General features: G+C 32.0%; 26 protein-coding genes, 1 long non-coding RNA gene and 2 other non-coding genes across 63 annotated transcripts; 11 read left to right on the forward strand and 18 right to left on the reverse strand.

Annotated features, from left to right (window-relative positions):
* Positions 1–306: 306 nt before the first annotated feature.
* On the reverse strand, positions 307–9,610 carry LOC137807642 (glucan endo-1,3-beta-glucosidase 8). 3 transcript variants are annotated; one of them, XM_068608372.2, is made up of 5 exons: positions 9,047–9,475; positions 2,512–3,613; positions 2,124–2,342; positions 1,454–1,545; positions 307–1,222 (listed from the first exon to the last, which is right to left on the reverse strand). In XM_068608372.2, exons 1-5 carry the CDS (start codon positions 9,394–9,396, stop codon positions 523–525), a joined length of 2,463 nt encoding a protein of 820 aa, XP_068464473.2. In that variant the 5' UTR covers positions 9,397–9,475; the 3' UTR covers positions 307–522. The 3 variants fall into 3 exon arrangements, with proteins under 3 accessions (XP_068464473.2, XP_090155589.1, XP_068464474.1); XM_090299463.1 differs by lacking the exons at positions 307–1,222; positions 1,454–1,545; positions 2,124–2,342; positions 2,512–3,613 and adding exons at positions 7,251–8,175; positions 8,281–8,523; XM_068608373.1 differs by lacking the exons at positions 307–1,222; positions 1,454–1,545; positions 2,124–2,342; positions 2,512–3,613 and adding an exon at positions 7,251–8,523 and having other exon boundaries at positions 9,047–9,610.
* A 3,375-nt stretch (positions 9,611–12,985) lies between these two features.
* On the reverse strand, positions 12,986–19,048 carry LOC137807644 (S-adenosyl-L-methionine-dependent methyltransferases superfamily protein). 5 transcript variants are annotated; one of them, XM_090299464.1, is made up of 13 exons: positions 18,949–19,040; positions 18,677–18,800; positions 17,399–17,660; positions 17,228–17,325; positions 17,046–17,150; positions 16,661–16,723; positions 16,395–16,468; positions 15,067–15,598; positions 14,872–14,976; positions 14,515–14,673; positions 13,895–14,001; positions 13,604–13,678; positions 12,986–13,474 (listed from the first exon to the last, which is right to left on the reverse strand). In XM_090299464.1, exons 2-13 carry the CDS (start codon positions 18,693–18,695, stop codon positions 13,418–13,420), a joined length of 1,656 nt encoding a protein of 551 aa, XP_090155590.1. In that variant the 5' UTR covers positions 18,696–18,800; positions 18,949–19,040; the 3' UTR covers positions 12,986–13,417. The 5 variants fall into 5 exon arrangements, 4 of the variants coding, with proteins under 4 accessions (XP_090155590.1, XP_068464477.1, XP_090155591.1 ...); XR_016519099.1 differs by lacking the exon at positions 14,872–14,976 and having other exon boundaries at positions 15,053–15,598; positions 18,949–19,048; XM_068608376.2 differs by lacking the exon at positions 14,872–14,976 and having other exon boundaries at positions 18,949–19,039.
* Positions 19,049–23,368: 4,320 nt separating this feature from the next.
* Positions 23,369–32,122, forward strand: HDA15 (histone deacetylase 15). 5 transcript variants are annotated; one of them, XR_016519100.1, is made up of 19 exons: positions 23,369–23,528; positions 23,629–23,702; positions 23,905–24,070; positions 24,190–24,387; positions 24,560–24,671; positions 25,578–25,654; positions 27,437–27,512; positions 27,644–27,708; positions 28,105–28,160; positions 28,610–28,733; positions 28,833–28,958; positions 29,079–29,129; positions 29,297–29,423; positions 29,839–29,947; positions 30,414–30,493; positions 30,742–30,824; positions 30,898–30,943; positions 31,181–31,352; positions 31,598–32,087. XR_016519100.1 is itself a non-coding variant. In XM_068608379.2 (19 exons), the coding sequence occupies exons 3-19, from the start codon at positions 23,930–23,932 to the stop codon at positions 31,708–31,710; spliced, it is 1,698 nt and encodes a 565-aa protein (XP_068464480.1). In that variant the 5' UTR covers positions 23,369–23,528; positions 23,629–23,702; positions 23,905–23,929; the 3' UTR covers positions 31,711–32,122. The 5 variants fall into 5 exon arrangements, 4 of the variants coding, with proteins under 4 accessions (XP_068464480.1, XP_068464482.1, XP_068464483.1 ...); XM_068608379.2 differs by having other exon boundaries at positions 29,297–29,365; positions 31,598–32,122; XM_068608381.2 differs by having other exon boundaries at positions 23,401–23,528; positions 23,893–24,070; positions 29,297–29,365; positions 31,598–32,122.
* A 2,508-nt stretch (positions 32,123–34,630) lies between these two features.
* Positions 34,631–36,445, reverse strand: LOC137807646 (transcription factor MYBS1). The gene is made up of 2 exons (XM_068608383.1): positions 35,694–36,445; positions 34,631–35,463 (listed from the first exon to the last, which is right to left on the reverse strand). Exons 1-2 carry the CDS (start codon positions 36,116–36,118, stop codon positions 34,959–34,961), a joined length of 930 nt encoding a protein of 309 aa, XP_068464484.1. The 5' UTR covers positions 36,119–36,445; the 3' UTR covers positions 34,631–34,958.
* Positions 36,446–39,030: 2,585 nt separating this feature from the next.
* Positions 39,031–43,431, reverse strand: LOC137807647 (uncharacterized). Of its 8 annotated transcripts, XR_011080566.2 has the most exons (6): positions 43,153–43,395; positions 43,023–43,070; positions 40,892–42,648; positions 40,539–40,731; positions 39,435–39,711; positions 39,031–39,337 (listed from the first exon to the last, which is right to left on the reverse strand). XR_011080566.2 is itself a non-coding variant. In XM_068608385.2 (5 exons), the coding sequence occupies exons 3-5, from the start codon at positions 42,502–42,504 to the stop codon at positions 39,553–39,555; spliced, it is 1,965 nt and encodes a 654-aa protein (XP_068464486.1). In that variant the 5' UTR covers positions 42,505–42,648; positions 43,023–43,070; positions 43,153–43,395; the 3' UTR covers positions 39,031–39,552. The 8 variants fall into 8 exon arrangements, 3 of the variants coding, with proteins under 3 accessions (XP_068464486.1, XP_068464485.1, XP_068464487.1); XR_011080568.2 differs by having other exon boundaries at positions 40,539–40,691; positions 43,023–43,431; XR_011080565.2 differs by having other exon boundaries at positions 43,023–43,429.
* Positions 43,432–47,213: 3,782 nt separating this feature from the next.
* LOC137807649 (Transmembrane Fragile-X-F-associated protein) lies at positions 47,214–55,340 on the reverse strand. The gene is made up of 15 exons (XM_068608388.2): positions 55,108–55,340; positions 54,545–54,989; positions 53,315–53,405; positions 52,983–53,067; positions 52,660–52,744; positions 52,260–52,329; positions 51,062–51,131; positions 50,761–50,806; positions 50,401–50,647; positions 50,120–50,325; positions 49,134–49,208; positions 48,526–48,595; positions 48,237–48,317; positions 47,686–47,765; positions 47,214–47,562 (listed from the first exon to the last, which is right to left on the reverse strand). The coding sequence occupies exons 2-15, from the start codon at positions 54,658–54,660 to the stop codon at positions 47,484–47,486; spliced, it is 1,401 nt and encodes a 466-aa protein (XP_068464489.1). The 5' UTR covers positions 54,661–54,989; positions 55,108–55,340; the 3' UTR covers positions 47,214–47,483.
* A 3,315-nt stretch (positions 55,341–58,655) lies between these two features.
* On the reverse strand, positions 58,656–67,797 carry MSH2 (MUTS homolog 2). The gene is made up of 13 exons (XM_068608389.2): positions 67,478–67,797; positions 67,281–67,330; positions 66,676–66,708; positions 64,963–66,036; positions 64,134–64,688; positions 63,857–63,967; positions 63,633–63,722; positions 63,460–63,531; positions 63,145–63,255; positions 62,650–62,776; positions 60,959–61,158; positions 59,495–59,647; positions 58,656–59,143 (listed from the first exon to the last, which is right to left on the reverse strand). Exons 1-13 carry the CDS (start codon positions 67,527–67,529, stop codon positions 58,943–58,945), a joined length of 2,829 nt encoding a protein of 942 aa, XP_068464490.2. The 5' UTR covers positions 67,530–67,797; the 3' UTR covers positions 58,656–58,942.
* A 1,307-nt stretch (positions 67,798–69,104) lies between these two features.
* LOC137805629 (uncharacterized) lies at positions 69,105–72,974 on the reverse strand. The gene is made up of 8 exons (XM_068605569.1): positions 72,939–72,974; positions 71,420–71,638; positions 71,165–71,280; positions 70,767–71,025; positions 69,871–69,967; positions 69,652–69,744; positions 69,388–69,572; positions 69,105–69,265 (listed from the first exon to the last, which is right to left on the reverse strand). Exons 1-7 carry the CDS (start codon positions 72,972–72,974, stop codon positions 69,550–69,552), a joined length of 843 nt encoding a protein of 280 aa, XP_068461670.1. The 3' UTR covers positions 69,105–69,265; positions 69,388–69,549.
* Positions 72,975–77,321: 4,347 nt separating this feature from the next.
* On the forward strand, positions 77,322–91,254 carry LOC150028846 (uncharacterized). Of its 3 annotated transcripts, none has more exons than XR_016519101.1 (3): positions 77,322–77,476; positions 77,584–77,649; positions 90,930–91,254. It is a non-coding gene; the product is annotated as an uncharacterized LOC150028846 (long non-coding RNA). The 3 variants fall into 3 exon arrangements; XR_016519102.1 differs by lacking the exon at positions 90,930–91,254 and adding an exon at positions 90,204–90,484; XR_016519103.1 differs by lacking the exon at positions 90,930–91,254 and adding an exon at positions 82,247–82,630.
* On the reverse strand, positions 86,644–89,062 carry LOC137807651 (uncharacterized). 2 transcript variants are annotated; one of them, XM_090299469.1, is made up of 3 exons: positions 88,607–89,062; positions 87,250–88,507; positions 86,644–86,917 (listed from the first exon to the last, which is right to left on the reverse strand). In XM_090299469.1, exons 2-3 carry the CDS (start codon positions 88,312–88,314, stop codon positions 86,855–86,857), a joined length of 1,128 nt encoding a protein of 375 aa, XP_090155595.1. In that variant the 5' UTR covers positions 88,315–88,507; positions 88,607–89,062; the 3' UTR covers positions 86,644–86,854. The 2 variants fall into 2 exon arrangements, with proteins under 2 accessions (XP_090155595.1, XP_068464491.1); XM_068608390.2 differs by having other exon boundaries at positions 87,250–89,062.
* Positions 91,255–101,140: 9,886 nt separating the features above from the next.
* TAF2 (TBP-associated factor 2) lies at positions 101,141–124,680 on the reverse strand. 5 transcript variants are annotated; one of them, XR_016519104.1, is made up of 25 exons: positions 124,371–124,680; positions 123,886–124,225; positions 122,379–122,524; positions 122,190–122,256; positions 120,516–120,715; positions 120,261–120,414; positions 120,017–120,101; positions 119,809–119,900; positions 114,577–114,702; positions 114,406–114,459; positions 112,405–112,473; positions 111,443–111,540; positions 111,004–111,348; positions 110,835–110,922; positions 109,802–109,927; positions 109,662–109,718; positions 108,921–109,000; positions 108,779–108,834; positions 107,468–107,554; positions 105,110–105,199; positions 104,659–104,717; positions 104,483–104,573; positions 104,238–104,403; positions 103,412–103,595; positions 101,141–102,622 (listed from the first exon to the last, which is right to left on the reverse strand). XR_016519104.1 is itself a non-coding variant. In XM_068608391.2 (25 exons), the coding sequence occupies exons 1-25, from the start codon at positions 124,487–124,489 to the stop codon at positions 101,440–101,442; spliced, it is 4,149 nt and encodes a 1,382-aa protein (XP_068464492.1). In that variant the 5' UTR covers positions 124,490–124,680; the 3' UTR covers positions 101,141–101,439. The 5 variants fall into 5 exon arrangements, 3 of the variants coding, with proteins under 3 accessions (XP_068464492.1, XP_068464493.1, XP_090155596.1); XM_068608391.2 differs by having other exon boundaries at positions 108,792–108,834; XR_016519105.1 differs by lacking the exon at positions 109,662–109,718 and having other exon boundaries at positions 124,371–124,649.
* Positions 121,157–121,229, reverse strand: TRNAF-GAA (transfer RNA phenylalanine (anticodon GAA)). The gene has a single exon. It is a non-coding gene; the product is annotated as a tRNA-Phe (tRNA).
* A 10,239-nt stretch (positions 124,681–134,919) lies between the features above and the next one.
* On the forward strand, positions 134,920–148,315 carry LOC137807653 (uncharacterized). 2 transcript variants are annotated; one of them, XM_068608393.1, is made up of 10 exons: positions 134,920–135,131; positions 135,290–135,412; positions 135,828–135,948; positions 139,440–139,568; positions 139,760–139,869; positions 139,968–140,151; positions 141,523–141,720; positions 143,763–144,002; positions 144,127–144,322; positions 147,976–148,315. In XM_068608393.1, the coding sequence occupies exons 1-10, from the start codon at positions 135,112–135,114 to the stop codon at positions 148,077–148,079; spliced, it is 1,425 nt and encodes a 474-aa protein (XP_068464494.1). In that variant the 5' UTR covers positions 134,920–135,111; the 3' UTR covers positions 148,080–148,315. The 2 variants fall into 2 exon arrangements, with proteins under 2 accessions (XP_068464494.1, XP_068464495.1); XM_068608394.1 differs by having other exon boundaries at positions 147,979–148,315.
* Positions 148,316–150,158: 1,843 nt separating this feature from the next.
* On the forward strand, positions 150,159–150,992 carry LOC150028847 (CLAVATA3/ESR (CLE)-related protein 13-like). Its single transcript, XM_090299471.1, has one exon. It carries the CDS (start codon positions 150,534–150,536, stop codon positions 150,864–150,866), a length of 333 nt encoding a protein of 110 aa, XP_090155597.1. The 5' UTR covers positions 150,159–150,533; the 3' UTR covers positions 150,867–150,992.
* Positions 150,993–162,421: 11,429 nt separating this feature from the next.
* On the forward strand, positions 162,422–163,197 carry LOC137805630 (uncharacterized). Its single transcript, XM_068605571.2, has one exon. The coding sequence runs from the start codon at positions 162,459–162,461 to the stop codon at positions 162,915–162,917; it is 459 nt and encodes a 152-aa protein (XP_068461672.1). The 5' UTR covers positions 162,422–162,458; the 3' UTR covers positions 162,918–163,197.
* Positions 163,198–172,175: 8,978 nt separating this feature from the next.
* On the reverse strand, positions 172,176–173,141 carry LOC137807655 (Oleosin family protein). Its single transcript, XM_068608395.2, has one exon. The coding sequence runs from the start codon at positions 172,972–172,974 to the stop codon at positions 172,492–172,494; it is 483 nt and encodes a 160-aa protein (XP_068464496.1). The 5' UTR covers positions 172,975–173,141; the 3' UTR covers positions 172,176–172,491.
* A 4,928-nt stretch (positions 173,142–178,069) lies between these two features.
* On the forward strand, positions 178,070–182,502 carry LOC137807657 (uncharacterized). The gene is made up of 7 exons (XM_068608398.2): positions 178,070–178,447; positions 178,561–178,689; positions 179,220–179,569; positions 180,126–180,870; positions 180,953–181,049; positions 181,128–181,182; positions 181,997–182,502. Exons 1-7 carry the CDS (start codon positions 178,234–178,236, stop codon positions 182,057–182,059), a joined length of 1,653 nt encoding a protein of 550 aa, XP_068464499.1. The 5' UTR covers positions 178,070–178,233; the 3' UTR covers positions 182,060–182,502.
* Positions 182,503–182,699: 197 nt separating this feature from the next.
* Positions 182,700–187,802, reverse strand: LOC137807656 (BED zinc finger and hAT dimerization domain-containing protein). 5 transcript variants are annotated; one of them, XR_016519106.1, is made up of 6 exons: positions 187,491–187,693; positions 187,314–187,383; positions 186,665–186,886; positions 184,088–185,071; positions 183,729–183,876; positions 182,700–183,658 (listed from the first exon to the last, which is right to left on the reverse strand). XR_016519106.1 is itself a non-coding variant. In XM_090299473.1 (6 exons), exons 2-6 carry the CDS (start codon positions 187,357–187,359, stop codon positions 183,630–183,632), a joined length of 1,317 nt encoding a protein of 438 aa, XP_090155599.1. In that variant the 5' UTR covers positions 187,360–187,387; positions 187,491–187,802; the 3' UTR covers positions 182,700–183,629. The 5 variants fall into 5 exon arrangements, 4 of the variants coding, with proteins under 4 accessions (XP_090155599.1, XP_090155598.1, XP_068464498.1 ...); XM_090299473.1 differs by having other exon boundaries at positions 184,200–185,071; positions 187,314–187,387; positions 187,491–187,802; XM_090299472.1 differs by having other exon boundaries at positions 184,200–185,071.
* A 1,941-nt stretch (positions 187,803–189,743) lies between these two features.
* On the reverse strand, positions 189,744–191,559 carry LOC137805924 (uncharacterized). The gene is made up of 3 exons (XM_068605799.2): positions 191,284–191,559; positions 190,676–191,082; positions 189,744–190,325 (listed from the first exon to the last, which is right to left on the reverse strand). Exons 1-3 carry the CDS (start codon positions 191,446–191,448, stop codon positions 189,887–189,889), a joined length of 1,011 nt encoding a protein of 336 aa, XP_068461900.1. The 5' UTR covers positions 191,449–191,559; the 3' UTR covers positions 189,744–189,886.
* Positions 191,560–193,042: 1,483 nt separating this feature from the next.
* LOC137807658 (arogenate dehydrogenase) lies at positions 193,043–196,544 on the reverse strand. The gene is made up of 3 exons (XM_068608401.1): positions 195,214–196,544; positions 194,687–194,815; positions 193,043–194,200 (listed from the first exon to the last, which is right to left on the reverse strand). Exons 1-3 carry the CDS (start codon positions 196,347–196,349, stop codon positions 193,270–193,272), a joined length of 2,196 nt encoding a protein of 731 aa, XP_068464502.1. The 5' UTR covers positions 196,350–196,544; the 3' UTR covers positions 193,043–193,269.
* A 1,914-nt stretch (positions 196,545–198,458) lies between these two features.
* On the forward strand, positions 198,459–198,531 carry TRNAK-UUU (transfer RNA lysine (anticodon UUU)). Its single transcript has one exon. It is a non-coding gene; the product is annotated as a tRNA-Lys (tRNA).
* Positions 198,532–202,900: 4,369 nt separating this feature from the next.
* Positions 202,901–205,822, reverse strand: LOC137807659 (uncharacterized). Of its 6 annotated transcripts, none has more exons than XM_068608403.2 (5): positions 205,579–205,822; positions 205,051–205,457; positions 204,789–204,961; positions 204,010–204,162; positions 202,901–203,247 (listed from the first exon to the last, which is right to left on the reverse strand). In XM_068608403.2, exons 2-5 carry the CDS (start codon positions 205,270–205,272, stop codon positions 203,151–203,153), a joined length of 645 nt encoding a protein of 214 aa, XP_068464504.1. In that variant the 5' UTR covers positions 205,273–205,457; positions 205,579–205,822; the 3' UTR covers positions 202,901–203,150. The 6 variants fall into 6 exon arrangements, with proteins under 6 accessions (XP_068464504.1, XP_068464506.1, XP_090155602.1 ...); XM_068608405.2 differs by having other exon boundaries at positions 204,789–204,910; positions 205,579–205,713; XM_090299476.1 differs by having other exon boundaries at positions 204,789–204,923; positions 205,579–205,691.
* A 1,292-nt stretch (positions 205,823–207,114) lies between these two features.
* On the reverse strand, positions 207,115–209,595 carry LOC137807660 (Nucleic acid-binding, OB-fold-like protein). The gene is made up of 4 exons (XM_068608406.2): positions 209,267–209,595; positions 208,955–209,181; positions 208,781–208,881; positions 207,115–207,651 (listed from the first exon to the last, which is right to left on the reverse strand). Exons 1-4 carry the CDS (start codon positions 209,513–209,515, stop codon positions 207,569–207,571), a joined length of 660 nt encoding a protein of 219 aa, XP_068464507.1. The 5' UTR covers positions 209,516–209,595; the 3' UTR covers positions 207,115–207,568.
* A 3,893-nt stretch (positions 209,596–213,488) lies between these two features.
* Positions 213,489–215,348, forward strand: LOC137807662 (Cyclophilin-like peptidyl-prolyl cis-trans isomerase family protein). Its single transcript, XM_068608408.2, has 2 exons — positions 213,489–214,908; positions 215,053–215,348. The coding sequence occupies exons 1-2, from the start codon at positions 213,803–213,805 to the stop codon at positions 215,153–215,155; spliced, it is 1,209 nt and encodes a 402-aa protein (XP_068464509.2). The 5' UTR covers positions 213,489–213,802; the 3' UTR covers positions 215,156–215,348.
* LOC137807661 (C3HC zinc finger-like protein) lies at positions 215,242–220,794 on the reverse strand. Its single transcript, XM_068608407.2, has 8 exons — positions 220,441–220,794; positions 219,928–220,141; positions 218,939–219,062; positions 218,519–218,856; positions 216,728–217,531; positions 216,434–216,548; positions 216,064–216,263; positions 215,242–215,630 (listed from the first exon to the last, which is right to left on the reverse strand). Exons 1-8 carry the CDS (start codon positions 220,518–220,520, stop codon positions 215,538–215,540), a joined length of 1,968 nt encoding a protein of 655 aa, XP_068464508.1. The 5' UTR covers positions 220,521–220,794; the 3' UTR covers positions 215,242–215,537.
* Positions 220,795–229,466: 8,672 nt separating this feature from the next.
* LOC150028848 (uncharacterized) lies at positions 229,467–230,453 on the forward strand. The gene has a single exon (XM_090300151.1). The coding sequence runs from the start codon at positions 229,467–229,469 to the stop codon at positions 230,451–230,453; it is 987 nt and encodes a 328-aa protein (XP_090156277.1).
* A 10,188-nt stretch (positions 230,454–240,641) lies between these two features.
* On the forward strand, positions 240,642–242,838 carry LOC137807663 (uncharacterized). Its single transcript, XM_068608409.2, has 2 exons — positions 240,642–241,253; positions 241,458–242,838. The coding sequence occupies exons 1-2, from the start codon at positions 241,041–241,043 to the stop codon at positions 242,667–242,669; spliced, it is 1,425 nt and encodes a 474-aa protein (XP_068464510.1). The 5' UTR covers positions 240,642–241,040; the 3' UTR covers positions 242,670–242,838.
* A 286-nt stretch (positions 242,839–243,124) lies between these two features.
* Positions 243,125–244,349, forward strand: LOC137807664 (early nodulin-like protein 6). The gene is made up of 2 exons (XM_068608410.2): positions 243,125–243,554; positions 243,821–244,349. Exons 1-2 carry the CDS (start codon positions 243,371–243,373, stop codon positions 244,165–244,167), a joined length of 531 nt encoding a protein of 176 aa, XP_068464511.1. The 5' UTR covers positions 243,125–243,370; the 3' UTR covers positions 244,168–244,349.
* A 1,379-nt stretch (positions 244,350–245,728) lies between these two features.
* LOC137807665 (DEAD-box ATP-dependent RNA helicase 27) lies at positions 245,729–250,621 on the reverse strand. Its single transcript, XM_068608412.2, has 12 exons — positions 250,160–250,621; positions 249,850–250,035; positions 249,547–249,732; positions 249,073–249,156; positions 248,583–248,624; positions 248,286–248,357; positions 247,898–248,197; positions 247,364–247,402; positions 247,186–247,290; positions 246,834–246,902; positions 246,620–246,745; positions 245,729–246,116 (listed from the first exon to the last, which is right to left on the reverse strand). The coding sequence occupies exons 1-12, from the start codon at positions 250,511–250,513 to the stop codon at positions 245,943–245,945; spliced, it is 1,737 nt and encodes a 578-aa protein (XP_068464513.1). The 5' UTR covers positions 250,514–250,621; the 3' UTR covers positions 245,729–245,942.
* Between the last annotated feature and the right edge of the window lie 9,547 nt (positions 250,622–260,168).

The raw sequence follows: 260,168 nt of genomic DNA on the forward strand, positions 1-260,168 counted from the left end.
TAACCAGAGAAAAAGAATTTAGTGAAGAAATTAATGAAGATCTCGTCTTTGATGCGTATGCGAATAAAGTCTTCTTAATACACAATAAAGACTAGGAAATAGAAGGGATGAAGAAAATACGAGAATTATGAGAATTATGGTGATTGATACGTATGCGAATAAAGTCTTCTTAATACACAATAAAGACTAGGAAATAGAAGGGATGAAGACTCACTATAAGTGGGAAAGGCGACCAATCAAGAAGGACACACTCTAATTAAACTTATGCTCTAGTTATGAGTCATCTTTCTTGATGAGAACAATATATGTAACAAACAATAATCAAGCTATATGACCTGTTCAATTCTTTTGTAAAATACATTTCAGTCCATTATCTCAGCCACACTGAAATACAATGAAATAATAATAATAAATAATAATAATAATAATTCCCTGAGCATTTGAAAACATTCTTATCTGATGAGGGAAGAAGCATTTCCCGTTTATCGATTTTGAAGTTAAATGGGAAATAAACTCAGAAATTCATGATGAAGCAGAATTGTCAAAAGTCGTTCCTACATGCTGAATGACAAAACCGTAGATCTTTCTCTTCAATTTCTCAATCTTCTCTGTAAGTGAATCATCCCCTTTGGAAACCACACGGTCCAGCCATGCATTCACACGCTTCAAGTGCGACAAAACAACAGCAATGGAGCCACCATCCAGGGGCAATGTTTTTTTCCCATCAGCTGCACACTCTCCAAACACTTTAAATCCTGCATCAAGGGACTCCTCAACAAACCGTAGAAACCACATCTGCATTTCAGATAGCAATTTTGCTCCAAGCTCTACTGTCTCTTTCATTCCACTACCTCTTGTCCACACACTGGCACTCATACTGGATGGTGGTGATGAAGGAACCTTCACATGGTTCTTAGCTGCACCCAGAGAGTGCCTTTTTGACAAGCTTTTCTGCAGTGTTGATGGTGGGTCAGCGGTGGTGCCAGTAAGAAGGGATACTATCTGTAGATCAGTGGCCAAGGCAGCTTCGACCCAGAGAGTGAGTGATTTTGACTGTTCTGTCGGAATGCTGTTGTCATCAGGCGTCTCTGAATAATATCTGTTCGCAACAGCTTCAGCCATCGCAGTTGATTTCAAAACATCATCGTAGATAGTGAAAAATCTGTCTATGGTTGGCAAAGGATTTCTAGCCTGGCACACTGAGCACAGGTCTGAAAACATGCTGATAGGTCGAAGGAACAAAAACAAACGCATCATTTATGTTAGCCATCAAGGAGAAACAAAAACAAACGCATCATATATGCAAAAGGAAAAATATGAATTGAAATCCTTGAAAAGAAAATAGAATTTTAAATTGTAGGTTTAAATATTGAAACTTCCGATAGAATTCAAAAGTTTGGAATATTGTAGGCTCTTTTCAAGTACAAAATTGAGGTAAAAGTGGAATTGTTACCTTAAATTTCTTATAATACATTCAGTAGCATTGGCCTCCTCTAATGCTTCAGCAGCAGCAGCAGAGGCAAGAACCTTTCTTTGCATTGCTTCCTGCATTGGGTTGATAAAAAGGGACTTGGACTTATTATATCAAATCAACCGAGCCTCTTCATCAAAAATATAAAAATTAACTGACTCTGTTCTAGCCCCTTTCCTATCATGAAGAAATATACCTATCTATTCTTTTGGCTTGTTTTTGTTGGATGAAAATATCCTATTGTTGTGGACTAAAAATTATGTTAAGAAACCTGTAGTCTGGATGCTAACACTTGTGAAACAGATTATAATATGCGAAAAGCATAATTCCATATATTAGTATGTGAAAAATATTGCTGCTGCCCTTGGTTTTTGTCGTACTACTCACTGTCACCACACTGCATTTTACTTTAGAAGGGTACAAAATCTATTACTTCTTGGGACAAAATTTAGGTGCAGTTAACTAGATATCTTCAAAAGACTGTTATCTAATTAGTATTGAAAAGTAATCAGTTCAATAGAAGTGTTAGCTGGTTACCAATGGAAGCTCAGAGCTGTGGCAAAAAGCATTAGAGTTTTCTCCTTATTATGTTTAATTCTAGATTATATCATATGATAACGACAACGCAGTAGTAAATTGTCAAAACCCATACCTTTCCGAGTTTTGCAAGGTTCCCAGACACAGCATCTATTGGAACACTTCCATCGGTCCATTTCTTTTCATGAATGGTGATACCCATAGCTGCAAAATTGGATTTGTCTCCAAGGACACAACTCTGAGGAGATAAAGCTTTAGTTTTCTCATTGCTGGAAGAATAATTGCTACCCGGTTTATGACCACTCACATCACTCAAACGCCTTGACATCGCAGCCTGCAAAATTATATCAGTATTAGGGTCAAAACCAAACATATACCAAGTGAGGTTTATTGTTCCTAAAACAAGAAAAACAATTGCAATTGACCTCTTCATAAGCTCGATCACAAGCAATTACGTTCTAAGTTAACACTTTCTACATTTGATTCGTCTCAATTTCATTTACCTGAGTACGCAAAATTGCTTGCGCGTCAACCTTACACTTAGAACCACTCTTTTCTTTGTGTTCAGGTTCAACAGGAGTGACCGGCGGTTGCTCATCCCAATTCTTCCTCGCACTCTTGGACCCGACCAGCGCATCGGAGACCTTCGAGATCCCGGCGACAATGGTGGCCATCTTCTTCTTTGCGGCGGAGTCCACCACCACCGGCGAGACCTTGAGCCCGCCAGACAACCTCCTCCCGGGAGAAAGCGACGCCCGCCGCGGACTAGGTGACGGCTGCTTCCTCCCGTTCGGAGAAGCCTGCCGGTACCTCGACGGCACAACAATCGCCGGCTCCCTGGACACCTTCCGATTATCCTCACGCGCCGAAACGAGGCTGGGAACCACGCACTTGGACGGCACGGGAGACGCGGACCTCTTCCCCTTACCGGCGGGAGAGGGATCCCGCTCAGCCGCAACAACAGCGGTCTTGTTCCTGGACGCCGAATACGACCTCTTGGCAGTGGCCGGGGAGGAGAATCTCTGCGGAGGCAAGTTGTCGCGAGGCGCGAGAGGCTCTCGGGAGACGCGTTCTTTGTCTTTAGGTTTCTGTTCTTTGTGTTTAGGTTCTTCGGGGCTAGGGTTAGTATTTCGGGGTTGGGTGGGGTCGGGGTTGGAGAGGTAGAGGGAGAGCGGGTCGTGGTCGGAGTCAGGGAGGGGTTGGATGAGAAAGTGACGCGTGGTGGGGGAGATGCGAGCGACGAGGGGCTCAGGGGTGCCTAGGAAGGGGTGGCGGCCGGCGAGGGGGCGGATGGCGGAGACGGAGGGGAGGGGGGAGTCGAATTGGAAACGGTCGACGTGGACGAACTGGCCTAGCTGGAGGCGGTTGGAGAGGATGAGGTCGGTGTCGGGGTGGGAGAGGAGGACGTAGGTGGAGTTGAGGGAGTCGGAGAGGTTGAGGTAGAAGCCTTGGTTGGACCAGAGGTCAGAGCCTGCGAGGGCGGGGACAATTCCGATGACCTGGAGGAGCGGGGAACGGTGGTCGCCGGTGACGCGGGTGTTGGTGTTCATGGCCTGAAGCATTTTGAGGAGAATGCCTGGGGTGAGAGAAGCCATTGGTGTTGGTCTGAGAGTGATTGAGATGAAGCCGTTACAGGGTGGTTTTGTATGCGCTGTGTGATGCCTCTTTGAATTCAAATATTTGTCCCGTTACTCGTGATTCTCTTCTCTCTTCTCTACTTACTATTATCACGCCATTCTTTTTTTTTTTAATTAGGATGCCCTACCCCACTCCACTCCTATTCACGTTTCAACGTTTCTTTCACTTTTCAAATTATCTCCTCTATAATTTTATGTGCTTTTTATTCTTAAATTGCGTCGATCTCTACAATTATATATTTTTTTGCTTGTATATATATAAATTGTAATCAAAATAAATGAGCAGTGAAAGATTGAAACTGCACTTTCTGCTGTTATCAATAGTAAGATGAGCTCTATGTTTGGTGCAAATTTAATTTAGCTAATATTGTTGGTAGGATGGACTATGATTCTCTTGAATTTTATAAAAAAAAAATTTGTAATTTTATCTCGAATTTACTAGAGAACGGATGATTTTAAAAAAATAATAAAAATGAGTAAATTGTATTTTAGGGACACAATTTTATTCTTATAAAATCATCATTCAACAAGGACTTTTATGGAAGCAACTAAGTAATACTCTGTCTCATGTTCAAATCTTGAACATGCATTGGTTGTGTGGTTTAAATTTTTTTGGCCATGATGGTCTTCAATCTCTACCATTGCCTTGACCTGAGCATTGGAGAGAACTTCCACATCCATGAAGAGTGGAACAAGTTCCCTGTGGTGCTCATTAGGATGAACCTGATACCATTGCAGCAATAGTGGAGTATGGTAATTTCATTACTGTTGCTACTTATTATAGACATCCTGAACTTATTAACCATTTTGTAAAGGTATTAGGAAGCACAATAATTGGCTCGAATAGAAAATTCTTCTTTTTATATATATACTCTTTTTTTTCTTTGTTGGATAATTGGATTGGATAATTGGATTGTAATATTAAGAAGTTGTCCTAGCTACGAAAGACTTTGTAATTATATTGAAGTTGTTATATATATATATGACTCTTCCTCTTGCAAGAAAAATCGATTATTGGTGAAGTCGTTATGTATTAGGACGATTTTAGTTAATTAACAACATTTTTTAGTTAATCAAAGTCACGCTCAGTGAGAACGATTTTATTAGAATTTTTTTTAACAAAAATCATGACGACTTTAATATTACTCAATAGCTTCCGTCAAAGTTGTCTTATTGAATGTGGACTCTAGAATAGTGAAGTTGTGCCCAGAAATATGAATAACCCAATTTTGTAATATTTTTCAAAACTACTTATTTTCGTAAATTTGATATAAAAATTACACAATTTAGGTAAATTTTCCATGATTCTCCATATGCAAATTATTTCTTTGGGATGTTAACCAAAATAGTGCAATTTTGCACCAATATTATTAAAATGAGTAAAAAATGGACAAGTCGTGATTGAGAAACATGACTTCAATATTCTAAAACCATCATACACGAAGATGACTTCCCTTTCATTTTAAAATTTACACTAAAATCATCATTTGTCCTCAAAAGTTTAATTTAAAAAATGTTGTGAATAAATCATGTTTACTAGATACGACTTTGATTAACCTTAAAATGTTGTTAAGTTTTTTTTTTATAAAAGTGAAGTCATAAGGAATATGACGAATTAAGGATAAAAAAATACACAAAAGTCATGCATGATTGTGTAGACTTTTGTGTATTTATTTTATACTAAAGAACTTTAGTTCAATTGTTTTTATTTAGTCTAAAATGAAAAAAATTCCTTTTAAAAAGTTGGATAAAAAATTATAGAGGCATAAATTATAAATATTTTATTGTTTAACTTATTTAATTAAATGTGAATAATTAAAAAATAAAATGTAGGTTCTGAAATGACATGTAGATTACTCAAAGTTGTGCTTAGTAAGCACAACTTCTTCACAACATTTTTTAAACAAATTTCGTTAAGAGAATTGACAACGGAATGTTTAAAACAAAATAGAAGTGATTTTGCATATGATAACTTTATAAGAATGAACTTGTCCTCCTCAAACACCTTTTTATGTAAGTTTTTTCAAATCTATCCATTTAAAAAAAAATGGTGCACATTTGCACCATTTTTGTAAAATTTCCTACTTCTTTAAGCAGGCCCAATAACCAGCTTAAAGATAATTTGGGGGCAATATTCTTTTGATTTTCACAAATTTTACTTTTGTATATTTTCTTTTGTTAAGTTCAAATATGTCTAACCTGAATGTGTGTAGAGAGTTACATCTTGATTACATTGATATACGTGTAAACTTTCATTTTCAAATTTCCTTTTACAAATAAAGAAAATACATAATTTTTTACTTATCTTATATTTACCTCTTTCCACACATTTTATGGCGTGTTAAGATTGGGGAAATTTTAGTTTCTTTAGCAAGTATTTTTTTTTCGCTTTGTTTTGCTCTTTCTCTTTATTTTATCTTTGTAAGGTTTTAAGATATTGTCTTAAAAATAATATTTTCTATTTTTACATTTGATCTAACTTAGAATTTGTGATTCATAAAAAATAAGACAAAATACAAAAAGGTGAATATATCTTTCAAATACTTCTTTTTATTGGCTTTGTGCTCACTGTATTCATCACGGTTTGACTTGTTCACATGTTTAACCAGCACTTTAGAAGCCAAAAAATGTAATGGGATCCATGTATCACAAGCTATAGGTAATTCAGACTTCACTTTGTAGTTTTCTGCTACCTGTTTTAGCAACCGCACATGAAACACCAGGTGAATCTGAGTAGTCCCTGCACCTTTTCTGAGTCCATTGCCACCCCTTCTTCAGATACAGTGTGTCTAAGGTATTCTGCACTCAAAGATTGAACCTTTTTTTGTTTTCAAACAAGAATGATGACTGGGCTTGAGTATCCATTATCCCATAATTCTTAGACCTGCCTCTCTATTTCATCCTTCTGGCCCTTGACTCTGTAACAAGTTTATACTGTGAGACTTGGCCCATAAAACCTCCTCAAAATTTACCAAGAAGTGTTTCTAATTCTTCCTAAGATACCCAGAATCATGGCATATGCTCAAACTCTTTTAAGGGTTACTTTAAGCCTACATTTTTTTTATGCTAGCCAAATTTGCAGAACATGTAACTAAATAACATGATATGGTAATGTTACAGAAATAAAGGCACAAGTAGAGTCTCATCGTTATCGTTATTGGTTGTCTCAATTTAATTCAGATGTAAAAAACTATGCCAACATGATATAAAACATGGTAGTAAAACTGAACTCTTTTTTTTAAACTTAAAATTTACTGTTTTTATTGCATAGGTAGAAATTGCTTCAAATGTTCTTTTAAGCTAACATTTTTTATCATCCAATATGAATGTGTTCAAGCGGAAAAGAGATATTAGGGTGTGCAACTTTTTTTAAAAGGCACTTTAACCAACTTTTATAAAAGCAATTTTTCTTATTTTTTTTATCAAATTGAAGTTCTTTAATTCTTTAAAAGGTTTTTTCTCTCTCGAATATGGCCAACCCCATTTCTCTTTTTAAGAAGATAAATAAAAAGAATTGATCCAACAGTTGATAAGAAAATCCTATGTTTCTTTCTTTTCAATATAACCATATCACAGAGGTTAACAGCACAGGAGAATCCAAATCCTTTAAAATGAAAATAATATTAATTAAAATGTGCCCAAAATTATCTTACAATCAGATAAACAAATGTATCTAACAAGGAATGCAATTTTTTTTTCAAGAATATACAGTAAAAAAACTGGAGGGGCACATTCTTGAAGTGCTCCTTGGCTTAATGAGTAAACTATAAAAAAATTACAAATAAATATATACTGAAAGCTTTCATCAGGATGGTTGTTAGCCTTCCATGCCGCAGTAAAGAAGAGCCAAAAGAGATCATTATTGGGAACTGACAACCCTTTTCTGATGGATCATCATCTGTTACTGTAGCCAAACCAGTGAAATCACAGTCCCAGTCCTGTTGGCTATTTACTTGATAATACATATTAAAGGCATAAGAAGCATTCCCTAGGAGAGTTAGAGTGTTACAAGAAGAACCATACCCCAAAGCAGTACAATCTGATTGGCTACAAGCATAGTCAATGCTAGCAGCCAATAAGTGTAGATCTTTCACTTCTGGATCCAAGATACACCACCGTTTTTCCATGTATTTTACACCCTCCACTGGGACCAGACCCTTATTCTGTTCAAGTCCTGCCAAATCCAATTCATACTTTGGTTTGCCATCAAACTCAAAAATCCCCCAGTGCCTCTCAAAGTTGCCAGGAGCAATACTTTTGGCATTCTCATCAATCAGGCTGAATAGATAAATGTCAAGTATACCTTTCCTTTTAGGAGTACCATTTCCACTCAGTGCATGCTTAAGCAAACCCATGTTGAACCTTTTTGCATTCTGGACATTGGCATTCTTATCACCATCAGTTGGCCACCCAACTTCTCCAACTATAACATCCATATCAGGAAATCCTGACTTCTCTAAGGCCCAGAGAAGAGTGTCCAAATTTGCATCAAACACATTGGTGTAAACTGAATTGCCATCTATAAGAGGCCTGTTATTTCCGTCAAAAAATGCAAAATCAAAAGGGAAATGATCATTTCCATAGAGACTGAGGAAAGGGTAGATATTGACAGTGAAAGGTGCATTGTTTGCATACAAGAATTGGACTATTTCAATGGTCTGGTCTCGTACTTCAGGCCTGAAGTCACCAGCTGATGGCACTTGGTTTGAGTCTGGGGAGTAGTAAGCATCAGCATTGAAGGGAACAGTGACTTTGATTTGTGAACCAAAGCCCCAACTATTGAGAGCTATCTGTATGTTCTTAAGAGCGGGCAGGGTTGTCTGTAGATAGGAGCCATTATATTCCTTAAGGAAAGGTTCATTACCCACTGCAATATACCTGCATCACAAGCATAGTGCAGAGTAGTGTTAAAATTTGACTTGAACATACACACAGCAGAATCTCATATATTGAACATTACATAATGTCATTTAAACTCCTTAATTGAGGCACTGTAGCATGCTTCTAATTGATCAACTTTCCTTGGAACACTAGTCTTATTCTAATACTTCAATAAGCTAAATAGATAGAGATTATGATATGCATTGGAAGAAGTTTGATAAACTCCTGAAAAGTGAAATCAGTTGCTACATAACTGAGTAATAGCGGCTTCCGTGAAAATTTTGGGATACTATAAAAAATTGGACCAAGAAAATGAAACACTGACCAGTAGCATCTCCAATGAAAGAATAAAAATATAATAAACAAAACCGAAAAAATGCAAGATGCCATGGAAGAATGGAGAAAGGGGCATGGATGAGTCAAATAGTGGAAAATTGGAGAGCAAGAGACTATCGTTTGAGGAAAAGAAACACAAATAATGCAATCATGAATGTTGTATATACTCATAGGACTACTTAACTTGATATTTAGTCCACCAGGGTACATGTAAGTAGTGACATTTTCATAAACCCAAGAATCTGCAACCTGAGGATTCTTACTCATATCCTCCAACATGTTGTTGGGTATTGCCAACATTACTTCAATATCAGTCCCCATCAGAGCTGCCATAATCCACTCTTCAGCATCAAACAGCTTCAGTTTATTAACACCGTTTTCTTGAAGCATCTTGACCACCTTACTTGGTGGAAGCTTGTGAGTAGCCATGGTTCCCCAGTTGACTCCAACCCCTGAGCCACATGAGGCCATGGTTAAGAAGACAAGAAGAAATGCCACCAAGTTCCCAACACATGGTGCCTTTTCTTGTTCCATTTTATGGCTTTTTTTTTTCTATATTCTGGCCTTGAAACTAGCAAAGATTCAAGAAAAGTGACAGAACAGAACCCAAACAAATGGGAGAAAAAGAAAGGGGAAGGTATGAGTCTTTGGTCAGGAATTTATAGACTAGGAGAGGTTTCTTTGTGAGTGCGTGTGGTTCAGTGCCTTCACAGAGAAGGTAAAACAAGGACTAGATCCTTGAGTTTTTTACAATAACATAAAATGGAACAAAGATTCGTTCCTTAATTCAGTAATAATGCCAGCATGTGTTGCATTAGTGTTAAGCCTTAGCTCATCATCGTAATCATAATCATATAATAGTACAAGACTAAAAGGAGTTTTGTTAAAGCCAATCAAGTGGCTCTCCTTAAGCATGCATACGAAATCACTCACATCACAGGGCATTTGGGCCATTAGATAAATTAAATGCTGTTTAGAGGGGCAATATTCTATGAGGTTTACTCTTTCTCTCTAAGGAGAAAATCCAATCATTGATTAGAAAAATAAATCATTAACTTTGAGTTTATGCACACACTCTCAAATCCTACAAAATACATGTGCTTTTTAAGATAACTATTATAAAAAAAATATTAAACTCATCATATATAATAGTTTGGCATTGGATGACAATATCATTATGTGTAACTTCTTTTCTCATTAATATTTATGAATATGAATATATACAATAAATTGTGTGAATATTAAAATTAATCATTTTTTTCATTTAGTATAAAGTTAGGTTGATTTAGTCAAGGAGTTGGAACAAGTGATTAATGTATTGAAACTTAATTCAAGGCATACAAACATAGTGTAAGTTTTTTTATTCTTGAGGGAACTTATCTTGAGTTTCTGATAGAAGTATATAAGTCTGAAGTGAAATCTTTAAGAGACTAATGGTCATATATTCTCAAATAGCAATTTGTTCTCAGAATGAAAAAACGTGTTGGAAATTTTAAAATCTCCATATTCTCAAACTATAAGAAATGTAAAGAATCAAGCTCTGATGCTCTAAAGAAAAGGCAATCAAGAAGTATTCTCTTTGCCATAAAGAAAGTTATATGGAGAATAATCAGATCACAGAGCTATTTTCTTATAATTTAGGAAGTGATTATGTTCAGAATATTCACAGAGCTACTTTCCTATAGTTTAGAAATATTCTAAGAGGTTTACAACATTCTCTCTGGTGTGATGCTCAAGTGACTAACCATAAGGCATGTGGTTTTGGTTTTTGTTGAACAGATGAATACTTATTGACAGAGATGCTTTTATCAAAATGAAGTTTGATAACATTAATAAGGAAAAAGAGATGCTTTTCTCTATGTTTTTTGAGCAGTTTTCTATTTGATATAAGTGTTCTGTAGCGTAGTGAAGTATAGTGTTGTTGGTCATGCAAAATGGGCACAGAAGACACTTTGGTTGTGGACAACGCATTGACTAGTAATTGACTAGAATAGAATAGAGACAGGGTCGTCAATTCTATTACTTTCCACCTTCAATTTACGTGTACTCTTAATCCTATTATCCTTTGGGTGTATCTTTTTAGTAAAGGATGCATAAGCATATCCTTTTGCTTTAACAAAAGGAGAGTACGTCTAAGGACTCCATTTTGTATTACAAAGAGCAACACCACTTCCCAAATCTAGAAAATTAAATAGTCAAAAGTTAACCTCCCATGAGCATTCTAGTTTTCCAAATATTGTTTTATGATTAAGACCTTCAAAATTATGGACATAGCCTTTTTTTTTTTATGATAAAGACCTTCCTCCAAAAATGAGTTATATGATGAAAGAGCCTCTATCTAAAATTGTCAATCCTTCACTTAGGGCGGGAGGGACAGACTCTCTAGTCTAACTTGCTGGCCTGCTTACCCATCTTGCATAATCCGCAGTTCGTGCAAAGTGCACGACGGGCTGACCCGCATAACTTGAAAATCTAGAAAAAAAAATTTCACTCCCATATTTTTTTCATGCAGCTTCATTTCACATTCCATAATTTTTACTTACATCTTATCACGCACGCGTCGTGAGAATAATATTGTGAGATAGTTATCTAATGCATCTAAATAAAAAAAAGAATCAAATTTATTCAAAAATTTTATTTAAATTCTTTTATTAATTTTAAAAAAATGTATTTCTTATGCGCGCTTACTCACAGGCTCGTGGGTCAACCCTTATGCGGGACGAGCTACTAAAATCAGCCCGTATATTCTATGCGGGACGGCCAAATGGGGAATGAGTCAGTCTGTATTGTTGTCTCCTTCACCAGATTATAACTGAAAAGAGAATTTTTTTTTATTGAAATGGAACAATTTTAAAATTATATTAATCAAATCACAGTTATAAACTAGTATCTTTCCTCAATAATAAGTTGTTAATTTAACATTTTCAATTTAAAATCTACCTAAATCAAAATCTACCACTCCTTAATTAACTTAAGTAGATACATCTCTTGTCCTGTCATCAAATAAAGACATATTCGTTGTACATTAATGGCTTTTACATCACTTAGACTGTTGTAATATTACTATTTATCTTGATGCAACCATAACTCATTTGATTATAGCTAGAAAAGTTGTCTACAATTGTAATAAATTGAAATTACATTATGCTATACTTATTCATTATTAAAATAATTTGACTTTCAATATAATAATTATAGAAAATGATAATGTACAGTTATGAATGAATCAATATACAACAACAGATTTCATTAAATAAAAACAAATAGTTAATATTTTCACAACTCTTTATGATGTAACATTGAACAACAACAGCATACAAACTCCTTCGCTAAAACTGTGCATCAGTACACTTTATTGAGTAGCAAATTTTTTTGGACGAACTGATTACAAATAAAAGACATAGTTTATTCTTGTTGGCTAAATGGAAAGCTGATAAGCAAAAGCATGCATTTGACGGAAATCTAGGGAGGGCAATAGTACACTATTTGACAAAAAGTTTTCATAACACAGGATTTTTACTCTTAATATATTTGTTAATGTTAGGCTAAGAGATGATACTTCTTTTCAATGTGACGCAGTATTTGTCAGTTCCAACTTCCAACCAATTAACGATTGTTTGCAGAGGAAGCACCAAATTTGCATTGGAGCTTCATATTAAACAAAATAAGCAGATAAACTGCTCAAAAACTTGTCCACTTGTCCATTGTAATCCACTAAGTTCTTCAACCCTTTTTATCCTTTCTTTTTATCACTTTACTTACCAACCAATCAGAACCACCATTTTCAGGAAACCCTTGACCTTGTTCGAAATCTAATCCACGATTGAAGCAGAGGTTTCTTTTGGAGCTCACTAAAGGATTTTCCTAATCAGTAACAGATTACGAAATATGGGTATCACGAAGTAAATTGACTCCCCAAAATATTTTCTACACATAATTAGTAATCAAAGTGACTGTGCTTGAGGGACCCAGATATATATACCATCGTCGTATTTAATTATATATATTCCTTTTTGCCGAAAGAAGGGGACATGATATCATTTAAGATTTGCATACTCTGGTACCCATCCCCCTTTTTTCGGTTTTCTGATAAAAAGTAATATTAAAAGTAAATTATCAGATATTTCTTATGAGATGAAGACACCCCAAGATCTAGATCGATTGAAACAGTGACGTTCTTAGATGAATACAACTTAGCAAACTGTTATATTTGCATACATTTGTATAGTAGATATTGGTAGAATAATGCACACAATGCATGGTACAATAGTATTACTGCTCATGTGTATAATTCGAAAGAAAGTACCAAACGGCACATTTTGCTTTGAAACCCTAAGTATGGTAATACGATGCATCTCAAGAATAATGAATATCTATCTATAGTTCCAATAAATATGGCTTATTCCTTCCTGTTAAAATTTGTCATATTTCGGTATGCTTGCTTTTTGAGTCAGATAGAACGTCGCACTGAATCCATCAATGCACCTTGTCAAACCCTGAAAACTAAGGTAGTATTCTACAAAGCTATCTCTCTTCAGCATCACCAAGGACCGTGTTATTGACCATCTTTAACGCATCCTCCTGGCAACCTGAAGCTTAAACAAAACATTGCCTGCACAGTAAATAAAAAGCAAAAACCTTAAGTAGGTAACTATACAAGTTCTGGTGTTCTACAAACAAACTACAGGAATGAGTTACAGTTACCCAAACGATCAACAACCTGATATAGAATTATTCATACCTTGTTTGGAGCCACGTCCCTAACCCTATGAAACTTTGAATCTTGTATAGGAGCGTTTAAAGCAGATTCAGCCACCTGAAAGATATAGTTCAATTAACTATCCGAACAGATAAAATACATACATTCTATCATTATTGTCCATATCCAAGTAGCTAACCAAAATCTAGATACATAAGCCATCAAGATGGATGGAGGGTATTTAATACCAAAAAACAGTAAAGTCGTTGATATTCTAACCTTGACATAGAAAAAAGAGGAAAACATGAAATGCTTGTAGCAAAGTGAACTCACAGCTATGATAGTATCCGGAGTTTCAGTCGCTCTAATGAAGCAATAGCAGTGAATCCATGGTAAACATCCTTTCCAATATTTCTTCTGGATTAATCCCCTGAATGCATCTGGCAGGCCATTATCTCAAGTCAGATATCTGTCTATAAATCTTAAAACGGTAATAAATTATGTATAAAAAAGGTCTTGCAAAAGAATCTGCATTTATTCAATCACATAGTAGAGCATAAACAAAAGGCTAAGAAATAATGTCATTAATGAATATTGGTTTAGATTATGATAGCTGGCTCATAAGAAGAATTAAGTTAAGCCTCAGACTGATAGTCAATGGATCCATCCGACACAAAAAAAAAGAATATAAAAAGAACTCTCACTAAAATTGATTGTAAAAATATGCATGTAAAAAAATATCAATCTACATCCACTTAAAACAGTAAATCTGTTCACCAGCCTAGGAGGTGGAAGACAATTTGCCAGTTATTTCAATTTACTAAGCAAAGGAACATGTTTGAATACTCCTAATCCTATTTACATAGAGAAAAATAAGAGTCTCACCTAAGGCAATAAAGGCTACAAGATTTGTACAAAAAGAATAGGCTATATTATATCAAATGATGTTGTACCTAGAAACTGAACAGCAGATGCAGGCAGGTTCATTATTATGTGATCAATGTGTTCCCAAGTTTTTGTGACAGACATTTCAGAGCCTCTCATTCTCTTGTTTGTGCTTCCTTTTCTCCCAACACTTTCAAGCATGCCAGTTTCATGAGCCTCTACATCCCCTGTCAAATGAAAGCAACTGTAATTTTACTTACAAAACTTACAAAGATTATTGTTATCAATACTTTAATTGTTTCCTTAGAAGATGCGGACTATTAAACAAAAAAGGTTGTCTTTTAAATCTTTTACAAGCTAGAAGACGATCAAGTAACAGCTACATTTAGTGACAGCCTGATTTGATACTGCAGTTTGTGGAATACCTTCACGATAACTAGAAGATCTTTTACCAGCAATTACAGATGTAGCAGTGTGCGTAGTTGAACCCTTGACATCCCCTAAACCACTATTACTGTCTTTTGTATCAACTACAATGGGAATATTAGTATTAACTACTACGCAACATGTTTCCATATCATAATTAAGATACTTTTAGTTATTTACCATAAAGATATTACCAGTTGGCAACTCATTTTCAGAATTTGATTCAGCATTGTCTTGTACCCTGCATGTGTGGCAAGTATCCAAAATGGGCACTTCGGATGAGTGTGCTGATGTAACCTCAGTATTTGGCACTTCCATCAACTGGGACACGAACTTTCTAGCATCCATGTTGTAAGCATAAATTCGATCATCAACCTTATTGATTTTGGCATTAATCCTCAGATAGTGAATGCTATCTGGATTTAAATCATTTGCATAGACTATGCATCCTTTCTGTGCTGCAGGAATGGCAAAAGGACCTATACCGGCAAACATGTCACAAATGGTCTCCCCAGCTTGGAACATTGACACTAACCTTTTGTGTTCATGTTCCAATCTCGAATTCCAATAAACCAAACTGTAATCAAGCCTAAAAGTGGCACCATATTGCTTCACCTCTGTGATCATAGTATGGTCTCCTGCTAAAATTTCAAACTCTGGCACACGAAATTCATTTGTAATGGTTCCAACTTTATTGACAATAGTTTTGATTCTAGGATAATTTTTCTGCATAAACAGTGAAAACATAATAATTAATAGGAAGAACAAGTATAATACAGCATGCTTAAATGTAAATCATGAACGAATCTTCAAATGGACATCTTTGTAACAATTGCAAAGGGCGTACTATTGAAACAAATACAGACATCAATGCAATATCTTAGTCTGTAGAATAACATCATTCATTTTTGCTTCAAACATACATGAACCAACACAGAAATATGCATGCCAGAAACATAGTACTAAAATGAGGAAGCTGCATCAAATAGATCCAACAGGAACTCAAATTAGACAGAAGATTGGGAGACCAAGCTCCTTAAAGTAGAGCTAGTCCCCTTTGTTAAGACTGAAAGTGCGGGAATAAAAAAATAGCAAGGGAATTCTAGAGATGCATAGAATAACCTAACCCACCCAAAGCCTCTCCATTCACTTCAATCTAGCCTACCTCACCCAGATCCTTCCTTCCCCTGTTCTCTCAGTCACCTCCTTTTGCCATAATACACCTTGCCAAGTAGGCAAGGTTGTTATAGCACTTTATAGTCCAAATTCCTCTCTGCTCCTTCTGACATTGCCCTAAAAGTAGCAGTGATATGAAGCCATATATGCCACAGCAATAGTTATGTTATATACCAGAACAGACAACGGTCTAATTCTGACTATTCCAACCAAAAATGAATTAAAAAAACAGAATTCAGTAAGACAATCATTGCATCTTCATATCTGACAAATAAACAAGACTATGCAAAAAATATATATTGAAACTGAGACTTGAAGTCTTAAACCTTAGTGTAGTCACACATACATCATAAATAACCTTCGCGATAACATCTTTGTAGGGAAGTAATTCATCGTGTAGGTTTAAATGGGCAATTTGACCTGTATACGTAGAACAGCTGTTAGTTTACCTGGTATCAGTGGCTGATCAAACAAATTCAATTGTGAAAGAAAATGAACACTGCTCCCATCAGAAACATAATTAAGGAATTAACAAAGCATGTGTACTGAGGGGATGAAAAAATGAAAGTTACATTTGTAGCATTTAAAAAGGTCAAACAACTAAATACTTAACTATTGTTTCAAAGGATGAAGGCACCTCCACTCCAGTAGGCAATATCTGCTTCAGCACATGATCTACAAACACAAAATTTGTTGTACAGTTGTAAATGATTTAGGATGGGGGAAAGCACACTATAGGAAATAAAAGAATCATTAAAAAATGTTTCTAACTAATGTAATACCAACGTAGCACAGCAATATCACTTTGTTAAATAATAGGATAGCTATATTTTTCCACTTAATATATTTTTATAAGAATAAAATGTAATTTTTTTATCAAAATTATGATACTCCTGCGTAAAGAGGCATTTTAAACAACTACTCCATCAATATAAAAAATTTCATGATGAAAGGCAGCCTCTGCAGTATGGTTTAACAGCACATTTCACTCACTCACCTGCACTCCAATAAGAATACCCTAGTGTCATCGAATAGGGCACAACTTCAATCTTACACAAGCCATTGAGCTCATCAACCTTTTGTTTTGGAATATCAGATAAATCTGCCCCACAACATTCAAAACAAGTAATAGATAAGAATTTCTGTGGCAAGAATATAGAAGCAAAAGTTCATACACACCTTCATTCTGAACTTTGTCGGAGAATATAAGGTAACGGTTTTTGTCACAGGTAGGGTCCTCAATGATAGGTTTGACTCGGGGCTTGTCAAATAAGTAACTACACAATCAATAAAGAAGAAGTTAAAAACAAAAGCAAATGATAGAAGGAATGGGTAGAGCAAGGTACCAACCCATTGAGGATTCGAGTGGCAACCTTGCAATGTTGGCAAGGAATTCGAAGAGCCCATAATTTGAATTGCACATCAAACTTGCTCTCGTCAAGATGTGATTCTGATAGCTTCTCACAGTCAGCAACTGCATCATTATCACCAGAAAGCAAGTTGTCGTGTAAAGGAGCTCGAGAAGCTACCTTGTCAGGATTGTTCTCAGCTTCCCCATTCTTTACACAATTCATTTTAAGAGCTCCACTGCCCACTAGTCTATTTGCAAAACCTAGAAGTTAAAACATTCATCAGAATAAGACAACATCACCACCAAAATTACACTCTTTTGTGGGTATCACTTCTTATTTAATGAGCCTCGCTCAGGTTTTGTAGTTTCCAATAAATTTAACCAATAGGAAATGGTGTCAGCATTCTAGAAAAATGCATCAATATCAAAAAGGAAAAAATGAAAAAACAATGTATGTTTTAGAAAGGAAGAGAGAGAGATTAACACATCTAAAGATTGATTTAGTTGCAACTTCCACACATTCAATGTGTGCTCAATGAATTCAATCCCTAAACCCTAAAGCATAAACTCTAACTCATAAACCCTAACCTAAATCATAAACTCTAAACCCTAGATTCTAAATCTTAAACCATAAATCCTAAACCCTAAACAATTTAGTCATTTTGCAGGTCAACAGCAGGTGAAATGATGGAAAAAACAAAAATGACAGCCCTAATCATCCTCCAATGGGTTTAAAAGCCCTCACACAGCACAGCCTACCTAAAAACTAAGCTGCTCATATCTGCAAAATGATTATTTAAACTCAACAAAGACTAAATCGTGACAATGAAATTGAAAGATTTTCAGCACACTCCAAGTGGTTTATACATGCCGAGACAGATCCATACCACTTCCTATATTCTCGTATACCCAAAATTAATGAGGCGGCCCCAAAATAATTTCCAACCAAATGAATGCTGTGCCAAGGATCCTTTTCGGTTTCAATGCAAAAGTCGACTTTGTAAAACAATAATCCTATAAAAAGTTATTCATAAAAAATTATTGTATACACTGCCAGCGCCAACAATGTGAAGACTAGCATCGTTCACATCTTGAAATGGACAAGAAACCTATTTATTTAATTTGACATTAAATTCAAAATATACTTTGGTGGATGGTAAGACAATTTCCATTCAATAAGACATATAGCTAAATACTGTATCAACCCATTTACTGCATCTTCTCTCATTCAACCTCAGTCACTGATTCATTCTTTGTCCAGTACCCATAACCAGTACCTTGCAGTTTTTCATCCATAAAGCAGCAACTAAGCAGCACACCAGTTTCAGACCTTACTCGAGGCCATTAGCAATGCAGTCTTCAACCGCAAAAATCCCAACAAAATTTTCGAAAACCTAACAACTATCACAATTCTTACGATGAGACAGAGTCACCACCAAATTTACACAACAACAAAGACAATGGTTATAACTTAATAGACACATTGTAAAAAGAAAAGACATGTACTTTTGCTGTTGTTGGAATAAGCAGAGTGGAGAAGGAGAAGTACCTTGGCAGAGGAAGCAGTTGAAACTGTAAAGCAAGTAGGAATTGAAAGAGAAAAAACTGAAAGGTTAGGGTTTTTATAAAAATATCTAAAAGGGGTAAAAAAAAGTAAATAAAAAATAATTTATGAGTCTTGATCCACTTCACCAGTGTTTTCCTCCCAACCCTATTCACTATATCTCCCTCTGCTTGCATTAACTTTTATTAAATAAATAAAAAAATTATTATTTAATAATAATATTAATTAGTAATTCTACAACTTCTTAGTCTCCTTATTTAAAAAATTATGCAATTTTTAAATGATTGAAAATAGGATATATCACTATCACTTTCTTTTTCTCATCCAATTCTTTCAAAATTGTCCTAAACAATTATCCATTTTAAATTATTTTATAAGTTAATTAATTAAAAAAGTACACTTATTTCTCTTAATATTATCCAACATTGCATTCATATTTTAAAATAAATATTTACCTTTCTTATATTTAAAAAAAAAATTACACTTGGTCTAGTCTTTTAACAGGACACTTTTCTCTTTTATATTTTTAATAAAATGGTGATCTAAAAATATAAGAAATACGGTTATTTATTTTAAAACTAATAATATAAAAATGTGAATTTTTAACCTAAAAGAAAATGTGAATGTCATTTTAAAAAAATTTAAAATGTTAATTGTTTTATAATATCTATTCTTATTGATAAGAAATTTTATAAATATACGAGAAATAAATAGGAAACTCACTTAATAATTTTATTCTATATGAAAAATAAATATGAATTATTTGTATATGGGCATGAATGTCCATCTAAATCGAATATTATAATCTTTAAAAAAAATCACTTTTCTACTCTTACAATTTGTTTACTTTGATTTATTTAATTTATTACAAATTTATAATTCAAACAATTTTTCAACAAAGTTTTACATATTTTTTATCTTGAAATTTAATTATTTTCTGATATATTTTTTACAGACAAATTATTATTTATGACCTCGATATACTTGTCATTAAAATAATCATCATTTACGTTCTTTCTGATGTGTTTATTTTCATAATGTTATCCTTTCTTGTTACATTTTTTTTTCTTCCACTATATTACAATTTTTAGTATATATAATTTAGTCACTTTAGTTTTTATTTTCTCACTGCATGAATGCGTTTATTGTACAAACAGTAAATTAAACAATCTATCTTTTACCTTTTTAATAATATTATTTTGACAATACAAGAAAATACTAACACAACTAGACACGACAGTGACTATATTTTATTTGTTAATTTTTTGTATACATCTTACTTTCAATAGAATAAAATCATCATTTTATTTTACTTTTCTTTACTTGTGAATTGGTGAACTTTTTTTTAAGTGATGACCAAATTTTATCTTATGTTTTTAAATAAAATTACATAATTTGTATGTATGTTGAATTTTGGTTCGGTTGGTTGGTTCACACTTATTTTTTAACCTTTCATACTAGTTTAGCTTACTCTCCCTTTCTTGTTCTCGTTCTTTCACTCCAGTCAAGCTTTCATTTCATAGGTTCTCGGTCGAGAGGACACTTGTCAAAGGTGGTCTAACGCTTAAGTAAGTATTCGGTGTAGGCTCTCGGTCGGGAGGACATCTATAAAAGATGTTCCAACTCTTAAGTAAGGACTCAGTATTAAGTGTTTGATGTAAATAATGCGCGATAATAATGTACATTTTTTCTTAGAAATTATGACTATTTTGTATGCTTATTATGAACCTATTATTATTGGGGCAGATTAAATTTTGGATTGTGATTAATAGGCTATTACCTAACTTTTTTCGTACGGTTTAGGTTTGTTAATATCCTCTCGATCTTAATATATTTTGAACATGTCGGTCGATCGCCAGAATTGGATACCGAAACTTTTAGGTCTCGTTCGGTTCGATTGATACATTATTTTGATATTGATTCTTTTTAGTTAAACTTACTTATGTTATATTTTGATTAGTATGGTTAATATTTTTTTCTCACTTTCTTATCCATGTAGATGAAAGAGTTTCTCTAACTAGTATTGAAAAAAAAAACAATTATAATGAACTTTGGCTAACAGTTTTCTCAATTATTATTAGATAAAAACATTTAATTTTTTAAATTTTATATAATTCAATTACTTTTTTATAATTATATTTTCTATAAATATATTGTTCACGAGCAAGAATTTAAAGGTATAAAACACTTATTTGGATCATGATTTTACACAGAAGATAAAGAAATGATATACTCATGAAAAGTAAATATCATATCCCCTTGAAATAAGGAGAACTTCATGGATGGAAAGTCGATTTACCAATGTGGTTTTTCCAATTTTGTCTTTTTTTTTTTGTTTTGCATGCACTTGGGCACAATGGTTATTTTTAGAGAACCATGCATGATTTCATATTCTTTTGATGCATTTTTCACTTCTTTTTTTTTACATTTTTCATTAATAAAAATTATACTTAATTAAAAATATTAACTATTACATAAATTTAACTAACACAAATATTTGAATAAAATAAAATAATAATATTTAATAAAATTAATAATAAAATGAAATTTTAGTATAAATATATATAGTTATTTACGATAAAAAAAATTATTATTATTATAAATGTAATAATACTATTTACATTCAATACAAAAATATTTTCTAATTATAATTTTAAAATTTATGAATATTTAAATTATTTATTTATATATTTACAATTGTTTACGTATATTCGTAATTTTACATGTAAATATTAGGTATAATTATTTTTTTGGTTTGGGGTAAATACTCAATTTAATATAATGGCTTTTAAAAAAAAAATCAATTTGGTTTCAAGGTTTTTTTAAAATATTCAATTTGCTCTCTCTCATTAAATTTCCACCAACAGTGTTAATTGTTGATGATGTGCGCACAATGACATTGGTCTGCACACGTGGAATAAACAAAGTTTTAGGGTTTGGAAATTGGAAAAAAAATATTGAAGGAGAGGGAGGCAGACACATCGACGACTGTGTTAGTGGAACCAAGGGAGGGGTGTGACTAAGGTCTAAAAGGGCTATAATGTTTTGTTTATTATTAGAATTATTTTGAGTTCAGAAGTAGAATGGTGGTTGCTTATGTATGGTCTTTGGCACTTGTTAAAGAATTGAATACTCCATCTCGTGATTCAAAAAACCTTTATTTTCCTTCACAGTACTCAACTTTCTTCTTCACCCAATGCATGTCTTGCTTATAGAAACATCATTGGTCTTACTGACACAATTCTCAATACACTGTCATGAGATTTCTATTCTCAATACACTGTCTTGAGATTTCTATTCTCAGGACACCTGTTAAAGAATTGAATACTCCATCTCGTGATTCGAAAGACCTTTATTTTCCTTCACAGTACTCAACTTTTTTCTTCACCCAATGCATGTCTTGCTTATGGAAACATCATTGGTCTTGCTGACACAATTCTCAATACACTGTCCTGAGATTTTTATTCTCAATACACTGTCCTGAGATTTATATTCTGAGGACACCTGTTAAAGAATTGAATACTCCATCTTGTGATTCGAAAGACATTTATTTTCCTTCACAGTACTCAACTTTCTTCTTCACCCAATGCATGTCTTGCTTGTGGAAACATCATTGGTTTTACTGACACAATTCTCAATACACTGTCCTGAAATTTCTATTATCACTACTGTAGCTATTTTTCTTGGAAGCATGTTTTGGAACCTTGGCTCCAAAACGTAAGATCAAACAAGATACTTTGACACGTCAATCTCATTTGTTTTTTGTTTCCTCAAACATGAAATTTTCCCATCAATTATTGTACTGAAAAGCAATAAGATATTTTCAATACCGTGGGCTACATGTATGTTGTTGTTCTCCTTCATATTAAGAATTCTAATGCAGTGGCGCCTCCACCTCCCTCAATCTTATTTTCCCAATTTTCAAACCCTAAAATTTCGTTGGTGGAAACTTAACCAAAGAAACCATTTTTTTTTAAAAAAAAACATGGGACCAAATTGATTGTGTTTATAAATCACTATATTAAATTAAATATTACCCCAAATCTATGAAACAAAAATGTAAATTATACATAAATTATTTTTTGTCAAGTAACTTATTTTTTTTTTTAAATTAATTATTCAACTATATTGGAAATAACTTACATAATTTTAATACATCAAAGTTAAAAAAAAATACATCATATTTGTTTATTATTTTGTATAAAAATAAATGATAAATTTGTAATTTTGCATTTTACATGTTTATAAAAAATCAAAATACTCTCATAAACCCTAAACCCTAATCAAAATACTTAAAGACTTTAATAAATTTTATTAAAAAATTCACTTTAAGTCTAAATCAAATTACATCACTTTCTTGGCACTTTTTTTTCTTAAATTCTTACATTCACTCCTCAAATTTCTTACATTTCCCATCCTCAATTCAAACTCAAGTTAAAAACATTTCAAAGATAAGAAAAAAAAACATTTAAATTCACCTTTCATTCCACTCTTGAGAGCAAATCGTGAAACAAAGAGTGAGTCTTGGAGACAGCGAGGCTGTCGAAAGTCCAAACCCGTTACTGGTAAGACTTACCGCCCTCTTTTTCTATGTGCTGTTCTTCCCTCAGTTTCATTTCTTTTATTTTTCTCTCTCCTTTTTTTAAAATCTTTTTACCCGTTTAGATCTCTTTATCAATCCTACCCTTCACAAACCCCTATTTCAATTCTACTCACTCCCAACCGTTTCCATAGCAAAGGTACTTCTCTCTCTCTCCTCTTTTTATTTTGTTTTGTCTTTTCATTTTCTTGTTAAATTTCTTTCTCCTATTTATAGACCCATTTTAACAAGAAATAAAAAAACTGTACTTTTTCACTAATTTGTCTGTGAAGTCATAGGACCATTATCTTTGTTGTGTAATTTTGGTGGTGACGCTGTCTTACTGTAAGGAAATGTGGTAGCTGCTAGGTTTCCGAATAAATTGCAATGGGTAGTGGAGCTCGTGAAACGAATCGTTTAACAAATGGGGAAGCTGAGAACAGTCTTCACAAACAGGTTTCTCCTGCTCCTGCTGCACTCGACAACTCGCTTTCTGATGCCAGTAATGCAGTTACCGACCCTGATGTTGTATGTGTCTGTTCTATTGTGTACCAGTATTTTTATGAAGTTTTTGTTATTGCTTCTTAGGACAGTGTATTTTACATTGAACATCTTGTGCTTTGTGTGACTGACTGTCGTTTGTTTAGCCTGCTAAGAGGGCCAGGCTGCAGAAGGAATTGACCTTTCAGGATATGTATCAAAATGATGGCGTGTTTGACGAGGATGACGAGGATGACAGTGATTGGGAGCCGTTTCAGTTACCCAAGTGTGTGGAATTTGAAATAAAAAAGTGGTGCTGCAGAAATTGTACTATGACTAACTTGGATTGCTATGACTGTTGCGATGTATGTTTACGATTTACCTTTCTTTTGTATCTTATGCCATTCCTTGTCATGAGTTTCTTTCTGATGTGTAGGAATGTGTTTGATTTGATGATAAACTATAAACTAGTCGTCCTATCAATGCTACGGATCACTCTGTCTTGGTGAATAATTTAGTGTTATCTTCTACATGCAGATATGTGGGGAGCACAGGGAGTCTAAAATCCTCAGCCATGGGTTTTTTGCATCTCCTTTAGCTCAAGACGAGGATCTGATTGAAGTCCATGGAGATGTAAAAGGACTGAAAGGTGTATATGCATACTTGGCTAATAAGTCTGTGATGATTATAATTGAATCCAAATGTTGTTTGCTCTATATGTTGCTTTGGTACCATAAATAATGTTGATTTGGCAAGGAATCTTGTCGAGCTGTCCTTTTTCAATTTTGTTTATGATTTCCTTTATGGCCGGTCATTATAAGCTGTCATAGCCAAGTGTTTTATTATTACTTTTGAAACTTCATCTGCTGTCATTATTTGTAATCATTTAGCTTTGGGAACCTTGGGTTAAATCAATAGCACTCGCAAAAAATATATGTTATTAAGAAAAGACTGAATTGATTATAATATTTAAAAAAAACCTTTATATAGGAAGAACCTATAGATCATAGATGAAAACATATGGTTGGTTTCCCTTAGCTATACCTGGCCCTGCCTGTTCAAGGTAATGTGAAGAAAAGGATGCTGAAAGACATAAAATAAAATTAACATAAGACACTAATTGAATTTAAAGTCATAACCTTTTGTTAGTATTATTGAAAACATTAATTCAAGAACAAAATTATAGTTTATGAAAATCTGCACTACAGTTTCTAGTTTAATTCTTTATCTTTTTCGTAGGTTTTAAAAATAGAGATGTGTGTAGGAAACCCAAAGTCCTAGGGAGCTTGGTGTACGAATGGAGTGTCTATGACAAAATAAATTTATACAGGCTGGGTATCAGTATTATAAACTCACAATAAGGGTGATATTTCTAACTAGAACGGTTGTTTCTGTAGATTTACCTAATGGCATGAAGTGGTAGTCTGTCATTCTAATTTATAAGTCCATATTTTGATTCTTATGATATGATTATTTTATATGGTTGTACGAGTTTTCCCAGTCTAATGTGATATTAAGCTCCAAATTTATTTAAGTTTGATCTATATCTCTGTAGATGTTGGCTCACAGGAATCAGTGGCAAATAGTTCTACGGCAATTGGCTTTGATGAGAGAATGTTGTTGCATGCAGAAGTATGGTTCAGCTTATATTTTATTTCCTTTTTTACCCCATTTCAAAATGGATGCTAAGCTTTATTTGTAACCTACTAGCTCATATAGATCGTGTCAATTTGGTTTACTATCCAATAAAAAAGGCATACAAATTATTTTATTTTCAACAAACTCCAGTGCTTCCATGTTTTATGTTCTGAATACGTCAAACTGGAAGAGAGGATTTTCAGTGCTCATCCTACTCTAGGAATGTTATAGACAAATGTATTTGTGTTGTGACACTGCAAACTTACGGTGATACTATGTTGAAGTAGGGCCTTTTTCTTTCCAAGGATCTACTTTCATATTTTGAAAACATTTAATTGCTGTTAATATGTATTTTTAATTATATGTGCAGTATTATTTGTGTCCTTTTTAATGCTGCCTACTGTTTTCCGATTTAGTTAAAAACTTCAAGTACACTCATATGTTCTTCTCATATTACATACAATCTTTTAAATTTGTATATGATCTGTTTCTAGTAAGCTTTTACATGTTTCAAGATTACACTGCTTCCATTTTAGTTTTAATCATTCTGAATTGCTTTGAAAAATGTTTCTACTTCCTTTTCTATTGAAGTGGTATATTGTATTCATATCTTGATAGCTTTAGGGTTTGTCTGGACGAGGTTCTCCATTAGTTCTTCTAGGAGAGAAAAATAAGAAGAAAAAAAATGAAATTAACTTCTCTGTAAGCTAAAATTAGTATGTGCATGAGTTAAAAAAATGAAAGTTTAGATAAACTAAATGAGAGAGTTTCTACTAATTAGCTATGTATAAGCTAGTTTTAGCTTATGAAGAAGTTAATTTTAATTTTTCCTCTTATTTTTCACTTCTAAAAGAAGCTAATGGAGACGTTGGTATAAACAAGCCCTTAGAAAACATTGATTCTAGTGTCTGAATTTATGCTATTAATGTGTTCTATATACAAGTGCGTCATTGATTTCTTATTATGCACATATAATGTCAGGAAAGGGCTCCTCCACTTAGTTTCTATTTTTTCTTTTGGTAATTGATGGACTGCAAATCACTTTGTATATAAGATAAATACGTTGTTGTCAACACATTTGGTGTGCAGCATCTCTTCCTCTCCTTAGTTCTCTGTCTATTCCTGCACTATTCATAATCATCTACTTAGAATTGCAAGGGTTTGTTTATCTATGGCAGGCAACACAAACCATATCTGATTAAGAGTAGGGGAAGTAAGAGGGAAAACAATTTCTGGGACAAATACTCCTATCAGACAATAATTTTGCTTGCTTAATGAAGATTATGCACCCTTCAATGAAAATTCTATTCATCTGCTATTTAAACAATTATCTGAATCTTCATCATGGAAACTGTCGTACTGAAATCTATGGTCTACAGACTGCAATGCCGTGTGCAAAAGTTTCAGCACTGTAGGATTATTATTATTGTATTTTGGCAATACTATTGTGTCTTATTGTTAAAATAGGTATTAAATATAGGTAGAAAGTAGTTGTATTGAAAAACTGCTATATGCTGTACGTATGAGCTGTATTTATTTTTGTACCTAGGACTCTAGTTTTGATCTTTGCTCTTCCCTCTACGCATTATAATTCTATCAATATAAATATATAAATATGAGAACATATGAGGGGAGTGATCAAGCACTCTCAAATATAGTCTCTTTTATTTATCTCAACTCTCTTAATTGTGATGATTGCAGGTGGTTTTTATACTTCGTAATGCGTGTCTGTTTCTGTGATAATATTTTGTTTGGTGTTTTTTGGGTTATTCGTAGGTTGAAAAGAAATCACCTCCACATCCTGAGAGGCCAGATCGTCTTCAAGCCATTGCTGCTAGTCTTGCTAGAGCCGGTATTTATCTATTCTAAATATTTGCTGCAATCATTCATTTTTCTTGATCAACAATATTTACAGTTTAGTACTCCCACTGATTTCATTTCAATTTATTCTTGTATTTGATAGTGTTGTTGATCATCATGCAGGCATATTTCCTGGAAAATGCTATTCAATTCCTTCTAGGGAAATCACACCAGAAGAACTTATTACGGTAATGGATCTTTAATGAATATGTTCATGGGCACATACATTTACTTTTTTAACAAAGAATATGTGACTAGGGCTGCAAACAAATGCTGGTAATGGATTTCTATGTATCTTTGATGAATATGTACATGGGCACATACATGTGTATTGCCTATGCAATTACTTTTTTAATGAAGAATATGTGAGATACACTAGGGCTGCAAACAAATGCTGTTCAATTACTAGACATAATTGTTAATGGTATATGCTTACTATTGTTTGATAGGGTGTATTAATGGATAAACTTTGTATTCAAACATAATATATGGCTCCTTGCCCCTCCATTTCCTTTATCAGTTTATCTAAGAAGTAACTCTTGAATCTTTACCCAATCTTATCCTTTACGGTATTGGAATTGAAGGTTCATTCTTTGGAGCATATTGAGTCTGTGGAGGTTACAACTGAATCACTCTCTAGGTGCATTAATCTCTCTGTTTCTCTCTAATGCATATTTTGTTTCTTTATTTTTTGCTTTGATGTTGATGTCATTTTAGAGTGATAACTAACACTCTGTACTTTTGCTTAAAATTTTTTGTCAACTATAAAATCGTGAGTGAGACTCATTAAATAAGAAGTGGGACCCACAACATTGTGTTCCCTAATAAATTTCAGTGGATAGTAGTATGCTAGAAGACTTTGTTAGCATTTCTCTTTTTTAATACAAGTACTCTAGTTGGTCCTCTTTGGTGATTTTTATCCCTAAGCAGAAATCTCCTCTATCATGTACCATTACTTGGACCCTGTTCCTGTAATTGGAATAATAAATAATTTATGATTCCATTCAATCCTTTAGTGTAAAGATGCTTAATGCTTTTTGAACTATGTTGACAGGATTCATTATGATTAACGTCTCTATGTGATTGCAGTTATTTCACTCCAGACACATATGCCAATCAGCATTCAGCACTTGCTGCTAGGTTGGCCGCTGGATTATGTGCTGATCTGGCATCAGCAATTGTTTCTGGACGTGCCAAAAATGGATTTGCCTTGGTGTGAACCATTGAGTTGCCTCTGATAACTACCGTCATTAGTTGCTATTAAAGGTAGGTATAAATTACTTATTAACTTTATTTTTGTTCTATAAATCAGGTTAGGCCTCCTGGTCATCATGCTGGTGTAAGACAGGCAATGGGGTTCTGCCTTCACAATAATGCTGCTGTGGCAGCATTGGCTGCTCAAGCTGCAGGGGCTAAGAGGGTGCTAATTTTAGATTGGGTAATGTTGCCACTCATGCCTTTATGAAGTTATGTGTTTTTCCAAAATCCGTTTTGAATGGGGCCTAATTGTTATTAAATGAAGAGTTGATTGAGCTTCATGATTATTAATTTACTACAGGACGTTCATCATGGAAATGGAACACAAGAAATATTTGAACAGAACAAATCGGTGAGCTGTTTAATATTAAATTCTGTTTTCTTTTTCCACCACTTTTGTGGATGAAATTTAGCTATGTGCTAATCTTACTCTTTTTCTTTTTTGATCTTTTAAAGGCACTAAGCCAATAACCTTTTCATGATTTTACTGGTGCTAACTAGTTTTTTTCTTACCTGTAGGTCTTGTATATATCATTGCATAGACATGAGGGTGGAAAGTTTTATCCTGGTACTGGAGCTGCTGAAGAGGTACATGACTGCCGGCAAATTTTCAAATTAAACTGATGCTGCTGGCCAACTTAGCCAGGTGCTTTTTGGTCTGGTAGTGGGAATATTTTCTTTCATGGTAAAGAGTTTTTTAATAATAAACCAAAATAGATGAAGATAAGTATTGCATTGAGTGATGTAACTTTGCTAATCTCAATGAAATTAGAATCTAGACTGAGTATTTTGACTTTGTCATGCTCCTGCAGATATATAGATTTGAATTGGTTTTATCGAGTTCAGCATATTTTCCATTGTAAAATTTTTGAAGATCATCTGGGAATGTGCCTTTTCTTTAGTAATGTTGATATTTTATGGATGTTATTGCTGTGTGCTTTTGATCAAGTGGTTTTTTAGCGTGCCTCTGTATTGTTCTGTGCGCTTGGTTGCAGCATATTTTTACTTGGGTGTAAAATGCCTATATAAAATTCCTCATTTAAATCCATTTAAATTTTCAGGTAGGCAGTATGGGCGCTGAAGGGTACTGTGTGAATATTCCATGGAGCCGAGGAGGAGTTGGTGACAATGACTACAATTTTGCATTTCAGCATGTTGTTCTTCCTATAGGTTAGCATACATTGTGTGATATTGGAATTTATTTCATTTGATTTTTGGAATATGGATTGATTAATAATTTCAGAACAGCGCCTCTTAGAATATCTTGGAAAATGGTGGATGACATCAAGTATCAGTTATGTTAATATAATAATAATTAATGTACTGGAACCTATTTGGTAAGCGTTATATCAATATTTGAACTATTTGTTAATAGGTTATATGTGATCAATAATATGCTTTTGGTTATGATCTAATTTGCCTGGTATGCTGCTGTGGAAGATTGATTCTTGTTGGTAACTGGAATGGATTTTAAAGTTACTTAGGAATGAGAATAATATTAGCTTGTAGCATTCGTGTATCTTAAGAAGTGGCATTGTAGAATATGATATTCTAATCTTCCCACCCTCCGGGGTTGTATCTTTTAAAATATACAATATTCTCTAAAACATTAATAATGAATTGCGTTTCTTTTCAGCTTCTGAGTTTAATCCAGATTTTACCATAGTATCTGCTGGATTTGATGCTGCAAGAGGTGATCCCCTAGGATGTTGCGATGTAAGAGTTTTACTAACACAATCTTTATTTTTTATTTTTTAAATTTTATGAATTTATTAACTGGATTAGAATCACTCGCTGGACTGTGCAATAAATTACATAAAATTGCCGTATAAAAAACTTTAAACCTGTTTTACTGTTTGATGATGGGTTAAAAAATTTTCTATACTTAATTAAATTAACCAATTTTGACTATAGTAAATCAGTATTTTATGAGGTATACAATGAAACTTTCATCAATGATGCAGATTACTCCCTCTGGCTATGCACACATGACGCATATGTTGAATGGCCTCTCTGGTGGAAAATTGCTTGTTATTCTTGAGGGGGGGTATGTAGTTCACGCCTTTCATACTTATTGTATTGGGCTCTATTCTAGTTGATTTACATACATTTTACTGCAGCTATAATCTTCGATCTATATCATCTTCTGCAACTGCAGTAATCAAGGTGAATTCTCTTGCCCTTCTTCATGATCTGTAGTGATATCCCTGTTTGGGTTGTGCCTCCTCTTTCATTAATTTTATTGCACCCTTCAGGATGAAGGGTGGTGTATTTGGCTGGTCATTCTTAATTTCTAATGGATGTATTCAATCTGTTGCATGGTTGTGACATGTGAGACTGATATATCATAGCTTATTTCTCCTTGATATATTTTGATTTCTTACTTGGGTTCAACTGGAACAGGTATTACTGGGTGAGAGTCCTGGATGTGAACTGGAAAATAGTTTCCCTTCCAAAGCTGGCCTGGTAACCGTTCTGGAAGTCCTCAAAATTCAGATGAAGTTTTGGCCTTCCCTGGGTCCGATTTTTGTGAATTTGGAGTCACAATGGCGGATGTACTGTTTTGAAAAAAAAAGTAAGGAACTTTCTTTGGTTTATTTATTGAATTTCACAACCTTATTTCTTTTGGATCTTGTTTTATTTTTTTATATATTTGGACTAGTTGGGCATTGATGGGATTTACTTGTGGGGATGGGGGAGTATCTCATTGTCTGCTCTACTAATATACTGTGCGCCCTGGCAGAGTTTAGAATTGAATATTTTTAGAGAAGCATCTATTCTAAATTGGTGATTATTATTATTATTATTAATGTTTTGTAGGAAAACAGATTAAGAAACGACGCCGACTTCTGGTTCCAATGTGGTGGAGGTGGGGACGAAAAAGTTCCTTGTTCTATTTCATGAACGGCCATCTTCATGAAAAATCAAAGTGATTATGCTGAGGTGATGATTTTTGTAAGCACAGGAAATGCGTAGTAGTTATCAGGGTGTTTGTATATTCTATCTTAGTGACATCTTTGATCGAGCAAAGTGCGGAAGGGTGAGATGAATCCCAAAAAAAGAGGGAGAGTGCAAGTGTAGAGGATAAAATTTCCCAGTTCCTTATTTGAACATTGAATTTTGATAGTTACCAAATGGGAATGATGAGAATTAACATTTTCTGATTCAACTAAAAAAACTCATGGTAAAAACTGAAAAACTAACGATAAAAACTGAAATATATGTGGTGGTCGGTCTCATCCTTTATTTTCATTGTCTGTTTAAAATCTTAGAAATTCTGAACTTGTTTGTATGATAGCCAATATTTGCCATTTATGTTTTCGTCCTATGTTTTGTTGGCTTCAATAGAAGTATAGTTGATAACCGGATCTATTTTAACTTGGGTTAATGCTTCAATCTTGAGGCCTTCTATTTTTGGTTATTTATATAGCCATCTAAGTAAAGAGATCTTCATCCAGTGATTCATATTGTCTAGAGAAGCATAACCTTCACTTTGAACGTTTCATTTTTCAACTGGGTTTGGGCTTGAAAATGAATGTTCTGCTTGAAATTTTGGGTTGGGACAATGGGAAATCTGGTTCAATTCGTCTTTTGCACTCTCCTATCTCAGGTGCAATAGGAAAACAAAGGTTCCGGTAGTTGTGACATCTTAGGTGTTAAGTTGTATTGGGTCGTTGTGAACTTGATACTGTTTCGGAACAGCTGCAGTGGAAGCAAACAAATTGTTGTCTATCTTGTTTGACACCTATTTGATGAAGTGAACTTTATTAAGCTGTATATGTGGATCTTGTCCGAAATAATTTGGGATTCCAGTTCAGGATTCCTTGTCTAATTTGCATTGAACAAGAAGATGGAGATGGAATGGAAGTAATAGCAAACATAGACGTAGACATAAAGCCATTAATTCCTCCCTCCCCAGAATTCACATACATTCATTGTGTTTGAGTTATTATGAATTCACATACATTGTACGTGTTAGTTAAATATGTTTTTGGTCTCTGTATTATAATGTGTTAAAAAAATTATTAAAATAAATTCTTGTGAATTGTATTATAAATAGTTTTCTTACAACAGAACTCAAGAGGTCTAGATCTTGAATTAGGGATTAAGTTCTAGATCTTGAATTAGGGACGATAATATCGCGTAATTGTAGAAGGGTGAAAATCATATTTATGAATTTAAATTCTTTTCATAAGGTCAACTCACTTATTTACTTTTAATCAATTTTGTGCTGTGAAGGATTTTTCTTCAAAATTTACTACTTCAGATGTAGTTATGTTTGTGATGTTAGAACTGTTGCTGGGTGAAGATTTTTTGTATATTTAATTAAATTATACACCAGAAATCCGCTTAGAATAAGTGATAAATTGCATGGTTATATTAGAAGTAGAAGAGTTGTTGATATCAATCTGCATGTTTGAGTTGTTTCCACAGTGGCTCTGTATTAGCCTTTCTATTAATCTACAATTGCAATAGTTTAATCATTAAAAAGCAGAATAAATAATAAATTCAAAGCAAACAAAAATAAATGTGATTTCTCTCCTCCACACTTATCTATGTTTAGATGGAGAGAGAAAAAATAATAGGGGAGAGAAGATTTTTTTTCAGAAGTTCGAACTACTTTTTTTGGTTGAGAAAAAAATTTGAGAAGAAAGAGATTTTTAAGAAATATTTCCACCTTTTCTGATAAAGTTAGAACTATCATAATCCTCACCATAAAAAAATCATAACAAACAAGACCTTTTTAAGTCTAATCTACGAAGAAAACTTTCACTAAATGACTTAGTCTAACCATCTTGAAAATGTCTCCAGTTTTAATAAGATTGTCTTTTTGTACCAAGATCAATGATAAATAATAGTTAGCATACTTCTTATAATTATTTGCACTAAAATAAGAAAAAGAAAACAAAAAGAAAAGATAATATGAAATAATACATTTAATTATTGTTCTAAAATTTTAATTTTTGGCTACCATATATCTTTAAATAAATATCACAAATTACATAATTAATTTTTTTTAAATAGTCTTAAAATTAGGATAATTTTAAAGTTCTATTATTGTTTTTAATATTTTTGACTAATGAAAATGGATAATATAAATGGATTTACGTTATAATTTGGATGAACTATATACAAAGAAACGATGTTTGATGAGAGAGAGAGAGAGATGGTATAAGGGGTCCATAATAGGATGAATTTGAATAAAATGGTGGTGAGTAAGTAAAATAAATGGGCAAAAAATATCAAGTTAATACCTTAGAAGCTCAAATACAATCTAAGTAACATTTCATAAAAAATGTTAGAAGTTAGTAACACAAATTACCTTATCAAATAATTATATGATATAGCAAACTTTTAACTTAGTTAAACAGAATAAAAATTAGCTTGTTTTACAGAAGAATTACGGTGCTTCAAATATAATTCAATGGTCTGATAAAGCAAAATATCTTTAATACATAGCAAAGATACAAAATACATTATTAGTAATAGAAACATTAAAAATAAAACCCCCAAATTTAATACTTATTTTTTTTATCAGCAATAACAAATAAATAATTGGAACTTAAATGCTTAATTAAATAACGAATTAGAAGTTTTTATATTTACTTCTGAACTGTGTTAGTGAATTGCATGTTCCTACCAATACTATCACAGTTTGCTCTTTGCCAACACAAATTCCCAGTCACTGTTCCATTCTCATTCATTTTCCTGCGTCTCTACCTTCTCCTTTTCCCTTTCTTTTGTCACCCAAAAACTTGAATAATAAGAAAACTGCCCAAAAATAAGAATTTCAAGGTTACAGAAATCTGTTTAAAGAATTTGTAGGTCACTGAAAGAGGGTGAAGAAGGGTATTGAGAAGCTTAATAACAAAGACAAGTTCATTTACTTCAAGTCCTTGCCTTGGTATTTTAAAGCCACTTCTATCACTGTATACACCACAAGGCAATTCTTAGCATTACATCCACCACCTCACAGGAACAGTGGCAAGATCAACTAACTCTATACTGGCATATAAACTAAGTAGTAAGTAGTAGTACCATTGGATTCATTCAGCAATTTCCTTGCTTAAACTAGAGTAGAACTTAAAAACACAATATTTATGACTTTCCACATAAAGGACTTTAATTCCATACTAAAAAGAGAAAAAAAAACTAACTACAAGTAACAAAAAAAGGGTTGTTATTGATGCATTGGTGGAGGTGCCATTGGGTAAGCAAGAGGAAGAACATAAGGTGGATGAGGATGAGCATGGGGGTGGGGATGGGGATGGGGATGAGGGTGGGGTCCAGGAGGAAGCATGACAGGAGTTCCAACTGCAGAGGCCATATGCCCTGGAGGAGCAGCCACAGGATGACCAACTGGTGTTCCATACATGCCTAAACCAGGTGGTATATGACCCTGGACTCTATGCTTCAGGGATTGTCCTACACCCATTGTACTTGAAGAAACTGTGCTACTATGCTGCCCTGTAATTGGTGCCTGACTACTAGCCACATCTCCATTGTTCACACTAGTTATATCATGGATACTAGACCTCCTTCTGTCCCTATTCATAGAATTCAACCTTATGAAGTACTTCTGTGCATGGCTTGCCACTTGTGTGGGAGTCCTAGATATCACAAAGTTCCTTGAAATGCTTCTCCAATCTCCTTTTCCAAACTTGTCTAGACCAAGTAAAAATAACCTGAAAAACAAAACAACCAGAAAACTTGTTAATTACCTCTTAACTGGATTCCCATATAAGCAAATTTGTACACATAGCTCACTGGAGTGAATTCTGCTTGAATCAGATAGAATTAATTTGACTGAATCAGATAGAATTAATTTGACTGAATCATATATGGAATAGATTAAGTAAGATGAATTAGTTACTATGAGAGTTGAAGAGTTATAGTAAATGTAATTGGAAAGTACCTGTGCTCCTCCTCAGTCCAGGGAATTCCTTTTCTCCTTTCTTGTTCTGATGACCTTGACAAGCCTCCTTTGCCACTACTGTGAGTGGTGGAGTCATGGCCTAATCCAGAAAAACCACTTCCATAATTACAATTTGATCTTTTATCTGAACTTGTGGCCTTGGAAGATCCATGGAAGTCCTTATTTGAAGATGTGGTTTCCTCATAAGCATAGTTGGGGAATGGTACGTGACCTGCCTCTATTGCACTTACATCCTCTACTAGAACCTGGTAATGCTGCTTCACTTCTTCCATGCTCTTGCTGGGAACTGCTGAAGCAATTTTCTCCCATTGCTCTTTTGAGGCTTCCTCAATCCAATGCATAGCTATGGCATTCTCAAATGCTTTTTCTTCCTCATAGCTCCAAAGGGTTCCACTTGATGACATGGTGGCTCTTGGTTGGATTTGCAATTATGGTTCAGCTTTGGAGGATGGGAATGGTGAAATTGGTAGTAGATGGGTGTGTAAGTCATTTTTTGGTGTGTGGATTTTGTCTCTATTGAACAAAGTAGCAGAAGGGGTGCGCAGGATAAGGAGAAGAATCATAATGTGTGTAGGATACGAAGTAAAGTGGTATCAAACAATCCATTTCAAGAGGACCACACTCTGTAATTGAAGGGATGTGTTATTTGTCATCTTCATTCATATAATTTTTTTCCTGTTTGCATATTACTACACAAACAACTCTCTCTCTCTCTCTTTCTCAGTTACAGTGACCACAAAATGTAAGTCAGTATGTGTAATATATTTACACCTTACAAATATTACAATCATTTTTTTTATATCTTTTTGCTTAGTGTGCATATGCAGAAAAAAAGAAAGAATGTTGGAATGATTTTTAATTATCTAAAATGAAAATAGCATAAAAATGGTGTAAATTTTTGAATGTGTAACTGCATTTTTCTGAATAAGTATATAGTAGGCCCAGTAGAATTTTCCGTAATACAACCATAATAAAATGGAATCTCGACCATGCCAATGAATAGACCTCTGGGCATAAAGACAAGTTCATTAAGGTATGGCTTCTTTTTCCCTTGTTATTCAATCATTTAAGCAGAACTTGTGATTTTCCAACACGTCTAAATTTTTCTTGTCACTTGTTCCTATTTAATTACCCTTTTGAATTAAATTAACACTGTTTTTGGTTGGTTTATCTGACACCACTGCATATATTAAAACAATTATAGGAGACAGGAGTATACGTTTCAACCTAGAATTCTCCATCAAAAAGGGTTTTTACCAGAGTTTTGAAATTGAAATAAAATATGATATCATGCTGCCCTAATGGAAGGTTCACAAATACATGACACATGCCAGTACACCCAACAGAATTATAGTATTTGTCTGATTGAAAGAGAGAAAAGAAGAGACGTGGCGAATTTTCAACGTCTGCTGTGGGATAATATGAACCACATTTGTTAGTTTCCTTTTCTCAAAGAGCTATTCATTCATTCACATTATGAGAACTAGAACAATACCATCCACATCCACGCACTCATTTTATAAAGTGAACGCTTTTCACATCAAAATATATCATCTATAGTTTCAAGTTGCAGCTGGGAATAGTACAATACAGCGTCAAGTTGCACCATATCAACCCAAACTTCTACAACACTATTCTCCCCTTATCCCACTTTTCCATAACGGGAATTTTTAATTTTTATAGAATCCTCCTTCATCTTCTATGTGTTTGATTAAAGTTGTCGTTCTATCAATTATCTTGCAATTTTATATAAACATCAAATTAGGGAATTGATGCACATAGAAAAAAAATCAGAGATTTTAGTTTGTAATTTCCCTTTAGCGTGTAACTTAGAAGTGACATCCTTCAGATACGTCTAAAAGGAGCACAATTTTAGGGCAAGCAACAAAACATTTGCTCATGATTAAGACCTGCTGATGTTACCATATAACTACTCACTTAGCATATAAGTATCTCACTTCTCTGGTATAATAAAACTTTTACCACATATTGTTTCCAGAGGCAGAGCTCAGTTAGTTATCTATGAGAATGTTCTAAAAGATTGGTCTTGTATATATTTAATACGTCCATTGTTATCAGTTATCAGTTGAACAATTTTATAATTTCGTACAATTAAGTTCAATCAGTTTCTACGACTTTTTGTTTTTTTTATATTTTTTTTCAATTAGTTTCTACATATATTTAATATTCTCATGTTCAAACTTTTACTTCTTTACTTCAATAAAACATGTTATATTCACATTGTGGATATTATCCAGAGAAAATTCATACTGGATCTGTGTTGAGTATGAAAACTTGTCCCACTAATATCAGTCATGATATCACAAATGAAATTAACTATTAACATTATGGACTGTAGGACAAAAAAATTAGTTGAGTAAAATAGCATATATATTAGAAGTTTAGATTTTCACTCATTTTTATTTCCAGTGAGGTAAACAAATTTTTTTTTTTTTACTTCTAAGGGAAGCACCATTCCCCCTCTAAAATTGGTAGGTTCCACTGAGTTGCGTTTGGTAGAGGGTTGTGATTTTGGTTGGAGCTCGTGACCCTAAAATGGTAAGCATAAACTAAATGCGGTGCAACCAACCTTGACCGATGGACAAAGTGTCCACATCCTAAAAATTTCATGTACCACTGAGCTTCAGCTTTCTTTTCATGAACATATGAATCAGAGTCCTAATCCTTAGTCACGCCATATAATTACAATAGGATGTAGCAAATTCAGCATTGAAGTGACAAGTAGATGCCATGGTTGACACATGTTATAATAATCATAATTAATAATTATGATGATAATAATCATCATAATAAATCATTCTTATCATTATCACTCTATACTGGACTGAAACTCTTATTGGTTCACATTATTTTTTGGACAATCTTTAAAATATAAAATAAAATCAAAGTCAGTTTTTTAATCATTAAAAACAGAAAAAGTGCTCTCAGATTACACAGGCATCAACTTCCAACTTTAGACTCAACTCAGTTTTTTTCTACTACACAGTCCTTGTTCTATTTGATCTAATATTACTATTTATTGTTTCAGACGTACATGGTGAAACTTCATACTTGATAATATGTCTAAGTATGTCCAATGGTTAAGTTTTCAAAGGGGGAGAGTTAGACAGATTCCACCTTGATAAGCTTTTAAAAGTGTCAAAGCATTTCTCAGAAAGTGCCTAATCAGACATAAATTCTGCACATTATACTTGCCGCAGTATTATTAATATCATTGTATCAATATTGTGTTGCTAAATAAATAATGTTGCAAAGTAACTTGCAAATAACAATTTGAAACTGCCAGTGCAAGATACCATCCATGTAAATGAATCTTGACAAGTTTAGAGACAATCCATTGTATATATTTGAGAGTTTTGGAATTGAAGAGAGCGTGGAATAATTTACAGAAGTGAATAACCGAAGGCTACAATGAACTGAATAATTTACAGTATGGTCGTTCATAATTGAAACAATATGAAGCCACAATTATCACCGACAAAGGAAAACATACAACTTGGCAAGTTTCAAATAAATCATTTTCCATTTGTTTGTCAAGAGCCAAGTTCATATGTCTGCTTCTTGAAGGGGATTTGATCAATCAAATTGCGGTAACCGCACAGCTGTTTATTTGAAGAAAAGTGATAATCAGCAAAAATGTTCTATTGAACGATTTGCTTGCTCACAAAGGAATTCGGGATGTCTGCAAAAAAGTCTTACCCTTTGATGTGTCAAAGGTTACAGAAGTTCCCTCAGACAGAGGCAATGACTTCAAGGGTGTCTTTCAGAACCCCAAGAATACATGTCCCCAGCTTTTTCGATGGGATGCCCTGTCAATTCAATTCACAATACGTTGGAGAAGGGATGCCCTTTCTGGATTTGAAAGCATGAGTTGTTGCATGTCTTTTGTAAGCGCATTGAAAACTGCTTGAAGATCTCTCATTAGTTTCTCATAAGTTGCAGTAGAATCAATACCTCCATTTCCAGGTTGCTGCAACTGATAATTGCATTTGATTGAGATATAAAAGCACTTTGTATGTTTGATCTACAGCTAAAACAATCCTATGTTTTACGCATATAATATCCTGCACCACAGTATGCAATAAATAATAATGTGCTTGAGGCTAGTAATGGCGTGCCTAACCTATGAAGAAAAAAAAATGTAAGTTTTCTTGAGTTTTTTGAAGGAAAATACAGGAGAGATCTTTGTACATGGACCACAAGTCAACTGCATAACTGAATTTGACAACACAATCCAAAAACCTTAAGACAATAAGTTTGTTGATTTTTCTTACTTATATAATGTTTAACTTGCCTATTTCTACATAATGTTAGACTCCAAACTCACTTGAACTCTAACAATCTCTCCCTCAAACATGAGGTTTTTTCACATAACGTCGAAACTCATACTCGAACTCCAACAATATTTGATGCATAATATTTTCTTTTTGACAAACTAAATAAGTGACACAAACAACAAACATTGTCGTGGATGACTGCTTCCCCGGAATCTCCAAGATAAAATAAGACATATTTAGTTTTCATAACTTCTGTGTTGAGAATGGTCTTGGTATATTCAATTTGATCATTTACCTCGTTGGATCCAAAACTACAAATAAGTTGCTGGTAGAAAAAGGGTTCAAGTTCTAATAAAACACTACCAAAACTTGTGACATAATACATTAGATTAGATACTTACTCTTTAGCAAATAAAAATATCAATTAAAATAAATGTAGACGTCTATTCATGTGGGGAAAGTACCAAAAGAAAGGAACAGTTGGTTATAAACAAAACTGGAGGACCCTAAGAGGGTAGGTTATCACCTGTAATTCTCTATGTAAAAGTTTCTCTATAACATTGAAGGAATCCACAATTTCCAACTCAGACATTTTAGATACAAGCTGTCTTATATCAGTTTTCATTCTTGCATGCCTCCACAATCTATCTTGTTCCCGTTCAGCTACAGCACGCCTCCTCTGAAACCAAGGCATGAAGTTGGGTCCATTCAGGAACCGCCTGATAAGAACATTCATACGAACCATAGAGACCAAAAATCTAATAAGTGAAGTCTGAGGAACTAACATTTTAGTGGAAGGTCACTCTGTAAAAGACTATTAATACTAAGAGGTAGGTAGAAAAAGATAATAAAAAAAATATTGCAAATAAAATTCATTACTTGTAGAAGTTGAGCCAGTTAGACTTCATTCTCTTCAAAATGAACTTCCCTGGACCTCTGGTTGATAAACTTGAAAGAAATTCATCAGCACTATATCGAGGCAAAGAAGGAGGATCAACATAAGGAGAAGATCCTTCCAATGGAGCTGTAATCCTAAAATATGGACCAAAAGGGGCCAAAAAATTAGTTGTCAGCTCCAAGAAATGTCGCCGTAATATCTCATTGTTAACAACTGACATTGATTCCTCAACTCTTGGTGACATGCCAGCATCTACGAGCCTATTTAAAATAGAGGTGTCGGGCTTTGTTGTGGCAGAATATGTAGTCCAAATGGCTTCTTTATGTTCTGTCAAGAGACAAAGAGGACCATCTTTCCGTAGCTTGATTGCATTCAATAAACTCGAAGGAGAAAACTTCTGTAGGGAGAGTTGTTGAAGCCCACCATCAGGTCTACTAGAAACTCTGCCAGTAGAAGACCTAATTGAAAGGGCAACCCTATTTGAACTAGGATGGAGACTTCCAACTGAAACAATGTGGGGGATGTTACGGAGAGCCTTAAGGAAGAAAAGATTTGTCACCCCCAAAACCATCGGGGGAAAGGTTTCCCCTTCCCGAATCGAGTTCAAGTGTGAAAACTCAGGATTATGAATGGTAAAATAAGGCCTGAAGTCAACACTGCAAAGTAATGGTGCAATCAAACTCACAAGACTGGCAACGGCCTCACAACACTGGGAAGGGGTTGGTGCAATGATAAGAATTGGTTCACCAATGACTAACAACTCCCATAACAACCAAAGCTGCAATAAAATGCCACGGAAAGCACCAAAAATATCTGCATCATGAAAAAGGCCCTGCGGAATAGACTGATTATTAGGAAGTAAAGGTGCCACAGGAGAAGCAGACTCCTCAAAAGATAATCCATTTTCCATGGGCAAGCTGTGTGCAGGTGGCAAGTTTACTTTAAGCATTTCATTCCCAACAGGAAGATCCATTAGCTTCCCAGGAACAGGAGCAGACCATGCTGAAACATAAGCAGCAATATGCTCCAGTGCTATCTTACCAATGTCAAAATACAAGGGACCTATAATTTGTAACAAAGGAATAAACACACTTGAATAAGGACTATGGGACAAAATGACCACAGAATTCTGCTCCCCTCCTCGCTTTAGCCTCTCATCGTGTCTCTGTCTATTAAAGACAAAACCATACATGTATTTAGAAACATTAACACTGCTTGTACTGGATAATTCTTTACCAACATTATTTTTATCTATGGATTTTGGAGAAAAGTCCTTGTCAACTTCAGTTATCTCAGGATGTGTGGCATTGATGGATTGAGATTTGAAGTGCCTACGAAATCGGAAAAAGAAGATACAATCATGAATGCTTGAGCGGTTTTGTTGCTGTGAAATAGAATCTGGAAACGAACTATATGCAATCTCCAGCTCCTCATCATTCGTAAGACAGCCAGGCGGATAACATACTTCTACAAGCTGGCCTTGTTCAAGATCAAACCTAATAGCACAAAAACCAACTATCCATCTCTTTAAAGACTCAGGATCAAGACTGGGAAGAAGCTCTTCTTTGACTTTAAAGGAAGGAGACCTACTCATATCCGATAAAAACACTAATAATGCATACTTTCATTGATCAAAATGCCATTAACACCACCTCTGGCAACTATTTCCAGCTAGAAAACCAGCAGCATCTTCATTGGTCAAAGAAGTTCAATTCAATTTTACAGATAACTCATAAGCCTGACAAACAAATACAAAGACACGCATTAAATTTGCTCATATATATGATTCGGTTTGGGGGATCAACAACAACAAAGAAGTATGAAGTGTGCCTCATCGCATAGAAGAAACCAAAAAAGAAAAATAGCACATAGCAACTATAACACGTGAAAGCTCTCCTCTGGAACACTGCAAATTCAGCAAGTCCAGCTCAAACAACCATGCTCAACTACTTGTGTTACTTTGACTAAGAACCAAACAAGTTTTCAGAACAAAAGCTTAAGCAGGATCTAGAATTACAGTTCCCTTCATTTCCTTGGCAATTAAAACTAGTAATCAAAATCACTGTATGAGTGCCACAACTTCAATTTCAACAAGATCCATCAAATGGGTACCTGAATATAGGAGTCAAGAACCAAAACGCAGTTCTAGCAGGAAACCATCTGGATCAGCAACAAAAGAAAACTAAATTGATCGAAAATCTCTCAGAAAATCAAACAAAGTTGGTAGCTTTAGGCCTCGTACTTGGTCCAAGTAGTAACTATGGCTCCAAATTCAACAACTTTCTGTGCTCACGGCAATGGGTATCCAAATCAATGAACTATGATAGAAAAAAATGAGTTCCTGAAGAGAAAGGAGATATCTGCAACAAATTTTTTATTTGTTGTTAAATATGTGGAAATAGTACTGAAAGTTGTGTACGTATTTGAAATTGAAAATACTCCTTCATCCAAATATCTGATTTTAAGATTAAATTATGAGTGAGAGGTTTCTCTGTTTCTGCGAACCGCAATTTGGAGTTGCAAGTTTGAAAGGCAAAATATAGTTTAAATATAAAAAAAAAACTATATATTGAAAGAAGTTTTTATGCAGTAAATTAATGCAACAGAATCATTTGAAAAGTTTTTAGTACGTTTTTATAATTTATAAGTTATAATTTTATGTTTGAACTTATGAACTATAATTAAGTTAAATTAGTCTATTAGTCTCATAATTATTCCATTTTTCTAATAGTTCTCTTGTGTAGTATTTTTTTTTAAATTGAGTTCTTAGATAAGCAATTTTGTTATGAATTTTTGAAATCCTTAAAATTGTCACATTATATTTTTAATGATTTCAAAACTGCTACAAATTAATCTTTACATTTTTGTTTAAAAATATAATTAAAAACTAATTGAAGAATTTACTAAGTTAAATTTGTTCCGGTTAAAAAGTCTCGTTTAAGATTTAAGAAAACCTAATAATAAGAACATTAATTTGTAAAATTAAATATCCCATTCATCCATAAGCTAGGTAGATAATTAATAGTTGATTCAAGATGGTAATGACATAACACTTACAAAGACTTGTACAATAGTTAAGTCTAAGAGTTTTTTTTTTCTCACTTCCATCAATATAAAATTTTCATTTTCCAATCTTAAAACTTGTCGCATGGAAAAGTTCGAAAGTTAAAATGTGTCTTTTTAGATTATACTTTTTATATTAAAAAAGTTTTTAAATTGTGTAATTTATAAAATATTTTTAATTTTTAAATTATATAATTTAAAAGTCATTTTTACGTGAAAAAAAATTGGATTCAATAATTTAGAAGATTTGTTTATAAAAAAACTTTTAGAATGTGTGATTAGAAGTGTTTTTCAAATTATTTAATTTGAAAGTTATTTCTTTTATTAAAAAATATTTTTAGACTTAGAAAATTATTTTTTGAATTGTATAATCTGAAAGTAATTGTTAAGGATCGGAAGGATTTTCATTAAAATACATTGATTTTTTTTGTATTGTTAAGGATCAGAAGGATCTTCATTAAAATACATTGATTTTTTCTAAGCAGAAAAAGTATGAAAAGTAAAAAAGGTAAAACTAAAAGAAATTATAAGTGAAGAGATTTTTTTTAACAGCAATTACAACTAAAGAGCTAACATTAAAAGAAGATGAAAAAGAATAACATTTTCGTCTTTTACAATATTGCGGAGATGCACGAAGAAATATAAGCAAAATCATCTGCTTCTAAAAAAAATAATTGGAATTGGTTAATAATATAATAGTAGAAGTTTAAATTAATCGTAAAAGCTTTTTTAGACTACTAATTTCAATACATATTTAAACAATAGGTTTGAATTTGAAATTTAAATCATAAACGGATATACTTCAAACAAAAGTTCCTTAAATTTTCTCTTTTTCTTCAATTAAATGAATCAATTTATTCAACTCCTAAACATCATTTAGTTTTTCCCAAATTCAAATATTTTCTTCATTACGAGTTTGATATCTTATTGTAAAATAATAAACATTAATCAATTTTGTACTGAATACTCAAAAACTTTTAAATAACAAATAAAGAAGTTATATGTATAGGTCATGTTATTTTTAACTTAATATATTTATTATTAACATTATAAATTTGTTTCAATATTTAAATTTAACAAATAATAATTTTTTTTTAGATATTTTTCATCAATTACTCTTTTATAGTATTTATTTTTTCATTGTATCATTTTTTTAATTAGTGTTATTATTTACGAGGTTCGAACACTCCTCTTTAATGGTGTGTCCGTGCTGGACACGTATCGAACACCGATACTCGTATGACACTTGTAGGACACGTATGAGTGAAGTGTCCAATTTAAAAATATTTGTTATATTTCTAACAATTCTAGCACGAGTCTAACAAATTTTAAAAAATAAAAATCTATTAATTTTCTAAAAACTCAAAGTTATTGTATAAATTTTTATTATGATTATAAAAATAAAAAATAAATCATTTTGAACCAGCCATGAAAAACATGTTTCTGCTAAAAAAAAGAATGAATCATACTTGTGCACATAAATCTTTATTGTCAATTTATATAATTCATAATTATATAATATATAGATTCATGTCCTACATTTTAAAGATTATACGTATTTCCGTGTCCGTGTTTGTCATATCAATATCCATCTCAATGTCTATGCTACATAGGTTATTATTATTGTTCATTTACAAATTATGCTTTTGATTTTATTAGATTTTTTTTAGATTAATAAATAATAATTTGTAACCTTACCAAAATATCATATCTATTCTCTAATATTTGAATTTAAAAAAATAAAATTTTTAATTTTAAACATTTTTTCTTCAATTGTCCTTTTAAAGTATTTTATTGTTTTATTCTATCATGTTTTTTTTAATTATTATTATTATTACTCATTTATAAATTATGTTATTGGTTTTATTAGAATCTGAAAATTTTATGATGTGTTCACTATCAATTATTAAGATCTCTTCGGATATTTGAATTTAAACAATAAATAAATTTATTTCTAAATATTTTACATCAACTAATATTTTATAATATTTAATTATTTCATCATATCATATTTTTTAATTATTATTATTATATATACTATTAGTTTTTTGCTTGGTTTTAGTTTTCAAAATTGTAATTAACTTTTTTATTTAAATAAATCTCATGTGATAGTTTCTTTTACAGAAAAAAAATAGTTGGAATTTGTTAATAATATAGGGAACAGAAAAGTTTTGTTAACACAACAGTAAATAACAAATATTTGACACTATTTATAATAATATAATAATATTTTTAAATTAAAAAATATAATAAAAATAAATAAAATATTAATTTATCAATATGTGAAATGTATGTTTTTAGGATGTTAATATAATGGGAATGGGTTGGTAGAAGTTTAAATTGTTCGACTAACATATCAAATAACTCCTCAGAAAATAAATTGTGTCACTGCATGGGATCCTGTAGGTTAAATTTTTAAACACTGACAAATTTAAAACAAATATCCTTGAGGGCTTCCAAAAGTGAAAAATTAAATTAAAATAAAATAAACTTATATAGAACTAAAAATCAAATTTTGAATAAACTAATAAAAAAAGTATTGCAAATTAATATATCTCTAATTAATTTCAATTTATGAAATAATTTATTTTCTTTTAAAAGCGTTTATGGAGAAATTTCTCCAAACTAAACTTAATAACATTTTAAATCATTAATTTTCTTCTAATTTTATATTTTAAATTATATCTAACATTATACTTATATTCTTTTTCAAATATTTCATTAGCTTTTGATATTATAGTTTCTCTCGTTGTTAATATAAGATTCATCAATTACTATTATGCGAATAGTGAGTATAAGATTCTCAATGTTTTTACTCAAGACAAATCCAAAACTCTTCAATGTATTTCACTTACTACTTACTACATCCAGAAAAATGCCCATAACCAAAGATGTTTTCTTGTGAAGTTATTAAAAATTCCAAGCCACACTTTTAATTTGGTTCTCAAAAACAGAACAGGAAGAAGTTTCTTTTCTGATTGAAGCAACTAAGAAAAGAAGATTGATGATGAAATATATAACTTTCTACATCATTACAATTCTTTTAGCTTCTGCGAATTAAAGTTACAATCATTTGGAGATATCAATATATTGTTTCATAATAGTTATCATATTACCTTTATTTCTATTTTGAAACGTTTTGAGGCACGAATTTGAGCTTAGAAAATGATTTAAAAGGAAAGAATAGGTAGGTGGTCAGCTTTAACACGCTGACAGACCAAGGAGCCGAAGAGACTATAATTCGACAAGGATCACACTAATTTGTAAAACCTGTAAAAAGCTACAGTATATATATACAAATTACAGAAGGGGTGAAGGCAAAACAAATCAAATTAAAAAGTGTGATGCTCTATTCTTCTTCCTAGCCTTTTGATGTTGTATTAGACAGTCAACAAATTGGCGTCGAATATTATCACCGCCAAAACTGTACTAAGTATTCACTCTGTTAAAACATGTTCTCTAGCCCCTTTCTCTGTGGTCTCATAACACAAAAACTTGATCAAGTTAACTCTAAACATCATATACAGGCAGACGCTCAGCAATTGAGTCACGGCAAATCGGGCACTTCTTACACTTCTTTGAGCAAGTGCTGCAATACATGGAAATCAAGCATAAGGACAAAACTATTTTGACCAAGAAAATAATAGATAAATAAACTATAATGTAATGATGCATTAAGTGGTCTCATTGACCATCACATATTTGATCTCACCTGCAAAGGACGCGATGCCTACATGGGAGCAAGACAACGTTAATCTCTCCCTCAAAACAAATTCTGCATAACACTTTCTCCTGTTGCACACAAGATATGAACATAAAATTGGTTAAATGAAACTTCAATTAATTTAACCATGTCATAGCAATTGGAAACTTCGTTTTAACCAGTTGAATGGACTATAACCCATATTGATAATTGTTGTCACCAAAGCAAAACAATGTGCGAGCTTAGCTATCATATTGGTGCGACTAATACAACCACATAATAGCTGCTCCACTTTTATGACATAGTAATGACAGTATATTGGATTATTACGATCACAGGCTATTCATAGTTCCACTGTATTTAATAGACTAACAGACATTGATTTACAACATCAGAAGTCAGAACAGGGTCCATGCATAAACAATATTCTAACCAAATGATACCCCATTTATCATTGCCCTTGTGGATGGCCTTTACATACATCATATAAGGAACTTTGGGAAATACACAGCATAAGTGCATGACTAACTATATTACTCATTTAAGGTTAGTGCTTTTACATTTTGAAGTCTTTCATACTCCTGTTGGCTGAATTTTGTAATTTCAGTCTGTTCACCAAGAGCTGCCTGGAGTCTCCAAACCTGTCATTCGAAAACTATAAGCCTCCAAATGAAGGAAATCAGAGTTACTGACTTATTGAGAATTTATGTGCCTAATATTGAACATTGAACATAAGGAAGTGAGACCAAAGCAGATTATTTCAATCATTATACACAAGGTCATATTCGTCTATAAACGTAGACCTGAATATACTCCACTATAAATTTATATCTACAGAATTGTCATCACCTCCTCAGCAAGTTCCTTTCTTGGCATTTTCTTAACAATCTCAGGAGGATAACCACAAAACGTATTGTACCTGTTTCAGTATGAAGCCAAATGTAGAAAGATCATTAGAAACAACTACAAGATGAACATATAGCAATAAAATTGATAATCACGAGAAGAGGTAAAAAGGATGTCTTCATATAGTACTTTTGTATTGTAAACAAGCTATAATGTCAAACAGAAACCTACTATTTTGGTACTTAAAGATAAAACATCAGCTCAATTTGATTCCCTTATGTTAATTGAATCACTTGAGCACTTAATTTATTCCTTTTTAAAAATCTGGTCTTTCCATTAGAATTCCATACACCCTGAAAATGAATGCCAGAACTTAAAAAAAATGAATTAAAACAAGAACAAACTCTGACCAATAATACTTCAATGGAAATTGAGAAAATGGGTATGTGCGTATCATTGAAAGACCAAAATGACATCTTTCTGAAAATTAAACATTAAAAAAAAGCAAGCCGCGTGTATTGTGAAGAGACATTGCAGGGAATATGTATGAGACAGCATATAACATTCTTTGATGGTACACACCAAGGTTGTATAAAATGAATGATGCTTACCCAGATGCTCCCTCATGGTATATTCGTGCTTGTTCTTCCCGACTCCCTTCGTCAATTGACCACCAACCTAATAATCTGATTGCATCAATTGTCAGAATTTAGATGAAGTACCAGTACAGTACACACAAATGGTAATTCAACAAGATCACAGCTTCCCTTTTAAAAACTGACTTCAAATTAGATTTCTTACCTCTTACCAAAATAGTGGTAAAAATAATGATACGTATTCAGATTACTCCCTTGAGGTTTGAGATATTATGCTCAGTTTGTGCACTGAACTAACCAGAGCATCTTTATGAAATATTTGAGCCCAATATATATTGGATTCGGCAAAAATAATAATAGATGAAAGGCATACATTCAATCTGTGAACCAAACCAATAAGAACATCTAGTTGGTTTGCAAATTCCACATGAAATGTCCCAAATTAGGAAGTGTAGAACAATATGTTGCTTCTATTGGTTCAGCGCATGCAATATTGTATCTACCTATTAGAGTATTTTTACTCTATCTGTATTTTTTACTGTTTCTATTATGTCCAGCAGTAGTATAGCTTTATCCTTTTATTGTTTTGTTATAACAGATGTGACAGCTGTTCTTATCTTGTGACAGCTCTACTTAACTAATTTTCTGTTATCACTTTGCACAACCTTGGACTCAAAGTGCTTAAAGAATCACTCTTTGAATTTCTTATTGTTAACATATAACTAAGCTTCTTTGATCCAAATTTAACTGAAATAGCTCAGGGATAAGACGTGGTAATCAAGTATTTGTTTAATTTGAGAAAAAGCAGGGGATTAAGGAATTTTGTATCACATGTGCAGTACATTGATTGTTAAAATTAGTTATAAATTGGAAAGAGCTCAGAATTAAGTGATAACAGAATAAAGCTCAGGGGAACAGAATGACAAAAATGAAATCAGAAACAACAGAGTTTTAATCTAATGTTTCCCTAACAATGATAGCAATAAAAGAAAATCAATTACCTGGAACCATGATGCAAGAACCCAAAGCAATCATGAACTCTTGAAGAAAATCTAAAATAAATTCCTCCACCAGCTCCACTTCGTAGGAGAAGCACAAGTTTCTCCGCTAATTTAGATCCAGATAACAGTACTCCAGCTCCTTGAAGTAGGAAAAGGGGAGAGAAAAGAACTGGAAGTGGTATATATGCAGCAGAAGCAGGTGTTCCCTGAAATGGAAAACAGCTCAGAACTCCGAAAAATATTCCTAAGGCTGACCAAGCACACAATTCAGTATCATATACCTCTAGATGCATACAGAGAAGAATCTGGAACACAATAAGTGGTACTTTCATGAAATGCCCCCCTATGTCTTGCACGCTACAGATTCTCCCCTGGAGTAGATTTTCATCTGTAGAAACCACTAAACCACTGTTCCAGTCAAGATATCTAATAGTAGTTGAAGATGAACTACTGGCTTCTCTTGAATTTCTATGAATTACAGGATTGGACCACTTTGTACATACAAGGAAAGAAAAGCATTCGGCAATACTGCAAAACAAGAGATCATAAAACCTTATACAAAACATTCATAGCAGCATTCTAACAAACACCAACTTAATTATCAAAATGCATTTGTTAGCACTCAAGACAAAAAAACTCACGCAAAATTAATAAACAGGTCCCACCAGCCCAGAGCACCTACATCACCTGTATTAGACAAGAAAAAATGAAGCCATATTATTTATTTGTATAACTAGAGTCTATATCGCCATGGAAAGCATTGAAGAAGAAAATAACGAAACATACTGTGCCATATACAGCAGAATAAGTATAAGACAAATTCCAAAAGGAATCATGAGATTAAACATTGATATCATGAGATGAAAAAAATAATAGTGACAATTTATAAACAATAAGTAAAGGGGGCTAGCATATAACAACATTTAGAGGAAAAATAGTTACCACTCAGTTTTAGGAGTGTGAAGACTGTAGCAGCAATGAAGAACACCATAGAAATTGCAACCCAAAAGTGCTACCAAAACAATAACAAAAGTGTAACAAGGCTTTAGCAATTTCAGGTTATAAAATATTTTAATGATAAAAGAGACAATTAAAGATCACAATTGAAGTGACATAACAAACATTACAAGATTTCGCCTTGACTCAAGCATAAATTGCAATGAAAATATTTCCTAATTTTAGTATTCCTTAACTATTTGGTGCATGTCGCAATTAGAGTACTCCACTGAATTTTTGTGGCATGACAAAGATATCCCCACATGTAAACTAAAACATAACAAAACCCTTTCTGCTAAACAAATTTAGAGTGCTAAAAAGTAGGATAACTGCAACAATTTATAACACTCAACTACAAATAAGAAGTTTTTCAAAAAGGCAATAGCAGTTTCTCCACAGCACAATAAAATCAAATATTAATAGGGAAGAGCATGAATACAGGGTTAAACGGTGATGGAATTGATGCTAAATTCACCTCAATTTCACTCTTCAGACAATAATTTGAAAACCCACAACTTTCACACATAGTTTCCTGAATCCTTTCCTGGTGCATTTTTACTGTAGCATGTATACTTAGATGAATCAGAAATACTGTCACTTTCCCCCATATAAATTATCACATAGTCAATGACAAACTGTTGAAAGCTTGAGCAACATTAAGAAGGAACCTTGAAGGCATGAGCACGTTAAGTAGGAAACTCTTTGTTTCCTATTTTTTGAAAACTCTTTTTCTATTTTTTTTATAAAAAAAATGTTTAGCAAGAGTAGTTGTTGAAAATTATTTTAAAAAAATAGAACTCTTTTCAGTTTTTTAAATAAAATAAAAAACAAAATATTTTTAAGTTGTTTTAGTTTTCTGTTTTCAGTTATCTATTACTCGTGTTCTTCCTTGCACTGTTCCCTCTTCTTCCCCCACTTCTACTGTATAAAAATAGTTTCTGAAATTGTGGTGTTAACTGTTTTAAACAAAAAAACATCAAACACAACTTAAGATTCCTTTGATTTGTATTTTTTTTAGTAGTTAGCTACATTAGAGAACCCAACAAAGCACATGAAAAATATACTGATATTTTGGTCATTTAGAAGAAGAAAACACTGCAGCTTATGCCTATTTTTTCTACGAAAAATTTATTTAAATCCTTACAGGAAGAGTTTCCCATATTGCCTCGTCACTCATGTTTTCTTCATCCCCTGGCATTAGAGCCTTACACATCCTGCACATAAAATACAACATAGTTGGTTACAAAGGACAGATGAATAATTGATGAATATGAGACCCCACAATGAACGAATTATGCTGAAGGGGTTCACATTAATCTCACCAGAACAAAGCATACCACATAATAACAAACCCAAATGTGCACATCAATAATTAAGATTTAAAAATTCCAAAGTAAAATAATATAAAGAAATTCATTTAAGTAACTAGTCTACCAGATGTAAAGATTTAAGAAAATTACTCATGTAACCATTGATAAGTCTAAACTTTAGAGAACGACCCAAAAAGAGACTATGGTCTATTGGAGCTACCCTAAAAAAGTTACCTGAAATTGTCAATGAGAATAATGATTTCAAATGTTAGCAAGGGAAGAAACACTATCTTTAGATCAACTGCTGCATAGCCAAGATCTGTGCAAGAACAAATACATAAGTATAATTGAAGATTTTGCATAAATGTCACCACAGAAATTTAAGTTCTCTATTGCAACAAAATTCTTTCATTTACAGACGGTGAAATGCCCACATTCCTATAGTTGGAACTTGTGAGCTCCAAACTAACTGTATGAACAAATTGTAACTGAAATACATATTTATTGAATACATGAAAATAATTGGAAATTCTAGTTAAGCAACAATGAAAGCATACCATATAAGCTCTCAAGATATATACAAAGGAGCAATTCAAATGCAATAAGCAATGGCGTTGCAACGACGGCATGGCACGGTGCCCACTGTCACAAATAAAAATTCAGTATAGCATATACTCATGTTAACATTGTCATGGAAAGAAAACAATAATAGTAGACAAGAAAAGGAAAACAAGGAGCACCTTAGTTTGAGTTTATATCTTTGATAGCAAAAGAATAATACAATATTCATGGTTTCAAAGTCAAATGGCTGAATACTCACCTACTATGAGTAAACTAAAACTGAAACAAGAACTGACTTAAATTTCAGTTAAAAATGGCGATGGCATACATTTCGATTACGTGGAGCAGATGGTGCAGGTAATGAAAACCTTCCTCGAGCCACAACACCATGGAACATCCAAAGAGGTAAAAATATTACCCTGTATATTAAAGGTAAATCAGTCATCAACAGTCACCATCTTCTCAGAACCTTATATACACCACATCTTTACAATCATAAAATTTCCATATTAATAAACTTCCCAGCACACCATGGCATACATTTCAGGACACCCTAACCATTTTTATTCTTTTATTTATATTTTTGCTAAAATATGATGAGTTTTAATGGACTTGCACCAAACCAACAACATAATATGTTCTTACACCACATTTAATAATTTTGGTATTACACAGTAATCATTTTAATGGAATTCCATAATACTTTCCAGATATTATTAATTTTGTGAAGCACAAAATAACCCCATGATATGAAGCCACTTTACGTTTCACAACCTATGGAGTCTTCTAACCACTCAACCTAACGGTGGGGCACCACTTTCATTTGCCAGGTACTCGTTTTGGCAACTTACTAACTAACATGCAGGCATCATCCCAACACCAATTGAAGCAGAAGCTTGCACACTCCCTGATTATCTTGATCTACCAATTGTTATTTCACAATACTGAAAACTACTTATTTCCAGTCTAGGCCATTACTTTAGTTCACAATCATCTTCACCCAATCTCCATTCTACCTGCTTAAACACATTCTACACCAAAATAAATATGGAGAAAGGAAACAAACTAACACTGCCAATAACCCCCAAGCACCACCTTTCAGATAGCAATTATACCATTACAAAAACGGGTTCTACAGCGCTAATTCTTAGCATAAATCTTGCAAACACATTCAATCGTTAAAAAAACTAGAAAAAACTTTACACTACAGAACTTCCTCCCATGTGTAAAACCACATCTTTTCTCCAAATCAGTTAATAGTAATACTACCACCCTATACTCTTAACAAAACATTCAACCATGCAAATTTTAGGTCGATTATCTGAAGGCAAAACCACAATTTAGTAATGATTATCTCAGAACAAACATACAAGGCATTATTGCATTAGAGCCCAAACCTCAAATCTCCAAAAGGAATAATAATAATTACAACAGTAATCATAATAACAATAATAACAGTAATCATAATAATAATAACAATAATAATAATAATATAAGTTGGAAAATCGAAATTGAAGCGAGAATTGAAAGGGTAGAATAGAAGGGGAGAAAAACTAACCACCAAGAACAAGGGAGATTGTGATCGAGCTTGAGAACGAGGAAGAGAGTGAAACACAAGAGGAAGGTGTGCGCAGCCAGGGCCTGTACTGAGTTCAACACCCTGCGCCAGCTCATCTTCCCAAACTCCTTCCCTTTCCTTTTTGATCGGTTGATATCTTAAAACAAAAACCAAATCCCAATCCCAAAACCAACAACAAACAAAACAAACCTCACAGAATTTATGCAAGCACTTGTAACAAAGAAAAGAAAGAGCCCTAGCTTTGTTTGCGATGAAAGGAATTTCGTGAGTGAGTGAGGCACAGTACACTAAAAGGTTGAATTTCTAAGTTGGAAGATGAAAACCAAAAAACCAACCCTTCTTCCTTTGGCTCACGATTACAATAGTAAAGCAACTCTTCATCTTCGATTCAATATTCATTCATTATAACCTTTTTCTTTAATATCTGCACACATTACATTCCATATATAATATTATAATAATATTTACCTTATTTAAATAAATCGTCATTAATACTATGATGACTATAATGAATTAATGAACATAAAGCAAAAACCACTCACTCTCTCTCTTCCTTCTTTTCATTTTGCGCTTCTTTTCTTCCATTTCTTCCATTAGTATTTCCTGATATTTTTTATATATATTCTTATTTTTTAATTATTTAAAATATAATATCTTAAATATAATGATTGTTGATTGATTTATTTTAATAAATTTTGTATCAAAAGTATGATAGGAATGTAAAAACATATTTGAATTGGGAAGAAAATATGAGAGGAGGTGAGTGTGAAGCAATGAGTATTCTGTAATTCCAGAAGGACACGCTAAGTAAAGTATATTATTATAAGAAATGCTTAGGTTTTGTAATTTTCAATAATTATGATGCAAAAGACAAAAGCAGGTTCTGTTCTATCCATCCAAAAACATGATAAAATATTATATCTGACAGAGTGGTTGAAAATGCAATGGAAGAGGTCAAATGAGACAAAATGGTTGGAAATGCAATGGAAGAGGTCAAATGAGACAAAAATTCATGATATCAACAATGTCACAATTTCATGACCCACAACCTTTCCTTCTAATGTTCTTCTTTTTTATTTTTTCTTAATTAATCCATTCATAATCATTGTTAAGATACTAATAGGAATTTGTTCACTCTGTTTCAAATAGTTTTTGTTTTTAATTTTGTATATTTTTATTTTAAAATTATCTGTTTTTTAACTCTTTTATATAAAGTGTATTTTTTTATTCTTGTGTGGCTTCTCTCGTACATATAATAACATGTTTTATTGTAGTTACTTTATACCTAATATCATTGGAAATAGGGTATAAAATGCCTTTGACTAACCCCTTAAGATCATATATATTTTGTAATTTTCTTTATTATAGTATTTTAAAGTTCGTTCAAATTATGGTTTGAAAAAAAAAGAGTCTATTCTTCTATATTTTTTTTCAAATCATAAGTCTACATATTCTAGTTACATTTAGATAATCTGTTTGTTTAATATTATATTTAAAACATGATTAAAAATTCCTTCAAAAAAACATGTAGTACTCACGAAGTTGCATTTTTTAAATTCAAGAACAATAAAATATTATTTTGTTAAAAAAATATGAATTAAACAACACAAAATTTACTTGTCCTGGGTTTTTTAATAAATTGGTAAAGGAAAAAAAGAGTAAGGAAGTGCAAGACAAGAGTATTAACTTTAATATTTATTACATTAAGAAAGAACTTTCTATTCAAGTTGTTATATTAACAAAAAATATTAAAATACAACTACCTTTTATGTTGGATATTATAATAGTGAAATGGTATCACACAACTCAAATTAGAAATAAAAGTAGGAATTAACGTATTCTATATAATGTGAACAACTCCTAAAATATAAAGTGTTGAATTATAATTAATTTAAAGAGAAAAGGACAGACCAATTTACATAATTTGTGATTATTTAAGGTAAAGAAAATTTCGTATACCAAAATTAGGTTTGTGTATAAAATACTTTAACATTTTTTAATGTTAACATAGTGAATTGCGATAAAAAAAAAATTAATAAAATGAGAAAGAATAAGACTAAAGATAGAGGATAGAGAAGAAGAAGAAAAAAGGGAAAAAGGATGACTAGAAAAGACACTCAGAGGACATAAAAAGGAGGTAGCAGATAATTGAGAGAAAAGAAAAATAGACAAAGAAGAGTAAAAAATAAGAGGCAGAATATAATTTATTTTTTTAAGAAAGAGTTTGAAATATGTTAAATAATTAAAATATACACATTTATAGATTTTTTATTTTAAATTTTTCTTTGCAAATAATATATTTTAGCATAAATTATTTTAATTTTCTAAAAAACAATTTAGTTTATCAAAGTTCTTCAACCAAATATTAATAATGGAAATGAAAATTATGTTTATTGAGTGTGTTTAGATTACGAGTTCATTTAACAGAGTGAAAAGAAAAGAAAATGAAAGAAAACAAAAGTGAAAATTGAAGTTATTTAAATTAAGGGAAAGAGAATAAAACTTAAAGTGAACTAAAGGAATAAAGGAAAAGATTGTGAGTGATTTGATGTAATAAATTAAAATTAAATTTTTAATTGATGAAATTTTAATATTGTTATTTTGTCTTTGCGTTAAAAACAAAATTAAAATGAATGTTAATAAATTATTTATAAATATTTATCTACACTTGATTAATGTATTATTCATGTTATGATATAAAAATTCAAATAATTACAAATTACCAAACATCACTAATACATGTAAAAATATAGTCGAATTGAACTAATTGAAATAAAAATAAAATGAATTCCTTTATTTAAGAAACTCTTGGAAATCATAATTTTTTTATTATAAGTCATAATTTGGATGTATCTTCGTGAAACTTCTTTTGACATTAATGTTCAAACTTTTTAATTCCTTCTTAGAAATGTTGAATTCACTCTTTAAAATTGTAATTCCTTCTTAAAAGCATTTAAGCACTGTGGTAGATTGGGGCTCTAGTATAATATCTGCAATATATTAGTGGGTCTTTATTATTAGAATATTGTTCATATTATTTCACATACTATGTTTCCAAACATCATTGACATTAACCACATTCAATTTTTTCAAGGTTTTTTCATTAGAAAAATGTGACCAACCTAAGTGGATAGATGTATAGTTAAGTATACACCATAGTGAGTCATGATGCATGTAATAAGAATAATATATGGAAGAAACACCTTATTATCCTTGCATTTTATCATGGGTTCCTTGATGCATTTTATCATGGGTTCCTTGATGTGATGAGCTCAATTAATCAAAATGCTAAGAAATCTTTAATTTTTATTTTTTAAAACTTTAACTCTTTTTTTCTATTTTTTATTTAAGTTTTAGCGAAAAAAATTAAATAACATAAAGAAAGTGAATATTATTTTATTAAAAATGAGTGATAATAATTTACTAAAAATATGTTTATTTTAAAGTCAAACAAGACGTGAGTGCGGCGATGTAATAAAATATTAATGCATATAGAAATACAACAGGAAACCATAGGGAAGGATTTAGTCCCTCAATGGGAAATGCGTTTAACAGTAATTAATTGGTTTAGCACAATAAACAAGTACCTAAATGATTGTAGCGTTTGGTCATGTGATGACGAAGATCAAGATTTATTATTGTTGAAAATTAACAAATCGCAATCACTCCCCTGTCCCTTTGAACAACCAAGAATAGTGACAAGTGAGTAATGATTTGAGTGTAGATCAAGATAAGAGGCACTTCTATGGAAAATCACAAATAAATATCCACCACGTCTTACCACAGTGGCATATAAGTAGGAACATATATTATTAGGCCACCATGAAAAAGACATACCTGCTCAAAAGCTTTTTATCGCCAGCCATTCTTTCTTTGGTTATTTTGCTTCCAAAATGAATATCTTGACAACAACAAGCAGATTATTTGCTTTAAAAATCAATATAATAATACCTCGAAAACAAGTAGCAGATTTTTTTGGACCGGACAAGAGATATTTTTGTCAAGTTGGAATTTCAAAAGCTGCACTCACCTTATTTCTGACTTCTTTTTCAACCGCAAATGGTAAAATTAGAGACATAGCAAACAAGCATTGAATACGATCAAATAGCTTTTAAATATATAGGCTCCCAAGAAGCAAGTCCATATGGTCTTCAATTTTTTTGAAAACTACCATTAAAAGCAAACTAGATTAGAATATACAGCTCTCCTTTCCGGCAGGGCTATGCCAGAAAATTTAACCTTCCCTACAGTCAGTATATAAATTTACAAAACACCCTGGCACTCTTCTGGTTTTTACCTAACCCATTCAACACATGTACACAGCAAGAAGCTCTTCAAAATTCACAAGATGCATGGGTACCAACTACTTTTCTCGAACTACAAGAATTGTTGCAGCCAATTACAGTTTTCGGCATCCTTCTCCAAAGTATCTGTTAACTTCCTTACTTCTTGCAACGCTTGCATTTTGTCCATGGTCTCTAGTGGCAAAGCAACAAATGCTTCGAGAAATTGCCGAGCCCTTGCAGACCCTCGAGCCATGTCATCGGATTCAAAAACTCTCTTACGTTTAGAACCCACCTGCAAATTATAATTGCATATTTTTAATGCTGGATTCCAATGCCGCAGGTTTACTGTTGCCAATACCGAGGCTACTATTTCTGATTTTCTTTTTTCAAATTCAGACAAGTGTGAAAAAACGTTTCCAACATGTTAAGAATAAAATACAGCAAGAAATTAAAAGTGGCTCAGCAAACAGAGGCACGCACGAGACAGTGATATCCTCGAAGAAGAGGGTTAGAGTTAAGTGCATGTGCAAGTGATATGTTCCCTCCATGGAATTTAAGATAAATCCTTATTTTCCAATCTATTTATTCTGAGAAATAATATGTTCATATCACAGAAAAAAGAAAAAATTGCAATAAGCTATACCTCCTGTGTAGTATCAGTTAAGGACGCTCCAGGGAGAGAAAAATCTTCTAATTCTGCCGCCTTCTCCCTAGCTAGGGTAACAACACTTTCAGGGAAGTTAGCAAACTCGGCAACATGAATACCAAAACTCTGATCACAAGCTCCAGGTTCAACCTAAGAAGTAGAAACGTGTGAAAAAAATGAGTTGATGTAAATGCAGATTCCTATTTGACTACAGTTTCCAAACTTGATGGCCAGACATGTTGAGAAGGAATGTTGTAAGCTCATTGCCACAAAAATGTAATCCAAAAATTGGTTAATAATCAACAAGAACAAGAATCCTGCAAGATTTATGAATGGATGTTGCATTTGGGATAGAGTTCCATAATAAACAATACCAAGGCTTTTCCTGGTAACAGAAAACATAGGTAAATGGTGTGACATTTAATTTCTTCACACTACCTTTTTAGAAAACTGGGTAGGTCTATTTTTTCCTTTCCAGAAGTTCAGGGCTAATGAAAACATGACTCTGGCTGGTTGTTGATTGATTATTCTGATTCCAGAATAATGGTCAATTGTTTGTGCGAAGAAATGTATCACTGGCAAGGGATAAGAGGATTTTTTTCATTATAACCCTAAGTCTACTTATAGTTTAATGTTCCTTATTTCAATATTTTTAGTTTGCGCCTTTAAAGCTTCTTATATCCTTAATTTCTTAGTAATATCACCTTGTAAAGCAAAGTATAAATGAAACCTCATGAAAAGATCGGTGAAATCTAGAAATTAAAATAATTGTAGCAAGAATATCTCTTGTAAGAATTCTTGACTTAATTTTCAATAGAAATTTGAGAAATCTGAAAATCAAACCGTGAAGGTATGATTATATCAACAGTCTTTATTTCATGTTTTAGCGTTTAATTATCGAATTTTCATAAAAAACTTGCTTTCCTCAACCTACTAAAGCAGGATAAAACAATGAAAAGGTGATTATGGTCTTCAGATGATAGCATTACGTAGGCATAGTTCTTCAAAGAAAAATAACACATTTCAATCCAGAAAAAAAGTGCAAGATGAACCCTGTGAGATTTGCTTGAAGCCTCTAATGTCATTGGTTTTTTCTTTTCAATTTGTGATGATTTATAACTAAAATAGAAGCTCTACTACTTACTTAAATAACATCTCCTGAATTATTAGAAATAGTTGAAAAATTAAAATATTAAGGTTTTTGTTGCTTATACCTTTTTATTAAAGAACAAGCACTTTTAAACTAATCATGATTACTTTTTGGATAAGTTTGTCACAAGAAAAGCAAATATACCGTGAAAGAAAGAAAGAAAAAAACAGTTTTAGTTCTTTACTTCTGGGGAGAAAAAACTCCAAATAGGCTTTCATAAAAGTGCTTCCCCCCTATGAGGAACACTAGTCATAAAGCTGACAGGAAAAGGGTAACTTGTTATGTGAAAAGAATGTTTGGAATGTATTTACCTTGTATAGCATAGTTAGCTTTCGAGTTGACGAGTCAATAAGAGCACTAACATGATAGTTTGCCACGCCAACAATTTGCTTCTCTGGATTGTTGTTTACATTTTCAAGGGCTAAAGCAGTCAGTTCGTGAAAGTGGGTGGCAAACAAAGTAGGTGCTTTGATAACTTCAACAATATGCTCACAAATGGCCCAAGCTAGACCTGTATATAAAAAAAACTTGTTTAAACTTTCAATATACTGAAAAGTTTAAGGGCTTTGAATTACCATCCTGGGTTAAACCACTGTTTATTACACTAATGCACACACCACTGAATCCTTTTGCAGAATGAAATTCTCATCAATCCATAACTATTTTTTATCATTATATTTAACAAGCGTATACCAATACCAATGTATGAATTCGTTTCAAATCCACATGAAATGTTGAGGAGAGGATACTTCATTGGATAGAAGCTTTTAATGCAACACTGTATTCTATCAGGAGCCCAATAACGGGGAGATAATAGCCCCAAAGAACTTGATAATGATAGGCTTTAATACTATCTTCGTAAATGGATTTATTTCTAACTTAACCTCATAAAAGCAACTTGTACGGTAAGAATTGCACCCTACTTATATATTATAATATGACCTTATTCCTAGTCGATGTGAGATTTTCAACACTTAATTACGTTTTTAATCCCCAAAATCTAGGATAAATCTAATTTTGACCCCCCAATTTAAATAAGTATATTTTTAGTCTCTCAAATTTTAAAAATATAGTTTTAGTCCCTAGACACTCAATTTGATAACTAAAATGATCTTTTAAGAAATTGTTTTTAGTCCTTGAAATTTAGTATTGAGGGACTCAAATCATATTTTTCAAAATTGAGGGATTAAAATTAACTTCTCTAAATTGGGGGACCAAAATTGGATTTACCCAAAATTTCAGAGACTAAAATCATAAATAAAACAAAAAGGATTTTGTTACAATGTAAAAATGATTGGTTTACTCGAATATCTAACGTGGCTAAGCCATACATAGAAAGTGTCATAAAAAAATACTAAATCCATTTTTTAACCTTTAAGCTGTACTTTTATTCTATATTTGATTACACATACAACTCTGATTAACCTTCAACATTTGAACAGCATAGAACACATGAATAGTCACTTTGTAAAAAGGCAGAATTAACATAGCAAAGATTTAATGAGCTTAATATCTCAGACCATATAAAGGGTGCAGTTCCTTAATTTAAATGCAACTCCGAGAATCCTCGAGAAAACAAAGTTGCAACCATGCTATCAAATATACTTTTTGGTCTAGTCAAGCTTCAGCTAACAAGTTGTATCAGAGTATCCTTGCCATCAGCTATAGCTATTAACTTAGTAGTAAGCACGGACAAGCACATAAAAGACAAGGACTCTATGGCAGCAGAGAATTCCAACGCCAATAAATTTCAAAAAAATGGTTTAACTATATACATTACTAAGCGACTTAACACAGGAAAAAGCAATATTAAGAATTAAGATAGAAGATGAGATTTACAACTTTTTTAATTTTATTTTTCATCTCAGATATAAGAAGCCATAGAACAGGTCACTAAGAAAGCACAACATGAGTAACCTGTTTGTTCAACATATATTTGAAATTACGATTGACATTTAAAGATATTGCAACACCAACATAAATAAGAAAGAGTAAGACAAACCAAATCCATCATTAGTTGATGTCCCACGCCCCAACTCATCAATGATTATCAAGGACTTTTCAGTGGCTCCTTTTAATATTGACGCAGTTTCAAGCATTTCTTGCATGAAGGTAGAAACACCACGTAGCTGGGGAGAATTAAAAGAACTCAGAATTCAAATTAGGGATAACAGTACAATAGATTTACTAAGCATCAAACAGTAACTTAAAAATTGTAGTTTTATATATAAGCCTAAAAAATAACAGAATGCCATTCTAGATGGGCACTGAAAAAAGTGATGATTTTTGGCAGTTGGTAATGTGCCCTTACAGACACCTACAATTTTTACCATGTTTAGGCAACTCCAAATCCCATTAAAGATGTTACTTATTCTAATAACAGAAATTAAAAGCAACAGAAAAAAGGTTTAAGTTTAGTATAAGCTTCATACAGTTTCAGAGATAGGTGTTGGAGATATGCAACTAACAAGGGCAAATAATGCACTATAGGACTCACTTGGCAGTCACCAGCACCCACACGGGCAAAAATACAATCACGAACAGATATGCTAGCTTTGTCACAAGGAACAAATGAACCAACTTGTGCCATCAAAATATTCACACCCACCTATATAGAGAAAAAAACTTTGTTAATCAAATCTCAAACTGTGGGTGGTAGCAAGAATGCTCATGAGTCATTCTGAATTAGGATGTCTACACAAACACCAGTGCAAAAGTAGAAGGATGAGGTCCAACAATAAAATCCACATGACAATTAAATGGTGATTAAATTTTCCATTAAAATGATTAAAATGGTATAGAAGATAAGCACCTGCCGGATGAATGTTGATTTACCACCCATGTTAGGTCCCGTTATTATTTGAAACCAAGTTTTTCCTCTGACCTGGATTGTTACAAAAAGCAAAATAAAAAGAATACACTTACAAGTTCCTAATTTAAATGAAGAAATGCGTATGGCTTTCCATGGATCTCATTAACACTTACAAGCTTACAGTCATTTGGTATAAAATTCACCCAGTCTTGGGCTTCCACACAAGGGTGTCTACAGCCTTCTAAAATTATATCTCCTTCGTCCTATTAAAGTCAAAATGAAAACAGTGATTGTCATTCCGAAAATGATATCTCCAACCTAAACAGGGGATAAATAGAGAAGGGAGGCAAATGCAAGAAAAAAAGAATGTGATTATTGTGAAAACAAAATTAAGTACCGATGTAGTGATATCAGGCCTTGTGTAGGGAGTAGGCGAACTAGAAGCCAAATCAGCAAAGCTTAGTAATACATCCAATTCAGAAATTATTTCCGCTAAAGACTCAAACACCTGCAAAACAAAAATTTCTTCAATTTAGAGCAGAAGAAACAAATACTCTTAAGACATAACAAGTGTGTTTGAATTAGCTTATATTGTATTTAATACAGCTTTATTGAAAGCTTATTGAAGTAGTCTCAAACACAACAAAACTATTTGGTTTTACATATGTACTCACCTCAGAAAAAGTTGTCGCAGTTTGAACTACCTTATCAACTAACTTCTTTTGACAACTTTTGTACTCCTCAAGAATTTGCAGATATTTATCCCCTAGTTTTTTGAGCTTCGTGTTGGTAAATTTCACCCCATCTTTACGGGTTTCCAGTACAATAAACTGGGTATTGAGCTTCTTCCTTATCTTTGGCTCTTCCTTCTTTGTGATTCTGAAAACATGTCCAAATTGTGTGCCCTTGTCTAATTTTAATGCCTTATCTATAGGCAGATCAAGATCATCAGCAGTTTGTCTATGCAAGTTTTGTATTTGGAACTCTAGTAATTCTTGCTGTGCCTTTAGGTTAGCTAGTGTAGAGTCATAGCTTGCAGAAATCATGTATTCCCTGTTCTCCAGTTGATCAAGGTCAACAGAAGCTTCTACAAGCCCAGTGAATTTGTTCAGGTGCTCATCATCAGTCCATAACTCAAGAGGTTCCAAATACCTACTCCTCATCACTGAAGAAAATTGCCCATCATATATTTCCAAAGCACTTTTAATGTAAGGTAGTCTAATACTTGACTGCAATCACAAGATAATAATGGAGTTAACAACAGGCCGTATCATTTGCCATGCAAACAGTTCTATATAATCAACAATATGGTTAGGTGGATGTAATTTCTATGTAGTTAAATGACAACAACAATGACAAAAATAAAAATAAATTTACCAAAAGGGTAAGAACCAAAATTCTTGAGTCACAAAACAAGTACAAGTCCAATAGTAAGATAGTCATAACATATGTAAAATTCCACACTTTATCAAAACCTAACAGTAAATATAGACAATACTCTACCTGATAAAGTTTAACAATATGTTGCAGACCAGCTCGTCGCTTCTGCAGATTGTGTATCAGTCGCTCAATGTCTGATATTCTTTTCAGATGCTGCCTCAGATCATGGCGAAGCACAGTGTCCTCTACAAAAGCTTGTACTATGTCCAGTCTAGTGTTAATTTCTGCCACATCTACTAACGGCTGTTTAAGCCAGATGTGCAATAACCGTTTTCCCATTCCAGCAGTACAAGTCCTATTCAGAAGACCAAACAAACTGAAATTTTTGTTTGCATCAGTTTTGCTTTCTAGGACATTAAGTGCTCTCATGGCTGCAGAATCTAACCTCATATAGCTGTCAAGATTGTACCTACGAAGGGTATAGTTTTCATAATTGCTTTCATCTGCCAGTAACTCTGCATAAGATAGTAATGCCCCCAGAGCACCAGTTGCAAATTCAAATCCAGACACGAAATCTCGAACTGGTTCAATAGGACCTTTAACAAGCCTGCCAAGATCCTGCACCAGATCCCTGGCTTTAAATTCAGATTTCTTTTTCTCAGTTAACATTACACCACATTTAGTCAACATATCACGCAACATTCTGTTTTCAGTAGATTTGGCACACTCTATGGGCAGAAGACACTCTTTACAGCCAAGTGCAACCAATGCTGACTCCACATTTGTGAAGTGACTGTCATCAAGGAAATCAGCCATACCAAGTACTCTCTTAGTTAGATCAACAAATCCTAACCCAATGGTGCAACCATTTTCACGGAAGTTAAGTGACAAAGCAACAATAACAGGGGAATCTTGCATTTCACTGTTAGCAAACAGAACTTCTTCAAAACTACCAATATTACCAGGCGTTCCACTTTTGACCAGCCTCCAATTAGAACCACTACCTTCATAGAGCTCAAGAGAGTGGACTGTTCTATCCAAAAGGAGATCCCGAGCAATTGTTTCAAACATGTTCTTGCTGACACTAACACTGGAAAGAGCATTTGATCCATTGCCCAGTTGTCTCATGGCAGTAGTAGTGTGGTAGTAGGTCTTTGCAATAAAAGTTGCATTGTCGCCATGGGCAGTATAATAGTCCTGAATAATTTTAAAAGCACATTTAATCCAATTATGATCATCATAATGCATAAAAAGAAGAAAATAAAGCTAAAGAAACTTGTTGATATAAGAAAATTATATTTAACAAGAAACCATTTTAAAACTTTATAACAAAAATTGAAGAAACTCTTCAAAAGATGAAAATAAGTTGCAGCAAGATGGTTGGTAAACCAGAAAAAATAGATATTAATTTCCCTAGAAGAAGTAGTTTTGGGTTAATGAGCTTTAAGCATCTTATTTAAACAATCCACAAACAATATCTAACCAATATATCTTTATATTCTAGCACATATTAAACAGTAATTAACAGGACTACGTGAGCCTTAAAACTTAAGACCTATATCTACACAAAGTACTTCAGGATTAAAAATTATAAAAATCTTCTAAAATATTGCTGAGATGAACAAAGTCCTTTTATATAATATTATTCTTCTTTGAGAAACCTATATAAGAGAAAATGTGAAAACTAAAGAGATTATGACATTTCAGAGATCATGAGCTGCTTCTCAAAATATCAACAGGACATGCCTGTATGGAAATTGTACCACTTGGCATCTATGGAGCAGAGTAATTCAAAACTTAATAACGAAAAAGACCAATTTCATCTATAAAACTTACCCTGCGATCAAAAAGCCGTACAGCCCTTGGATCCTGTTACAGAAAAAAAAATGTGAATAAACCTAAACATGGAAATGTAACCATACCAATTTACAACGTGTCAAACCAGCATCAATTAAAGGGACAAAAAATGAATTGCATAGATACACACCCACATAATCGGTTTTAAGAATGAGAAAACAAAAAAAAAAGCTAAACAACGTGTCAAATAATAGTTGTTGAAAACAACAAATGTTAAGTTTGCACTACTACGAAATAAGTTAGGGAAGGATTGACACCACTGTAAAATTTCATAAACTATAAATAACTTGGTGTAGAAAATTATTGTGATGGGTCTAAACATCTTCTGACAAAATACGGTAGCTGCTTCTCTAAATTTAGAAAAAAAACAAACAATAAAAAGTATATGACGAATTAGTTGATATTTAACTTCTTTCAGAAGTGTATAAATCATGCATTACATCTGTAGTCTCTTTAATGCGAGAAAAAACAACAGTAAATGACGCAGTCTTGTAATGCTAATAACACTCTAGCAACAGAGCCAAGTCCGATTCCGAGAAAGACCATGGAACGAAACGAGAAAGGAAAAATGTTAAAATACTTACATCAGGTAGGGTTTTGAAAAATGATAAAAACCCTTGCGCTTGCTTAGGATCTAGCAACAGCGAGGAAAGAAAACGAGGAATGCGGTTAGCAAACTTCAAATAATCACCAATAACAAAAAAAGTATTGGCATATAAATAAAGTTAAGATATTGGAAAGTTTTCTCTTCTTTAAAATGGCGAATTACATTACAGGATACCTAATTTGAGGTCGGGGAGTTTATTGGTTAGGTCGTGGAAGTTTTCAGCCATTGCTGAAAGAGGTTTAGTTTCAGAGAGAAACTGTGTCTGAACCTGTGCTGGGATTTGTGAAGTGGTGGTACGAACTGTGAGAAGGCGCGTGTTTGTACATGAGTGAGGGAGTGGAAGCGTTTCTACTTTCTGTGGTGTTGGTGGCGGGAAATACTCGCGGGCTTTTCTGAGGCCCGCGGTTGAAGTGAAGCCCGTGACTTCAAATCTGGGTAACTATAGCCAAACCCGGTCCAAAAGGTTATTTGAGGTTTATCACACTTTTTTATTTGTCATTTCTTTAGAAAAAATAGTATTTTAATTTATAATTAATTTTGATTCAGTCTATTTTCTAATTCTCTGTTTTTAAAAATTGTCCAATGTTCAATGGGGGTGAAGATAACAAAATGGTCAATGGTCAATTCATCTGATTTGTTCTCTCCTCTCTCTAGGCCACCTATAGTCAAAGACAGTCAGAGATGAGTTTTTCTTTTAATTTTTTTTTAAAAAAATAATATATATGTATATATATTAAAAAAACACATTATGTAAATATTTGTCGAATCTTTAATAAATTAACATTTTAAATAAAATATTACTGTATACTGTATTATTAATTACTTACTTATACATGAAATTAATTTATAAAAGTTCATAATTTAAATAATAATAATACATTTTTATATTTTTAAATAATACAATACAAAAAATTATAATGTTTTATTCTTAATTATAATAAATTTTATAAAATTTTAACTTATCGTCCCACCATATTAGCAAGCTCAAAATATCAATTCATTTTTATATTACTTCAATTTTATTATAGAGAAAACCTGAGGAGAATTTCACGTTTTTGTTTATTTTCTTTTAAAAAAATTATTTTATTTGCACATACAAACTTTAGTTTATTTTCTTTTAAGTCTAACTGTTTTAATAATAATATAATAATAATAATATGTGTAAAGTTTAGGTAACTACCACTACAAGAAAAATTGCTTTTAGAAACTAAATTTTTGGTTTCTAAAATGATAAAAATAGTCACTAACTTAATTAGAGACTAATTTAGAAACTAATAGCACTAAGTGGCTAAAATCATGGTCGCTAATTTTAGATACCAATTTAGAATCTAATTTAGAAACCAATTTAGTTACCATTAAATAAAAACCAACTTAGTGACCAAATATATAGAAACTAATTTAGTGACCAATTATATAGAAACCAAATTAACAACCAATTTCATTGAAACCAATTTAGTGACCAAAATATATAGAAACTCATTTAGTGACCAAATATATAAATACCAAAAAAATGGTCACAATATTGGTTTCTAAATAATGTAATTTATTATAAAATATTATTTTATTTATTTAACTACTTATTCTTTCATATTTTATATTTATTTGTAGATTCAAGTTCACTAATTTTAAAAGTTCATCAACTCAAAGCAATTATTTTCAGAATCAAAATATAGTTATAAATGAGAAAATTTTCAATTTTTTTTTTCAAATTTTACAAAAGAACTTTTTTATGAATTATGAATGTGAACTAAGATTGTGGTAGAAACTAGAAAATAATCACATAAACTCAAGATACTCGCCGTAGTTTAAAATCTACTTTCAACTTTTGTTAATATCCATGAGTTATATGTACAAGAAAGTTTAGTCTATTCCTATCTTGATTGAATTTACATTTTTTGTGCCTACTTGCAGCTCACAAGCTTCTGGGCTGGAACAAATCAAGGACGGTCTTGGAAGCTAGAACTGAAAGATTGTTACAAATCAATAAGAAACAAACGCAAACAATGGATAAAGGAATGAAAGAATGAAAATTGAAACACAAGATGAGTGCAGAATTGTAAATCATTGATTGTTTATTAACTTACCTTCTCAAATGATACTAGCTCAACCTCATAATACAAAGTGGAGTTAGAAGGAACACAACAAGTTCTTGTTGAGACTCTGATGAGCCAAAACCATACTCGGGCGCAACAGTTAACAATGTCACCTCACCCTTCTTCATAATCAAAATAGCTTTGTCAAACCCATCAATTGCTTGTTATGCTCAATCCTAAAACACTCACATTAGCTAGCTTAATAAATAATTTAGTGGGAATCGGAAAAAACATTGAGACATTTTTTCAAGTTACCCTTATCAGTTTTGAATTCAAACAGCTCCCCTTCATCATCATGACCCTTCTTCAAAAACAAAGTACCATCTTGTAGCTTACCAATTACTTTCACTACAAGAATGCAAAAACAGGTAAGGAAACATCAGAACCATGTTTTAAATCCATACAATGACAAGGTTATCATCCACATTAAGAATTACAAGCATTTACACTTAAATTCATCAGCAGACAACTTACATTGAGGCTTCACACTTAAAATCACTTTCTCTCCCTTCTTCATGGTTTTAACGGTGCAAATACTGATGTTATGAGGTTGGGCGAGAACTATGGAAACCTACAAAATGATTTATGTTTGGAAAATAAAAATCAGCACATCATTAAGATTTTATTTGGATAAAGTTCTCCATGAGTACTTATAGGAAGATAAAATAAGAAAGAAAAGCATAATAAGTAAGCAAAAATCAAATTATTCTTAATCTAATTTGTAAAATTTTTCTTGTACTAGCTTCTATAAAAATGATTCAGGCATAAACTAATTTTCTGGAGAAGTTTATCTAAATAGGTCCAAATGATAAAGCAATTTAAACAAAAACTGAATATGAAAGTCCACTTACTTATCCCAAAAGGAATTCTTTGGAAAAATATTTGGGTACTTCTCTACTGGCTACAATTAAATACAGAATTTCAGCAGTTAACCTTCTCAAAAAACCAGAATACTTTCAATTCAAAACATTTCATCTTATAAACATATGATAATTCAAGGTTTTATGCAAGATTTATCTTATACTCCAGATGGCTAAGAATATGAATAGTACCTGAGCCAAATAGCCTCTCAATAAATGGCCAATTATTAAACCAATCACAACATGACTTGTTGTGGAAATGCAGTTCTAAGAATTAACAATGTAAAAGAGTTAGTGATGCTTACAGTTGACAGTCCTAGAGCTTGGTGTTCTTCTCTAAAAAGTTCAATGGCATAGGCTTGTTAAATAAAGTAGTTAGACAAGAAAATGTAGAAATGAAAGTTTGAAAGAGAATGAAGTTATAATCAACACATGCATTCAAAATTTGTATCCAAGTACTGGTGGAAAAAACAAGAAAGTGTGAAATAGTAGGAGTTAAAGATATGATACCCTCACTGGTCCTAGAAAACCATTGAAACATCCGAGAAGAAATCTCGTAAGAATAGCCATCCAAAAACTTTTGCTAAGGCCAAATAGTGTGTTGAAAATGACACTGAAATGAAGTAAGCATTGATAATTATGGGAATCTTCAAAGCTAAGCATGCAGTTCATTGACATGTATACTTGCACTAAAATGATCCCTGCAAGTATTACGGGTTTTCGACCAATGCGATCAACTATAGCTCCCCACAACAAAGATGTCAAACATCTGCCAAGCATGAATACAGAACCTACCACGTTTTTATCAATATGTAATTAGGTATACAGGCAAAGATTTCCCCAATCGAAACTCTAGTATGAGAATCATTAAACTTGCTAAAAATAAAATCAAAATAAAAAAACCATACCTAATTGTGCGAACAACTTGAAGCCTGTGACACTGAAGATCATATTGCGTTTGAGCACCGTCACCGACAATATTCCGAGTCGCAAGCACGAGATATAGAGATTGAGAATGATTTACCTGAGCTTGAGCAAGGAAAGAGACAGTGAGATGAACCAATTGGACGAGATTGAGAACGAGAACGGCAGTGATAAAGAATAACGAAACTGAGAGTGAAGTAGATGAAGGAGACAGTGTGGAGAAGAAGAATGAGACTTACCTGGATTTGAACAAAGAACAAGATAGTGAGACGAACCAATTGAATGAGACTGAGAGTGAAATCAAGAACAAGCAATACTGAGAAAGAGGAACGAGATTGAGATTGAGAGTGAATAAGAAGGAAACAGATAGTGGAGTGAAGGAAGGTTGCAACGGAAGAAGAAGAAGAAGAGAGGAAAAAAATATTTATCAAGTAGAATTTTAGAAAAAGTATTTTTTTCTAAAAAAATATATAAAAAACATTTAAATATATACAAACTTAAATAAACTAAATTTAGTAATAATTTCTTGCAAATTATTATTGAAATAAAATTTATAAATATTTTATAAGAAAAATAATTCTAAATAAATTAGTAAAATGTACTTATTTCTAATAGCGTTAGAAATTCAAACTGCAGAATATTTTCTCATATTTAAAAAAATTAAATAAGTTTTTAAAAATTATGTATATCTATTTAAATTAATTCATAATTTTTTTTAATTTAAAAAATATTTTGAATTTATAATTAATTTAATTTTATGTTTAAATAAAATTAAAAGATTAAAATACTATTTTAAATTAATATTAATTATTTTAATATTATACTAAAAATAATAGTTTAGTAAATTTATTCATATTAATTTAAAATATTTTATAAATTAAAAATTAATAATTAATTTTATAAAATTTAATTATTCTAAAATTAGTATCTAGATTTAAATAATAGTGACTAAAAATTTAAGTATCTAAATTATATGATGATTAGAAACTAAAAAATTAGTTTCTAATTTTATTATTTTTAGAGACCAAAAATTAGTTTCTAAATTAAATTAAAAGTGACTAAAAAAATGGTTTCCAATTACATCTTAACAAGAGACTAAAAAAATAGTCTCTAAAAAATCCTTTATTTTTATTTTTATCATTAGCTACCAAAAATATAGTATTTAATTATATTAAATTTTTATTAATAATAGATACTTTTTAGTAACCAATAATTTTTAGTTTATAAAATAGTATCTAAATTGGTTTCTATAGAAACTATTTTTTTTTAGTTTCTAAATTAGTTACTATTACAACATTTTCTTGTAGTGTACTTTATGGAATTGTGTAAAATTTTGGATTTAACCAAACCATTACTACATTTTATTAACATGTTTTGGTCTCTAATTAATAATCTAGATTATAACATCACTTTCATTGATTGTAATTGTGTAGAGACGCTTTTAAGCAAAGTGATTATATACGAATGTATTTTTAGTCTCGCAAAGTGATTACATATATAATGTTTGTATGGCATTTTGTAATTTAAAAACATGAAAATAACTTTCACTCTTAAAGTGGCTTTAACTATTTCATGATTCTTCTTTTTAAAAATAATGTCATCGTAATCGATCAATCTTTCGTGGCTTTAACTATTTCATTTACATTTTCTCAAACATATATTTTGTTTAAACTTTTTCAATTTTAAATAATCATTCACTCTGAAAGATATATTAATTATCTCTCATAATATTTCAAACTTATTATTTTCTCGATATACATGTTTGTTTTCAAGTTTTGTGGATTTTTCATACATTTTTACATTCTATATTTAATCAAATATAGAATCAATTTATCATATACCTTGACAATTTGTTATTTCACATAATGAGAACAAAATAAAAATTTTATATTTATCTAATATAAAAAGGACAAAATGAATACAAAATTTAACATTAAAACGGAGATGAATATAATCCAATTCACTCCTATGATTATTATCCTATTCGTATTTATTGTTGTGAAGTGCATATAAATGCTACAAATTATTCATAGTAATTTTATCTAGTTTGATTGTTGCATAAGGGAAATATTTATTACCTCAACTTATAAATACTATATATATAGTATTAGTGTATTTTTTATGTATCCAGAAGTTGAGCTTAAACTATATGTATGTATGTATGCAGTTTATATTAAATATTTTAAAAAAATATTGTTTATCATTTTTACATATTCTTCCATTAAATATAATGCATTCCATCTACATAAGTTATAGTATAAAATTCATTTTATAAAATAATATTATAAAATTAAGTTAAACTTAAATTTCGCATTATTATAAGTAATTTTTAATTATTATAAGTAAAAGATGGATTTTATTTTTTATTACATTTGATACGAGAAAGTTGGTATGAATCACATATAAAAAAATAGAAAAAAATAAATGTAATGCAAAATTATTTTTATAGTTTTTTTTTTTGGTATATAAGTCTAACTTTAATTACAAAATGGTTAAATTTAAACCTTAATTAAAAAAAACAAGTTAAAGTAATGTTTGATTATTGTGTTAGTATTGAAAGGACTGATTAATATAATTAACTATAACTGTTTTTTAAGTGTTAATTTTAGAGCTGCTAATTAATTATTTTATAGCTTTTAGTTGATTAGTTTATAATATTTAATACTAGTATACATGCAAATTTAATTTATAACATTAAATTTTATGACAACCTTAAAAAAATGGAAAATATTAGATTGAAGTAAATCACTTGTAATTAATTCACTTCTTTTCTTTTATAGGTATATATTTTGGTGGATCTTTATTTTTGTTTAAAATTACTTATTTTTTTTATTAACAATAAACAATTAAATTAAATCGTTTCATTTAAAAGGTGATATATATCTAAAATCTACGGATTAATCATCTACTTCCTTTCCTAACACTAATAATTGAATAATAAAACAATGCACTACCATTAAATCGAATACATAAATATCAAGAATTTAAGACACTATACAAAAAAACTCACATATTCAACTTTACATGTAATAAGAATTAAGTGAAATTTTGATATTTTTTTGAAAACATGAGATTTAAGTGGAAACTTGATGAGCATGGGTGTATGTGACAGAATTGAGGTTGGTACTTGTGATATGGGATTTGAACCTAGAAAATAATGTATGCATGTGACAGTAGAGTCCACTATGGTATCAGTGTGATGCAGATATGGAGTTTGATAATTTGGGATGATGACAATGATGAGTATAACTACACAGGATTCACGAGTCATAAGGTGACAGTCTATAAGATCCGCTTATTAATTTTGAATCCATGCATGTCTGAAAAAGGAATTCAGCTGTGTTCTTTTTAGCGCCTTTGAAGGGTAAAGAAAGTTTATAGCCTTGTACTAACCTTCTCTCAGTTAGCTACTACCTACATGTCCATGGATATAGCTCCTCATATTCATTCACATCATATATAACAGTACTTCCAGATAAGAACCCTACTACTTGGGTACACAGAACTATACTCTCTCAAGCATTTATTACAGTGGACATGATAGGAAAAAGGTTAGAATGGCAGAAAATGAACATTAGTAGAAATATTTGGAAAAAAAATTGATAAAATTTACTGTACAATTTTTTATATATTTTTGTTTATTTCTTTTGGATCAATTACTTTTAAATTTCACTTTATTGTTTACCCACTTTATTTTTCTTTTCTTTACCTACCAAGGGCAAAGGAAATGTCTCTACGAAATTAAATTGGAAAATATGCCCAGTTTTGTTATTATGGAAAACAAATATGTTTTTATATGCTTTCAGCTAGAGTTGTTTAAAAATAAATTAAGTAAATCCATATCCACAAAGTACGAATTCAAAGTCGTCAAAAATATGAAGTTATATGTAAAAAAAAAATGTTTAATCTAAGAAGGGAGTTTAAAAAGGTGTTTAACAATTATAATTTTGTACCAGAGTGAAAAGAAGGTGGAAAAGACTATATGCATAAGCCCTAATATTTTCATAGGCATTCTATGCTTATTATCTCTCTACCTTTACTCTATTTTATTAACAGCTTAATATTCTCAACACTAGATTTTTAAAGTTTATCTATATTTGTTTATTGTGTTATTACTTCTAACATGTAATATTTTCTTTTTTTTCTATGACCATGTATACTTGGAAATATTTTTGTCCTTTTTGTTAAATTGTACATCATAACTTTAACCTATTTACACATAGGATAAAAAAAAAGGATAAATATAAATGCGCGCCTCCTGTCGTTTTGGGTGGAAGAAAAAGCTAAAAAAAGACAAAAGTAGAGAAAAAAAATGATAAAATGACTAATAATGTGATAAGAATTAATAAAAAAAAGAAATGTACTTATATGAAAAAAATATAGTATCGAAAGTGTTTTGCAAAGGTTAGTATGGTATCCTTTGTCATGATATCCCCTTTAGTTTATCTCAACAGGTTCCTTTTTAGGACATTTATCGTTGTTGTTTTGATAAGTGTGGGTTTTACATCAATGTTACAATAGTTTTATCTTCTTAAGATCATTTTGGTCTTGTTGGTATAGTTTGGAGATTAAGATAGTATATTTATTTTTTATAAGTGTTTAATTTTTTTGATAAGGTTTGGAACACTTTTAAATACTAGAGACTAATTTTATTAATTTTTTTATAAAAATATATATATATTTTTATATTATTAAAAATATTAAATAAAAACTAATTTTAGAGACTAAAAATAATAAGTTGATATGTTGACTTAAAAATTATAATTATTAATAGAATGTTGATAATTTTCTCATCTAAAGGACGGCATATATAAATAAATATGTGTGTTAATTATTATATCAATACTTAATATCATTCTTAATAGTCTTAATTAAACTATGTGTTGTAAATGATTTTATATAAAAACAAGGTTATAATTATTAATCAATATTGATAGGATAAATCTTGATATTTATAGATAATGAGTTTAAATTTAACTTATTTTTTAAAATTGGACTTATAAAATTATAATTACTTCCATTAATATATTATAAATTAATTTTATCAATGTGAGAGATCTTTAATCATATTACTCCTTAAAAATCCTTCCATCTTAGTAGGAGATAGATGAATACAAAAAATGTATTAATTAACTATTCTTTTGCTATAATTGTTATATAATATTTTATTAATTTTTTTTATTAAGTAGATGTATTTAATGAATAGTGTTCTCAAGAGATAATTTTCCATACTTGAATTTCTTTATTTCTTAGAAGCAATTCATCTATTTATTGTGCATAACACCAATAACCCTTTGTTATTTTTAAAAGGGATAGTTTATTTTTTTAGGTCATATCAATAATTTCTTCAATTCAATTTAAAGTTCACTTGTACAAGATTAGGACAATTTCATGACAGAAACAAAAAAAAAAATTATACTTAATTTCATTGTAAGACTTCTGATGGTGCAGCAGAAACAAAAAAAGAAGTGTAGCTGAAACAAGTATTAATTTGTCCTTGAAAAACATGACACAGCTAAAACAGATATGGGAAATTGGTAATGTTAAAGTGTAGATGCTATCTAGAGTAGACCTGTGACTAGCTATCACACTTTCCCTCAATTAGCATGTTTCTGAAGCTGTGCAGCTTAACTCATGCTTAAACGAAAAAAGGTAACAAAACAAAAGATATATATGAACCTGATTGATTAGTCAGCTACCCTACACTGTTACAGACCTATATATATATATATACACATACTTACATACATACCTTTATGTTAGAAGGGACGAGGATGCCATATATATATATATATATATAGATATATCATACACCACACAAACCAAGGTAACTTCATAACACTATAAGATGAAGTAGGACTCTCCATTCTGGTAAATGTGGATTCACAACACTGCACATAACACACTGTTACAAACTGTGTAAGTTGTAGTTGTGTAGACACTAGAGAGTAGAGAGCTCACTGTTCCTTTACGTGCCAAGAACTAGCTTAGCCCCTAATACAGTAATAGGCAAGCTCCTACTTATAAACCCTATTGAATAGTAATCAGTTGGCAACGTAAGCAGGAATTTGGTAACAAGATCGAACAAGTATCACCCTTCATCATCATGCCTATAAATGAAATCTTTCTTCTGACAGATTTGTTCCATTCTTTTTGATTTCACTATCAAAATCTGTAGACATTCAATAATGCTTTCAAATACCTTTTGTTTGTATATATCTACAACTGATATGATCCACCATTTTCTCTTTACTGCTGCTCAGAGATAAAATTTTCCATGGCTCCCTGGATCTCAGGTTAGTTACCTTTCAAAATTTATCTATTCACCAACACAGGAAGAGATTTATGATTTATGTATATGTTGAATGGTAATCTTTATTGCACTACCAATTGCATTTTCCAGACTGCAGAACTAATTGCATTCTGCTGTTGAAAACAAAGAGCCACATATCAGACCTTCATTTTCAAGGTGAGTTGCTGCTGCACTTTTCCCAGCAATCTTATTTGTTTTCCAGTTCCCATTTTTTTTTCTGTTGTTGTGGTTTTATAATAAGTTTGAATTTGAATGCTTTGTATTCGTTATCATATTGGGTGTTAGAAACTGTCATTTTATTATGAAAAAGGTCAAAATAACAGCAGTTTTCATATTTTGATCATTTGAAGCGTGTTATGAGAAATCCTACACCCACAGTGAAAAATATCATTTTTATTTTGACAATAAATGTCCTGATACGTAAAAAATTAGAAAGTATAGTTCATAAATACTTAAGAATCCAACGAACAATAAAATTATCTCCCTCTTTGAAAGTTAAGCAAATACTTTATAGTTGAACTCAGTCTTATCTTTTGTTTGATCTTTACGAAAGGAGAGAATGTGAATAGTGTGCACTATTTATAGTAGGTATGTTAGTGTGATTTATTAATTTATAGGGGCAAGTCAGAAAAAGGTAGTCAAACATGGCGATAACCTTTACTTGTCTGGTTTGAATAAGTCTGAAGGAGGGATTATGGATCTCAAATGCTCATAACTGAGCAATGCAATTTGTGTCATTAGTTTTCAGTTACTTAGTTTATCTGCTAATGATATGGTTTGGTATTCTTGCAGCATGTTTGGTTTAATTCTTATATGGTTTTGACTTAATAATATTTTGTCATTCATATTTCTTATACCATAATACCAACTAAATTATTTTATGCAATATAATTTAGTCCCTTTTGATAAAGTATAATAACTTTATATGATATAATACTTATCCGTAGTATGATGGTAGCAATTTTCTGAAAAAAACATTTATGTAATTCATAATCATCATTATTGATGATGATATTAGAAAAAGAAACACGTAAGAAACAAATTTGACGGAAAGCAGTTGTACGGTTTTGACCAACAAAGAAAAGAATAACAATTTGAGCATTTATTTTGATTAATATAATCCAAAAAACTTTCGTACAAACCATCACAACTTGATGTGTTGCAAAAAAAATAAAATCGTACAAACCCATCAATTAGAGTTAGAGAAGTGGACAAAAATTAAGCTACATTATTTATTTATAACTTTTGTTAAGAAAAATCATATTTTATAACAATTCATTTCAATATTAATACAAATATTGTATCGCAAAACCATTTTATGTCTTCTAACCGAATATCAAAATAATAAATTTATTTTTGTTGCATCTTCGTTTGATTAAAGTTATCTTTCTTTATAAGCAAAAAATACGTAGATATATAAATTAAAATGGCTTTTATAAATTAATTTATGTATAAATCTTTTTTTTTCTTTTATAGAAATAGTTATAGAGATAAAGAAATCCCTGATATCTAAACTTGTATTTTATAACTAATCGTCTTCTGTAATCTCTATTTACAGAGTCAAATATTTTTATGACCATGTTGATTTTTTTTATCGACAGAATATAATAAAATAATTTTTTTTGTAAGTAGATTTTTTCTCTTGCTTTATTCACGTCTTGTAAGTACAATATTTATTGGCTTAATCCAGAATTCACGTCTATAAATTTCTTAAATATACCTTTTTACCATAAAAAAAACACCATTTTTTTTGTAAGCAAGCAGAGCAATTCATGTTAACTGGTATGAAAGGTACCAAAATTATATACAACTAGTAAAATAATAATAATAATTTACTAAGAGTTATTACGTTATATTTAGCTGTTATATGAATAAATTCTACATCAGCAGCACAAAAGTAGACCATAACGGGCCAAAAACACCACACTTTAAGAAGGAACACATTTTAATGTCACTTTATCTATACCAAACTTAATTTGCTATATTACATTTTTTATCAGAGAAAAAAATTATATAATTAGAGCAGCTAGATGTTCCAATCAATTTTCAAGAAAAAAAAAATCTACAAAAGAGATAAAAGAGACAAAGATAATAAACACATTCGTTACCCTAATAATATTTCTAATTGACTTAATTAATAGTGTTATTGTCAAATATTGACGTTTAAATCCTTCTAAATCTATTTGTTAATCTAATACTATAATTTGTACAACGTTATTTTTTTTAATTTTTTTTCACCAAGTTGTCAACGTTATGAACTAGTCTTTATAGGGCACCAAACATTGAGAGTACTCAAATCAAAGAATATGACTTTTTTTTTTCAATAATAATAAAAAAATAATCATAGTTGTGTTATATTTTCATGATTTTTTTAACAAAAATAATTTTTTTAAACAACAAAAATAAATAAATAATTAGAAGATTTTAAGAATATTTATACTTTTATAAAAAAAAAGCGGATTTTAGACCACCTACTTCCCTATAATGTTACAATCCCTCCAAAACCTTTCCTACTTTCATCTTCTTATAAAACAAAACGTGTTTCTACTCGGAAACTAATATATTGAACAATGAACATTTGCAATGAAACACCAACATTCAAAACACCTACAACATTCAAAACATCTGAATGCATTGTCAAAAAAATTTTATCAATAAAAAATAAAATAAAATAATGTAACACATTTAAAGAATGGTCAAAACCTTATATAAAAAAATATATTACTAGCATAACCCACAATCGAATCTTGTAGCCCAATGAATAATAAAATAAGAGCCCATTAATGACAAAACAGTTGTGTATTGTCATAGTAACATGTTTATTCTAAAAAAGTGTCTTATATGTTAATTCAATATATAATTTTGTTTTAAAATTGTTTAATTTCAAGTAAATAAATTAATAAATATAGCATTAAAAAGCACACACGTGGGCAAAATAAAAGAAAGCATCCTAAAACTTTAAAATATTTCAAATCAATATGAAGCATAAAAAAATGAACAGTGTCTTCTGTTCGAATTTTTAAAATGTTACTCTGTTAAATATTCATGATAATAACCATGTCGTGTAATAATAAGTTTTGCTAATGGTTTCTCTTTTTTGTAAAGATCTTGCCGATTACTTTTAATAAAATATTTTATTTAAATCTCATTTTTTCTAAAATACTTGTGTTTTTATGGGATTGGAATATACTATCATTTAGATTTTTTTTATATACTATCATTTAGATTAACAAAGACACGTGATATTAGTAAACTTATTTTTTTACACACAATGTGCATTTAATTAAAAAATGGTCTTATAGTATAAATTTGAATTTCTAATTTGAAGAGTGATTTTTTTTTTCATTTATTTATTTATTTATATTGTTGATGTGTTTTTAATCCGCCTTTGTTTTTAATTTTATTCATTTTTTCTGCAAAAAAAAAACGCAAGAAAAAAAAACATCTGGACACCACTCATCCAAAACTGTTCTTAATTTTTTTAAAAACTTATAATAAAATTTAAATTACAGTCAAATAAAATAAATATTTATCCTCTATGGTACATATGATATATACTATTTTTGTTGAGGTAAAAATTATATCAATAATTGAATCCCTATATACAGTTGAAAAAAGAACTCGCAGAAAATGTTGTTTCGTCTCTGTGCTTAAAATATAGTGAGAAAACAGGTTTCACATGGTGGTAGAAAAGTGAATATAAGAAATGAATGGATATGTATTACAGAGTTAAAGTTTGTTTTTGACATAAGATAAACGTAAGAAGAAAAATGAGTTAGGTTTTGAATTTTACTTTTGTAAAAAATGAAGGGATCTCTCTGAATGGAATGTCTATTCAGTGCTTTGGTTATTGGTGCAGCAATGGAATCACAGTCCATTATTTTGTATTTGTTTCACTTTAATTATGACTAGTGAGATAGGTATTAAATATCATGCACACTAGAAAGAAGGAAAATGGAGAATTAGAAATGAAAGTAGAGGAAGTATATATCTAGGCATGTGACTTTCACTCCCCTTTATGGGGCTTCCCTTGATTTGAAGGTATGGGTATCTTAAGAAGGGCACAAACCAAAAGATGACAGAAAGGGTGATGAGAAGAGACTGAGAGTTAGATAAGGTGCAGAAAATAAAGGCACACTTGTCTGGGACTTGCTGCAATTATTTTGTTGCCCTAATAATAACCTTTAAGCCTAAAAGAAAATGTCATTTTCTGTCACACAAGGACGCACTGCCTGTTACTATTTGAGCCCTTATTTGGTGTTTTCCTTGGGTAATCATTCCAAGCTACTCCATTATCTTCCATTTTCCATAGCCATTAGGGTTTCTCTCTCAGGCCTCAATGTCTTGCACTCACTCTTCAATTTCCCTACCTACCTAGGGCTTCTCATCACAATTCCTATCAGAACAACCATCACTCTCTTCTGCCTCACCATATCTGCAAATCTTAGGGATTTGCTGTTGCTTTGCTATTATACCTCATTTCTGGATCCGGGTATATTCCTCTTCCTTAATTTAGTTATCTTCTTTCTCTCCCTCTCTCAGTCAGATTTGTTCCTTGCAGATAAAATAAACCTTATTAAAGTGATCAAAAAATAAAACCCCAGAAAGGGTTTCAAGGATGCATATATATGGAGTTCAAAACCATACTTTTCTTGTAGAAAAGAAGACAACATTTTGAACATTTCAGTGATTTCTGTGAGATTTTTATACTATTTTTGCTGCTGAAAGAGAACTATTACTTCCACTGCTGTAGCTGAAACAAATGGGTGTATGGATCTGGCAAGAAAGTTGCTGACTTAGCATTTGGAAGAGCTGCAGTATGCTTATCTGTTCTCTAGTCTCTAGGGCTTCTCACAGCCTTCCTTTCTCTTTGCTCGCATGAATCTGTTCTTCTTTTTCTTCTTGATAAAAATAACACAAAACAAAGAAAATGCTCTCATGGGATTCATGATTCTTAACCTCTTATTGATTTTCTTGGGATTCATGACTGAAAGGAAGACATGAACAGAAAATTTTAAGAAGATTATCAGAGAAGACTGGGATTTCTGTCTTCTAATTACCACTCTCCATTGAAAGCTGATAACAGGGAAAATGAAAAAAAAAATTAAATTTGTAATAATATTTTTTGTTTTGCCTAGTTTATTATTTTCAATGGAAAATATTCAAGTTTTGAAACAAAATGTTATAAAAAAGCGTAGTGCATTAAAATTATTATTTTCTAGTTGTTTTTGTTAGAGATAATCTGTTATATATCCGTTTTATATGTTTTGAATTTGAGAGTTTTTCGAGGCAATAAAAACTCCAGTGAACTCTTAACATGATTTTTTTTTTAATTTTTAATTAATATTGAGAAACAATACTTTTTTGTTTGTTTGTTTTAACACAATTTTGCGCGTGCGTAGATTCAATTTTATATGGAGAAGAAAGAACACAACTTATTTAAAAAGTGTATTTTCTTCTGTTTGTTTGGTCTGTTTGTTGTGATAGCTTTATGATGTTGGGTGGTTAGGGACAAGATTTAGTCAAAACTTTATACAATTTTATTTTTTTAATTTCTGATAAAAAAATACAACTTTATTTTTATGTTCAACCAAATGTGTTTTCAAACTGGTCAAAAAATTGAAACTCAAAATACTAGTATTACTATAACCTCAATTAATGGAATGATGGCTTTGAAATGAAATTTTAACGATACGAACTTGAAGAAATAGAGGTAAATTTTCCACTCAATTAAAACAAAGCAGTTTATAAATATTTTTGGGATTATTATAATTATTTAAACATTATTATATCGATCTCTAATTTTTTTTACATAAAAACTTATTGTCAGTTAAGAAATGCAAAATAGAAGTGAACAGGGATTAAATTCAGCAAATTAATTCGAGGACTATACAGCAAAATTTCCGTTAGCAACAGTACTAATAATTGAAACTTTTTAGATTCCTTTTCCATCTTTTAGAAGGAATCAAAGCTACAGAAAACAATAATATATTTTCTGACCTATATATGAGTTTAACTGTTATCACTATGTGCCAAAAAAAATCTATCTTTACTATGGATATTTTATTGATAAATAATCATAAAAATAGATTTTTTTATCGTAAAAAAAAAAAAAGCAATAGAGATATTTTATTCTTATAAAAAATGTGTAAACATGGTGTCTATACATAAATAAAACTACTATTCCTCGTCTCATCATAATCTTTTATATTTTTTAATAGACATCATATAAATCAGAGAAACATGTTGAGTTTAGGGTTTACTATGTCATCTAATATCAAGTATACAATTCTGTCATCAAATTTTTTTCCAAATAATCTATGTGCTTGTTTTTGAATATCTTTTTATTTCTATACTTGCACGCAAGTCTTATAAAACCGGATATTAAGAATTATTTCAAATTGAACTGAAACTTTTCTAAATAAATAAAATTAAGAAGCAACATATATAAATTGAAGTGACACTGTGCTGATATTCTGAGCCAAAAAAGAGTAATTGTTTGGCTTTTTTCTCTGTTCATAAGTATTTTATAAAGAAAACCAACAAATCTGATACTTCTTTTCTTTTTCTCCCTTTGTTGACTGTTTACTTTTGACCATAAGAAATGGAATATTTACACAACTCACCCCATCAAATCTATATTTCTCATATAACACTCTGCACTTTCATCTTCAACCTAAATTTTTATATTATATAGAAAATTTTAAATTTTGAATTCAAGAACAATTCAAAGAAAAAATATACTTATTATTTTTTTTATTGACAAACACAAATAAATCAAATGGAATATTTATGGAATGTTTTTACTTTCTATGTAAAACACAACACTGAACACATGTGTCTCTCTTAAATAACAAAAACACATATCCAGCTAACAGATACTCTTATATTAGAAAATAAAAAAATGTAACATCTATATTGGATGAAAAAGAAAAAGCAACTGTGTAGAAGCATATTCTACATTTATTATTAAAATTCAACTTTTAAGACTTTTCATTCTTTCTGTTCAAGTACAACTCTAACAGTAGAATTTGTATACATTAAATAAGTGTGTTGTGTTCTAGATATATTTTGTATTTTTTCCTTTAAAAAGCTTTAGAATAAATTGTAAACATAGTCGTATTGTGAATAAATGATTCTCAATTATTTTATTTTTAAAACTCTAAATTAAACACTCTTACAAACATAAATATAATATGATATCTGGATCAACACATTCGCTTGCATATACACTGAGAATTTTGCAGTATTGGATATATTGTCATTTTTGGCGTAGTTTTTTTTTTTATTCATTTGGATTTGACCATTTCTTCATCCATAAAGGAAGCACGTATCTAAAAGCAAAACCATTCTGCAAATATTGTTATGTGCTGTAATTATGAAATTCATGAAAATGACTAAACATCGATATCTGCCTTCAAAGTTCCAAAAAGTTATATCATCTACTTTATATATAAATAAATTCTTTAACAATTTTGTCTTCTTTAAGTTTCTTTCTTTCTTTCTTTCGCTTTTAATTTTTAACTTCATATTTCTCTCCTTTTCTTGTCTATCTTTATCTTTGTATCACGAAATTTTACAAATAGAGTTTATCCATTCCAAATGCTTTTAAATTAAGTTAAAAGGGGTTTTAAGCTCAAAAGGGGAGAATAGTTAACGCGTCTCATAATTTAAATTTAATCATAGTTTATGTTTATTGTGTGATAATTTTTTCACTGCCTCTGTGAGAAATTGTGTTTCTTTTTTATTTTATATATTAAAGTTATACTTGAAAATTATTTTATAAACTATGTTTATCAACTTATTTTATATCATTTTAAATTATTCGTGTTATAAATTAGAAATAATAGATATTATAGTCATTCAAAACCATGATATGTCCAATATGGTATTTATATTTTCTCTTTCCTCGAAAATCAGTATAGAAAAATATGCAGTTAGGTTTATTCACCTTTTAAGTTAAAGAAAGTAAATTTCTCCATGAATTTGTTCATTTTGTCAACGTATTCAATTATATTTTTTTTATGGATAATAGTTTGTATATAACTTACGGCTACCAAATAGTTCACGCAATAAATATATATAATAGTCAACATTTGAATCCCTATGATTTTGGCTATTGAATGGCTAGTGCCATTAAAGTCAAGTAGTTGCTTTTTTTTGCATAATACGAGACATCTCACATTTTACTATTCAAAGACCAGTAAGGTGCATAAAAACTAAAATACTTTATGCACTTTAATACTTAAAGTAAACATTTTCTTTTATCTGTAAAAAACAAATAAATAAATAAATATTGAACAGTTGATGGATGCATCAATTCTATTTAAAAAGAAAATCAAACCAAAAACTTCCAACCTAATCTTCAAAATCAAAGACAACTAGATAATTTATGTCTCATGTAACATAATCAACAACGTCCTAAATAAACATATTACTAATTGTGTATGAAAAGACTCTACTCAGATAAGTAAAATATATTTTAATTATTTCTTTACAATTGCTTCATCATATTGCTATAAAAAAATATGAACCTATATACACAATCCAACTTTTGAATTTTCCTTATAAATTTCGTGTATTGTAATTTGTTTTCTTCTACCATCCATTGTAATCTTATCATCCATGTAAAATGTGAAAACTATCTTATCTTTTGGTTGAAATAAGATTATTTAAGACATGCTTGGTTTGGTCTTTGTTTGTGATCCTAAATTTATGTGTTATAATTAATGGATCTAAATAATTATATTGAAAATTAAAATGGATAAGTTAATGAAACTTGTCCTGAAAGTGGATATATAGTGGATCATCACCCAAGTGTCAATTCAGTCACGTCTATAAAGCTATAAGCTGAATTCACAAATTGGAATACACTTAGGAAGTTATCCACAGACAACTACAAACATACATACATCTGAGAACTAACCCTAACACTTTTCCGAGGGATGATTGGACTTTGAAAAAAAACCACCACACCAAATAATATGTCAAAGTAGCATCAACAACGCTATTATATGTAAAATGATATGACAGCAATAGCAGCATAAGTTCTTTTCTTAATGCATATCCAACCAGAGTTAGGAAAAGGATTCAATTAATGAAAACCCCACTGAGACAAATTATGAGATATTAACAAACAAAAACATGGAGTTGGGCACCAAAATGAAAGAAGTCAAATTTTATATATAGAGAAAACATACAAATTAGCATTCACGAAATATTGTTTCCCATATGCTAGTTGACGGAATATACCTTACCACATTACATGCCAAAAGGAAAGTAAAGAAATACACAGCATGATTGTATTTTATTCTGCTGACACAAAACACATGATGGGTGCAATCCAAGATGAACGCAAACACTAGATGTGATCGTTGTAGGCTTCCCAAGGTTTTCCGAAAGACTGAAATTCCGCAAACTGATGCTGCAAACAATTTCATGAATCAAACATCAGCAACATTACCGATACTCTTTGTATAAATAGAAAATGCATGCTTTCATTCAAACAGCAACGTGCTAATGGCTAAACCAAGCATGCACATATGCATATATAAAATATATATTTGTAATCCAATGGTCTTGCCAACACACACTGATTAATATACAGAAAACTCTTGTTTGAAATCACGGTGGAATTGTTGTATCGGTAACATTCTTTTTCAATTCATTTAATTTCTTAACTGGTATTCTACAAATCATGCTATTTTTTGTGTGGATGTGAGGTTAACAACTATGATCGATGAATTTTAAACTTACTTCGTGAAGGATTGCTGAGTTGTTGAGAGAATTGAATACCATGGTTGGGCTCCACTTGTTCATGATCACGAAAGAATTAACTTCATGCGGCGCTATGTCCTCCACGGTGCCCAAATGTTCCTTTGCGTGAGAAGTTGGTTCTTCAGGCTCAGGAAGGTGCACATCCAAGGAGGGGTGGTTCACGCTTTGGCTCTGAGTACCCGGAGAATCTTGAACCGTTTCAAAGGGGTTCCAAGAACTCAAAGGGTTAAGGTTTGAAGCATCTGCAGCAAGTAGTCTCCGACTCCTCATCTTCTCTCTTGTTCTTTCTCTCGCCCTTTCTCTTGCCCTTTCCCTCGATTCCTTATCCGTAGTATTGAATGCAGTCTTTCTACAAACCTTACTTGTTCTTCTCTTCATGTTGGGTGTCTCCCTTTCCTGCTCCTCGTTAACTCCACTCACTGCAACCTCGTCCAAGCTAGACACCCCTTCGCATTCAGAAGTTGATGATGCACCCTTGGCACCACCAGCACTGTTTTTTTCCCTTGCAAGTTGTTTGATTTCAACTTTTGCTTGGTCTAGTAGCCACTCGACGGTTTTGCTGGCCTTGTCAAAGCCTAGCATGTCTTGCAACCCGAAGAACCTCTTTGCAACTTCGAGGGACAACCTCATTCTTCGGTCTCTGAGGCCTCGTGCGGTGTTGATTTTGCTGTGACGATCTCTCTTGCTGGATCTCTTCCTGGCAGTGTGCTCCATAGGGACGTCGAGGAAGGAATTGCCACCTTGTCCAAAGCAAGGAATTGGCGCGATTTCGGCAGCAACGTCGAGGTTTCTGGAGATTCCGGGGTCAGCTAGAGACTGGTGAAGTAAAAGCAGGTCATGGTGGTGTTCGAGAAAGATATTTTCGTCAAAGGACTGGAGAAAGGAGAAAGGAGGAGGAAGAGGAGGAAGGGCGTAATTGGAATTGGATTGGTCTTTTGAGGAATTTGTTGGGTTGCTTTCAAAGGAAAAAGGCCTAAAGCAAAATGGTTGGTTAGGGTACGAGAGTAGGTCATTGCCGTTGAGGGAGGTATTTGAGGAATACATATCTGGAATTAATATTAAGCTATGGGACTGCACCAAAATAACCCTACCCTTCAAGATGGAACTGGTTATTGGTTGGGACTTTCAATGCCTGAGAACGACATCTTTGCTGCCTCTAACTCCCTATTGAAAAAGATAGAGCAGGTGTTAATTCTATCCTTTTCCAACCTCTCATTTTTTTGGTTTGGCTGTTTCCCTGCAAGTAAAGGAAGACATAACATAGTTTGAGAAAGACAACCATGTGAGTATTGCTAATTAATACTTACTACCAAGTACTACTGTTATTTATTTTCACCTAGGGGTGAGTCTGATGAGTGAGAGGGACAAGCCTACGGATTTGATGCACCAACGTATGTGTGTGTTTGTGTTCGTGTTCGTGTGTGTGTCTGTGTTAGTTTGTGTGAGAGTGGTAGCACAGTAGAATTGGCTTGATCAAGCAAAGAGTAGTACAGTGTGAGAATGACAGCACATAGAGGGTTGAATTATGAGAGAGGGTGAGGTTGGGAGAGGTAGAGTAGTGCGAGTACTAAAGAAAATGTGTGAGACAAAGGACCCAACAAGAGCAATTTATTGTAGACAAGGGGCATCCTTTTTCTTAATCGTTTCTTTTGAGCAAAAAGTTATGATCTCTTTAGAACGATAACATTGCAAGAACAAGTGAGTGGATAGGAAAAAAGTTATAGTTTGTGCCACTTCACGTGGTGCGCACAGCACACACGCGAGTTGACAGGAAACTAAAACCAACCTCCTCACTTCCCCCACACCACACCTTTAATTTTTCTCCTCTACCAGCTTCACTTCTGACACTGTTTCTGCTACAATTTTCACTAAATTTATCTATAAAACTATCCACAAAAATAGTCCATATTATCATACAAAACATTAACATGAAAGGGACATGTTTTGTTACGAAATTTATGAGTAAATGGCATATATCAGATAATTAAACTGGTATTGGATAAATGTTGAAGAAGTAATTTGATTGTTGAAATTAAGGGTACTATTTGCGTTGAACGTTGTCCCACAGAGCATGGTGCGTAGGAGTGGGATGTCACATGCCGTGACTTTTTATGGGAAGATTCACATAACTCAAATAATTTCATTTCTTCTTATTATTCCCTTTGTCTTTTTTAACTATAATTTTGATTCACTGTTGGAAACCTACACGTGTCCGTGTGTGTCTAACCCTAAAAGTAGATAATGGGGAAACAAAGTACAATTATTTCCATGGAATGGCTTGTAATGGTAGCCAATGCTCCCTTTGACTGGGGTTGCTCAGGAGGTCACTTTCTCCAAAAAGAGATGCGCTATCATTCTCACACTCACTCACTATCTAACACTATCATCACTCTCTCTCTTCTTGTGTTGTGTTTGTGGTGGATGTCAATGTATGTGTGAGTATCTATCCATCTAGCTATCGATATCAGAGTGTGTTAGGGAATGTTGTTGATGTTGGCTGGTTCTCTTCTCATGCGTGCTGCGTGCTTATCTATCTATCGGTTATGCTTCCTTTGATATATATAGTGAAGTAGGTTCCTCTCTCTCTCTATCTATGTCTGCCTCTGTGTGAAGAAAGAAAGGAAGCAAGATAGAATGGTAGCGCAGTTGTGGTCTTGTGCCTGTACTTGCCACTGGCATGTATGTGTAGAGTATGACACCCTCCAAGCCCTAATAACCAATTGCAACTTGCCATAGATCTAAAAACACCCCATGATCTCTCCCAACTTGGTGTCAAAATGGCAATAGTCCATCAACACTTGAAAGCACTCTATAGTACACCAAAATTTTCTGTTTTTTCTCCCTTTCTCTTTCTGTCTTTCCATTTATACATGCCGTTCTCCCCACCACTTATACGTCCAACCCTCTCACTATCTCTATCTATCTATCTATAGCTATAGCAGTCTCGATCAAGACCACTTTAGATGGCATAATTGCAAGGACCACATGATAGATATATGGCAAAGCAAAGGGTTGGTCTGGGGTTGTTTTCAAGCAGGAGATAACTATGACAACCAAGCACTGGTGAATTTGTGTACTAGTACAAACATGTAGGAGTGCTTGATTGCGAGACCACAATTATCCTCTATAAAGTCTTGCTTAAATTTTCTCATAATGCCATAATTTCATTTCTATGTGGATGGTTTTCCTTTTTTTCTGTCTGTACTATATAAGGAAAAAGGAACAAGATAACATTTGTGGTTGAAATTCTAACCTTTAATTTCAACTCATTTGTTTCAGAACTTTCCCTGTTTCTTTCCTCTCCTTTTTTTCCCTTATTATAGACGCATAAATTTGTGGGCTTTTGGTTGATCAACTGTTTATAAATAAAATGCCTACCCAACCCATTTGCTTTCTACTGTTAATTAAGTAGACAGATAGATAGTTTGCTATATTTATATATATGTACAGACTAAAACAAAACAACTTAAGATGTTGATAGTTAGGCTCAGCTTTCAGCTTTCAGCTTTCTTACCTAAATAAAATGTTTCCTTAGACGCAGAAATTAGTATTGTACAAAGTTTGCGCGAATTCATGTAAAATTCTACTGGATGATGTGCCTATAATTAATGCAATTCTCCTCATGTTGAAAGTATCTGAAGTTCATGATTTCCAACCAGGCATGTGTGATAATTAATGTACATGTGGGACAGAAGTAAAAGGACGGTTGCTAGTCATTAGGGCATTAAATCAAGTAACAAGCTATTCTGCAAACTTTACATGAATAGAGGGCACTATACAGATACTTTACTTTTCATGTTGGAGTATTCCATTGGCCCTTCTCCACAACATCAGAACTTGACTAGGTTGTTTGTGTTCTCTGAAGTTACTAGATACCAAGATAGAATTGTTTGGTTCTTCTTTTGGAGTTTTTTGGTTGAAGCTGTATTCATTATTGAAGTATAGCTTTTGACAGAAAGCAGAAAACATACCCATCTTCGTCCATTATGAGAGCAACTTGTCCTCTACCTAGAGTTTAACCGAAATAAAATCATTAATAACAGCAGTTTCTTCATTGTATTAATTGCATTATCTTTTTTCTGCGATCATTTGGTTAGATGGCCCTAAAGTTTCTTTCACACCATGACCAACTTTCCCAAATCAATGCTAATTTGTAGGACCCCTTGATTTGATGATTAAAATCTACACGCAGTCGTTAGGGTTACCTCCAATGGTAGAATTAAACGTAAGCGACAAAAAAAGGTTTTGATTTTGATTTCTACTGTCGTACTTTGTCGAACGCTTGTATTGATTGGATATCTCTAATTAATTACCAGTACGTAACGTGGTACATTTTATAAAAATCAATACCAAAAACTGTAAATGCATAAGAAATTTATGTTGTGATCACTTAGTTTCAAGATTTTATTTAAAAATCATTTTCGAAGATCAAATTTGGACTTAACATTTATGTCTGAGTGGTAATTATTGGGAAAGTCTTATCCGAAATAATGGATGAGACATTTTGAACCCTAACATAAGGGGTTTTCGGGTAGAATGTGGGTATTTAATTTGAAATAAAAAAGAGAAAGGGTAAAGGTTATTAAAATTAAAAATTTGTAGACTTATCGTAAGGAATTCAGAAAAAAAGATTGTGGAAAACGTTATTGAATGACTCATGTCTTTAAACTTTAGAGGTTTTGCAGTTGTCTATTTTCGTTAGTAAAGTCTTATTGGTAGCTTTTCATCAGCCAAAGAAGATATATATATATATATATATATATATATATATATATATATATATATATATATATATTCTTCATGTTTTGAATGAGGTTATAGACAAAAAATTTCAAAAACTATTACTCGATCTTGACCCAGTCGAGAGTAGTTTAGAACTGTCTTTATATGGGGTCAGAACAAATGTTAGCTTTAATATTAAAAAAATATTAAAATTAAGATTTTAATGTACAGAAGGCCTTTTCATTTATTATTTTAACATTTTTTAAAAGGCTAATTTTGATATTTTAAAAGAAGTCATGTCTTTATATATTAAAATTGAAATATGTATTCTTATTTATTGTTTTTTTGATGGACATAGGATTTGAGGATGAACCCTATACCATGATGAGAATTAGAGAATGAAAATGCAGTTTGGATGGTGTCCAAAATTCTGCATAATGCGTAGAGTGAGCAAAAAGTAGTGAACCAAATTAAAGTAACTAAAGATGTTTAACCTTCATATGATTTCACTAGGACCCTATTATGGTGCAGAAAATTATCTTTGCAATTTGATGGAAAGAGCTATTTCAAAGTCAATTCAAGAATTAAAGTGAGATGACAGAAGGATAACGTCTTACAGTAAAACCAAAGAAATTCTGTGAAGACTGTTGGAGGGATTCACACCAAATGAAAATGAGTAACGTTCCAATTTTAACAATTTTATTATCATCTATTAACACTTATAAAAGACCAATACTTTTTCTGATTATTAATATGTTTAGTCAATAAAAAAATCTGAATCAAAAGTGTTTTACTAGTTAAGGTATCTTTTTTTTTCTTATGATTAAATTGAGTATATTTCGCAATACACTAGAAGAAAATCATTAAATATAAATCAATTTTAAAAATAAAAAATAATTAGTTGATATAATGATTAAATTAGAGACTAAAAAAATTATTGATTTGTAAATTAGTTTATGTTATTGATAAATAGTTTCTAAATTGTTATCTAATTACCTAACTACCAATTATTTTGATTTTAATTTTGGTAGCTAATTAGATACTAATTTAGAAGTTATTTATCAATAATAGAAATCAATTTAGAAACCAATAATTTTTTTAAGTCTCTATAATAATCTTTAATTTAGTCAAAATAACAACTAATTATTTTTTGTTTTTAAAATTAGTTTTTATTTAATGATTTTCTTGTAATGATAAGTCTTTTTTTGGTTGAAATAGATTGCTTTTTTCTACTATTCTTTTAGGTGTTTTTATCGATTTTGAGTTGATCGTTTCTAGTAAGTTTGCAGGATCTTTCTTTTGAGAAGAGATATTATTAATATGTATAAAGATTAGATTACCCTCAATTGGTTCATGTTTATTTATTTATAAACAAAATAAATTTGGGAAACCATGGCACCTTCAACACTATTTCATAGACTCTAAGAAAAATTTGAAGGTTTTATAGTTTTTTTGAGTAGTTGTTAATGTGTTTATAAAATTGTATTTGATTTAGGTGGCAGCCAATATTGACTTTTGATATTGTTTGAAGGTGGTGACTATCATTGTCTGAGTTTAAGTTTGGTCATCTCAACTCCTATCTTTCTTCCTCAAACTTATATCTCTACAATCACTTATATCTCTGCCTACCCTTTCAGAAGTTTTAACAAGTTTTGAACAATCACGTTTGAAATATAAATTTTAACATCTTATTAAAGTACTCGTTACCAAAAAGAAGATAAATAAAATTAAAATTCCTAGTATGCTAAGAAGTAAACTGCTAAAAGAACTGATCTTAGTTATTTTTCAGATTTTCTTAAATAATTTTCACATTCTTTCTATTTGTCAAAATGAAATTTCATTTCCCTTATTCTATTAATTAATAAAACAACGATCAAATCCTTATTTTATTTATATTTAAATTTATCAAAATTATACATAAATACAATAATAAATTAATATTTTTTATAAATATATTTTTTATATTAAAAGAGTGTTTTAAAAAAAATGTAATAATTAAATCGTCTATTTTTTAGTTGGAAAAAAATTCCAAATTTTTTATATTTAAAACTTTATCTTTTAGTTTTTATAATTTTATTATATTTAAATTTTAGTTAATACACTATTTTGAAATGAAATCAGAAAAAATTAATATCTATTTTAAAATTTGAAGATATGTGATGTGCACATTTCTATTTTTCTATTTATCGTTGTCTATACAAGGAAGCGTGACTAAATAAAAAGTGAAATAAAATTCATGCAATAATGATTTGAATTAAACTAACAGTTATATTTCTAAATAAAGAGCAAAAGTAACTAACAGTTAACACCACTTTTTTTTTTACTGTGTATCCATAATTAAGAGTGGTGACACTCTAAACTGTATGTGGAAAGATGGTAAAAGAAAATGGTACATTGTAATCATAGGTACTGATAAAAGACTTCTGTCTTTTCATGTCTTTTACCATTGTACATTCTTGTTTGTTCTGATAAGCAGACAAATTACAGCACGGTTAATTTTTTTTCTTTAGAAAATGAATCACTAACTTAATTACTGGAACCACTTCGACAAGAGTTGCATTGTTAGAGGAACAAAATGCTGAACATGTTGGTTTGGATGGAACTTTCAAATACATTCTAAGCTAAAGTTATTTTCTTTATTTCATTGGATATACTATCAACAACTTGATTGAGATTTCATCTATTATTTGCTATAGAAACTTGGTTTTTGTGGGAAGTGGATCGTTTGGATAAAAACTTGTCTCGAATCCTCGTTGATCTCGGTGGTAATTTATGGTAGCCCTACTCAAGAGTTTAAATCGAGGAAGGGAGGTGACCCGTTAGTGTCATTTCTTTTCTTAATTGTGATAGAAGGATTAGTTGGTGGTAAGGAAAACAATGGAGAAAGAGTTGTTACAGAGTATGATTGTTGGTAAGTTGGTAAAGGTGAATATGATATAGTATGCATATGACACTTTGTTTTTTCTGTAAAGCGAATCCCCAAAACGTGTTTGCAATCAAGGTCATGCTTAAGTGTTTTGAATTGGTATTAGGTCTAAAGGTTAATTATATGAAGAGTCACATAGGAGGGGTGGGATGCAGTCAGTACTTGTTGCAGAGCTGTGCAACTATCTTAAATTGTGAGGTAATGAATGTTAGAGTTAAACAGTGTCTAAGTTCAAGAGGGGAGGGGTGAATTGAGCTTATCAAATTTTCGCAAAAGAAACTGATTTACAGTGTAACAGAGGTAAAAAGAACATATTGATTTTAAAGGAAACAGATTGTTTTTACAAATGACTTTAGCACAAATAGAACTTGATCAACAAGGTTTAGATCAACTAGCAGGAATAGCAGAAACAAATTGATTAACTTTTACAGCTTATAAAGTTTCAGATTGTATCACAAGATTAATCAATTTTACTTAACACAAAGCATCTATAGGAATGAACAAATGTTACAGTTCAGTCAAGGAAAACAATTCACACTTTAGCCATATTACAGATTCACACAGCAGATTGACTTATGTTTGGAAGATTGATTAACAAGCTAAAATGGCAGATTTAATCAGGTCCAGAGTTAACAGATTTAGATTCAGAAGAACAAATTCATTTCTTGACAGATTATGTAAAAACTCATAAATAAGTGCAGGGATGAGAAGAGAAACACAAGAGAATTTTTATACTGGTTCACTCATCAAGAGCTACGTCCATTTCACCTTACTCCAAGATGGAATTCACTAAAACAGATACAATCAATTACAACATACACAACAGTTCTTGAACCCTTCAAGAACTTCAACAAACAAGGCTGAAAAACACTATTTCAGCACACCTTGCACTCCAAGAAACCCTATCAAAGAATGACTCACACTTACACCTATTACAAGAACGAATAAGGGAAATATTACACCTGAAATTGTGTTGCAAGAACATAAACCAGTTGTTCTATTTGCTCCAAGACAGTACCAACACCTTCATCCAGCACAAGGTTCTTTAAGAACAAGCACACATCTATTTTCTATTGAAAACCTTTTCAAAACCTTTCCAATCCTCTTTCTCAAACAAGAAATGTTTTATCTCTGTTAAAATTGTGATTACTCAGCGTCTCTTCATGTGAGAAAATCATTTTATTTTATAGAGAACAGTTCTTAACCACTTTTCAAAAAACAGTTTCAGAGCAGTTATAAGACAACAGATTGATTCTAAAAGCAACAAGTTAAATGTTAACAAAACTACCAGCTCAACTTAACTGAAATAACAGACTGAGCTTTAGCTTTGGTGCCCTAACAGAATTTCGAAAAGTCTTTTAACAGAGCAAAAAATAAACCTATTGTTTCTCAAGAAAACAAATTTATTTTTGTACTGAATCAAACCTTTTAAGAAAACTTTAAAAAGCTTTTCCAAAACCATTTAACCTCATTATGTACTTGATCTTACTACCTTGATTTGGCATCTAGGATGGATCATGCAGCAAAAGACAACCTTGAATACACACAACCCTAAAGTACAAGATCATCTAAGACACATTGCAACCTTCAAAGCAACCTAGCTAAAAACTACATCAAACACACTAAGGCAAGGTAGAGATGAGTTTCATCCATCTTCAACAATGAAGACTCCTTTAAAGTATATGGGGATGCTTGTCGGGGGGTGTCATAAAAGAAGAAGTTTATGGGAAAGGGTGGTGGAGAGCGTGAGGAAAAGATTGGGAAGATGGAAAGGCAAGTTTATCTCTATGGTGAGGAGCTTGTGTCTGATTAAATCAGTGTTATCCTCTTTACCCTTATTCTATTTGTCGTTATATAAAATGACTGTCATGGTAGCCAATGAGGTAGAGAGCTTACATAGGAATTTTTTTATGGTGATGGGGCTCAAAAGGAAGGAAGGTAGCGTGGACATCGTGGAAAAAAGTTTGCAAGTCAAAGGAGAAGGGAGGGTTAGGAACGTTAGAGATAATGAAGTTCAATATTTCTCTTTTAGGAAAGTGGATGTGGTGGTTGGGCACCAAAAAAAAAATTGTGGAAAGAGGTGTTGAAATTGAAGTATAGAGGTTGAAAAATCTCAAGGACTCAAATGAATAGTAGGACAGATTCCTTGTAGTGGAGGACTCGAAGGAGATATAGAAGTTTGACGGCTGGAAGGGAAATTTTGAGGATAACTTTTTCTGGGAGGTTGGGAATGGGAGAGAGATCATGTCGTGGGAGGACAAATGGTTGGGTAATGAGAGCCTAAAAGATAGGTTTTCGAGGCTGTTTTCCATTTGTTATGACAAGGAAGACAAACTGTAGTAGGGAGGAGAGTGGAACAATAACCTCAAGTAGGTATGGAAGATAGAATGGAGGAGGAGCTTGTTTGATTGGGAAAAGCATCAGGAGCAAAAGTTGGTAAGGTTGTTGGAAAGCAAGAATATCAATGTGGAAAAGGAGGATCTATTGGTATGGAAAGAAAGTGATGCATAGAGTTCTCAGTTAAATTTGCGTATAATACTCTAAAAGGAGAAGAACAAGGGGAATGAGTCGTTATGTTTGAGAGATTTTGGAGGATTAAGGCTCAACCATCAGCCCATTTGACAACTTGGAGGGTGCTGGAAGATGAAATAACAACTAAAGTATATTTGGCGAGCAGGAAGATATTTTTGGACAGTATCATTTGTAATATGTGTGGGGAGGAAGCGGAAACAACGTTGCATCTTTTTTATATTTGTAGGATAGTGTGGTTGATTTGGTCAAAATGTTAAGAGTATGGTAGGTTTGGCATCAACGGTTCATCAGGAACAAAAAATGCACTTCTCGCAATTTAGGATGGCATAGGAAAGTGAAATTGTCAATCAAATCTAGCGATGTGTGGATAGTAGTCGTAGGATAATTGTGGAAGCAAAGGAATAAAAAGAATTTTAGAAATAAAAATATTTACCACATTGAAATCTTCACAATGGCACAACTGAAGGTTTAGTAATGGGTAACAACAAAGGTACGTTTATCGTGTTTTTCTTACTCAGATTGGTGTCTCAAACCTCGTTTGTATGAGGTCTATCAAAATTAATAAAGGTTAGGCGTGTGAGTGTCATACCAGCAGAACAACACGGTCTCTCTAGATGAGGTGGTGTAGTCGAGTTTTTTTGTAACTAGAGTGCGAAATTAGATGTAAGAGTCGTGTAGTTTTATGTTGGGTATGGAAGATTAGTTTTCATGTGTGTTTTAGATGTGGTGAAACTTTGTTATTTCTTGTATAAGGATTGATGTATCCTTGAAATACCTTTATTATTTTATTTTGATAAAAAAAAAACTACCAACATATTGATACCCTTTATATTATCTATTTATTTAGTTTCTATACATAGATGTAAAATTCGTGGTGAAATAAATAAAAAAATTCCTCCATCCAAGCCCAAAAAGGGTTCACAATAAATAATGTAAAATAATTTCTTTATGTGTAGTTTTTAATTATTTTTTTTCATTTAATATAATAAATATAAATTTTAATAATTTAAAATTAAAAAAATGATAAATTAATTATGAATGTGAAAAATAATAAATAAATAAATATGTTTTAACAGAAACAAGAGACTTAAAAAGAGAGAGTAGTACAACACGTATTGAAACATTTTCCTTTGACTGATGAAACTAGGTAGATTAGCTAAACGGTCAAACTGGGAGTATTGTCACTTTCAATGTTCCCCTATTGGATTAACATTTTTATGAGTTTTCTGTAAGTAGTGTGCTTAGCCACTGTTTAAAAAATTCAAACAGTATTCAACATTAATGCATTAAAAGATTATAGAACAAAGTACACTTTTATTGTATTGCAATGAAAAACACTCTTAATTTCTCAATCAATTTCTTGAATTAACCTATTTTATATCCTAAATATTTTATTTTAATACAAGATAATAACACATTTCATATAATATATAATTAGATGCAAACTTCATCTTATAAACCGATTTTACAAGATTGAGATACACTTAAAATTCATTTTTCAATGTAATATCATCATTATAGTTATTTAAAATATATCTTAAATAGAGTTGGTTAGGCTTCTGAGACCACATACTATCAAATCCTTATTAGACTATCCATTATATAATTTCACACACGTTGAAAAGATGTGTTGAAGATTTCACCTCAATTAAAAACAATAATATTTTACAATATATAAACGAGTATAAATTTCATCTTATAAATAAATTCTTACGAATATGAACTGATTGTAAAGTTTAATTAGATTTAAAACTCTATGTAAAAATGTTAATAAAAAATTCATTTAAATAATCAAATTTAAATACATATTTTACAACTTTATACAGATTGATTTTGATACGTTATCTCCTTGAATACTTCTACTTTACTATAATTAATTAAATCATTTTCACTGTAATTTTGAAAATATATTATTAAAATAAATAAACTTGAATTATATTACAATTCATGGTTAAATGATATTATAATTGAAAAAAAAGAAGTATATACGCACAAAAAACTACTAATTAAAATAAAATAATGTTGCAGTAGTTAGTTGATGTGTTAGTGATTAAGTAACTAGTTTAAGAAAGATTAACTAACTCTGAACCTTTTTATTGATTGATTGGAGGTATTAAAAGCAATAATAGTAAATGAGTTTTAGGCACATATATGACAGAAGCCATCCACCATGTATCTAGTTTAGAACTGTAAATAAAAAGTGATATGATGATAAAGATTATGCTACATGCATATGCATTAACTTTCTAACAACTGCTTGAGTAGTGATTATGCTGGTGAATGATGAGTGGAAATTATGAGGATTTCTTTATGAACAGAAGAAGAAGGGGGAAAAAACACTAAAGGTATGAGGGGGGCCATGCCAGTAGCACACCATGCTACTGCTAGAAGTGTTTAGTTACTGTGACATTTCAATGCTCATATGAGAAGGTGGTTATGGATCTAGAGCCCTAAAACTCTCGTCTGCATATAATTAATGTGGTGAAGAATTGTAGAAGGGTAATTATACACAGAATGTGCAAAGTTGATGAATCATGTTGTGTGGTTTGCATGCACAAACATAACAGGGTTAAAGGGCTTCCTTTTTTAGTCTTACTTTGTTCTGTTTGTTATAAGAAGTTAAAATAAGTATGCATGTTTTTCTTTTAGAAAAAAATGACCAAATATAAGTTTCTTTAGGGTTTTTATGAAATTTAAATATAATAATTTAAAGAGTCTAAAAAATTATATCATTAATTCGTTTTTTTTTTTTAATTTCAAGGCTCACTCTAAATTTATAACATGAAAGATATGGTTAAGTTAGATGTTTCGGACGTGATTTTAATTATTCCTATTTAGAAAATGTGTCTACTGATTTGATATTGATAGTGAATGTTTTGATTCAAATTTTTGGTGTAGTTATAGTTAGTTAAACATATTTTATCTTCTGGTCTCTTAAATATATAAAAATCATAAAGAAGTGTAGTATTACATTTTCCAATAAAAAGGAATGTGTTTTAATTCTTCAATAAAAAATTCGTTACAGTAGCAGCTAACATTTTCTTGAATTATAAAAAATTAGTTTTACAAAACTCTAATGATATGTTTTGAAGATAGAAAGACAAATAATACATACAGATAACAACGTATAAGTTTACTTTCTTTAGTTGAAGATAAAATGGAAGAAACAAAAGTGGACTTCAAACAATAAATAATTTTTTAATACACTTAGCACATTTCTTTCCATCATTTTAAGTGAAACGGTATCTCTCTTGAGAAAACATCCTTTCCATCCCTTTCTTTCATTAAGAAGCTTTTGTGAAAAATAAATGCTACTCTTCCGAAAAGTTTCATAATAGAAGAAATAGAGAAAAGAAAATGGAGAAGCCGTTTCCTCATATCATGCGTCGCCATTACTGCAGTGAAGAGTGTGGGAGCTAAAAGACTTGATCCAGACATTTTTTACCGACTGGGGAATATTATTAACAGTTGTTCCTCTGCATGACATTTCCCTAAAAGAAACTATCAAGATTACTTGAATTCAGAGAGTCATGAAAAGCCACAACAAAATATGCAACTCACGTACAAGTTACAACCAGCATATTTTGTTGTCCAACACAAGAAGTATATTTTGTACACCTGACAACAAATAATAGTGGAATACTACATTTGCAAAGGATCTGTGCAGCATATAGCCATTGCAAGCGATACTTGACTACAACAAAATTATAAATATACAACACTTCAAGTTACAAATTTACAACAATATCCTAAACAAAATCGTGATAGGCTTCATTTACATCGATAACAAATATTGTATGATTGAAATTGCAATCATATACATCTCTCAAATCATAGTTAAGAACTAACAACGAATGAAGCTCACTGAATCAATATTTGTAAACACCTAATCCGTGTACGCCGGATGAGGAAAGAAAAATACAACCCAGAAAATATGAAGGCGTTGTAAATTTCATTCTAACATCTACAAAATAATATTTTATTCTCTATCACTTGTTGAGCATTCGGTTTTTAATTTTAATTCGAATTTTTGGACCAGTAGATGTGCCTTCAGATGGATCCGGTTTGATATCAATCTTTTTGGTTTCTAATTTAGAATTAAATCCGCTGGGCTCAACAGATTTAACCTGTCTAGCAACGTCCACTAAAGCTTCCTCTTTCTTACTCGACAAGTCTACAGAGGATCTCTTCGCTTCATCACTCTGAAGTTTTGCCATTTCTTTTTCCCGTCGTTTTTTCTCCTTCTTTAATCGTTTTCGCTCCAAATATTCTGGATCATCATGGTCTTTATTACTTTCCCGTTTTCGTTTCTTTTCCTTGCTTTTGTGCTTTTCCTTGCCACGAGCAGAAATTTCTTTACCTAACGATTCTCCATCAGGATCAAATCTTGCAACTGAAAGAGTTTGAAGGCTGGCATATCGTCGTGCATCCGCATCTACATTGTTATCCTGGATAATACTGGACGATGACGGATCTTCAGGCTGAGGTTGTGAATAAACTATACTTGAATCAGCAGTGCACTGAAGTTCTTTGACCAATTCATCACCGTCACTCAAAAATTTAGCACTACCAATGCTAGCAGTCATGCGCGAACCACGATCATGCCAAGAATTAACTTCATCTATATTGTGATTACTGATGCTAAGAGTCTCGGCAAAATTCCTCTGCGGTGCATCTACAGAAACTGAACTGCTAGCTCCATGATCCATTTCATTACGACCACCTAAAGAACGTTCAACCACTTGATTATCAGTATCAGCCCTACTGGTAGCAGAAGATTGTTTGACCTTTATTTTAATGAGCCTCTTTCTTTCATGGCTATTCGATACAGTATCTGCTTCCTTGGAAACTTCAATTGGAACTTCCATTGGTGCTTCCTGTGGAATTTCAGTAAATCCCTCTTCAGCTTTCTCTAGGGTCGCTTCCTTTAGAAGAGCTTCAATGTGCTCCTGCGGTGGAGCTTCAGTAGGTTGGTCCTTAGAAGCTTCGTAAAGTGCATCGCTCAAACCATCCAGGCCAAGATTTGGTGTAGGGTTTTGGGTAGAGCTTGGCAGATCCAAAGGTTTACTATCCGAATCAAGAACAAAAATGTTCTTCTGATAGTTACAAGCTTCTGTAAGACTCATATGCAACGTTCTATTTTCCCTGGGAATCCCATGAAGAGTTGGTGGTCTGCAGACAAAGAACCGAATAGAGTCAATAAAATTTCGTTTTTCAAATACAGACAAAAGCTGAAGTGTAAATATAAACACGTTCAGAACAAAGCGTGTTCAGAATCAGCTAAGCTTGTTAAGAGAATCTTAAATTTTTGCAAAAATAGCAGCAAAGTGAAAATGGTTACTGACCATAAAATATTAAGACTTGATTAAACTGAGAAAATGTTTTGTTTTCATCAATAATTAAAAAAAGTATCACATTATTTTCATTTTACTTCATGTTACCAAAGACGTGAATATCAAATGAAAGAAACAAAAAACCGTTTCACCTTCCCTTGTAAACAGAATAAGTAACATTTCTGTAATTATTTGGTAACATCAAGAAATAAAAACAACATTCTGCAAATAAAACAGGCCATTATATTCTAGATTAGATTCATTTCATACGGAACATTATCAAACTAAACCAGAAATAGTAAACAGCTTACGTAAGTACCTCTCTAATTGCATAAATTTAAATCCTAAAGAATCATAGTTACTCTCAAAACGTTTGCCAGAATTTATACTATATTCAAATTCCATAATTGGACAAAATATACATAGGTAAAAAAGGTAAATAGAGGGACTAAGACCAATAAAGAAGTTCAGTTCCTAATAAATTATTTCCAAAAGCTAAATGAAACAATTGGAGAATTAAAAGTCACAAATGAACTGCTTTTGTTTTAGCACGTAAATGCAATATTCACAGAATACATTAGTTAAAAAATAAGCAAGCTCGCATTTCATTTCAATAAGAAACATATACCTTCTAGCAATTATTTGTAGTATGCAGAACAGATAATGCCGGAGAAAGACATTATTAAATGCAGTACGCCCTTCCAGTAAATTAAGCATAGAGACTAGAGTTTGGCTTGTAATTTCCTCATCTGAATTCAATCCATCCCTCATCTGACATAGCCTCATAACATGGGTGGCTAGCTTTAACTGCCCTGCAATCAAGAAATGAAATTTTATTACATAAAAAGGGGCAAGTAAAGATGGAAAAAGGGGGAAAGTAAATATGAAAATGAAAGGAAAATATAGAGACAGGCTTGATTCTTTCAGAAGGTTGTCCGTCTTAAAAAAAAAAGATAATTATGTGCCGCAAGATGAAACTTGTTTTGGGATTGGGGGATCAAAACTAGTTTGACGAATTTCTCCATAAACCTATCTAAAGGAAAAAAAAAATAAGAAAAAAAATGAATTTGGACTTCTTTGAAAGCTAAAATTTAAGCATAAGTTAAAAATAAAAAATTATAAAGAGTGTTTCTGCAAATTAGTTCATGCATAAGCCAATTTTATTTTTAGTTTGTGGAGAAACTAATTTCTATTTTTTTCTTCCTAGAAGGAACTTACGGAGAATCTCGTCCAAACAGACCCTAGGTTTATTCACTATTTTTTTCTTATTCTTACTATATAGAAACCTTTTAATATCAAGATTTAAACAATAATTATTTTAGACAACTATGTATGTTATAAAACTTGTCCAACTTAATAAACATTTATATAAATATTTTATTTTTAGCATTCTGAACCAATTTCTTGGTTTGCCACGCATCTATAGATCTGCCGCTAGGGAAAAGATTTACAACCTCTTAAGGAATTCTCCTCCTCTAAGTACTTGATAAATAAAAGCAATGCTGAATCCATGCCCTTGCAGTGGAATTCAAGATCAAGGAGTGCTCTACTTGCTTCAATTCGAACTTGCCACAGTGTCTTCAAGTCACGAAAAGGCTTTACAAGTTCATAAACTCGATCCTGAAGTAAAGATGAAGCCATTAGAATCTTTGTGCCAAACTTTGAACGGAAGTTTGATGCTCAATAACAAGGTACTTACAAGAGGAATGAACCCCGAAAGCTTTAAAGCAATCTGGGTCAATGTTCGGATACAACTGATAGTCAGGATTCCATTGTATATTGGCATGAGACTAGCAGAAGAGACATTTCAGAAATGTAAATATAGTTGCAAGTAAAATTGATAAATCCACTAGAGTAAGCAATGCATCATTTCACCTATCAAATTGTAGAAGCCGGTCAATGCGTTTGAGAAGTGATGACAACAGGAGAATACTCTGTCAAAAGTTTGAATCAGAAAGAAGCCTAATACTCAAATCAGTTTGCTAATGGATAAGATTATCTTCAAGGGAGTACCAACCATATTAACAACAAATATTAGTTAACAACTGTTAAATATATATATATATACACACACACTTCAAAACAAGCAACCTTTGCATAGTTGTAATACAAATGGAAATTGCACAAGCTAAAAATCGCACTTTCCACCAACAAATTATCAAATCTCAATACTTCATATTCAACTACTAAAGTTTTAGCTAATAGAAAGGTACTTAAGGAGATTTGGTACAAATGAAAGTAAATAAACTCAGGAAGCTCACAACAGTATATTAAATTATTAATTCAAGTAACCAAGAATATAGGAAGAGAAAAATAGATTATGAACCTGTTGCCCAAACTCAAGCTCACCAACTGATTGGACTAATGCAGAAAGCCAGAAGACATCTGAGTAGGGATTCCCATTGTTGTCATTGTACTGAAAAAATACGAGGATAAAATACATGATCCCCAAAGCTGATTATGCAACCTCTATATAGCTAAAAGCTAGAAAACTTCCCAATAAAAGTAATCCCGCTAGCCAACCAACATATCTTCAATCAATAGAGTAGTGATGTATGGAATGAGCAATAAAAAATAGTGCAATATTACAAGTACATAAAGGAGCTAAAAACATATATAATCTGTTGATTACCCTTGATTTGGCCAGCAAAAATAGCCATAGAATTATGGAAGATGGCATTGTGGCAAATGGTGAAAGCATGACAACCATGTGAAAAGCATTTATAAATAATTGCAGTTAAAAATACAGAACAGAAACAAAAATGAAGGCAAAACAGAATGTAAAAAATAAAAATACTAGAAAGAATCAGAAAGACAGTGATGTTCACTGAAGGTGAAACCTATAGTTTCAGGCTGAGTAAGGTTTCACAGAAGAAAATAATGAGGTTTGGGTTTGAGAGATGGAGCCACTTGACAAATTAGTGATTTTTTAGTATGGTATATCACAAAATTCCAGAAACCCATTTTAATCAGAATAGCGAAAAAACTTGCTATCACTCGTCCATTGTCTCCCAAAACTGCCATGTTCTTTAACTAATTCAATTAAGGTTCTTAAGAAAGTTAAATTTAAACCTAACTCAACCCTACAAAAATGGTTTGGTAAGGTGAGGTTAACATCCACTTATATATTATAGTTTAGTCATATAGTCGATGTAGAATTTCCAATACATTTCCTCACGTTGAAGACTGAACATCTTGAGCATGGGACAAGGGAGGAACCCAATAATGAGTGACATGATATATTCAACAAACTTAACTAGAATAGGCTCTAAATGACTTGCTATTATCTAAAGAGTGTGGGGTTTAAGCCTAGGTCAAGCCTACAAACCCGGTTTTATAAGGTAAGGTTTGCACTCACTTATGTATTTTATGTAAGATTTCCAGCAAAGGTCATTTCATAATATTATTTTCAATTCAACTAAGTATCCTATCCAACAAAAAACTGTTGATAATTACGTAATTTAATTATTAGCCCACTCACCAAGTAGCTCAGGTGCATTGCAACAGAGAAATTGAAATTATTTGCACACAATTTCTCTTGTAGATTTCTTTCTGTAACCATTATCCATGTAATAAGTGTATCTACAAATATTACACTGCTAATTGATCATTTCACTTGCTCTCAAAAGTTTGCTCCTCAAATCTCACGTTTGATATTGGGAGCAAGTTAACCACATCCTGTTGTGCATGTCAGTCCGACCTTCGTTTAGAATAAAATCTAAGTCTCATGTTTATTTCTCCTCAGACTTCACTCTCAAGTCAGAACCTAAATTCTGGTCTTCAAAAAAGCTGGTAAATAACCCCACTGCAAAATATTTATCAGTCCCCTCACCGCAAATCCTCACCTCCTGCATGAGGGCCCAAGGTTTGTTGCTCAAGAGAAGTGATGATTGGTTTGTAAGTTAAACATTTATCATAATCTAAGCTACACCCTCAATGCTGGTTAGGGAGATTCGTTAAGTGTTAAAAAAATTGGAAATTTGGAATGACTAAAGAATGTAGTAAATCAATACAAATTCTATATGCAATTGTTCAATCTATTTATCTCCAATCACGCAGTCTACATGAATGATATTATCAGAACTCAGCAAACAATATTTATACTGGGATTGAAGTTCAACAGATCTTCTTGTCTCTTCAGTCATTAAAAAACCAAAAACAGGGCCTGCAATTGCTATCCCCTACCTAAGTATGTCCTTGTTTACTCTGCTTCCTATACAATCATTGAAAATAGGAAACAAAGTGAAAACAAGGTGAGCTTTTCATAAGTATTTATGAAAACAGGAAATGAAAAATAATGTTTTTTCAAACTAAACATGTCCTTGTATTTACAACAAGCTGCATGCATTAGACAAGAGGAGTTTTGAAAATTACGTTAGTTATTATATAGGAGTTATAACATAAGAAAAGGATAAGAATTATTAGCCCATCATTTGTCTCTTGTAAATTGTCTTCGTAATTATTATACTAAGTAGTGGTGGTATGTAACCAGCCTGTGTATAAAAATTGTTCAGTTGAGTCTGCTTCACTCCGATATTCCCTCCTAAAATCTCAAGTATAACTTGATGAATACAAGACACTATAAATATGTCCTATGAGAATTCACTATTTCCATTTCATGGTTATATCAATGTCACATTAGTTGCTAAGAAAATAATCCATACAGCAGGAAGTAAACAATAACCTTCAATAGCTGTAGAACAAACTCAATAGCTTCTCTTGGGCTTTTCCTGTCAGCGGCTCTAACCATGGCAACAGCATGTGGAATAGCCTACAACAGCCATTTATTTAACCAAAAATGACTTGCCAAGTTTTAGAAGTACATCAATATACAATTATTTGTTATCTATCCAGACGAAGAACATGCATACCAGTTCAGAATTACAATCACACAAGGTAACTTTTAAACATATCATAAACAAGGCACATTCAATATTAACTTGTACCATCGTAAAAGAAAAAAAATGTAAACGATCACAGATAAGGGTCATGTTCATGGATAGCACTATAATTTGTACAAGGGATATTTCATGGATGACATTATAGTTTGTAAAAGGGATATGGGCATCTTAGTTCATGGATGACATTATAATTTACAAAAGGGATATGGGCAGCAAATTTCCTAAGGGTGGAGCAACCACAGTAACAAGCTTCAACATTCCTATAGAGAAAAGACCAAGCAATCACCAGATGATAACACAAACTGTAAGTTTGAACTAATATATATATAGGCCATAATGCACACAAGTTTTAGACACCATAAAACTAGAAGATAGAAGAAATCAAGAGCACACAGAAAGTAGTTTGTAGGAGTGAGGTTAGAAGCATCCTAGGTGTTAAAAGACATATCAGAACCACAACAGCCATTATGAGAAGTTTGTGTCCTTTGCATTGAGACTCAAAATATCACTTCGCATATAATTATACAAGTTCAGAAAATGTTATAATTCCCAAAGCAATCATTTATTCTTTCAGCATATCAGAATGATCATTGTCTCCAAATGAAACCCATCCACTACTGTTTTGTATTTTATTTTCCACAAACCATGGAATCAACATTTTTTAGAAGCTTTAATCATTTGGGTGAACAGGTATAACCAACATAGACATATTCACTCCTACTTAAACCTTTATACAGTATATATCTGGTGCTATTTATTGTATCACGTGATAATTGAGGAAACAAATACCGCCGAGCACACCACACTTACCTCTCTGCTTTCATTTTAACAAGCAATGTACTGCCTACAGAGTAAAGCTACCAAAGTTCAATAACATGGCATGGCATGTACACACTATCATGGAAATCAGACAAATATAGCGCACTAGATCATAAAGGAACATGCATCCATTTACACAAAATTAAACTCCATTAAAAAATTATAAAAAATGAAACGACACTTGATGGAACTCAACAAATATTCAAAACATAATTAATAACAAAAATATTACAAAATCACATCTCATCACATCAGGAGTAACATACACATCCTACCTCCTTGCATTACCTCAAGAACAAAATACTCGGCAAAATCGTGAAAATCATTTGGCCTGGCAATAATAGTACAACAAAAATTGTCACTGGATGTTGCCAAAGTTAAATGAGAAAAGGTGAACAATAATTTTCATAGTCTTACTTTGGGAGTCCAATGTCAGGATCAAACCTCCTACTCTTGTAAAATTTCACCAAATGGAGTAGACCAGAAAAATCAGTTTCCTGTCAAACAATTAAATGATGACATTATTCACATTTCAAAGAATTACACCCATTAACTTCACTGCTACAGTGATACAAATGCAACAAGTAGTAGTCATACATATGGCATCACAGTTATTCATGACAATGAACAACTCTTGAATGGATTTCAAAGTTGTAATGGCAACCAGATGTATGGCATACTTAAAACTTAAAAAGCAATGTTCCCTTTTTTTCTTGAGTACAGATATTTACTACAGCACTGATTGGCAAGTTATTAAAGTCCATCTATTGTATCAAAACCAGATCTAAAATCATTGGTCAAACCTACTTGATTCCCACTATTTAATATGTATCCCACGGGTCTTGAATATAGACAAAAAATAACTAGCTCATACTAATTAAGAAAGTTAATTAGCATCATTTAATAGTACCTATCTCATTTAAAACATAAAGTTCTTTCTTAAACTACCCTTCCTTTGAACTTGATATAAAGAATATAAAAATCATTGGAAATAAAACCTCAACTAAATGAAGGGTATTTTGGGAACAATCTCATAAGATAAACTTTGTTGAGATTTATGTATATTTGGGATAAGTGATTTTTTTTTTATTTGCTTATATTCAACACAGGAGGTATTTCATAAAATTAAATGCAACAAGTAATGTAGCATTTGAATACCTCAGATGCAGAATTTGCCAATGCAAATGCCGCTTCAATCCGTACTCTCCAAAAGGCCTTGAGTTAGAACCAAAAGACTAGAGATATTAATTTCATATTTAAAAGCTACTAATGAAAGCACATTACAGAAAGGAAATCACCTTGGAGTCACTGAGAAAATTGTTTAGGGCATTTACAATTGAAAATGATAGTTGTGGTGATGCCTCAAGGGCTGCAATTGCTTGTGCCTGGGCAATAACATCTTTGTCCTTCTCTAATTGATTGATCTAAATGAAGAAATTAACTATCTATAATCAATAAACATGAATAACAAAATACTATAAATAAAATTATGAAAGATGCAAAATACAAACCACACAAATGAATGAGCATGATTTGTTTCTAAAACAGCCAAGAGAGAGAATGAAGAAGGCTCCAGAGGTGAATGAGTATGATTACAAAACATTGCATCATTGCAAGTTTTATGTAACTGGGTCTTCTAGTTTCCCAATAGAATACAAAATAGTTCAAGAAATAGTTGCATGATATAAAACTGAAAAAGAAACTTCAACAAAGAGAGATGGTTCAGCTAGACACCCAATCTTAATTTTCAAAGAACACTTCATATGAAGTATTCAAACACCACAAATGCTAAAGACCAGAAAAGGAAAGTACTTGCACATTCATTCTAATATAAGACAACAAAGATTAAAAATCTGCAACAGGGTAGGATGTTAAGATCAAATAGCAAGGTATACAACTTGAGCCCCACATCAGAAGAATGACTTCTGGTGTTTGAATTTATAAACTCTTAATTGGACGAAGCTTTTCATATGAGCTGTAAAAGAAGTACCATGAATGGGATAAGGGTTAGTCCACAGCCAGCTTATATAAGCAGTGGAGCATGGTAGGATGCTAGGGTTCAGTTGCAAGGTATGACTAAAGAGTCCCACATTGAAAGTATAGATTCCTAGTGTGGGTTTTGTAGGCTCTTCAATTACAATGGTTAGCTTTTATGATGTGGTTTTCCTAAGATTCTTATCATAGGATAAATAAACTAGTTGTATACACATCACAAATAAAACACAGAAAGAGGACCTAATTAATTGAAACAAGCGGTGCCTCTAACAGCATAGCAAAATTACATCACAATAACCCCAATAAAATCAACTTGATGTAACAATTTATCCTTACCCACATCTGAACTGGTTGGTTAAAATGAACCTCAGCAAGGTACTCCATATCAGGATCTGCTCTGATCCATAATAAAGGCGACTCGGTACTGCCATAACAGAAAAAATGTCAGAAACCAAATCATAACAACGACAAATTAAACCAAAAAAGATATGCAACTGATATATACTTTGACCGCACGTCCATGGAAGGCACGTCACCATTATCATCAGATCCATCATGTTTTAATCCTTTCTTGGGCTTCTGAAAGCGTCTAGCAGCAAGCTTTGAGTGGCATTGTATTTCCAATAGCTGCCATGCTTCTCCAGCCATTGGCAGAATTGGATGGTCATACATACCATCAAGTTCATATACCCTGATGCTCATCATACCAGGCCATCCAGTATCTCCATCTCGATTTTCTGTATCAGGATTAATATCAAGACTGGATGTAGTTGAAGTCTGCAATGCTGTACATCCTCGCAACACAGCCAATTCAACCATATTCTTCCTTTTGTTATAGGAAAACCCCATCCTTAGCAACAGCAAGAGGTAACTCATCAGAATACATGTACAGAAAGCATTCCAAAAATTAAATAAAGAGTAACAAATAAATCCTTGTTTTATACCTTAGAACGGGACATCCACAAGAACCAACCCACCGTGGAAAGAAATCCTTAAGAAATGGACGTTCAAGATTCCCAACCTTATTGGCAAAATGTCGAAACTGTGTATTGAAATTTTTTATCAGTCCCACATATCAAAAACCCATCAAGATACTTCAGCTATTACTGCATTAAAGATTAAACTGCATTTATATAAGGACAAACTTATTTAATCTATCACTGCAATTTAAAGCAAATTTCATCAATTTGCTTGTCCACCTTTTATTCATATTCTTTGACCAAGCAAACGCATAAGATAGAGTGACATTTCAAGGCCTATGATGGGCAGCTCTATTCCAAAATGGAGTTTGCATACAAGCTGACTTATAAAGCATATGTAAAATGGGTAATGCCTAGTTTGCAACTCCCGTTGAGATAGAACAGTTGCTTCTGTAGCAAATAGTTTGTAGTCAACTTTAGGTCCATTACTTATTATTGAACTTAATTACTCTGTATATCCAAGATGTACTGATGCCACAACAATGTCTTTTTCAGATAACAAAGTCTTGGTTGGTTTATAACCGAAATTGTAAAGAGAAGAAAATTGGAATCATATTAATGAAAGTTTAGTAAAATGAAAGATTGATAAAATTGGTTAATAGTAAAGATTGGTAAAATTGGTTAATTGTAAAAATACCCATGGTCGAGTGATATATATATCTGTCCTATTCATGCTAATGCGATTTTATAGATAAACCTAAAAGAAGTGGTTATGACACAATATAACATTTATTGAACAGAACCAACTATGCATAGATAAATTGTCAACGGCTCAGAAGCCTTTAATCATTTCTAAGGGGAGAGAGAGATAACAAACTATTCTGTTAATGAAAAATTGTTCTACAGCTCCTTAACTTAAATATAATTTCAGAGAAGCCTCATGCCCATAATAAGCCACATATTTTACAGAACTAAAAGTACATTACCTCCTTAGTACTTAGAGTCTTCATGGAACGCGTTTTATCTTGAGCCCGTGAAACTATTGTTTGTAAAATCTAAACATTGATAACAAGCAAAAAAATATCATCAAAACCTTCAAGCATATAACCTCCAAGGGAAAATAACAAAAAAGAATAACTTCATAGATAATGGTAAGGATAACAGAAAAGCACAGTAAAAGGATCATGTCAGATGATGAAGAATGGGAAAAGGTGGCCAATGCAAGGAGACCACTAGAAATATCTCCAGGGAAGGGATGCCCTACTATCTAAGTTAATGAATAAGTACAATTTAGAATACTGTCCAAACACTGGTATATTCCACAACTATTCTTTGATATCAGCCACTATCTAAGAACAATCATCTCAACATGCTTCAACATATAGAGTTAAATCATAGACAATTAAATATAACAACCAACCAGAACCCAAGTAACTTGTTCTACCACTTACCCACTTTTCTTATTTTCGTAAAACCACATCAATGTACTCAAAACTTGAATACAATAATTTTAGCTCATACAATAATATTAAGTAAATGGTGAAAAATATATAACCATCTTTCTCCACCTATGATACTCCCACGTCAAATAAGTAATTGTAAAAGGTAAAGCATTTCCTGCTATGATCGTACCATGAGCTGTTTTACCAACCAAACCAACCAATGGGACCGCTAAACCAGTCAGGCAACTGGTTCAGAGAAACCATAAAAGCAGCCTGAGGAATCAACCAAAAAACTAGTTTCTTAAAACCGATTTAATAGTACATTATTTTATTTTATTTTCTTGAAAAAATCAACATCAAATTTGTTATTTTCTTTTTATTCTTCATATAAACTTATTATTAGTAAATACTGATAAATATTATTGAAATTATAATTTAAGTATGGTAACATTTTATTTCATTTGTTATAGTTATTTTAAATGTTAAAAACCTATAAATATATAATATATTATAACATCATAGAACTATTATATCTCAAACCACTTGAACCATGATTGGTTCAATGACCAGTCCCATTTCACAAAACATTGACTCATTATAAGAGTTGTGTGTACCCTTTTGAAAACTGAAGCCATATTTTAAAAACTAGTAGGACAAAGCCTGTAACATTTAGATATAAATTAGGATTCACAAATTCAATTTAACAAAAAACTTTTGTTTAATAAAACAGTTATCTTTCCAGGACAACCATGAGAACCAAGAATCACTTTACTACTCTTGTTTTGAAATTTTCAGTGCTAACAATATCGGATAATGAAATATATCAAGGATCCCAAAAACCCTTTATGAAAATATATCAGAAACCATAACAGGTTTTTATGGCACAAAAGAAAATACACTATATATATATATATATATATATAATTTATATATATATATATATATATAATTTAAAGAAAACACAAAATTATAATTCTAATGCAAAAGTAGTGAAGGACAACCACATGAAGCCATTGCATCTAAACAGAAAAGAAAGAATAAAGAATGGTACAGTTTTTATCGAAGTTGAGGTTAGGTTGATATCGCCAACTGGAAACCTCATTGGAAATGCAGCCAGAAACAGATAAGAGGGAAGTACAGAAGCAGAATGTGGGAGAGAAGGGCTGATTTATGAAAGAAGGGTTACAAATTGTGTTATAGGTTAAAATAGAAAGTTTCGCTTTAACCCTTAATGAAAAAAAAAAACACAAAACCCAAACGACCCTGTTTTCCAGCAGGGAACTGAATCCCTTATGTTAAACCTAGATTGTGTCAGCAGACGCGATCTGTTGCAATTTTGGCCTTGCACACAACAGCCAGAATCCTGAGATGCAAATGCAATCATGCAATTTTTTTGTGCAGGGGGAGCCACTGTGCACCAGCACAATATAGGCTTGAACGCACACTATTGGCAAGAACACACACTATTGATTACCATGGTTAAGACAAGTTCAGTATATCTAGAATGATAAGAGGACATAAAGTGCAAATGTTAAGGACTCTCACTCTACGGAAAGATTCAGGACCCATTTGCTTTTCCAACATCTGAAGAACAGCCACCTGCAAAGGGGTAAAATAATATTCATAAAATTCAATACTAATTAAGGAAACACATTACTATACTGACTCAATGCTATAAGATTACAGGTAGGGGGAGAACAAAAGGGAAATACTTACAGACTTCCAAGATCTTATTTTTCCATACAACCCAATAAACTGAGTTCCATATAAATCTTTGCAGGAAGCTGAACAGCTCAAAGCTGTCGCTCCACCATTATCAACTTTGCAAACAGCACAATTTGCCTGTAGATTGATTTACATTAGCACGCAAAAAATGTAATTACAATGTTAACTGTAGCACTTTCAACTCAGAATACAATGCTCTACAGCCTCAACCTAGACTGACAGATGAACCATGTTTAAATATCAAATGAAATTTTAGAAACAAACTTTGCTACAGTCAATTACACAAAGAAAACCCAAACAAAAAAAGAAAAAAGCCTTGAACATTTGAAATTAAGTAGCTAATGATAGTTAATAATGTAAAAAATATTATTTGATCTTGGTAATAAAGGCAATATGTACAGCTGATATTTAGGGTTATTTTCATTATGAGCCATTATTAGGTTTCCCTGTATTATACTTTGAATAAATATATACAAGGGATTACATGTGTGACCAAACACACAACTTACAACAGATAAACCCTTTATGGTATTCATAGAGCTAGGTTTTCCTCTTCTATTTCCCACAGTGCCCATGTTCAAACGCACTCTTCGTGTGGCCTTTGCCCTCCTAAAATGAATTATTTTGGGCTACTCCAGACTCCAAAAAGGTTATTAATATTTCTCTCCTCAACTACATGAGTATCTAGTCTTTCCTTTAGAGACCAATACTTTCTTTTCTTCCACTACTGAAGATAACCCTCCAGAGGTTCTGCCTGTTGCTCAGTAGTAGCTCCTACTCCACCTTCACTTCTTATATACCATCGACGGACATAGGCACCATCAAAAGTGTCACCCATGATCCTTTAGCACCATCTCCTGCTCCAATTGCTCTTCCACCAACATTGTGTACACTTGAACCTCCCATTGTAATTCGCAAGGGTATTTTGTTCATTCATAATCCTAACCCCTTCATATGTATTTGCCCTAAACAATGACCGTTTATCTCTTCCCTATTTTTCTTTTGTCTCTTCTTTGGACTATGTGTTTGTGCCTAAGTGTAGAGGAGAAGTCACAGTTGACAAACATTAGAATCAAGCCATGCTTGCAGAGATGACTGCTATGGATGCTAGCAACACATCGGAGCTCATTTTGTTGCCTCAAACAAAACCACTATTGGGTGTCATTGAGTCCACACAATAAAGAGTGCACATGATGGTACAACAGATCATTACATAGCTTGTTTGGTGGCAAATGGTTATACTTAAAAAATTACCTAAATTATGGCGAACCTTTCTCCTATGCCCAAAATCATCTTTTCCACCTTTTTCTTGCCATGATAGCACTTGAAAAAGGATATAATCTAAATAAATTAATATTTTATTCAATTGATTGATTTAAAACAGTGCATCAGTAAATATTACCAAGAGATCTATAAAATCTTCTAACAGCTTCTAGTAGTATACTTAATATCCTACTATCAACACTTCCCATCAAGCTGGTGAATGGATGGATATCTATCATTCCCGACTTGAATATTAGATCATGAATTCGTTTGGTGGAAAGAATCTGTAAACAGATATGTTAAATGAAGCTCGGATGGGACATAAGAAGTAGAGATAAGGGAAAGTGTTGATTTATTTTTATGTATTTGGTCCTATCATGTTGAACTAGATTGTGAGCAATGCTAATAGTTGACTTCCTATCACTAAAGATCATTTAGAATAATTCACAGCCATAACTTACATACCCCATGTGCCATAGCTCAAATTTCAGCCTCTGCAGACCTTGCAACAACAATTTTCTTACTTTTCTAAGTCACCAAATTTTCACCCAAGAACATGCAATATCCTGAGATGGATTTCCTATTTGTGGTCGACCCTGCAAAATTCGTATCACTACGAATTATGTGTTTGGGTATGAAATCATGAAACCATTTAGTGGAAAGACCTTTTGTAAACAGATCTGCTGACTGAAGCCCAAAAGGGACATAAGTAGTGAATAAAACGACTATCAAGTTTCTCTCTAATAAAGTGACAATCTATCCCTATGTGTTTGTTCCTATCATGTTGAACTAGATTATGAGCAATGTTAATAATTGACTTACTATAGATTGTTCACATGCTAATAATGTGAGATCATTTAGAATAATTCTCGTCCATAACTTACCCCAAGAACATGCAATATCCTGAGGAATTTTCCTACTTGTGGTAGACCCTGCATAATCTGTATCAATATCAGTGTTAAAAATATCGGATAACGGATCATATCAGAGACCCCAAAATTCCTTTATAGAGTTATATCGGAACCCATAACGGGTTATGGCGGAAGCATGACGATCGAAAAATATAATATATATATATATAAATAACTTCAAAAAAATGCAAAAATAATGAAGGTATAGGTATAGTGGTGGCAGAGAGAAATAACAAGGTATAGGTATAGTGGTTGTGGTGTACTATGATAATAATTATATATGTTTTACTTACTTGGGCCCAAAAGCCTAATGTTAATAGTTGTTTAAATTAGGGTTGTCTTACCAGCCGCACATCAGTTTCAAAACTTTAGGGTTTTTCATTTAAATTTTAAAGTTTTTTATTATTTTAAAGCTGAAATGGGCCTTTGGCCCAAACTTTTGTGTCTTAGAAATTAGGTTTAGGTGTTCTGCAGCCTTCTTCTTCATCAGCCACACACAGCAACTTCAAGCTTCGGTGCGGCCGCTGCCACAATTTTTTCGATATTTTGGATATCTCTGATATTTGTTACCACTCCGCCATGAGAAATTCGATTCGCCACCGCCTTGTTGTGGCGGTGGTCAGGAATTCCACCACCGAAATCTGCCATGGCGACACCATGGCCGATAAGTGATACCACTGATCAATATACAACTCCTTTTTAACTTTTCATTCCTCTTGAACAATAATCCCCTTCCTGGACTTGTCCTCAAATATTGAACAATTTAGCTCATAGCTTGTAAATGTCTCTCCCTTGAATCATGCATGAACGGACTAACTACACTCGCAACATAGGCTATGTTGAGTCTAATGTGAGCTAAGCAAATGAGTTTACCCACAAGTATTTGATAATGGCCTTTATTTAAAGTAGAATTGCCCTTGTCACTTCTAATTCTATGGTTTCGTTCTATAGGAAGCAGTGTTATCACTTCTAATTCCTGACCACTGCCACAACAAGGCGGTGGCGAATCGGATTTCTCATGGCGGCCGCTATTGTCATGGCGGAGAGGTAATGGATATCGGAGATATCCAAAATATCGGAAAAAAATTGTGGCAGCGGCCGCACCGGGGCTTGAAAGAGCTGCGTGTGGCTGATGAAGAAGAAGGGCTGCAACGGCGGATGAAGAAGGTTGCAGAACACCTAAACCTAATTTCTAAGACACAAAAGTTTGGGCCAAAGGCCCATTTCAGCTTTAAAATAATAAAAAACTTTAAAATTTAAATGAAAAACCCTAAAGTTTTAAAATTGATGTGCAGCTGGGAAGACAACCCTAATTTAAACAACTAATAACATTAGGCTTTTGTGCCCAAGTAAAACATATATAACTTGTTATTTCTCTCTACCACCACTATATCTATACCTTCATTATTTTTGCATTTTTTGAAGTTATTTATATGTGTATATACATATATATATATATATCATATTTTTCGACCGTCATGCTTCTGCCATAACCCGTTATGGGTTTCGTTATAACTCTATAAAGGAATTTTGGGGTCTCCGATATGATCCGTTATCCGATATTGATAACACTGATAAGAACTTCAGTGGTCTTGCTCTCAATCTTATGTTTCTTTAAGAAGATCAAGAACATACTTTCTTAGGGATATAAAGATGTCTCTCTTCAATTAAGTTAATTTTATCCCAAGGAAGTACTTTAATTTTCCTAGATCCTTTGTCTCAAACTGAGCAGCAAGCTTTCCTTTCAATATTTGTTTCTCATGTTCATAATCTCCTGCAACAATCATATCATTAAAAGACTAAGGTAGAGTAAATTTACTTTCTAGAGAATGCTTGATGAACAAGGTATGGCCACCTTAACTCTTTCGATACCCCATGAAGACCATAACCTGAGTGAGTCTACCAAATCATGAATGAAGTGACCACTTGAGTCCGTACAAGGTTTTCTTCAAACTGCACAAATTTTTCCTTTCTTAAATAGGCTTAAAACCTAAAGGAATTCCCATGTAGACTTCTTCCTCTAGATGTCCATGCAAGAGTGACAACATCCCTACTATTTTCAAGCTTCAAGTTTTGATATTGGTCCAACTCAATCTATTGACCCTTTAATATTCCATAATATTTTACAATAGAGAGAGTGCCCTACTTGGCACCAAAGATCTTGCTTTCTAACGCATAACATGCAAAAATGTCCTGTCGCATGGAATAAGTATTTACAAGGTCTTCCCAAATCATCATGACCAAGACTAGTATGATTATTTGTCACCCAATGATCATCCTACGAATCCTAATTTGAAGTTTCATTCCAGTTAGGAGGAGCCTTTGACAGACCTTGGAAGATATCGACGTCTAACACAAGTTTAATTACCTAACTATTAATAGACCAGACATCACATGCATTTAGTGTGGTTAGCCAATTCCTAAAGGCCCCGTGCGATAGTCATTGGAATGTTATTGTATGCATCCTTCGATACATCAAGAATCACAGTTTAAATACATCCAGAATGTCATTTTGTAAACAAGCAAATCCCTTAAGAGCTTTGGTTGACCACATTCGTAACAAGCTAGGTTCATATCACATATATGCTCTAGCTTGAGGTGGGTGTAAAAGATGTTTTGATCTTAGTAATTAGGGAAATATATACAGCTAATAAGTAGGGATATTCTCCATTATTAGCCAGTATTATGGTTTCCTTATATTATACTTTGAATGATTATAAATAAAGGATTAACATGTGTGATTAAATACAATTTACAACAGAAAAAACTCTTCAAATAAATCAAAACAAATCTGCAGAGAAGGGAAAATAAAAAAATAAAATAAAAGGGGATAAAAAAAAGTGGTTATAAACAGCACCAGCCTCAAGAATACTTATGAGAATACATGAACACTACTCCAAACTACAAAGCATCCAGACCCCAATAACAAGTTGAACCACAAACTTTTATAGAAACCCATAAGGGGCACACGTTCTTTAATTTTTTACAATATAATGCATGATGTGTTAGCCTTTACATAGACCAGACTAAGCCATAAAGAAACACAAACCTTGTATCTCCGGTACCGTGCCTCATTATTTCCCAAATGTTTCTTGATATAAAAATCTGTCAAGAAGCCAGCAAGTCCATCCAAGAGCCACTCTGCAATGTGCAAAAAACCATTCACCAATCACACCAGAGGAAACACAAAATCTGCTCAATTTACAAAGAATCAACTCAAATTAAAACAGCAACCAAAATATCCTCTGTTAAGTTACCATCATTTGGTGCCTCAGGAGTGATATACACCCCAAACCACTGTCTTGCAAGAGCATATGCAAGTTTTACCCGTGTGTCAATAGTCTGTCAATAAAGACATAGGCTGATCATTAAGCTGGCATAGTAGTGAAATCATAAGCATAAAAACTCTCATGTACATGAGAAGCAGTTTTTTTATTCATTCAGAAAGAGTACAATTAGAAAAAAGAAAATCAACTAAAAGAATTGAAGTAATGAACTGACCTGGTCAATAACCTTGTCATCAAACAAAACTTGTGAACTAAATATACTCACAGAGGCTCCTAAACTCATTGAAGACACAGCCATCTCTGGCTCTATGAAAACTTGCGTATATGAGTCAAATGGGAAGTCTACAGAAAGATAATCCTTATAGCAGCTGCTCACCAATAAAAGTCCAACTATCCAATCATTATACAATTTATGATTAAAAAACAACCTGTTTCAGGCTAGTTAAATTTCAACTGTCAGACATCAAACCTGAAGGCACTATGGAAAAATTCCACTGTATTCCGCATCTTTGATAGATTAGGCATCAAACACATGTGTGATATGAGACTAAATTGGTGATCAGGAAGAATTTCAAATGGGGCAACAGCCAAAGATATCCACCTTGCAGCAACTGGAACATCCAATTTATAGACATATGTTTTCCGAGGAGGATTGTCCTTGCTTAAGACCTGAAAAAAGAAAGGAGGTTCAATCAAAAACAAATTTAACTCTGCAAGGAGTATAACACAAGATAAATTCTTATGTAGAACTATAAACTTAAATAGAGACAGAAGAGAAGCATTACAACAAAGGAAAAGGGACGAGAAATTTTCCTGAAATGAGGGTGGCAGGCAGAACAGGGTATCATACATGATCTATATTCCATTGCATATAGAGAATAGAATCAAGTAAAGGAATGCATCAATAATAATAACAATAATTATGTTTTCCAACTTAGACAGCATTTCTCCTTTATTCTTCTCTTCCACGAAATGGTAGTAAAAGATAAAATGTAACACTACTTCAAAATTTTGTAAAAATTAAATGAACTTTTCAACACAAAGATCTGAACTAAAGTGACAAATTCCTTGGATGAGAACTTTGACTAAACAAATCCATGACCCTGGAGGTGCGGTGAGCATGGATTGAACATGCGACCTTCAGATCTTCAATCTGACGCTCTCCCAACTAAGCTATCACCGCAAATCAAAGATGCCACCAACCAGAAACCAATGTCCAGGCAATAGTGTTGCAGAGTTGCATTAACCCCCCACCCCCTCGCAACAAATTGACAGTGATAACCATATATGGCTGACTGAGATTAAACGCACAAATCATGCATCAGCAACAAATTGAAATCCATGCCATATGTTGGTGTTGTGTCCAAAATGACAAGAAGAGTATTTTACAAATGAATTTTATCATTGAAGAAAAAAAAAACAGGAAACAGGGAAAAGAAAAGGGGAAGGTTGCATCCAATCCAAAGAGGAAGGAGAAAAAACAGAACAGCAAGCTCAATTTTCAAAAGATTCATCAGGCCTCACAGTATGCAAGAACATAACTTCAGGAAAAGCAGATCACAATTCAAAATAGTAGAACATTTTTCCTTTGAGCTATTTCAAGGGTCCAGTGAACGAATTATGAATAAATGGATTAGAATAAACCACAATATGCAGAATATAAAAACAAAGTCAGCGGATAATTCACTATTCTACCAGACATCTCAAGCTTAATTATTTGGCAGCAAAACACTAATCACGGGTAGGAAATCACTATTTCCAATATTAATAGGATAAACAAAAACTTTAACATCGATGTCTTAAGTAGAAAACTAGTGATTTGCAGTTTTCTACAGTTCTATCATAGCAGTCAGTCATTTTCAGCAATGAATACTGTCAAAAAGAATATTCATTGGATTTGAAGCCAATCATCATCTAACACCTGTGGAATATAAGAAGAAAAAAACAAAGTAGGCATACTCCAATTGTCAGGAGAAGGGAAACAAAAGAAATTCCAATTCCCAACCTGAGTTGACTTGAAGAAACATTAAATGTGCTTATCAACAATAGAAACAGCTACAAAATGTTATCAGCTTATGTAAAAATAGTATTGATTGTGCTTTCATAACTTAAACAACAGAATATTATTATCATTCATTGCTACCTGATAAAGCAAGAATCCCGTACTAACAGCCACAAGATTGTGTGATACTGTGAACTCCAGGTCATAGCTGAACATGAACAAAACAACAATAATTAATTCAAGCTCACGATGAACATTAGTAAATACATTTATAATAAAATGTAGGCGTGGATATAGAAACACAAATGGGGAAGTGTTAACAGTCCATACCAGCATCGTTGTGAATTGTCATCTATACAGGGGAACCAACATCTTGCTCTCCTTATCTGATTATCAGTATGAAGAAGATTATTTCTGAAGTGGATTCCTGTCTCTGCCTTTTCTATCCAATAGTCAATACGAACAATTCTCACATTCTGCACCCAACATCAACCTACATGAGAAAACACAAAAAGTAAACCTCACCAAAACTACTCATTCTCACATTTCACCGCCATATTCTCATGGAAGGATGCTGCACTATCTCAGCAATCAAAAACAATAACCTATTTCTTACAATGAGTAGGCCAAAAACATATAGAAATCAAAATGCAAAAATAGGGTGAAAATTTTGAAAGAACACAATAAGATAGAACTTGTGGTGACACCCATCACAAATTCATTCATGCAACATCTAAATAACACACATGAAAAGTCCAAGCAAGCAGAAGACGAAGTTCATAAATAGGTTGATAGTCCTTAGGATGAACTTGGGTCCAAAGTTTCATAAAATGGTCCGCAGCTGCAATTTCACCGGCAATGTCAAGGTTGTCTAACTCAGTGACAGCATCGCAACTGCATTTGTCTGCAATTCCCCACTATGTCAACGATGTGATCTCAACATCAACGCTTTTGGACTCTCCATGACCACAATAGTGGCTGAAATTGTCCACTATTTCCCAGAATATAAAGGATAACCACAGCCACAATTTAAGGACAGGTTGGTCATACAGAACCCAAACACATGGCATTAAGTCTATTAGAAAATGTAAGTATATTATAATTATATATATTATATATAATATATAATGACATGCTAACCAGAGTCCTGAGGGCATTGAATAAGGAATTAAAAGATAAAAGTTTACTACTGCGATGTGAAGAAATGTGCTTCCCTATGATTTTTTAATGTGCTCCAATATGATTTTCAATAAAAAGTTTCTCTTATCAAATCCTTAAACAGTGCCCTTAGGCACTTGTTGTCAAGACCCCCACATAAATAAATAAATATATAAAATTCAAATCAGAAAATACATATATATATAAATAATTATAAAATCCAGTCAGTGCCTAATTACTCTTAATAAAGGATAATTACAGGTATGAAGACCATGTTTACAAGCATATAGACAATTTAGCCCCATTGAGATTTGCTAATCACTGTAACTCTTGTTCCTAGAACTAAAAAAATTCAAAAAACTCTAGAAATCCTCAGATGGTACAAGGCTACTTAAACGTTAAAAACTTGGGTGATAATATTAACATAATATCAAAAGGCCAAAATGTCAGTGTGCGGTAAAATATAGCAGTAGCAGGAATCTCTTTTTTTAATTTCACTAAATCTAAGGACTAAAGTGACAACTAATCACATTTTCAGGGACTAAATTAGTCATTTGCTATATTATTTACAATTCGGTTGCTATGCATAGGGTTTACATTTCTCGTTTAACAGAACTCTCTAAATTGCTCAGAGACAGGGTTAGCACTGAAAGCTAGAGTTCATAGCAGCAACTACAACCTGTTTGGGCTCGGCCGAGGAGTGAAACCCGTTCTCGGGAACTGGTTGCTCCGGCTGCTGTTCACTTTCAGCCTTGGTAGGTTTACAGCAGTTAATGAGTAAATTGGGCACCAGCTCCTTCTCCAGAGAGGACATGTACACTGAGACAGCAGCATCGGCAGCAGAGCTAGGAGAACACACAGAACTAAACCTCTTATCATCTCCCACCTGCTGCTGCTGATGCGGGTAATACTCGAACTCCGTGGGCTCACCATCGACCCAAACACTCTCAATCCCTAAATTCTCCGCATGCAACCCTACGATCCCAATCTCCGGCACCGCAATCTCCAATTCAGTGTACCTACAAGTGAAATCAAATTGTAGATCGATTTTAAATACGCGATCTCGAACACAGTCTCAGCTGTAAGAAAACCTAATTTACAACAGCAGCGTGTGATAGAGATGCTAATTATGGAAGAACGGAAGGGGAAAAGAGAATTGCGAACCCGTGGACTAGGCGTTTGTCGATGTCGATTGAGAGGCATAGCTTTTGGTGGTGAACTAGGGCACCAGAGTTTTCGGGCTTGGGGTCTTCGTTGTTCTTGGGCTTGCGAGGTTTCGCCATAGGGGAAAGAGAAAGAGTGAGAAATGAAAATCGAATTCGAATCAAGGTATCTTTCTCTCTCTTCCAATGTGTCTCCCTCTGTGATAGCTGAAGTGATGCTGTATTTATAGAGAGATAGAGCAGTAGTAGCGTGCTTGAGTCAGGCCTAGACAAGCGATGACGATATAATGCCCTATCTGCAGACAATTCTTTTCAATGTTTTGCCGAAATTCATTTTAGGGGTAAATAAACTCGTACATAACAGTGTCCCCGTCAATACGCAAACTAATGAATAATTTTTTTAAGATATATTAACATAAGTTCTGAAAAATAATAACCTATTATCTTAAATTTCTAAAGAAAATATAAGTAACATAACAAGTAAAATAGGATAACATAATTTATAAATTTTTATTGGAAGATGAAGTTAAATTTTTATATCAAATTAGTAAAGTTGAAATTTTATGTATAATTGTTTAAATTCTTTGTATAAAATTAAAATTATATAATTCTATAAGTTGGTATAATTATATAATTTGGTTTCTGATTTTGAAAGAAAAAATAAAACAAATAAGGTAATACGTCAAAAAAGTTGAATATCTGTTTTTGACATTTACATTTGTGAAACTATCTTCAATAGTTGATTTCTTAAGGAGTTAAAAACATCTTCAACCCATAAAATAAAGGTTAAATTTATTTATTTTTCATTAAAGAATTGTCTTAATTTTGTACTCTTTTGAGAGAACATGATATTATTTTGTTATGAGAAAATATGTAATACGTCAACTTTAGGGTGAGTTAATACACACAAGTTAATTATTTCTATAGTAGTTGTTGCCCCATTCTTAGAATTGAAGTATTTTTATATCTCCATTAATAATAATTTTTTTAATCTCGACAACAATCAAACATCAACAATAACCACTAAATGAATAGAAGTTAGAACTTATTTGTTATCATTAACTAACATATAAAATAATATCATATAAGTTGGATCATAATAAAGAATCTTAACAAAAAAAATAGGAGATTTTTTTTTTCTTAATAAATGTATTTGACATTTTACTAATTTGAACATATTAGGCAGCAAAATGAACTAATGAGTAGAGTTTGAGTGAAAATAAGAGACAACAATAAGTCAAAATCTAATTCATCTATAGATATAGATAGATATGACAATTGTCTTTATTTTGTTGTTATTTGAATTCTTGAAACTATGATGTTCATTACAAAGTTCTAAAATGTGTAAAAAGTAATTTAATTTTGTCCTTTCATTAAATGAGCTACTTAATTTTAATAAAATTGTATATGTTACACACCAATGACTAGACCTTGTCTGGGTACCGACTCGACCTTGTCTCTGGGTGCCGATTCGACTTTGTTCGAATGTCGACTGAACTTGGGCTCTAGCCCTCTCAACTCGACTTGGATTTGTGTTGACTCAACTCGATCTGGCTTGGGTCGTCTTGGGCTCGGTCCGACTCGACTCGACTTGGGCTTGGACTGACTTGATTCGACATGGATTCGGCCCGACTTAACTCAACATGGGTCTGAATTGACTCGGCTCAACCTGAGCTCAGACCAAGTCAAAATCCAACTCAAACTCCAATTTAGATAATCAAAAAATGTATCAAATCCATATCCAATTAAATGAATTGGACTTAAAATCCAAGAAATATTGTTTTTGATTTGAGATAAATTCATTTAGTTTGATTAAAAGTAATATGTATTTGGATAATTATGAATTGGATTTGATAATTTGGATTTTTTGCTCACCCCTATTAATAAGTTTGGTAAAATAATGTTGATTAATATGGTGTTGACACTTATTCCCAATATAGTATGCAAACTAATTGATATGAGTGAAATATTTGTATCTTCCTAAATAAATGAGTGTACTGTTTTGAATGAAGCAAATGATGAAGTTTTGCAAATGGAAGGTTACTAAAGTAATAAAATTAAGTTAACACAACTTTGAGGGTGCATTTGGTAAGGAACCTAAATAGTTTTTTCTTAGTATGCTAAGACAGGCATGGGAAGACAATAGAAAACTATGCATATTTGTTTTAATCTCCAAAAATATACAAAGTATAAAGAGTGTAACGAATTGGGACTTCATGATTAAGGTATTTAACTATTTGGATAATGATATTATAGAGTCACAATTTACAACGTAACATTAATTATAAATTATGTGATTTTTTAAAACAATTACCGTGAGGACGATGATCCAATTTTGTTTATATGCAATTATTGTACGCAATTATACACAATTAATTTGATAATGATAGAATCCCATAATTAGTGGATCACTACATAATTAGTTTGTAATTTAGATAGATGAAGTCTCCATACACTTCTATATATTTTCTATACATGAAGTGTCACACAAGATAATAAGCAATCTCCATTACTATGAGTATTTTTTATTCAATGAGCTCTTCCACATCGCCCCTCAGACTGGGTCTCCGTCGCCACCGCCCTCGCCGTCTCCGCTTTCATCGCCTATAACCCCATCGATGATAGTGACGTTTATCATCGATTTTTCACCAAAATTCTCAAATACCGGCAGCATTTTTCCAACAACGTTCGCTCCAACTTCCCCTATCGTCGGGGCGTCGTCATCCGCCGCTGATTCCCTTCCATTACCTTATTTACCTCTCATTATCAACTATGAGAGTTGCACATTCAAATTATACGTAATTATTGTACCTTATTTTCTACGATTATGAGAGGTACGTAATATATATATATATATATATATATATTTAAAGGTTATGTAATATTTATACTAATGTTTACCTACGGTATAAACCTTAGTTATTTGTTTTTCATGTAAAATCATACAAATTTTGTATTTGCAATAAAAAAATAAAGAAAAATTTGAATAGGGGTAAACAAATTATTTAATATTATACACAATATTGAATTTTTTTGTTTTTAACCATAATAGAATAAAAAATAAAATTATTTATTATCATATAACATTAAACTATATGTAAAAAAATGGTTTAAATTAAAATATATTTTTTTTATGTTCAAATCAAATAACTTGAGGAGTGTAAGAAAGTATATAAGGCAGAGAGGCTAATCTTTTGTATTGGGTTTCATTCTTCCACTTTACTATGGGTAATTTTTTATTCGGAGAGCTCTCACAGGTCGCCTCAAACTAGGCCTTCGTTGTCGCCTATAACCCCATAGATGATAGCGATGTTTATCATTGGTTTTTCACCAAAAGAGATACACCAACCGTTTATACTGGTTCACTCTTAAGCAAAGAGCTACATCGAAAACCTTTGGGTAATCCACTAAGTAATCAAACTAGATTACAACACACAAACCACCAAAGTAATGACTTTTAACCCTTCAAGAAACACACTCCCTTTGGCAAAACACACCGAGAGTATTGATCTTGACCACCTAAAGAGCACACAACACTCCTTGGCAACACAACACACCAGAAATACAGTAGGTTGAGAAGGAATTATACTTTGTTCACAATACAAACTGAAATCAATACAATTGCAATCATATTCCACTCTCTTTGAAAACCCAAAGCTTGATGTGAATGTTCAAATCTTTAGAATCAATTTTTTCACAACTGAAAAACTCAAATTAATGAAGGAGCGTATTCAGTTGAAAATCATTTAAAGCACATTCAACAACCAAAACAGATTTCTGTTAGGATTTTCAAAGAAACAATCGATTGTTTGGTTTGACAGTTAAGTCAACCAAACTAAAACAGTTTTCAACCTTTTCAAATCTTAACCTAAGAGGAAAACAACGGTTGATTCGACAAAACAACAAGTTGTTTTTCACTTAGTTGGAAAAATACTTTATTATTTAAAAGGTTTTAAATCACATCAGTTTTAGATTCAACAAAGAAGTGGATCACGTTCTACTCTACCCAGGTCCCTCCCTAAACACAACAACAACACAAGCCTTGCATCAAACACATAGGATTTGGATTCATCAAAGCACTTGATCACTCTTAATCAACATATATAATATTTATACTAATGTTTAAATATAGTATAAACTTTAGTTATTTGTTTTTCTTATAAAATCATAAACATCTATTGTAAACTTTGTATTTCCAATAAAAAGAAAGAAAAATTTGAATAGGTGCAAACAAATTATTTAATATTATACACAATATTGAAAAAAATCGTTTTTAACTATAATTGAATAGTAAATAAAATTATTTATTATCATATAACATTAAACTATAATGTAAAAAAATGGTTTAAATTAAAATATTTTTTTTATGTTCAAATCAAACGACTTATCATTTTTATATTTGATTTTAAAAAAAAGGAGTGGGGAGTGAGAAAGAGAGTTATCCCACATCGCCTCAGACTTGGCCTCCGTCGCCGGTGCCGCTTTCGTCGCCTATAACCTCATTGATGATAGTGACGTTTATCACGTATTTTTCACCAAAATCATCAAATATCGGCAACATTTCCCCCGACAACAAAGTATGTTCACTATGTCGCCGGATTACAGTGAGAACGGTGATCCGATTTCGCTTATTTGTCGTCTTACACTGCCGTTCGGAAGTTCCCTTCCCCTACCGCCGGGGCGCCATCATCCGCTGCCGATTCCCTCCATTACCTTATCTACCCCTCTCATTATCAACTAGGTATGAGAATTACACATTTGGTATTAAGAAAATAATGTTTATTAAATTATACGTCATTATTGTAACTTATTGTACGCAATTATAGGAGAGGTACGGAAAAATGTTAAAGTAAAAAAATATATATATATATATATATATATAAATCTAAAGGTTATGTAATATTTAAACTATTTAAATACGTAGTTATTTGTTTTTTCTTGTAAAATCATAAACACCTCTAGTAAACTTTGTATTTGCAATAAAAAGAAAGAAAAATTTGAATAGGTGTAAACAAATTATTTAATATTATACACAATATTGAAAAAAATCGTTTTTAACTATAATGGAATAGAAAATAAAATTATTTATTATCATATAACATTAAACTATAATGTAAAAAAATGGTTTAAATTAATTTATTTTTTTTATGTTCAAATCAAATGACTTATAATTTTTATATTTGATTTACAAGAGAAAGGAGTGGTTTACAAGAGAAAGGAGTGGGGTGTGAGAAAGTATACAAGGCAGAGAGGCTAATCTTTTGTATTGGGTTTCAATTCATTTATTTTACTATGGGTATGTTTTATTTGAAGAGCTCTCCCACGTTCCCTCAGACTGGGTCTTCGTCGTCACAGTTGTCGCCTATAACCTCATCGATAATAGTGACGTTTATCAATGGTTTTTCACAAAAATCCCCACTCCCGAATGTCAACAGCATTTTCCCCGGCAACGAAGTATGTTCGCTTCGTCGCTGGATCACCGTCCTTACTGTAATCTGGCGACAGAGCGAATTTGTTAGGAAAATGATGCCGGTATTTGGAAATTTTGGTGAAAAATCGGTGTTAAACGTCATACGTGACGAAGGCAGAGACAGTGAGGGCGACGAGGGAGACCTAGTCTGAGGCGATGTGAAAGAGCTCCCTTAATAAAAAATACCCATAGTATTTGAGATTGCTTATTATATTGTGACACTTCATATACATAAAATATATAGAAGTAAATATATAGAATATATAGAAGTGTATGGACATTTCTCTTTACAAATTACAAGCTAATTATGTAGTGATCAACTAATTATGGAATTCTATTATTATCAAATTAATTAGGTATAATTGCATACAATAATTACATATTCACTCGTTTAATGCATAATATTTTCAATCATTAAAAATACAAAGTCACGTGTGAAGTAATATATACTTAGTTTAAAAATATTGTTCATCGAGTTAGTACAAGATACAATGTGTTTATAGTAGGCTATTAGTAACATGAAGGAAATTTACTCTAGTTTAATGCATATTTTTCAACTATTAAAAATATAAGGTCACATGTGAAGAAATATATAAGTAATGATTTAGCTTTAAAATATTTACGATCAAGTTAGTATACGGTATGCCTGTGTTCACTTGGAAAGGAATGTATACATGATACTTTAGCTTAAAAATATTGGTTATCAAGTTAGTATACAATATAATGTGTTTATATAGACTATTAAAATCATGAAAGAAAATTACACTCCTTTAATACATATTTTTCAATTAAAAATAAAAGTAAAAGATCACATGCAAAAGAATACATATACTAAGAGTACAAAAAAATTGTTTATAGTAGGCTATTAGAATTACAAAGAGAATTTATATCATTTAATGCATAATATTTTTTAACTATTAAGAGTACAAAATCAAGTGTGAATAAATATAGAATAATACTTTAACTTAACTTAAAAATACTGGCTATCAAGTTAGTATATTATAGTAGGCTATTAGAATCACTAAGGAATTTCACAATGATATCTATAATTAGTTGTGAAAACTAAAATTACTCATAAAGGACATGTACACTTTTTTTTATGAAAGGTTTGTAGAAAAAAAACTTAAGTTGTTTGAAACATTTAAAGAAAAATAAAATTTAAAGTAACTAAATTTTAATTAATTTTAAATCTTCTAAATATTCTAAACTCCAACGAAAACAACTCAAGAATAATAATTTATCATTATTTTTTAATCAACAAAATATGTTACACAAACATGCAAAGTTATATTTCGATAAAAAAAAAATTGTAAAAAAAAAGTTTAACTTTTAAATAAATGAAAAAGTAGTGTTGTAATTGATTTATACCAAATAAATAAATAATAGTCAACATTTAAAAGATACGATGACATAAATTTTATCTATATGCCAACTAATTTTAACTTACAAAGATGTTTATTTTGTTTTACTTATTTTACTAGATTCCTTATGAATAAACTTATTTAATTAGGTACACGATCAAACGTCAATAAACCATAAAAAAAAATTCATCCAACATAAAATTAATACTAGTCCAACATGAAGTCAGTTTAGGGTTAATAATACAAAAAAACATTTGTCTAACATAGACCAACAACGCAACACAAGTAAATCGAACTAATAAATACACAAAAATACCACCTTTTACTCTTCATGCATTTTTTTTCTGGACCATTAATGATTAATTATTAAATATCAACACATATAGTGAAACTTTATCTAACATCAAGTACATTTATATAATTGTCGCAACAACCAGTTCTATAAAGTGTCATGTACAACTTAGAAATATTTAAATTTCTCTTGATACATATTTAAGACATATAAATACAGATATTTGTATAAATATGTTTCTAAATAAAATTATAAGACTCATCAGATGTTCATGCACATATATCTTTATCTCTTCATATACATAATACAGTTATTGTAGTCTCAAGATAACAAAAAGCAAGAGTATGCTACTAAAAAGATTTTTTCATAACATATTCAATACATGCAAAATAATCAACCAAATTAGTCAAATTGGTCATTCATAAGAATTCTTTAAATTATAGTCATATAAAATTTCAATATATATCATACCATTCAATATACACCACGGATAAATATGTTTTTAATTGCAATCATTATATTTCATTTCAATCCATATTGCTCAAATTAATCATACTCACTCGACATATATTCATTTGTCTCACAATACCTTGATTTTCTTTCAACCCTCGATACCTTTGATTTCTGACCAATCATAGTGATGACATACGTATCTATAATCTTCTAGAAAGTCTCGAAGATCAATTAGCTTCACAATACCTCGATTTCCTTTCAATCCTCGATACATTTGATTTCATTTCAATCATCGTGACAACATATGGATCCTCTTCTAGAAGTGTCATTAAGTATGACATTACCAAGGGGTAACATCTAATTCACTCCATCACATAAGGGTAAGTTCAAACATCCATACTGTGTGATTACAAGCGATCACGATGTGTATGAACTCCGTCACCAACTTCTCACCCACTGATGCTTTAGTGTATGTGACTTAGATCATTAGTGAAACCAGATGTTCACTGCTTGTAGGCTTTTCACACTTAATGTACCAATATGCAACATCTCATAAATTACCCTAAATGCATGACTTAAGTTCATACAAGGTTTTAGCAATCACACATAACTCATATCATTAACATACAATGTATATCCACATTATTTAATATTTTTAAAAACAATTACTCATATATATCATTTTCGTACATCTTTTATCATTCGCATCAATTCATTTCATTTAGAAATAACACGCTTCAGTTAATCATACAAAAAAATCACAAATCAATTGAAAATACAAGCTAATATAATAAGAATTAGATTCACTTAATTTAAATACTTGCATGAATTGAATCAAATACTCACATTAGAAAGTTGTAATCAAATATCATGATAAGGTTTCAAAATGTTTAATTCAATTTCATGATCTATAAAAACAAAAGGATAGATAAACAAAAATAATAAACAGTCAAAATGGCTTGAGACAATTGAAAAAGGCTCCAGCCCCAAAAAATTGGTTGAAGTCAAAACAAATATGAGATCGAAAATATTCAAAATTTAAAATCTTAAATCCGTTGAGCATATACAATTTGATTAAGGGGATTTAACCAAATTTTACAAACAAAACCACAACTTTTACTTGAAATTCAATCTTTTTAAGGCTCGAATATATTTTTCGTATTTAAAACAATTTAATCAGGACATACAAGCTTCCCTTACTTGGAAATGTTGTCTCCAAATAGATTTCCAAAACAAACAATTGGGTTATTCCAAAACTTTAAAAACTTAGTTTAAAATTTTGATAGGACATATGTGATCCCTAGTTCCTCAGCTACTTTAAAGTACGATCAACTCTAAAAAAAAATATGAGATTTGGAAGAATAAAACAGAGAAGGAAGAAGAATGAGAAAGGGAAGTTTTTACAAATTTTTGAAGAGGGGTTGGCTGGTGAATTTAATGTACATCTAGGAGTTTTGTTTGAAGTTTCAATAGATTTTGATTATAATAAATATGATTATATTAGTTTAGAATATCTTTGACTTAGTTATATCAATTTACTCTTAGTTGATAACCACTCCCTTAATTACTTTTCAACAGTATCATCAATTAATTTAAATGTTACTATTATTACATTATTATTAGTGAAAATACACGAGTCATCAAGTGAGTGTACATTCACAATTCACATTTCAATCATATATCTCATTTAAGTAAGTTACAATTTAATATTATTTGTATTTTAATATTTATTTATTTTTTAAAAATACTTTTTACATGAACTGTTGGATAGGGATGGTAATGTCTTCTTATTCATCCTATCTGAAAAGAAATAGTTGTGGATTTTTTTTTCATCCATGTGTATCCATAGATGTCAAGTGAGTATTTTTTTTTTAGTTTTAAATAAAATTATTTTAAAATAATTCTTTAAAATATAAATTAAGATAAAAAATAATTTCAAAGTACAATTCAAATAAAATACTAATGAAAATAAATTTAGTTTTTCTAAAAAATAAATTTAAATGAGTTGCACTATAAAATATAAGTTTTAAAAACTATTGTTTTAAAACACCTTTAATTTTATAGGTCAAAATAAAAACAAGTAAATATGTGAAATCAAATTCATTATTTTTTTAATGGTTAATACTTTTCTTACTCATAACTTTATTTTGATGACTTAATTTTTAAAAAATACTCAAATAAAATTAAACTAACAAATTGCTAATAATAAGTATATATGGATTGAATATATGATATCCTCCGTAAGAGTAATTAAAATACCTTTATTCATTACTCACGGGTATCTATTAAGAATATCTATTTAGTGTTTTTAACAGATTTTATCTACGAGTATGTTGTCATTTTTAATGTTGGATAATGTCATTATTTTATTTATCTTTAGTTAACAAATAATATAAACAATCAATTTTTTAAATAAAATTTCAAGAAAGTGACAGTTAAAAATTGTATGTAGAAAAAAACAACAACAATTGAGAGTACTTAAAAAGAAAAAAAACATACATCAATTAAAGTAATATCTTATTATTATTATTTTTACTAACACATGTCCACTTTCTTAGGATAATAAAAATAAGAATATAATTAATTTTTTTATTATAATAAAATTAATTTAAAAATATTAAAAAAGTTGTACATAAAATTAATTACAAGAATAATTTTTTTATTAATTTTTATAATGTTATAATTATATGATAAAAATATTTTGTAATTTTTTTATTAAAATAAAAAAGTGAAATCATATAATAAAATAATTTTTTTATTAACTGCTATAGTTAAATAATAAAAATATTTTTAATCTTTATAGATAATATTTTTAAATAATAAAAACTATTTTTTTAATAAATACAGATAGAAAGAGTAAAAAAAATTACATACACTTGGACAATTGCAAATTCCAATTTTATTATTAATTGTCGTAAATTAATTTTCAGTTAGTTTTAGTTTATATTGAAAAGAGGTTATGTAACTACTTCTTAATGGAACCGCCCCTGGTTCCGTTCATTTCTCTATAAATACCAGTGACAGTCCAAGTACTTTCTTGCAGCAATTATTGAAATGTTGGGAGCAGAGATATCTAGACCTCACCTCACTCTAGTCAACTAACTTCACCCACGGTGCTCTCTAGAACCCTAACGACCGTGCTAAAATCCGAAGCCACGTCGAATCGATGATTGAACCCTATAACAAGTAACATTTTCTATCTCTCTCTAGTTCAAGTGCATCGAAATCGCGTTTAGTCAAATAAAAGTATGAATGAAGAAGAATAAGAGGCTTTGAATTGCATGCAATTCTGTTTATGACTATCTTAATTTTGTTTTAATTCGTTGAATGAATCTGTCTCTTAGGCTGGTTAAACTAGCGGCTAGGGCTTTCTACGATGATCTTACGAGCAAAGGAGATAACCAGCTCAAAACAGGAAGGAGTGATAACAGAGGAATTGCTGTAGTGGTTCTTGACGCGCTCACGAGGTTCGAGTTTTCTTCTTGTTTATACTGTTCTGAAGACGTGGTTTGAATTTAGTTAGTTGAGTAGTTAAATTGCGAGTAATTGTGGACAAATGCTGCTGCTGCTGCTGCAATGCTATTTTGTGAGGCTTTAAGAAGCTCAATATTGGGTTGGTTACTGTAATTTAAAACCATGGGACTAATAATACCTGTGTGCAATTATGGAGGAACGAAAACCAGAAGAGAACGAAGTTATTTGAAGTTTCAAGTGCAAAGCAATAGAGAGAACGAGAAAGCCGATAAAATAGAAGGAAAAAAAGGAATGAAATGGCTTAAATGATATGGGTTGAACTTGACTATATGTGTAGTTGGAAAAACGCTGGTCCGTTATTTATTTAAGTTGGTTTTTGACCGTACTCTTTATTAATATTTGTTTCAGACGGCAATGGGTTAGAGAAGAAGACTTGGCAAAGGACCTCAAACTGCATACGAAACAACTTCGTCGGACTCTGCGGTTCTTTGAAGAAGAAAAGATCATTACTCGCGATCATAGGAGAGAGGTAACTATTTGTTCCTGCCCATGCATTAACCACTGAAGTAGATACTTTCTTTTGTCTGATTCATATTTTGACTGTGAGAACACAAATAGCTTAGTATCGGTTTTTTGAATGGACTTAAGAGACTCATTCGATGAATGGTATTAAGTCATAACCCTTGACCAACCGGTCAATTAAATTAAAACTGTTAATTCCATTTAATGCCCATGTGGCATATTAATTGTCATAGCAAAAAATCAGTGGAGGAAGAAGGAAGGAGACACATAATGAGGACAGGTGATTTTAATCCATCCCTTGACATAGCAATTTGATAGATTATTTAGGAGTGTTTTTCATATAAGTTGAAAACTGCAGCATAATTCAATAAATGAGAGAAATAAAACGGTATATTTCATTTGATAATAATATGGTATTTTCTTGATGCTTATCATAACTGTTTTTTTTTTTTTACTATAATTTGATGAAGAATACAAGTTAAGATACTCGAGAGTTTCACTCAATAATGTATAGAACCACCTGCAAGATTATTATCCAAATATCTAGTAAGGTGCAACCAACTTTTAAGGTTTAGTCATGCTGTTTATGTGGGAAAACGCCATAGTTATCATTTTTCAATGCTGTGCTAATGCGGCAAAGTGGCCTTTGGCCACTACAAAGTTTCGATAGTAATGCATTTCATGCCCAAAATAGCAGTTGTAGCAGCACAAGTGAGGCTTTTCGAAAGTCCATCTAGCCTTCAAAACAGTGTCATTTACATGCCAGGTGCCAAGGGGAGGGATAGCGGCAAACTTAAGATTTCCCTCCACATTTTCAGAATTCAAGATATCCCTGTAGGGAGGAGAAGGGACAGTGTCCAGGTGTTATTTTACTTCAGAGTAGTGAACTCAGCTTGCATGGCAGCAAGCCAAGTCTCATCTTTTAAGGCCTGTTTGACATTCTTTGGTTCCGCATGATCAAGAAGCCAAGTGAGATTGAGTCTAGGCATTACAAAAACAGAATTGGATCTGGTCTGCATGGGATGAGTATTGACAGGAAAGGAATTTGGTGGAGAAGATATCAGAGGATGTTTGAAAGGAGGAGGAAATAAACTTGGAATTTGAATGGCTGTGAAGACTCTGAAGAGGAAGATAGAGGGGATAGTTACTTGTGGGGAAACTAGAGGTATTGGGGATGCAGGCAGAGAGGGCGGTGGTGAAGAGATCTTTATAAGGAAAACAATTCATTAAACACCACATCTTTCGATATGAATAATCTGCCATCATGAGAAACAGAATTATGGCATTTATGAGACTGGATTATTCAAGGAATAGGCACTATTGGATTTGAAATCTAATCTGTGTTTATTGTTTGGATGTAAGAAGGGAAAATAAGAGCAATCAGACATGCTGAAAGCTGTAACCTGGTGACTATTTGCACATTGCTTGATATGGAACTTCAAGCTTAAGAGAAAATATAGGAAGGCTATTTACAAGATAATAGAGTATACTTCTATATGTAGATTTCTGACTCAGCTCTTAGTCAGAGTTATTAGCCAACTGTCATTCTGTTATGACAGTTGGCGTTAGTTGGGTTAGTCAGTTGTCATTCTGTTTTGACAGCTGGAGTTCCTTGGGCTTAGGTATAGTTTGTAGCCCAACCTGTTCCTCTGTATAAATAACTGAGCTCAATAGCTCTGTTGGAGTAATCAATTCATTTTTACAGTTTAATAAAATTTCACTTTCCTTTTTCTTTCCCATTTCTATGAATTCCTTACAAGATAAACAGAAGCAACAAATATATGATCCCAGAATTTTAAGGGAAGAGAAGCTTGAGGGAGAGTGAGTCTGAAATCCCTATTCCATTATCTGTCGATGCTTGCGATTCAACTTCTGCATTTTGATGATGTATATGGGGGCATTGACATATTAATCTATAAAAACTTTAATCTTGAAGGAATTTAGTCAAAGGACATAATTGAAGGAATAGCCAATTTGAAGTTCAAACATTTTCTGAATTGTTTAAAAACAGAAAAAATATTAGCCTTGTGTTTGAATAAGTACAGCCATATAAATATGGAGTATGTATCAACGAATGTTAACTTGAGAGGAATCTGAACTCAAAGAAATTGAATAAGAAGTGTTAGATTTTTAGCATGTGTCAAATTGACGGGAAACTAATTCAGAGTAAACTTTTCTATTGCCCTGATTGAGTTATGAGCAAGAAGACTCTGCTACTATCTTTAAAAGTAGATTTATGTTTAACTCAATCTCACAAAATTGACTTGTGAAGGAAGGTTTGCATCCATTCATATATTATAATTTGGCCATATCTTTGGTTAATGTGAGATTTCTAATATATACTTTGGTTAATTATTGATATTCCTGGAATAACTTTTAAATTTTAAAATAATTAAAATAAAAAAGTTGTATTTAGTTAGAAAATAATTTCCCTCAATTTCCATGGTCCTGTAACTTTCTGACCTCCTCAGTATGATAATAAAAACTGTATAGACATGGTAATATAGCTTTTCTTGGAAAAAAATATACCTATAAAAATTTTATGGTTGACCTTTTAACAAATGTGAGAAGAAATATTCTTACTTTCATTTCTCTGGGAATGCAAAGAGATTCTATGAAACAAATGTTCCTTAGAGTTCCCTATGATTCAACACTTCCAATAACTTCAGTGAGAATCCTACTCGTTAGTGTAGATTAAAGCCAAAATAGGGGCAACTGATTTTGTCGCACCCAGGCTAGATACAGCTTTCAATGCACCATTGCTGTGATCTTCTTTGGTGAGAATGTGTGGATTCACAAGATAGGAGGGAAGACTATATAACCTTAAAAAATTGACTCAATCCGTTGACGCCAGAGAAGGAAGTTATCTTCAGTGAGTTCTTCTGAAGTTGTATAGGGGAAGGAAAGTACAACAAAGAGGAAGACAACATAGGATGGTTTAGTGTTGGAACTATAGAGGCTATTGTTGACTGAACTTAGTACAAAGAATGGGAGAATATTGTAAATTGAGTTTCTATTTCTGAATACAAAAACTGGGACTATACGAGAGATGCACAACTGTTACAGTTATCACAGTGAAATCATAGGTAATTAGTGATAACAGAAAACTGAAAACTGTGCAGAAAACTATCAAGCTAAACCAGAGGGAAAAACACTTAGAAAATAACTAGATAACCTGGAGAAGATTACTTTCTGAACTTTTTTTTTCTAAATCATGATGAATGAAGAATAGGTAAGCACTTTTAAGACTATTATTTTAGAAGGTTCCCTCTTTTGGATACATTTCATATTATATCCTCTATCATGTAAAATTTCTTCCATCTATTATGTTAAGTTTAAATTCTGCATAACTAGTTATTTATGTTTCTGGTTTATAAGTCTCATCTGTTGATGTGTGTTTTATAGATTTGTTTTAAGTGTTTTTTATTGTTAGATTTGATTGTATGTGAGAGTTGTGGTTGAATGTATTCAAGTACATCTTTTCTGATTTGACCTCAGACAGCAAAAGGTGCAAAAATTTATAGTGCTGCTGTAGCTGCTACAGCTGATGGTCATCAGGCAGCAAAGGAGGGAGAAGAAAAGGTCAAGCTGCATACACACTCTTACTGTTGTCTAGATTATGCACAGGTCCATCTCCACACTCTAATTCTTCCATAATTGTGGTTTAGGAAGGATATTTGGGTATTTATTTGCAGGGAGAAGGGAAAAACAATGCTATTTTACCCTTTTTATTGACAATTCATTTGAAACGTTACAAATGTACAACCAATTTATGCCCCTTCCACATGTAGAAAGTCTTATGTTAAATTTCATTGCAGATTTATGATGTGATTAGGTACAGACTACATCGTATGAAGCATAAGCTGAAAGATGAGTTAGAGAACAAAAATACACTTCAGGAATATATATGTCCAAACTGTGGAAAAAGGTTTCAATAATTCATTGTAATATAATATCATATTGTCAAATTTATTTTGTATTGATGCATTTCTATTCTATAACACTTGGGTATGTGAATTACGTTAGATACAATGCTTTGGATGCTTTGCGGTTAGTATCGTTTGAAGATGAAGATTTTCACTGTGAAAGTTGTGATGGAAAACTAGAGGTTGAAATTGATAAGATAGCTGCTCAAGATGGGGGAGATGGAGATGACAATGCAAGAAGACGACGACGTGAAAAGTTAAAGGACATGCTTCAGAAGATGGAGGTTCTTATCTGATTTTACTATGCTGTTTATTTATATCTGTGGTGTCATGTGATGGATCATTTTACTTAGTTTCGTTATTGTTGATGATGTTTAGATGGTTATCATTGTTCTTTTCAAGAACTGGGAAACGTAGCAAATTTAGTTTATAGCAATAAATGATTGTGCTGTTATGCTTCATGGTTATTATGTAAGAAATCTTAGAATATGCCAAGTCATATTTTCCCTGAGGATTATGATTGTAGGGTTTGTTTCCGGTTTGCATGTATCATTAATCTCTCTCTCTCCGATTCTTTATCTTATTGTTAAATTAAGCTATTTAATGTGATTCCCACTAGAAGATTCATTTCAAGTATAGGAACTATCATTTGGTGGTAAGGTTAATCTCTACTAATTGATTTTATGCAACATAAAAAAGTCAACTATTTTTATTTGTTTGTTATTTTACAAATTGAAATTTAAGCCAAAAAATTGAAACTATATTCTTAGAAAATGGACTTTAAGCCTACTTCATTCTCACAAAACTTGCCTGTAACTTGAGATTTACATCCACTTGTATACGATAATTTAGCTATATATCTAGTTGATATGGGATTCTCAATATATATAAACCTTGTAAACCTACCTTCCATGTGTTCTAAAGAACAAAAGTACGAGCCCAAATTTAATGAATGTTTGAAACTAATTTTACTAAAATCTTACACTCAATCATAAAATATCATTTTGGAACTAGGTACTGCTAAATTCAACTCGAAGCCACCATTATGAAAAGTAAAAAAGAAAAAACCTCCCATGTGTAAATGTCTGTTAGGTTTCATGCGTTTGCACCTTACTACCATTGTGACTGTAAAATGATGATCACTGCCTGAGATGAAGATAAAAAAACTTATTGTAGCCATGCATGGGGAAGTTGTCAACTACATCAATTTTCAAATAAGAAAGATGCAGAAGGCAGCATCCTTGTTTTCCATTCTTCTATACCAATTAGGACTTGGGAAATGATCAAAATAATGAACTTTTTGCCAGTTCAAGCTTGAATGTAGCATTTTGGTGGCCAAACATCAATGAACACTTGGGTGTCTGATACCATCTTCCAAAGTGAGATTTTAGCCTAACTCAATCTTGCAAAACTGGTTTGTAAGATGATGTGTGCGTTTACTTATATACTATAATTTGATCATTAGTCAATGTGAGATTTCCAACAATATTAAATGACCCACCTTAGTTTAGAAGCGGGGAAAGAGAAGTTGATGATCACATTTGAATTTCGTGATGTATTATTAGAATTTGCTCAATATGGCCTTTATTCTTTTTGTTGCTACTTGTCCACAACTTAATCTTGTGATGACTGTTGTACTTCATGTGCTTGTGCAGGCACAACTCAAGCCTTTAATGGATCAACTCAGTCGGGTAAAAGACTTGCCTGTTCCAGAATTTGGCAATCTTCAAGCATGGGAAGCTCGAGCTAGTGCTGCTGTCCGTGCAGCTGGTGGAGATATCAATGCTGGTGATTCTAAAATGTCGCAGTTAGGATATAATGGAGTGCCATTGCCATACCGTGGAGACACTAAGGTAACATTCTTTTGTTTAAGGGTGTTCTGTTTCTTGCACGTGGAGCAACAGGACAACTATGTACTCCTCCCCCACACCCCAAAGAAAAATAAAAATGATTAGATCTCTCCCTGTTATTTTTTGACATTCATCCTCTTCGTATTGTACACTAAAAGTCATCTGTAGGAGCAGTATTAAATTAATAAATAGTATTATTAGATGGAAGAAAGAAAGAATACAATGGAAAAGGATAGTAGCTAACTTGACAAGGAGTCAAAGACTCTCCAAGAAGAAACAAACAGAAAACATATAAGCATGTTTGTACACTAATATACTAACAAATAAAGTATTTCATTGTCATTGCATCTCTTCTTGCTATTCCCCTTAAAAAACCAATTGGCCAAGCACCTTAGGGAGGCCAAACAATATAGTTGAAGATGAGAAAGAGAAGACTGGTCTTGGGTAAATATTCTTGAGTGTTACATGATCTGTTAAATCTATATATACAGAGAGACAATAAATAGAGTGTAGTTCACAAAAAGGGTAATTAGATTCTACGATGTGCAGTGAACTACAACTAATTGGGAAATTGGATAGTGAAAGATACCATGGAGAAGAAAGATAGAAAATAATATGTAAACCAGGAAATATCATAAATGAGCCAGAATACAATTCTCCTACATGAACCAAAGGCTCCTCTGAGATGCTACTCTCAATCCTGTAAGCTAGTTCTTTCTTCCCTTCCTTCTGTACACAGTTATTTCATAATGTCCTTTCTAACTAACTCAACCACGTCACCAAATCTTTGACAGAAAATTTGTTGTTGTCCTTACCTCCTTCTAGAGTATACTTTCCATATAGGTTACTTGCTATGACCCAAGCCCTATAGTTGATACTCCTCTATGCTTTTTTCATCATTCCACCTCAGGTTTCTATCAGATGGTAATTAAGATAGTAATAATTATTTACAATTCAGATCTGAGGCATGAGAAGATTTTTTAAGTATAAGCATTTTGTGTAAACCAAATACCAAAGAAGATAACACACCATAATTGAACTAAATTATATTTAGTCTTGCTAAAAACATTTAAAGTTAAAAAGAATTTTATCCAAGTAAACGGGACACACAGTGGTCACCAAAATCACCAAATAACTTAGTTGATATTGATCTACTCATAGGGTAATGTGAAAACAAATTATCAGTTGTTTTTGGGACAGAAGCCTAGAACCATAGACATCATCATCTGTTATTATTGAACCTGTCCAAAGATATTGGGGGAAAGTTCAGATTTTTAAGGACAACTTCCTAGTCATAAGGAGTTGATGAATGCATAAAAGTATTTGAATATTCACTACAAGTATTAAGAGTCCTGCTTACCCATTATGCTCCTACCCAGGTAGTTTGTGATTTGGGTAATTTTAAAATTTGTTAAAAGTGAGGATGATTATTTGCATTGAATTATGGTTTGATTTTCCTCTGCCAATATTTAAGAGGTGGAGTTTCTATCTCTGAATTGTATAAGAAAGCCTGCAAAATGTTGGTTAAAAAATTACTTGCTTGATAGATGTATCTCATAATAAAAAGTTTATAGTATTTCTATATTATCTATTATGATTATTTTTTTATAAAGATAGCTTCCTTTATTCAAATATGATTATTATTGAGTTGAATACAACGTGGAAGCTTTTTGAACCTACATTACCTTTTCCCAAAGCAATATAGATTGAAGAGAACTACTGAGACTGAAATGAATGCAAATAGGGTCTTTCTCTGTTTGTGGTGGTAACATGATAGTTTGTATGTCCATGTTTATCATGAAAGTACTTGCTAACTTGCTAATGCTTTCATGCCTGTTTTTCTTTCTCCTCATACTTTGTTTGCTGTTAAAATTGTTTAACCTTTCTTTTTTATCTTAAAACAAGTTACATGTGAATGAATATGGACTAGGTAGCTCTCAAGTTATATTAAAATGAATCTTCTTTGATGTTTTCAATTTTTTGCTTTGAGAATATATTCCTTAAATAGTTTTAACTACTTAATAGTCTATTGATGAATGTGGCAGGTTGTAGTTGACTTCAATAATACTGAAGGCGAAGGAGAGGGCTTTAAGTCTGAAACTGACAGTACAACTTTAAAGGTGTTGCCTCCTTGGATGATTACATCAGGTATGAATCTTACAAAGGAACAACGTGGGGAGGTGAAGGAGGAAACAAAGTTGGATGGGACTTCAACTTCCACTGCAACACAAGACACAGATGACAAGAAGTCAACAATTGCGCATGCCCATAATAAAAATATACAGGTTCGTAAAATAAGATGAATTTTTTGTCCCATTTTGTTTGTTTTCCTTTTCCCTTCCTCCCAAAGGTGTAAGACAATTTTTGTTCACTAAATTTTCTATTTCCTCCTATTTTTTATTTTTATAGGATGAGTATATTAAGGCTTACTATGCTGCTTTACTTAAACAACAACATGAAATGGAAGAAGCTACAAAAAATCAATTGTCAAATGCACTTGTTGCAGCCAATCCTTCTAGCAATACTTCCAATCGTCAGGTTGGCAACAAATCCAAACGTGAGGAAGATGATGATGGTACTGAGTGGGAGGAAGCTCCTATTGCAGGTAACATTGTAGTCTTTTAATGTGATATGATATGACTAAAATTTGGATCCTCAAGATTAAATCCATAATGTTTTGGAATTTTGTGTTTAATACTCCTTCCCAATCTCCTAAAAAATATAAAAGGCAAGGCATAAGACTTTAAACAATAACTTTTGAAATTCATATGATACTTGTGAGTTTGATTATTTCTTGGATTTTTTTGTCTTTATATATTTTTAACACACATGGTCATCACCCTGTATTCACACCTAGAACTTTATTATGATTGTGGTTTTAAGATTATTCGGCACCACAAAGGTGACGTTTACTTGGAATGAATGTTGGGGATACTCACCTTCATATAAAATGTGATTTGGTAAAAACGAACAAATATGGCTAATCTCTTTTTAGTATATATCATCCAAGTAGAACTAGGTTCAAGCCTAATCAAACATTTGAAACATGTCATTTTGTTGCTTGGACAAGATCTATAAGATATAAACCCAATAGATGATTGGGTCATGTGGTCTCTGGCGCCAGAGTGAGGAATGTTACCTTCGAATCCTAAGGAGCAATTACTTGAGTCTGCAAGTTTTGTTAATGTGTCCAGCAACCCCCTTAATTTTAAAATCTCCTCTGTGTTGAACTTTGTGATGGGTTGAATTTTCTGAGTATCAAACATTTTTTAGGTTTGAAGTATGGCAATGCAGATCTAGAAGGAATACAGTGGAAGAAAGGAAGGTGTCTAGCATTCAGCATCTTCCTTGATTGTTTAAAACTCAAGCTGCTTGGAAGATCTTAGCACAAGATGGAAGGGGTTTGTTGTGGCATGTCAAGTTGTAATTATCGTAATGGTTTAAAGCAATTTTGACTGAGTTTGATAACCTCTTCCAAGAGCCAAGGGGTACCTCCTAAGAGAGATCAAGATCCCAAATATGTGCCCTCACCAATACCTTCATTGGCAAAAAAAATGAGAGAAAGGATTATTAGAGAGATGTTACAAGCTGAGATATTAGACCCAGCACTAGCCCTTTTAGCAGTCCTGTCATTTTGGTCAAGAAGAAAGATGGTGTGTAGCCTTTCTGTGTGGATTAAAGGGCACTAAATAGGCTAGCTGTTCTTGATAAATTGTCAATCCTTGTGATTGATGAATTGTTAGTGAGCTTGGAGGTGCTGTAATTTTTTAAAAGTCGGATTTGAAGTCTGGATATAACCTGATTGGGATAAACAAGGAAGAAGAAATATAGGAAGCTCTTGTTAGGCACTTTGAGAAGCCTAAACTCTCCCAGGGTTCCAAATTCCACTAAATTCCAGCCTCCCACCTTCCTACCCTCTTCTGTTATCACAATTTCCCCCCCACTCATCTCCCCATTTTCACCGTTTTGGCTATGATGAGGTGCTTTACACTTTTTTTTCTCAAGGTCAATCAAGGAGCAATAATGGTTTAATTACTTTGCTTAGGCTGGTGGCCAATTGCCATACTGGGATTTTCAATTGCAGTTGCAGTACGTGCTGCAGACATTGCAAGATAATGCAATCTGTACTCATTGTAATATGGTTGTGACTTTTTCTGCAATAAAGGTGTCATGCTGCATCAAGTGATGTGATCTGCTATTTAAATCCATAGTACTTGGATTGTGTTTGACTGGGTGGTGCTAGCTGCACCAGCATAAGAGCCGGCTCCCTTCAATACTGTTTGAAAAATATGAAAGGAATTTCTGGCAAGAAATTGTGTTGGGTGAATGTTATTGCGAACAGGAAGCATTACTTTGTTATTTGATCTGAGGTGGTATATTTGATGTTTCAGTAGCATTCTGGTACTTGTGCTGTGTTTTTCAAATTGAACACTTCATTGGAATTAGAAAATTAAGACTCTTCTTTTCATTGACTACACCTATCCAATTGAGGATCAATTTTGTGATTGTGATAGAACATCAAATTTAATCTGAAAACACTTACTGAAACAATCTGAAATTATACACAATACCAGTGGTATTCTCCGTGCGCTCTCCTGCATACAGTATTCTGACTATTCTCTGGTCTCACACTCAAAACAGAAAGTCACAACTGCTCTTTTGCACTGTTCCGAAATTAAGAAAATACACTACAATTCTTAACACTATTTAAAGGCATAACCACCATTCACTACAAAGCATAACCGCCATTTGACTACAACTCCTGGAATAAACACTCCAAATAGGATATTTTGGACCATGGTCCTGTGCGTCTGAACCAGACGGAGGCCCATTAATATGAGATCCATTATTCAGTTTCCATCAGATTGATTATATGCTATTTGATTGATGGAAATTTTGGTGTGCCCGGAGTATAAACTTTTCAAGAATCTTGATGCATGAATTATTTTTTCCTTTTGGGGCTATTACTATGCTGGTGGCAAATTCCACTTGGGGGCCTGGTGGTGTTTAGTAAGAAACTGCCAGTTGCAACGGTGGCATTGGGTGGCATAGCATCAGTATTGGTAATGAGGAGAGGCAAATCAGACCTTAGTTGATGACGCCAAACATCATACAGTTCGAAGAATAGGATCTGGCTTCCATGAGAATATGCCATTGTATCACAGATCGAAAAAGATATACATGGTGGTTCTATTTATACCAACTATGAGTATTCATAACAAGTAACAAACTATTGCAAACTAAATAAAAGATATTTACTCTCCTAATAACTGGTAGAAATAGGGTAGACAATTGCTGCGGTTGATGTTCAACTGTAATGGTAGAAGGAAGAGGTGAGACAAGTGTTTGTTAGCTTTTTACTGCTCAACATTCAATCTGGAAAATTTTACTAATGTGGGGTCGTACACTAATTTACTGCTTCGTACACTAATTTTGCCCCACTATTAATGGATTAGTCTCAATTTCGTCCTACTTTTTTTATAGTTCTCAATTAGGTCCTTTTTTTTCATTAAGGCGGATCAATGTGGTACTTTTTATCAATTTGAGCGTAACGCTATTGAGTGGGTGGCAGTATGGCAATTTGGTTGATTATGTGCCAAACGATTTGGCAACTGTCACAACTTCTCCCTTTGCATTCCTCTTCGACACAACCTCACCCTGAGTCCTACTCCCGGAGTCTGAAGCAAACCCAACCTCATGAGTTTAGCTTTTCCCTTTGTTCCTTCTTTTCCTTCTTATTTCATTCATGGAGTGGGGTTGAGTAGCCGGAGAAAAGGGATCGAACAGAGAAGCCATCATCTGCAGGTAACTCTAGTGATACACCATCAACTAAATTGCCACCCACTTAAGGGCACAATGCTCAAATTTATGGAAGGACCGCATTAATATGTTTTAAAAAGAGACTTAATTGGGAACTTTTAAAAAGGTGGGACAAAATAGAGACCGATCGAATAATAGTGGGACAAATTAGTATATTAAGCCAATTAATTATAATAGGAAACGTTATCTGAGGACTAGACATTAAAATGTACTTGACGGAGCTATTGAGTCGTAGTCTGTTATTGATCTGAAGGCCTCCCCCCTTCCCGATTTGACTGACACGAGAAATATTAAAATTTAATAAACCTTTTCTTTGTATTAATATTGACTGGGTCCCCTTCTGAAATTTCCTTTTTAGCTGTTACGTTTTTAATTTTTGTTCTTTTGATTGATGATGTTATTGTGTCCACTGATTTATGCACTGGCGGTAATATTTAGCAGGCAATGGAAATGAAGGTTACAAAGTCGGTGATTTAAATGTAGAAGCTGAGAAAGTTCCAGCAGATGACGAGGACGATGATGTTGACTGGGAGGAAGGTTGATGAAAAATTATCTGGTCAGTAGTGTGTAATGGCGTATTCTGATTTTCAAAGGCAAGTGCTCATATAGTAATGCCGCTGCAAATTATGTACAAAACCAAAATTAACTGCTCACATATTCTTGCTTGTGCATCTTATTGTGGTTATGCGTCCGTGGCTTCAGATAAGGTGCGCAGTTGACTTTTTAGTTGTTAATCATATATTGGATGAAAAATACAACTGGAAAACTTTTTATGCTATAGCCGTCCAAAAATACTGTCTCCAACTTTATTTCATTGTGATCACATTACTATTTGCCAATGGATACCTAGATTTATGAGTAACGGGGCCATTCCAGCGTTTTACCTGTAGTGTTGTTGCTCACACCATTGAGGAAAGTGGTGAGCCCTGAATTATATCTCCTCCAGCCATTCCCGACAGGGCCCTCATTTTTCCAAACACATCCAAGTTCTCTATTTGCCGAAAATGTACAAAAGGTGTAATGAGAGATGGGTAGTGTCTTCGTTGCCTTGCCTGGTATCTTCAATTGGAGTCAAAATTGATATCCATGAAATTCGATTTACTAATTTATCATTAGGTATTTTTAATTTTTATAATATTTCTTTTAAAATACTAATCTTGTTTAAAATTTTTGTGAAAAGAATTTGTAGCTGATCGTGACTTTTAATTTTTGTGATCAATTTTTTTGTAGCTTATGTTCGTGATCCTTTTAAGAGAAAAATAATGCATTTAACCCGGATTCCTTTTGTTTTTCGATGTCTTCTATTTTGGGTTACCCTGCCTCGCAACTATTTTGATTGCTACAATTTTGTATTCCTTTGATTTAATAAAAGAATCAAATTGCAAATTTTGGTGCATTTATCTGCGGACTGTAAAGTATGGAGGTCAAAGTATATATGTAGTATTTGGTGATAACATGGTTCCTTAACTCAAAAGTCAGAGAAAGCTAGAAAAGTTTTTAAGACCCACATCCACATGCCCAAGTCCATCAGAAGAGATATATGGGAACATATTTTATCAATTCATTTGTCAGCTTAAATCAAAACAAACAATATATTTGAAAGAGGACGGGAGAAAGAGTCTAGTTGAAGCAAGTGTTTTCAGCTCTTCTATGCAACTTTAGCGTGTTCCAACATATATGTATATATATAATGTAGAGTACAGAAGTGTGAATTGGCATAATATTGTTTACATGATTGTTATAATTATATTTAAATTTTGGTGAAACGTATCCGAATATTTAATGCCAGCTCGTTTACGCTGAAGCTGAGCTAAATGTCAAATACCAATGACATTTTATAATTATAACTATGGTTTAAAAATAGAAAATAAAAGAGGGAATTCAAATTTTGGTATAAGTTTATTTTCTATATTTTAAATCAATTGTCGGTCAATACCTATAAAACAAAAATCTTAGTCAAAATAATCTCACAATTCTATTTTTCTGCCGGTTTCTATACATCATGTTGCCTTTACCTGCGTTAAGACGAAGAATATCTTCAGAACAGATATTTAACCCGGGAAAACAGGAGGGAAGGTATATCGAATTAAATGAATTCATCTTGCATTTACAGTGCTGTGTTTCCATTTTACCCTCTTACCATTTTCGATTGTTCCACTTCTCTTGTACACAAAAGTACTCAACGGAGGTGTCGCTGTTTTTGATACATTAGTGTTAGAAAGCTGAATTTGAAGACTTTAAGAAGCCACCAAATTTTACTAGGCAAAGTACCTTTTCAAGACGTCCCCTAACTCTTTCCGACTCTATCTTTTTAGGCCATAAGCGATTATATATCAGCTTTTTATGAGAAGTGATGGAGCCTCATAATCGCTGATAACAACACTTAAAGATGCTTGTGTTTTAGTAATAAAACAATTGTAATTTTGCATATGTAACAAATAGAATAATCGGTTATTTATCCTTCCACTTTGGCATTTGGTTGGAGAAATGTTGGCACTATATGTGATTATTTAATTATATATATATTTATACCCGTAGCTAAGAGCCCTAGGCTAGTTAGAAATTGATGAGGGTGGTGTGGTGGTAGTGTCAGTATATAATAGAAGGTTTGACAATGTGGTCTTAATGACTCTTTGTTCCTTGAACGCAAAGGAAGCTTCATTGGAAGAAGAATGGTCGACAATTCTGCCCCCTCTCCGCATCTACTGGACCTTCCAACTTAACTCAACCCCTCTTCTTCTCTCTCTCTCTCTCTCTCTGAAAATATAAAAAAATAATAAGCTATAGTCTATAATGGAAGCAAACAGTCCCATGTCAAGCTTCCGTAGCAGCATTTCTTATGCATGCTTACCACCTTCAAGCTGTCAAACCTTCAAAACTCTTACTTCATCATCTTCTTCTTCTAAAACCTCATTATTCTTTCTCCTTCCAAAAACCTCTCTCTCTCTCTCCATGCAATCATTCCGATCTCCTTCTACTTTATCTCACCCATCATCATGTCCCTCATCATCAGACTCCCACATCTACTAAGCTTCATTCTTTGGCTCTTCCTCTTTTCCCTTCTCTTCCATGGCTGGTCTCATTTCAACTCCAACACTCATAACCGACTCCACTTCTCTCTCTCTACAAATAGAAAAATCTTAGCAACTGCCCCAGGATTTGACTTCACCCCATTTCTCCATCACCACCAACACCACCAACACCGCCACCATCAACGCCGTCACCGCCACCGGACTCACATGCCGGACCCAAACCAAACCGAGATTGATCCACGTTACGGTGTTGAGAAACGCCTCGTTCCGACTGGTCCAAACCCATTGCACCATTAATGAGGTTCACATACTTTTGTTTTTTTTTTCTTCTTCTTTTTATTCTTCACCGTTATATAATGTAATTTTATGTATTCATAAAGAATTTGTCTAGTTCTAGTAAAAAAAAAAAGAGTGTTATATATACATATTTTCCTATCATTATTTATATTATATCTTTTTCTGTACATGTGTGCGATGAATATTATTATATCATTCATATATAAATGTACTATACTTCATTGATCCATTCAAGTTTTTAATTTAGAATTTGGTGCATGATTGATCCAAGGAGAAGCACTTAATTTGTATTAAGTGGTTCGAATTATAGAGTTAGGTTTTGATGAAACAGGCGCCAATTTGAATATGGCCCACCAATCAATTGTCCTAAAGCGACATACTAGATACATCGATAAGGAGATGCTTAAATATTATGCGAAAAAAAAAAAATAGTATATTGGTGGGTAGTGGTTGTGACGGCACGGCACATCAAGGAAGAAGAAAACTACAATGTATCCGAAAAGAAATGCATTTTAATATTGGTATTAGTTATATGATAAGAAGGGTCTTTGAAAATACATGTGATCGTGCAGGGATGTTAGAAAAGGGTTGACTTAACTTCTTATGATGCTCACGTAGGTCATTTTACCATTTTCTAATATTTTATTTTGCTTCTTCTAATTTCAACCGGGTGGGTATTAGTTTGAAGAAGTTTAACCACTTCATTTTCATCCCCACAATGCTGAATGGTGGAGTGGAGGCATCCAATGAGTGTTGAACAGTGAAATTAGGCCTCTTTTTGGTCTGTTTGGTGGAGTGCTTAATTGTGGTTTGGGACCTCTTCCTTTCCTTTGTACTTTCACTCACTCACCCTCTCAAAAACCCTTCCAAATATCTCCTTTCTGTCACCTCACTTTTGGTTCATAGAGGGTTTTTATCTTTTTTTCTTCTTACTGTTTTTATGATTTTGTTACTCTCACTTTACCCATTTTCATAGACTGATTACATAGGTTTTTAAGTTATTCAAATTAGTTAAAAAATTTAACCATACTTATTGGCCCAATTCAATGCTCAACCTACACGTAAACATATATAACAAAATATCAATTTTTCAATTATTTAATGTTTTATAAAAAAATAATTGAATGGAGAGATAAGTACATACAGTGTGTTAAAAAATATTTAACTATTTCTTCATTTAATAGATCAATTACCTTAAAAAGATGGAATTAAATAAGTTGGTCTTAGAGTAATTTAAAGAGTGTTGTTTTTCATCCTATAGACATAAATTTTTCTAAAAATCTAATGGTTTTAATGAGTAATTGTTTTATATAGAACTTTAAGATAAATTTATATCTCTAATCATTACAGTGAATGGTATTGGTTGATTTTCTTTATATGTTTTATCACTATTTAAGGTTGATACGAGAGCCTCAAACAATATAATGTGTTTAGGTTATATAAGAAAAGCACCATTTTTTATATTTTGACGATATTTCCCAGTTATACGACTCTTAATGTACTAAACCAACTATTCAATAAATATGATTTACATATTTTTTAATTTCTTAAAATTGTATTTGTCCTACAAATATCTGGGAGTTATACGAGTTGGCTGACACTTGCAACAAAATACAGTATAATTTTTGTATTCATTTATGTAATAACAATTTGCTCAATCTACTAAATAATACCAGTCAATAAAAGTAAAAGAGATATTAAATTTTTAATTTAAGTGATCTTGATAATATAGAATCTCCAGCTAAAATCCATTTAATCCACGAGTTATGAAGCTAGGTATAAAAAAAATTATTAAAAAATTTATCAATGCTAATTCACTCCTTTGTTAATTATCAAATTACTTTTATTTTGGACAAAAAAATTATGATGATTTTGATACTTATATTTTTATTCACTTAATATAAGTATATAATTATCTTACCAACTTTGTTTGTAAGATAGTTATACCAGGTTATGTTTAGTATTTTAGTTTATTTATAAATTTTAAATATGTGAAAGATTATTTATTTTAATTTCTAAAGCGTTGCACCACTATTTAAGATTATGTACAAAGACGTTAGATTTAGCTATTACCGTTCAAATAATTAAGACATAAGAGAATGTTTAATTTCTAGACATCATTTATGTAAAGATTCTTACATTGTTCTGCATTTATTTACAAAAGGTTTTATTAGTTTAACATAATATCCCCTTTCAAGGGATAATAACAAGTCAAACTCATTTCGTTTTTTTAAGTATTAGTTTTTTTAAAAGAAATCAGTAAATAAATAAATAATTTTTTAGTCAAATATTTATAAATTATTTTTATTTCCATATCACTAATATAAAGTAATTAAAAAGTAAATAAAAAGTAAAAAAATATATAAAAAACTATTAAATTGTCTTTAATTTCAAAAATCACCATTAAAAAATATATGATAAAGTATAATTCGATGAACAAATTAACAGAAAAAACTCATGCACGAGCTTATTAAATGTTGGATAACATGTGAATCCATTAATTAATGTATTATAATAACTCGAGTTAACTTTTTCTTTCTCTCAATAAGTGACTAAGTTAAGTTTATTTTCTATTTATATATTATAATTTGGTTGGGTAATTTTTTTTTCTAAAAGTGTGTACAAGAGTTTCAATATTCCCTCTCCCAGAAATTATTTTTCTAGGAGTGTTTGACATATTTCAAAATTAAAATTCAATAGAGTGTTTGAATGCCCTTTTAAAATGAAATTCACTAAAAAAAATGAGTATTAACCTGATTTGTGAATTTTTTTTCAAAAAATTGATTTGAAAGTGATAAAGAATTTTTCTAGAATTAAATTCTCAAAAAGATATATATTACACCATTAAGATTTCCAAAGAAATAATAATATGTTCATGTGGTGTAGAAGCTACAAAGAATGACAATTTTTTTTGTTAGTCAGCAAAGAACAACAGGAAGCCTTCATGCTATTATGATTGGATAATCACTTTTCAATAACGAGCCTTCCAGAGATTACTACGGAAACTACACCTTCATTTTTTTAATTCCAATCTTATTCTTTCTAAGTATATGTTAAAAAAATTCGTAACACACTTTAAAAGGTAATTTTGATGCAGAAATATTTTTTTGGATTGTAGAATCTAAAATTTATTTTAGAATTATATTATGAATTGTACAATTTATAAAGTATTTACCTATTAGATTATATAATCTGAAATGCATATTTTAGTAAAAGGGTATTAGGATAGTATAATCTGATAATTCTTATTGAATTAAATAATATTTTTTGAATTTTATAATTTATACTGTATTTTTTTAAAGAAAAAATATGTATTTCGGTAAATAAAAAATAATATTTTCTGATAATAGAATCCAGAAATATAATTTTATGAATAAAATGGTCTTTTTATCTGATTTATTGGGTGCGTGGAGAACATAAGAAGGTGTAGGAAGAAACAGCCGATTACTGATTCAATTGTTTTAATGGGCTTAACTGAATTTTGAGAGCTGGGTATGAAAATGGGCTATTTCATTCTGCACCTTTATTGTTTTCAAACTGCACTCCCATATGGTGATGAGATGACAATTATACCCTTAATAAAATATTTAATATAAACTTATTTCTCTCGCTTTCTCATTTCATCTTATTCCTTTCGTATACCAGCATCATGCAACTCCTCTCCGCCTTGTAACTTTTTTTTTTATTATAGTTGTTATGCATGTTTATTCTGGATTAAATACTTTACCTTTCAGATTGCATAATACATAATTTATTTTTAATATTTATGTATATTTCAGATTATATAATTTAGAATTTATTTATAAATATGGATATACAATCTCACAATTCACAAATAATTATTAATATTTTTTTTTTTAAAGTACATTTTGGATTGTGCAGCAGTACCTTAAAAAATGCATACAAACACTACAAGGATAAATTTGAAGTATTTAAATTTAAGGGGGTGCAGGTTGAAATCAGGGAGGTAGAGGAAGAAAAGTCCATGAAAATGTTCGAATCCACCATCAATACTAAATGGGAAGTTGCTTTCTGCACTCTCAAAATTTCTTCCTCCACCTTCTTTTATCTTTCGTATTGACCAGTTCGAAGTAAATTTTTTTTAAGGAACTAATCATTTTTAGTTTAATCAATAGCTAATTCAGACTATAATTTACGTTTTGGAATTGATGACTATTGTCTTAGTGAATTAAAAAATAACAAATCCTTCATTAATGTAAGGAGAAATTTTTTAAATACAAAAAGACAACTACCTACTAAATGTCATTTTTAAAAAATATATTTGATTGTGATCCTATTTTTCCAATAAAATAACCAGCCAAGTTCTCTTGAAAAAAAAAAAACACACACTGTCTTATTATAATCTTTTTTAACAAACTACTTAATAGGATTTTCAAAGATACATGCAGGCATTCCAATGGAAATTTATTCAAACTTTATTGTATAATTAACCTTTTGGATTATCAGGTAAAATAATAATGAAAATTAGTTAATAATGGTACAAAGTTGAGTAATACTAGATGAGATGGGTGGAATAAAGAGAGCAAGAAGAAATACAATAGAAGACTGTGTTCTTCCTTATATAGTATTTAGATTTTATGGATTTTCTTGAAAAATAAAGTAGTTTGAAGAATAAAAAAAGAGTAACACGATCCATTGTTTTTGTTAACCTTGAGATAAAAATAAAATTGAAAGAAAAGAAAAAAAAATGTGCAATACATCATTCAATTCATGAAATTCAACAAATTTAATTTCTCTAATAAGATTATTTGTGATTTTGGAGAATCTTTATTAAAAAAAATATGTGGTAGTTCCTTATCTAAAACCCATAAGTTATGACTTTTATTTGAATTTACATAGTGAAGTTATCATTTGAGATGTTGATATCAGAAAAATCAATTTATGATTGTTGAAAGAGAGGCATAAACTTTTAATTTGATGACGATTTAATCCTTACTCGATATTTGTTGTATCTTCTTTATCAAAATTCTATAGGATTTAACTCTTTAAAAAAGATAATTATTCTACAATATTCCCTAGAATATAAATATAATATGCATTGGTCGAATTATTCAAAATGCTTAATTTAAGTGACTAAGTAACAATTACATGATAAAAATAATTGCAAAAAATGTATAAATAAAAGTTGATATGATATTATGTTAACAATTCACCCCAATTAAAAATACATTAAAATGAAAATTTAAGAATAAAAATAAGAATTAGCTACTAATAGGAAAAGAAAAAGTATCTATTTTCCTTACTTCTAAACAGTCAAGAGATATACACTACAAGAAATTGCTTATTTAGCTGCAAAAAAAAATAAGCGAAGGTCTTAGGTCGACACTAAATAGTGTCAAATAAGCCTTCGTTATTCACAAAATTTAAATAAAATGTGAGAAAGCGTGGGTTATACCTACGCAAACTTTTAAAAAAAAAAGTTGCGTGGGTGGAACGACCACTATTAAAAGTATAAAAATAATAAAAATTTAAATGTTTGAAGCACGCTAAATATTTTAAATTAAATTTAAACAAAGAATTAATTTGTATTTATTTGAAAATTCTTAATTGTTAAGGTTTTGAATATTTTGAGAAAATTTTAAACCCTTATTCAGAAAGTGTTGTTATTCTTAATTGTTAAGGTTCATTCATTAGAAGTCTCGAATAGCCTTCAGCTTCAGCTTGAACACTGTCGTTCATAAGCAGCGTGCCAGGGAGAAGTCTCGAATAGCCTTCAGCTTCAGCTTGAGCACTGTCGTTCATAAGCAGCGTGCCAGGGAGAAGTCTCGAATAGCCTTCAGCTTCAACTTGAGCACTGTCGTTCATAAGCAACGTGCCAGGGAGAAGTCTCGAATAGCCTTCAGCTTCATCTTGAGCACTGTCGTTCATAAGCAGCGTGCCAACGGAGTCTTCGCGGTTTTGCCCTAGGTTTTCATCTTGATTCCTTTCTTTCTGTGTTATGTGTAATTTTATTTTTGATTCCTACTCTCAGTTTTGCCCTAACATTGTGTTTTGATTTTCACTGATTCTCTGTGATTTTGTATTTTGTATTCTCAGTGATATTGGATTGACTGGTTGAAGAATGACAGAGGGTTGAAGAAGTGAGGGATGAGATGAAAACGTGGTACTATGTTGTGTCCAAAACTTGATCATTGTATTAGGTAACATATTGCACATAGTCTCTAATTTTTTTAATTATACAGAGGAGATGAGAAAAAAAGCATAGGTAGAGAAGCCGAATTCTGCAAACTAGAATTTCATCTAACCAAAATTGAGGTAGCTCGTTCCAGTTAATTTTTTAAGGCACCTGCATTAAAGTAAAGAATCCAAATGACTTTTAAAAGCTTTTAATCTAGAGAGAGCAATATCCTCACACAGTGTAAAAAAAAAAAAAACTGTTCATTGACCATGCCATCTAGATATGTATCCCAATGAGGATAAATAAGACTTTAACTATTATAAAGGTTACACAGTTTCAAAATCAACATTTAAGTGAAAAGTAGATAATTTCATAAGACTAATCGATGACAAAAATCATAGATGTTTTCAAGTTGTATCTTTATTTTATTATGATTACTAACAACTTTTGTTGAGATGTGCTTGTTATTTGTAGCAATTTTACAAAGGTTGAAATGGGGTAAGAACATGTTGGGTTAAAGAAGGCTTACACATGGTAGGGAAATGTTGAGAAGTGTTGCATACCAATAAGGCATTTGATGAATGATGATGATATTTTGGTGTAATAAATTAAAAAAATAATGTAAAGGCGAATTGCATGGTGAATTAAAAATGATCCCTACAAGTCATGTAAAGATGGCTCTTGGGAATGATTAAAAGGGTAGGTCAGAATCCATGGACCCAATTCAACTTGCGTGTGCAAAGGGCCTTTACTTTCTTCTTCCTTTAAATATTATTTATCACTATTTGATTTCGCAAGTGTTGAACCATCGATGTTGAGATTCTAGTGGACCAACACAAACTTCTCTTTCACCAAATCAATAACTCATCCAAATTCTTTGCAAGTGGAACCTAACCTACTTTAACTAATCTCATAATCCTCTAATACCAAATCAAATTACAACTTCTTTCTCTTACATCAAATAATATTAATACATGGTTACAGAAAATTTCCTTTCATTGTTTATCTTCTTTTCTCAAAAGCAATGAAAAAAAATGTTAGAACTAAGTATGGGTTCTTATTATATAAACTTTTCATGCATAATATTCTTAATCTCTCCTTATCAAAGAATCAAGGGTTTGCAATTTGTATTAAGAGAGTAACTAACTGATTCTCAAAATATATAAATATTAAAATCCAAAGTCAACAACACTGCATCAGTGCCGCTTCCACCCCCCGTTCATTCAACAACTTGCTTTAACTTTCACACACTCAATCACTCCAATGCCGACATGTGCTAAACATAATATAAATCATTCCAGTGTGGTAAAATAGAAATTAATTTTATAAATCAAAATAATTAGTTCTTATTTAATTAAATTAGATACTGTTTTATAAATTAAAAAAAATATTTATATCTAAAATAGTTTATACTATTAATAAAAAATTATAAAATGGTTTCTAAATTGGTATTTAACCATTAGGTACCAATGTTTTTTCTACTTACTATTTTTATATTATACTTTTAGGAACTAATTTAAAATCTAAAATATTAATCGCTAAACCTTAGGTAGTTAATTTAGATACAAATTTAGAAATCATTTTATAATTTTTTATTAATAATAAAAACCACTTTAGATATAAATAATTTTTTAATCTCTAAATTAATATTTAATTTAGTTAATTTAGTGAGTAGTTTTTTTTGTCTCTAAATTTTGTTACTATTTAATTATTTACTTGTAATGTATGAGAATGATTGAAATAAGTTATTTTGTATTGTAGAATTCATTGAATTTGAGATTTCATTTCATCAAGTCATTGGAAGTAGTTAATCTGACCATCCGCTTGCAACAAAACAATAACGAATTTTGAAAAAAAAACTAACAATCTTTGAAAAAACTAATAATCATTTTCATACTACATGTACTTAGATGATCTAAAATTTGAAACAGAGACAAAAAATCAATTTCATAGTATAGTATAGTATAGATGATCTAAAAATTGTTCCAGTTTTTAGATTTTGAAATAAAAATATTTCAATACTGAAATTTTCCAACTAAAAATAACCAAACATAATCTTCATAATTATTTTGCTAATTTATTCGAAACAATTTTTACAAACATTATTTTTGCATTTTTTTCAGTCTTTAATTTGAAAAAAAAATGAGATTCTAGGTAATTTGACGACAGGAAGGATGTTTTTTTAAAAAATTGGATGCAAAGTTGTTTATTATTAGATATATTTGAAAATAATGAAATGTATCAAAATTTAATGTCACCACTTGACTGTTGTTTAAAGAATCAATCTGGTGCTCAAACAATATATACACATAACAATAAACATATGTTCTAAATATACTTTTAAAAACATTCAAACCAATTTTCATAAATTTCAAACCTACTAGCTTAGTTTAAAATAATGAAGTACAATATTGTTTAATAGACATTATAATATTTTCATCAATATATATTGCCTTTGATTTACAAAATCTCCAAAATAACATCAATATCAATACCACATTGAATTCAATCAAATACCCCATATAAATAACTATATATTTTCTATCATCATCAATCTATATTAAGGTGGTGTATATCACTCACAATTATATTCATCTAAAAGTTAGGCTAGCTTCTCCTACTTAAAAGTAACTTGTTAATGAGGAAAAATCTAACTCTCAAATCCAAAAAATAAAAAATAAAATAATTTTCGAGCATACACCTAGAAATAAAAACATTACCACGAGAATAATCTAAGAGAGACTTTATACCCAGCTGATCAAACACGTTGAGCATAAAAAACTTACACATTCTTAGAAATGAGAAAATGAGATATTCAATTATAAAATAATAAGAAATTTACTCAAATCAAAATTTTGATAGGATAAACTTTCACAACAAGAAAATCATTGAATAGAAATCAATTTTAGAGACAAAAAATAATTAGTTGTTATATTGATCAAATTAGATACTATTTGAAATACTAGAAACTTATTGGTTTTTAAATTAGTTTCTATTATTGATAAATAGAGTCTAAATGGATATTTAATTAGCCATCAAGTTTTTGTTACTAAATTTAGAATCTAAATCATTGGTGGTTAAAATCTTGATAGCTAATTAAATACCAATTTAAAAACTATTTATCAATAATAGAAACTAATATAAAAACCAATAATTTTTTTAGTATCTAAAATAGTATCTAATTTAGTCATCTATAACAACTAATTATTTTTTTATCTAAAATTGATTTTTATTCCATGATTTTCTAGTAGTGTTTATCTATTTTACTTCACTTCTATATGTTGTGAAGGTGTAATGATTAGTTAACAACTTATAAAAAAATGAAAATAATTTATATTTTAAATATATATCTAATTCTTCATCTAATTTCAACTAATACTTCCAACTATTTTTAATAAATAAATAAGTCCATTTTTTTACAATAAATAATCAAGTTATATTATCTAATACTATAAAAAATTATTAAATATTAGTTAATTTAAATATAAAAATAATTAGTCAATATATTCACTAAGTTATATACTATTTATAAACTAAAATATTAATATATCTAAATTAATTTTTATTATTAATAAAATTTATAAAATTATTTTAAATTGGTATTTAATATTATTTATAAAGTTTTTAGTTATTACTAACTACTTTAATATTTTTAAAAATAATTTATAAAATAATATTTAACTTAATTAAAATAATGAGTAATTATTTGTTATTTTTAAATTAATTTATATTTAATAATTTATTTTAGTGTAAACATTTTTATAAAATTTCGTTAAAAAATATTTGTTAATTTTTACTAATTGGATATGCTTAGTAGCATTGTTTAAGGATTGACAACTTCAAATTTAAAACAAATAAATATTATCTTTTATTGTTATTATTATTATTATTATTATTATTATTATTATTATTATTATTATTATATATATATATATATATATATATATATATTCTGGAGTCAACAGGATCATATATACAATTTTTTTTTAATTTGAATAAACAAGATATAAAAGTATATCTTAAAAATTAATTTAAGAGTAAGAACTATTTTTCATCATATAATTTAGTAAAAAAATTTAGCAACTAATATAATTACAAAAATTAATAATAATGCATTACATTTTTTATTTATATATTTTATTTTATTCACAAAATAGTATTGAATTTATCATATGTATATATTGATGTAGTTGATAGAAAATTAATTAAGTAATATTTAAAAATATATAATTATGAAAGTTATCTTACTTTGTTGAATATATAATAATTACATATTTTTAATTGTATTCCTCTATTTTCTTTCTGATATCGTTCTTACACATATAGTGTTCAAAGTCGAATAATTCAAAAAAATAACTAAAATCATTCCAGAATATAAGAAACCTATCCAAAAAAATGTAACTTTTTTAATCAAACAAATAGTTTGATTAAAAATAAAAAATAGAAATAAATCAATCATTTATTATATTTAAATATAATGTTATATATTCAAAGTTAATTAACAACTAATAATTATATAAAATTAAATGAAGTATATATTTATATTTATCAGAATAATAAATTTGTATTATAATATTTATTTATATGTTATATAATTTATTTATGAACATGTAAGAAAATAAAAACTATAAATATAATAAGAAGAAGCATATAAAAAGATTCATGCCATATTCTATTCTATTAGACAATTTTTAATTATAAAATGTTTAATAATTTCTCTAAAATTATTTTACAAAATTTATATTGAATCGACTCCGAATCATATTTTCTTTGATATTTTCCTACCAAATGAATATTAAAATAATGGTATCAGACTTATATAATTAATTGTGAAAGTAAAAAAGCATAGAATCTTCTAACATAGCAGTCTTGTCTTTAAAATACCATAACTGATTAATTATCCTTTAATTAAAAGTGGTTTATGATTTATTTTGTAAAGGAAGGTAGTTAAAAAAACTAATTAATTATTCATTAATTAAAAGGCACCAATAAAAAAACAAAATAAATGAAAACTAATTGAAAAGTCCAAACATTTATCAATTTCTTCACATACACGTCTTCAACCTACAAAACAAACCAAATCTGGTCAGCTACGTACATATGTCATTGTCATAATATTAACAGACGAAATCCTATAGCGTGCACTGTGAATCATGCAAAAAAATAAAATAAATATATATATCATTTTTATTTTTGAGATCATTATTCATCAAATAAATAAATTAATTACTACTTCTCACACATCTTTTTACTGTTGAAAAAAAAAAGGTATAAACAAGAATAGGGTTTAACAAAATCCCCGAATAGTATTTAATAAGAATAAGAAGGAATAGAGCGAGTCAACCCAAACAATGGTTGACTCTCTGGTGGTTCCAATTCCACTTCCACACACGCACCTATATATATCACAACTATCCTCGGTTAACCAAAGAGTCTAAGACAAACAAAACGCCATGGTTGAGGAAACTGCAACCTCCGACTCGACCAAGCGCCAAACCCACGGCTTCATCGTAACCATAACGGCGATCCTCGCGCTGTTGACGAAGCGCGCCGCCCGCAAGCTGAAGCGGAGCAAGGACGATGATTGCAGAATGGATCCTAAGTCGCAGAAATCGAGGCCTAAGAAGCTTCTCAGCAACATAAGCAACAAAGCGCTTTTGCCGTTCGCTCCCAACCACAAGAAGTGTAACAGCAAGCAGAGCAGCGTGGCGGAAGAGAACGGAGGGTGGGGAAACGGCGGCGTTTGGCAGAAGGAGATTCTCATGGGTGGCAAGTGCGAGCCGTTAGATTTCTCCGGCGTTATTTACTACGACGGAAACGGGAAACAGCTGAGCGAAATCCCTCTCAGATCGCCACGCGCCAGCCCCTTGCCCGGTTACCTCACGCGCCGCACTCCTCAACATACCCGCTGAATCTTCCTTCACTGTGAACACGCGGCGCGTCTCTCTTGTTTTAGTTTTGATTTTCATATCAGTGTTTGTTAGCGTTGTAGTCGTAGGTGGTTGCTTTGTTTTCGTTGGTAAAAACATTTGTACAGGGTTTTGGTTTTTGCACTTTTGAGCAGCCTCCTTCTGCTTAATCGTCTCAGATCAAATTACAACTTGTTAGGTTTCATTTTACCATATCAAGTAGTCAACAGATGTTATTAGGGTTTTGTTTCATCATATTTACTCAACAGAGTTTTATTCAAAATATTTCTGCACTTCTTTTGAAGATATCTTTGTTGAAAAAAATAACCTTTACTTTCTGTCTAAAGTTCATATATTAAAAAAAAATCTAACGAATTTTACTCCTAATTTTAGTCTTCTAATTTTAAAAAATATGTAATTTTGATCAAATTCTCAATATTTTACATGATTTAACTGAATTATAGACTTTATATATATATATATGGTTGTAAATTAAAATATAGTTTAATTAATTAACAGAAGCAAAAAATATAATTTGGAGATACGATGCAGCTTTATGAGATGATGATGATGATGTAAAAAGAAACAGAGAATGTTTTATGAAATTCCGTTTTCTTTTTCGTTGGTTTTGGCAGCTATGTATAATAATTGACAGGGATGGAAAGAGCAACAAACACATAAAATAGAGATAGACACATATTAATATAATGAAACATAACTTCAAAAGAATGAAGAACAAGATTTTAGTTAATTATAGATTTGGTGATTCCCTTGCGTGTAAGATATGTATAAAAAAATGGAACAGTGTATTTGATTAAGTCTAATCCGAATTCAGTTGGATCACAATGACAATGGAAGATTTTGTCAAATGCCATTCAATAATCTCCATATCTGGAAACAAAATAAAAATAACTAAACCAATTTAATACTGTATCATTTATGTGGATTAAATGCATTATATTGTATAATTTATTTTTAATTTATTAGTTTTATGTTTTATTAATTGTTAATAACTCTCATGACTTTATTTTGTTCATATTATGTCTCTATTCAACTGTTCTAATTAATATTTCCATTCCATGTTTGAATTGTTTTTTTTATTCACTGAATTCTCTATTTTTAATTCATTTCCTTTCTTAGAGCAATAATTATTACTCCATTCAATCATTACATAAATTTATGATTTAGTCTTAATTGACTTGTTTTATTTTTTATTAATTGTATCATATCCCTGATTAATGAATTTCATCTTTTATCTGTTTGAAGTATCTAATCCTTATAATTTTATCAATCATATTCTTAAAAAGTTTGACTAATGTTTTCATTGTTGCCAAAGAAAAAAAAAATATTTTCATTAACTAAGAGTAACATATATTATTCTGTTATTTTTTCCCCACATTAAATAATAACTCAATAAGCCATTACATTTTATAACCATATCCATGTATAGGTTGTGATATTATTTATTTATTTTTGTAATTTTTCAGTAAAAAATTAATTAGCTTATTTTCTAAAATAATTATAAAATAAATTGAACAAAAAAAATTATAAAATGATTCACTAAATGTAATTTACTCTTGCCGCTAAATTGTTCTAGTAATATAAAACAATTACAAACAGGGGAATCTATCTCAAGAAAATATACATATGAATTATACCGATTATTTTATAAAATAATCAAACACATTTATAATACAGATAAAATAACAAAGTATCAAATAAAAAAACTTAAAAACTACACGAATTCTAGAATATATACTATATTCAATTTAAATATCCGAGACTAAAGTTTTTTTCTATATCAAAATATATTTCGTTATCAATTTAAATTTCTTTTTAGTGAATTTTCATCTACAAAAAACTTCCATCAATTTTTTTTTCTACTCTTTAATATTTTCATTTATTTAATTGAGAAGTTATTACAAAAGTCTGAATACCTCATTCATATATTCCATTATTCAATATATACACTATATAAATATACTAAGTACGTATTACCTCACTTCTTCAATGTACTATTCATCAGTTATGAGGAAGCTCAAACACTTCTCTTAAATAAGCGTATCCGTGTCGGACATATACGTATCGGTGTTGACACTCGTAGGACACTTGAAATGTTCAATTCAAAAAATATTTGTTGGATTTTTTAAAATTCTAACACGGTTCTAACACAATTTTAAAAGGTATAAATACAATAATTTTCTAAAAACTCAAATTTATTGTATAAATTTTTATTATGATTATAAAAATAATGAACAAATTCTTTTGAACTAGTCATGAAAAATATCTTTCTGTTCCCAAAAGAATTTGAAACATACTTTTGCACATAAATATTTATTTTCAATTTATATAATTCAAAATTATATAATATAGATTTGTGTCCCCGTGTCCTACATTTTAGAGATTATACGTATGTCCGTGTCCGTATCCGTATCCGTATCGTGTCAGTACTCGTTACCGTATCTATGATACATAGGTCATAGCAATAAAGTCGGTTACATAATAGTAAATAATAATAAAATTATGCTAATTATAACTTCAATTGATATAAAAAAAAAACTTTTTTATATTGGTTAAAGTTATAACTCACATGAACAGTTTCCTAAGATAAAATAGGAGTGTAATATTTTGTGTCGAGATATTTGCATATTTCTTTAATCTCTCATTTAATATTATATTTTTATTTTATTTTATTGTACTCTTACTTTAATGAAAATGATGTTGTTAACTTTATTAGAAAGTGAATTTTAAGTCTAATTCAATATTATAAAATTGATTTATAAGGTGGAGTTATTTATCATTAATGAATATGCGGTTGACAATTTTATTAGAAAGTGAACTTAAATTTTACTCAACTTTATAAAACTGACTCATGAGATGAGATTTACTTAGATAATCTCTAAATGATTATGATACAATATTAAAAAATGAATATTTATAAGTTAAAATTTGCAAACAGTTATGTACTATAAACAAATCTTTATTTCTAATATACATGAGATCTCCAACAAATTTGACGATAATAAATCGCTAATCACTCGTTCACTAAATCTTAACTCTATTTATAACATAATTAGTTCTCATCGAAGAGAACAATTAAAATCATAATATAACATTAAAATAAATATATTTATATAAAATTAAGATAAACTAAAACTTTATAAACCATAATTATTTTATTCGAGAACAATATATTATGTGAAATTTCTTGTAGTGAGAATTCACTATGCTCCATTATAAAAATATAATTAAATTCATTAAATAATTTATATAAAAAATAAAAATTCTCAAAGAAACTTAGAATTTATTTAATCTAGTGATGCTTCAAAAAAAGTATCAACTCATTCCAAAAACTTTTGAAATTATCACCAATTCAAACCAAATTTGACTCAAAATATATGCATATCTTAATTTCTATTCAATGATTAAATGAGACAATTTTTTAGTTAAATTGTATTTTGTTTTACAAAACAATATTAGTTTGAGTTTAATATGGAAATTCTACTTATTATGTTAATAAAAATTTAGAATATAATACAATTTAAACATTTAATATTCACTCCACATCAAAATCTTAGTACTATATCTTTGATTACAACTTGTATTTACATACACAAAATATTATATATCAACAATTTCAATTTATAAACACCACGTCATCAACATATCATATCACTACATTACAGGTACTTCACTGAAACAATATTATATTGTATAAAAGATATTATCACGCTCGAATATATATGTCTTCACTAAATTAGGGAAAACTAACCACTTAAGTTGTAGAACTGTGTGACTCGAGTTACCAATCATATCACTTAAACGAACTAATATTGTTTAAGAGATACTAGTTATGGATTAGAGATAATTGGTTTAACCTCTCCTACTTGAGCATTCTATTATTGCTTGAATGACCAACTTTAAAGGAAAGAGAATTAACAATTGTTCAAGTTTCACTATATGCTCGAACAACATGACTTGGTGTGTGAGCTAAGAAGTTTCAAAACACCACAAAAAGTTCAACTATTTACCAATTGAGTGATCACCTGTCACTTAAACGACGAAAGCTTGAGATGAGAGATAATTACTTCAATACCTCTTTTGCGTGAGCTGCAAATCATAATTTGAGAGACAAAAAAACATTATCATTTAAACCTTGAGCGATAAAGTTAAGTTCATGTATTCCAATCGCTTAAGTAACTCAAACATTTACTTGACACTTAAACAATATATATAAAAAAATAAAAAATAAATTAGCAAATTGCACACAAATATTGTCCCAAAACCAATTTTCATCTTTTTACATATTTATACTTGTATTATAACTTAAATACTACCTAATGGTATGACTAATAAAATCACGATTCTATCATCTATCAAAATATTGTACATCAACTCTTAATTCCAGAAAAAAACTTAACCCAATTCAATCTCTAGAGTTTAATTAAAAAACCATCGTTCATTTAAAAATCAACATACAAATTTAGTTTACTTTAAACAAATATAAATAATTAAATAAGAATTTTTTTATAACATTACCTGACTTTACTTCTTACCAAAAATTTAAAGATAATAAATTTATAGATATTTTTTTACATGTTGTTTAACAACTTTCTCATTTTCATTGGCTTTTGAATTCAAAATAAAAAATAAAAAAATATTACTAACAAGTTTAATTGAGTATAAATCTCTTTGATAATAAATGAAATCATCATTGATAAACAAGTGCAACAAATTTTTTATCTTTCATTGAAATTGAAGTTTACTAAATGTTGTTCTATTTTTACTTAATAATAAAAGTTATAATTGTAATAATTATTTATATAAAAAATGAAAGTTATAAATTATAATATTTTAACTAATTTTATTGTAAGATTACTTTGACTTAATTACTTTTTTTAATAAGATTTCACCTTTAATTTTAAAGAATTAATATATGACCAAAATTTAAATAAAAAATTAATGTTATATTTGTAATCCCAACTTTTAGTATAAATAATAAAGACTAAATTTGTATTTATAAACAAAATTTCTTCTAAATAAATTCGAAAAAAATCATAAAAATTGTACCTTAATGTAAAACTTATTAGAAATTAAAAGAAAAATTGCTACGATTTATACTTTCTATTGTATAACTTTTTCTCAAAAATATAACTTAGAAAAAGTGTTTTTTTATTCTTATTGGCAGTGTATATTTGAATTGGGTGGTGATATTTTGACAATTCAAATAAAATTCATTTGACAATTTAAAATAGTAATATTTTAATTTTATTTATTTATTTACTTAAAATCTTGATATATTATTATAACATTATAATGAATTGTAAGATGGGTATTTTTCGTGTCAAAGTATTAATTTTTATTTGAATTTTAGTTAAAATGTTAAGTTAAAAAAATTATTATAACTTATAATTCAAATCAAATCTTAAGATAAATTTTGCGAAATTGTCAAACATATTTACATAATAATATAATAAATTAAACTATCTATTCTCAGAATAAATGCGCAAACAAAATTGGTTTTATTTTCCAGTTTCAAGTGACGTTGACTTTTAACTTTTACAAATTCAACTCTTCAATATTTTGTTTAAGGATTTTTTTTTTTTTTTGATTGTTTTGTATTCAATGAACTCCTGTTTAAGCTGTAGATCTTCTAATATACAAGGTATTCAATTTATCATTTAATTTGAACCTTACTTTTGAAACTTTAGGTTGAATCGGTCACGTGATTTATAATCATAATATAAAAAACATTAATAAAAATATGAAGTTTAAAACACGGTAGTTGACTTTAACTTGTGTCTGACCCATTCAGCAGTCATAGTCATAGATAAGTCAAATGTTCAAAACTTTGACACTACTGTGTAGTTGTGAATATTGCTTTTAGATTCAGCTAATAATAATAATAATAATATAATATTCTTATGATTACTGTTATTACCAAACATTGCCACGTGTAACCCTTTTAAATATGAAAATGACTGTATTATATTATGTTAATATATACTTCTATTCTTTATCTGTATTTGAATTATTGAATATTTTGATGAAAAAATTGATAACTTTTTTAAAACAGATAAAGAAACGTCATTGACAAGTTTAATTGTTCAAATTTAAAAAAATTTAATTTATATTAGCAATCTAAATCAGATATAAGATTTCATGACTCACGGGAATTAAATGGTCTCAACTCCTTTAAAGCTTATAACTTAGGTTGAGACTTTTCTTTTTTATGCCTGTAATTTTTTAATTGCACTCGCATACTTTTTAAAATTATATTTTTGTAAAAATTATTTATGGATTATTTATTTTGGAAATTTTTTAAAACAAAAAACTTTTTAAATTTTTAGAATATGATTTTTAAATTAAAAAATTGAAATATTATAATAAAAATTTAAAAACATACTTTTCAAAACACATTAAATACACTTTCCAAAATAATTTTTTTAATAAATTTTCCAAAACACACATTATAATTCTAGAACGACTTTTTCAAAACAAATTTTTTAAAACACATAAACTGTGTTCCAAGACCAGCTTTCCAAAATAAAATTTTCAAAATATACATGATAGAACAATACAATGAAAATGGCATAGTGATGACAAGGGTGGCGTGTGTATGGGAGTACAGTTGGTAATAACGGGGTGAATGAAGAAAAAGCCTTAAGTTGACATGTTTCCACACTTCTACATTTAAGTTATAATAGGACAATGGATCCATGTAATTGCATGCGAAAAAAAAACTATATAGAGAGAGAAAATAAAAATGAAAACTTGTTCTATAATATTATTACAAGAAAATTATTGAATAAAAATCAATTTTAAAGACAAAAATAATTAATTATTATAATAATTAAACTAAAAATTATTTTAAAAATTAAAAAAATTATTAATTTTTAAATTAATTTTTATTATTGATAAATATTTTTTAAATTAGTATCTATTAACTATCAAAGTTTTAAATATCAATTACTCAAATTCTAGTAACAAAAACCTTATAGCTAATTAGATACTAATTTATAAATTATTTATCAATAATAAAAATTATTTTAAAAATAAATAATTTTGTTATTTTCTAAAATAATTTTTAATTTAATCATTATAACAACAAATTACTTTTTATCTAAAATTGGTTTTTATTTTTTTAATATATATATATATTCATTTGTATATAGAAATGTTAAGCGGACTAGTTTCATGGCCCACCTAATAAACTTCGGTTTAGTTGGTATAATTAAACCCATATTTATTTAGTCCGACCCAATCTTAAGTTTACGAATCATTTCAATCGATTAAATTTCTTTAAAAAAGTTTAAAAAATGTACTTTTAAAATTTGAATTATATCAATGAAATTATTTTTAATTTTAAATATAATTATTTCATGTATAAGTCATAATACATACATATGATCTAATAAATATTTTTATTAAAATATATAGATTTTTAAAATATAATTAATATTTTATAAATTAGTTGGTATATATGTTTACAAACCAGAGTCCAGCTAATCTTATAAGTTGAAAGATACCAAGATAAAAATAGTTTGCTTCAATTTAAATTATAATTATTTTTCATCCAACTTAAAACTGTTTTAAGAATTATTTTTGTTAATGGAGAAAATCCATTTTGACAGTTTGGTAGGGGTAACTATTTTTATTTATGAAATACAAATGGACACACATGTTTAGTATCCCATATGCATGAAGGCAAATATGACCTCACTCATTCGAAGTCTTAATTTACTTATTTAGTAAAAGTTCCAGGCTTAGACTATTAAAAACACCTATTTAATACACTAAGCCTAAACTAATAAAAACATAATAATCTAAATGGGGTGATTTGTTTATTTATTTAAATATATTAAAATTTATATGTATATTATATTTTGCTAAGTTTACGTTGTAGGACTATATCAACCTAGATTATTAACTTATTTGTATGTTGAAATTGGAAAAGGATTTCTAAATAAATTAATAAATCATGTCAGATTTTTTAAAAGGCCAAATCAGATTAAAAAAAAGAAAAAGCCTCTAAACTAATTAATCAAACTAGACATTAATTTCTTTTTTTAACATACTATATTATGCAAATCTAACCTCTTTTCGTTATTGAGAATGTGTTTCACTCTTACGTATGTGTTTGTTTGTGCTAGTTAATTAAGATTAGGACAAGTTTAAAATATATTTTTATCTGACATTAAAGTTAACACGAGTTTAATGAGTACCATTACGGAATGAGATATAAACACTAACTAAAAATACAAACAAGGTTGTAACAGGTACATTTAAAAACTTATGCACAGTATGTTTCACAAACTCCCAGATACAACAAAGACCCTTTGAAAATGAAATAATTAAAGAATACAAAACTTATCGAATTTTAAAATCCTCAAAGTGCCAATATTGTAGCTTCGAGGTTGAAATGTGCATATGTTTGTGCATAGTGTTTGATAGTGGAAGAAAATAGGGAGATAAAATATATTATTAAAAATAAAATAATAAAAGTAGAAACTACTTGATTGGTAAATATAATATTGAGTTTTTCAGATCGTTTAATTTTGAAAAGTAAGATTTTTTTTTTAGTATTTTAATTACATATTATTATGATCATCAATATGACACATAATTATACAACGTCACCATAATAAGTTATGTGAAATCTTGGCTCCAATGTCATGATTGGGGACACCATCAAAACAGTTTTTATGGGACATTACTAGAACATTTAATTTTACTTGATGTGCAGATTTTTTTATGTGAATATCATCATTTTTTAAAAATATTTTCCTATACTTTCATTCTCTCTCTTCCATTTTCTATTTCTCTTTACCATTCTATAAAATTTTATTATGTATTCTGGATTAAATATTTTTTAGCTCTGATGGAAATAAAAAATTATTGTTAATATTCAAAATTTATTAATGATATGAATATGATATTCTTAATATTAGATGTAATCATCTTACCTCAAATATGAGAGACTATGCTGGTGTAAAAATTGATATGCACATGCCATTAATTAATTCAAAATCTAGTGACATATTAGAAAATATTAATAATATAAAAAACAATGAAAAAGTTTCGAAGGTTGCTTTCAATTCATGCCAATTTATACCACATCTGTTTTCGATAAAATCTGTAATTGATGTTTTTGTTGAATAATGATTAGCTTGAAGTAACTAATAATTATAAATTCCATCAACATATAAAAAGAGAGTTTTATCCTAGCAATGGAAAGAAAACTGTGATCATACACATTCCTTCCAATTAATTTCTATATCTCTTTATTTTCATTGTTTTCAACTTTTCATGAAAGTAAAAGCAACAAGAGACCAAAATTACAAGTTTATAACTAACAACTACATTTTGCATTGAGAATTCTAAAACGGAAGGAAAAGGATAACCGACAATGACAGACGGAAACAGACACGTGGCGGGTGATTCTCACTCAGATGAAGCTAAAGATACACGTGGAGGGAACAAACACATCACAGACAGCACCATAAGAATAGCAAAAGTTAAGATAGTTGAGTTACACAGTTACACACCGTATTCGGATGGTAATCGGGTGGGTCCCTCACGCGCCGGGGGCTGCATCCTTGACCTTGCTCTGCAAATAGCCGCCGTATTCTCTGGCGCAGTCTTTGACGTGGCTGGCGGTGTCGTATATGCGGCTCCGGGCATAGTCGACCTGGTCGGAACCGGGTGGGTGCAGCCCTCTGAAGTAGCGGTACATCCAGGACAAGGCGGCGACAAGTGCAACCACGAATCCACAGGCGGAGAAGAAGCCTGCGGTGATTACGAATAAGAGGATGGAAGCTGGAACCCACACGGGGCTTGAGACGATGATGAGAGGCGTGAAAAAGATGAGGCCGAGAACGGCGCCTGTGAGGGTGAGTCCCGCCAGGAGGAGAAAGACGGAGGCGGTTACGAGAAGGGTGAGGATGCCGCCCAGGTGGGCAGAGTTGGGGGCCCGGTCTTGGAGCTTTCGGAGGAAAGCGGCGGAGAGGGAGGGTGTTTGGGCCTGGGCTTGGGCCGGCCTAGGATATTGGTCCGCCATGCCTGAAGGTTTGGATGTGTTGCGTTGTGTTGTGTGTGTGAGAGAGAAAGAGAGAGAGAAGGGAGTGATTGAGGGAAAAGAGAGGTAATGAAGGAGAGGTGTGGTGTGGGAAAGAGAGAGTTCTATTTTGGTGACATGCAAGAGGATACGTGTAGGATTCAGACTTTTTCTTTTCTATTTTTTCTCTGCAACAACCTACTTCTTTCTAATACTACTATCTTCCTATTTTTTTATTTTCATTTTTAGATTATCCACCGTTTAAAGCTTTTTTTTACACATTAAAACTCTTTTTTTTTATTCAATTCACATTAAAGCTCTTTTTTTATTCAATTCACTATTTTCTGACTTTACTGTCTCTAATATTATTTGTTTTCATGTTGTGATATGTATAATATTTAATTCATTGCTCACCAAATTAAACAACTATATGTTAACAAGGAGAATATAATCATCAAACAATACATACTAGTCAAAATAGGATCATATTTTTTATTTATTTATATAGTTATATTTAATATTAAATATTGAATAAAAATATTATTACTGGCACACTTTCGGTATAAATTTATAATTCATTTTAATAAATATAAATATAAAAAAAAACACAGAAATCTTGTATATCTACCTCTATTCATATATTATGATGAAAATATAACTAACTTAATAGTTATATATATATATATATATATGATAATAACTTAATCATGATTATATATATTTAAAAATTATATTTTAATTTATAATATTAATTAATTATTATAATAACAAAATTTATTATTTAATAATTATAATTATTTAGTAAAATCCAACTACACAATTTATTTATATATTAGTATGTATTATAATTATTTGTTATAAGAACTTATAAAATTGATAATTTATGATTTTTTTTAAAAGAGATGAGCTCATCTGTTATAATTTTTTAATAAAATAATTTTTTTTAAAAATAATTTGAAAAGTTAAAATTCTAAAAAGAATCATTAAATGAATTAATTTTAAGATCTATTTTGTTTTTCTTTTCTTATATATTTCTATCTCTCTTCTATTGTTAAAATTGGATGTTTATACCATATTAATTTTATAAAAAACAAACAAAAAAATTGGATGTGAAATAAAATAATTAGGATTAGATGTACATTTCTTCTCTAAATTATTCAGATGTCACTATTTTTACCATTCAATTTTTTCACACATTTTGCAATCATAATTTTCATTTTTTAAACATTAGTGAGAACGTGAATTTCTAAGGTAGTTAAGTTTGGTTTTTAGATGATAGAAATAGAAAAATAAAAGTGAATATAAAAAAATTACAGGAATGCCAAAAAAATCTCTTATTATATATTTCCAAAATAATAAAATAAAATATTGGTATAAAAATAAAATGGGAAAGTAAATGTGTACAACAAAAAATGGTTACGAGGAGATTGTTCTTTTTTATATAGGTATATAGATACATTTTTTAAAAGATACACTAATATTAAACACATTCTCCATATACTTATTCTAATTCAAGGTACTTTATACATATAACTAACTTTTTTTTAATCCAAGACACTTCATACAAATACTTATCTAAATATGATATATGTATGCTCTTTAGTTTTTCACAACCTAAGATCTTAATATGTATTATAAATCAACATATTTTTAATTATTTAATGAATTTTGTACATTTCTCCACACATATCACTTCAGAGAGGGTACTCGTCACACAACATATAATAAAAGTAAATATATTACGGTATATAATCTCATATATGTATATTTGAACAACCATTTTTCACTTAAGTGAGATGAGACTTACAAGTAGAATTCAATTATGTACTCTCCTCACTCCAATGCCAACTTGTCTCTTGAGTGCTCATCACTTGAGCATCCTGTCAATGCTTAAGTGTTGTACATGTGTTGGTAATCCTCTAACAAGTTTTAAAACATTCGACCACTTCTTCACTGGCAATTGAGTGATCATCCCTCACTTAAGTACCTTAACACATATGCATGAATCTCCAAGTTTTTCATAGAAGAGAGTTGTCTCAACTTCTCTTTCGCTCAACCTACAATCGGTCACTTGAGCCATACCCTCCATCGCTTCATCATCCACACTATGAATTGAATAATGTTAAACGATTAGTATAATTATTACATATCACTTGAGTGTTACCTAAACAATATAATATCGCTTAAACGATACTCAACCCAAAAACAATATTCTTCAATTTAAGATAAAAAAAAACTAAAACAATATTCTTCAATTTAAGATAAAAAAAACTAAAGAAATAACAACCTTATCCTTCCCATTAATTCAAAACACCATTTAAATTTCTTTAAAACAATAATAATATCTAATATAATTAACATATATTCTAATCTATTTTCATATATGTAAATATGTATATATCCTATCTTATATACATATTACACTATAACATTCACACACATTTAACAATCAAATCATTATGTAGATGTCATTATTAACTACCTACATGACTTAAATTTTCTCAGCACTTTCAACAACCAATTGGGAAATCTAAATACGCCAACTACTATATACAAATAACATCTCTCTTTAAAATCCACTCATAGAGGGAAAGAAAAAGAATTAAAAATTTGATAAGGAATAATATATACTTATCAAGATTCAAATTCAATTGATCTACAAAATTCACCATCTCCTTTCTTTTTTTTTACTTTTGATAATGCAACAGCAATAAAAATATCCTATAAATAAAGTTAGAATAAACAAATTGAAAAGGTCAAAATTTTAAAATACATTAAGAAATTAGCTTCTAAATTATCTATTTAATATATAACTAAAATATAATTCATATCACTAATTAATAAATTAACAAATTTCTTAATACCGATCATAACATTGTGATTTTATTTTGTCAAAATAATTAAAAAAAATTGTGAAATTAAGCACTTTTCTTAAAAAATACGCTATTGATATGTTGGATATAGTAGAAATTAATCAAACAAAAACATAATCGCTACGCAAGCATAAACACTTTAATATTTATATATACACTCTTCCTTCACACTTTGCATTTTAATATTCTTCTACTTATTTTTTTTTAATAACTTATTATTATTAATAATAATTATGTTATTATAGTTATCAATTTGATGCGTTATCTTAATGTTAAATCATTTGTATCTTATAGGAAATTATTAACATAATACGCATAACATGTTGATGTTTTTTTTATATTAATATTTACTAATAAATATAATTATTTTTCCATTCCGATATTTATATTAGAGGTGTAAGTGTCTCAATATTGCATAACACAATAAAAAGAAAACAAAGTTTGAAAAAAATTTCATATTTTTATAAATGGAGTTTAATCATTACAAGAAAAAAAACTTTAAAATAAGTTATGCAATGGAGGTTAACGTAACTCTAAGAATTGATTTAATTAACTGAAGTTTTTTAACCTTCATTAAGTTCCAAGTGTTACCTCATTAAATTTCAAAAAGTTTATTTCAAAAAGTCCTTTTAACCTTCGTTAAATTATAAAGGTTTATTCTAAAATCTCAGCAAAATAACATACATTTTTTTAATCTTCATTAAATTCAAAAGGTTTATTTCACTACAAGAAAATCATTAAATAGTAACTAAAGTTAGAGACAAAAAATAATTAGTCACTATATTAACTAAAAAAATATATTAATTTAGAGACTAAAAAATTATTTATATCCAAAGTGGTTTCTATTATTAATGAAAATTTATAAATTTGTTTCTAAATTGGTATCTAACCAAAGGTGTTAGCTACTTACTACTTTATATTCTAAATTAGTCTTTATTAATCTTTTAAAAACTAATTTAGAATCTAAAATATTAGTTGCTAAAACTTAGTATGCTAACTTAGATACAAATTTAGAAATCATTTTATAAATTTGTATTAATAATAAAAATTACTTTAGATATCAATAGTTTTTTTAGTTTATAAAACAGTCTATAATTTAATCAAATAATAACTAATTATTTTGGTCTTCAAGATTAGTTTCTATTGCTGATAAAAAAAAAGATTAGTTTCTATTTAGTAATTTTCATGTAGTGTTCTACAACCTCAACAAATTAACAGAAGTTTTTTTAATATTTGTTAAGTTTCAAAGATTTATTCTAAATATCAACAAAATAACGAAGGTTTTTTTAACCTTTGTTAAATTATAAAGATTTATTGCAAAATATCAATAAAACACTCTAGATTTTTCAAACTTCAGTAAGTAAATATAATTAAATATATTTATTAATAAATAATTAAAATTATATAGTTTTAATATATTTTATAACTAAATTCTCTAAAATTTTGATAGTGTAACTTTACATTACAAATAAGTCTTCTAAAGTTTCAAAAAATTATTTAAAAAACTCAGCAAAATAACCTTGAATAATAAGTATTTCAACAACTAATATTGGATAATAAGTTAGACAATAAGATTAACGAAACAAAATATTAATATATTTAAAAAAATATATAAAAAAAATAATACAAAAGATTAAATAAAAAATTGATATTCCATATAATCTAAAAGTAAAAAAATAAAAAAACTACTATATACTTCACTGTGAAATATCAACTTGCTCACAGTCAAGTAAAAGTCATCCTATATAATATTTTAAAGTTTTATACAAAAATTATTAATCTTAATATATTATAATGTTTTTAAAGTTAATATACTATAAAAATATAAAAAATTTAGAAGCCGTATTTTACTAACATAAAAAGCTTTTATTAAACTAATAGAAGGCTTTTATTATATTTTAAAACAACAATATATTTGCTTTATATTTTTCATCTAATTATAAATTATCATGTATAATAATTTAATTAATTTATATAATGGTTACCTTATGAATTTGAGTAATTTTTTTCATTAATTTATACTAAAAAATATTAAACTCATATTTTGTTTTATAGTAATTTGATCCTTTATTGAGTTTTAAAATTGTAAGAAAAGTTATCTTATTTTACATGTAAAAAAATTAAAACAAAATCATTATATTTATTCTTCTCTTAAGTCTTGTGGGACAGAAGATATTAATTTTAATAATAATAATAAAATAAATAAAATTTGGATTCCCGCCCCTAGGGCAAAGAAATAACGGCCAGAAACAGAACGTCGTCACAACGCAACTTTTGTAAACCAAAAAATCCTTCAATTTCAAATGAACACAAACCCTAATTTCCCCTTCGTGTAACAAACCTCAAATCTTCAGTTAACTGAAACACATATTGGCTCCTTCATCCGCACATGGATGCAACTCGTGTCTCTCACAGCCTTGGCGATCCCAAAATTCGTCGAGTGGGTTTCTTTGTTCCCGAATCCTCCACCACCGACTCTTGCAAGATTCTGTCGCCACGTCATCTTTCCGGGACGCTCCCGGATATGCAGACTTCCGTCGATGGCCAAGTGTCATCTCAGAGCAATGATGCCTCGGAAAACCTAAACCTTGAAACTGGCATTGGTACATACGGAATTCTCATTTTTTTTTTCATTATTACTGTTGTTGTGCATGCATGATTTGTGGATTATACTCTATTTATTGGTTATTGGCTTGCTTTTTCTTTCATGTATTAGAAAAGAGGGAAGAGGGAGAGAAAAAGGTTCTGAAATCGAGGTCAAAGCCGCTGAAAGAAAAAACTACTAAGGCAGAGAGACGAGCCTTGCAGGAAGCACAGAGAGCTGCTAAAGCTGCTGCTTCTAAAGGTTGATTAGTTTTTTTTTTTTTGTGTTAATTGCAATTTATTCTCTCCCTTGACCTTTATAGGTATAATTTATAGGTATAATTGATTAAATCATAGTCCGTAATTTATAGTTCAGATGGTATTTGTTGATTCATTACTTCTCTGGATACGATTTTTTTTTTCTAAACTATAAATTTTAACATATTAGGTTGGACTATTATTATTGTTTTCTTAACAGAATTTGAGTGATGTTGGACTATGAATCCTTTTACGATGAAACTCACATAATTGTAGTAAGTTTTAAGTGTGGTTTCTATTTTTGGTTGCACTTATTTGAGGGTGTCACTTTTGTTTTCTGAAGGTGTCTGATTAAATTCTATAAAATTGTGTTAAGTTTGCATTATGCCCTATGTTTGGCCTTGGCAGTGAAAGAGAGATATGGAATTCTGCGTTATATAGTGCAGTTGCAATAAGCAGGAACCTTAATTATTCCTTTCATATAGTTTGTGTTTGTGTACTTGCACCTATGTTTTTGGTCATTTTTTTGTACAGATGAGGGAAGTAAGGCTGTTGCTGAAACTGGTGGAGCTGCCACGGGTAGAAGTACAAAACAGTCTTCTCAAAAGAAAGTTGGTCCTTCGTTTCCACTGGCTGCTGATAAAAAAGCAGGAGACCGTCCTTTGGATAAAGACAGGAAAAAGGATGCTCCTCCTCCACGAATGCAATTTGATGATGAAAGCCGAATGGAAAAGGCTAGAAGGCGTGCAGTAGTCAATCCAACTGAATCTAGAACCAGAGTTGAATTATTTAAGCATTTGCCTCAATATGAACATGGGACTAAGCTTTCTAATCTTGAATCAAAGTTTTTCCACCTTGGTTTAGTGCACCCTTCTGTATTTGAGGTACTCTTTTGGAATTAATTCACATGAGGTCTACTTGTAGATCAGGACAGTTACAATTGTGTTCTAAAAAATAAATGTTGACGACTGTTTATTCATGATTGTTCAATATTTATGGTTGCATATATTTCATCTGTTGTCCCTTAATTATTTTCATTTCATATTGAATCTCACTACTTTTAATGCCTTGTGGTCTATTTTTTAAGACCTTGATGCTATCGAATATTTAACTTAAACTGTATGTCCTTTGTTTGCATGCTTCAAATATGTATGTTCACTGATCTAAATATGTTCAGTGTGCTGAGCATTCACATTTCTTCATACTCATTCAAACCATTTAATTTAATTTTTTTTTTCTGAGATTCTGTATCCATTGGTTTGGATACTGTCATGACACATTAGTATGTATAAGTCAGATTTGACATGAAATTGTTTTTTGGAGCTTTGAACAACATTGGTAGTTCTTCAATTTAAATGAGCTTTGTACGTATGAAAGTAAACTCAAGACATAAATAGCAATTCAGACATGGTACTCATTTTTGTCTTATTTAATTTTCAGGTAGGACAGCGATATTCGGCAGGGGATATATGGGGGGGTAATGCTCGTTGTGTAGCAATGCTAAGAGCACTTCAAGATGCCATTAGAGATTACTGCACAGATCATGAAAAAGCCCTTGTTAGGGATTTAACTTCAAAAATCAACAGTTATGTTTCATTCTTTACTGAATGCAGACCACTTTCTATGAGCATGGGAAATGCAATTAGGTTTGTAAAGAGTCGTATTGTCAACCTGTCTACGAATCATTCCGAGTTTGAGGCAAAAAGAACCTTGTGTTCAGATATTGACCAGTTTATAAATGAAAAAATAATTCTTGCTGATAAGGTGATTGTCCGACATGCTTTTACAAAGATTAAGGACGGGGATGTGCTTCTCACCTATGGATTGTCGTGTGTTGTTGAGATGATTCTTTTATATGCACATGAACTTGGAAAACATTTCCGTGTTGTTGTGGTAGATTCTCAGCCAAGACTTGAAGGTCAGGTCTTGCTTCGTAGGCTAGTGGCTAAGGGTCTGAGTTGCACATATACTCATATTAATGCTGTTTCTTATATCATGCATGAGGTCACACGAGTTCTTCTGGGAGCTTCTGCAGTTTTGTCTAATGGAACTGTATATTCAAGGGTTGGGACTTCTTGTGTTGCAATGGTGGCTCATGCATTTCGTGTTCCTGTATTGATCTGTTGTGAAGCATATAAATTTAATGAAAGGGTGCTACTGGATTCAATATGTTCTAACGAACTAGGTAAACGTTGGTTTTATACCTGCTCTCATATTTTGGTAAAGGAGTTGGAAGCTTTCTGTTGATAAACTTCAATTGCTTGCAGGTGACCCAGATGCTATTGCCAGGGTTCCTGGACGAATGGATGTCAATTATCTAGATAATTGGGCCAGTGAAGACAATTTGAGGCTTTTGAATTTGATGTAAGCTTGAGATGTTTTGTTTGTGTTAACACTCAATACCCCAAGAAAAGATAACCACTGATTTATTTTTCATGACAGGTATGATGCTACTCCTTCAGATTATGTCACGGTTATTGTAACAGATTATGGTATGGTAAGTTAATTCTTGAACACTGGAAAATTTTGACGGTAGTGTTGGGTGAGACTGGGTCCATCAGTCACTTGGTACATTATATTTAACTTTCTAAATCTATATGCATACTTTGTTAACTGCTTCATACAGATTTTTAAATCAATCAATTTTTAGAATTCTGAGTACTTGTTGGCAAAACTTTTAGAATTCTGTTTACTTTTGCTGAATCTTTTGTCTATATACTTTTGTGAGCTTAAATTCTTTTTTCGTTTGAAAGGGGAATAGAGCCATGCTGGTGTGTTTGAAAAATATGTAGTTTTCTTCTCCTACATACACTTCAAGACTTGTATTATGCTCCTTCTCACTCAAATAAACTCTTGTATTATAAATTTGAGTTCTCGTTCTTAAAATAAGTTGCCATACTCACCCCTTTTTTTTTTTTCTTTTCACTATGCCTTCGCTATTATTTATTACTTTTTATATTTTATAAATCCTCTAATTGTTAATTGCTTTTGTTACCATAAAAGTTAATTGATTTCAAAATTGTCCTTTTAATTTTAGAATTCACTATTTTTCCTCTTAAATTTTGTATTAAAGTTTTTCTTTTTTTTGTTTCATATCTCAACCACTTATTGTATCGAATATGAATTTTTTTCCAAGTTACTTATATTCTATTTATTTGAACTAATTATACGTTTTTTTTTTATATTTAAAATGTTTTAAAAATATTCATACGATGTACACATGATACTTGATATCTTGTATTTTCTTTCCTCTAGATGGACGAAGCTTACCAGTTTCACAATCTTCTATTTACTCTTTTTGTTTGTTACAGCTTCCTCCTTCAAGCGTGCCTGTAATAGTACGTGAATATCGACGAGAGCATTTGTTGATGTAGATATAGAGAAGTCAGAAAATGGTGTTAACAGCCTTGCAATCGGTTTAGATTCATGGAATTTTTTTATATATAATTTTGCTAATGTTTAGGCTTTCCATTCCCCAACAACTTCGGTGATGCATTTATTTTCAATTATATAATTATTTATACTCTGCATTGTATTGATGTTTGTGTCGAAGAGTAACAGGATCCTACGCCAGGCCAATTGTGCATACAGGGTAGAGTGCTATTGGGTCATATTTGTACAAGCCATTAGTTAGTTTCCTATGTTTGTATCAGCACTTGGCAGCATGCCGGAGCTGAGATGATGTATCACTTGTTACCGTGGAAGGTTTATACAAGTCCCTTGAACTTCAAGTCTAAAGAAGGAGATATGACTCGTATGATAACTGCTCATCATTATATTTATTATTATAATAACAAAATGTCACTTTCTAACATAATCTTTGTTTTTCTTACGACTGTCATTTCCCCGTGTAAATATATAGTCTTTTCAGTTATGGTGCTAGTAAATCCAAACAAACGCTAGAATTGTTAAGGGTCCCTTTTTTTTTAGTAAAGTCTTCCAGTAAGTTTAATTGGTTTCAATGGTGTCAGCACAAGTTTATGTTATCTGCGTGGAGTGTGGACACAAGAGGAGTTGGCACAAAGTTCCATCTACTTGATACATATTTGATTTTTCACTGGGTCAGTAATTTCCACAACTGTACATCATAATTATATATTAATATGATACAACGAGAAGTACTTTAAGAACAAAACACCCACCACTTTACTTACACCTTCTAAGTTGAAGTGGCAGTGGGCCAAAGTCAAGATATAATCTAACAGTGACAGTAATGAAGCCCGATTAATTAATCAATTAACATGTAGCCGTTTAGTGCTGCCATCATCTACCATTATTTTTGCTTCTTATCAGAACTTGCAGGACTATTATCTGTTGCAGCAGCTGCAGCTGCCAATTCCATCAACCGCTCATAATCTATCTCAGTTGATTTAAACTTAAACTTGACGCCAACCTGAATCCATGACTTGATACAAAGAATAGCTTGTGTGCTGTCATGTGGCATACAGATTCTTTGCTTGTCAATTTCATCACCCTTGCCACAGAAAAGTTCTTCAGGCACAACTGAAGTTGCCTGCACAGCCAGGAAATCTCTAGCCATAACAGATAGTCGAGGGTAGCGTGTACTGTTGACCTTCCACCACTCTAGAACATCTGTTGGTATTAGAGCTGGAGCCTCTGATAGGTATTGTGTAAGCTCATCAGTGGCAGAGGTCATGGTTGTCCTTCGCTTCTTGCGTGCAATTTCCTCAGCAAAGGAAACACTTCCTCCTTCTTCAATTTCTTGAGCATTGTATCCAGAACTCATGGATGAGAAATGGCTGGTAGAATAATTTCTTATAAAATGGGATTTCGCTTCGACCAAAAAGCTTTCTGAGTTTAAACTGTCAGGGATCAGCTCTCCCTTTATTCGAGGATCTAGAATTGCTGTCATATAAGTAAATATGTTGCAAACCTGATGGATATAATTTCTGGCCTTTTTAGCCATTTCTTCTGCAGCATTTTTTAGCCATTCTGGGCTGTGACGCGATTCTCTGCAGGAAGTAATGGTTTCTGAGATGTGATCCATGAAGAAAAGCACAAGCCCAACAGTTGGCACCTTACTTGTGCAGATGTTGTTTGTGGTTTTGTAGAATGGTTCAAGATATTGATGCATGATGCTAACCACACTTTTGTCAGAAGATCCCAGCAGCATCCTACTGCCCAGCATTTCTTCGTATTTTCGAATAACAGCATCCACTGATTTACCTGCCTGCACCATAAAATATACACATTATTTTACTCTTGTTTCCTTGTTCTGATTTGGTTGGAAATGACATGCATGAGATACATCACAAGACATCTTAATTCCTATTATTCAATTTAGGCGAGAGACGTAACATGCTACATTGTTGCAGTTCACAAATCGAAATATTAACATCAAGACACAGGCTGAATTCATCACCAAACAGAAAAATTCTTACAGTTATTAGACGAGCAAATATGGGTCACTTAATGCACGAAAAGCCATTCCAAACCTAAGTTTTGTCTTGAAAAACATTGGTACTGAAATGCAAGAATTATCTTTTGGTCTACCTTGCGAACAAGATCAAGCATTTGGTAGTTTCCACTCCACCTTGCTGAAATATCAAGAGGAAATTTCCAAATGCCTTCTTGATAAGCAGTAGATATTTGAATAAAATCCTCAGAGATCACTGGTGAGGCATTTAACTCTATTACAAACTCCCGTATCTTAGAAATTACTTGTTTTGCAGATCTCAATCCATCATCTATTATCGCATTCAAAGTTCGAGCAGCACAGGGAATATAACAGAAAGGCCCTATTTTCTGGCCATCTAAGTCCTCTTTCAAAGTATGGCAAGCATGCATGGCACTTGTACTATTATCATGGGTACAGGACAGAATTCTGCTTTCAATATTGTAAAATTTTAGAACTTTTACGAGGGAACGATATATCTCTGTACCCCCACATGGATAGGGTATTCGACAGATATCAATAAGCAACTTCTGGAAGCACCAGTTTTCGTCGATCCATTGACATGTTACACTCATATAGTAAATCTGTTCAAAGGAGGTCCAGAAATCAAGTGTAATGGACAACTTTGAAGAAACCTGTTCCAACAATGCTCTTACATCTTCCCTCATGCTTCTGAAGACTTCATCAAGTACAGTTCTATACTTGTCACTTGGCCAGAGTTGTATACAAGGATTCAAAAACTTATAGGAATTCACAAGCCACTTCTCTTCTAGAATTGAAGGAGGGAGAGCGGCTAGAACAAGCCACCTAACGAGCAACCAATTTAGATGATCATAATCCACCTGGTTTGCTTTTCCTTGAGGCTGTGACTTTTTTACCACAGTAATGGGCCGTGCAGCTGAATTGCTGACAGCGTCCCCTGACTTGTCGTAACCTGGATGGCGATTAGCAAGATGCCTTCCCAAATTGCCTTCAAGAACAAAGGAACTTTAGTGCATATACATGTAAGAACAATTATTTGAAAAAAAAAGTGTAGAAAGTTTAAAATTCATCATCAATGTTCCAATGTCGAGTTTGTTGCTGTCATTAAGGTCATTGCATTCTGAGAAACTGATCATTTTGATGCTCAATGGTTCTGTTAAAGTCTTGTTTTAAAAGGATGTCCTAGTAAACTAAGCAAAGAATTACTCTTTGACCTCAACTCTCACTGGAACAAGCTCCCAAGCTCTTAGCTTGAGAGTGAACGGACTTATAAGATATACTTTTGAACATTTTGGAGTTCTTTTGAACATTTTTCCTACTAAACTTCTAAAAATAACTTTAAAACATGTATAAAGTTATCGTGGCAATTCCACAAATAATTATATTTTACAACTCTTGTACTTCAAAGTATACGCCACGATCAATATTTAATCCACCTTTTGAACTACTATCGATAGAGCTGATATTAATACTAGACTCCTTAGAAAACAATTCTGCCGGCAAAACGTGTCCTTGTTGTTCACAGTACAAACTTTGCCAACTAAGCTATGTGTTGTATCGAATTTGACACAAATGTCCAATACTTTTTACACCATTTTTTTGTTGGCCACATAGCAAACGGTGTACTCACAATTGACCTTGATAATTGGCGTTTGTTAAGATTCAAACTTAAACTCATTTTTCAAACCCACAATTTAAGTCTCGAACTCGACCGTCAAATACTTAAGAAGAAAAAATTCAACCTGACTCACCCCTTTCCCAATCTTTCATTCAAAGAATGCTCAAGATTGCTTTATTAAAACCTTTTCAAGTAAAGCCATTTCAGGAAAGAATGTTGTGTAAGGAAAAGGATTACTATATTTTATAAATAATTCCAACAGTATACAAAATTAATACGCTATTATTTTCATAACACTACTATATTTATTTGAAAAACACCCATTTCAAATCCTTTTAATCGTCTAAGGAGTTTAATGTTCTTAATATAAATGGGACTCGACTTTTCGAAGTGGAGCCCACATAAGTTCAACTTCAACTTGACCTCTTACTTATTTTAGGCTCATGCTTAGCTTTTGAATTGTTTCAGGCTTGTACTCAACCTTTGAATTTCCAATCGACATTATTCTTCTGAATTCAATAAACTTACTTTCATATGTGAAACTTGTCTGCAAATGTTTGCAAAATGTTAAAGATGATTTTTTTGAATCTTTCATACATATAAAATAACACAACCCTACTTATTACTATGTAAAAAGTTTCTTTGACACCTAGCTTTTTCTCAGAATATATTTAGGGTGCTAAAATTTAGTTTTAACCAAACTTTAAACAGAAACTGAAATAAGAAAAATAAAAAGGGCAAAGACGGAAGCTGTTAACTTGATGAAATGACAGCAGCTTATATTAATCTTTACATAACCAACTGGTATGTATTAGTTTAAGGTTTCGTGGGAAAATAACAATAGCTTAGGATGGATTATTATATGCAAACCTAAGTGATGAAAAGATATACACGACCCCATTAGAAAAGAAAAACACAAGGTAAAATAACGAGTTAATAAAAGATGATGCAGAAAGTAGTAACCTGTGGCGGTTGCAATGGAATAGCTCTGTCCACAAAACTTGCATCTGCGAGTCTTGCCATCAACAGCTGTCTCAAAGAACTTCAAATACACTGATGTCATTGTTTTCTTTCTGGGCTTCAGGGAAGTAACGGGACCTGCCTTTTCTGAACAACCCAACCCAATATTTACAGGATCCATGTTTGAAATGAGTGCCACATCCATCACGGACTTTTGGTCGTCGACTAAAAAACAAAAACACAACTCAGTCATAGAATACTTCAAACCAGGTCTACTTCTTTCAACTTTATTTTTATATACTGTTTCTATACCATCAATCACTTAAAAATCAGCAGCAGTATTAGTTTATATGCAGTATAATAAAATCGAATAAATTAACCATCCACAAACGTTAAAAGTTGAATTAGAGAACAAAAATTCTTCACACTGTTTACTCATTTCTTTGATCACACACTATGTTGGAAATACAGTTGACAAGTATCACTTGATTGATTCCTTATTAAAACAAGCACGCAATCAAAGTAGTACACCAGAACCCCAAACAAAGTTAGTTGTCAATAAATTTGCTTCACTTTCAACAGCAATATTACGTGAACAAGTTCAATTTTTTTGACAACCCAGTTGGTTGTAAGAAAGAAACTGTGGATATACCTTTGTAAGCAGTTCTGTAGTGGTTGTTAACGCCAGTCCAGTCCATGTAATTAGCATCACCAACCGTCACCTGTCTGATCAGGAAGAAAGTGAGCATAAGCATGTGATATACATTTATGTGTGCGCAAGTGTTGGGATTATTGGAGACGGTTAAGAGAGAATTGGGATTGAGCATACCCGAGTGGGAGAGTTGATGAGACTCATAATTGAATTTTGGCGGAGAATTGAATTGCAATTGAAATCAGAGAGCGATGATTGAAGCTGATGAAGATCGGCGTGGAGTGGATCGGAGCCGAGAGAGAGGGAAAGAGAAAGAGAGAGCGGCGTGGCTGAGGGTTGCTGAGATCTGCACTCGTTAGCTTTAACACACGGCTTCGCTAAAGCCTAAAACTATTTTTCGCAATTATTATTCATTTATTTATTGTTACTAGAAAGAGGAAAAGAGTAAAAAAAAGAGATAGGAATAGTAATGAACGGAGTTTTGGAGTTGAGTTTGGCGTTTTGAGCCACCAGCCAGCTTTCACCTAAGCCCAACGTCACTCGGCTTCCTCTTTTTTCTCCTTTTCAAATTTGGGTTTGGGCCCTCTTTTGCTTCATCTGTCCATTTCTACTTGGACTGTTTCTTCGCACCTCCATAAGCTTTTGTATTTCCAAAAATATCCTTATATAATATTTTGGATTACGTAATCCAAAAGTCATTTTCAAATTCATAATTAACTTTCGGATTACATAATTTGGAAGTTTTTTTTCAGATGTATGATTAATTTTTGGATTACATAATTTGGAAGTCTTTTCTAATGTGAAATTAACTTCTGAATTATGTAATCCAAAAGTCATTTTTTAAATACGTGTCTGTCCGGATTACATAATTCGGAAGCTACTCTCAAATCGAGACTTTCAGATTATATAATTTAAAATACCATTTTGAATTACATAATCCAAAAATATGGGAGTGAAACAAAAAGAATACAAAAATATTTTTATGTTTTATATATGGGTAACGGAAGAACATATGTAGGTGCACGAAGAAAAAAGTCTTCTACATGAACCCCTCAAATTTCAAATTTTAACAATAACCACTTTCTTTATTTCTTCTTTTATTAATGAGACTCCACTCTGGACACTTGGTTCTCACTTCCAATGTTTCACAACAAACGGAGTTTCTTGGTACTATATTTGGTAAAAAAAAATTCGAATTGAATTTAAAAATATTTCATATCGGGCAACTTGAAATATATTAGGATTATACTTTCTAAAATGTAAATGTGCCCTTTTACAAAGTATAATCCATAGTTCCAATGAAACTAGTTCTAAATTATACAATCTAATAAGAGCACCACGTTAAAATTATTTAGATTATGCATTTTGAATGTTTTTTTAAATTTTGGGTAAAATACTTCCAACAAGTTATTCATGGTGTATGCATTGTATTGTCTGAAAAAGTAATTCTAAGGCATTTTTTTAGATTACTTAGTCTAGAAGTGGGTTTATGACTTTTGGAATAGTCAATTAAAAGTATATTTGACAATTTTGAATTAGGCCATTTAGAAGTATACAATATGTGTTGTATACATATTTATCTTTATGTTGAGCATGAGTAACTTTTGTTTGTTTTTATAAAAAAATGTCATTGAGAAAATGTAAAGATACATGTTTTTTTAAATATATATATATATATATATATATATATATATATTCTGTGTGTTATTAAGTACATGAACTTTTATTATTGAAAGAAGATAGTTGCGTATAAATAACCTAAATTAAAATATTATTTGAGAATTCAATGAAGATTCTTCTACTACTTTATAGTTATTTATATAATGAATTTATCCTAATTTATAACAGAAATAGAATATTAATTTATATTAAACATAATTTATATAATTTTTTTAAAGACATCATATAAACTTGGTTTAATTTATTTAATTAGTCATGATTACGAATGTATGCATGTTATACCTATTATTATAATTTCTTTATTTACTGTAATTATAAGAAAATTAATAAATAAAAATTAATTTTAAATAAAAAAATATTAATTAAACTATATATTGTTTTATATATTAATTTTTTTTTAAATATTGATGATAATTTTTATTATTAATTAGTTTTTAAATTGGTATCTATTTTAAGTTAAAATTACCTAAAATTATAATTAATTATTTTTTATTTTTAAAATTAGTTTATATTTAATTTTATTGTAGTGTGTTTATCCTTTTTTTTTTCTCATCTGTTCTGATCATTGCAGAAAACTTGAAAGACATATCCCCTTTTGGTTGCTTTATTTTTCAATCAATATGAAAGGGATTAACCAATTGGAATTTGCATCCATTGTCATGTTATAGTAGGTTTGCTGAATCCAAAACTGGTAATGTCACATTTTGCATATTATGGCCAATTTAGCCTTTATTTAGACATAACGGTTGTACTCTCAGTATCCTTCTTCTTGCTTAGGTTCTTGCTAGACTGCCATTTCATGATAAACTTTCTTCAAGATATTACACACAAACTATACAAAACAAAACTATAATGAGATCAAATAGGAAAACTACAGACACAGAAGATGCAGTTCAATGTTGCAGCAGCTTCTTAATTCCGGCCTTTTGCTCTGATGTCAACTTTTCTGGGAATTTGATGTTGAATTTGATTCTAAGATTACCTTTCTTTGAAGGGTCTTTTGAAATTGGCATCCCTTCCCTGGGGACCACCTCTTCATAGTTTGGATGAATCACACTGTTAATGGTAATGTTTAGAACCCTGCCATCTAGTGTTGTAAAATGGAGAGTGTAACACGAAAGAGCTTCTGCAAGTGACACTTCTTGTGTTACAACCAAATCGTTACCATCTCTAGTAAACACTGGGTGAGGTTTCTCATCAATAACAAACACAATATCCGAAGCAATCACATTTGGCAGCTCATTTCCTTTCTCTGTGAATGTGATCTTTGTCCCCTTCTTCCACCCTTGTTTAATTTCCAAGGTCAATATTTCCTCCACAGGTAATGTCTTCCTGCAAACAAGAAAAAACTCCATAACATGGTTGCATACAAAAAGTTTACAAAGTATGCATTAAACAAATATAAAATGTAGGATACATAACATGATGTAACTAATAGTCTATTACATGGATGAGTACAAACTTGTGTCAGCTCTACATTGTTTTTGCTTGATTTCTCTTACTTTTAACTGATGTTGTGGTTAAAATATTATCATCATCGCCTTTTTCGCCCTACTACCAAAGAATTCGGTTGACATTTATACATTTAACTGTTTTAATATATACCAGAAACAAAGAACCATATGATAGGTTTGTCACTTATTATTACTACATTTGCAAAGTACATAAAGAAGAGGACTTACCCACTTGCATCAGCAATCTCCCTTGTGATCTTCATTTTTTTGGTAGTGCCCTTATAGAGCTCTTCAAGGGTGCAAGGCAACCTCTTCTCTATAGGAGGTGCCTTGCGTGGACCCTGTTTCATTGGCCTTTCTCCTCCAAATGAACCCAATATATCTTCGTCAAAACCTCCACCGAAGGAACCACCCCTCATGCCACCACCACCACCACCATCACCAAATGGGCTTGAAAACCCGAAAATCTCAGCAAAAATGTCATCTGCGTGTCTTGGATTGAACCTGAATGCTGTTGGACCATCCCCAGTTTGGAAGAACGTTGGCCCACCAGCATCTGCAGGCGGTACTTGCCCTTTCAGCCCTTCTTCTCCATACTGATCATAAATTGCTCTCTTCTTGGGATCACTCAAAACCTTCACCAAACCAATACACCAACTTAAATAGACAAAATCTGACACGTTGCAATAGACAAAAAGGAAAGACGAAGCTATTTATTTTTACAGTACAGAAAGAAAGATTCTCATTTAGAATACTACAAACATTTAACCTGCATAAACAAATTCCAATAACACAAATTGAACAGAGGAAGTTTAAGGAAGGAAAAGATAAGCAACCTCGTAGGCTTCAGACATCTGCTTGAACTTAGTCTCAGCCTCTTCCTTATTGGTTGCATTCTTGTCGGGGTGCCATTTCAAGGCAAGCTTTTTGTAAGCTTTCTTCAAATCTTTCTCCGTGGCATTCTTGTCAACCAGCAAAATCTTATAGTAGTCCACACCCATCTTCCTTCACTGTTGAATCACCCTCAAGACTCAAGCTTCTTGATTATCTTGTTAATGGAATATATGTCAAACTTCGAGACACTGAATTCAATATTGCTTCCTTACTTTAGTGGTATTAGCCCACTTTAATATAAATTTAATATCATCTTATAAAATATTGGGTAGTATTAATCAAATCAATAAATTCTATTATTAGTAAATAATGGATAATTTTTAAAATTTAAAATAATATGTGATAAGGGATTGCATTAAACTTAAAACAGCATAAAGTATTACTCGAACATGTTAAAACATCATGGATCTAATTTTCTCCAATTCATCAAGTTTAGTTTCAGATTATATTAGTAAAAATGGATATTTAAATAAGATTATTTTATTTACATATCATTGATTTTATCTTAAACAATTGTATTAAAGTAGAAAACTTTTCTTTATTAAGTCTTGATATAATTGCATTCTTAATACTAAAACTAGCTAATTAAGTTAGAAAACACTTTCACTATTATCCAACAATGTTCCATTTAAGTTTTAAAATTACAAAATAAAAGACCAAACGTTTTCATAATTTCAGAAAAAAAATATTATAACCTTAAGAAATAATCAACGGGTGTTCTTAATTCTAAGAACTAATTTGATTTATTATTTTCTTAAAATGGCTACGATAATAAATTGTGAATATTCATCTTCTTCAACTTTAACTTACATAAACTAAAATTTAGGTTTTAAAAGTTATATTACTTTTCTTAAATTAATCTAATTATGTGTTTGGGTTGTGCAATTAATTTTTACTTTGGGTAATGATACCTTACCAGTTCCATCCACTTCATAGAAAAAATAATAGAATAATTTATAATAGAAGAACTTAAACTTGGGTGCTGCTGTCATGGACAAGATCAACCCAAGTGGAGACCAACATGGGATTCTGGAGCTCACTGTCAACATCATGCTCATTTGATGTTGAACATAATTCGGATTAAATAACCAACACAGGTCCCACAAATCCCACGTGGTAAAGTGATTCCATAACTAGAATGAAATAGAACAGTGATTCCATAACTAGAATCCTTTTCCACGTGATAACTGAACAAGTCATTAAAGTGCCAAATCCCCAATACACATCAGGTAGAAGATGATGATGACCTTTGATCACAACATTCAAACACACTAAGCTGACTTTGATGACAGATAAATCCAACTTGAATGAGAAGTGCCTGTGACACATTGAGTGATGTTTCCTAGGTTTCCTGTTTCAATTTTCTAAGCTTTTTTGTACAAAGGCATTTAGTATCAGAATTATACATGATCATACTGGTTTAAATGATCTTATCCAACTTGCAGATGAACAACAAAGAAGTAAATATTTGGATTCTTAAATCATTACTAGAGTGACCAAAGTCTCATCTAAAGATTTTATACATTCATCATAACTCAATTGCACTCTTTTAATATCTCTCTCTAGATTCAGAACGTTCAAGTCCACATTCATTACCACAAATATAACAATTGGACACAAATATGCAGATGCAAGGTCCCTTAAGCATCGATGAAGCAAGATAGAAATAAGAACAAAGTAACATATATTCAAAAATCAAAATATTAGAACTAAAGATATATATAAAAAAATTTAAAATCATTTTTGTTTTCATCTCAATGAAGCAGATCAACATAACTCCAAGAAAGCAGGACGTGAACTATACGAATGACAAACTCATCTAAACTAACTAACAAAATGAGAAAGGCCCCGATAACTATGAATGACAGGTAAATCTAGGAAGTTGATTTCATTTAGTGTACACGGTACTAGAAAAAGATGACACTAGATTATTTTTCTTCAGATCCCTTGGGCAACATACGCCTCTCTGACAAATTTTGGAGTTTTTCTTCTTCATGTTCAAACACTTGCTGTCGGTAGAAAGCATGCATACGATCAAAAAGCCGCTTCTTCAATGACTCAAAAGCCAGATCGAATCTTTCTAGTTGCTCCATGGCATTTGCATTATACAAGAACAATCCATAGTACAGATCAAAACTATCTCCAGCAGTATTTTCGACCAAACTCAACAATGTCTCGTAACCCTTTGTGTCAATTGGCGTTGCCTCCAACTTGAGTTTTTCTAAAAATCTTCCTGTAGTATGCGTGATAAATTGTGATCCAGCTGCATGCCAATCATGTTCTGCACATGACATTTCAACCATTCGGCACCCTTCCCTAGAAAAAATGTCCAGAAACCGATCACATCGTGAAGTTCTTGATTCATCTGTTCCTATTCTAACTTTATCATAAACAAAAGCAAGACCGTTCCACCCATTTTTTCCACTCTCTGGCCCAAACATAGGATGCGTGCAGAGAATATCAAAATCATGTGACAAATGTTGAAGAAACAAATTTCTAGGAAATTCTTTGACAGAAAGTACATCAACAAATAAAGTACTTCTTTTCAATCTCTGCACGGGCAATGATTTAAGAACTTTCTCTGTGGAAAGGATTGAAGTGCAAAGTAAAATCACTTCTGGATGTTGTTCAAAAAGATCATCAACATTATTAAAATACGAAGCCCCCATTTCCTCAGCCACACGAGAGTAGTCCGATCTAGAGTATGCCAACACTTTATGACCTTGACGCACAATACTTTTTGCAAGAAACTGACCAAAATTGCCGAAACCAATAATTGCAATCTTCAGCTTTGTGCTGTCTTCAGATTGGCTTGAAATATTTGGCTTGTATTTGTTGAGTTCAGTCACATCAATGAATCTGATAGCATGAAACATAAATATAAATTAGACTTCATAGACCAACCCCAAATAAAACAAAATTGTGACAACTTCAATATTTCCAACAAATGGTCATTATTTATTATCAATTGCATTGCAAAAACATTCTTTAATCATGTTCCATCACGTAAACACTAAGTCCATTCAAAACAAAAAAGAGCAAAACTCATAACAAAGCAAAATTTCCCTTACATCCCAAAAATGAAATTACAAAATCCAAATTCATGTCCCATTAATGTACTAAACAACATTGTGATTCGAGTAAAATAGTTTATACATTGTTTTATTTAATCACACTATCACTCAATAAATTATCATATATAGTAAGTTTGTTAGCTATTTTTCAAGAACCATCATGAAAGTCAACCATGATTTTTATTGATAGACAATACAAAACATTTTAACCTAGCAATGCATATACATTAAAAACGATATTACAATAAGCCTTTAAAAACAAATAATATACCTAAGTTCTTTGGAGACCCGTGATAGTACCGGTGCAAATCCATTTAGAGCATTCATGAGTTTTGAGTTGTCTGCAGACTGGCTTGAATCATTTGTGTTGTATTTGTCAAGTTTAGCAACATCATCGGATCTGAATATTATCACAGAATTTAACTATAAATTAGACTTGATCGGAAAGACCAAAAAATAGTAACAATCTCAAATCCTCCCTACAAATGGTCACTATTTATTATCAATTTCAAAACAAAAAGTATCAGAAATCATAATAAAGCTAACCTGCCCTTAAATCCCTCCAAAAAAAGAACCAAACTCATGTCCCAATAATGTATTAAACAACACCAAACATCATGCAACCACTTTCATACAATTCAATCACACACTATCATATTTGTTAACTTTTACCATAACCATCTTAAAAGTCAAGTCATATATGTCATGATCATCTTAAAATTACCATGCCTTGTGATTGCAAAGCATTGCAAACTAACGATGAAAATTATAGTAAGTCTTTGAAAAACAAACGAACACCTGTGTTCTTTGGAGGGTAGTGACAGCACAGGTGCTGATCCATTTTGAGCCTTCTTGAGCAGCTTATACACATAGTCATCTGGTAAACTCTGCCCCTTTCCAATCCCAGCATTATCAAACAACTGCTGCCTCACAACACCATGCAACCGCCCCATGAGCTGTTTCCGCAAATCCTCGAACGCGAAATCCAACCGCTCCAACATCTCCAGTGAATTCTTATTAAACATAAACAACCCGTAGTAGAGATCAAAACTATCCCCAGCAGTGTTCTCCACCAGATTGAACAAAGACTCGTAACCCTTGGTGTTAATCGGAGTGGACTCCAACATCAGCATCTCCAAAACCCTCCCAACGGTGTGCGTGATGAACTGCGACCCCGCGGCGAACATATCGTGATCGGCGCAACACATCTCCACCATTCGGCACCCTTCCCTCGCGAAGATGTTGAGGAACTTGTCGCACCGCTCGATTCGGCGGTCGTCGTCGCCAATTCGAACCTTCTCGAAGACAAAGGGGAGGCCGGCCCACGCGCGAGGCGCGCTTTGGGGACCGAACATGGGGTGCGTGCATAGGATATCGAAATCGGAGGGGAGAGCATGGAGCAAGAGATTTTTGGGGAACTCCTTGACGGAAAGAACATCGACGAAGAGCGTGCTGCGTTTGAGGCTTTGGAGTGGGAGAGTGAGGAGCACGCGCTGGGTTGAGATGATGGAGGAGCAGAGGAGGATGACTTCGGGGTGCTCCTCGCAGAGGTCGTGCGGGTTGTGGAAAAACGTGACACCGAGTTTGCGGGCCGCGTCGGTGTAGTCGGAGCGGGAATGGGCCAGGACGGTGTGGCCCTGTCGGACGAGGGTTTGGGCCAGAAACTGGCCGTAGTTGCCGAAGCCCACGATGGCGATCTTCAGCCTCTGGGCATCGTGGAACTGTTGGGCCACTCTTGACTCGTAATCGAAGGGCTGGGCCGCGTCGATGGCGCGAATGCGGAGGGGCCTGTGGACGCGAACGCCTGAAGAGAAGGCTTTGGGAGAGGAGAATGGAAGAAAGTTGAGTTTGAGATTTCCGCAAATAATTGTTGAAGACAATGAAGTTGAAGCCTTCGGTAATGACGGCGCCTGAAAGGTTGAAACAGCCACCATTGCTGATGGGAATCGAATCCGCAGGAAGACTCAGTAACCTTAAAGTTTAGTTGAGTGGTTCACCACCACCTTAAAAACTATGTTTTTTTGTTTTTGTTTTTGTTATAATGTTACGTACATGGTGCACATTTGTTTGTTTATGGGAAACAAGCATTAATTTTCATGAGTACTAATTTTGTGGAAAAGGATCATCTCATAGTTTCAGCTGTATCTCCCTTACAAATCCCGTTTACTTTACCATGAGTGTGACTTTAAATTTATTATTTTCAGTTTATTTAAAATGTATAATTATACCAAAAATTTACATCAAAGGTAAATTTTGATAAATTTTACTTTAATATCAGCTTAATGGAACAAAATTGTTTCAAATTTTACTTCTTCATTTCAAGATTTCATATTTTTTTAGTTTTTTTAAAAAAATACTCATCTTTTCTTGTATTTTTAAAATAAAGTGCAGTTAACTTTCTTTACTTTATTTAATAATTACCAAATTCACTGAAATTTAAATCAAATATATTTGTGTATGTATGCTATTAATAATATATTTAATAAACAAAATATGAGAAAAGAGTCCAAGTTAAATACTAAAATGTTATATATTAATAAATATTGTATTATTAAATATTATATTTATACTAACATTATTTTTATTTTAAAATCAATTTATAAAATTTAGATATGTTTCGGTCTTCTTAAAATAAGCAATTATCTTTCGTTATTGCATAAATTTTTATTGATTTATTTATTTTAAAATTAAAGGTTAGTTCTTTTTATCTTGATGATACTTATTAACTATTTATATGTTAAATAATGGTCAAATTATCAATTTAAGAAAGTCTAATAACGTAGGCCTGTAATATATTTTGGAAAAAAAATGTAAAGCACATAAAGTAATTAGCATTTATCTTTTCAAATGAACGTTAAAAAAAATAATTAAAATTTTAAATTTGAAGGGACAAAATTGTTTTTTAGAATTTAAGGATTAGTTGTTTCTCGATCTCCCAACATTGAAGTAATAAAATCGACATTTCTCATTTAAGTAACAAAATTGATATTCTTACAATATCGTTAGACTTGTTAAAGATGATGATGCTCCATTACCGACACACTCACAGTCTAAAGAGTGACTTATCGACTTGTAAACTTGTCAAATATGATCTTTCTGAGTGACTTATCGACTTGTAAACTTGTCAAATATGATCTTTCTGTTGAATTCATTGACACTTAAAAGCTTAAATTTCTCTAACACTTATTTTATATAAGTGTCCCATTCATCATCACGTTCTTGATTAGACATAGATTGACTATCAAATATGATACATTATAATATATATAATTTTTTATTATTAAAAAAATGTTAGAAACTAATTTAATTAATGATTAACTTATAATTTAAAGTAATAAGTAACTGTAGATAATATTATATATAAATTTAAAAATTATTTTATAAATTTATATTGATAATAGAACTAATTTAAATATCAACAATTTTTATTTTATAAAATAATATTTAATTTATGTAATATAACGATTAATTATATTTTGTCTTTAAATTAATTAACATTTAACAAGGAATATAAATTTAATAAGACATAGATAAACAATATAAATTTCAATTTTAATCTTTAACACACTCGTTCATTTAACTAATAGAAATAGATCTTAAAATGTTTTTCCTCAAAACTTTAAGATTCCTTTTTTATTTGGTTTGTATAAGAATTATTAGTGGTTGAATATCTTTTAGTTAATTATACTCCATTAGTAAAACTTGATTAAATTGGAATTAATTTATGAACGGAAAATTTGTTTTTTATTTATTCTTTTAAAAATCCAAGAGAATATAATTTTGGGTTTAATTACTCTTTTAATTTTATATTAAGGGTAAAAAATAAAGTTCACTGAATATGTTTTAACGAAGAGAATTTAATCGAAAAAATACATTAAATTTTTAAAAAATATATAAAAAATTATAATTCAGCCTTTTGAAACTATTTTGAATTTTTTGAGTCTTATACAGAAACTAAAAAAAAAGGTAGTTGAGTGTATAATTTTATTATTATTTAGAGTTATAAATTGTAATAACACATAAACGTATATTAAAAATGTCCGGCCGTCTTAGCTCAGCTGGTAGAGCGCATGGCTTTTAACCATGTGGTCGTGGGTTCGATTCCCACAGACGGCGAATTATAATTTAATTTGAACTTTTTAATTATTAGATAATAAAAATGTACTTAGATTTTTAATATAATAAACTAGTTTACATTTACTAAGGATTGTAGTGTGTTAGAGAAATATATAATGTTAGTATTAGGTTTAATATTTACAGGTTTACCAATATCTATAAGATTTATTATTAGGTACACTACCTCTAAGTAAAGGAGTTAACTGTTATATCTATTTAATATGATATTGGTTAGATGAGTGATTCAAGTTTGAGATGGAAAAAAAATGTTAAAAAGTGTGTTCCTCATTATAAGAAAGGTGAATAAATTAAATTGATAAATTTGGAATGAAATGAATGTAAATCATGCATTAAAAATGGATTCTTATGTGTTATGGTGATGAATTTTGCTTTATTATATTAAGTAAAACTCAAAGGTTAAATCATGATTACAAACAAAAGAAGTTATAGTTAATGGTGATATCATTGATGATTATAGTTAAGTGGTGTGTGTGATTTGATTTGCCAGTGACATAGTTGAGTTAAGTAATGCTTATCTATATTTTTTTTGTATATTTAATATATATTAGGCTATAAACTAGTGTGTGAATTGTATTATTATATACACCAACTAATATAAATTAGAATAATTGACACATTACATAAATGGTTAATATATAAATTAGATTAAATTATCAATGGTAAAATTATTTTGCCATTATTTTTTTTACACATCTATATAAGTCACTAAAAAATTTCACAATTGTTTATTTTTATAAATAATTTGCATTAATTATTTTGTAAAAAAAATGTATTAGTTATTGTTAAATGGATTTTTTTTTTAAACCAATGCAAAATTTCCCTTTATTTTACATTTTATATTTAAAATAACATGCAATAAATTATAATAATATTTGAAATATAGTTTTCTCTAAAAGTTTCTCTTTAACTGTATATAGTGTTATCCTAATTAGGTATATAGGTCAGCTTAAAAAATATACTGATTAATTTTATGATATTGTGGAAATGCTGATAAAAAAAATGATATTGTGGAAATGATTCATTTAGAAAAACAGGTGTTAAATTTTCTTCACATGATAAAACTTATCAAGTCCATAATTATAACATTAAACATATAATTAAGTTTAAAAAATAAATCATAATATTCTAGTTAATTATTGATTGTAATATTATGCATGTTTGTCTTTGTTTAAAATAATAACTTTAAGTTTACAAGCTTAAGTATCTCTTTCAGCCTTATACATTTTATATTTATAGATTTTTTTTTTTTATGTTCGTTTGATAAATTTAATTATTGGAATATTGATTTGAAAGATAAAAGATATAGATACGGGAAAACAAGTTTCATAATTCAAATAGGGTATAATTACCTTATTGATCGTTACATTTATGATCAATATTCAATTTAATATTTGTGTGGCAAAATGATGTAAAATAATTTTGCCAACTAAAAAAGATGTAAAATAATTTTGTATGATTAAATATTGAAAAACAAGAAGTAACTTGTTTAACAATAATTAATTTATAATTTGTTGTGTTAGTTGCAGATTTGTTATGAGAAAATTCTTCTAAAACACCAAAATTTTTAAAAAATAATGAGTTTTTATTTTATAAAAAACCATTCTATTCATGGATTTTTTTCAAAGAAACTATATGATAAAAAATTGAGAGAATAAATATTTTATGTAAAATGATATTAAAAATATAAAAGTTAGACTGTTTGCATGAAAAACATTAAACAACTATTATAAAAAGAATAGAAGAATCTTTTTTTATATTTGTAAGAGTTAAATATTGAATAAATTTGTATTCATATTTATTTTCTTATCAAATTTATTTCATTAATTTAATGTAATTATATTAATAATTTTTCAAGTATTTTTAAAATTAATAATTTTACTTATGAACATATACTTGAAAAATATAAAAAAAATTGAAATAAACCTGTACACAGTTTTAAAATGTAGTATACATGTATTAAAATCTTACCTAAGGAAGTTCTGGAGAGTCAACTTGTATTACAATGTCTTCTCTATCAAACTCAAATTCAAACTTCCATTATTATATATCAGTTGTATCACTATTTAAATAAACTCAATCTCTAAAGTTGACTTTCAGAATCTGAAAGGTACAAAGAAATAGAAAAAATAATAAATAAATGAAAAATGATAAGCTGTTTTGTTATTAAAAATAGAAAATAATTGTGTGAGTTTTTTTAAGTTATTTAATTTATTCATTTATTTATTGTTATTACAACGAAAAAGCGAGAAATATTACAAACTATAGTAGGCAAAAACAACGATAGTTTGTAAAAACAATTTAACTATTTATACTACAAATAATTGATTATGTTGGAATTTCATAATTTTCATTATGTGAAAATTAGACACTTTATCTAAATTAATTTATGTAATACTTAACATGTTAAATAAATATTAACTTATGTAATTAAAACGTGAATAATTGTTTTAAAATTTTAATTAAAAAAGGCATACGTTCATATGTTCCTGTCGCATGTTGACATTAGAACACAAATAATTAGGTTGATTTTAATAAATAATCACTTGATTTTAGTTTATCTACTGAGTGGTTGTCGTGAAACTATGTAATTCCAAACTCAACTAAAAAACAGAGTTGAACCCTATTTTAGTTCCAACATCAATAATTTTACTCCTTTTATGCTCAAATTATATCATTTGCCAGTTCTATAACTAATTAAATTTATTTTAATCTTCTATCTTTATTTTAATTAATTAGTCGAAAGTGCTTTTAACTTTTCAACAAAAAAAAAAAAATAGATCCACGAAATTGTTGGCTGAAAGCCCTGTGTTGAAAAAATATCCTCAATAACTTTATTTATCTAAATATTCATATTCATGTGGGTCAAAGTTAAACAAATAATTATCAAAATTAAAAATGTAAATCATTAAAATTTAAATGAAAAAATAGAAATTACTATCAAGATAAAATTAAAACAAATAAGAAATTAACATGACATAAAATGGTGTTTAAGCAAAAATAAATATACATCATAATAATTAATAAAAATAACAAATAAAGTAAAAAAATTAGAAATGTAAAAAAAAAAAACATCAACACAAAAATGTATAACAATATAAACAAAGATTGAAAAAAAATTGAGAATGAACATAAATAAACATTAAGTAATTGGAGGATTAGTAGAAATTAAGTAAATTTGTTGAGGTTAATGTAAATAAAGCCTTACAGTAATTAAAATAACATAAATGATAAAATGGTCCTTAAATCAAATATTAAGGAATACAACACAAATAAAAAAAGTCAAGAGATATAATAATAAGATTAAGACAATAAATAAACAATGATAGGGTTTTGGCAGCTATGATGGTGAGAGAGACTTAATAAAAACATTAATATATTAGGTTGAGATGCGTACTTATATGAAGACAAATTTTATTTTATTAAATGTTTTTTGTCCGAATCAAAATAAAATATCTTTTTGTGGACTTTTAAATTCTACACGTGTCAATTTTTGTAATCAATGCTCTTCTGATTACAAAATAATTTAATTTGAAATTTTATAATTATCAGATAATCAAAATGATTTCCAAATTTGTAAGATCTCAGTTTTATACAAATAAAATTTCGTGACTAAAGAGTAGAAAATCATTTACATCATAATTTCATCTTTTAAACCCAAACTTTATTAAACTCTAAAATTCTAAGATGATAATTCTATAGTATTATATTTATGCAAAGAGAGTAAGGTGATGATCAATTATGACTTATTAGATTCTTAATATAATTAACTACTTTATTTTCTATTAAGAATTGTATCTATTATCCATTTTCAGTATTTTATAAAGGGAATGATGTTAGTTCCATGTTTGATATTTGAAGGTTTACCAATAGCTAAATAAGATTTGTTAGTAGTTACATTATCTCTAATTAAGGGAGTTAATAATTACATATACTTAATCAATATAATATTTGTTAGATGTTAATAATAGTTAATAATTATTCAAGTTTGATATGTATAATATTTGTGAAAATTTTCATGTTAAAAAGAAGGCTATATTCATGTAATCATGCATTGAAAATGGATTGTTATGTGTTTTTACATATCTATATAAGTCACTAAAAAAAGTTTCACAATTGTTTACTTTTAGAAACAACTTACATTAATTATTTTGCACAAAAAATAATTGTTTTTTTACTTTAAAATTATTGTGAACATAGTCGAGATCATGGTCGCAAAATAAACTACTAAATATCATATTCATTATGTTAATTGTTAAATCTTTTAACCATTACATTTTAAATTACGATCAACATTCATAATTTCTTATACAATATAAGAGTATAAAAGGCAGAAGAGAAATATGATAACTTGAAGAATATAAGGGTTCAATTCATATTTCGTCAAAAAAAAATACAAGTTATAAGGATCAAACTAAGATATTGTTTTAAAGTATTAAAAATTTAACCATGAGTTTAAATTATACATTAGATAGAAATAAATATGTTGAAGAATAAAACAAATATTTACAATTTTTAGAAATCAATTTCTTTAAAAGAAAAATTTATTGTCCAATTAACTGAGTGAGTTTAGAGAGATGCTTGAGGTGTTGACTTTTCATTCATCTTCTTCTTCTTGACCTTCTTAATCGACAAATAATTGCAGTTGGATCAAGACAAATTCGATATTTTTCTTTTGGTTTAGGGGTATCAGGCACTCTGCAATGCAACGTCAGAGATTTCAAACAAAGAGTGATCACAACTAGAGAAAGAAAAAATAAATAAAATATATATATATACATTTTTTTTTAAAATGGAATGATTTTTAAAATAGTGATAATATATTGACAATTATGCACTAAATTAAAACATTAAGAATAATTATTTTACTAAAATGTAAATCTTAGATAGACCTCACTTAAAGAAATGAAACAATTTTAAAATTGTATTATAAAATATTATAATTATCAATTCGAAGATTTCAATCTACAATTATCCAAATAAGATTTTTGTTTTAAAATTGCATTATGATACATCACAATTGTAAACTGGTGGATATGTGGTCAAACTAACTTTTTTTAAACAGTTAGAATTTAAGATTTATGATTTAAAATTTATAATCTCATTTCTTTGTAAATTTCAGACATAAAATAACGAAAATACCATTTCTTTATATCATAAGTTTTTTTGAAACATATATTTAACAACTGCGTATAATATTACAATAATATTTTAAATTAAAAATAAAATAAAAATAAATAAAATATTAATTTATTAAAATTTGAAGTGTATTATGTCTTTTCTATGTTAAGGGTGTTAACACCACCCATAGTATGAAAAAACGAAATTGAGATAAGAGAATGGTTAAAATAGTATTTAATAAAATTTTGTGTGAGAGTGATTAGCAAAAGAAGTGAATTGTAAGTAAAATACGTGGCCTGTGTTGTGGGTGGTGGTTAGCAATTTTTGGAGTAGACTTACTGTAAGTTAGATATGTGAATCTGTGAAAAGTCCATGTTGGTTGAACTGCCTTCCACTCCTATCGTTGGACTCAGTGGGGACGCACCAGGCTCATTGATGGCAAGCACTCTACAGTTAAAGTAGTTACCTATGTTCTTTTCGACCATCGACAACCTGTCAAATATCAACACAAACAGTCAAAAAATTTTGAGTTGTTAGATTCAGTAATAATGCTCTGTACAACGTTAGACAGGAGCAAGTAAAATTCAATGAATCACTTTGATTAAGACACAGAGTAGTGCAATGGTTTCTGTAACTGTAATTCATGATCTTTTTCCTATTCGGATAACATTATAATGTTTTCAAAACATTAAAGTAACTAAAAACATGTTTAAGAAGGTTACAAGGCAAGGATAATTTCTGAACACTTTCATGTTTCAACTTGGGTACTTGTATTGTGGGCAAGGCCAATCAAAAAGTGGAGCCCAAATGCTTTTGGCATTTTTTTATCACCATTAAGGAGGCATGTGCAAGTGCCAATGTTTTCAGTGACCAATTCTGAAGCTCACTGGCAACAGCATGATCCTTTCATGTTCAGCAGAATCCAGATTAGATAATGAACCCAGGTCCCACAAACCTTTCCTTGTGATAACAAAACAAGTAATTAAAGAGGTAATACCTTTGATCACAACCTTCAGAAATTCAATTAACTATTGAATGCAGTAAAAGTTACAATTCCAACTGATAAACCTGGTGGAATTGTGTTGAAAGCTGAAATATTCATCACAGGACTTACTTACCTGTAAAGAAAACTATGATGATGAAGTCCAACCACAAGCATCGAAGCTCCAAGCTCACGCACCGTGGCCACAATTTTCATTCCCTCCCGGTTCTCTTCCGTGACAACAATCTCAACCTTCGTCTGTAACACAATCCTAAGATTATAGCAGATACCCATTTGAACAAGCAAAATCTGTCAAAATAAATGAAACAAAAATGATAGTATATATAGTACTACTAAGAACAAAAGCACAAGAGAAAATAAAAAGAAGGGGTTGTTACATTGGAGAAGTTGCTGCAAATGTCTTGGAAAGAAAGTGCTAACTGGAAGCCCTTTAGGCGAAGAAGACGAGCTTTTTTTTTGCTTTTGGATCTTGTTAAAGGGTAGACATGGAGGAGTGTGATTATGTCACCATAACGAATGATGTTGTGAAGTGCCCATTGAAGTGCAGTTCTAGCTGCATCCACATCTTCCACCACCACAGCGATGTTCCTCACATCCATTCTCTGGTTTTTCTTTTCTCTTTCTTTCTTCTCTTTATTTATATCATCATTAACTCAGGGATAAACTTCTCTGAGATGGTTTCTGTTTGTACAGTTGTAGCCAACGTTTGATTGACTTCAAATTTATTAGCCCGCAACTCCACAAGCCAAAGCACACGTTGGTTTGTCTATGCTACCTTAAGCTTCTGCCATAATAAATGGGGAAAAGAAAAGGAAAGGAGAAAAGATAAAGGTGGGTGCCATATTAATTAGTGTACAGTCAATTTCACAAGAAGAAAATTTATGTCCATATAGACAGACACACACCTAGACGGAAACAACTTGCTTCATGTTTCCATCATGTTTGGTCTCTAATTCATGCTTTAACACCAGCTATAAGACTCACTGAGAGAAACAATGCAGAATTAAGACCCATCTTCATCTCAATTAAAAGAATCTTCCTTGTAAAATATACTGCATTATGTTTTGCAATATAAAAATATTATAAAGTTGGAAGTGGTATTAGGTTGGTTTGAATGGTAAATAAATAAATAATGGTCTTAATTAGTATGTGATATCAAGTATGATGTATGAAAAATATATATGTTTGGGATGGCATTGAGAATTCTTGTGGCGTGGTTGCACAAGTTTTCATCTTCAGTGAAGTCACAGTGATTAACAATTAATAGAGGTGATGTGAGCGTGAGTGTTAATTATGTAACGTAAATGCTTGTTCATGGAATTAAATTGGTTGTCCTTAATCTACCAAAGCATCATTCCCTTGTCCTTTTCTTATATTGTTAAGAGTAACATTTTCTATACAATAAAAAATGACTATCTACATAAGAAAGGGGAATAAAAAAAGGGAGACAAGATAAATCATTTGACAGAAAAAGATACTATAAATGTGTGTAAAAATTAGGAGTTAGATAACTTTCTTTTTTTGTCATCCAACCACTTCAAATTTTAATTTATAGTTTTTGTTCAAATATTTGACAAATTTTATCCGGTTATGAATTTTTAGTTATGAATCTTAAATGAAATCCATTAAATGATAACATGAGAAGGGGAAGTTACATTACATAGTAACCACGTGGCACTATATAAAGGTGTCATGTTGCACATAGCAAAGTTGACATTTGACACCACATGAAACTAAGAAAGAGTCATATGTTAGTCTGTGTTTAGCTAGTATACAGGGTCTTTTTTGTTATTTTAATTTAGGAAATTCTAAAATTCAGTTTTTAGAAAAAAATTAATTTCGTACTTATCAAAAAGCTAAATAATACTGAAAAATATTGTACCACGTGACATCATATTAAATTTGTATTGAGTAACAAGAAATCAAAACTTGTCAACAAAATTTCAAAAAAACTAAAAAATCAAAACGTGAAACAGTTAAGATGAGAAACTCATTTATCCCAATTTATTATATTCTTTGATAAAATAAAGCTATAAAATTAAATATAATTCCGCCTAAATTAGTTCAAAAGCTTATCTTCTCCCTTTTAAATCTATTCAATTTTGAAAGAGCCAAAATTAGGATAAAAGAGAATTTAACTACCCCACCTCTTCCTTCAATAGAAAACTTAAACCAAGTTTGTAAAGTTAATGAAAATCAGTCGTTGAAAATGCTGTGTAAGGGAACCTGCAACCTTGACACTGCACAAGTTCACTCAATTCCATAAACAACAAACACTAACTCCATCCCAACATCACATATATAATCTTATCAGTTAGGCTTCAAATACGTAGGCATAAACGCGAAGCATCTCTAAACCGCAAACGCTTTGGAACCAACTTCTAGTGACTTCCAACAATGGCGTATAAATACCAATTCGAGACAGCATAATGAAAAAAAAGTTGAGAAAATCCTACTCACTTTTATTTCATCAATATATAATCAACAATTATTTGTTCAGAAAAGTTAAGTGAGGCCTTGGAAGAAGGATGTATAAGCTGAGCACAAAAGTTTTACAGAATTGTGAGGACGATCGAGCAAAATGAGAATCTGGTCCCAGAAATAAGCATTCACTTGCCACTCGATTGTAAGAACATAAAGGAACTATTCCTCCGAGATCAAACCAAAGAGAAATTGACATTCTTTATCCCCATGCATAAAAAGGAAGGTTGAGCCTCAATATTCTCCCTGATTCTAAATTGCACACAGAAACTACAAGATCGCCCAAACCACCAAGAGTTTTATGCAGACAAATATGAAAACATATAACTTTGTGGTAAAAAAATCAAGACATAATTACAAAATTGAAAATTCTCCATTTTAACTAAATCCAAGTTCCCATTTCGAGCATCTACGTTAGTAATAGCCAACAGCTTTCAGATTATTTTGCTGTGTATCTTGCTCAGTATCACCGCCTTCACCTAAAAATACAACGCGACCTGAAAGGAAGAGGTATTGCATCAAGCAATCTTGTGTCACATGGCAAACATTATTTTAATCATAAGCTACCTAAAAATCTTTAGCCTCTGACAATCCATGGAGAAAAATGGGAAATATATCATGACAACATCTATGTTCCAATAGGATACAGGGGAAGAACAGATAGATATGGAGAGCAGATCAATCATGGGTATAACAAACTAATGTTAAAACTATAAGATTTATGTAGGGAAGGGGGAAAGGAAGAACTTTTAATCATGAAATATTACATTTATGTAGCATGCAATGATGTTACAAAATACTAACCAAATCGTCATTATTTATACTAATAAATAAGCCAAGGACGAGTATACGCCAAAGGCCACTAATATAACAAGATCATTGACATATTTAAACAAGAAAAAATCTGATATTATAATGAAAACAGGATGGTGGAAACCACTCCCAAGGCTGCGTCCCCAATCAGATGACCAATAGAATTCAATTTCATAATATTCCAAGATATTATTAGATATATTGTGAAGATATACTAAGATATTCTAATTTCTAACAACTAATTCCTCTTGTTTTTTAAATGTGCAAGATCAACAAGGAGTAGGGGACAAAACTTACATATATTGAATCATGAATTTGAGCATCCCTTACTCAATATAAAAAGGTTAAGTAGTACAAGGCTCGATATTCTAATTTGTAGAGCTTAACAAATTCATGATTTTAAGGTAAGACGAAATTGAGTAAAAAACAAGGGATTATGATATATACAAAAACAAAACATTGGAAGCATTTTGAACTTCGAAATTATTCCTAGGCCATTTAGCATCTTATGTTAGAAAGCAACAACTAACCAAGTAACATGACATTATAGTAGAATGCTGGGAAAGCAAGCCTTCTGATGGGCAAGAGTCATGGAGTATAAGGCAGAAGAACACAAGACAACAAGCAACATTCTCACTTCATAAATAATTCAGAAAAAAAAAAAAAGACTTCTGGATCCTAGTTCTTACAAGAAAATTGGATAAAACAATAAAAGCACAGACAAGAGCAAATCCAGAGCTAGAAACAACACCGGCAGAGTCATTCAAACATCCAACAGTACCAATCAAATTAACACATAGAGTGAAGAGTTACCGTTCCGACGAACAGCAATTTCCCGAATTCGCCGGGCAAGTCCAGTGATTGGATCAGTGAAGACTTTGGTCTCGAGGTTCCCCTCCACATAGAGCATTGAACTACAACAACAAGCGCCGTCAGTAATGTGCAGTGATTGGTTGATCAAAAGAGTGGCACGTGGGCGAGACTCACCCGGAAACAACGTGTTTGGCAACAAGAGTTCCTAATCTCTGAGGATAAATGGAGACACGATGCCACTGAATAGCGGAACGATTGGCATAATCCCTAGGGTTCTCGTTCTCGAGAGGCCTCCGATTGTTGCGAATCCCACCGGTGCCGATAGAGAGAAGAGTGACGACGGTGCCACTCTTGAGCGTCTTCTGGAACGGTACCTGCCCCGCCTTCCCAACCAGTATGGCCTACACAAAAAAACAGAACTACAATTGAGATTACATTGAACAATGCGCGGTGCTAATTGTGAAATTGGATTTGAAATAGAAATACTCTGTAGATGCCAATGTCGAGGCCGTTCTCTAGGGGGCGATCGGCGACGATCCTTTCCTCTCCTAGCGCGGCGTCGGGTGCGGGTGAGTCAGGTGGTGAGTCGGGTGGTGAGTCGGGTGGTGAGTCAGCCTCGTCCGAGTCGGAAATGAGATCGGTGGAGAAGTGTTGTGGAAGGTGGTGATACGCGTTAGGGGTTCGGAGAAGAGAGCGATAGAGGGTCCTTGATAGCGTGACCATGGAACTCGACATTTTCTGTGTAGTGGTCACTGCTGCTGCTAGTTTCTAAAACCCTAGCAGCTCCACACCAAACCCTTAGTTATTCTTCTATGTAAGAAGTTTTATTTCAAGAGTAAATATTTTTTTATATTTATCTCTCTTTCACATCATTTATTATGCATTATGGCTATGGTGTAGGATCTAGAAAATTAGTGTTAGGATAGAAGTGATACTTAAGATATACTTAAATATTTTATTATTAAAATAATAAAAATATATAAATAGAAATTTAATTATTTGGGTTTTATTTGAGAAGAATTATAGTCTCTTTAAAAATTTTGTTTTTCTCCGTCTGTTCTTTAAGATTTTGATCTTCTTTCTCGTCAGTTTGACAATCGGAAGCTGTCATCAGACCCCTCACAGTGAATACTATAAGACTGCCCGATTATCATTTTTAATAGAATAAGTTCATTTTTGTTCTTATCTTTGAATCAAATTTTGAACTTATTAGGTTTGTCTCTCTGCATAGGCTTTGCATGTGACTTTTTTAGGTTCAGGGTTAATCTTTGTTAGTTCAGGGTCCTTGTGTTATAGTTAGATTTTTTTTATCAAGATTATCTGGTGTAGGTTAAGATACCTTGAGCTTTTGGTAGATTTAGAGTTCTTATTGAGCATCTGCTAAAGTTTAGGATTTAGGTAAGGGAAACTAGTTTAAATTTTCAATAGAACCCTAGGATAGATGATCTGGATGTGGAGGTGACGTGGTCACCAGTTCCAAATTTTGTTTGCAAGATTGATGGTTTATGAGTAATGCAGAATATTGTTTAAAATAAAATGTGAATATGTTGATTTTGACATGGATGATTTATGGTAGATGCTTTTGTTTAAATTTGAACAATTGGTTGATTTATATAATTGATATAATGTAAATTACTTTAGAAGTGAAATTGTTGTTGATGAAATTAGGCATAATTATGCATATTTTTCTGCATATCTCGCTCAGACGAGTTAATTCTCACTCAAGCGAATAAAATGGAAAATGGGGTGTTCTTGGATCCAATCTCACTAAGGCGAAAAGGAATCTCACTCAGGTGAAAATGGGATAAATTTTGGAGGTGCTATTGGGTTTACTTTCGCTCAAGTAAGAGGATTTTTTTTTCACTCAAGCCAGTATAAAAAAAAATCTTGAAATTTTTATTTTTGTTTTTGAAAGCCTAGTTTATCGTTACTTATTGTTTTTAAGTGAAAATTATAAATTTTATTTAAAGGAACTTAGTTATGTGTTTAAGTGATTTTTTATATATGTTTGGATTGTTTAGAAAAGTTTAAAATATGATGTGATTGAATGATGTATTAATGTGTTACATGAGGTATGAAATGGTGTGAAAGTGTAATCAAGACATAGTGTTTTCAGGAAATAAAACACCGTGTTGAAATTGTTGTTATGGTGCATTGATTTGTTAGGCCCCGTAATGAGACGATATTGACTCTATTGATATAATGGAATGACGTAGATGAAGTTATTCAGTGGGTGAGAGTCGAAGGAGGTTTATATGACTTTGTCTGCGGTTTGAAATATAATCTAGTGGTATTTCATGTCATATGAATTTACCCTGTCATATGAGATGATGAGATGTTTATGCGCATGACTGTGTGGATTCACAACGAGTAGTATGACAGATGCAGGTCTTATGATGATAATTTCAATACACGAGTCTTTCAGAAGTAGAGTAAGTGTTTATGTGTTGTGAGTCACCAGAAGTCTAACATTAAAAAGATGATTTATAAATTTTGATACACATTTGATGGTTATATGAGATTGCATTTGTTTTGTTTTGTGTTTTATTTGTAATCTATAATAATGGTGTATTTGAAACCCTATATAAAAGAGTTATAAACATATAATATGTTTATATATTTATTTTACATAAATTATGGTTATTAATTATAATAAAATAGGATGTTACAATGGACATGAGTAAATATAAAAGAAGTAGGTTATATTGTATGAATTTTTATATGTATATCATTACTTTTTATCATGTTATAAATAATAAATATTTATTCACTCTCTATCTATTAGATATTCCCATTAGTATAGTTTTTCTTCTTCGTTATTTTTTTTAGAAAACTAAATTTTGATAACTTGCTTAAAAAGTTGAACAATATATTAAAAATATTCTACATTTATATATATATATATATATATATATATATACACACGCTGATTGCACGTATGCTAACTAGTATTAATACATAAGTAAGTATTAATATTAGTCCCGAAAATAGGAATACTTTGATTAATAGATTATTAATTATAATTTTATTGTAAATAGATTTTTTTAAATATTTTATTTAAATATATTTTTTTAATAACGAATATAAATAGAAAAGTTTGTGTCTGACAATTAAATATTAAATGTACATAAAAAAACTTATATGCAAATAGATTAACCTTTTAAGGACGCATTTACATAAAAAAATTAATCAAAGAAACGAATGTATATTCTCATATTTTATAGATTAGTTTAGTAATTATTTATTATTAAATATTAATTATATTTAAAATAAAGTAACTATGATAAGATATTATTTTATATTTTAAAAAATGTATTAAGTTGCCAATGTTAAAATCCTATTTAGAAATTGTTGATCATGATAATTTTTTGTTTAATTGGTAATTTTGAGTTCAAGCCTTGAACGTGTAAAATCTAATTGCATCAAATAACAATTAATTATTGTGGGTATATAATTATCTTTATATTTAAATTAATTTTTATTTTATTTAAAGTTTTAAACTATTAAGTATGCTTTGTTAATTCAGCACAAAATTTATTATTTAATTTAAATATTTTTAAGTGGTCAATCAATTATCGATAATGTATATATTAATGAACTAAGGTAATCATGATAAGAAGATTTTCTTTTTATGCTTCTAAAAATATATAAAGTGATCAATGCTAAAATCTGACATAGTATGAATCTTTTATATACATCTTCAATGAATCATTGAGTGGGATCATGATTATATTTGTTTAATTAGTAATCTTGAGTTCACGTCTCAAACGTGCAAGATATAATTACGTTAAATAGCAATTAATTATTGTCAGAATATTACTCTCTTTAATTTTTTTATTTTAAGTTTTAAATTAATAGTTATTCATTGTTAATTAAAAAAATACATGTATTCTTAATTTAATTATAGGAAAAGGGTTTAATTGCTTATTTTATTTTTTTAGTCTCTATATTTTTTTAAAAATAAATAAATATATATATATATATATATATATATATTTATTTATTTATGTTCTCGAACAGAGTTGGAAATAGAGAACGATTTGAACACTCATCAGTTGGTTCTTCCTCAATTCCTCTTGAAACAAACTCCACTCCCTCCTTTCACGGCTCTACCCCTCATCTCCGTGAACTCCAAGCTCGGATGGTACCTGCAAAAGACACTCTGACTCTCAAGTGCGAATTCAGTGTTCAACACTTGGTGCTATTAGTATCGGATGATGACATAACTCATTTTTGGAATTTGTGTCTATTTATATGATTACCATGGATCCTTTGTTAATGGGCAGGATTAGGGAGTTGAGTCATTATTAGGAGTGTCTTACCTAGTACTTGATCGTTAATTAATCTCGTTAATCATGTTTAGAGGTTAGGGTTTTGATTGTGTCGGTCGGACCGAATGCCAAGTCAGAGTGTCGATCTTGCGGACCCGTTCGAGAACAATTGATGTCCACTATGGGACCGAGAGAATTAGTGTAAAGAAGAAAGTAGTTGGTGTCAACCAGAAAAATAATGAACGAGAAGATGTCTTATGCTGATTCTAGTCTTATAAACATGTTATTTTTAATTCCTTTTGTTATTTGATTATATTTTAAGTTATTAATTCTTACTGCTAGAATTAAATATTGGAAAATATGTATAAGAATTCGAATAGAACATTTTAAATCTAAAAGCTGAAAGGTAAAGATTTTGTAAATAAGTAATTGAAAAAATTTAACTGACCATGTTGAAATTTAAGAGATTAAACCTCAATGATATCTAGGAAGCGAAAAGCTAAAATGAATGTGTGCATATTTTGGGTGCCTCTTCAGCATATTTCCTTCTCAATATCAAAAGGGACCCACGTAAATTGGTGTACCTAAAATTATAACACGGAACAAACGAACGGCTGTTATACAATATAGCTATTTGCATCTTCTTATCCATGAAATCTCATCAGTATCCCTTTATCTATCTATTGTTCTTCCTTGCTTCGTTTTTTTTTTCTTAATCCCATGATCTCCCTATAAATGAAATGAACAGCAAATGCAGAATAAACCAATTCTCGAGTATTGCAAATTCAACAACGCAGAAATGCTACAAAGAGTAGTGCGCTATTCCACCCAACCATTCAATCCTCCAACTCGCACGATACCACCATCACTTTCGCCAATTCAATTAATACCCACTTCTCCATCTTTCCCAATCCTTAAACAGCAATGCAGATTATCACGTAGAGAGCTCACAATCTTCAGCAACTCTTGCTTGCTACTTCTCTGGGGTACTCAGGTAGTGAATGGATCCAGCGCAAGAGCAGAAACAGCTGTTGCAAACACAAACAACAGTGATCAACCAGAAGAGAATGTTGTTTTTGCAGAAGAGGATGTTGCTAACACAAGCAGCAGTGCTCGAGCAGAAGAGAATAGGGTTTTAGCAGAAGATGTTGCTAACACAAGTAACAGTAACCAACAGGAAGAAGATTTGAATTTAGCAGAAGAAAATGTTACTAACACAAGCAACAGCGATCAAACAGAAGAGAATCTGACTTCCACTCCTAGCTGCACTGAGAGAAAAACTACCAAACAAGTATTCTTAGACATATCTATTGATGGTGAACCTGCTGGTCGCGTTACTATAGGGCTTTATGGAGACGAGGTCCCTGCAGGAGTTGACAGGTTCAGTAAGGTTGTAAGTGGAGCCGCTGGTATTAGCTACAGAAGAAAAGAGTTTGTCAAAATCATGCCCAATTATGTTCAACATGGCGGCCTTAGATCTTATGGGGTGGATGCTGAATTTTCTTCGAGGACAGGTAGCAACTTAGGACCTAATAGTCTAGTTCAGGAATGGGAGAGGGAGTATGAGAAATGTCCTGGGACTAAAAACGTGACTGGAAGTGTAGGCATTATTGTGAGAAACCCGTCAAAACCACCCCCAAAGATGAAGCTGGTTGCAAAGAAAGGGAAGCTGGAGATTGATCAAGAAGAAGTAGGTATTGATCCTAATGGTACAGAATTTGTCATAGTTACAAAGGACTCACCAGAATTGGATACATCGTCTCTTGTAATTGGAAGAGTGATAGGAGGCATGGAGGTTGTGCAGAGGATCGGTCAGGTTAAAACTGTACAGGAGAATACAGGATCTCCATATTTTAGGTGAGTCAAACAGACAATATTTATCGAATCATGTATGATGACTTGATCTTGAGGCACGCATTCTTTGTTTTCTTCCCTATATCTGCTATATACAGTTGAACATGTACCTATGATAATATTGCAATTATACTTATATTATTACAGGGTGGCAAAGCTGATAGGAGACAAGAGAGCTGTTGTAGCAGAAAGAGGATTCAACCGCCCTTATTCAAAGGTCATTGTTACAAACTGCGGTTTAATGCAGTAAGACAAAATTGTATTATCGATTCCCTTCTTTAGTTGATTTCCAGAGTATATGTAAGAAGAAATGTCACATTCTATAATAATCACCACTGTCATCCAACCCTACGTAATGTCTGTCATTTGTATTACAATATGAGGGGGAAAATATTACAGCAGCTCGGTTCCAAATGACAAACTAATTGTCAATTACAGACAAATCACCTGCTTTTGTTAAGATATATCTTCAGTTAAAAAAAATTAAACCATTGATACAACAATTACAAGGCTTTTAAATAGAATAGCATACCACAAAAAAAAAAATGACAGTATACACCACATCTAGATCTAGGAGGGAGCTGTTCTTGAATTACTAATTCTCTTATGCCCTACGTCATGGGTCCAAGCAATTATGTATTTTGCCCCATATTATGAGTGGACTTCATTCTCTTCGTTGATGGAGACATGAAAAGCTTTCTAATTGAACCCACAGGATCATCCACCTGCATGTACACACATGTTATATGTCAAGACAGTGAATCTCCCTAAGTAACCATTCCACACTCAATTAGGCACAGTCAATTAGGCATATGCAGATGTTTACAGACCACGAAAGGAATAGTTTGATGCAACTTGCAACAGTGTTGGAAAACAAGCCACGGTAAAATAGAGACAATATGAAAGACTACAATTTCATACTTTCAGGCTTTCTGTCTTCTTTACAACAGTATTGGCAATTATCCACACTTCGTACGCTTATATAAATGACTAATTTGAGATACAGGTTGAATAATTTAAATCCAGATTTAAGGTTTTGGTTTTCGTTCATGGTCTGTCAAAGAATGGATTGAATTATGTTAAAATAAGACAGGGTCACTGTGATATATAATAGCCATCCAATGATTAAATACAAGTCCTAGTATCAGCAAGAAATACCTTAACAATGGGAAAAGATGAGGGGGATCTATTTGGTGAACGCGGCAACGGATTTTTCTGATGATACAGAGCAGATAATGTTTGTTTCCACCCAGGTTCCCCATCATTTATTGATGCAATCCAGGGGCAGAAGTGTCTGTGCTGCCGGATTGGATCAAATTCCGTTGCTTTATCAGAAGGTGCTGGGTTCTTAAACTTCTCTGGAAAGCAAAGGAATGAAGATTCGTAAACTTTCTATTTCTCTAATAAATTAACTCATGATGACAAGTGAACTACATAATGTAATGCCGAACAGATAAAGATATAATTGTTAGAATATACAAACATTCAGTGTTAATGAATTATGAACGAACCATATCGTAGTGCTTACCTATACTAGAATGTACATCTTCACTACCAATAGGATTCTCTTCTCTGTCAGTACCAACTTTGCCATCGGAAGTCTTACGCAAAACAGAAAGTGCTTCACCTTCTGCAGAGTCTTTCTGTACAGCAATACTATAGTTAATGTGGACTTCCAAACAACTTGTCATGGCAAAACTACTTATGATCAAGCATTTTGTTAAGTCTTTGAATACCAGAAAAGATAATAACTAGGCAATAATTTATTTCTATAATTGTCACAAGTTACTATCTGTCCATTTGACAAATAAAAACCACTAACCTGAGCACCACTACAATATCCAGCAGCTGAACTATTCAATTTATCAGCATCTGTGTGTGTAGTCATCTTATCGTTAAGACAAAATGATTGTCCTGCATGATGGGTGTCCACGATAACATCTGAATCACAGATCCTTGTTTGAGAACCATTTTCATAATCTGCGGTCTCCCTGGGTTCAGATGACTCGGGAACAAGTTCTCCAATAGAAGAATTAATGATATTGTCAGTTTTCTCCTGTAAATTTGATTCATTACCACCTTTGTTAACAAAAGCATGATCCCTAAAATTAGAATCATAAGAAAGACGAGCCCTTAAATTCTGACCAATAACAGGCAGAGATATTATTGCTTTAAAGTTTTGCTTTGTTGGGGGAGGCCCCCCTGCAATTGTCATATTTAGACTTGAAGAAGTATCCTTTGATGAATTTGCAACATCAGGCCTGGCACCCTGCCTATTTTCAAGATCATCTTTATTCAGTAAATTGTGGACCACACAAGCATTTTCACCATTCACTTCAGCATATCCCACTAGTCTGAATGATTCCACTGGCCGGGGAACAGTACAGAATGCCCACAATCCAATAGTGGCTCCACATAGGGTGCAATCTAATACTGCAGAATTTGGATCCACTTGTTCCCCAATAGAATCCATGGAATTTTCATCTATTTTATTTTCATCAGTGCCAACAGAATGAATTGCAAGAGTAGTTGATTTTTTTAGAGACTGATCTGATAAATCCTTACAATCAACTACATAAGGTAGAGGACGAAGTTTCCAACCGCATAAACTTATAAGCTTTTGAGCCTGCAAAATTTAAGAGCACCAGTAATCATTATTTCATAGTGGAGAAAATAAAGGAATGTTAATATATACACTAAGATGTTTTCCTAAAGAAAAATAAAAGGGTAGAGAGATAATGAAAATATATTGATACAAGACGATTCATCAAAACCATTTGGCCATTTAGTGATAAAAATCCAGGATAAACATTACTTATGTTATGCTTAAAATGAAGAACATATGTATGGAAGAGACAGATACATAATATCATCAGCCAAGTTTCAACCTTAATCATGGTTGTTAAACTCATGAATTTAATTTTAAACTTGTGTGAGGTTAACAATTCTAGGAGTGAAAAAATGTGTTGACTTGAACACAATTCATTTTTGTTTGACTTGGTGAATTTGAGAAATTCAGTCAGAACCGTTCAAAGTAACGAATTTGTGGGTTTTGTTTTAACTCTGAAATTGTTTGTCTACATTTTACATGCACATAAGCATAAATTGTATGTATTGTCAGTCACCATTTTACAAAATGTCTGAAATTGGTTGGTCAAGGTACTCAACCAAAATTACTGTTTCAACGCCCACTTCCAAAAGTAGGAAAAAGGATTTTAATATTTATTTTCGTATTATGTGAACAGTTATGAGTTTACAAGTCAATGAAGCTGCAATAAGTTTTCATAATGAGTTTGACAATCTTGCTTCTAATTCGTTTGCAAATGAATCGTAGTTCAAGACAGGTTCAGTTTTGAAAAGCACCAACTGATAAAGCAGCACCTAAGTCAAAAATACATGTAGAATCTATCTTAAGAATGTTAATTAAGTGCACGAGCCTGTGAGCAAACAGAGAAATTCTATCTAGAAAATAAGTGTCATGTTTATTCAGCATCAACAAAAATGGACACAAAACGAGACCACCATACCAGATCACATCCACTAATTGAAGAAAATATTGTCATACTGGTACAGAAAATGAGATTTTTGAACGTAATAGAAAATCAGTAATTACCTGATAATAAAATTTCAGTTCCTCCTGACTATTAAGATCCCCAATCCCAAAATTTTCAGTAGATCCATTTCCATACTCCAGCAGCAAAGATTGTCCAAGAAAGTCTTCCAGAAGTGGGCTTTGGCTTTGAATGTAGGCTATAGCTGAAGATGAAATTTGTGGAAGAGCTGATAGTTGTAAGAGTGCAAAACAGTGTTTTCTGAAATTTTCAACTAATATCTCAGGAGTTGTAGGAGGAAATCGTGCCAGTGTTTCATTGCAGGCATTATCAATCCATGGGCAAAGTAATTTATGTCCATTACCCAACTTTAAGCTAAATACTAATGCTGCCTTCTCCACTGAACAGAAGACATTCTAGTTAGAAAACTCATATCATTGAATGTTGTTGTGAGTAATATAATAACTGGAACAACAACATACCCTGTTGCTGATTCCAAGATGCTGGTGTAGAGAAAAGAAGACGTGCTCCACATGCTTCACAGGCTATGGTGTCAATATCCACATTGATCCAACCTCTACTAGCACAATTTACTGCACTCACTACCTGAATGCAAATATCAGACATAAAATTATATGCCATAAAATTTGGCAGAAACAGTGTGGGGAAAGATGACAAAGAAGGTTGGCAGTAAACCAAAGTTTACTAATTATACAGCCGAATCATTTCTTGACAAATGGAAGTCATAAACCATGAGGCAAGAGACTTTCTTTATAAAAGTAGATGATACTCTTTGCCAGATATTGTTAAAGGAGGATAAGTTTTTACTTCAACAGGACTGTCATTCTTAATTAAAAGCAAACAACCTAGCAGAAAGCCAAATAGAATTAGTTTTGAGTTTCAGTAGAACAAGCCTATCTTAAACAGCTTATCTATAAAGGACTGACAAATCATATAAGGCATCTTCACTAGCACAGGGTGTTACTTCTAAGAATTCCTTCATAGTTTACAAATAGACTGAATGAAGCAAAATTCCCAATTAGCCAAATGTTTTGTAATTTGACTAATCAATAAAAGGTTTCCCATACTTTGTACCTTCATCAAACATTGTTTCCAGTTTATTATGGTGTATCTGCCTCTTATATTTTAGCAACGCATGGACACCCACACACATATACTGAAAGCTTAGAATTATAACCATGGCACTAAGATGGCGGTACACAGTAATAAAAACACAAGAATTGATTCACTTTAGGTGTGTTTAGGAGCCAAATTTTGAAGGGAAGGGAGGGAATTTTTTTTAATTTTCGATATATATAACCAAATTTTATAATATTTTAATAACAGATTAATATAAAGTTATTGCCACGATCTTTTATTTTAATAATCTTGTTCTTTCACTGTAAAACCCCAGTCCCAAACACACACGCCCTTATCAGTAGGGAGAAGAATATAGACAGCAAGAAATTACCTTTGGTTTAGCAAACCATGAGATAGATTTGAATGTAGCTAATCTTCTCATAAAATCACCACGATCCCACGGTCGGCAGAGTGGTCCCTGCAGTGCCGTGGTCGCTGCCGAGGAGGACTGCTGTCCATCAGCAACATCCCCTCTCCGATTCAACTCCATCAACCCTGACTGGTAAGGACGTTTCTTACTCCCTGATAACTGCACTCCAGATGAACTGCAAACACAACCACAGACGCATTAGTTATCATTACCAATCCCTATTTCCTACAAAATTTTGGTCACAAAAACCAATGATACAAGCACACACGCTAAACACTTCAAATCAAATTCCATAGCAAACAAATTAACAGAAGTAGCAAGATGCAACACTGGTAACCAGTAACTAGAATTTAGCAAACTACTGTTACGCAATGTGATGTAATGAGTGTAGATATAAACGTTTATCGTGATTCATATCGTGTTATTATGAAATTTCATGGATTGCAAAGCGAGAAAATTATCGAAAAAGAGAACCTGGATGAGGACGGGGGTTTGGGAGGATGGAAGAGCTTGTCCATGATGGAATGGAATCTCTTCTCAGAGTCTTGCACCATTTCTAAATTATTTCTTCAATTCAGATTTCAAAACAAAAGAGTGAGTGGAGCATCAAAGCAAACGCAAACCTAAAAGCCTATTTCAGTTTCAGTTTGGGATCAAAGGCGTTCTGTTTCACTTCCGCTGGCCTAAATAGCGGCTACGGTGATTTCCGAACTCGCCTTCACCTGCTTCAAATTTAAAGGCCCTGTTTGGATTGTGGCTCTCCTCCAATAGCAACTGTACGTATGTATCATGAAGGTTGGATTCGCTTCACACAAATAATGCTAGGCCTATTCTTTGGGTTTGGGCTCAATTTATTCTAACTCGTAATTTTATTTTATTTTGTTCGTTAAAATTTATTTTTACTGTTTTACATTTTCATGTGTATGTTAATTCTAATTTTAACATTTTTAATATATATTTATTATATGATTTGTTTAAATTTAACATAATATTTAAAAAAAAAATAAGGTTAAAAGAATTTGATGTTATTATATGAGGAATGTGAAAAAGAAGATAACTTCAAAGTTACCAAAAACTAAATAGAATATAATAAGGAGAAGAAAATAAGTTTTGACCATTATTTGATTAGAGGAGTCATGAATTTAAGATTTATGATTTATAATCATGCATCAAGTTGCTCATGACATCTACATTTGATTTCTTATTCTTCACACTTCATGCGTGATACGAGTTTATTGGACAAATAGGAATATCATATCATAGACAAAAACTCTTTTTTCTTTATTTTGAGTTTCATAATTATGCTACATAATTATTATGAAACGTTAGTCTAACACATGAATTAAAAGTTTAAGCTCATAAATTGTACCAGATGAATTCCAAATACCTCAGTACCTAGTTCGACGACATGTTCAAAAGGTATTAAAGATCAAAAGAAGATTAACGAGTTTGATCAGTAAGTAAACATTAGGTAACATGTCTTAACCAAAATCCAAACGCTAATACGGTCCAATAATAATGGACTCATGATAATCATATAAATAGTCACAAGTTTCAAGAAAAAAGTACATCATTATCGCACATTAATTATAGCAAGCACTGAATATCGAACACTTACTTGATCATTGGAGCACCTTTTGCAAGTGTACTCCCAATCGAAAACCTACGAATAAAGAAGGAGTTTGACTAAAGTGAAGAATCAAAGGTTGACAAAGGTGAGGTGAAGTTGTGAGCTAAGTGGAAGAAGGAAGAGTGATTGACTGACTAACCGAAGATAAGGGGTCTTACTGAGTCCCCTTTTAGACGAAAACATAAATTATATATATATATATATATATATTTATAATTTTGACTAAATTGATTCATAAACAAGCTTAATACCTATAAGCTAAAAAACGGTATATTAAACAATTTCAATAATAGAGTTCATTGATATTCATTGTGTAGCAGATACTATCACACATACAACCATACCTAATTCAATTAAATTATTTTACCTGAAAGGAAATATTCTATAATTTTGTTGGTGAAGAATTATTTTTATTTTATTTTATTCAATCGTTAATAACTTTATTATTTTTATATAAAAGTAGATAAAAATAACGGAGTTCAATTGAAACCAATAAATATAATCATCTTTTCATCCACACCCGAATAAATAAAGTTTTGAAAAAAAAACCTGTTAGTGGAGCGCATTCATCACTTATATAATATTTTTGTAATTTATTTTATATTGACTTTTTTTTATAAAGTAACAAATGCAGCATTTGTAAAATAATTATAATCTTAAAATAGAAATTTAACGTGATGAATTGGGTATTTTGAGAGCTCCTATGAAATTAAAGTTGAAATAAAAAGTTTTATATTTAACCAAGGAGACAAATTTTATAAAACACATGAAAAAAAAAAGTGTATTCTGACTACATCTGCTACATTTGATTCACTTCAGTGTATTTAGAATGAAAAATTTATAGTACAAAACTGTGTATTAAAACCTGAAATATCCATTTGAAAATAAAATAAATGAGTTTCAATTATTGTTAAGTAGAGAAAGTTGGGCCCAACAAAATACCGGTACCCGAAAAGCCCGGTATAAGAAGAGGGAAACACATAAGCATAAGTGAGAACTTGAACCCTAGTTTCTTCTCTATAAATTAATCCTTACGTCACTGTCTTTTTTAGTAGTAGGTTTTGATTCATAGCATCTTTCTAATCAAGGAAATCACAGTAGAGAGTGTGACACGGTGGGACTTCAGATCTCTGCTGCTCTTTTTCCACTGTTTCCTTGATTATAGATATGTGCTGGATCATGTTTTCGTCCTCTTTCATTCAATTAACTAACTATGGCTATTTCATATTGTTTTTCTTATCTTGTATGAATTCAATTGCTTTCATCTTCTGTTGTTGTTGTTATATGAAACTCTCAAGATCCTTCATCAGGATATCAGTTCAGTTTTCTGAATTTGACCATATATTTCCGTTTTTGTTTAGTGTTGTAATCTGTTCTGAATCTGAAATTTCCTCTGGTTTATTCTTTGGATTCGATTTAAGTTTGTGTTTATAAAAATTGGAATTGTTTAAGATTACAATGTGTTTCTTATTTCGTTTATTTATTAGAATTTCTGGTTTAAATCCTTGAGCCAGTTACTCTTTTAGCTTCTCTTTGGATCACGGTGAGTAGTTTTTATGGAGATGGAAAATAAGGTGTCAATCATGTTTGGTGTTTAAGGTGAATTTTGGGTGCGGATTTGTAGGAGAGAATACCTAAGTTTTTTTTTTTTCATAAATAAGGAGATTTGTGAGAAATGAGAGGTGCACGTGGCTATTCTGTACTTTTTTTTCCTAGTTGAGAGGCCCAGTGACTGTGTGAGACATTGGTTGTGTCCAGTGGTTTTCATGGAACTACATGCATTTTTGAGAGCCACAATGATTTGGCAATATTAAATAACAAAATTGTTTCATTTCAACAATTTTTTTTTAAATTGTAATATAGTGAATAGTTCTCAACACTCAATCTTTTAGAGTGATACTCGGGTTTTTGGAAGTATTTTCATGTTCACGATTTGAGAGAAATAATTGATGTTTGAAACTTCCCTAATTGATTTTATGCATGATTCTTTTAGGAGAATTGATCTCTTTCCCATAATTGATTGAGTTTTTTGAGTTTGCAATCTATTATACGGTTGGAAACATCCTTTATGGGATGTTTTTTTTTTTTCATTTTCCTTTGTATGTTTTGTTTTATTGATGATTTTTATTTAAGTAGGATATTAATAATTTTGGATTTGTATTTATTTAGAATTTGTAATAGTTTAGGAATTTTATTTATTTTTTATTATTATTTAATAGGATATTAAATAATTTATGATTTATATTTATTTTAATTTTGACTAATTCAGGAATTTTAGTTATTGATATTTTTACTTAAATAGGACATTGTATTTATCTAGATTTTTCAATAATTTAGAAAAAAAAATTATTTAAATTTTTTAATCAAATAAGATATTAAATTATTTATTTAAGATTTTGAATATTTTATGAATTTTATATATTTTATATATTTTATTTAAATAGAACATTAAATAATTTATAATTTGTATTTATTTTTGGATTTTAACCAGTTTAAGAATTTTATTTATTAATTATTTTTATTTAAGTAAGATGTTGAATAATTTAGGATTTTGTATTTATTTAGAATTTTCAATAATTTAAGAATCTTATTTATGTTAAATTTTTATATTCAAATAGGACATTAAATAATTTAAGATCTGTATTTATTTAAAATTTTAAATATTTTAAGAATTTTATATTTTTATTTGAATAAAACATTATATAATTTAGGATTGGTATTTTTTTCATATTTTGACTAATTTAGGAATAACAATAAATAATTTTTTCAACAATCATAGATATATTTCGACAATTTCATATAATTTATAAACTATATTTGTTTTAAGCTAGGTTTTACACTAAAAATAATATTTTAACTAAAAACAATTATAGTCCACAAATAAATAATTCAAACTATTCTTTTAACAATTCTTAAATATAAAGGTCAATTTGTACTTATATTCTTATCCATTAAAAAAAGCATTTCAATCACACACATCATTAACAATTTTTCATAATTTTTTTTACAGTTTTCATTATATTTACTTAATTCAAATAATCTTGTTTTCTTCGTATTCTTTTCTTAAATTCACTTTCCCAAATTCACTTCATAACCGAATTTATTTTTGTTTTTTTTGCTGTAATAGTTTGCAACATTCCACTCTTGATAATTTCAAATCACTTTTGTCCATGTAGTTATGAATTTAAAAGTAAAGTGTGAGGAACTTAGACTGATGTGTGTTTTACGTAAACAGCTCATCTAACCTTCTATTTTTGTTTTCATTTTTCATAAATGTGAATGGAATGTCTTTTGGTTTCTTAAGATACGTTCTTAAATCATTGAATTTTGAGTGGAATTAATTTATAAGTACAATTTTTTCTGTTATGAAAATGGATAAATTTCTATAAAATAAAAAAAATGGATAAATCGTACATAAAAAGATGAATACAACAAATAGAGGTTCATCTATCTTGTCTGCTTTGCGATATGAAAAAGTTGGTTAGGAGAAACTAGGCCTACATTCAATGTATTACATACACCATATTGCATCCAACTTCAATAAGAAATTAAAAAATTCAAAGTTGAAAACACAACTCATTAATATGGGTATTACACTTTCTCACACTAGCATTGTCTATTATGATACGTGACAAAAAAAATTATTATTGACCTGAATGTACTTTTCAAGTTATGAAATGAAACAACTCACTGTTGAAGCTAGGTTATCAACAATGTGGCGAGATAGTTTCATAGATAGCACAACTAACACTACAAAAATGGACTCACACAATTGATGGAGGCAAGAGGTATGGACAGATGACAACCAACTTAGTTGAATGCATGGACTATATTTTAAAGAGAGCACGATCGTTGCCAAGTTATGCTCTTATTAAAACAACATTTGAAAGAACAAATTCATGGTTTGTTGAAAGAGGAATGAAGGCAAAGTACATGGTGTGAGTTGAACATCAATACCCCGAGAATATTATAACCTTACTCGGAAAAAAAATGAACATATAACTTGGTTGTTGACCTGTGTCATACACAATCGAATGAAATTAATGATGGTTTGATTTTTAGACATTTTAAGCTCATCGACTCCTTTATCCTCATGTAATTGTCATTTATTCTACTTATCACTTGCAACTAGTAACATATGTTAACCCAATTTACAGTCTACACAACATCTACAAGGCTTTCGAAATTCAATTTCATCCAATCAAAAATAAAGATGACTGGTCAACATATACGAGTTCATACTTCATTCATGAACCACACATGCGTCATAAATATTCAGGAAGACCAATAACTACTAGGATCCATAACGAATGGATTAACAAGCTCAAAATAATCCAAAAAAATCTCTTATTGTCGCAGTGAAAATCACAATAATAAAAATTGTCTATATAAACAATGATAAATAATTCATTTCGTAATTTCATAGTGTATGGTAACATATAATCTAACAATACTAATTTAAATTTGTTTGCAATTGCATTCTATTTACATAACCAATTTCGTTAATTAATTAATTAACTAAACTAATCTTTTTACTATATTAAAAAGAAATGCATAGTTTAAAAAAAAAAACATTTAGTTATAAATTTAATTTGAATTTACATTTCATTATAAGTAATTTTATTACAATAAAAAAATATCCAACATTAGTTAATTAAAACTATCTAAATATTTTTTAAATTACAACGATATATTATCCAAATTAGATTCAATTATAAAAATAATTAAATACATAGTTTAAAAAATAAATAAAAAATATGTAGTTATAAATGTAATTTACATTTACATTAATTTCATTATAATAAAAAAAATCCAACATTAATTAATTACTTAAACTATCTAAATATTTCTTTAAATTACAATGATAAATTATCGAAATTATATTCAAATAAAAAACACTTAGTTATAAATGTAATTTACATTTACATTTCATTATAAGTAATTTAATTACAATAAAGAAAATCCAACATTAATTAATTACTTAAACTATCTAAATATTTCCTTAAATTACAATGATAAATTATCCAAATTATATTCAATTGCAAAATAATTAAATACATAGTTTAAAAAAAAAACATTTAGTTATAAATGTAATTTACATTTACATTTCATTATAAGTAATTTCATTACAATAAAAAAAATCCAACATTAATTAGTTACTTATATTATGTAAATATTTCTTTAAATTATAATGATAAATTATCCAAATTATATTAAATTACAAAATAATTAAATACATAGTTTAAAAAATAAAAAAACATTTAGTTATAAATGTAATGTACATTTCATTATAAGTAAATTCATTACAATAAAAAAATATCTAACATTAATTAATTACTTAAACTAACTATTTTTTTAAAATTACGATGATAATTTTTTCATATTATATTCAATTAAAAAATAATTAAATAAATAGTTTAAAAATTAAATAACATAAAAAACATTTTTTTTTCTCAGCACATAAAAAACATTCAATTACAAGATAATTCATTACAATTTTTAAAGTCATATAAACAAAATTGAAAAAAAAAGTGTACCGGTACGGGGCGAGGCCGGGACCCACCTGGCTGCCCGATGCCCAGTCAACCTGACCGAGACCAGGGGAACCTGGCTGAGGCCTTAGAAGACTTGGCCGACAGGCCGACAGGTCGAGACCTTGGAAGACTTGGCCGATTGTCCGAAAGGTCGAGACCTTAGAAGACTTGGCCGGCAGGCCGGCAGGCCGAGACCTTGGAAGACTTGGCCGACTGTCCGAAAGGTCGAGACCTTAGAAGACTTAACTAAGACGACCGAGACCACAAGGATTTGGCCGATGGCCGACCCACACCACGGGAACTTGGCCGATAGCCGAACCCTGTTACAATTAACACTCAAACAAAGATCAGTAAAGCTAATCCATCATCAAGAAGTAGGTAATGCAACCCTAAGCGGTATCTACCTCGATAAACGGGCCCAACAAGGTAGGTCCATTAGAATAATATAAATAGCGCGCATCCCAAGGAGTAAGGTATGTCATTATTACTGTTCACCTACCTGAGAGCTAACCACCCGCTTTACTGACTTGAGCGTCGGAGTGCCTTCGCAGGTACCCCCACCATCCGGTGTTCACCCGACGACCGAGTCCCGAGTGCCGAAAGATAAGCAGAAGGAAGAGAAGGATCCCAGTTCATCACTCAGCCACCTGCCCGACCGAAGGAAGGAGAAGAAGACTTCAACAGTTCTCTAGGTCCCATCTCCCTAGCAGGAACAATTGGCGCCCACCGTGGGGCCGAGGGAAACTAGCTGAAGGAAAAAAGTAGATGGTTTCGACAAGAAGCATGGAAAGAATGACTGAAGCCGACCAAACAATGCTGCTGCTATCTCTCCAGAGGGAGATGGCCGAGATGCGAAGAAAGGCCGAGGAGGCCGCTCAGAAAAATGAGCAAGAGCTGCAAGTTCTCCGCAGGGAGAACGAAGATATGAGAAAGAAGCTGGGGGAGGAAGGACCCTCTGTCATACCGACGAACGTGGTCGGCAAGTCCTACACCTCTCCCCCCAACCCGGATGTGGCCGAGGGGACGAGAGGCCGACCCCCTCCCCACGAGACTGAAATGGGCGACGAGTCGTGCCTAATCAGATCCACCCGGACGACCCTGACGGCCGACCCGAACCGCCGTCACCCCTTTACGAACAACATCATCGAAGTCCCACTTCCTGAGAAGTGGAAGGGTTTCAACCGAGATCGATATGACGGGTCCACCGACCCGGACGAGCATATGGACGCCTACACCACCCATATGAGTCTCTACACCTCGGACGACGCTGTTTTGTGCCGAGTGTTCCCCACATCCTTGAAGGGTGCAGCCCTTAGCTGGTTCACCAAGCTCTCACCCAACTCCATCGACAGCTTTGCCACGCTCGTCACAAAGTTCGAAACACAGTTCGCGACCAGCCGGCCGCATCATCTGACCTCAATCGCCCTAGTAGGCATCCGCCAGGAGAAGGGAGAGTCGCTGAGAGCCTTCGTGGATTGGTTCAGTAAAGTGGCGATGAGCATCCGAAATCTGAGTCCGGATGTCGCCATGCACCACATGCTGACGGCCCTGCGCCCGGGGCCCTTTGCCGACAACCTATGCATGCAACCAGCCGACAGCCTGGATGAGCTGAGAAAGAGAGCCGCTAAGTACATGCAGCTGGAGGAACTAAGAGAGTTCCGCAACCAGGCCCGTGCCGAGGCCGGCGGAGAAAGGAAGGAAGAAAAGGACCGCCAGGCGCGGCTGATACAGAGAACTGACCGGCGACGGGAGAATCGAGACCGACCAATTCGATTCTCGAGATACACGCCGTTGACGGCTGAGAGAGGGAGGATCTTGGACGAGGCCCTCAACGCCGAGTTGATCCCTCCCCCAAGGAAGGTAGCCAGCCCAAATAATGCCGACCGGAGGAAGCAGTGTCGGTACCATCAAAACACCGGACACTCGACCGACGAGTGTCAGGCCCTCAAGGATAAGATCGAGGAACTTATCCAGGCTGGGCATCTCCGCTGTTTCGTCAGGAATGGCCGAGACCCACCCGGCCGGGCGGATCCACCCAGGCGGACGAGGTCACCCCAGCGCGGCCGAGAAAACCAAAATAACAGAGGCGACCGGCAACCCGCAAGGGCCGACCCCCCTCGAAGGGACGATCCCCCAAGGGAGGGCGATAGGACCGAGAGGTTATCAACACCATAGCCGGCGGTTTCGCCGGGGGAGGAAGCACAAACAACGCCCGGAAGAAGCACCTCCGGGCGGTACACCAGGTAAACGCCGTGGCGTTTCGACCAAGGATGCCACCCATCACTTTCACGGACGAAGACTTTAAAGGCGTGGACTACCGCCAGCAAGACGACCCGATGGTGATAGCGGTCGACATAGATCGATTCACCATAAGGAAGACCCTCGTGGACCAAGGAAGTTCGGTAGATATCCTCTACTGGAAAACTTTCAAGGCCATGAGAATGACCGAGGCCGAGATGATGCCATACGACGACCACGTGGTAGGATTCTCGGGCGAGAGAGTGGGTACCAAGGGATATATCGACTTGTACACCACCTTCGGAGAGGGGAAGAACACCAGGACCATCAAAATCCGGTACCTGGTCATCGACGCCAACACCTCCTACAACATCCTCCTCGACCGACCATCCATCAACCGGCTGATGGCCATAGTATCAACCCCCCACCTCGCAATGAAATTCCCTTCAAAGACAAGAGACATTCTCACAGTCCACGTGGACCAGAAAGAAGCACGAGAGTGCTACGCCGAGAGCCTCCGGGTGGAGCCTCTAAGGGCAGACACCTCTCCCCTTCGGGCGAGAAAGTCCTCCCGAAAGGACCGCTCCCCCAGGAAGGACCGGCTGAGAGAGGCCCAACCAACCGTGGCACTAGTAGACCTTGATCCCCGGGCAACCGAGGATAGGCTAGAGGCAAGAGAGGAGCTGAGGAGGGTCCCCCTCCTCGACGAAGAGCACAGCACGACTGTAGGGACAGCCTTGGCGGCGGCCGAGGCCGAGGTCATGCACGCCGCGCTAAAAAAGAATGTCGACATGTTCGCATGGACGCCGGCCGACATGCCGGGAGTCAGCCCGGATGTCATCACCCATCGGCTGTCCATATTCAAGGAAGCCCGCCCGATCTCCCAAAAGAAGAGGGACTTGGGCGACGAAAAACGACTCGCGGCGAAGGAGGAGGCCGGAAAGCTCCTGTCGGCCGGATTCATAAGGGAGGCCCGATACACGACATGGCTGGCCAACGTCGTCATGGTTACCAAGCCTAACGGTAACTGGAGGATGTGCGTCGACTACAGAAACATCAACAGCGCATGCCCGAAGGACACCTAACCCCTCCCGAACATTGACCGCCTGGTGGATGGGGCGGCCGGCCACAAAATTATGAGCTTCCTGGATGCTTACTCTGGCTATAACCAGATAAGCATGCACCCGTGGGACAAGGAGAAGACGGCCTTCATGACGGCCGATGCCAACTACTACTACGAGGTCATGCCGTTCGGCCTCAAGAACGCCGGGGCGACCTACCAGCGCCTCATGGACAAAATTTTCAAGGGTCTGATAGGTCGGGCGGTAGAAGTCTATGTGGACGACATAGTCGTGAAGTCCGACTCGTTCGAGCAACATCTGAAGGATCTGGACGAGGTCTTCAAGGCCCTTAGGGGAGTCAACATGAAACTCAACCCCGAAAAATGTACCTTCGGGGTGGAGGGAGGAAAGTTTCTAGGCTTCATGCTCACCCACCGAGGGATAGAGGCCAACCCCGACAAATGTCAGGCCATACTCAGCATGAGAAGCCCGAACACCGTGAAGGAGGTACAACAACTCCTAGGACGGCTGACCGCCCTCTCTCGGTCTGTCCCCCGCTTGGCCGAGAGGACGAGGCCGATCGTTCAGTTGCTCCGAAAAGGTAAAAAATTCTTCTGGGACGACCAATGCGAGGAAATCTTCAAAAAATTCAAAGAGTTCCTCGCGTCTCCGGCCGTCATCCAGAAGCCGAGACCCGACATCCCAATCCTGATATATCTAGCAGTCTCGGAAGAAGCAGTCAGCGCTGCCTTAGTGCAAGAAGCCGAGGGCGAGGAGCGACCCATATACTTTGTCAGCCGAACCCTCCACTCGACCGAGACCCGATATCAGATGATTGAGAAGGTGGCCCTCGCACTCGTCCTCACGGCATGACGGATGCGCCCCTACTTCCAAAATCACTCCATAACTGTAAGAACCGACTACCCTATTTTTAAAATTTTATCTAAACCGGACCTTGCAGGGAGAATGATAGGATGGTCGGTCGAACTCTCCGAGTTCGACATACGTTATGAGCCGAGGGGCGCCATCAAGTCTCAATGCTTGGCCGACTTCTCGGCCGAGCTGACACCACTGCCCACCCTCTCGGCCGGTTGGACTCTCTACGTGGACGGCTCCTCAAATAAAACAGCGTGTGGAGCGGGAGTCGTGCTGGAGGGGCCGGGCGATCTCCTCTTGGAACAAGCCCTCCAGTTCGGATTTCGGGCGACCAACAACCAGGCCGAGTACGAGGTCTTGCTGGCCGGGCTGAACCTAGCCTACGACATGGGAGCGCGCGAGGTTACATGCAAAAGCGACTCCCAGGTGATGGTCGGCCAAGTTAATGGAGATTTCGAGGTTAAAGAACCTTTGTTGCAGCGATACTACCACGCGGCCAAAAACAGTATCGCCCGCTTCAGCAAAGCACCCTTGCAACACATACCGAGGGAGGACAACAAGAGGGCCGACATCCTGTCCAAGCTCTCGGTCACCAAAAAGAAGAGCCATCAGAGGTCGGTCATACAAATATGGCTGAGACACCCAACTGTGACGGAGGCCGAGGCCGAGTGTCTAGCTGTAGAAGAAGAGGCTGAGACCGACAGTTGGATGACACCCGTCATCCAATACCTGACAGACGGCACGTGCACGGCCAACCAAGAGAAGGCGATGAAGCAACAATGCGCTCGGTACACCATGATCAACGAAGATTTGTATTGGAGAGGCTACTCAACCCCCCTGTTAAAATGCATAACCAGCAAAAGGGCCAAGTATATCCTGGCCGAGATCCATGAAGGAGTCTGCGGAAATCATGCCGGGGCGAGAACTATGGCCGCCAAGGTCTTGAGAGCCGGCTACTACTGGCCGACCGTACAGGGCGACTGTGCTGAATATGTGAAGAAATGCGCCAAGTGCCAAGAATTCGGCCCCCTCCTCCACACCAAGCCGGAAGAATTGCACAGCATCATCTCCCCGTGGCCGTTCGCCATGTGGGGGATGGACATTATCGGTCCATTCTCCCCAGGGAAGGGGCAGACCAAATTCCTCCTGGTGGGAGTCGACTACTTCACAAAATGGATCGAGGCCGAGCCCCTCGCCTCCATCTCGGCGAAGAATGTGCAAAGCTTCGTATGGAGGAGCATTGTCTGCCGATTCGGCGTCCCACACACAATAGTAACTGACAATGGCCGACAGTTCATCGATCGAGGCCTGCAGTCCTTCTATGACGACCTGGGCATCAAGTCCATCACAGCCTCGGTAGAACACCCACAAACCAATGGGCAGGCCGAGGCCGCCAACAAGGTCATACTCAACGAACTGAAGAAGCGGTTGGGCAAAGCAAAGGGCCGATGGACCGAGGAACTGATCGAGGTACTTTGGGCGTACAGGTGCACCCCCCAAACTACCACACAGGAAACACCCTACAGTCTGACGTACGGAACCGAGGCCATGATCCCGGTAGAGGTGGCCGAGCCCACCATACGACGGCAAATGTTCGATCTCACCCTAAACGAGGAAAGCCTAGCGGTCAACCTTGACTTGGTAAGTGAGCTTCGTGACAAGAGCAAGATTCGGGAGGCTGCCTGCAAAGCCCGGGCGTCCAGACGGTACAACACCAAAGTCCGGCCAAGAGGTTTCCAGAAGGGCGATCTTGTCTGGAGAATGCGCAGCGACGCAAGAAAAAACGAAGGGAAGTTCTCATCCAACTGGGAGGGGCCTTTCCGAGTCCGAGAAGTCGCACAAGGAGGAGCCTATCACCTAGAATGGCTTTCAGGAAAAATTGTACCAAGGACGTGGAATGCCACGCACCTCAAATTCTATTACAGCTAAAATGAATAAAATCACGCACTCTTTCCTCACCCAACCAGGGAGGTTTTAACGAAGCGTTTTCATCAAAAGTGTTGGAAATATCCTACCGAAAGTATTGGCCGAACGCCCGCTTGCTCGATTAACATCGCAAGTGCCGGCCTGCCGAACGCCCCCTTGCTCGATTAACATCGCAAGTGCCGGCCTGCCGAACGCCCGCTTGCTCGATTAACATCGCAAGTGCCGGCTTGCCGAATCCAACATTCGCAAATAGTGGCCGAACGCCCGAATTATACTTACTCGAATTTCGACGATCGTAGATATTGCCGATCGCCCTCATATCACTCGCTCGCATTTAATGGCCGGTCGCCCACATTTCTACTTGCTCGAATTTTACATTCGCAAGTAAATGGCCGATCGGCGGTAATTTTACTTGCTCGAATTTTACATTCGCAATTTAATGGCCGATCGCCCACATTTTTACTTGCTCGAATTTTACATTCGCAATTAAATGGCCGATCGCCCACATTCTCATTTGCTCGAATTTTACATTCGCAATTTAATGGCCGATCGCCCACATTTGTACTTGCTCGAATTTTACATTCGCAAGTAAATGGCCGATCGGCGGTAATTTTATCTGCTCAAGTTATACGTTCGCACTTAAATGGCCGGTCGCCCATATTTTTACTTGCTCGAGACCAACGCTCGCAATAAATGACCGATCGCCCAATATATTAATTGCTCGAGTTTAAAATCGCAAATAGTGGCCGATCGCCCTTATTTTACTTGCTCGAGTTTAAAATCGCAATTAGTGGCCGATCGCCCATATTTTACTTGCTCGAGTTTAAAATCGCAATTACAGGGCCGACCGCCCACATTTTACTTGTTTGAATTTTACATTCGCAATTGAAGGGCCGACCGCCCATCTTCTTGGGAGACCGATTGAGTAACATTTTTATGCCAAACTGATAAAAGAAAGTTGGACGATGCATTAATAAACAAGAAAGACCGGGCGATACATCAAAAAGCAAAATAAAGAAGCCACACCCCGGCCTGGGAGGAAATTAAAAACAAGAACAGGCCACACCCCGGCCAAGGGTAAAACCTAGTCTTGAACTTCCACGCACTCTCCCTCCTCAGCCTCGGCCTCCCCCTCATGGGTCCCGGCCGCCTGAGCCTCCTACGCCTCCAAAGCCCCCGCCTCGGCGCTTGGAATCAACCGACCCTGGTGAACTTCATAGTCCATATTAAAATCACCAGAGGCCGGCGGTCCCCCATAAAGAAAATGGGCTTGGCGCACGGCTCGGTTGAAGCACTGCTTAAACAGCTCCTCCGACTCGTCATAATTCTGGTCGAGCTCAGCTTCAACCTGCTCCTTGGCAGTTTGGAGGGCGGCCAATTCAGCGGCCAAGGACGACAGCTTCTCCTCAGCCATCCTCTTCACTTCAACAGCTTCGGCTGCCGCCTTCAAAGCCTCCTCTTTAGCCGAGGCCAAAAGCCGTCTCGCTTCGGCAGCATCCTTCTCAGCGAGCTCCCTCTTGGCAGCCTCCCGAGCGGCGTTGGCCGACAGGTCATCATTGGCAGTCAAGGACCGCTTCAGGTTCTCTCGAGCCTCGGCCAGCTCTTGCTCCAACCCTGAGACATCCTCGGCATGCTGACCGTGACCTTCAATCCCTTGCTCAACAAGAACGATGGACCGGCACATAAGCTCCAGCCCACTCTTCAGCAGGTCCAAGGGGGCGACCGACCGGATCGACTCCCGGGTCCCCTCAGGGAGAGCCACGCGAACTCTACGCGTAAACTTGTGACTACCCCCTAGAAGATCTAAGGCCGAGGTCGACGGCCGATGACCACCAGCTGAAGCACCGGATGCTTGCTCCACGTGCCGAGGCGAGAGAGAGCCCACCTCGACCAACTCGCGGCGAGAAGGAGGCGGCGTCGGCAGAGAGCCGGGGGAACGATAGGTGGTGGCAATGTTACCACCATCCCTCGCCCTTTTCTTGGACTTCCGGGAAGGACCGGCCGGGTCCCTCTCGGCAGCAGGGGCGGCAGGAGCGTTCGCAGGAAGAACGTCGATGCTTCGACGTCCCTTTCGGTCAGCCGCCCTCTTTCGGTATTCGTCAAGGACGCTAACGCCGGCCGGTTTCTCTTGAACCATTGTAGCTGCACAACAAAAACATAAGTTAGAAAGCGTAAACGAAATTACCGACCGGCACAACAAAAACACAAGTTAGAAAGCGTAAACGAAATTACCGACCGGCACAACAAAAACGCGAACCCATACCCCTATTGGCCGCCCAACGCGCTGACTCGGTGTATGCACCGATCAGCGATCGGCAAGGAAGCTTCCTTGGGAGTGCGTCGAAGAAGGAGAGAATCTCCACCTCCTCCTCACTCTCCGTCGGCCTCGGCCAAAACTTAAACCCTGTGGGTTGGGAGGTCCAGTATAAGGGGAACCGAGACCGACCGGCTCGGTCAAAGAAAAAAGCCGTCGCCTCGGGCCGAATGACGACCTTGACAAACCTTTCCTTAAACCGTTTATACGAGACCGCGAAGGGGTCGAACAATACACGTCCCGGCCGGCCGGCCAAAGAGAGCCAAGAGGCTAAACAACCGGGGTAAGAACCATAGTAACAAAGAAAAGAAGAAGGGGTGGGGCGAAGTCGCATGACGTCACACAGCAAGCGAAACGCTTGAAGGGACGCCCACGTATTTGGATGCACTTGGGTGGGCGCCACGTTGAGCGTCCGTAGGACGCCCATTGTGAACTCATCAAAAGGGAGGGAGACGTGAAGATCTGAAAAAAAGCAAGTATACATATAAAAAAAGGGAGGACCGGCATCAGCCCGACCCATACACACCCTCTCGGTCAGACCACAAGGCAGGATTCTAAAGTAATCTGGATCCCTAGAATCGTCGGAATCCTCGCCCGCTTTCAACACCGGGCACTTAGCCAAAAATTTGGCCACAGACTTCTCGGTATCATAAGACGACGAGAACTCAACAACACTAGGATCCACCAAACTAAAATCCGCGAGTGGAACGGCCGTCGGGGGTGATCCGGCCGGGCGACAACGGTAATAAGGGGAGAGTCCGACCGGTCAACAGCGTTAACCGGGTCGTCCCCCCTAACCACCTCTACCATGGGTGGCACCTCGGCCACCCCAGCCGATAAGGAATCAGTGGCAGACGAAGAGGATGATGAAGAGGTTGACAAAGAGGAAGAAAGCCCAAGGGCAGGAGAAGGACGACCGAGGGAAGAATGACATCACTAACCTGTGAAAAGAAAAGAAAGGCGAAGGCAAAGCTTAGCAAGAAGGCCGAACGGTCACTCGGTTCTTAGAGCAGTGGGCGATGAAAGGCTCGGCTATCAGATAAACTAACTCAGAAAATGCAAGGTTTCAACACTGTTGAAGACCCTTATTTATAGGGCCCATGGGCCTCGGAATTCGAAGCGACGAGTCAATCTCAACCGTTAGATCTCTTAGATCCAACGGTTCACAATACTTCCCGCCCGAAAAACCCCTCATTAATGCCAATCATGTCACGTCACCAAGGGTCACGTCACGCCGCCCAGGTCACATCACACCTCGAGAAATGAAATAGCCGCACGACCAAGGGAGACCGACCGACCCCCATCGTTAAAGACTCATCGGGCATAACTTACGCATCTGCCCTTGAGTCTGGGGGGCAAGTGTACCGGTACGGGGCGAGGCCGGGACCCACCTGGCTGCCCGATGCCCAGTCAACCTGACCGAGACCAGGGGAACCTGGCTGAGGCCTTAGAAGACTTGGCCGACAGGCCGACAGGTCGAGACCTTGGAAGACTTGGCCGACTGTCCGAAAGGTCGAGACCTTAGAAGACTTGGCCGGCAGGCCGAGACCTTGGAAGACTTGGCCGACTGTCCGAAAGGTCGAGACCTTAGAAGACTTAACTAAGACGACCGAGACCACAAGGATTTGGCCGATGGCCGACCCACACCACGGGAACTTGGCCGATAGCCGAACCCTGTTACAATTAACACTCAAACAAAGGTCAGTAAAGCTAATCCATCATCAAGAAGTAGGTAATGCAATCCTAAGCGGTATCTACCTCGATAAACGGGCCCAACAAGGTAGGTCCATTAGAATAATATAAATAGCGCGCATCCCAAGGAGTAAGGTATGTCATTATTACTGTTCACCACCTACCTGAGAGCTAACCACCCGCTTTACTGACTTGAGCGTCGGAGTGCCTTCGCAGGTACCCCCACCATCCGGTGTTCACCCGACGACCGAGTCCCGAGTGCCGAAAGATAAGCAGAAGGAAGAGAAGGATCCCAGTTCATCACTCAGCCACCTGCCCGACCGAAGGAAGGAGAAGAAGACTTCAACAGTTCTCTAGGTCCCATCTCCCTAGCAGGAACAAAAAGAATCATCTCTACTAATACAAATACGACTTCAGTTAGAAAAAATTGGAAGTCGTCTCTACAAGACTTGAGTGAAAATTGAAAAAAAAATAAAAATTACGACTTCTGTTCACCTATTTAAAAAACAAACCTAACATTTTTTTGAAAAACAAAAACTATTAAAATGTGCTTCAAAGGACGATTGCGAAATATAGAAAAAAAACTTTGAAAATCATTTATAGAAGCACGATTTCTAATTTGAAACAAAATTCTTCACAACAAAAGTCATGTACCTAAACATGACTTTTTCATATTAAAATTGTTCTTCCATGCACATCAGACTAATTTCTATAACTATTTCGAAATTTACCCGATAAAAAATAGAAAAAAATTACATTAATTATATAAATTTCTTACTTAATAATAATAATATGTATTATGTGATAGGTTTTGTTAGGTACGAGTATGTAGTAGTTTAAAAACAACCCTCTTATATGTTTTTTTTTTCTATCATTTGCCTTATGTTTTATATTAATTTTAATTTAAATAAATCCATTTAATTTGATCAGATTTTTTTTTATGATAGTGTGCCTTGATACATTTTGTAGTTTTATATTATTTAATTAATTAACCGCATGCAAAAATATAATACATTTGTTTATGAAGTACGCGCAAATTTTCTAGAGACATTAAAAACTACAATATTGTAAATTCATTTTTTTCCAATTTTCAATTAAAAAAACAAAATTTAAAATATAAGAAAACAAAAACTGTTTTGAACCAAAGTGAAAACAAGAGAGTATTGAACAGAATTCGTGATTAGAAAACATCTTTATTTTAAAATCATGTTTTTTAAAATTTGTTCATTTTGATAATACCATTCTCATTAGTGCTAACGATATACAACTTGATAAAAAAAACGTCTGTGCTTGTTTTTTAAAGTTATACTTTTCACTGTTAAATTCTCAATATTTTCTACAAAATCTTCTAAGAATTTTCATAATAAATCGTATCTTCTGCTAATTTTTTTTAAAATATTATATTTACAACTTTTTTTCATACATTATTTAATATTTAAACAAATTTATGACCTCTAATTTCTAATTCCTGCATTATGAATTTATGATGGCCCAGAAAAAAGTACATCCATTTTTCTCTAATCAACATATCTACACACTCTTAACTGTTAGTATATTTGATCTAAAGTATTTAAATAAATATTAGTCATATTTATCAATTTCACATCTTATGTTTAAGATTTGAATATCTCCAACTTATATCTTCATCATCAACTAGTGTGTCTGAGATCTTCAACAATATTAAATATTTAAAAAAGTTATTGTTTACAATAAATAAATTTAGGCAAAACTACTTTTAATAAATAACATTTGTAATCTATATAAAAATAATCTAAAAAAAAGAAAACTATATTTATCAAATATTTTCTCTCTTTTTCACTATTGAAACAAATCATATTGGTTTAGTTGTGTGGTGTGAGGAAAGGAAAAAACAAGTATAAAAAATATGTAATGTTGTTGAGGAATGGGGAAAATCAGATAACTAAGACTATTTTTCACATTTCTTGTACACTTTTATCTGTTCCCTTAACATCATATAATTAATGGCATTTAGCATTTGTTTTTTCTCCCCTTAATTCCCAAAGATTCTGCACTTTTATTCAACGAGATCATTTTTTCATTAAACCAGGCCCTACCCTCTTACATGTACTTTCAAAACCAAGCTTCTGATATGAAAATTGATGGCTGGGGAGAGTAGAGAGACCTTAGTCTTGGATGAAGAACTGTTGAAAAGGACTTTGGACGGTGACTGTGAGCTGGCTTCCTTGCAGCTGCATGCAGTACTCAGTGGGGTGTAGCCAAGTTCTGTTTTAGCCTGTCCTATGCCCTAGGGTGGTCCAAACTTTTACTTGCATTTGCAACATTGCTTCCATAATTATTGTTATTTGATAATATAAATGAATGTCTACAACCTTCAATGAGCAACTAAAATAGTAGTTCTTTAGGTTACTTTTTCTTTCCTAATAAGCAATGCCATGTTGTCCCAATGTCATGGTTGGATTTGCTGATCTATCCTTTCTGAACAGGATTGAGTTGCTAGAAAAGGAAAAACAAAATCTTCACACACAAAAAGAAAAAAAGTCAATTGTGGGGTGATTGTAGCACTTCTTTGATTAACCTTTTAAAACTACACTATAGAATCAAGAGTTGCTTAATTTGTGTGAAGTAAATAAATAAGCTGTTACTCTTATGAGTTGCACAGTTGAACCATTAAACATGCTTCCATTGCTAATAAAATGTTAGAAACATATCACAGTACCTCAGAATGATTACCACTTGATAATAGAAGATTGTTGTAATTTGGTATAAACAGTGTCCATGTATATTGCATATGTGCATGTGACTCTTCCTAGTGTTTCAGAAGAGGAGTTATAAAAAGGGTCCCCAACCTAGTTCAACCTTACCCCACTCTAATATTATGTTTAAAGACTCTGTTGTACTTTATAAATTATTACATAATCACTTCTCATGCTTTATCTTGTACAAATTCTTAGAATATGAGTTTATGTTTAAATTTATCCTACAAAATATGCACCTTTTATTGGATTCTTAAAGTTATACATAAAATTTAAATATGAAACTGTGATTGAGGCACTTGCGCAATGAATGAGAAGGTACCCTTCTGAGTCTGAGCATAGTGAGAGAGAGAGTTGAAAAACTGATATTGATTGAAGTTGATAAATGACGTGCTTGGAAGTTTGTCCTTCCTTTCTTTCAACGTTTGATCTATAATGAACTCAGTTCCTTAGCAAAAGGAGAAGAAGGAACTTATTATAATGTATGATTAGTTGGCTTTTCATATCAGAAAAGCACATGCATTTGCATTGTAGGCTGAACAGTTGAATTTCTCAGCTATCGACCTCTTAATTGCCACCTTGTTTGGTGGACCTTCCCCAAGGAAAATTCGTGGCAAGAAGCTAGTTAAGTATTCTGTATTTGGGTGAAATTACTTGTGATTAAGACATGTGCTAATAGTTTGAGATGGCTCTTGGTTCATTCACTTTTTCTGCAAAGTAAAAAACCCCTCTTAATTGCATCGCCTCTCATGCATCTCTTTCCATTTTATAGTCTCATTCAGTCCATTATTGTGTTTGCTTTTACTTCCTTTTCTTCCTTGGGAGGTTTTACTAACAAATTATGCTAGCAAGGCTTCGTTTTAGACCCTTCATATTCTCTGTTGCACTGGCCCTGAACGTTTTAGTCAGCAGCACTCTATCACTGTTCCTGTTTCCTTGCATGTTATAGCTAGTACCATCCTGTGATCCAGCCCATAAATAACTTAGATTGGCCCCATGAGTTTTTCCTATTCTGTTCCTCGAAGCTACATATTTTCTTGAGTGATATTTTCTGCTTTGATACTGAGAATGGCTGTGAGATTTTTATCATGGAACTGCCACTATTTTCTTTGTTTTCTGTTCCTCAGTTTGTCATGTCTTTGTAAGGGCCAAGACTCTTCATTGACACCAATGAAGAAAAAAGAGAAGGAGGTCATATACTCTGTTATTCAAGGGTTTGTAGGGAAGTGGTGGAACGGTTCATATCTGTATCCAGATCCCTGTGGATGGACTCCTATACAGGTTTGAAATCTTGAACTTTCAAAGGAAAAAAAATCAATCGGATAATGTTTATACCATTGTTTACTTCCTTTTTCGGTCTGAATCACTACCAATTTCAGTGGAACAGTACTATCTTAATTCTAAACTGTTACCACTAAAACAAAGGTTGTGTTTCTATTCAGTGCTCTGACAACTTTAAACTTCTATATTTTGGATTATGTGCAGGGAGTTTCCTGTGAGCAATATGATGATGGCTTCTGGTATGTGAGTACTGTAAACTTTGGACCAGTTTTTGACAACTCTCACATGTGCAGCCATGATGCCCAATTCCCTCAGCAACTATTCAATCTGAAGCACCTAAAAGTCCTCTCACTCTCCAGTTGCTTCCTTTCCCCAACCAAAAATCCTGTTAAACTCCCTCTTTCCAACTGGGACAAGTTCTCACACAGTTTGGAATCTTTAACACTTAGATCAAACCCTGGTCTTGTTGGCACCATTCCATCCACAATTGGCAGCCTTAGGAAGCTTCAATCTCTGGTACTGCTGGAAAATGGGTTAATAGGTAAATTACCACTGAGTATTAGTAATTTGGTGAGGTTGAGGCAACTAGTCCTTGCAAGAAACTATTTGGTGGGGGAGGTTCCAGCCAACTATGGAGGGCTTTCTGAGCTTTTAATATTTGATGCAAGCAGGAATAATCTCTCAGGAGTTTTGCCATCAACACTTGGATTTTTGGATTCACTTCTAAAGCTTGATTTGAGCAACAACATGCTAGAGGGAGAGTTGCCAAGGCAGCTGGGAAGACTAAAGAATCTAACCATACTTGATATCAGCCATAACAAACTTAGAGGTGGATTAGCTAGGACTCTCCAAGAACTTGTTTCCTTAAAGCATTTAGTTTTGTCCAACAACCATATAGGGGGTGATCTCTTGGGAGTTAGGTGGGAAAATTTCATAAACACAGAAACATTGGACCTTTCTAACATAGGTTTGGAAGGGAGTGTCCCAGAGTCCATGGCAAAAATGAAAAGGCTTAGATTTCTTGACCTCAGCAACAATAATCTCTCTGGAAATGTGTCTAAAAGTTTGGAAAATCTGACATGTCTTGGAGCTCTTCATGTAAATGGAAACAACTTGACTGGGACACTTGACTTCTCAGAGAGGTTTTACATGAAAATGGGAATGCGTTTTGCAGCTTGGAATAATGCAAATCTCTGTTACATTGTCAAACCAAACCACCAAATACCTTATGGAGTAAAACCTTGTGAGCAGAACATTACTATATCTGAAGGGTTTTCAACTGTAAAAATAACTGAAGGGAATTACGAGGATTCCTTTGTAGTGGCCTCTTTGGGAGCCTCAGGCTTTCATGGACTTTGGTGGGTTTTCACTGTAAATGGAGTTCTTAATGCTTTCCTGTGGAATATGTTATTTTAGTTCATCAGAGAAATCTAGAGAAGTAGCTACAATTACCACTGATGCCATCTATTGCTAAACAAATTTACGACCTCTAATTTCTAATACCTGCATTATGAATTTATGATGGCCCAGAAAAAGTACATCCATGGTTCTCTAATCAACATATGTACACACTCTTAAGTCTTAACTCTTGCGTATATTTGATTTAACAATGAACATGTATTCTCCTAAGTTTTTCTTTTCTGTTATGCAAGTAGCTATCTTCATCTTTTGCTGACCCTTTTTTTGTTAACTGTTTTTTCAAGGTTATATAACTTAATGAATGTAATCAAATTCAGATGAACAAAAAAATTAGTATTAATTTAGAAAAGAAAACAAACAAAAAAATCTTAATTATAATTTATATCTCACTACTTAATCACCTAATTTCTCTCAACAACCTTGATCACTATAAAACAGTTAAGACCAAGTCATAGACCATTGTTACCATTTGCTAACAAAGCTCACCCACGACCCCCAAAACGTTGCTGATAAAAAAAACGACCCCCAAAACGTGCTCCTCAATCCTCTCCCTCGTCAACAAACTTCATTTTTCAACTTTAAGTCTCTTTTTAAGTCCAAGGTGACCAACCCCATTATCTCCCATACCACCAACACTTTCACTCTTTTGCAGCAAGAAAGCACACACTACACTAGAGAGAGTATCTAGAAATCCAAATATGGCTATTCCCTTCAAAGCCTCATACCCACTTTTCCTTTGCTTGATTCTTTTCTGTGGTGTCAATTGCACTGAGTTTGAAGTTGGAGGCCATGATGGTTGGGTTGTCCCAAAGACAGACGATGATTCTCAAATGTACAATCAGTGGGCATCCCAAAACAGATTCAAGGTTGATGACACTCTTCGTAAGTAACACTCCTTAACAGCTTAAATATATAACGTGTAACCATTTAATTTTCTGCATATTCAAATACAGTATGCACGATCACCCTCAAAATTTGTAACTAGGTTCTTAAATCCTCATGTTTGTCAATTTTATGCCATATAAAGATCAAAGAAATCATATAAATTCATAATCTGATCATTTTTCCTTGTAAAAAAATCATGCTTATTTTGTAATTAGTAGCATATGGGGTGTCCACGAATTGTTGAACTTTTGGAATTGCTTTAGTTTTCAAGTACGAGAAAGACTCAGTTATGGAGGTGACAGAAGAAGAATATGAAGATTGTAAATCCCCTCGTCCCCTCTTTTTCTCCAACAATGGTGACACTGTCTTCAAGTTTGACAGGCCAGGCTTGTTCTACTTCATTAGTGGGGTTCGTGGTCACTGTGACAGAGGGCAGAAGATGATCATCAAGGTCTTGGATATAGAGGCAACACCATCACCCCAATATGCAAATGAAAGTGCACCAAAGCCACATAAAAAAAGTGGAGTTGCTGAACTGACTCCTATGAGGATAATAACAGCATCCACACTTTTTGTTATGTCAACCTTCTTGCTTCAGCTTTATGTTTGATTCTTGTGTGTTATATCAGAGTCTTAGGTTTGTGAGTAGCAGTTTATTTGTTGTTTTGGTCATGTGTCAGTGTTGGAAGGATTGGACTTCATTATTAGTTAATGTTTGTAGGGGTTAAAATGTTTCCTTTCTGAGTTGGTATAGATTATTCCTATGACTCAACCTGATTTACATTTATCATGAGATCCTCATTTACTTCTATTGAAAATGATCTTTCTTTCTGATAATGAACTAGTATTATTGATCCTCTTTTCAATCAAAGAGAAACCAATATGAGGGTATTTTGTGACCTGAAGGAGAATAATCTGCTATATGATGGTCAAGGACTTAAATTAAAGTTCCATTTCATGAATAAATAATAGAAAAATAGAGAAAATAGGTTATGCATGTTTAATTGTCATCCATCAATAATATTTTTTGACTTAACAGTATAATACATAATCCTTAGACTCTAAGTTATATGAGTTTAGGTTAATAAAATTTTGAGAACACACATTTTTATAACTTAGTAAAAAATATTCATTTATACTTTAACAAATAATATTTTAAAATATTTCATACTTTATAATTTACGGTATGAAAGCTATTTTTCAACACAATTTAATCAAAAGATTTTTTTATTATTATTTAACAAGTCTGAACAATAATTAATTGTGGCTTAATCAATGGTTACTTTGCCACATAACTATATTACGTTCAAAAGTATTCATATAACTGTACTAGAAAAAAGGTTTACACTAAAGGGTTTATAATGTTATAAAATTGTGTAAAAAAAGGCACCGAATGAAAATGTGTTAACTTCTCAAAGGTCTATTAAACGCATAATTTGATTCAAAATCATTTTTGCTTTAATCTTATAACTCTTTTGCCAAGATAGATGATAAAAGAGGCTTTTGCTTCCCGATCATTTTGGACTATATAATTTTTATTTTAAATACCTAAATTATTCTTTAATTTTATTTTTAAACAAAAGAGTGTGAAGGTTGGTTGTTGGTACTGTGGATTGAAGTTGTGACTGTGATTGAAGTTTGGGTTAGTTGATTGAGGTAAAAATGGGTACTTATGACCATATTTCTATCATTTTATATAGGGCAAGTTATAAAATAATAGAGTGCATGAAGCAAAACCCTAAAAGTTATTACTCCTTTAGTATTACGGGCAATAACCTAGTTACATAGGCCTAGGTGAATTTTAGTCAATTCAATAAAAAAAACATTAAAATAAGCAAATGAAAAAACTTAGCATACAATTTTGAACCGATTCAGATCTTCGGAAGTTCTTCCAATGCTGAATATAAGCAAAAAAAATAGTAATTTATAATAATTAAAAATTAATTGATGTCTTTTAACTATATTATTTGATTTAAAAAGCAAATAAATTTCTTAAACTGTCTTTAATTGGAATTTGATATAAAAATAAGTCATTAGAAATAAATTTTCAATTGTCTTATTAAATATGATAAAGGTAATTAAAACCTGCTTATATCTGAAACAACATCAAACAATTTTTTTTTCTTATTTTAAGACTGAAAGCATTACAGATTACCATACTAAAAAAATCATTGATTGGACTCAGGTATAATTTCATTAATATTACAGTTGAAGAATGGCATACAAATTTTAAGGTGAATAACTAATCGCTTCAATAATGGAATAATGTTTGACTAATTTACACAACACAACACATCTGTGACAAAATTTTGGGTATATGTAAAAAATTGTGGGTGTGGCAAGAAGATGCAGAGAAACCCACAGAATAAAGCAGCATGTCTACTGCTAGTGCCTCACAAACTGCCGCCTGTCATCAGCACCTCTCTTTCCATAGGGATTGCTGTCGTTGAATCCGTGTCTACCTCCATCAACTTTACGCGTTTTATTCCTTTGCTTACTGCTGTTTATGTTTAGTGTCACGTTTGGTGGGTTTGAGAAACAAAACGAAGAAGCAACAGCCTGCTCAAGTACCAAAATTGGTAATTAATTATCATGATACATGCTATACTATTCAAATAATATATATATATATAAGCAATAACTCTTTCTTTTCCCCTGATCAAGAAAAAAACAAAAGGCTATCCAAAACCATTAAGTCTCTCAATTTAGAGTGTCAATCAGTTTCATAATATCTATGCACGTCTAACATGATATGATGTGCCCTTTAACTGTTCAAGCTTTCTTTAATCTATATGTTCGTTCCTTGACTATTAATGTTCCAGTAATTTATTACCAGCCATCTATTTCGATATTATGCCCATTTGCCCCCCCTATCCTCAAAATGAAAGGAAAAGATAAGAGTAACATGATTTAAAATGCCACAGCTGCAATAGCAGTGCACAATTTGCATATAAAAAACGGAGTTACCTAATGTTTCTCATAGGAGTTCATATTCATGTAGTTCTAAAAAACACGAAAGATAGTACAAAAAAACAAAAAGCAACATAAAGTGAAAGCCGTACCTGAAAATCAAGACGGTGAACATTGAATATATCCTTCATGGAATGTGAATTATAAGCTAATATGTATGATCTATAAGCTTCTTTCGCCATCTTGTTCAAATAAAAATTGTTGACAACCAAATTCTCCTGGGAGTTATCAGGATAATCCTTTGTAAGATTGCAGTTGGCTACTATATAAAACAAATATTACTTAAGTATAAGGAAAGGAACCTACCAGGTGAGATTGTACGTTAGCCACCTTCTTTTCATCATATGCATACTCTTTAACAGGGACCTTAGCTGCCTGAAATTAAGCATAAATATAAAGTTATTATTAGGGAAAGCTGAGTATAATTATTTACAAAAATGGGCTTAGAATCTTGGGGCCTGGTCTGGGGGAGTAGCAACCACTGCTTCCACTAACATTATATTCCAGGCTTGAAAATCACACGGTTTCCTGGAGGAATATATTTTTTGGAAACCCTACTTTCTTGGATAAGTACAAGCATAAACTAGAATCCTCAACTAAATTATAATTCAGCATCAGCCAGCTTACCAATCCATATTGTTAAATGAAAGAAACTGACCTTCAGGTAGCGGAGAAATTGCAATTCTTCAGGAATTAGAAAAAGCAAAGCATTTCCTTTTCCACCTTCACCACGAGCAGTTCTACCGACCCTGTGGATATATTCCTGGAAGCAGTAAAAAAAAATGTTATACCGTACACCAAACATACAAGACTGCTAAGACGCAAATGAAAGGTACCTTAGGTTCATCAGGTGGATCATATTGCACAATCCAGTCCTACAACGCAAACAAAAACAAACATAAATCTTGTATATCTAATGCTTTTCTATTAACAGAACATAATGCTCATAAGCACAGAAACCAAATTAAAGATATAAATATACAGAGACGATCTAAACGGACAGAATTTTCTAGGATAGCATTGTCATTGCTTCTATTAGTAGGATAGAATGGTTTATCAACCCTAGTTATGCAGCTCAGTTAATAGTTTAGAGAGGTTGTGTCATTGGGCATAGAGGTATATATGATGGCCATTGCTGGCTTGACATGATTTGCATGTTGATTCTGATTTTATAATATTTTATGAAGGAAGATTTTCTACCTTTCTTTCCTGAAGTTATCTTATGTTGCCTCAGTTTATTTTAGCCAGTTATTGGATTGAAGATGATTGATTGCATGTCGTTCGGAAAGAGGGGGAATATCTTATAAGTTTAAAAACAGTCATTTTCAATCAAGAAATATTCATGTAAGTTGATAAGGAAATTAATATACCACAGCAGGTATGTCAAGTCCACGAGCAGCAACATCAGTACATAGCAAGATCCCCTTTCCTGCTTTGCAAAAATCAAAAAAGGTTGTTGTCCGTGTCTGCTGCTTTTGTTTTCCATGAATACTTGAGCAATTCAATTGAACGAGATTAAGAATGTCTGCATGGAATTTGACAGAGTTGCATGAAGAGAAAAAGACCATCACTTTTTTTGACTGGTGTCTCTTCAAAAAAGAATAGAGAACAATAAAGCGCTTGGCACAGGGTACAACAACATAACCCTGAAGCAACCCTTCGTTTGTGACCTGCATTCTCAAAGGGTAATGATGATTATTATAAGTATAACTACTACAAACAAAATTCAGTTATTAAGATAAAGTGGGGAGAAATGACCTTGGTTCTCCCATCATCCACATCAATATAGATGGGAGTTGTCTGAAATGACAAGCGGGCAAGATCCTCAACCTGTATTTAAAGGGGGACACACATTTCCTTATTTTTACTTCGAAATATATTATCAAGCATCAGAATTCTAGTGTATCAAGCAATGCATTGAATATCAACTCCTAACGTATCCAAGTATATGTATGTATGCTTGCATGTGCAAAAATATTAAGAATTGAAAACAATGAAATTAGGATTTTATATCAGAGAAAGAAATTGATGAAGGATAGAAAATGAAGAACAGACCTTCTTTGTTTGTGTCGCGGAAAATAAAGCTGTTTGCCTACTCTGTAGAAGGATAAACAGATTAATTGGTCAGACTCTCAGATGTTAGCTAAAACACAGAAAATATAAACTTATCCCTGCCCCTGTATAAAAATACAAGCAAGATGATACGGCATACTTAGAACTATGAGAAAATACAATTTAGAAGTTGAGGCAAAAGCACCAGGAGTTGTTCCTGTATCTAGCTAAGTGCAAGCAGCTTCTTACATTCAAAGTTAATAGATTCCTGGGCAGAATTCATAATTTTACTTTTCTTCTCCGATAAAAGAAAGAAGATATTTGCGAAATTATAATTATTGAAGTCCTTTTTTATAGGTGTTCCTCCAGCCAAATAATCCAATCCAAAGAGAAAATGATATAGGAAAAAGACCAATTTCAGGACACCATTATATATTCATAGGCACGTGCATGTGGAAAGGAGAGAGGAAAAGGAAAAACAAGTTCTGTATACCTTTGGAAGGATCTTAATAATCTGTTTCATTTCCTCTTCAAAGTTTGCTTCTAAGATTCTGTCAGCTTCATCAATCATGAGACACTGCCATATCATGCAGGAATATAGAGTAAGTGAATAGCCTAAGTACACTCTCACTAACACATGCCCGTAAACATCTACTAGAACTCAAAATATTAAAAAGTTCAAGAACATTCAATCCATAATGGAAACTAGAAAAGCTTCTAAGATCAAATTTATTTATAATATTTCATCACTAAATAGAGATTCATGAACTGAAGGTGGCTTTCTTTAATTCCTGTTTTCTCCCACAAAAAGAACGCACCAAACTGAACACAACAGCAAAAGTAATATGGACAAAGTGTAAGATGGACAAAGTTTCAATTGAAATATTCTTGATATTTTGTAACCAGGCAGACCGCGAGAAAGGACAATAACGAATGGTCCTTTAAACGAAGGGGGACAGTAATTTACCTTCAAGTTTTTGTATATGAATCCTTTTGTGTTTTGAAGATGATCTAGAAGACGACCAGGAGTTCCTACCAATAGATTTATCCCTTTAGCTAGGCGTGCAGCTTCAAGTTTTCTAGTTGAACCTCCAATAACCAATCCAAGAGTTTGTGAATGATACTTGAGAAGCTCCTTGGCCACAGCATGTGTCTAATTGAAACGATGAATCAACAAATAAGAAAAAAAAAACTATTTAATCAAACCGCAAGCTAAAACAAATGAAGCAAAGAAGCGCATATTATGAGCAAATAAGCCGGAATTTATTACCTGTATTGCAAGCTCTCTAGTTGGGCATATAACAACAACACCAGCTCCATTACGGGGTGTAAACTTAACATTGTACAACAGCTCCACAGCAGGAATTAAGAAGGCCAGAGTTTTTCCAGAACCGGTTCTTGCAGCACCAAGCACATCTTTTCCAATCAAGAGAGGCGGAATTGCTCTCGCTTGAATCTGCATTCATGATTCATAATCAACTCTATTGTGTTACACACAAATAAAAAATAAAAAAACACTATCCTAAAAAAGCTTAGCTTAATAATTTGAAGGATTATGGAAGATGAAACTGTAGCATTACCTGAGTCATGTGCTGGAATCCCATATCCATGATGGCCTTATAAGTAGGTTCAGACAATCCCAGAGATTCAAATGACTCGGAGCTCATAATTCCAGACCCACCATTGTTCTTCACCTTTCTCTCTTCCCCTTCACTTTCTCCTTCCACTTTCTTCTTCTTATTCTTCTTCTTATTCTTCGAGGATTCTCCATCGCTATCTGTGTCATTCCCATTCTCCTCTTCTTCTGGACGCTCCTCGGTAGCATTATCCCGAGGACGTTTTTTCTCGCGCTTCTTCTTATTCTTCTGATTTTTGTTCTTCTTTTCGTCCATCGGTGAGGCTTGAAGGTTTTCTTCTGCTTCTGCCATTGTCATATTTTGCACACTCAACCCTAATGGCTAATATCTTCTTCTTCCTTCTTCTCCCCCTTGTTAAACCCTACTTTCGCACGCTTCATATGTGCACGTGCGCGATGGCGGGACATTGTAAATAGCTGAATGGTTTGGGCTATATGGGTTTCAATCAGGCCCAAAAAATCTGGTAAGGTAATAGTCAGCACACTCCTGTTAATAGGCTTCTTCTTCCTGCACCCCTACATTTTTCTTCCTGCATCCCCACAATTTTTTAAATCCCGAAACTGAGCTTAATCTTTTATTTGAAAAAGGACACTGTGGTTACCGGAAATAGGGATCTGGGGGTGTGCTACAGATTCATCAATCCAGAATTGAATTTTTTTTTTTCGGATGAGGGGGTGTTCTAGAAGTAATTTTTACATAAATTATTGATTTCCGAATTGCTGAATTTGGAAGCCTAATTCTGTTATGGATTCGTAGATCCAGAATGCTTTTTTTTTTAATGATGGATTTGTGAAATGCATATTTTGAATTATGGATTGGTAAATCCGAAATTTTACCAGAAGTGTCAATCCGAAATTTTACCGGATTCCATGATCCATAATGCAAAAAAATAAATACAGTTCAGGTGCATTTTAGGATTTTTATAAAATAATAGGGATAATTTGGTCTTTGCATAACATTGTGGGGGTGCAGAAAGAAAAATGTAGGGGTGTAGGAAGAAACTGCCCTATTAATATTGGGTCAACAATAATTTTTTATTGGTACATCCTTATCTTCACCTTCATATTAATCGTAAAAAATCAGTTTTTAACTTTAAAAAAAATCAAATAACCTTAAATAAAGCATAATTTTATATTTTTAAATAACCTAAATTGCACTCTCATATCTTCCTTCCGGACGCAACACATCCATTCTTCTGCGACGACAACATTTGAGATAAGATGGCAATGCGGGTTGGTCCGTCCAGCAAAGGTCTGCCCACATAAGGGCAAACCCGCATACAATTGTTTTTATAAGAAATTCAATAAAAATGTTTGTTATTGAAAAATTGAATATAAAATAATTCAATCAAAATATTTGTCACTTTTTGCATTGCTACTGAAAAAATGAATAATAAAATTGAATTAATATAAATAGATTACAATTGAATAAAAAATTGAAGATATGTTTGTTACTAATATAAAACATCGAACATCAATATTCTTTTCTTCCATTTAAAACTTAATCAAACATCAATAATTTCATTAACATAAAGCATCAAACATCAATATTCTTTCATTTCAAAACATATCAAACATCAAATAACTACATCGCTACATTAAACATAGTCAATTAAAAAACATCACTATTCTTCCATTTTAATAACATTAGATGCATGTTGGTACATTCCTCGTCCATTCCAATCCAATTTTCAAACTAAAATCATGTCGAAAAAATATAGAATAAACATATAATTAAAATTAATGGTTTAACCAATATGGTTACCGTACAAAATAAAATATGATCTTACTCCCACAATAAATAAGAAATGATGATTCAACTATTTCAATCCAATTTCAAGAAACATTATTGACATTTTTTTTTTCTTTCTATATTTTGATTCAAATATAGGTGTTTGACATCCAGAATTAATTTGTTCTCAACTATTCAATATGTATTACATGTACTACCAAAATCTTTTTGCATCATAAGAGTCTATTACAATCAAATTTTGTTTTGATAAGCAAGGATAACACAAGGTCATGTTTTCAGTTGTGTAAATTAAAATTAATTGTTCAACCAATATAATCATCGTATAAACTAAATGGTTATCATACACAATAAATATATGATCATACTCCCACAATAAATTGGAATGAAGATTCAACTACTTCATTCCAATTTAAAAAAATATGATTGACTACGGGTTATGCAGGATGAGCTTAAGTGAGTTGGTGGGTTGAATTACTGAGTCCGCCATGGATTTTTTGCTAACGGGTAGCGGGCCGACTTGCATGACCCGCCTCGTATTGTCATCCCTAATTCGAGAGAGCAGTTCCGTTATTTCAGAATGTGTGATAGAGTTGTCGAAAGTGTTCGTTTATTCAATGTTCTTCGATGTGAAGATGATTTATTTTTAGTTTTCTACTTCATTTTTACACTTCATTTTTTTATGGATTTTGTGGCTACCAAAAGAATGAATAAAAATTTAGAAAAATAATTTTTTTTCCCCTTAAACTAAGAATAAAAGTAAACATATTTTTTAAATATCTTTATGTTTTATTTAATTCAGTTATTTCATTATTCAAAGAGAAATAATTTAATTATTGTTAACATATATTTTTATGACACAAATTAGCTTAAATAACTTAATACTATTATTTAGCTTTTCTAGCATTTAAAAATAAGCAACATCAAACATATTTTTTAAAATAAAAAAAAATCAATTTAAATGTCATATTTGACTAACTTCCTTTTTTATAGGAAAAATTATTTAAGACATATTGAGTTTTTATTTATATATATTTTATTAACAGGAAGTTAATATAGATTAAATATTTTGTTAATTTTAATTTGTGCTTTAATTGAAAGTAATATTGGAATTAAAAAAATATATAGAAATGAATGAGAATGTAACAAGGTGCATGGAGAATTTGCCTTTTTTTTCACTATTGATCTTTGATCTTTGTAATATATTTTGCCCTTTTTGTTTGACTAATGATCTTTTTAATATTTTTTGCCCTTTTTATTGATCTTTGTAATATTTTTTATTTGGTCTATGTAATATTTCCTCCACCCATCATTTTCTTCCTGCACCCATAAAAATTGTGAAATGAAAAAAATATTTTGGGAGGTCTTTTTCTCTTTCACGAATTTCCAATTTTGGAATATCAATCTCGGAACTCATTCCTATAATCCGATTTCCGAAAACACTCACGTCACCATACCCAAGTTAAGACCTTATTTAGGGGAAATTAAGAAGGTAATAAACCACTTGTTTGGATAAATATATAATTCTAAAAGGATAGAAAAAGATAAATAAGTCAAAAAAATGTGAATTGATGGAATCAAGCATCAAAATAATCTAAAGAGATTTAAACTAATATTAAACTATTAACTATAATTTGTTACTTTTTAGACAACCCATTTGAATGAGAAACAATAATTGGTGAAATGTGGTGAAACTTTATTAAAGCATTGAGAATGAATATATTCTTAATAAACACTTATTTTCCATTTAACTTATCTCTTGATGCACAGTGAAACTTAAAAGAAAAAGAAAGGTGCAGAGCTGAAAAAGAAGATATCAGAAATAGATAAGAAGTGCATTACACATTTTGTAGTTCTTTAATAGTTGACATTGAAAACAAAGAGACATGATTGGGCAAAACACTATAGGAACTTGGGAAAATGGAAACATTATGATGAAGAAATAGTGCATTAGTTAATGTCATTGCATGAAGACAATAAGCTGAATTTGGTCACAACTTTCATTATTCCCACTGCACTTAATTATGTTCCTCTTCTTCTCAGTAGGATCCAAAATGCTATAAAATATGGAAAACAAAAGTAGTCAATATTCAAGAACATTGTCTGCTTTGGTCATTACATTTCATTGATGTTGTTTCTCATAAGCCTAAAGGAAAAAGAAAAAGAAGAACAGGTTGAAGACAGTGTTGGCCAATGAATGCACCCAAAAACACTATGGATGTTCAAATGATTCCTTAGCAGAAATCAAAATTCGTGTAATTCATCATTGTTCAATGAATCAAATATTCCACTCGAAAGTTAAGTTGATTGATAGAGTAAAAAGAAGAATTCGTCTGCATTATAATTTGTTGTGGCGTGATTTATTATTATGTCTTGCTTACTGGGTAATTAATGTTTTTTATTAATTAGTGAATAACATTTTTTTTGGTTAAAGTTGGTCTTCTTACAATTAGAGAACGTGGAGAAAAAAAATAATAATTCTTATAGGCTATCATTTTTTAAAATATTAATTTAATTATGTACTTTTTTTAAAAATAAACTAAAATTGTCATTTTGTTAGTTTAGAATTGAATTTATGGATAATTTGAGGAGGAAATTTGTGGAAAAGGGAGGTAGTGAATTTGTGAGGATTATAGTGGATGTGGGAAGATTTGTGAGGATACGTGAGGTTGTTTGGATTGAAAGAGGATAGAGTCCTAAGTTTACAAATTTATCTTTGTTATTAAAAAAATATTTGAACAATGAATTATGATATTTTTTTGTGTAAATTTGAATTAATTAAATTTTTCTAATATATAATATTCATAATTACTTGTATTTTTCAATAAAAAAATATAATAAAAAATATTTTTGTGTTAAATTAAAATAAAGTTATTAAATATATTAAAATTTATGAAAATAATATTTATTATTATATTCATTTGTTATTTTATATAACTAACTATATATGTTTTGTTGATATAATAAAATTATTTTATTATTTATAATTATACATTGTTATTAATAATATAATTAAATATTTTTAAAAGTATTAAACAAATTTATGAAATATTTAATTTTGTATATTGTATAATAAAATGCATGCACAAAGATATTTGGATAAAATACAATAATCCTACATAAAGCACAAATCTCTTTATTTATGTAAAAAATCATATTCTTTCTCCCACTTTCAAAACCATTAAAAAAAAACATACATTCTCTCTTTCCTCTTGACATTGAAAGAAGGTTTTGCATTGATAAAAGCATTTAAGAAGTGAATAATCTGTTATGTTTACACCTCTTCTTAGGTAACCGATGTTTGAATATTGAATGCTATTAATATTAAATGAGAACAGTAATTATATTAAATTTCAGTTCAAAGACCTACCTCCAAATTGCAAACTTAAGTAATTTATTACACCAATTTAAAAAACTTATTCACTCTTATGCAACAAAAAAAAGTAGCATGAATCTGCTGAATGCGCCAACCAAATTAAGTCCAACTGTTCTATTGCATGCATATTTATAATATGCGTTTGGAGTAATCTTATAGTTCTTCCATTCTTTCACCTCTTTTTTACTCATGGGTGAAGGAGCACTATTCTCACCCTCTTATTTTCCACTACACAAATCTTTTAAAACTGCACAACATTATTTTTATGGAAAATGACGAACACGTTTCAAGACACATTTGTTACTTATACAAGTGCATACAAAATCTGAATGCGCATAATATAATATACAAGTAAGTGTGATTCATTTTCTATTGTAAAAGATATAATTATTGTTTTAATATATCAAATAATCTTACATTACATATAAAAATGGAGATAAAGAGTAATTTAAATATATTTTTTCTTTAATTTTTCTATTTCTTTTTTAAAGATAAAATTGTAATGGAAGTTTGAACTCTAAAGTAAACAATACTTTAGATATAGTGATTAACTTAATAATGATATCTCAACGGACATAAATTTGAAACATTGGTATTGTATTGTATGTGGAAAAATGATTTAAATGATGAATCATATTTCCCTAACCCTCGATCGGGGGACTTAAGGTTGGAATTCTTTTTACGAAATAGTCTATGAGGTTCCAACCTATTTTCCTGCTTCACTCTTCTTCCGCTTGGATGGATTTTGGAAGTTGACTAGTAAACTCTTTTCCATGAGATCTTTTCTGTTAATGGAGTGAATTTTTTTTATTTTTTTTTATATCTATTATTTCTTCATGTGAAAAGAGCATTCGACTCTGAACTTAAATTTGTTTGGTCGTTACCAATATAGGAAAAATTTAGATGTAGAGTTCTAATAAAAGAAAAGACATTTATAAGAGTCTCGAGGCGAACATTTCAATTTCAAAAAAATGATGTTTTTAACAAGAAATTATAAAAGATGATCATGTTGAACTTCGTTCAACGAAACTCAATCGACTTCGAGAAAAAAAACACTAATAAAACTAATAAGGAAAGTGCAAGCGAACAAGGATATTTTAATATTTATAAATGCTTAAAAATGTTTCGCTTTCATTCGCATTTTGAAAAATATTCGTTTTTTTCAAGTAAAATACACGAAATTGAACTTTAAAAAGATTGCATTTCATGTCACGTTATCCTAGGGCAATGTGACCCGTTGAGTGAAGCCGCATAAATAACACAATGCCTCAAACTTATCATGAATACTCATAATCAATGTTTTATGGCGATTTGCTCCATCTCAAAACATTATAATTACACTAAGCTCGTATTATTGAGATGTACGAACAGTCACAAAGTCTGACCTAAATCTAGTTGTGAAAAGACAACCTATTCTTTGAAGCTCATTAAAAAATGTGATAGAGTTAAAATTTTAGAATAAAGTTCTCCTAAACTTAGGGACTTGTGTACTATACTAACAAATAAAACCACTTGAAAATTTGAATAACTCATTCACTTGAAAAGTTATTTATGTTGTACCAGATTGATCAATCCAATATTTGGTAACAATCTCATTGGATCTTAATCTATGTCCATAAGTTTATAAATATAACTTTATTCTTTAGGGAGTACTCACTCCGTCTCATTCATCCACTTAAATGCTTTCATATTTCTCCAAGATTTTGTTAACTTGAGTATTGAATAATTTTTTGCACCTAAATCTCCACTCGGTGTTTCTCAATAACATTCGACAAGTTTTCAATAGAAAAATCAACTTAACCCAAAACTCAATTATCCATCTCGAACGACGAACAATTATAATTTAAATTTTTGACCATATAATTAAAAAGAAATACAAATTATATTATTATGGATGTTAATCCTAATGTTTTATATTTTTGTGTTGAAATTACTATTTTTTATATTTTAATATCTTTTTTATTATTCTCACAATATAAAAAATTGTTTGTATCATCAAGTTCATAATTTAATAAATTCTTTAATTACATATTTTTTTTCTTTTTTTAAATAATTATTTCTTATGATCCTTTTTCAAACAAAGAAAAAGGCAAGAGAAGAGAAAGTATGAAAAAATACGAAAGATTATTTTCATTTATAATAACAATGATTTTTAACCATCATTATATGTTTTTGTGAATCAATTTACAATTTTGTTGTGAATGGTTGATATTATGTAAATTTATATTTTGAATTTTTTTAAAGATAAAATTATGTTTATAAATTATTTTGCAATAGAATACTGTCTAGTTAGGTAATATATTTGTTTTTCACATGTGTTTATTATACTTGAGATATTATACTACAAATATTACTAACTTTTTTTATATAGTTTATCGGTTTATAAATATATTTTATCTAACTGCTAATAATAATATTTAGATATAGTTGAATTTAATAATCTTAATTTCAATGAATAATTTCATTGTTTAAATTAATGTCTTATAATTGATATTAATATTTTATTTAGTATTAAGAAATAATATTTTATTTAGTATTAAGAAATAATATTTTACTTATTAAAATATAATTTCTATGATTAATGTTTATTTATATTTTAATCAGTTAAACTGTATTGGTATTAATCATTTTCAGCCAGTATCATATATTATCAAAAGTAAAACCTACAAAATGATTTAAAATATAATTTTAAAATTATTTTAAATTTTATAAAAATATATTTTAAAATTATGAGTTATAAATGTATAAATCTAGTATTTACAATAAAAAAGTTATGTAAATCCTTGAAGGGTTTAAAATATGATCTAAATTTTTTTGCTCTTTATGTTAAATATAAAGCACAGAGTATTATGTATATAATATGTAAAAAAAATTATACAGTAAATATACATTATTTGTATAAAAAATAATTTATTATAAATTCATTTTTCATCTTATTTTTTTATGTGTTCACCTAATGTCCTATATATTATAATTTTATAACATATTATGTTAATTATAATATATTGATATTATTTTACATATTTTTTTATGTAATGTAATTAAATTTTCTATTTTAAATCATTTAATAAAATAAATATTAAATAATTGAAAAAAATTAATATGTTTTTAGAAGTTATCTGTTATTATTTTTATAATTAGTTTTTAGTATATTAATAAGGCTCATAATTTGTTTTTTTTATAAGACTACATTATGCTAGAGCCAGTGGTGGAATTACATGTGTGCATGTCCATTTATTTTATAATAAAAAAAAATTGTAATTACAAGTTAATTATTATAATAAAATAATTAAAAATATAATTAAAATTTATTAAAACTAAAAAAATTGTATATATAACAAATGATTATAGAAAGAATTTTAATTGATTGTTATAATGTTTATAGTATATAATAAAAACACTTGTAGAACTAAATAAAGCTATAATGAAATATAAAAATTCTTATTTAAAATATTATAATTATAATTATAGAATAAAAATATTTCTATTGTTATGAGCAACCCGAAAAGGAAAACTAAGATGTCATGAATATAATCATAAAAAAAAGTTAAGAAAAGGGTATATATTTATTAAATTTTAAAAAATGTAATAATTGTATAAGATTCAACGCGTATAATCTTTAATTATATATATATATATATATATATCATTTAACAGTTTAAATATTTATTATTTTTGTTGAATCTTTATCGGTGATAAATTTATTTATTGTATATAAATTAAAATAAATAGTAATATTAATATGTTTTAACACGTAAAAAATGTTAAATTATGTCAATTGGTAAATATAACTAGGAAGATAATATTTTATAATTAAATCTGAACCTTCAGAAATTATATCCAGAATAATTAAAGATAACACATTTTGATGATTGAATATATGTATCTAACAATTTAATAAAAAGAAAATTCCTAGAATTCATATTTCCAAACCTACAAGAATTTTAATAATCTATTTTTATGAATTTCAGATTTTTTGAATTGGTAACTGTTAATCTTTGACAAAATATAACTATGTGTGTACAAGATAATATTTGAAAAAGGAACAGTTTATTAAGTTTTTTAATATTTGTTCAATAACTAGACAATTTTATAACAGAAATGGTCTCTAGATTGTTTAGTAAATTTCATTCAATAAATATAAACGCCAAATCTTATGTTTTAATTAAATCATGTAAAGGAGGTAAATTTTTTATTGTAATTTTTTGCTTACTAAAAAAGTATTTATTTATGTGTAAAACAATGTAAGAAAATATATTAATATAAAGAAAAAATCAGTTTAAGTAATGATATTACCAAAATCATATATATATTTGAAGATTTAATCACATGTTTTGCTTGCCTTTGAAGTTCAATGACACTTGAAACTTCCTTAGGTGAAATATTCTTTTGAATTATGATTGAAAGTGAATGAAGAACAGTAATTTAATAAACTCTTTAGAACAAACTTATGACTTTTTTAAAGAATTATGATTTTCTTCATAATTTATTCACATTCCTCCCAGAGTTAGGTGGAAAGTTTGTAGCACCATATTAATTTAAATTTGTATTTAATTTTAATTCATATAAAATAAATAAAATGAAAAGTTTGTAGTTAAGTTCCAAAAGTTCAATAGTTTCACATAGTGAAAATATATATTATTTAATTTCATAGTATCATTAATGTTTTTAGAATTCAACATTTATGTGATATAGTTTTGAATATTAAATTGGCCATTTATGAAAAAGTGGAATTCCCGTGAAGTAGGATATTTCAAAACGGACCACACCTAACTCAATATGTAACCGTTTTAATGAACTGACATGACCGTTACATGGTACCTTTGA

This window comes from Phaseolus vulgaris, chromosome 3 (assembly GCF_051622355.1).
Source record: "Phaseolus vulgaris cultivar YP4 chromosome 3, ASM5162235v1, whole genome shotgun sequence".
NCBI lineage: Eukaryota > Viridiplantae > Streptophyta > Magnoliopsida > Fabales > Fabaceae > Phaseolus > Phaseolus vulgaris.

Bases quoted from the DNA above. Each gene is read 5' to 3' on its own strand.
- LOC137807660 (XM_068608406.2), bottom strand. From the start codon at position 209,515: ATGTCGAGTTCCATGGTCACGCTATCAAGGACCCTCTATCGCTCTCTT. The intron at 209,182-209,266 runs GTATTTCTATTT...TTTTTTGTGTAG, and splicing joins TCGACATTGGCATCTACAGA to GCCATACTGGTTGGGAAGGC. The intron at 207,652-208,780 runs GTAACTCTTCAC...TCTTCCTTTCAG, and splicing joins AATTGCTGTTCGTCGGAACG to GTCGCGTTGTATTTTTAGGT.
- LOC137807663 (XM_068608409.2), top strand. From the start codon at position 241,041: ATGGCTGTGAGATTTTTATCATGGAACTGCCACTATTTTCTTTGTTTT. The intron at 241,254-241,457 runs GTTTGAAATCTT...GATTATGTGCAG, and splicing joins GTGGATGGACTCCTATACAG to GGAGTTTCCTGTGAGCAATA.
- LOC137807658 (XM_068608401.1), bottom strand. From the start codon at position 196,349: ATGGTGGCTGTTTCAACCTTTCAGGCGCCGTCATTACCGAAGGCTTCA. The intron at 194,816-195,213 runs GTGTTCGTTTGT...GATAATATTCAG, and splicing joins CTACCCTCCAAAGAACACAG to ATCCGATGATGTTGCTAAAC. The intron at 194,201-194,686 runs GTATATTATTTG...TCATGCTATCAG, and splicing joins CGGGTCTCCAAAGAACTTAG to ATTCATTGATGTGACTGAAC.
- MSH2 (XM_068608389.2), bottom strand. From the start codon at position 67,529: ATGGCTGAAAACTTCCACGACCTAACCAATAAACTCCCCGACCTCAAA. The intron at 63,532-63,632 runs GTAAGTGTTAAT...GTAACAATCCAG, and splicing joins TACCAAATGACTGTAAGCTT to GTCAGAGGAAAAACTTGGTT. The intron at 62,777-63,144 runs GTGAGTCCTATA...AATTCTCCCCAG, and splicing joins TGGGTGCTGGTGACTGCCAA to CTACGTGGTGTTTCTACCTT.
- LOC137807644 (XM_090299464.1), bottom strand. The intron at 14,674-14,871 runs GTATTCCACAAA...TTCATTTGACAG, and splicing joins ATCTTCTAGTTATCGTGAAG to GGGATGTAGAGGCTCATGAA. The intron at 13,679-13,894 runs GTGAGTTCACTT...TATATCTTTCAG, and splicing joins CTCCGGATACTATCATAGCT to GTGGCTGAATCTGCTTTAAA.
- LOC137807656 (XM_068608396.1), bottom strand. From the start codon at position 187,517: ATGAGTCTCATCAACTCTCCCACTCGG. The intron at 186,887-187,313 runs GTATATCCACAG...TTTGTTTTTTAG, and splicing joins CTACAGAACTGCTTACAAAG to TCGACGACCAAAAGTCCGTG. The intron at 183,877-184,199 runs GTAGACCAAAAG...TTTATGGTGCAG, and splicing joins TGCTTGATCTTGTTCGCAAG to GCAGGTAAATCAGTGGATGC.
- LOC137807664 (XM_068608410.2), top strand. From the start codon at position 243,371: ATGGCTATTCCCTTCAAAGCCTCATACCCACTTTTCCTTTGCTTGATT. The intron at 243,555-243,820 runs GTAAGTAACACT...GAATTGCTTTAG, and splicing joins CAAGGTTGATGACACTCTTC to TTTTCAAGTACGAGAAAGAC.
- HDA15 (XM_068608379.2), top strand. From the start codon at position 23,930: ATGGGTAGTGGAGCTCGTGAAACGAATCGTTTAACAAATGGGGAAGCT. The intron at 30,825-30,897 runs GTATGTAGTTCA...ATTTTACTGCAG, and splicing joins CTTGTTATTCTTGAGGGGGG to CTATAATCTTCGATCTATAT. The intron at 30,944-31,180 runs GTGAATTCTCTT...CAACTGGAACAG, and splicing joins CTGCAACTGCAGTAATCAAG to GTATTACTGGGTGAGAGTCC.
- LOC137807655 (XM_068608395.2), bottom strand. From the start codon at position 172,974: ATGGCGGACCAATATCCTAGGCCGGCCCAAGCCCAGGCCCAAACACCC.
- LOC137807647 (XM_068608384.2), bottom strand. From the start codon at position 42,504: ATGAGTAGGTCTCCTTCCTTTAAAGTCAAAGAAGAGCTTCTTCCCAGT. The intron at 40,732-40,891 runs GTAATGAATTTT...TGTTCTTATCAG, and splicing joins AACTGGCTCAACTTCTACAA to GCGGTTCCTGAATGGACCCA. The intron at 39,712-40,538 runs GTGATAACCTAC...TGCAATTATCAG, and splicing joins TTTTACATAGAGAATTACAG to TTGCAGCAACCTGGAAATGG.
- LOC137807659 (XM_068608403.2), bottom strand. From the start codon at position 205,272: ATGGATGTGAGGAACATCGCTGTGGTGGTGGAAGATGTGGATGCAGCT. The intron at 204,962-205,050 runs GTAACAACCCCT...TTATTTTGACAG, and splicing joins TTTGCAGCAACTTCTCCAAT to ATTTTGCTTGTTCAAATGGG. The intron at 203,248-204,009 runs GTAAGTCTACTC...GTTGCATTGCAG, and splicing joins ATTCACATATCTAACTTACA to AGTGCCTGATACCCCTAAAC.
- LOC137807653 (XM_068608393.1), top strand. From the start codon at position 135,112: ATGATTGAACCCTATAACAA. The intron at 135,949-139,439 runs GTAACTATTTGT...ATTTGACCTCAG, and splicing joins CTCGCGATCATAGGAGAGAG to ACAGCAAAAGGTGCAAAAAT. The intron at 139,569-139,759 runs GTCCATCTCCAC...ATTTCATTGCAG, and splicing joins GTTGTCTAGATTATGCACAG to ATTTATGATGTGATTAGGTA.
- LOC150028848 (XM_090300151.1), top strand. From the start codon at position 229,467: ATGGTGATAGCGGTCGACATAGATCGATTCACCATAAGGAAGACCCTC.
- LOC137807646 (XM_068608383.1), bottom strand. From the start codon at position 36,118: ATGTCATCAAGTGGAACCCTTTGGAGCTATGAGGAAGAAAAAGCATTT. The intron at 35,464-35,693 runs GTACTTTCCAAT...TTTGTTTTTCAG, and splicing joins TGGACTGAGGAGGAGCACAG to GTTATTTTTACTTGGTCTAG.
- LOC150028847 (XM_090299471.1), top strand. From the start codon at position 150,534: ATGTCCCTCATCATCAGACTCCCACATCTACTAAGCTTCATTCTTTGG.
- LOC137807661 (XM_068608407.2), bottom strand. From the start codon at position 220,520: ATGGTGCAAGACTCTGAGAAGAGATTCCATTCCATCATGGACAAGCTC. The intron at 220,142-220,440 runs GTTCTCTTTTTC...TTGTGTTTGCAG, and splicing joins AAACCCCCGTCCTCATCCAG to TTCATCTGGAGTGCAGTTAT. The intron at 219,063-219,927 runs GTAATTTCTTGC...ATTTGCATTCAG, and splicing joins CATGGTTTGCTAAACCAAAG to GTAGTGAGTGCAGTAAATTG.
- LOC137807662 (XM_068608408.2), top strand. From the start codon at position 213,803: ATGCAGAATAAACCAATTCTCGAGTATTGCAAATTCAACAACGCAGAA. The intron at 214,909-215,052 runs GTGAGTCAAACA...ATATTATTACAG, and splicing joins ACAGGATCTCCATATTTTAG to GGTGGCAAAGCTGATAGGAG.
- LOC137807642 (XM_068608372.2), bottom strand. From the start codon at position 9,396: ATGGAACAAGAAAAGGCACCATGTGTTGGGAACTTGGTGGCATTTCTT. The intron at 2,343-2,511 runs GTAAATGAAATT...ATAATTTTGCAG, and splicing joins AAGCAATTTTGCGTACTCAG to GCTGCGATGTCAAGGCGTTT. The intron at 1,223-1,453 runs GTAACAATTCCA...TCGACCTATCAG, and splicing joins TGTATTATAAGAAATTTAAG to CATGTTTTCAGACCTGTGCT.
- LOC137807665 (XM_068608412.2), bottom strand. From the start codon at position 250,513: ATGACAATGGCAGAAGCAGAAGAAAACCTTCAAGCCTCACCGATGGAC. The intron at 248,625-249,072 runs GTATACAGAACT...ATCCTTCTACAG, and splicing joins TTATTAAGATCCTTCCAAAG to AGTAGGCAAACAGCTTTATT. The intron at 247,403-247,897 runs GTATATTAATTT...TTTGCGTTGTAG, and splicing joins GACTTGACATACCTGCTGTG to GACTGGATTGTGCAATATGA.
- LOC137807657 (XM_068608398.2), top strand. From the start codon at position 178,234: ATGGATGCAACTCGTGTCTCTCACAGCCTTGGCGATCCCAAAATTCGT. The intron at 178,690-179,219 runs GTTGATTAGTTT...TTTTTTGTACAG, and splicing joins TAAAGCTGCTGCTTCTAAAG to ATGAGGGAAGTAAGGCTGTT. The intron at 179,570-180,125 runs GTACTCTTTTGG...TTTAATTTTCAG, and splicing joins TGCACCCTTCTGTATTTGAG to GTAGGACAGCGATATTCGGC.
- LOC137805629 (XM_068605569.1), bottom strand. From the start codon at position 72,974: ATGTATGAAAAATCCACAAAACTTGAAAACAAACAT. The intron at 71,026-71,164 runs GTATGGTTTTTT...CATGCTTGGCAG, and splicing joins CAAGTTGTTCGCACAATTAG to ATGTTTGACATCTTTGTTGT. The intron at 69,573-69,651 runs GTAACTTGAAAA...TGAGTGTTTTAG, and splicing joins TGAATTCAAAACTGATAAGG to GATTGAGCATAACAAGCAAT.
- LOC137807651 (XM_090299469.1), bottom strand. From the start codon at position 88,314: ATGTATTCCTCAAATACCTCCCTCAACGGCAATGACCTACTCTCGTAC. The intron at 86,918-87,249 runs GTAAGTTTAAAA...AATTGTTTGCAG, and splicing joins ACTCAGCAATCCTTCACGAA to CATCAGTTTGCGGAATTTCA.
- LOC137805630 (XM_068605571.2), top strand. From the start codon at position 162,459: ATGGTTGAGGAAACTGCAACCTCCGACTCGACCAAGCGCCAAACCCAC.
- TAF2 (XM_068608391.2), bottom strand. From the start codon at position 124,489: ATGGCGAAACCTCGCAAGCCCAAGAACAACGAAGACCCCAAGCCCGAA. The intron at 114,703-119,808 runs GTTTGTGTTTCT...ATCAATCTACAG, and splicing joins CACGGTACCGGAGATACAAG to GCAAATTGTGCTGTTTGCAA. The intron at 104,574-104,658 runs GTGAAATGATGC...CTCTTCTGCTAG, and splicing joins CGGCTTCTACAATTTGATAG to TCTCATGCCAATATACAATG.
- LOC137807649 (XM_068608388.2), bottom strand. From the start codon at position 54,660: ATGAGCTGGCGCAGGGTGTTGAACTCAGTACAGGCCCTGGCTGCGCAC. The intron at 52,330-52,659 runs GTAACTTTTTTA...TTTTATGTGCAG, and splicing joins ATTCTCATTGACAATTTCAG to GATGTGTAAGGCTCTAATGC. The intron at 49,209-50,119 runs GTAATTGATTTT...TGATGCAATCAG, and splicing joins TTCTTGCATCATGGTTCCAG to ATTATTAGGTTGGTGGTCAA.
- LOC137805924 (XM_068605799.2), bottom strand. From the start codon at position 191,448: ATGGGTGTGGACTACTATAAGATTTTGCTGGTTGACAAGAATGCCACG. The intron at 191,083-191,283 runs GTTGCTTATCTT...GGTTTGGTGAAG, and splicing joins AGATGTCTGAAGCCTACGAG to GTTTTGAGTGATCCCAAGAA. The intron at 190,326-190,675 runs GTAAGTCCTCTT...TCTTGTTTGCAG, and splicing joins GAGATTGCTGATGCAAGTGG to GAAGACATTACCTGTGGAGG.